This window comes from Corvus hawaiiensis, chromosome 6 (genome assembly GCF_020740725.1).
Source record: "Corvus hawaiiensis isolate bCorHaw1 chromosome 6, bCorHaw1.pri.cur, whole genome shotgun sequence".
Taxonomy (NCBI): domain Eukaryota; kingdom Metazoa; phylum Chordata; class Aves; order Passeriformes; family Corvidae; genus Corvus; species Corvus hawaiiensis.
In genome coordinates this window covers 45,477,050-45,765,407 of record NC_063218.1, presented here as the reverse complement: position 1 = coordinate 45,765,407, position 288,358 = coordinate 45,477,050, and the positions used below count along the sequence as shown (strand labels likewise).

At 41.3% G+C, this 288,358-nt stretch overlaps 3 protein-coding genes across 14 annotated transcripts; all 3 read left to right on the top strand.

Annotated features, from left to right (window-relative positions):
• Nucleotides 1–10,705: 10,705 nt before the first annotated feature.
• C6H11orf24 (chromosome 6 C11orf24 homolog) lies at nt 10,706–34,795 on the top strand. Of its 4 annotated transcripts, none has more exons than XM_048308106.1 (6): nt 10,706–10,808; nt 11,982–12,104; nt 15,489–15,585; nt 28,786–29,024; nt 31,725–31,841; nt 32,993–34,795. In XM_048308106.1, exons 4-6 carry the CDS (start codon nt 28,868–28,870, stop codon nt 34,144–34,146), a joined length of 1,428 nt encoding a protein of 475 aa, XP_048164063.1. In that variant the 5' UTR covers nt 10,706–10,808; nt 11,982–12,104; nt 15,489–15,585; nt 28,786–28,867; the 3' UTR covers nt 34,147–34,795. The 4 variants fall into 4 exon arrangements, with proteins under 4 accessions (XP_048164063.1, XP_048164062.1, XP_048164064.1 ...); XM_048308105.1 differs by lacking the exon at nt 10,706–10,808 and adding an exon at nt 11,039–11,185; XM_048308104.1 differs by lacking the exon at nt 10,706–10,808 and adding an exon at nt 11,233–11,405.
• A 39,936-nt stretch (nt 34,796–74,731) lies between these two features.
• On the top strand, nt 74,732–216,705 carry LRP5 (LDL receptor related protein 5). Its single transcript, XM_048307064.1, has 23 exons — nt 74,732–74,992; nt 106,953–107,349; nt 122,114–122,311; nt 125,881–126,077; nt 127,771–127,902; nt 143,506–143,902; nt 144,375–144,546; nt 180,956–181,172; nt 182,729–183,018; nt 185,025–185,251; nt 185,587–185,771; nt 187,999–188,322; nt 189,195–189,397; nt 189,695–189,906; nt 191,782–191,972; nt 195,368–195,577; nt 197,911–198,036; nt 201,047–201,283; nt 201,847–201,957; nt 204,620–204,856; nt 206,121–206,260; nt 209,195–209,292; nt 209,794–216,705. The coding sequence occupies exons 1-23, from the start codon at nt 74,899–74,901 to the stop codon at nt 210,053–210,055; spliced, it is 4,857 nt and encodes a 1,618-aa protein (XP_048163021.1). The 5' UTR covers nt 74,732–74,898; the 3' UTR covers nt 210,056–216,705.
• Nucleotides 216,706–235,630: 18,925 nt separating this feature from the next.
• PPP6R3 (protein phosphatase 6 regulatory subunit 3) lies at nt 235,631–286,396 on the top strand. 9 transcript variants are annotated; one of them, XM_048305720.1, is made up of 25 exons: nt 235,631–235,749; nt 249,402–249,568; nt 257,281–257,513; nt 258,430–258,616; nt 259,446–259,583; nt 260,106–260,171; nt 260,620–260,732; nt 261,199–261,312; nt 261,980–262,109; nt 263,214–263,366; nt 265,291–265,440; nt 265,923–265,987; nt 268,442–268,557; nt 268,950–269,035; nt 270,215–270,301; nt 271,918–272,015; nt 273,951–274,005; nt 274,667–274,797; nt 275,430–275,548; nt 276,886–277,039; nt 278,384–278,490; nt 279,430–279,580; nt 282,483–282,500; nt 282,837–282,959; nt 284,925–286,396. In XM_048305720.1, the coding sequence occupies exons 3-25, from the start codon at nt 257,287–257,289 to the stop codon at nt 284,974–284,976; spliced, it is 2,640 nt and encodes an 879-aa protein (XP_048161677.1). In that variant the 5' UTR covers nt 235,631–235,749; nt 249,402–249,568; nt 257,281–257,286; the 3' UTR covers nt 284,977–286,396. The 9 variants fall into 9 exon arrangements, 8 of the variants coding, with proteins under 8 accessions (XP_048161677.1, XP_048161676.1, XP_048161682.1 ...); XM_048305719.1 differs by lacking the exon at nt 249,402–249,568; XM_048305722.1 differs by lacking the exons at nt 235,631–235,749; nt 249,402–249,568 and adding an exon at nt 255,176–255,303 and having other exon boundaries at nt 271,969–272,015.
• Nucleotides 286,397–288,358: the final 1,962 nt, after the last annotated feature.

Here is a 288,358-nt window from a genome sequence, read left to right as displayed (position 1 = left end):
GATTGCCAGTTGCCAGCCCTGAATAATTCCCAGTTTCCTTTTCCTGTGCTCCTCCTATAAACAGCTCTCCAGGGTACACAGATCTTTGATATGAGCTCCCAAGCCACCTGCTCTCTCCTCACCTGCTGTTCTTTTTCTCTTGGCATGAAATGTCTGGCTAAGGTTTCTGTCCCGAAGGACCTAACAGCTGCTGAACTGGGTTATTATCCACAGAGAAAGGAGCTAGGGAAGCAAAGAGACAAATAACTTAGCTCCAATTTTTTCCTCTCCAAGCGAGGAACATTTGTGAGAGTAAAAGGCAAGAAAAGAAGCTTTGTTTGAATTGTCAGCTTTGTGTTGTGTCTCCCCTTCCCTGAAGAGTGATCAATCTACATGGCTTCTGCCAGCCCAAAACTAATTCTTAGTACCCAACAAAACAGAGTTTTCCCCCTGCGCCAACAGAGTCAACTCACCCCGAAGGTGTATTAGCTAGTTGCACTAAGTCTTTTGCAAGGCACCATATATCTGTATTCAGCCTGTGAATATTCACCATGTCCCTATCCAAGATGCAGTCTGTGCTTTTCTCTCCTCTACAACACTTCTTGTCAGCTTGGGATGAAACTCTTACTTCTTGGAGTTTGTCCTTTGTCATGGTTTAGCATAGTTTGGGTTTTTAGTTAAAGAGGGCTCCATCAGCCACAGAAGTGATTCTTTGCAAAGAGGTGCTTATGGCTTCTTCTAGACCTGACAGAACCAATCAACTGGCTAGTTTGAATATTGGCAACTTTTTAAAGCCACTTAAGAAGCTTGACACATCTCTGTGATCCACAGTTAAGAATGAACAAACCCCGGGAAAGCTCTCTCACTTCTGGCTTTCGGACAGGTAACTGGGGGCCCGTGGCGCAGCCCAGCGGGGCTGGGCCAGGCCCTGCTCGGCGCGGCCCGGCCGGGTCGGCCTTGGCGCGGCTTGGCTGAAATCTCAGCCGCTTCTGCTCGCTGGACACCCGGCACAGCCCCTCAGTGCGGGCTGGCCAGGACACAGGCACCCTGGAGCCGCTTGGCCCTGTTCCATCCACGGCCCTGCTCCGTGCAGGCAGCCCCGCGGCTCGGCCAGCCCCTCCCAGTGCGGCTGCTGACATAAAATGCTGCACCGAAATGAGCTCCGGCCGCCACCCGGCAGAAATTAGGTGACCAACAGCAAAAGGCAAATTCCAGCTGCAAGGCCTGGGTCAGATTAAACCTCTTAGTGCTGTAAGATTCTCCAGAACAGATGAAGCCTGCAGACATCAATCTTCTCCCAAGTCGGAGGAAAAGGAAAGGTGAAGGCACGTGAACAAAACACCGTAAAGACACCAAAGTCAGTGAAGAAGGAAGAGCTGAAACCCCGAGAGAGGAGAAAGAGGAGATGCCTCAAACCTAGAAGCTGAAATTCTGTTGTAAAGCTATGGTGGTGATGGACTATGATATATCAGAGTACCCGTTGTAATTTCATACATGCAATGGGGGGTGGAGTGTTCAAACTGCAACTGTGAGCAAAAGTACCTGTGCTGAAACAAGCAAATGTTGAAGTAGCTGTGATCTGGTGAGAAGCTTGAACAGAGAGAGATGAAAGTGATGAAGACCTTTGCTCCCAGGGAAGAAGACCTCTGTTCCTAGGGATGAAAATGCTCCCAGAGATAAGAGAACCTTTGCTTCTGAACAGCTCATCATTAAAATGGTACCCCATTAGCTAAAAATCGAACCCTCGAAAGCAGTTGTGGGGAAAGCTGTAAGATGAGGGAAGGGACTTTCACATTTGAGCAGAGAACCATCCTGGGCAGCTGTCTTGCTGTGACATTGAAGCCATGAGAGAACTGTTTCTTGTGGCAATGTCTCTATAGCATGAGCAAGAGAGACTCCTCTCCCTAACTGAACTGAACAAGGTTATTATAGAGGTGGTAAACTGACTGAAAATCTCAAGGGTTGTCTTTTTACGTTGTCAGTGGGAGAAGGGAGAAAGGTGGGGGGAAGTGTTCTGAAAGTTTAGTCTGACTTTTTTTCCTTTCTTTTAGGTCTTTTAATAAACTTCTTTATATTCTTTTAAGTTTTGTGCCTGCTTTGCTTTCTCCTAGTTCTTATCTCACAAAAAGAAAATAAGTAAGTAATAGGTATTTTGAACCAAACCACTACACCTTCCACGTTCTTGTACTAAAAAGTACTCGGACTGAATAGGCCTATGGCCAAGTGATCCAGCCCATGCCATATGACTGATGGTGGTAGATACTCCTCTGGAGCCTGTAAGGAGTTGTGCAGAGTTAAACCACCTGGAAGTATTGTGCTGCCCTTAGGCACAGCTGTCAGTGTGATTTTTTCTGTTATTGGTATCCTTTTCTTCCCTCTCTATCCTCTTTCTTCTTACAAGAACCAGATTTAGTCTGACTGCCACAATGCACCCATTGCAATGAGACCTGGTGGAATTTGGTGTAAGGCTACTTCTCAGGGAGCCATTCAAGAGCTCCTGCTTAAACTCTCTTTTTCCCTCCCCTTCCATAATAGAACACCCTTACTTCTCCTTGTAGTGGCTTCCCTCTCTCATCTAGCAAATACCCTTTGAGCCAATTTGCATCGCTAGAGAGCAAGCCTGAACCACATGAGTTTCCACACTTCTGATTTGGGAAATAGAGATTACAAAAGGGGTCAGCCCAGAGCAACAAGCAGGAAAGTTCAGCTGTTGACTAGATCAGTGGCCTCCCAAGTGGGGTGCATGCACCCCATGGGGTGCACAAGACTATTCAAAACTGTTTTTACCGATAGTGGTATGCAAAATCAAAAAAATCTGGAGTTCATGGATCTACATTTACCACAACACACCTCCCCTTCCATGCTGTTCTGTCTGGAGGGTCTTAGCTCTACATTTATGCCCAAGGAGCCTATAGGATCAGCCTTTGCAAGGGCACTTTAAACTTGGCTATGAACAGAAAGACCTCAGAGACAGGACAGCCACATGAAAAAGAGATGACCAGGGAGAGATCTCTGGTGACTGGGTTTCTACATACACACAAGACAGAGGCAGTTATCTGCCCTGTGGGCAAGCAGATCTCCAAGGGCTGGCATGAGTCAGTGTTTGCCAAGTGGTTGTTTTCTGTTTTCAAGGTGACTCTCTGAAGACCTGAACATGAATGCTGACAGATGGTGATCTCTGGTAGAGTGAATGTGAGTGTTTTTCAGTATAGGAACACACATTTTAGTATCATTTAGTAAGCAATGCTTATGCTTATAAAGGGCAACAGACATTTTGCCCCATTAATATGGACATTTGCATATTTGTGGTTTGCTGTTGTGTTAGGCAGTACCACATTCTGCATTCACATCAAGTCTGTCATCTTAATGAAAGTAAAAGATGTGAAGCCAAAGAAGACATGTATCTGTCCACTGATTATTTAGGGACATGGATGTGTACTTTAGTGTGTATATTTTTTGGAAACATTTCTATTTTTTCTACCATTATCAGGTGTGTGCTTTCAGGGTAAGAAAATAGTAGCGTCTTTTCAGATTTGAGCAGCTGGGTGCCACCTCTAAACAACAGACATTTTGAAATGATTATCACTAGGTTTCAGAGTTAAATGACCAAATTGTAAGGATGGAGGCAGTGCATACCTCCTGTCAGTTTGAGAGAAGCAGAAGAGACACTGCTGTGACCAGAGATTGTAGTGCAGCTGCAAGATCAAGCACTTGGAAGTCCATTGAAAAGCACTTTGCTAGTTCTGAAGGCATCACTATGGAGCAAAGGGGCAGAAGGACACACCAAGCTGAAGGAAAGGCAACAGAAGCAGTAGCTGGTGACAGTGTCTTGTTCTGCACTGTTTGTATGAAGTGGTTTTGGGAGTGTAGGTATGAATGGAGGCCCATTTTCTGCTGTCTCCAGCAGCCTGGGGAACCTCACAAGCAGCACAGGTTGAAATCTGAAATGCAGCTTGCTTCAGAACAGTTGCAGAGTGGTGGTGGGACAGGCACAAAACATCCCATTTTGCCTCAGAAATGTGCAACAGTTGGTGGGGCACTGAGCAAGGCTCCCCTGCCAGCCTGCTCCCACATTACCCTGCCCCCTTGGACAGCCTCCAAGTATTTATTAGCAACCGCTCTGCTGAGATGTGCAGGAGATCTGGTGCAGCAGGAGGAGATGGTCTGTTACCAAAGTGGCATGAGGGTGGGCTTCTATCAAAGACATTTATTTTGGCTGACAGGATGGCAATAGGTTAATCAAGCAGAAAAAGCAGTGAGCAGAAGATGCTTTAACCCTTTTCTGCTTCCTTGCAGGCTCTGGAAAGGGGAATCAGTCCTTAAGCTACCCTCGGATGTGTGCATGCACCTCCTTGTCTAGCCTGCTTTCCAGGCTTTTAGTCCAGTGCCCCACTAGTGTTCAGGCTATCTCTGCTATCTCCTTCCACCACCCTACTCCTTCTTTGAGACTTCTTGGTAGTTCTGGGTCATGGCTGGGAAAGCCACAGTGTCCTGGGCAGGCCGGGGAGGAAACCCTCATAGGGCACCATTAGTGGTCAGCTCTCAGCCCACCAAAGAGATGATTATTTAGGAAACTAAGCACCAGAAAGTATGCTAATGCTTAACTGCCCTCTCTTGCCCTGTCTGTACCTAATCTCAGGAGGAGACTGGCACCATGCATTGCTGTCCTCCAGCCCCTGTGGACCCTACATGGATGCCTGTTTAAAAAGGTGTGGGTGTTCATGCACGTGCTGTATCATTAGAGCAGCTCCCCTGTTCTTGCATCAGAGTTTCTACTATTCTGACTGTTATGTGGTTTGTTTGGGGTGATTTTTCTTTTTTTAATAAAATCTACAGGCACAGACAGTGATGGCTGGGTAATAATACAGTGCCTCTTTCTATGGAGGGATGCCTCAGAATTTGTCTGAATCCAGTCAAAAGGCTTTATCTTTAAATAACTGGCTTTTTTCTTTTGTAGCACAACAAACCAAAGCCACATCTGCTCCACACTGAGTTCATTTGTGCAGGCTCCTGATCACCTCACATTTTAATATTGCAGCTATAAACCCTGGAGTGGAAAGGTGGTGCCACCAGACATAAGACTGACTGCAACACTGTGAGGCATTGCTTTAATGATCTTTGTTTCTTTGAGTTATTCAAATAGCTACAGCCTCTTCCTTCTGTGCCTGTCTAAGGCCAGAAGGCTGGTGGCTCAATGGAGGCTGCTGTTAAAGTGGTGAGTAGAGAGAAGATGATGGAAAATTCATTGGCAAATCCATTGCTTGCACACACACAAGCTGAAAATAAAGCAAAAAAACATCAACAGCAACATTTGCCAAGCATTCAGCCAGTTCTGGCTTCACCTGTACATAATCTTCAGAGGTACTTGGCATCGGATCAAGATCCTGGTTTGTGGTGTGAGGAGGGAGGGAGGGAGGGAGGGAGGAGGGAGAAGACTGAAGCAGCAGCTCCTGTGTTTGACTTAAATACATTGCACTCAGAATCAGGTGTGGTGCAGTTTGCCATCTATTTGATTGGGAAAGTAGCATTTGAGCTTGACTCTTTCTTATTGATGATCTTTTCAAGCAAGAAAACCCCTGCTTTCAGCATAAAGGATATAGGCTCAACTTCCAGGTTATTATTTTTATGCACTCCTAATCCCTCAAGTTAAAAATCCTCCTGGCATAGCTCTAGGCAAAGATGGGATTTGATAACTACTGTATTTTTTTTTTTTTCTTCTCAGAATGGTGGTTCCCTGTTCTCTGCCATCCCACCCAAACCCCCACTTTTCCCACTGTGTGTATTCTTGCTTATGTTGCTTTTCCAGCATTATTGTCTGAAGGAGTCACTTCTTGTTTCCAGATACATTCTTTGCACCAGCTTGGGCTGTTCTGGGAAAAAGGAAGCAGCCAGTGCAGAGCATTCTAGCATGAGTCAGAAATCCTTATGGATGAGCTAAAGAGAGTGGAGCAGAAACCAGGTCAACAGCAGCTCTCATGGGAATTTAGCTATATCCCTGGAGTGGCCATTCTGATCTGTCCTCCCAGCCCTTCTACTTTCCTGTACAGTCACACCTATGCCAGGAGGGGCGTGCATAAAATCTTTGTGTGGACAAGGCAGGCTGTACTGACCGGCCACAGCATATTTCACTTTTCCTTAGGAAAAATCCATCAGTTAACTTACTGGAAGTGGTTTCCACCCCCATTAGGGAAGACAAAGCCTGTCTGCTTTCCTTCAGAATGGTGTTTTGCATGTGAGGACCAGCTCTAGCGTGTGTGCCTGTACAATAAGCACCAGACAAGTCCCACATCTCTCTCAACGCGAACATTACAAACCAGAAGCAGAACACACCACATTCCCCCCCTTGTGGTGATGCTGAAGTCTCTGCGTCACAAGAAATCCAAATGCTAGGACAGCCAACAAGCCTGGATTCGGACGCTTGGGAATTGGAATTAATTCATCTGGCAAGATCCAGTTCTGGCTTTTTGTATAACCCTACAGGATTAGTGTGGGTATAGGAAGGCAGCACTGCCTGCCGAAGTGTGTACCAGGCCACATAGATGGAGCACAGCTGCCAACTGCAGCCCAGAGGTGAGCTACAACAGCACTCCCATCCAGACTTTGCAACATCTTCCACGGATGAAGCACGCATTTGTGCTTGGCTAAGAGATTTTCCTGGCTGCACTGTGTTGGCAGGGCAAAACGGTAGGGCTAGAAACTTCTCAAGAGCTGCTTTCTGCCTTGTGCCATGACCCCAAAGCAATTTTAACAGTTTTCTGACACCCCCTTTCTGCCCTACCTCTTGCGCAGTTTGCGGCTCTCTGTGGTCCCAGGTTCCCTCCATTTTCAGCCAGACTTAGTTAAAGGATGGAAGGGACAGAAAGAGAGCTAAGTAAAAATAGCTGAATGCAGGATGTTGCAACACATTGCCCCACGATGTCAGGTACAACACACATCTGACAACACACTGCTAGAAATATCTTTCAGGCTGCTTCTGTGAAGAGGTAATGTATATTTAACCCATGCTTCAGAGATTCCCATGGCTTCCGAGAGGAAGGATTTCTGGCAGAGTGTGATATGCATTTTTCATGGCAAAGTTGCAGTAACATGATGCCAGTGGCACAGCTCTAGGAGTTTGAACATAAACAGGAGCATCCTGATGGGTCCCAAGTAATGTTATATCTGTGGTTGTAATGCTCTGTGGATGCACAGAGAAGATCATTTGTAGCTGTTTGCATGCATTTAGTGCTTTACAGTAATTAAAAATCCAGTCAATTTGATGGTCTCCCCTTGTGACTTTACTGTGGTGTATATTGTTAAAATTAAATTACATGAGAACCTTGGCTTTAAAATAAGTTTTAAAAGAGCATTTGGGATTTAATTATGAAATTTAACTTTTAAGTGACTACTATCGGTGGATGGGAGCCCCTCCTCTGCTCAAATATGAGGAGCTAATCTCAGTGAAATTTAGGTAAGTTTATCCACATTATCACTTTTAAGGGCACTTATTTCACACTTCCATCTGTTTTCTCACATACTCCAAAGCTGATTTAAAATGATAGTCAAGATTTGTAAGCAGTATCTTGCTTGAGGAAGCTAGAATGCTCTGAAAACACTCAGAAATTACAAGATCTGGCCAGACTCATGATTTGGTGGGACTGAATTCAGGGCTGGGAAAGATGCAGGATCAGAAAGAAATCCAAATCCCTTTAAGATTGTCATACCAAAGCAAGCCATTGTACACTTGGCTGCTGGAGAACAAGGCCTCTCTTTCCCCAAGTAAAATGTCTCTTCTGACAGCCAGCGCTCCTGCAGTCTCTGCTGCCTCAGTTGCACAGAGCAATAGTGCCTATTCCAGCATTGATATCTTGCAGAGAATGTAATTCCCAAGGAATGTATTTCCGTATCACACCACTGTCTTAAAAAATAAAAGCTCCAAAGAATCATCATGGAATTTTTTTTTCACAATGTGATTTTCATTAGTAATTTATTCAGTCTAGCAGATGCCAGCATGCAAACTATGCGAAGAGCAAATCTCTTCCTCCAAGTGTAAATATTTATAGATCATATTAAATGGTATTTAGTACTGTGCAAACATATTGTCAACAGTTCTAGCCAGATTCTTCCCTAATCACAGCCTGAGAGTTGGCACAGGCATGTCCTCCATGAGAAGATGGTTATCAGAAAAAGTAATAGCAGGCTACATAGATTCTTGGCTTAATTAAGACTGGAGTTTATACCAGAGGTGAATCTGGCCCACACCAAGTTAAAACTCTGTTATAGCAGCTTGGATGTACCACACACAGAGCTGGAAAGATGATGCTTCCCTGGGGGGACAGCTTTCCAAGCAGGCTGGGAACCTCTCTTGGCACTGGACAAAATGGGCTATTACAATGCAGGGCAGGGAGTTTCAACCTTTTACATGTTTTAATGTAGTTCCACATTTTCTCAGACATAATAGATGTATGACTATTCTTTAATTTGTATCAACTAGCTACATTTATTTGAATAGTCCAGAAGAGCAAATACTCCCCATTCGAGTCACCATCTGTTCTTAAAACAGAAATGTGTTTTTCCTTAAACACAGATCTGCCTTTTGGTCTCCAACTCAGCCAGTGCAAAGTCCCTGAATGGGTTAATGTCTGGGACATAGCTTGACTATACTGAAGCCATTCATGTTTAAACTAATATCCTAAAATCTCCTTTCCTGCACCTCCAGCCCAAAACCCTTTGACAGCATTTTGTTATATCCCATAATCTCTACTCTCCTGACAATCTGGAATAAATGCAAACCAACTGAAAGCTCATTTATATTCTCCGAAAACCTGTTATTGCAAGCATGTCTTAGCACCCTGGCTTTTCACATGAGACATGTAAAGTTGCAAAGATCTCGAAACATTTCAAGATTGTCCTCTGGGTGTCTCAAATGAAACAGCCCCACTGAGTTTCTCCATGCATCGTAGGGAAACAGGCGAGCGAGGGCACAGTCATGACATCCCATTCTCTTTGACTGCATGATCACAGATTTTTTTCAGTGCCTGTACTTTCCCACTGCACATCTGGACTTCTCTATGGGCTTTTTTTTTTTTTCTCCTGGGACTGTTCTTCCCAGAAATGTGCTTGTTTTCCACTACACCAACCCTAAGGGCCACACGCCCTCCTGCTTTGCTCAAGAGCTTCACAATATTTCCTTCACCATTGTGCTTGGTCCTGACAGATAATCTGTTCTACAGCAGACAGTCCCCCTCCCCCCTTCAACTGTCTCTTCTAATTCTCTTACATTGCAGAGCTTCCTTCTCCCTTCCTCCTCCTCTGGAAAGGAGGGGAGGGAATATTTCAGTAAATGCTGGTATCCTACATGAATGATGGACTGATATATCTATACTATGTATACAGACAGACATGCTTTAAATGGAGTACTTAATGTAGAGTGCTGGCCAGCTTTGCATTTTGTCTATTTTTAATTAACTGATGGACCATGGTTTCAGCTCCTCCGCCTCCTCCTCCTCACTGCTCATTTTGAAAAGCAAATTTTTGTGTTCTAAAATTACATTGAGATATGTGAATGATTTTGGCATCACTTTCATCTACAGCCAGATTAGCAGTAGCAGACAAATCCATACATGATTTGAGGGAACAAGGATTCCTTCCTCACCTCTTTAATGGTACAGTTACTATGTGAAGCACCTCACAGTCTGGACTGTGTCTGTGTGTGCACAAGGCTGGTTTCTGCACCTTTTTTTTGATAGCTCTTTTTTCATAGCATCACAGAATGGTTTCAGTTGGAAGCGATCTTAAAGAACATCCAGTTCTAATCCCCCTGCCATGGACATGGACACCTTCCACTAGACCAGGCTGCTCAGGGCTCCATCCAGCCTGGCCTTGAACACTTCCAGGGATGAGATATCCACAGCTTCTCTGGGAGAACTGCCTCACCACCCTCACAGTAAAGAATTTCTTCCAGTGTCTAATGTCTCTCTTCTTTGGGTGATCTGGAAATAACCCAAAGGAGCTGAATTCAGGAGACAAGTGTGCTTGCTCAGAAATGGGCACGTATGGTTTCTTGGAAGTCCTGCACCTGATGCCATTTCATGGAACCAGCTCCATGCTTCAGAGTGCAGCTCAGATATTTATATCATGTATGTGTCTGTACATACAAGAGCAATACATGGTACATAAAAGATTCAAAGCTCCGTTGCTGGTAGGGTTTGCCCGAAGCGGCTGGGGGTTGCTGCTGTGCAAACTTTTGCCATAGACAGCAGCACTAGAAACAGCAAAACAATTGTCAAAGAGCTGATTTCTGGTCTTTGATTTAGAATTTACTTCAGCAGCATTCTCTGTTTAAACAATACTGTGGCTAGTGGACTGGCATGTCCAGTAAAGCAGAGACTTACACAATGGAGGGGTTATATGAGAAGAGTTATGTCTGGATTATGGTGGAATGTGTGTTTCCCACAGTCCAGGATAGCAAGACGCTGTTAGCCAATACATTTTTCTATTTTGTTTCCTGCTGGAAAGTGATTATGTACCATAGAATGGTTTGGGTTGGAAGGGGCTTTAAAGCTCACGCAGTTCCAGGCCCCTGCCATGGGCAGGGACACCTCCCACAGACCAGGCTGCTCAGAGCCGCGTCCAGCCCGGCGCTAGAAACACGCGCAAAACGGGCCGGCATCAACGGGAGCTTTGCAAAGCCGCTCCTGCTGCTGTGCCACAACCCGCAGGCGGAGACGCCGGAGTTCACGGCACGGAAAACCCGGGAGGAGAAGGAAAACAGCCTCGCGTGAGCACAGCTTCTCGCTGCTGTGCCCTAGACAGAACTCCAAAGACACCCCACCAATGTTAAGCCGCGGGTAACTCGCACACACCACTCCCGCGCCCCGGGAGCCGCGGTCCCCGTCACTTCCGCGGGCAGCGCCCGCCCTCTGCCCCCGGCGCCTTCCCGGGGCCTTTCCGGGGCCTTTCCGGGGCGACCGCCGAGGGGCGGGGCGGGGGCGGGGCCGGTGCGGGCGGGGGCGGGCCGCGGGCGGGCGGGCCAATGGGGCGTGGAGGGGGCGCGGGCGGGGCGGGGCCTGGCCGCGGCATGTGGCGGGGCCGCGGGGCTCTGGCTTTCTTCCCTTCCCTTCGCTGGGCTCTTCCCTGCCTTTCCCTGCCCGCGGGGGCCGCGCCAGCGCCGGCCGAGCGCCTCTCCCGCCCCGGGGCCGCGTCCTCCGCCGGGCTCTGCCACGTCGTGAGTTGCGGGCGGGCGGTGACTCGTCCTGGGCCTGAGGGAGCGCGGGCGGGAGGGACGCGGTGGCCGTGCCGGGGTCTCCGGGGGCGCGGAGCCCGCGCGGGTTCGGCGGACGAGGAGCCGCGGCCCGCGAGGGGAGAGCGGCGGCTCAGCAGCCGTTCCCGTGAACTGCCCCAGAAGTTGAGCACATATGTGGCACGAGTTGCGAATAAATTCTGCAGTAAGTTGCAGCCCTCTCCCCGTAGCAGCGGAGGGAGCGGTGGCTCTGTTCCCCTGCAGTCTGTGAACGCTTGCAGATGGTTTTGGTAGTGGGGAGGCGGGAGCGAGGAGAACTGGGTTTCGTTGCGGGGAAGAGGTGATTGACTCAGCAAGTAACTCACAGCCGGAGTGTAACATTTTTAGGCCCTATGGACCACCTCAAAGATCCGGTGTCTATAGGAGTCGCCACCCTTAGGCACGGCATCACCGATATGTAAATATATCGTGTGTCCGAATAAATAATGTTGAGTGTGTGCAATTAAGGTTACGGTTGGCAGTGGCGTCCTGTGGTATCGCACTGAAATCTTTTTCAATTTATCCTACCTTAAGTAAAGGTTTTCAGAAGGTTTAACTGTACCCTGGGCAATGTTAGCAAGGTGTCAGCTGGAGTTCAGGAAATGGCAGGAAGAATAAACACTGTTCTTTGACAGCTCTCAAATATGGCATTCTGTGGGGATATCCTATTGCAGTGAATCTTCTTCTGGTGGATTCAGCAAATCCTTTAACTTTCCCCTCTGTCCCCAACTTTGTTTTCTAGGATTGGCAAAGAAAACTCCTGTCGCAGGATCGTGTTGAGTAATGTGCCTTGATGTCCTACATGTTTGTTGACTGAATCCCTGCCAGACTTGGTCATGCAACACCACTGCTGTTTCCTGATAAAGTGAGTTATCTGACTGCTTACTGGAAGGACAATAAATCCTCCCCACCTTAAGATGGATTGCAATGCAGTTTTGATGAACAATTTAAACTTGCTGATAGTGAACATTTGGTGCCCTTTAGTCCTCAGAGGGTTTGTGACTGAACAGTAACTTTGAGAACTATGCTATAGGATGCAGGTTGATGCAGTGTTTCTGTCTCAAAAGTGCATGTATTTTTATATTAATCGAATCTATCTACCATAATCAACCACTATTATGTATGTTAATGCAGTCCATTATGTGGCAATGGATAGTTTAGAAGGAATCCATCCATTTTTATTAGCTTTCATGTCTGTAGTGGATTTGTGTGTGTGCTGTGCATGTCTGCTGCTTGGTTCTGGCTTTTATGTATACATAATTCAGGCATACACACATGTATTGTTTTAGCACTTTTTTGGGAGAAATTCCAGGCTGCATGCCTCTTAACATGTCGGTGAGGACATCTTTATTTTTTGTTTTAATTACAAATTCCCTGCTGGATTTGTAAACCCACCTGCTAGAAAACAGACTTTGCATCTGTTTATCTGTTTTTGAAATTCTTATTGGCACACCCATACAACCTGAAGCCTCTGCCTTCTAAGGGAACTGTCCTGGCACAGGCTTTTCGAAGGCTATGAGAGTAATTTGCAAGCAAAATGTCAAGCTTTGGTGATGAAAAACTTCAATGCTGAAGACCTGGTGGTGTATTTAAAATGTCTGGATGCATATCCTGGATTACAGGAAATGTACTAGCAGACTTTTCGCTTGTATGTTACTGGCTAAATTTTCAAGGGAAAATGTTGCAGGGACATGAAGGAATGGAGATGTTTGTGCACGGGAAAGCTGGAGGAAAAGGCAATCACTTCATCAGGACTTGCAGGTAGTTCCTTAGCTGCTGTGCCTTGGTAGAACTCCCTTGCAGGGCAATGACAATCCACACCAGCTGGCTATTTGTCCTTTTAGATGTTTCAATTGGGATGGGATGCTTTTCTGAAGGAGGTATTCTCTACCTATGTACTCAGCTGGTTCAAAGTTCGTTTGTGAGGTACATGAGATACCCTTCCCACCCCTGTCCAACACAGTAATTGTTGGATGAAACTCCATGGGTTGTGCTGAAACAGCAGCCAGACAAGACGGTCTTTGTGACTTCTTTTTTCCTCTGGCCCTTAAAAGGACTGGGAGGGCAATATCCCTGCCTTGTGTGCTGTTGCTGGATGCCATCTGACGCTGTGTGCTCTGGCTCAGCAAGGTTGGTTCCCTTCCCAGCTTCCAGCCTGTTCTGCAGGTGTAATCCTTTGTCATACCCCACATATCAGTGATACCCAGCCTGTCTGGGTGTGGAAAGGGCTCCCCGAGGGCTGTTGACTTTGTTGATAGCAAAGCCAAGAAGTCTTGTGAAATAAACTGCCATTGAACTTTTTCTTGCTTGATGGTAGCAAGCATGTGATGTGTTCAGTCCTCCAATCATTTCTGTTTCCCTTCCCGTAGCTTAGACTGGGAGGAGTTGTGAGTTGGCAGCTGGGGTCTAAGGATGCTTCTGGCACTGCAGGGACAGTGACAGTGCTGAAAATAAGTGCAGGGAGGTTGTTCATTTTGGGTTCACAGCTCCTCCAGCTTTTGACTGCTTGCAATCCAAGAGAGTCAACTTGCAGGTAAGGTGCCCAGGGTGCTTATGGTGCAGCAATTAATTTGGGAAAGGACAGCTTATCTCTGCCATGGTATGGAGACCCCCTTCTTGAAGGAATGTCTGCATGGACATTTCTGCATGTTCCTGTGAACAACTTATCCGATGCAAGTAAGTAGCAAGATCTGTAGAAGTGGACTCTAATGCTCAGTGGAACCACATGATTGTCTTGCTGGTGTGTAAAGTAGCACTTGGCTGCTTGCTGTTTTGCTGTTTGGATTGCTCATTGCTGTAGTTCTGTAGGGTTTAGCTGAGGGCTCTGCTTTGCTGTTACTGTGATTTCACTGGAATGAGGTTTCCGCATGGCAGTTTTGAGTGTCCATCACCATAGGTGCCAAAACGTCTGACAGTCTTCCATTTCCTTTGCTGGCTTTATTTCTCTTTGTTGTTCTGGGCATGGCCTCCTCAAGGCTCAGATCTGGTGCTGACAGGTGGGTGTCCTGCTGCACTGGCACCAAGGTGGTATTGTGCAGTGCCATCAGGATGGGACTGAAACCCTGTCCCCAGTGGCGGCATTGCCGTGGTGGGAAGGCTGGTCTTTAAACATCCTTTGCAGAGCGTGAGGTCTCTGGAATGAGTGTGTGGGTCTGGGTTCTCCATGATGTCCTTTCCTCCTGTTTCACATGATAACTTGTCAACCATTTGGAAAGCACACTGGGTGCTTGTTTGGTTGGTTGTTTTCTTGCAGGACAATGTGCTGTGAAGAAAGGAATAGTGGGCACAGAGCCAGGGATATGGGTACTTGTTTATTTGCAGCCAGCTGGACTGTCCCCCAGGGTGGCAGGACCCACAGTCCGTTTGTGCATCTTGCACCTGCTTGAGGGACCAGCTGGTCCCCCATCCGAGCAGGAAGTTCAGCCTGTGCTGGCAGTGCGGGTTGCAGGGGTGCGCCTGGATTGTCTCTGTACATCACCACAGCTCCTGGCACCTTTGCTATGGGAGTCTCAGTTGGGCTGTGTCCCCTGAAGGACAATTAAGTTGTGTTCTGCAAATATGGTTGTGGGGTGTACAAGCCCCCATAGCTACCTCTGTTATTCCCTAAGTACACAGAGAGGGAAGGAGAGGTGGTCTGTGTACAAGAGCCTTTTTATTAACTTATTGAAAAATTCAGCAAGTCCCCTTCACTGCTTCTGCTAACAATGACTGCCCAGGAGGGCATTGGGATTGCCTTCCCTGGCTCCACCTGACTCTGACTTGGTGCCAAGCCCAGAGAGCTACTTATGCAATAGTCCAGCAAAACATGTCAGCATGTATTTCTCATGTGTCCCAGTTTCAGATTTATTAAAAAAAAAAAAAAAAAAAAAAAAAAAGGGGTGAAGCAGAGTGGCTGATAAAATTTGTCTTGAATTTTACATGTATGTTTGTGTTGGATTTATATTTGTTTGGCTTGGGGAGACTTTGCAGCACTTTAACTAAATCTGGTTTTAAATCCACTTAAGTTAAACTCCTACCACAACTAGTGTGTGGAGACCAGGATGAAATCTCATTAATTTTAATAGGATTAAGCATGTTCTTTTGCTGAGTCTTCTTCTCTTTTTTTTTTTTTTTGACTTCTCTGTATAAAAAGCAGGATAAACCTTTTCATTCTTCCACCTCTTTGTGAAAATGCTTTGCCAGTCTCACAGAAATGTCTCTCTGGTTGCATACAATAACATTTTACACATTTTTTTCCCTATGCTTTCAGCTGTAGTCCTACTGTATCCGGGCTTTTATTGGCTTTTGCTTTCCCTAAAGGCGCAATAATTCCTGACAGCAAGAAAATAGTTGCAAGTGTTTGCATGGTAAGTTTCTACACTCAAAATCATTGTTTTTGCTTTTGGTCTCTCTGGATAGATTTGCAACTGCTGTAAAATAAGTAAATTAGTAGAGAGAAACTCTGTAGAAGTCAGCAGGAACTGAACATGTGCAGATGGGTGTGGGCAAAATTAATCCCTGTTCATGAACCAGGAAGAAACTGAAGAACAGGAAATAAAGGTAGAAGTGATTTGAATGCAAACTGGTTGAAGGGAAGTATTTGGGGTCTGTCTAAGATTAAGCAAACCATTAACTGGAGAGGAGGCTGCTTCATGCATTTGTGCTACCTCTTTACTACTCCACGTTTCTTGATGTACATCATGCCCTGAATATCAGTATTGATACAGGAATTTGATTTGTATGTGATTTATGTTATGGGAACACTCCTCTTCCCTCTTTCCATCTAAAAAGAGAAATCCCACAGCAGGTATTTCTGGATGTTCCTGAGATGCTCCTAATGACACACTGACTACGTATATGCTTTCATAGGAGAAGCTGTCTGTCTTGTAGCTGTGTACTGAGCTGGATTTCAAGAGACTTGATTTTCATTTTCAGTTCCAGCTCTGACCAGTTCCTCCTATAGCTATACACAAATGACTCAGTCTTTTCACACCCCTTTTCCCATCCTGTGAGATAAGGGAGGGTTGGTCTACCTTGCCTCTGCTCTGCCCTTTTGAACTGATGCCCTGTTGTGCTGTGGACTAACCCATGCTGCAAAGGTTGGGCTGGTGTTTGTGTCAGCAAAACTCCTCTATACCATCAATCCTTTTGAGGAAACTTTACATCATCAGTGTGTTGTGTTGCTGGCAGTAGCATCTAGATTTAAACTCCTCTAATTAAAAAAGGAGAACATGATGGGAAAAAAAGCTTTCTGGGTTTTTTTTCCATAAGATAAACAGAGATTGGCTTATTAAGGGGGTTAAGGATGGGGAATTCTGACAGGTGAGAGATGCCCAGTGATATCTTGAAATTCTCCATGTGCAAGCCAAGAGCATTTATTCCCATCATAAAAGGGTTAGGCTTGGAAGGTACCTTAAATATCATCTGGTTCCAAACCCCCCTGCCATGGGCAGAGATGATCAGGTTGCTCAGGGCTCCTTCCAACCTGACCTTGAACAATTTCAGGGAAGGGGTATCTACACCTTCTCTGAGCAACCTGTGCCAGTGCCTCACCGCCCTCACAGTGAAGAACTTATTCCTAGCATCTAATCTAAATCTCTCCTTGTCCTGTCACTGTCTTCCCTGTCACTCTCCCTCTTTTTTATATGCCCCCTTTAAGTACTGAAAGACCACAGTGAGGTCTCCCCTGAGTCTTCTGCAGGCTGAACAACCCTGACTGTCTCAGCCTGTTGTCATAGGAGAGGTGCTGGACGCACCTCTCCAGATGGGGTCTCACCAGAGCAGAGAGGCAGAATTCACTCCGTTGACCTGCTGTCCATGCTGCTTTTGATGCAGCCCGGGCTTTCTGGATTGCAGGCATGCATTGCTAAGACATAAATTATATCTTCATCTATGATGATGTTTTTTAAAGTGATTGCCAGCAGTTTATATTTGCATTGTGGAAGAGGCAGGACCCATGTGTTCTGGCTGTAATGGCCATCTCTGAGGTGGCTGGAGTAGGTATGTGCTGTGGCTGAAATGCGTCACTGACAATGTCTGGGGTATACCTGACTCCAATGGGCACATTTTGGGTGGTGAAGCCAGCAAGGGAACGCAATGTCATGAGCCTGGCAGTGGCTACATGACTCAGTTTTATGCAGGTCCTGGGTTCCACAGGTTCTGTTAGATTTATTCTCACCTGTAAAGTTAAATACGGGCTTTGTGTGTTTGAAAAATTACTGCCTCAGACAGATATGCTGATGTGGAAACAGCTGATAGCATTCTTCAGGGACACTTGCTTGAGTTTGAGAAGCATGTGGCCTGGACTGAGCTCTGATGCAAATGCCTTTGTTACCAGCTGACTTGGTAAGTAAAAGCAGGAGTTGTGTTTGTTTGCTATTTAGCAAATACCTTTTGACTGAATCCCATGTATTCATAGATTCCTGTTTGTTGCTTTTCTGTCCATTGCAAAGGGAGCAAGAATTTCTAGAGTTTGAAAATCTTGTAAGGTATAGAAGCTGGATATATGTTGATGCAGTGAAATATATTAGTGAATTAACAGCTGTAGCGGAAGTGGGTTTCCAGTGCTGATGATCCATCCTCTTAAGGAATACCTGAAAGAGCCTAAAAATAAAATATAAACGGAAAATTCTGGTGAGTTGGGGGGTTTTGGTTGCCTTTTTATTTTTTCTGCAGATTTTGGCAATATTAGTAAGCAGTTCTTTCTGGGTGGTATGTTCTGCACTTGGTCTTTGACCCCTCTGAAAGTGGAAACAGATGTAATGCAAACTATGGAGTAGGAAACCTGTCCCCTGGGAGCTGACTGAAAACAAACCCCTCTACTGAATGAGCTCTTAAGTTATTGCATGTCTTGGGACAAATTTGTTTGCAGTAAATCAGTAAGATAACACCTGCAGAGGTCCCTTCTGGAGTTAAAATACTTGCTCCAAAATTATGATACACAGCTGACTCAGGCATTCACATTTAAAGTTGCTTCTGAGCAAGATGCAGTGAATGCCATCCAGTGAACATAGGGCTGTGATGCAGTATTTCATACAGAGGTTCATCTTCATAAAAGATACGGGGAGTAAGAAGAGAATTTGTAATAAAATACATGGACAAATTTATTTCAGTATTTTTCTCTCGTCTCCAGTAATGTTACTGCTGGAGGGAAGTGCTTTAAAAAGCAAAGACTGAAATGGTGGGCATGCAGTTTAAATGGTTAGAGATTGTTTGATTTCGTAGGTGTTAATGTGCATCCACATAGGTAGAGAGTTTTCTGTCTTGGCCTATAGGTGCTAGAGGGTTTGCTAAGCAAGATCCTCTTCAGATGGCTGTCAGGAAAAAAAGGCAAACAAATAAACCCAAAACTAACCCCAAAAACTCAGCACATGATCCTCACTGCAGTACAATTTTTCTGCTCCACTGTCTGCTTGGCCAGATTTACCTCATGATACAATTCCAGGCAACTGAAGTGAAAGTGCCCTTCTCCATCACATCCTGAGAAGATCCTGGTTCTAAACTGCCCAAAATAGAGAGGGAACCTGAAGAGAAGACTTTTGGTCCTCTGACCCATTGCTATCACTTAAACTTAAACTGGAGTTTTCTCTGATCTCTTTTGGAAACTTTCAGATTTCTGGATGATTTTAAGAAGCAAACACACTTCTCAGTAGTTGACAGTTGTGATGCCAAACATGCGGTGTGTCACTCTGAGATTCCTGTCATTCTGTGGGGACAACTCTGCTGCTTATGGGGCAGTTCTTGGTTTACTGCCAACTGCAGCTTTTGAGGAAAGCAGCACTGGTGCCGCTTTACCTTGTGTTCTGAGGCAGTTTACTGGTGGGATTTAAGCCCTCTGCTTCGGTACAGTTGAACAGGAGCAAGAGCAGCTGAGAGGGCAGGGTTTGAGGTCCCTACAACCAGCTGATGGGACTCTTCAGCCTTCAGGTTGGATTTGTTAGTCTGGTGTCTAGTTCTGAGGATCCTAAACTTTGTTTAAGGGATGAGGCTGAAGAAGTGTTGTACCTCAGTGCTGGCTGCCTGGGTTCTCACTCTTCTACATTTCTAGCCATTTCTCATTCCAGTCTTGCAGAGTCACTAGCAGCAAACAATTTGAAACAAAAGCTGTTGTTTGATAGGCAGAAGTGCATTTTAATTCAAGTGTGAATTATTTAGTTCTTGGCACGTCTCTTGTTTTGTATCTGATTTCATTCAGTCACAGTCTGTTCCACCTGTTGTTTCCTGACCTGTTGCAGTGTTCTGCTATCTGATGATACTGGACAGGTTTGTACTGGAGTACACTGGAGCTGAAGTCTTCGGAACACTAGTCAAAAGCAAGCAGTAAGAGTTACTGTTTGTGGTGTGGTTTTTCACATGCTTGTCCTTTCCCCTATTTTTGTTGTTTGAGCTTGGACAACCTTTCCCAGGCAGAGACCTGGATAATTAGTGTATGGTGAGCTCCTCTTTGAATGAGGGTGGATTGATCTTGTTGGTAGTTTGGCTTTTCTAGTTCACTGTTCCCCTCATTACAGGATCGGAGCATCTTCGGCATAAAATCAGTAGCCAGAAGTTTCTAATAGGTTCAGTCTTCGTGCTTCTTTTAGGTCACAGCTTCTGGAGGAGTAAGAATAACCTCTTGGTTTCGTTACAAGTTCAGGTGTCACAATTTGAGAGAGAGGTTTCAGCTTTGGAGTTTTTTCTATGTTTGTTGCTGTACTGCTGAGCAAAAATTAAAGAGTGAGATAAACATGGAGGCATCTGAGACGGCTTCCGAAAAGATCTGTGTTTGTGACCCCATCTGTCCAGTCAAATACAGAACGCTTTTCACATTCGTGTCTTTGGTACAAGTTAAACTGATGTTTGTGGTAGTTGTAATCTCTCTTGGTGAGAGATTACAGGTGCTCTGCTGACTTTCTGTAGATGCCCATGACATTCAGGTGATCCTCTGAAATAGCTTTGGAGTTCTTGTTAGCCACATCAGCAGCAGACAGACAGATAGACAGACCTTCTGTATCAAGCTCAGAAAGGTTCAGAAGAACCTGCTGCTGCCTGTGCAGTCCCTCTTCCATGAATGAGGGGCTCTTTGCTACTGGGAGAGCTTTGAGGAGCTCAAACCAAGCTTATTTTACTTTGATTTAATAATCATTTTTTGAGTATCAAGACTCAAAACTGTAATGAGTTCCTCTGAAATGGAAAAGAGGGAACCTAGAATGAGGTAGGAGAGCACAGCTGCTGCCCTGTTGGTGTGTAGGAGATGAGACCCAAGAGCTGGGCTGAAGCACTTCTGCAGATGCTGCCTTGGCAGCCCTGGACATCCATGGGAGTAAGGAGAGGGAAGGATGTTTTTCCTTGAGGTTCTGATAATGGATGGGTTTAAATTCAGGTTGGTGCATGACCTGAAGACTTGCTGGCTGTGAGGAACCTGCCACAGGGAAGACCAGCAAGGATGAGGAGAGCTGCTACTGCATTTGATTCTTTCTTTCTTTGGATAAAAATAGATTTGGCTAAGATTTCCCACCCACCCTGCCCTGTGATTTCCACACCTTTCAAGCTGTCAAAATCACAAAGCAGGGAGGCATGTGCCAACAAACTTTATTTGGTATTGCTATAAATGTATTCCTGGCTTGGAGACTTTAGGAAGAATCTCTTCTTCGTGCTAACATATATATGGTGGAAACCTCCCCAGTGTCATATTGCATTGAGATAAGCTGGAGTGTCTTTTTGCTGCATCTCACCTGGGAGATCTTCCATATGAAACTACCTTTGTTTTTTAACCTGAGTCATTTGCTTAAATAGAGGAAACCTCTTATAACCTAGGAGCTTTCATGTTGTTTGTGAGGATAACTGGAGGTGGAGGAACATATCTTTGGAATTTTTTTAAAAATTTGTGTTTATTCTTCCTATTTCAGGATATGCACAAAGATCTTGCTTCCTTGAAGAAAGGAGAAATAGCCAAAAATGTTTTCCTCTTTTCCAGTTGTTTTAGGGCTGAGCAGACATTCCCTTTCAGTCATTGCACTGGGATTGTGTTTTGGCTGTTTCCAGGCTCTCTGAACTTTTTCTGAGTTTCTGAGCTCCCACAGTATTGCCTGATGCTTTTGTAACATAAGGTGCCATTTCTGTGGTGTGTAACCCTGCTGAAAACCACGCACAGGCTTAATTCCTGAGCAAAGTTGCAGAACCTTGTGTTCCGGATAGAGATATGTCCTGTGTTTCCATGGGCCTAAAATCAGTATTTCAGCTACATGAACCTATAGAGGAGCATAATGATTTCTCAGAAATATCTGGAGTGGAAGGTAGCATTTCAGTGAAACTTAACTTGATCTGAATTGCCAGGAATTTGCTGACTGTGGTAAAATTCTTTAGGGCAGGAGGTGGGTGGGTGACCAGACTTGAACACACTGGCAGTTGGCTCCAGAAGTAACACTTGGTTATTTGTACCTTCAGGCTGAAGTCGCTGCTTGTTAAGTCTCTGTTAGCTCCACACTTGTCAGTTTTGAATTCAAAAGCACCTCAGGCACAGTTTATTCCTGTGCATGTGGAACGTGCTGGTTCTGGCTTCTAATGGCATCCCTCAGCAAGCATGAAGCACCTGTACTGCAGAGTACCTGCTTCTACAGGCACTTAGAGAAACCAAAATCAGGAGTTGGCCTTTTACCCTTCTTGATGAACTTTGCTTTGTGTTAGTTCAAGGGCTGCAGAGTTCTTGTGGGAGCCCACTGGGATGGTTCCTTTGAGGGTCTTGTTGAAATCTGGTTAATTTGAAACACATGGTGTGAAATGCCCTGCATATGATCTCCAGTTCCCACGAGACAACAACATATCTGAAAAGTTCTATCTGCTTCGGGTGCAGACCAGACTAGGGAAGGTTGCATCTCAGCCATAGTACACATTTTTACTGCTTAGAGGTATTTTTGTTGACAGATTTATTGTTCAGTCACAGCTTTATGCAGTTAGCCCTTGGCAGCTCGCTTTTCTGTATATTGAAATTAGATTGTTTCAGATATTTCAAAACAAAGCACATTTTCATAAATCAAATAGCTGTATGATCATTTTTCACAGGAAAAATGTTTTGCTGAGTAGTACTTCTCAGCATCAGAACTGCAGCACATGGTACTAATATGGGTGAGAAAGGATGATGGATGGGTGGTGCTGGTTTGGGAGTTTTAGGCATTAACATTTGTTTCTTCAGAGGCAAAGTGTGATGGCCGTGAAGCCTCAACAGTGACAGTGTGGACTGTTCTCAACTGTATAAGATGTCTGCCTTGTGCCCTGAGAGAGAAACCAAGGAACAGAGAGATGGAGATGGGTAAAGCTGGTAATATTTGAAACAAAACTAACCAAAAAAAAAAAAAAAAAAAAAAAAAACCCAAAAAAACCAAACCCACCAATAAACCCCACTGCAGCTAAATGTGCCTGTTGTGGTTTAACTTGAGCTGGCAACTCAGCCCCGCAGAGCTGCTCACTCAATCCCACCTGGTGGAATGGGAGAGATAAAGTGAGAAAACTTTTGGGTTGAGATAGAGTTTAGCAGGAAAAACAAAAGTCACATGTTTAAGAAGAGCAAACCGAGGAATTCCTTCAGCACTTCTCATGGGCAGGCAGGTGTTCAGCCATTCCCAAGAAAGCAGGGCTGTGTCACATGTAACGGTGACTTGGGCAGACAGAGGCCATCACTCCAAACATCCTGCCCTTCCTTCCTTCTTCCCCCAGCTTTATATGCTGAGCACAATGCCATATGGGAAGGAATATCCCTTGAGGTCAACTGGCCTGGCTTCGTGTGCACCCCCAGCCTCATTGCTGGTGGGGTGGGGTGAGAAGTGGGAATTTTTAAAATCTTTTTTTATGGCCATGTACTGGCAGAAACATCAGGAAAGGCAGCAGCAGACCAAACCTGTGACCATCCAATACCCTGTTCTGCCTGCTGCAGTGAGGAGTGTGCTTCTAATGTGGAGCAATGTGCCAGCTCTTCTCTGCCATGTGGCCATCTGTGTTACACTCTGAAGAACTGTGTGGCAGGAGAAGGAATATAAGTGATGTACTTCTGGATCTGAGCTGGAAGTATTTTTTCTCTGAATTGCATTTCAGAGCATGTGTAACTTGCATCCTACTGTTGCAGCAGATCAGCCTCTAGTGCTCTGCTGCCCTCATGTCAGCCCAAGGTGTTTATCAGATTCAGCTGGTTGGTCAATATTCCAGCCTGGCTGATGTATCCATGAGATGAGACTCTTGATTTCTAGGCACATTTTCCTTCAAAACTCCTTCTGAAAGTATGGAACTGTGCAGGTTTCACCTCAGTCATTTTACTACAAGGAGCAGTTTCTTAGTGGTGGAAATGGTAGGTGCACAGAGACCCAGTACTGGGGCAACAAATGGACCTTTGATTATTGTATCCTGGTTTTCTGAGGCAGTGGGAATGCTTCATACTGTGCGGACATCTTGGGAATCAAGGAGCTGTGTCCAGACCAGGGACCTAATAATATATTTCCTCCTCTGTAATCTGTAGTGCTTTTCTGCTTTACAATCTGTTAATTCTTCGTTGTTGATAGCATCTCACATGTTGTAGAAGCAGCTTTGCAGCTTGTCAGAACTTTCTTGGGAAGCCAAAGGAATTAATGGCTCTAAAGCTGCTGTTCAGAGAATCATATAACTTCATCTCGTCATACTCAGCTAACATTGGGCCAGCCTCATGTGCCTTGGTGTTGCCCCTTCTGTCTCCAAACCGATCTACATGTGCGTCTTCATTCTTGGAGAGAAGCTTGGGAAGTAAAATGCATCTGAGAATTGCAGAGCAGATTCCCTGTCTCCTGTATTCTTGCCTCGATTTACAAAATGAGATGTGCTTGTCTTGCCTTAGCAAAATCTGGTTTAATTCTTTTTTTCTAAAGAGAGAAATGTTGCACTTGTTTAGAGAGCTGACAACACATCAAATGTTTATCAGCAAATGCAAGTGGGAAACAGGCCTTATGCCTTCTCAGTTTGATGGGAGAGTAGCATTGTTGTCTGCAAAAGGTATTCCACCCTTGTTTTCCCTGCTTTGTTATTATACTGAAGATAAAACATTTCTTTGCAACTCTGACCTTATTTCATACCTAGTCCACGCACACTTGTGAGTATGAATTTTGAGGCAGTGTCTACTGGCTCTTCAATGACAGCTCAAAGGAGCATGTGCTGTCCTAAATTATTTGCTTTGCACTCTTTGTACCTGTGATGTCTTAACACCCACATTTCCTCTTTTTTGGTCTAGTTCTGTATCTTTCTTTTCACCCTGGTGCAGTCACTGCATGCACCTTGCAGCTGCTTAAGCAGGAACAACTGAGGCTGATGCGGCGGGACATAGAGGCAAGGGGTTTATATTCCAAGGGCCTCTCTCTGCTCTTGCAACATCATCCCAATCATTGTTCTTTGAAATAATGAATTTTTTTATTTGTATAAATTCCTTGGCTTAAGCACTGTGAGATCAGCAAGAAGCAAGGAACTCTTCTGAAACCCAGCAGGCATTGCCCTCTGGATATGTGTGTACATTGCAAAGTCATCAGTCATTCAGTTGTTGACTCAAAGTTATTCTGGTTTGCCAGCATGCTTGTTCTCTGCTGAGTTACAGCCACAGATAACAAAAGCGAACTTTGTATTTTTCAGAGTGTAGTCTTTTCCCAGATTTTATTTGTTGCTGTCTTTTGTGGTTTGATTTGGCTTTGAATTTCCTTGGGGATGCTCTATAGGCGGAGACAGTAGTGCTTGAAGAGTGAATTTTGCCCCAATTTCTCAAGATTACTTCTGATGGGAACAGTAGAATTCATCTCTCCCACTGTGTTGTCCAGACAGGAATCAACATGGTTTGGAGAAGAAGGTTTAGTTAGTGCTGTTCTGGGATGTAGGTGAGGGGGGTGGGTGGTCAGAGGGGTCTCTGAGTACAAATGGAGCCGTGTGGGACGGGCTAGAGGTGTGGCAGGAAGTCAGAAATGCAGCTTATTGCTTGTGGTTACAAACGGCAGTTGTTAAGTTGGGAAAAGTGATCTCCAAGTAATTGTAACTCCTGTTCTGGGTAAATGGGATTGGCTAAGGTAGGAGAGGCCAAAAACCACACCTCTGTCTGGAGTTTCTGATATTTGATACAGCATCCCAAGCCCCATCTGTACTGCATTAAGATATGACTGCAACTGGTTATCCTCTCACTGGTCTTGGAAAGGAGCGGTTTGCTTGTCTGATAGACTTGTAGTCTGTGCATTGTGTTTGCCTGCTTCACACACTCACTCTGCAGTCTGCAAAGGGATTTTCATAATTGGCCAAAGAACCTTGAAAAGTGTTTTGAGATTGTAATTTTGTATTGAGTGCCTTAGGGGATGTATGGTCAGTTGGGGCCTGAAGAGACCATGTTTAGTGAGAGGGTAAGGGGGGGACAAATCTCTTGTGCATGAGCTTGGCATGTCGCCCTAAACCAGTGCTGGCCTAATTCAGAAAGGCTGCCGGGCACTTTGGAAGAGGTGAGAGTTATTTTCTGGGGTTTTATTTTCCTCTGCAGTTGTTGCAGTCAAGTGGAACCAGAGTCAGCAGTGATGGGAAGGACTTCTAGTGAGTTGATGTGGTTGGGGATACAAAACATCTCTTTGCAAAGGGGATGCATGTTAATGCAACAGCTTCTAGGTACTGGTGTGATCATTTGATCTTGCAAATGTATGTAGTTGTTGCGCTGGTTGAGGTTAATATTAATATTTTATTTGTCCTAAAACACTGAGATTTTAACTATAATAATAATGAAAGTATTTCTTTTTAGCTATAATGCTGTTATATCCTCAATTTCAAAATGCAATGGAGGATTCTTAGAGAGTGGTTATTGTAATTGCAAAATTGATACTAAAGGTAGGAAAAAAGCTTCTATAATAAATGTTTAGTGTTTGTATCCGTTGCTGTTATTCCTTACTAGTTTATTTAAAACAGTATATGCATACACTGTTGCGTGGGTAATTCATTCTCAGGGTCACTTCTTAGGCTGTGAAATAATGCTTCTTATAAACCCTGGACCTTGAAAAGGGACAGCAGACATAAGCTGCACTCTTTAAAATGTGAAATACATTAATGATGGTTTTTTCCCCTTTCCTTTTGTGGGTTAAGTAATGCTTTCTGAATCTCTGCCTCTGACCTGTGAACTTCACAAAAAATGCACTTTGGCACCATGTGGTGGGAGTGCAGGTTGCCAAACAGTGCTCTGAGGTGAGGTACCTGTAGTGTCTTTGAGGGAACCCAATTTGCTTGCTTTAAGTTGAAGGATGTGGGGTTTAAAGGAAGTCCTTGCTGTCTGCTCTAGGAAAGTCTCTTGTGGGCAGAGTATTTAATGTTTTCCCTTGCTTTCCGCCTTGCTCTCAGTCTTACCAACTGCAGCTTTCAGTGCTTTATCTACAACATATGTGAAGAGTGATGTTAAGAGTGTGATAAAGGCTGAGACAAATTTGTAGAAGTGCCTTGAAATTTGGGACAGTGGGAAAAGCATTGGTAGTTGCCTTGGCTGAACAACACAAATTAATATTGCCAATTCCCTGAGGGGAATGTGGGGCTGCTTTCCTGAGCAGCCAGTGCTGTTGTAGCCTCTTGCAAAGACTGTGCTGGTACAGCACAGGTCGTCTCCTCTCCTGTCCTGATTCTTTCAAGTTTGCTTGGAAGAAGACAAAGTGATAAGGAAAGAGCAAAGTCAGTCTGTGCTGTGCATGCATAGTGTGAAATGGGAGAGAGGCCCCGGCAGAGCTGGTGCTGGCTGGACACTGGGCGTAGTCACTGGTACATAGGACTAGATGGGGCTGCTGAGCTGCCCTTCCCTGCCAAGACTTCTGTTGTCAGGCCAGATTTAGAAATATTTCCAGCTGCCAGGTGAGATGACACAGGCTTGAACTTCTGGCTGCACTGAGAAACTTGCTCACACAAAATGAGCGTGATGCTGGGCACGCTTGCTCCAGGGAGAAAGCTGCAGGGGGTGCATGAGCTGAGGTCAGCAGTGCAAGGGCCCTACAGTCATTTCAGGCTTCCTATCTCTCTGGGAGAGCAAAAGATGCTCCATCCATTTTTAACAGCTAAAATAACTCTTTTTACTAGAATAAATAGGTAGGAAGGAGACCCTGAGTTCCTCAGGGAACTTGAAGGTTGACTAGGAAGACTGAATTTGAGGCACTGCGTTTTAGTATCAAGTTTTGTTGCCATCTTTGGCTCTTTGACAGTACAGTGTGGACCTTTATATTGTGTGTCCTCTGAGAAGCTTGGGGTAGCTGTTTATATATCACCCTTTTTCAGATAGGATGTTTTTGAAGCTAAAACTCCATTGCCCTGTTTGGGGCTTTAGGATATAGCAGAAGGAAAAATTGGAAACAAAAATTTAATGGTACAAAGCATCAAAATGCTGCAATCTGAGTCAAAGCTAACAAACATTATTTGGGGCTTTCTTGCAGGAGAAACAGCTCTTAGATTCTTAAATTCCACAAGCATGGTTGAAACTGGAGTCAAGAGCTCAGGCTGAGACTTCTTGCATGCATGGCTAAATCAGGGTCTTATGCACATTACTGAGGACTGCTAGATGTTCTTCACTGTGGTATTTATACCATTCACACATGCTGCTCATTCTGTGTTGTGAACTGCCTTTGCAGTTATCACATCCATCTTGGAGATGTCACACAAAGCTGAATCTCAACACTCTTTGACGGCTGTCACATTTCTCTTCATAACTTCAGGATGGTGACTAAGGCTTGCTTCAGTGATGAGGAAGAGGGCTGCCCTTCAAAATTACTTAGGGAAGAGGCTTACAGTAGGTCTGGTCCAGACTGAACTGTTTGGAAGCTCATACAAAGCTCTAAAAACCTCAGAACCAAGAGGGTAAATCCAGATAGAAGCTACTAATCTGCTCTGATGTCAGTGAGAGCTGTTTCAGTGTCTTCAGTGATGAAAGCTGCTCCATTGGGTCAGAGTCACATGTGTGCATTAGTAAGGAAGGAAAGACATTATCTATCATTTTATGTGGGAAAATGAAGGCTTACTGTGGGTATGAATCTTCTTCACTAACAGCTGTGTCTGTGTAATGTCTTGGAAGCCCTGAAATAGTGGTTTTTGCTTGTTTTTAATCAAAGTTTCTTTTAGCTTTTTGTAATGAGCAGGAAAATCAAAGCAGAAATCAACCTTGGTTACTTGGTTTTGACTGACTCGGTGTAAAGGCAGGGCCAGGACTATAGTTCCCCTTATTATCAGTGTGCTCAAACTGGTGAAAACCCTTCTGCTGAGCCTGGGAACGATATTAGGGGTCCCAGAAGGAGTCCAAAGGCATCATACCTGTGCTGCCACGTGCTTCTGGGCTTTGAGATTGACTTTGTACACATGGCTTTTGACTTAAGATGTTCTCCATTGGGACCTGAGGGAAGGAGAGTGAAGTACCTTTTCCAAAGAAAGGGCCTCTCTGGGAAGTTGGGAATGGTCTTTACTCCTCCTGCCTCTGAGCTCTTGCTTGTGATGTGTAATGATGCTTGCCTGCTTTGTACAGTTTTTTTTTTCCCCATTCCTGCTCATTGGGATATAAATTGTTCTTTTTCTTTTCTTTTTTTTTTTTTTTTTAATAGGTATATTGCAGTGGATCTGAAGTTGATATAAGAGAGAATTTCTTCTGGGAAGAGAAGCTTCCCTGTGAGGCCAACCCTGAAGATGTGGACTGCCATTGTGTTCTTCCTGCTGATTTCCATCTGTATATGTGAACACCAGTTTTCTGTCCTGAAAGGGGGAGGAGTCCATGTAGTGCAAATAAACAGGCTTACAAGTGAAGCGCAATGCAGGCAGGCTTGTCAGAGCCCAGGTGCTTCAGGTGAGGTTCTTGTCCCTTGGATGGAATTCCAGCTACCTTTTCTGTCCCCTGAAGGTCTCTGCTGCTCCTTTGATGACTTTCTTTTTTAATTCCAGTTGTTTACAGGCGTTTACAGTTATGGCTTCTCTGTGCAGTGCTGTGGTGCTAAGTAACTTCTGATAGCTTTGGTTAAATTGAATGCAGGACAACTGTTTCCCAGGGCTCTTCTAGCTTACATAAGAGACAGCATGTGCTGTTGGTGTGCACTGATAGCGTGCAAACAGTGTTAGGTCACTTGAATTGAAGAATGATTATTCCCTGCTGCCAGATGTTTGCAAGTGAGCAGTGCTGCTGTAGACAGCTGCATTAGAATGAGTAATCTTTGCTCCCTGGAATGTGTGTGTTTTCTGCCTTAGAAGAAACCACTTTGTCCTGCAACCAAGCACAGGGTTAAATCTGTTGAGATGAAAGCCTCCTCACTACCTCTGAGATGTCTTTATAAAGCATAAAACTTCTAGAAGAGTCTTTGAGTTGTCCTTATGGAGGTTCCAATCCTGTCTAGCCAGATGAGAAAGCTTGTAGCCCCTACAAGAAGTTGGTGATGCTGTGGTGAAGATGAGACCTTGACTCAGGTGGATGAATATCTGACATTCAGATGGTTAGGAACATAATAAAGATGCTGGTTTTAATGGCCAGTGGTTTCAAACCTTTAGTTTAAACATGACATATTTCTTCATAGTGGGGAAAAAAGTACCTTTATAAATTTTTTTATTTAGGAGGTAAAATAAGAGTGAGCCTGTCTTGCAGGCACCAGAGCAGCGAAAACTTCAAGGTGGTAAACTCCAGAAGCTGACATGTTCACACTGACTGTGCTGACACTTAGGGTCTGTAGCATGTCATGCTTGTCTGTCCCACCTGAGAATCTCTAAACACTGTGCACATGTCATCTTAGCCTTCTTGCATCTCAGTAAGGGTAGAAAAGGTGTCATCAGCTGCCTTTTCCACAAGAGAAACATAAAGAATTTAGTTAGTCTGCAATCAGGGCTGGAACATGATTAGGCTGCATGGCTGCCCCTGTTGCTGACTTTAACCACTTTTTTTATGCCCTTCACTTTGTTCTCTCCTGACTTGTTTGTACAAAACAAGTCCAGTTGAGTGTTAGCTTTCTTGAGCAAAGGGGGTTGAACCTCTAGAATTAGATGACCCATTCCATCTTCAGAAAACCACGCAAAACTAAACCCAAAAGCATAAACTTTTCCAGGTTTTACATTCTGTACTAAACCTACTGAAGCAATTTCATCTCTGTTTGTTACTTGATGGCCAGTCTGTTGCACTACCTGATGTTAAGGGAGGTGGAAAAGATAGAAACTCTTGACATAAATATATAGCCATGTGCAGAGAGATCATCTGGGAGGAAGGACCTGAAAAGTCTTTTTTTATTATTAGCTTTAGGTTTTAAGATCAGCTTTACTGATTTCATTCTCCAGTCCCATCTTTCCCAACAGTATATATTTTTGTGTTTTCAGTCATTGCAGACATAAGGCCTGAGGCTTAGATGTCAGAATTGTAACACGTGTAACTGTCAATAAAGAAGCGGTGGTTGTTATTTTTTAAGGTATTATAGTGTGAAATTGCAGGCCAAGGTTGCATAGGGAGATGTCTTCATAGCTACATTACTTGGAGAAGCAGAAAAATACTATTTCTAGCTGGTAAGGTACTTTTCTGTAGATGTAGTTTGCACCTTTGCTGACACGACATCAGTTACTTAGAGAAGTAATGCAGCTGCCACCGGAAGGGGTCTTTTGAAGTACTCTGGTCCAAACCCAACTTTGATCTGTCTATTCAAGACCTGACAGAGAGAGCATCACCTCTCTGGCCCCCAGTCCAGTGTCTGAGTGCCCTTGTGGTGGAAACTAGTTTTTTCCCTTGATGTTGAGTCGGGATTTCCTGTGAATGATCTGTTTCAGCCCTTCAGACATGTAGTAGTCTCCCTTGGATTCACTCCAGGATTTCAATACCACCCACGTATGCAAGGGTCCCCAAAACTTGATACACTGTTTAAAATGTTTCCTCAGCATTGGTTGGAGGAGGTTCATTCCTTCCCCGGAAGCTTGATTTTGTGTATGTGGACATGTCCAGAAAGAAGTGAGTGAGTTCAAAGGGATGCTTGAAGGAGCTTAAAGGAAAGAGAGTTCTTCCCGTGATGACTTTATTTAGCTTGTGTTGGGATTTGACTTACTAAAAGACAATTTCTGTGATGGCTCTCATGGCTAATGGTATCATTGCTCAATGAATGGCAAGTAAATTTCTGTGCAATTCCTAGCACTGAGATGGGACCTGTCTCCCATGAGTGATGTCTTCTCAGTTTTGGCTTGCTTCTTTTTTTCCTCGTTAAGACACCTAGATGAATTTACATGGGTCCTTACTGTAGTGCACTTTATTTGTCCCTGTTTGAGTGAATTGCTGTTGTCAGGAGATGCTGGTACCAGAAGACAAGCAGGTGGGTAGGCTGCATTGGCTATATCGGTTTCATTGGCTTTCTTTGGTTATTTTCACTAAGGCTGAGTCAGGATTCTTTAAGGCCAGACCTTCTAGATATTGCGTGGTTTGGGTTTCTTTTTGGTTGCGGGTTTTTTTTTTTTTCCAATTCTATAATTAGAGGCACGAAGCAGCAGGTTTGGTATCCTGTGTGCAGCAATCCATTTTCTCTGCTGTTTTCAGGGAGCCATCACTGTAATTGGTCTGTGCCCTACCAGAATCACTGCCTCCTCCTGCAGTGTCACCAGCTGAGCGTGTGCCAGAATGCTGGAGAACAAGACATCAAAGATCTTCTTGCAGGTAAAGCCATGTTTCAGGCTTCTGGGAAATCCAGGATCCTGGCTCTTTTGCTTTAAATGCCTGTGTTTAACCCTTGATAGGCTTTCGGCTGAGGAGGATGGGTTGTGAAATGCCTGCAGGGTGATTCTGTAGGTACAGTTCACTGGAATAACTTTCACTTTGTCCTAGGGACTCTGGCACTTGCATGAGTGCATGATGTCTTTGAATAACACTTTTGTAACACTTACTGAGTAACAGTTTGTCTCCATGTTGAAGACATCATTCATTCAAACCATTTGCACGCCACACGCTGTCCTAGCAAAAATAAAGGCTTAACAGATGTATTCGTTTTTTTTCAGAGAAAGGAAAATGTCCTGGCATTGTTTTTCTCTGAGATTGCCAGGATTTTGTTCCAGAGTCAACAGACTGCTTCTTTAATCAGAGCAGCAATTGCTCATGGTGACTTTCCAGTGCCAGGGTACTCAGTTTTAATAAAGTGACACAATAACAAAATGGAGCCTATTTATAATTGGGAAATCAATCTTCTCAAGTTTGTTTCAGGAGTTCACTGTGCCCAAGTTTAAAAAAAGAATTTGTGCATGGTTCTTTTGGATTGGCAAAGGTTTCTCTGTAATGTAACAACCAGACTTGAGATAAGCAGGTGGGATTTATGTCACTATAGATCTAGCTCACTAGTTGTGAAGGAAATTATCCTGAGGTATGAAGGTGTAAGTAGAAATTTCTGCTCAGCTTTGACAAGTGAAAATTATGAATCTAAGCACAAAGGCTTTGTTGATGATGTGTAACTTTGAAAGCATGAGTCTTCTCAGGAACTGACATTTGTAAGACTGCTCCTGTTGATAATGTGCTTCTGCATTGTAGCTCTCTACTTCATTACTCCCCTTTTGTGAAATTAACTCCCTAGTTGGGCAAATACTAGAGGTCTGTGGCAGAAAAAAACAAACCAAAAAAACCTCAAAGGGATTATGTGCAATAAAGGCAGGGGGGTCTTGTGTTTTCATGTTCTTGCTGAATTCAGGACTGATTTATTCCACTTGTACTGTGTGTACTGCAGAATATGTGTTCTGGTTTGCATGTTAGGGGGTTGAAGTCAGATTTGAGCTTGAGAGATTTTTATTCTTATAAAACTCATTTGTTTTGTCTTTTGGAAGAAATTGTCAGCAGCAAATGGGAAACAGCCCTGTTTCAGCACCAGAGCCATCCACAGAAAACAGAGAGGGTGCTGAATGCACAGATTGACCGACACAGTGTGGAAAACACGTTTTCCTCAACTGCTCAGACTCACAGGGTTCTTTTGAGGCATTTGGCTCAGGTTGAGGAGGCAAATGTCCCAACAAGTACTGCAAAACCAACTGCAAGCCATGCTACCACCACTGCCCCTGCCATAACAACAAACATTACAAATGCATCTTTCTCTGTTGCTATGACCACTTATGAAACAACTGCCAGAGCCTCGAACACCTCTGGAGGTTCTGATACCTTTATTAAAGCCAAGTCAGCCTCTACCTCTTCTCCCTTTCATGGTAACATCTCTGCTCCCACTTCCAGCCATGTCACCCAGATGGTGACCACCAGCCAAAATTCAGGACATAATAGCTCTGTCTCAGTATTGTCCCTCACTTCTGGTCCCCTCAGTGTTACTTCTGAAGCAGGTACCCAAGCACAGCAGCCTAGCCCGGGTACCACCAGCACCAGTGCTCCTCACCCTGACAGCCCCACCTCTGCTGGAGCTGACCTGAAAGCACCGACCACAACACTGACCACCCCCATCCCGCAGGATGCAGTAACATCTTCCACTGCTTCCACGCGTGCCACGACACCCATCCCCATGGAGAGTTCTCACTCTGCAAACCCAGTGCATGCCAACACATTGCCAGACCTGAAGCCAGAAACAAATACAGCCACAGCATCCTTGAGTGAATCAGCTTCTCCTCTGGGCTCTACTAGAAGTGCCGTGGTTTTAACTACAGCCTCTACAGTAGCAACTACGACTGAATATGGGATGAAATCAACATCTGATGTCTTTTCAACAACCATGGCTCCAACAGATGCAGCCAAAACAACAGCTTTGAGCCTCACAGAAACTCAGGACACAGACAATGAGTATCTTCTCATTGCTGCTGAGCCCCTGACTCAGTACTTAGTGGATGAAAGTTCACTTCTTGCAGTGCTTTTAGTTGGTACATTCTTTTTCATAACTGTTATAGTTCTTTTCCTCATGCAGGCCTATGAAAGCTACAAGAAGAAAGATTACACACAAGTGGATTATCTGATCAATGGAATGTATGTGGACTCAGAGATGTGAAGAGGTGGGGATAAACAGTAGGCAAGAGAGGAAGGGAGATTGAAAGTCTGCCTGACTTGTTTTTCCTTTCTATCTGCCTATGACACAAACTGAAAGTGCTTCCAAATTTACTTCTAGTGCAATTGAGGAGAAATGCCATGTACTGTATTAAGAAAAAAATAATAATTTTTTACTCAACTGTGCAACAGGTTGCTGTAAAACCATAAAAAAAAAAATCATTTTTAACGTTTTCATAATGCATAGTAGCTTTGGCCATTATATTTCATTGCAAAACAAATCTAACAAGGTGTAAGTTGCCATCCTCTGAAAATGCTGTAGCACTTTTCAGCTGTTTACAGTGCAGGCTGTGTTTCATTTGTTTCACATGTGCTCCTCTGAAAACAGAGCAAAGGATGCTGTCACCTTTTGTGAAGTGCTCCCAAATAGCCAGATGAGAAGTGTGGAGTACTGTTGCAACAGGGGAGTTTTAATCCAGTGTGTGTCATATTTCAGTATGCTTCTTGCTTATGAAGAGATCTGTTTACAAGGGATTGTAAACTCTGTTTACTGCTAACCCAAGGTATCTTCACCATGGAGTGGATTACTGTGCCTCTGCACTTAAATGATCTTATTTTTATATTCAGTTAATAAATGGGGCCCTGGAAGGGCAGATCTTCTTGTGTTTCTCATTTCATTCCTGTCCCTGCCAGTTCAGAAGCAAGCAAATGGGCTTTTGGGGCTGAAGTAAATTAGCTCCACTTCAGTATTACAGGTATGGGGGCTTTGAAAACCTCGCTGAAAGCATGGACACGTCACAGAAGTTACTGATCATCTTCCAGAGTACTGCTTCTATAATTTAAGACCATTATGCTGCCAGTCTCCCAGGTATGCAGACCCACTTACTGCTTATTATCTTTCATGCTTAGAGCATCAGCCTCTGTTTTGGTTTTTCTTTTGCGTTTAGGACCAGCACAGAGTTGTTAATATTTTGGAAGGTTTAATTGCACATGCAGTTGCAACTTGCCTCCCAAGATCTGCACCTGAGAGAATGAGTAGAAAGCACTTGATTTTTAGGCAAGTATTCTTCAGTGATTAATGCATCCTATTTGGATGACACATATATACCAATAGCAAAGTGCTGGATTGAGGTGTGTTGGGGTCTTTTTAACCATATTGATAGCTTGTCTCTCACTTTGAATTAGTTGGCCCTTCTTAAATCAACCTTGCATGTAATCTTGAGTGAGAGTGATAATAAGCAAACTTCAGAATTTGAAACTGCTGAGTTTCAGCTTGATTATTTATCCAAAAATCTTGGGCTGTTTAGAGTTTGGAGGGAGCCTTTACCCTGGAAGAGGCTACTTTGTAGATGACTTCATCATCAGCTGAGAGTGCTGTGAAAGTGGCTGCAGAGAGCACAAGCAGCAGCACAGCCAAGGGGTTGTTCGAACAAAATAGACTGGAGAGATTTTTCTGAGTCAACACAAATTTTGAGGGCAAAACTTCAGCAAGTATTGAGGAAAGAGATGGTAACTTGGTTTTCAGCATCAGGGTGCATTTAGCAGTACTTTTGCATGGACCTCATCTGCATGCCAGCAGGCAATAGGTTAGAGCACCTATCAGGGTAAAGGGGTAGTGTGGTTTGGGGAATCTACCTCCTTGGAAAGTTTGAAGTATAAGCCACAAAATTTACACCATGTTTCCCAGAGAAAAGGGGGAAAAAAGTTTTGAGGGTCTCAGTTTTATTGTATTCTAAGATTACTATCAACTGGTTTGCCCTGAGCAGAAGAGAACTGAATGCTGATTTCTCCATCTTCCAGGAGCCACCTGTGCAGAGCATCTGTGCAAAGAAGGTGCTGGGAACATCCCCCAGCACAGCTGGGGACTTGCACCCTGTTGAGATGCTTGGGACTGTGTTGAGCTGTTAGCAGATGTCTGGCAGATGCTGCTCTACATCCACAAAGTCCAGAGATTTATCTTTACATAGGGATCTCAGGTTTCACCTTAATTGCAGGTGAGTCACTAACCACAGCCCTAAGCATGTGGTCTTGAGCTCTGCTCCAGATACTGAGATAAGAGCTGTCTGCTGGCTCCCTGCCATCTCCCAAGTAGGGAGATGAGCTTTACCTCAGACTCAGCTCACTTCTTTTCCTCCTCGTTTAGGCAGCTTGGATAAATGCGTTATGATGGGATGAATCCAGGCAATAGTGCTCTTCCTTTTAACTTATCCCAGTCTATGTGGTGAATTCCTGCCTTTAGGAAGTGCCTTCCTACATAAAGGGTCAGTGTTGCAGCTGTTCTGCTGGTTCTCCACAGTAGTTTTTTTTTTTTCTAAGTGGCCTGAGCCATTTCCACAAACACAAGCTATGATCATCAGACTTGTAATTGCTTATCTTGGAAATGGGGAAATTTCTGATTAACTTTGCACTCACAGTGGCCTTTTATCCTTTGGTCGCTGTGGATCTGTTCAAAGAGCTGAAGTTGGACACCAGGTTCTGCGGAGTGGAAATTTGTGAAGTTGCATTCGTCTTTGTTTTCCTCTTTGAAGAGGTATTTGACTCCTGTACTGATTTCTTGGAGAAACTAGAAATGGAAGGGAGAGGAAAGTGACATTAATTAGAAGAAATTCTTGAGTTTTCTTTTCTAGAAACTTAAAGATTGGTATATTAAAAACAAATAAAACCCTTCAGGGATAATTTACATGGGTATGATATAATTGCAGGAGTTGGAATTGGGTTACAACTCTATTTACAAGAGTCTTGGGGAGTTTCTCATGGACATAGTGAGAATATTACAACTACATCATGGCTAAATGAAACCACCACTATAAAAATCTTTGTGGCTTTTTAGCAGGTCCCTACAGGAAGGTGAGTACTCATCAAATCTTGATGCAGTTCCCACAGCCTGGTACGTTTACATCCAGGTCTCCTCATCAGATACTGGTACAGCCTGTCTTTGTTGTTCTTATTTGAGTTACTGCACTTCCAGGTGTGAATTACTTTCTCAACAGAAACTGAGCCTTTTGGTGTAAGGCTGAGCACCAGAATGAGTCTTACCTCTGCATTTCTGTGTACAAGGTGGAGATCTTTGTTTGCCACGGAATTGTAGAATGGTTTGGGTTAGAAGGAACCTTTAAAGGTTTTCTAGTTTTAACCTCCCTGCTATGGCAGGGATGTCTTCAACTAGACCAGGTTACTCAGAGCCCTGTCTAACCTGACCATGAAGGTTTCCAGGGATGGGGCAACCACCACCTTTCTGAGCAACCTGTTCAAGTGTTTTACTACCCTCATAATGAAAAATGTCTTTGTTCTATCTAGTCTGGATTTACCATTTTTAGTTTAAAACCATTACCGCTTGTCCTATCTCAATGGAGCTCAAATTGCAGTAGCAGCTGAAGTAGATTTTTCTTTGCACCCCAATGGTCTCATATCAGCTCAGTTTAGGCATGTAAAAACAAACAAAAAGCCCCAAAACATAAAAACCTGGGCTGGAGCCTTGGCTCTGAAAGTGTAGGTGTGTTTTCTGGCTTGTACACTGAGACCCAGTTGTAAAGATTTGGCAGCTTTGATGTTTTGTGTCTAGCTGCTTGTAAGCCTTGAAGAAAGAGCAGTGGGACTGTGAAAGGTGGGTTGCATGTGCAGTTTTCTAAAGGGCTCTTCTGTAGTGGTGACTTGATCTGCAGGTCTAAAGCAATTAGGATTTCTTCCCTTCTGGCTCTTTGAGCTGGAGGTCAGCAGCAGCAAACATCCACTTGGTTGTTTCTACCCCCAATCCATTGTTTCTCTTTTGGCTAAAATCATGCTCCTGGAATGGCTTCCCTTGTTTTGCTTTTCAGGCCACAAATGGGGGCACATCCCCTGCGCTTCATGATGTAGTGTTGAAATAGTTAACAATATGTTAAGGGAGAAAATGCAACACCTTTGGAAGTTTGCTTGCAGAATTCACAATATAACAATAGATAGGGTCCTACCAAGTTATCTAGAAGATATCTGCCAAGAAAGTGCCAAGAATGACATTCTGCTGCTGTGAAGCATATCTGAGGCATACCGGGATTCAACCTGTTGCATGGCCTAAAACAGGAACATCCTGGAATTAAATTTAGATTGGATTAATTCTAAATGCCACCTCCCTTTTGTTTAATTACCTGTATTAGAAGGACATTGCTCTAGACAGAAGAGAAGAAAGGAAATAATGGAATATTAAAACATTAGTAAGAATTAAGAGCTTTTCAATTGCAAATTTGAGTTTGCAGTATGCCATGTGGTGGTGTCCAGAGAATGAAAGAGCACATGTAGAACTCTTAAGCAGGACCTTTAAAGCAGCTAATGCATGTAGTTGGAAAATGCTCAGGAAGGTCTGGAAATGGAGGTATCGTGGAGTTGGTTTCTCTGGATTTGTCTGGTGGCTGCTCATTTTTGGCATCAAAAAAGGAAACCTGAGCCCTTAGCTGCTGAAGCATTTCTGAGGGCTTTTTCCACTGTGGGTTCTCTGGTATGCAGTAAAGGCAAGTGTTCTTATTTCAGCTGGGGGAGAGTTAATTTTCCTTTTAGTAACTGGTACAGTGCCGTGTTTTCGATCTAGTATGACAAAAACCTGGATGATACCCTTATATTTTAGTTGTTGCAAGCCGCCAGCTGTTTGGTACTTAGTTGCCAGCTGGGGTTAAGCTGCGACAGCAAGTTCAGATTGCAACATCTCCCCGACCAGGGCAACTCCAGCTGCCTCCCTTCCATGGCCTCTAAGTCTCATGAAACTTAATTTCCTTTGTTGTGCTTGGCTGAAGTTGGCCCGTGGGTTCAAAAGCAAATGCTTTCATCTTGCACGAAGTATGGGCTCGTACGATTGTGCTTTTCTAGAAGAAACCAGGCTGAAGAGCAGCAGAGCCTAGCGCTGTATTGATTCCTGTCTGCTGGAAGGACTAGGTGGTTCAGGGTTAGGGATTGCTTTGAGGTTTTGGTCTTGCTGGATAGCTAGTTATTGCGGGGAGAGCTGGTCTTTGCTCTACAGCGTTTGGGGTCAATGTCCTTGTAGTTTCACGTCCTTGGATCTTGTTTTTCTGTGCTGCTGCTGGGCTGGGTGATGTATTTAGAGCAGCCCTGCCTTGGCTGAGAAATGCCAGCAGGTTGTGCTGCGGGGCTCCACAAGAGCTTGCCTATTCAGCCTCCCTCTGGCAGGGAAACCCCAAAGGATCTGGGAAAAGTCTCCGCCTGATCTGGGGCTTCCTGGTTAGCCCTGGGTGATGTTCAGCTTGTGCTTTGGCTGGAGTTATGTTTGTATTACGATGTTTGAAGGAGAGGTCCTTTGCAAGCACGCAGAACTTGCCCAACATCCTGCTGGTGGAAATTAAAAGGACTAAAGCTGTTTGGACTGGATTGTACAATCCGTTTGAAAAAGCAAACAAATAACTTGTCTTCATGAAAAGTGGCTAAATTATTTTAACTCTTTCAAGCCGGGACAGGTGAAACCAATTCCACTGGTTTTGAGGGTCATGGACTTAAGCAACTTGTTCCTGTTCTTTACTGCATGCAGATGATGTAGCCAAAGCTTGCAAGTGTGAATACTGTTACATCTTTCACATAACTCTTATAACATTGAGGTATGGAAAAGAAAGGAGGAAGGATTTCTGGAAGGTGGAAAGAGCTGGAAAAAGCTCACGTTTAGAAGTGACTACCATGGCTAATTAAAACAAAAACAACCAATCAAGATTTAACAACATTCTAAAGTTTAAATTAATCTCTGCTCTCAAATCTTGAGATTACAGCCACTGCTTCAGATTAAAAAGTGGGAATTTTCAAAAGTATCTATGTTGTGATTTCTCACAAGTGCTGCACCCACTATTGGCATTTTCCTGAGCAACTTTGCTCATCCTTGGCCCTTGGTGCAGTTGAGCTGAAGTCAGAAGCTGACTAATGACCGATATGGGCTGTACCACAGGGCAGAAGTTCCCCTGCTCTTGGGAAACTGAAATCTTTTACTGCAGTAGAGGAGTGGGGATGTGCACAGTGGCTGCCAGCTGGTCCTGCACCCTTGTGGCATCAGGCAGTGACAAGAATATCCTTAGTCTGGTGTGGTACCCCGTGTGCTCCAGGTGATGCCAGTGAGCAGATGAGCCTGTAAAGTACCAGAAAAGAGAGTTTGCTCAGCGAGGAAGCTTTGCTGATATTGGTGCACAGGGCAGGACTGTCAGGGAGCAGCTGAAATCCCTGCTGATGGCTTCTATCAGAACTAGGTGAAGCCTGTTATGTAGGTAGGTGCTAATATGGCTGTTCAAGGGACAGAGGGTAAACGGAAGCGACTTCTGTATGAATGTGCTGTGTACTTCTGACCAGCTCAGCTATGGGCACTTGTTGCTGGTAGAAGACAGCTCTAAACTGATTCCTCCTGCATGCATCCTGCTGAGTATTCCCAACAGTGAGAGAGCAGCAGCAGTGCTCTGTGTGCTACAGTCAGTGCCTACAAGTTCCAGGCAAAAAGCTGTCTGATCTGCAGAAAAAAGCCAGCTGTCCTATCTCATTCTCCTGGTTGCTGGGTCAAAGTGTACTGCAGAGATGTTGTAAGAGTTCAAGGCAAGTTGTTTTCAGCTTTTTTTCCACTTTATTGATTTTTACGTATACCTACATGTCTTCAGTATTTAGACTGAAGTAGTATTGGGTTAAAGATCTTCAGAAAACCACAAGCTTCCCTGCTAATGGAACCCTGGAGTGGGTCAATTTTCAATGGAGCTTTCCCCAGGGGTTTAAGTCCCCAGCATCTTGCAGAGGGTCAGGCATGTTCCTGTGGTCCAGAACTGCCTTGGGAAATTTTGTGGAAAGTTTTATACACTTTTCATCCCACTTCAGTCTGCAAGGAGAAGTAGAGAGACTCTTCTGCAGGAAAGAGCAATCTCATACCCCAGCAGTTTGTGACATGCAGTGAGCATCCCATTTGGAAGGAAATGGTGAGCCTCATGAACATGGCCTCCATGCCTCTCCCGAATCACACGCAGACCTGGGGCCTGCTTATAGCCAAACATAAAACTTTTTCAAAAGATGATCTCACCCATTGAAAATCACATCCATGTGAACCAAAGCAGGAAGGAGAGCAGTGGCTGAAAGGGACGGAGGGGGCTCCATGTGGGCAGCAGATGCACATGGCTTGCAGTAGGACAGCCCGTGTGGTTTTTTCCAGCTGTGAACCTTGGTTCTGCAATCAATGTGTGTGAGGCTTGGTAGAGTGTACTTTTTGTTGAATGTTTGCAGTTTTGTTAGACAGTGGGAAATGCTGGAAAATGTTAGTGAGAGCTGTCAAACCCTGTAATGATCTCCCAAGGAAAGGAGTAGCATCCCTACAGGAGTACAAATCTTTGCAGCACAGGAAAAATCCTGGCAATGGAAGGATGACCTGAGAGCTCTTCTCTGGAGAAGTAATGAATGATACGAGCTGGACAGAATTGTGTGCATGCTAAAGGTAAAGGAAGATCAGGCATTTCCATGAAGAACAGTCCTTCCATAACTGGACTGGGCTATTAGTCTTCATGCTTCCGGGTGTACAGGATTGCTGGCCAGGTAAAAGCAAAATATACCTTTGTACAGAACTGTCTGCAGAGGGAATTAGAAGTCAGAACAGAAACGTTCTTTGAGGTACATGATGTTTGTGCTCAAGTCAATTGTCTCCCCATTGAGTTGCTGGCTGAAAACACTAGGCTGAGCAGATCCGTGTGGCGGAGTCACAGAGCCAAGTTTTGGCCACAGGACTGGGTAAAGGTTTGCTACTTTACCTTTTCTTAACTTAGCTTTAAAGCTGTTCTGATGCCTGTAACTAAGGAGAGAGCACTGCAGCAGTGAGGTGAGGTTGCCTCATGTCCCCACTATGGTGAGTGGATGCCCACTGCAGCTGCTCCTTCCCTCCCTCAACATGTGTGTTCATGTGGGCATGTCTTGGTCTAGGAATTGTCCCACAACAGCTTTGAAGTATATATACTTCACCTATTGCCAACACAGATGTCATGGCTCTTTTCAAAGGAAAATGCAAGATCTCTCCTGGTTAAAAAAAAAAAAAAAAAAAAAAAAAAAGGCATGTCTGAGATATCTCCTCCACATCTCTGAATCTGGCTCCAGCCCTGAACTGTGAGGTTTAATATTCCTTCATGTCTTGCCATTTCCTGCCAAAAATGACCAGCAAGGTGCCACAGGGAGGCTAAGTCTTATTCTGAGATTTATTACACTACAAATCCCCCTATAGCACTGCAAATTAAGTCTAAGCTCCACTTACCAAATGACCATGTACCTTTTTGCAGGACTGCCATGTGGTATCTGTTCTCTCTCCCTGGGTTTCCTGGTCATTCCAGTGGGTTGAGGAGGTCATAATGTAGTTGAGACTAATAATAAACCTGCACTAAAAGCAGCTGCATTGTGGAGGAACTTTAAGCCCCAAAGCAAAGCAGGCAGGGACAGTTTTAACCACAAAGTGCTCTTTAATTGAAACCTGGGCTGGAGCTGACCTGCCTGCCTTGTGATACTGTGTGGGCTGGGTGGGGATGCAGCCTGTGTTGTTAACCTACTGCTGTAATATTTACACAGATAATTTTAGCCTCTGACATTGAGAAAATGATTTTCTGTACAACTTTTTGGCTTGGGCCACCTGTGTACTTCGGGAGAGAGGAGATTGCAGGAGTGCTGGCATGGGTTCTTTTGCAAATTTCCCATGCTCCTGACAGGTAAATAGTCACTGGGTAGGAGGCAGGAGTACCTCTGGGGAAAGTGCATTTTAAATCACTTTGCCTTGTCTTTGGCACATCCCCTAGCTAGATCAGCCTTGTTAAAACCTTTTTCCCAGTGCAGATTCCTCTTGCTAGGTGCTTATGTAGGCTTCACAAGAGACCCTTATCTTTAGCAGCTGGCTTTGAATTGCACTGCTGGAGCTGAGCAAGGGTGTGGGACATCCAGAGCAACCTGTGCTGCAAGCTGGGGTGGGGCTGAGGTGCCAAGGTCACTGGAAGGCTGAGACAGCCTCTTTTTTTTTTTTTTTTTTTTTTGACTCCAAGGTTTCCAATGTGCCTGACCAATACATTTTAGCTACAGCTGTCACTTATTGGGAAGTGCTGGGGCGTCACCTCTTTGAGCCAGCAGAACTCAGAGAGAAAGGCATGTCTTCAGAGAAAGGCCCTGCTAGTAAGGTCTCCGGGCTGATTTGCTGAAACAGCTCAGGCAGATGAAGACTTTGGGTGCTGACTTCATTGGGACCTCCTGAGGTGCCTCCTTATTCGTTGGATCTGGACCACAAGTTAAAGCAGAAGGTTTCTGGAGCACAGCTGCTGCTCAGCCCCCAGCAGGGGTGAGCAGTGGCAGCCCTACCCAAAGTACAGCTGTTTTGTGTTACTGGGGCCTGATAACTTCCTCTTCCCTGTGTGTGTGCTGGTGGCCTGGCACTTGTGGGGCCAGAGCTACTGGCAGTCCTTGGCACTGCTCTCTGGGTGATGTGTGTGGGCAGGCAGCAGAAGGGAGGCCACTGATATTCCAGCTTTGGTGTCAGGGCAGGCTTCCTCCTGTTGGGAGAAGAGAAGGGGCTAGGAGAACTGAAAATGACCTGAGGGGTGGCTGTTCTTGCTCTGTGGCACTCATAGCTTTAGTCACCAGAGTGAGGGAGTGTTGGGGTCACTGAGCCAGCTGGTGGGCCAGAGATCCCCGAAACAGCAAGGGCCTGCTGGTGGAAAAACTCAGATATTTGAGATATCATTATTAGCTCTGTAAAGTAAAGCCTCTCCCACAATTCCTTGCGGATGAAATGTAACCTTACACACCCCCCAGACCCCGGGTTGGAGAAAACTACCTCTCCCAGCAGCCTGTGCGGCCGCATGCCCGCCCGGTCCCCGCTCCGCCCGGTCCCCGCTCCGCCCCTCCCCTCCGCTCATTGGTTCCGCTCCCGGGTCCCGCCGTGCGCCGCCCCCGGGCCCTCAGACCGCTGTGGCCCTGTGTGCGGCTGGGCCGGAGCGCGCTGCGTGTCCTTCGCCAGGGAGGGCAGAAAGGGAGTGTTCGGCAAGCTGTGTAGAACAAGCTAGGGTAGAAGTAGGGAGCAGAAGGAAGAGGAGGCAGGTCCTTGAAGTTTTGTATCAAGCACCCCATGTGTTGAATTTTGGCTGCCCGCTCAGAAAGAGCGGTCCTTGTGTGGACAGGCTGGTGAAGAGGAGCAGGTTCCCTGGCTTGTGAGACTGGCTGGAGATGTGGGCCTGAACAGCTGGCAAAGCAGCAGCTGTGGAATGGGTGAGAGCATGGAGGGATGAGTGGCTGTACCTTGTTCCTCCCAGAGACAGGGATCTGAAAATGGATTCAAATGGCACGAGCCAGCCTTGCTGCTCATGCTCTGAAACACCTTACTGGTGAGGTCTGTCCTCCATCCTTCTGCAGCTGTCACACAAATGCCAGAGGTATTTTAGATGTGGGGACAAAGGAGTAAGAGATGTTTCCTTAATGTTGCACTTCCCAGATTAGCTGGCACAGAAGTGCTACAAAGCATTTACTCTTTAAGCACGTAAAAAGAAGAAAAGCTGACCAGCCCCTCCTATACAAAATGGAGTTTGTTATTTAATGTTTAATTATTTAAAATATTTTAGCCATGCTCCCCATTGAATTAGGCTGGAAGCATACATATACTGAGATGCTGCCATGGCTTAAAGAGCTCATGACCGGTACAGCTTTGGGGTACAAAAGAGAGCAAATGCAGAGAAGTGGCAACTAATTTAGGGAGAAAGAGGAGGAGAGTGGTGAAAGCAAGAGAAGTGGTTGGGCCTCTTGTTTCCAGTTTCCTGCTTCCCATCCCATCCCTGACAATACAACTTCCCCTGTTTTAACACAAGAAGGATCTGTTGTAAGGGGGGAAGGAAACAGAAGCTGTCCTGCTCCAGAGGTAGTGTCAGTCCTGCATTGCAGCTTTCCACAAGGCACTGCCTCCCTGTCAGAGATACCAACTCCAAACAGAGCTGTTCAGGAGGTTTCCTCAGTGTGCTGTGCCACAGCAGTCTGTGTTGGCTGTAAAGCTGAATAGACCGCTCAGGGTGGCTTGGAAACAAACTGCCTGCCAGGAAACACACCTTTATTTATTGCCAGGCGAAAATGTGTACAGGGCCTCAGTGGTTTTGCATGTAAGAAACACTGGGTATTTCACATTGCAGGAGAGAAAACATGGCACCAAGGCGCAGTGTACCTTGAAAGGACAAGAGATGGTCTGCTGAGTACAAAGACCTAAAATCCATGGATTTTCATAAAGACCCATTTCTAACCTTGTCTGGAGTGGGGGTAGGTAGCCATGGCAAAACCAGGGCACTTTTCATCATCTGATATCCCCTCTCCTTCTGCTAGCTGGATAAGAGTCCTGTGATGAACCTGTGGCTTCATGATGCTGTTCTCTCAGCTACAGGCCCTGGTTGAGGTGTCACCTCATCAGGTGTTTGTTTCCCAGGGGTTACTGCCTCATCTGCAGTGCACTGATTCAGCTGTTTCTGCTGCTCTGCTCTGTCCTGAATTAACAGCAGGATTTGTTGGGGGTAGGTGCTGATTGCTTCTCTACTTTTTCAAACAAAAATCAGGAACAGGTTTTTTCCAGCATCATCTTTCCCTCTTCAGGAGTTGGATGCAATATTTCCTTCAAATGACCTTCCTTTGACCTCAAGGACAGGCTCTGAAAAATGACTTTTCTAGCATTCAAGGGCCATGACCTCTATCACCATTGCCACTATGGAGTGGTTATTGCCTAAGACACTCATCTCTGGATTTGTTCCTGGATTTTAAGTAGAAGATTCTGGGAACGTTAGCTCAGTAGGCATTGATGTGAGTCAGCTAATTTGAGATGTGTTTTCACTGGAAAACTAACCAGTGTACGTCTGAGCCAACTTTAAGGTTCCCTTTTCTTGCTGAAGTGAGGGATTGCTCAAGACAAGGTGACAGAACATTTATTTTAACTTCTAAATCATGGCAACAGTTGTATTTTCCCCCACCTACTCACTGTCTTAAAATTAAAAAACAGCTGAACCAAACTTTCCAGAAAGTTTTCTGGCAGAAACCAGAAGGGCAAAATTCCACCTGAAAAGGTTGAAGTTGCTTACAACTGAAAAGAGTCACTTGGGAATAGAAGTGTATGTGCTTCTCTTCTAATATTAACAGTAATAAGAGTCCTAGATGGCCAAGGAGTGCTTTATAGGTACTTCAAGTACCTAAGAAGATGCCAAAACTCTGTCAGGTTGACAGGCCTTAACAGTACATGACAGCATTGCACAACAGCTCTTCAGAAGTGGCGAAAACTGGTTTCTGGTGAAAATTGAATTAAAGAAAGGGAACTGTAGTTACTGCAGCTGGAATATGGTCTGGCCAGTAAGAGTTTGCTTGCTGTGAGCTCTGTCAAAAGTGGTCTATTCTCTACTTTGCATGTCACACAGAAAAGAAACCTCTGAGAGCAAAGATTAGCTGGCACTGTGCAAAGGTACAGAGTTCAACCTGGGAAGGGAATCATCAAGTAAAATTCAAATGCCACCTTTCGCAGCACAAGGTATTTTATTGGCAGCTGTTTATTCAAGTGTTGACTCAGCCTAGCTTTTGAGATCTAACAAGATTGAGAGCCCTAAGGGCTTATGGCCATGGGCATTAATAAAGCAATCTAATTAAGAGATAATTAAGTCCCATTTATTAAATTCCTAATTAAGCAGCCAACCGTAAATTTGTTAAGTAAGGAATGCTCGGTTGGGATTATTCACTTTCCACACCCTAGCAAAAGGTTAAAATGGGGGGAAAAGAACTCCAAAAAAAATCCTCCCCCGTCTGAAATACGATTTATATTTTAGATGTGGTGCTTGTGGAGGAAGCAAAGACTGAACACCTCTGCCCTGCTGAAGAGGAGGGAGAGCATTTCCAGAAAGTTTCCCTCCTCCTAGCAGTACTAGCACAGTGGGAATGGATGTATCTGCATAGGTGCTGCTCCTCAGGAAGAAGAGAAATGCAAATCTGAAGATGGGAAGGGATCTCTCTTTGCCTTCCTTGGTGCTGGCATTAAACTCAGCTCTACTGTGAACTCGTGGCCTCAAGTCTTAACTAAGACAACAACCAGACCTGAACTTCTCTAGGATATAGTATCTGACCAGAAAAAAAAGGATGTAGAGAAATAAGAGATTTTGCTACTCCTCTCTCACAGATGAGGAAAAATAGGATGTAAGAAGAACTGATGACATACCTAAGATGACTTTGGGAGACCATAATTGAACACTCAGCTGAAGGCCTCTGAGCAGCCTCTGTTAAACAGCATGTGCTGTGAAGCTTGGCTTGTCCTCTGTATGTGACAGTTCTCTGCTCTTGCTTTCCACTAGCTTCAGCTCTTCTTAGCAGGAATCCCAAACAGGCCAATTTTTCTCTGCTTAAATTCAACAACAACAACAAAAAAGCCTGCTAAATTGGTATTTATGGACTTGGGAACATGGGAATCCAGAAGAAGAATGTGCCAGTATTATCTCAGGGCTTTTTGTTTGCTGATGTAGAGAGGAGGATGACAGGAGAGGACTCCAGCAGTGCCCACGAACCTTGCACAGAGCTGGCGAGGGCGCGACGGTACCGCTGGGTTTGGCCACACCTTGGGGAGTGGATGGGAGGCAGCAGCGTTTGGCCTGGGGCTCTGGGGCAGGCTTCTAGGTGGAGCCTCATTACCTTCCTTTCCTGCTCCTCCTAGCTACTGACAGCAGTCTTGGGAGCTGTTCTGGGTTACTAATTTGCCTCCCAAACTGTGCTTCTTTTCTGAAGACTTTTTTTGACCCTATCACTAAGATAAATGTCTTGCCACAGGGTTTAGCTTCCCTCTCTCTAGTTTATATTTGAAGGGGTGGACGCACTCATAGCTGTAGACAGCTGGTGTGTTTGGACTGATCATAGGCATCTCTGAGATTTAGTTTCTCTTGTTTTTCTGTCTGGTTCAAGATCCTCAGTTTTCCAGAAGAAGATGACAAAAATGCTGATGGAGTTACAGGAATGGTTAATCGTCTAGGGCACTGGCAGATGTCCAAGTTTACCAACTGCTAAACTGTGGCTTCAGGGCAGTAAATTCCAGTTCCAAGCTATTTAAACACCTGGCCTGTCTGGGAGTTGTTTCTTTCAGCAGTCAGAGTCAGGAATATGAGATTTCCAGATCAAATGAGGATTATTTTCCTTTCTTGCAGGAAACCATGGCTGAAGATCATATCCCAGGCTAGCATAGATCAAAATAAATAGTGACTGAAGGATAAAAGTGTTAGGCGTGTATGCACACAGCAATAACCAGTTTATGAATAGTTTGCACTCCTGTTTTGTCCCTTCTGCCTTTCTCGATGCCTCTGTCTTTGCCTCCTACTGTGGTATGGATTCCTCAGTCTGTAACAGGACCTATAGCTTTAATGATATTTTCAGGCAGAGCTGAGTCTGCTTTTTGCTGTCCCGAGTCCAATAAACTACAGTCATCAAGTTTCAGGCTTTCTTTGGCTTGCCTAATTTTGAGAGGCCCCTTGCTTCTCACAGGCTGGGGTTTAGGGACAGCAGTAACCTCAAGGTGCTCCGAGGCTCTCAAACCCTTAACAGCCCACAGCAGAGAGCCAGTGCTGTGGATGGGCTTGTGCAAAGCAGGCTGAGCTCACCAGCGTAGGGATTTAGACTAAGTTTCCAGTTAGCTTTATAATTTTCAGTATCTTCAGCCCTTCGCCATTATAGAGCATACTGGTCAAAGGGAGCTTTCTTTTTCCTTGCCCAGCTTGGGCAGTCTCATAGAAGATCTGGGTTACGAGGTGAGTTGTGAAGGTGATGGTTGGACTCAATGATTTTAAAGGTCTTTTCCAAACTGAACAATTCTATCGTTCTATGATTAAATCCTGATGATGGAACAAAAGCACTATGGTGTGGACACAGTTTTTGCTGCTTCATCTAGTGCTGCCTTAATTTATGCTGTTGCATCTTGACACTGAACCGTGCAGTAAATCAAGTCCCTCCAGATGGGAGAGAATTTGCCGAAAGTCCTTGCAAGGAGTTTCAAAGATAAACTGAGACTTTCCCCTGAGCTCCAATGCTTCCAGATAGCTGTTCACCAAGTCTCATCAGAGGAACAGAGCCACCAGTGCGACTCAGGTACAGCATAGAGCACAGAAAAGCAGGAGTGAGGCCTCTCTATCAAGATTTACATAGCCTTTTAAAGATATTTTAACCAATAGTTACTAAAAACGTACATTATTTTCACTTTCCTACCAATTATTCAGTAACATGACTAGGAGCTGCGGAATTCTCTATCCAATCATTCCAAACTACTTTTACTGCAGAACATGGAGTAGTAGAAGAAGGAGAAGACGGTTTAGAGAACAACAACAATCCTCCATTTTGATATTTTTTACTCTTATCTATTTACTACAAAGAGAAGCCCAAAACCTCTAAATTTTTCACCCTGTGACAATGTTACAGAATAGTCTATCACCTAATTCACACCACTGTATTTTCTAGTTCTTGTCTGACTGTTGGTAATTTTTTCCAAGGTTTGAGGCTAAAACAGTGTTGTTCAGGGGGGTAAGAACCCTTAAAAACAGGCAGAGAAATATTCTCAGCACTCTGGGTTCCTACACATCTAGTCCACCTCTGGATTCACCTTCAGACCTTCTCTAAGGAAAGCAAGTCTGGTCAGATGAGCTGGGTGAGGGACAGAGCAGGAATTAGGGACTGAGACTACAAGGTGGATGAATTAGACAAGGAGGATGTTTTCTTTTGTCCTGTCCTTTTCCCCTTTCAAGTAGCAGGATGGTCACTCAGAGCAGTATTTTCTTGAGTGTATTTGTATCCAGGACCTATTATTGCCCCCAGTACCTGTTTTGATTTCAGCCACGCAGGAAGGTGGCTAGGCTAGAAGTGAGATTTCAGATCTGACAGCTGCTCAGAGCTAGAAGTTATGAGGATATGAAGTGCCTGCAAAATGATCTGTCAGTCTTGCCTCTGTTGAGCTAGGTCCATGATTTTGGAGGAAGGGATGGTCTTGGGCAGCAGGCAGGGCTGTCTTTGAAACACCAGGAATACTATCCAGTGCTGAAGCCTTCTTTCATATGAACTTGTATTTGCTGATGTGAATTTGCACTTGCAGAAGCTGAGGGTTGCTTGTCACTTTTGTAGATTTATATTCACAATCACCCTAAGCACATGTTCCCCCATTCCCCCTCCCCCCTGCTTTTTTTTTTTTCCCCTTTCTCTTAGCTTTGCTTTCTCCATATGAATTCTGGTTTCTAATGAATTTCTTTCTGATTGTTAAGACTCTTTTTCTCTACACCCTTCCTCATGCTTCTTTCGTAGTCTAAGCCAAAAATATTTGTCTACCACAACTGATCAATGCCAGATTTGTTGTGTGGGCAGGATTAACAGTGAGGGATAACAAAATAGAAGCAAATTGATGCTGCACTAAAAATAGACCTGCTGCAGAAGGTAGAAACTATTTCCTCATGTTGACGCTAAGGGATAATTAGTAGAGCAATTGGGTTGAATTTGGGAAATGATTCTTGGTGAACCACATCCTTCCTGCACTCAGTAAGGAGGCAGGGGATGGTACAGATTTGAAGCAAGCACAGCAGTGGTTAGAGGGTCAGTGTTTGCAGCCATTCATAACTAAAGCTGCCTGTCGTTTGACTTTGTTGTAAGTGGCTAGAGCACTATTGCCCAGGGTGATGCTGGCAATTTTTGATATCTTCCTTTCTGGATGAGCAGGAATCTGTATGGACCTCAGTCTCAAGTGGAGATGGCAGATTTTGCAGAGAGGGGGCTATGACAAGGTTTCTTGCTTGCTTGCTTGTCTGTTTTACATTCAGTGTTTTGCATTCTGAATTAAGCCCTGAGACTTAATCCAGCCTATTTAATTGCACATAATTTAATCTGTTGTCCTGTAAATCATGTTCTCTCCTGTAAACTGTCTGACCAAAATGATGTTTTCATCCTTTTAATACAAAAGATTATAGCAGCCAATTCCCAAGGCAGCACCTGCTGCTTAATTATAGCTAATAGATTATTACCTACAAGCACCACTGTTGCCAATACAGGGAAGAAATCTGTGCCAGAAATGAGACATTTCTGATGCTAAGAAATTGGAAGTGGCTGGAGGACAGGGAGAATGTCCAGCTGAGTCTGGTTCATACTTCTTTGAAGGCAATTTGCAGTGAGAGCAAGGGAGAAATGATCATATAAAAAGTTCTGGGATAAAGTTAAAAATGTGCACTCCTTTGCTAGTCAAGTTACTGAATCAGGATATGGCATCTGGGGCCCCCAACATATGACACGCATGCTGGAGTGGGTCCCAAGGAGGGCCACTGGAATGGCTGGAGGGCCACAAAAATAACCGGAAGGCTGGAGCACCTCTCCTGTGAGGGAAGGCCGAGAGAGCTGGGGTTGTTCAGCCTGGAGAAGGCTCCAGGGAGACCTTATTGTGTCTTTTCAATGTTAAAAGGGGGCTTATAAGAGAGATGGGGACAGACAACAGTCTGTTGCAATAGGACAAGGAGTGGTTTTAAGCTAAAAGAGAGTAGGTTTAGAGTAGATATTAGGAAAAAATTCTTTACTCTAACAGTGGTGAGACACTGGAGAAGGTTGCTCAGAGCAGCCCCATCCCAGGCAGTGTTCAAGGCCAGGTTGGATGTGGCTTTGAGCAACCTGGTGTAGCAGAAGATGTCCCTGCACATGACAGAGGTGTTCAAACTAGGTGATTTTGAAGGTCCTTTCCCACCCAAACCATTCTATGATTTTAGTATATGACAACTTGTGTTTATTATATCTTCGTCCAGTGATGCCCACTGATGGCGAATTAGGCAGAGGACTTGTAACAAGGGTAGTAGTTGAGTGTCTATAAATTCAGTGAAGCTCCTGGGTGGGCAGAAGAGAGGAGCACAGGTTTGTGTCCTGACCAGGGATGAGACTGGCAGGACTCAGCTGTCACACTGTCCCAGGATCTGTTTTGCCAAAGAAACATGGTGTGGGCTGGCCAGCCTAGTACATGTGCTGGACAGATGATCAGCCTACACACAAGTCTCAGCTAGCAGCAAAGCCATATTATTTTGCCTGGTGGGCATGAAACAGGGGAGGTAAAGGGTTTTTAACTGTGCAAGTCTCACAATGAACACTGGACACAGATTGCTGGAAAGACCATTGTATCAATTCTGCTTTTATCAGAGCAGCTTATCATCATCAGTGCAGATTTCCCTCCTCTCCTACTGCTGAGTCTTTACCAAATGGGATCTAGCAATTCTTTTCACCATTCTCAAAAGGCTTTAGAAATGCCAATATGATAAAAGGTATCATTTTCTAAGGGCAACTCCGACTTCTCTTGTGTATTGCCTTGTCTATATTTTGCATTCTTTAGTCTTTGCTAATTTCGTTCTTCACATCTTGAATCCATGGGAGTCCTAGACATGTAGGCTGGAAAAGACTTGATAAATCATGCACTCCTTCCTACAAACAGAGGTAAGATCAGCATACCTGGACCACCCTGTTGACCTTATCAAGACATCTTGACAATGATTTGTCTACACCTGTTCCTGAAGATCCTACATGAAGAGGATTCTACTGGAGGATCTGTTTCTACTATAATGCTTAACTGGCTTTATAATCAAGGAATTTTATTGGAATTATTAACTGAAGTCCTGATTATTATAAATGTAGTTTTATATTCTTATCCAGGCAGGGAACAACTTGAACAATGTAATTCAGTTTTAAAAGTTTATTGTTAAGGTGTTTTACCATATAGTCCTAGCTTTCTTCCTGTGAGGCAAAACAAGTGTGTTCTTTCTAACTTCTTTTAGTCATAATTCCTAAACTATCAATATTGTTCATTTTCCTCTAAGTAGATCACATTTTGGGTGAGAGAGATTTGAAAGAGGTTAAAACTCTGCTAAAGTAGAGATCTAGAAATAGTAGAAAGACACCACAAAACAATAGTGAGTGTCTCATATGTCCAGTAATGAATAGGGAAAATTTAAAAATTGGGATATGCTTCCTTCATAAGGCACACTCAGCTTTCAGCAATCAGTGGTTTAAAAACTTCCTGAACTGGAGGTTGCATTTCTATCATCACATTTAATAGACCCTGATGGGCTAATTCAATTAACTGAAAAAGAGATTAGACAAATTTTATGGTTAATCTTCAAAGCATCTGGTGACATTGAGTTCCTCAATTTACGTGCTATCCACATGAAAAACATATTTCCCACAGCTTGTCTCAGACGTGTTTGCCTGGCAGCTTAACCACTGCTCCCACCCCTTTTATCCCCCATCAGTTCTTGCATTCTGAGAAATAGCAAGTGTCCTCCATATCATTCATGTTTGCATAGACCAGTGGCAGCAGGGGCTTTTTTCCAGAACTCAAAGTATATCACTCCAGAAGTCCTACAGTAAAATGGACTGTCTCTAGACAAACTGTGATAATTGTTCAGCACTCCTGGCTCTCCTCTCACAAGACATGCACCCAAAAGTTTGCTTTGGTGTTGTCCAGTTCTGCTTGGAGTTGTCCTGTATCTTTGGCAGAGCAGAAGCAGCAGCCTGTCTTCACTAAGGATCTAAACTGACTCATTTTGTCTGTGGCAGGGAATGGGAGCTCACTTGTGGACAGTTACTGCACATTCCTGTCACATGGGCCATGAACTTTGAGAAATTATTACTGGCTCTACAAAGCTAGACCAAGAGCCTTTTTCATCCACTTCGTTTCATGTCTCTACAAGAGAAAGTAAATATTAAATGCTGGTCCATGGCCAAATTAGTCTGCCAATTCTTCACCTTAACAGTTCCATCCAGCTAAACAAAGAAGATGATCACTTAAGGACCCAAGCTTTCATCTGAAATTTAAGGATGAGTAGAAGGAAATATGGCCCATATTTCCATGGCTAGGAAATATGACCCATAACAACAATTAAAACAATCATGGGAAATTTTTGATTTTTTGAAAGCTTAGGGAGGAGGTAATGCAAAAATTCGATTTTTAGTATTGCACTGTAAATCACTTAAATCCTTCTTTGCAGGGCCTCGCTACCAGAACTCAATGACTGCTTGGCACACAGGCTGTTGGGTTCCAGCAGCTGGCTGGGAGTTGGATGATAATCTGTCTCCTGGTAGCACCCTCAGCCTTGCTGTCTCTGTGCTATGCTGTGCCACCAGAGGAAGATGGAGGACAAGTTTCTTGGTGGATCTTGTCTGGGCTCTCCTGCTTGTCTGCAAGCTTTCCAGGGTACTGCATGCTGCTCCAAAGATGGATTGGCTCTGCTGCAGGTATTTTGTGTGTGTGTGTGTGTGTATTTGTACACATCAAGTTATCAAACTAGATGGCTTAAAACTATTACAGCTCCACGAAGTCCTCAGCAAAGGTTAGCATAATCTCTTGCCTCTCTTCCAATCGTGACCTGGCTTAATGGCTTTGGGTGTGACCATATAACCTCTAGCACTTTGTAAAAGGGAGTTCTTGCATCTCAACAAAGCAGCATTGGCAGTCAGTCAGAGAAATGTAGTAACTTTACTTCTTTTCCCCTTTCTGTCCTGAAAATAGTGGGTCTTTCCTGTTCTTTATGTGTATTTCATCATTCACTCTTACTTGCATGTATTTAATACACACATTTTTCCAAAACAGCAGGATGGCAAGATCTGGTCCAAATGCTAGCAGGGATGGCTCTGCAGGATCGTGGCTGGACTGACGTGACCTGCAGGTTTAATGCTGCTCTGGAGGACTGAAGTGCTACAGTATTCTGTGCCAGGACAAGTCCTGCTTCATTGATTGTTTTTGGAAAAGCACAGTAAATGTATTTTACGGTTTTTTATGAAGTTTTAGAAAAGAGGTTGCACATTTTTTAATTTATGAGGGTAATGAAAGATCAAGAAGCATATTATGATTATGGTTTGAAATTACCAAAGCTGGTTTTTTTTTCCTGTCTTGACTATTCCTTGACCCAATCTAAAACTTCTTTCCTGCACAGAAGTGTCCCACACGCTTTCCTCCCAAAAGAGATCCACCCTGATCATTGTGCTTCAGTAATGTTACAGGTCTGATTCAGTGAGAAAGGAATTGCTGTACAGATGTCTCTATAGATATAATGAAAATGTTTTTCTTCTCTTCCTTTTCCTACTTATTCTCCATAGCCTATCTCAGGAAAAGTATGAGGAATCTTCCAGAGAGTGCAGCTGGGTGCTGGAGCTGGTAAGTAAGTGTTGGGCGGTGTAGAAATCATACAGTGGCCCTGCATCTATGCTAAAGAGTAATAAAGTTGTGTGTAAGGCAGGAAATCATAGACCAAATATTGGCAACCACATCCTATGTAGATTTTGCCGAGATTGGCTTTGATTGCCAACTGGTGGCCAGAAGCTGTCTCTGATTCAGTTCTTCCCTAAGGCCACCCACCTGGTGGCTCAGAGGCACTGGAACACCCAGACTGGTTGTAGCCACAGCAATGCTCTAGCCAAAGGTTAAGTGAGCATCTCCTGCCAACACAGAATGGGCTTATTCCTTCTTATTGGTAGATTTGTATTAGGTGAGAAATTAGGAATGCTCTGTGTACTGCGGTACTAAAGAGTTGGATGTATTCATTTACCTCCTTCTTCTGGAGGAGTGCAGGTATCGGGGTTTGCCAGTAGTTTGTGAAAATCTGTTGTGAGGGTGGGTAGGAGGAAGTGTTTCCAAACCATCCCTCTGGGGACTTCTGCTAACAGACTCATCAACTCACTGCAGTAAATTGGCCAAGGACCTTGTTGGGAGGTGGAATTTGAGGTGGTTGTGGATGTGGCTGGGGCTGCCCTACTTAACAAAAATACAGCTGCAGGTACAAGCTCTAGAGAGTCCCATGAAAGCTGGTGTTTGCTACTCATGGCCTTTAGGTACTCTGGTGAAACTGAGCTTCCTGGGGTATCTGAGTGATTTTCTGATCATCTGGAGCAAGGAGGAGGTGGTAGGGGAATGATCTCTCTGTAGTATGGGATCTATCATGCTGCGTATGTAGCAAAGTATCTGGACTGAGAAGGAGAACCAGGTAAGAGTTAAGAGGCAGGAAAACTTGCTTTTTGGCTCTCAGGCTGACAGAAGACTTTCCTTTCTAAGTCTCAAGAATTCCAGTGCTGTGGCAATTGTTGCCTGAAGATAGCTCAAAGGAGGGCAAGCCTTGAGGTGGTAGTCTTAATCCATCCTGGCTATTCAAGAAATAATGTTCCTAAAGGTCTGAAGGGAGAAGAGGGTGCTTTTTGACCTTTCTCTGCTTGGCTTTGATTTCAGACTTTCCCTCACTTGTTTGTATAACATTGGAGCAAACTTTGATAACTTAAATTGCTGGTCTGGCGCTCAAACAACTGGCAAAAATGGGCAGGAAAGAAAGTGCAGTTCTTCTGCTTTCCCCTGGCTGGTGACCACTCCTTCCCCTTATCACTGACGCCGTTGGTAGCTCAGATTGCCCTTGTTCTTGTAACAAAGATTGCTGGGTAGGAGGAGAATTGAGCAGCAAAAGGCAGACAAGACCTCAGCTTTGCAGGAGCATGTATTAAAGCTCAGTCTAGACTAAGGGGTGAGCACAGCCTGCATAGGAAACCTTCTCCACAAAAGACTACACAGATCTTAGCAATATGCATCCCTGTGCTTCCCTCACCATTTCCAGACTGCAGTCTGTGACTGGTGGAGTTGGTTCCTGCTCATGAGAGGCTTTTTCTCAGCTCCATCACCAACCTCATCCTTGGCAGTGACTGAGAAGAGCTGGAGGGGAGGAGATGGAGCAGAATGGTGATGTGGGTACCAGTCATCATCTATGGAAAGATACCCTACTGGGTGTCCTAGGACCTGTGTGAAATCCCTGTGTGGTAGCTGAGGGACTTGATCTAGTTCACTCTGAGATCACTATAGTACTTAAATCCACTTCATTACAACAGCGCACATTGACAGGTACTGCTGGTGCCTGAACTCATCCTGTATGTCTTGGCTAAGTCAGTAGCTTGCATGTGGTGTTTTTTTCCTCTTGTGAGTAGCAAGATTTACAGATGATCATTCAGATGATCATAGAGTGGTTCAGATTCTTGCATGTTTGTCCTCGTGTTTCTCAGAGTGCAATCTACAAAAATCAATTTAATTGCTTTTGTGTGTGCAAAGGCCGAGTTCAAGACCTGGCTTTTCACAGTCAAGCAGAAAGGGTAAAATGTTTATTGGTTCACAGTAGGCACCTATCCTTTTTCTTTGTATTGGAACCTAAGCTGAATTACCCAGACTGCTTCAATTTGCAGAACCGGACCTGAAATATCCAGAGTCCAGGCTTTCCCTCTGAATTTTGCCATACTAGTTTCTGGGAAAAGCTATCAGAAAGCAGAATACAAAGTAAAACACAGGAGAGGAGAGGTGTTCACCACCTGCCAGTTTTTAAACAGGCATCCACCTGCTGAGAAGGTCTAGTACAGTTCAGAGGGATTCTTGCTGTGTCACAGTGATTTTCCTATCTCTACTTCAAACCACCGTCTGCAGTCTTTTTCAGAGAAGGGAGAATGTGCTACTGTGCTCCACAGAAGCTACTTATAGCAATGTTCATGGTGCTGGAGAGCTGTCAGCTTTGCTAAGTGGTGAGGCAGGGGGGAAGCAGAGACTCGAGATAAGAATAGTAAGTGAAATCTTAAATTTGACAGGCCTGTCAAGGAGAAAATTACAGCTTGGAGGAGGAAAAGTGGTTGTGTTTTGAATTTTCTGTAGTAAATATAAAGTCTGGGGGTTTTGGCGGTGAGGAGGCAGTTCCACCAGGAATGTGTAAAGCTTTGTTTTGGACATGCCTGCCACAGCTGTTTTTCATTATAAGAGAGCAAGAGAAGGACTTGGTGACAAGGAAACCTTGTATACTATGGTAGAGCTGGTGTAGAAGATGCCAGAAGGCAGGCGGAGATGAGTGTGGAGGGAGCCTGGAGGATGCTGGAAATCTCTTAAACAGTCCAGGTGGCACCTGAATGAATTTGGCATAAGGTTACCCTTTCTTCCCCATCTCCACTGAAACAACAAGTTGCTGACCTTACCTGGCAGTAACTGTGTGCAGTGCAGTTCCCAGCTGTGCCAGGGGCCAGGAACTTGTTTTTTCTTGGGCTGTGTTTAAGAATGTGATGCTTGCTTTCTAAATTTTATTCTGAATTTTGCTCCCAGGCCAGCTTGAACTTGTACTGTGGAAGAAGTGCTAGTATTTATGGCTGCTCTTCTGGGTTTCTGTCAAGATTTCTGCCAGAGGGAGTAGAGGGTAAAAGAGGAGGTGAGGGATGTGCAGAAGAGCTCTGTGAATCCAATCTAGAAAAGTGCCAGCACACAGGCACGCACCATCACCTGCTGTTCACAAGAGGCAGAAGGGTGAAATAATGTGCCCAGGGGCAGGTGACAAGCTGCAGTCAAAGCATGAGCAGTGCAGCACATCTCAGCCGCTCCTGTTGGACTCTGCACTGCTCTGGATAAGCTGTCCTACTCATTCTGGGCTCCTCTATGTGGAGCATCAGCTTCTTTTTCTGCAGGATGTGTTCCTGCAAACTGAATGCAATTTCCAATGAAAACAGAAGAGAGATACACCTTCATCCTTTTCTTTCCCACAAGGCTTCTGAGAAGGTTTGGTGCTGTACCAGTAATACCAGTGGTGAGTTTGGTGAAGGGAGGGTCTGTGGCACCAGAAATGAGAGTACTGCAGTTACAGGATGTTCTGGCCTCACTTTTGAGGCAAACTCTCAGTGCATTGTCCTAGTGTTGGAACAAAGCTGTCCAGCAGGACTGACAGAGACATTCTCTAATGGTGTGCTGTGCTGTGCAGTTTCCCCTGGATGGCATCTCTTGGATAGGCCCCTGGGCAGCTGCTTCACTGGATTTCACTAGTGATCCAGATGTGAGCCATCCTCACCTCAGCAGGCCTAAGCTGCTTAGGCTGTTGGAAGGACCTTCCCCAGGGGAAAAGGGTACACTTCCCTGTGCATGAGTTAGTGGAGTGGGATCAGCTATCCTGATGTTATGAACCCAAAACAGCAGGGCTTGTGTTTCTCAAGTGTGACCCCTAGACCCAATCTGTCCATACTTAGTGCACTCAGATGTTTAAGATATTCAAGCCCTTTATTTTGATGCTTCTCTGACTGCCAGTCCAATTTAAATACCTGTTCTCAAGAAGTGAATGCTGAAGCACTTATGAACATTGCTTGTTCAACAAGCCACTCTTAGCTTGTGGTTTGTAAGAGATTTAGCATGTAGCTGCCTGGGCAGATGTCAGAATGAATCTGCTCTCCTATGGATCTTTTACAGCTGGAGCCTTCAATGCTTAAGAGAGAAGATCTGATTTGAAAAATTACCTAGACATGGGAGTCCAGTAAATGGTCTTGACCTGTAGAGGTTCTCTAGTGTCTAAGAAGAGTTTAGGTCCTGCCTCTCCCTTCCTCTTTATGGGAATACTAGGCATCTATTTCTATGAACTCATGCAAATCTGGTATCTCTGAGCTCTCACTTCTTCTGTCAAGAATGACAAACAGTTTTAAACTATTTCAGGAGGAAAAAGAAAATTATGGGTAGCACACAGGCACAGGTAGAGCCCTGCTATGTAAATCGAACATACAGTTCTGGTTCTGAGCCCTTATGGCCATTTAAGAAGGCCATGATGGTCCTGGAATTGTTTGTAATAAGCTATCAGGATGTTTCACTTTTCCTAATTGTCCTCCTAGTTAGACAGAGGGGGTGAATGACTTTTGCCACTTCTTGAGGTGAAACTCTTAGCAGTGACAATATCCCAGCATACAGGGATATCATGTTATTGATGAGCTCGGACTTGAATACAAAGCTGTTTGCTCCCACCTCTTCCAGAATGGATTGTGCCCACAAAGTTTCTCTCTGCCCAAATCCTTTTGGGTGCTTTCTTACTGTTACAGAGCAAATAAAGGAGAGTTCCTAGTGCAGACATCAGGGAAATAAGGTCAGAGCCAAAAGCTGTTCTGCTCCCTGTGGACACACACGCTGGTGTGATAAAGGGGAGCAGGGTAGCCAATGGCTAAGCCAGGGCAGTGCCAGAAAATCAGCCTGATCTTCTACCAAGGGTCTGGTGTTGGATTCTTATGGTGCTATCACGGTGCCAAGAGCCTGGGTCAGGGGAGTCATGGAGCCAAAGTAGATATTTTAGCAAAGGCTGATGAGAAGAGACTGCCTCTCTAACATCATGGGTTTCTCAGAAATTTGACTGCTAAGACCTTTAGCTTTTTTCGTTTCTGCCATAACAAAAAAGTCTGCTCAGGTGACCACCTCCTTTCCTGTCTCTTTTCCCCCATCCCTCCTCTTTCAACTTTTTTTTTCCTCCTCGGTCCCAAATCACCATTATTAATCATTTTAAAGGGCTGAAAATAAAGGTGAGAAATTGGAACAAGTATTCTACTTCTCACATTCAGATTCAGTTTGGGCTGGAGCACAAGGTATGCAACGGGCTTTGTGTCCTTGCTCTTGGCAAAGACAGTGCAGAGAAGACGTGCCAGCCATGGTGGCAGAGGAGAAGGTGGTGATAAAGCACTGCTCAGTTGAGCCTGGGTGTTGCTTCTCTAGATCTCTCTTCCTTTAGCTCCACAAACAGTCGGCGATACTTGTGAAGAAGGGTAGGTCTGGCTTCTGCTTCCCAGTCAGCTGAAATGCCACAGGATGTGGCTTCTCGTTTTTTTCCTCTCTAGTCCTCTGGGAACAAAACCTTCATGTTCCAAATACAGCCACTTCAGAGGGGAGGTACAGGCAGATTTCCCCATACTTGCCTCTCTGTTTTCCCCCTTTGACCCAGCAGCACTGCACTGAGTTCTTTCCACAGCTTCTTGCTTAAGTTAACTGCTACAGATTTACCTATCACTTGCCTTCTTTTCATTTCAAATTATTCACAGACTAAGAAGTACCTTTTAGTTCAAACCCCAGGAGTCCTCATATTTTATAGTAAGCAGACACATGGTAATATTTCAGCTTGCAGTTTTTAGAGGTCTGGAAATAAACATTTGGCTTTTCTCAGTGCCAAGCTACTTAATAACCTGTTACAGCCTACACCTACTAATGCTCTCAGACACAAAGGTGTTGCCTCTTTATAGATGCTTTTTTCCCTGGCATGCCTTTTTGAGGTTGATTTTTTTTTTTTTCAGTCTTGGCAGATAAAGTGCAAGCTCTTTTTTTGCAAGTAGCCACTTTAAACTTTCCACTTCAGCTTGTTATTGCCCAATTGCTAAGAATCTTATTTCCTGTTGTGTTTTCTCTTTATTTCCATTTGGTTTTGGGTAGTTCCTGAGTTATGGTGTCTTCTCACAATAACAGCAGATGTCAGCATGGTTTGTCTTGTGGCATAGATTGTATAGAGCAAACCAGTATTGCCCACTGTGCCCATTCCTGTGAGCTGGCAGTGCATCATGAAATTCCTTTAGTGCATAAAAGGTAAAGACAGACTGATTTTCATGTGAAGAACTGATGGAACCACTGTGTGACTGTTAGTTAGTGGACTTTACTGGTGGAATTGAGTGTGTTTCAGAGATTGCAGCAAGATTAATTCCCACCCTTTTATAGGTGGGAAAACCAAAGCACATGTAAAAGTTATTCTGCATATCAGGTGCTGAACTGAGAATACAACCAGAATTTGTCCTCAGCCTCTCAGACCTGTGGCTTCTCCCTTCCCTGTGTGGAGAGGGTTTATGCACAAGTGTGATTGAAAATGCCAAAAAACTATGCCTTGACTAGGTTATTTCATGGCAGCTAATGTTGACATCTGTTGATTTTTTTCCAAGGCTCACACAGAAAATGGAGAGAAAATAGAAAGGATTGGAATGTGTTTACAAAGTTATAGCAGTGATGATGAATCAGGGCAACATAAGTAGAAATCTTTCTGAAGGGGGCAGAATGCTTAAGAGATGCTCTGACGGGAGACTGTGATGAATTGTTCAAGAGGTTGCATGAAAAGGCAGAGGGTAGGAGATCTGTCATAGAAAAAGAAGAAATGCTGGGGAGATCTGTGGATCATGGGGAACCCTATGATATGTCCCAGCTTCAGGACAGAAATGACTCTCTACCATCAGTCTGAGAAGTGTTTGTCATACTTGACTTCCTAAAACCTCTGGCAGAGCTGATTTCTCAATCTCCTTTAGTTTCTATTCCAGCAATCCATAACACTGTAATGTTATTCCATATATATACCCCAGACCCCCATCTTGCTGTGATTTGATGCCTGTACTTGAGCTATTTACCAAGGGCATGGAGGGTAGGTTATTCTTTTCCTCTTTACAGCAGCTAATACTGTTCTCACCTCTCCTCTCTGTCCTCCTTCCTTTAGGCTACCAATGCTGATGAACGTTGTGGCTACTAATGCAATTTTTATAATGAATATCCCAGTTGCTCTGCAGCATTTTCATCCAGACCATATTTTTCCTAGCTGTTTTTTGCCAAGGTCACATGAAACACTGTTGAAGCCCTCACCAGTCAGTGTATGTGGTTTTATGTGCTTGTCTGATCTCTCTATGAGGTCTTTGTCATAGAAAGAAATACACTTCATTGGATGTGTTTGTGACAGATGTTGGTGGGAATTTACCTACCTCCCAAATACTGGGTAGAGGCTCCCACGTGGTTTGTTAGTTTTGTTTTCTCACAGAGTTGAAGTTTAATGAAGCAAGCCATAATTCTGCCTCCTCCCTTCCCCCTTTTCTAAGATGGACATTGTCTTTACAACTCTTCTGGAAGCATCCTAGTTCTGCACAAGCTGTCAGATACCACTTCTGATGGCTCTGAGGGTTGTTCTAAATTCCTCTGGATTAATTTCATCCAACTAAAAACTATACATCTTATCTATTTTTTTCTTTATGAATTCTAACCTGAAGTTATCCCCGATATTACTGGTATTAATTTTGTTGACTGCTTGATCTGTAGTGGTTTTTAATAGACACTGAAGCAAAAAAATGCATTAAACACTTCCTTGCTTAGTGATTTTTAATAGGAACTCTCAATGTCTCTTAATAGATCTGTTCATCACTTGTTTTCCTTTTATGAATATTGTATAAATGCAGGCTTTAACATGGTTTTTTCTCTGTTAGTTGTATGTTACTTTCTGCCATGGCCTCTCTGATTTTCATCTCTATATATCTGTACCATCATTGCTTGTAATTTGTATCTCTTTTTCCAGAATCTACATGCTTCCCTCTCTGTGGGAGAGGTTGCTGAAGAACCATAAGATTTAGTCTCTTTCTCCATGCCATTTCTGCATGAGGACAGTTTGTGAGTTAGGTATGCTTCGTTTAAGGATTGGAGGTGCCTATGAACTTTTTTCCTCATTGGATCTGAATTCTGTTCATTTCATTCTGTGTTCAACAACTTATTTTGCTCTTCTCCCTTTTCCTTCTCCTGAGACTCTGAGACTTTATAGTTTTCTCCTTCTCTATCAGTTTCCTTCCCTGCTTTTCTGTTTCAGTGCATTTCACTACTGTCAGCATCAAATACTCCTCTGAGTGATTTCAGAGACTTTGCATCTACAGTATTTCTTCTTGCATATGGCTGAACAACCTGTGGAGCAGCCTGTGCTCTTGTCTCAGCTCATTCCTTGCTTCCCCTGATTACTACAGGTAACCACTGTCATGTTTCAGTTTGGCTTAAGTTTCATAATTTGGTTTCTGAATTGTTTTCTTATGGCCTGAATTTACCCCAACCATCTCTGCCCTCTCCGTCAGATCTTACTCCAATTTGCCAGCCACACTGAGGAGTTAAAATGCTTGTTTTACAAAATCCCTCAGGGAAGACAGCAGCAAAGAAAAGTCAGAAATGCTGGATGTGTGTGTGGTGGAGGGTTGTGAAAATCAGTACAGCAAAGTTAACTTCAAGGCTAGCCTGTTTATGAAGTGAAGTCACTATACTGAAGATAGAGCTGATAGAATTTTCTTGTAAAGACCCCATTTTGCTCTTGAGTGAAGAGGATGAAGACATTAACTCAGTCACATCCTCCTTGGCAGCAGAGTGTTCTGCTGCACTGGCTGAAACCATTGTTTTCATCTCATAGAAGTCCAACAAGTAATGAAACCTTAATCCTTCTGTTTCCTAAGCAGAACATCATGTGTTCTCTATTTTAATTGGATTGAGGCCATGCTAATACTTCATTAGTACAACTATGAGCCTTACATAAATTCTTGTGTGTGAATTCTGATCTCCTGGATGGTGTTTCAGCTTCATGTTCCTGTGCCTGTGCGTGCTTGCTGTATTACTCTGTCAAAACTCCTGTCTAATATGTATTTGTGTTGTGCAAATATTGTATTTTTGATGTGTACTTTTATTATCAGACAAAGATGGGTGGAGGAAAACTGTGAAGTCCAGAAATGCCCAGTATCTGATCATAGAATTATTTGGATTGGAAGGGACAATTTAAAGATCATATAGTCCAATATGATCTTTGAGCAGGTGCATCTTCATCTACATCAGTTTGCTCCAAGCCCTAGCAGGATTTGTTCTGCGATCTTCCCAGGCACAGAGGTAAGGCTGGCAGGTCAGTAGTTCACAGGATCTCCCTTTCTACCCTTTGTTAAGAGAGGTGCAATGTTTCCCTTTTTCACCTGGGACTTCACCTGACTGCCATGACTTTTCAAATATCATGGAGAGTGGCTTGGCAACTACATGAACCAAATCCCTCATGACTTTGGTAGGCATCTTGTCCCATAGACTTATATATGTTTCAGGTGGTTCCTCAGCTGGTCTCAAACCTGATCTTCTCTTCCAGTGGGAGGGACTTTGCTCACTCAGTCCCTGCCCTGCCTCACTCAAGGGGTGTGGGAAGAGTGAAGAGACAAAAAATGGACTACCTTGTCTGTTGTTCCCAGTTTGCTGGGCATATTTATCAGAAGTAGTACATTTTTTTACATTCTTTTCTGACAGATATACCTATAGAAGACCGTCTTAGTATTCTTAACATCCCTTGCCAAGTTCAGCTCCAGCCACACCTTGGCCTTCCTGACCCCATCTCTACACATACAAAGAATATCCCTATATTCTTCCCAGGATACCTCTCCTTGATTCCACTGCCTGTGCATTTCCTTCTTGCCCTTTTATTTTGACCAGCAGGTCTTGACTCATCCATGGTGGTCTCTTGCCATCCTTGCCTGATTTCTCATGCGTGGGGATTGAGAATTCTTGTGCTCTGTGGAAAGTGAGATCCTTGAAGATCTGCCAGCTCTGCTCTGCTCCCTTGTCCCTGAGGGTGGTTTCCAGGGGGTCTTATTGACTTGAACTTAGGAAGCAAAACTTAGGAATTTTGCTTCCCTAAAATTCAGTGGCCTGACTTTACTCAGCCTGACCCATATTCCCCAGGATTATCAACTCCAGCAATGCAGGATCACTGCAGCCCAGGTTGACTTCAATCTTGATGTCACCAATTAGTTCACTTGTGCTGGGGAGTGACAGGTCTGGTATCACATCTCCTTTGGCAGGGATGTCTATTACCTGACTGAAGAATTTGCCCTCGATGCATTCCAGGAGTTTCCTGCATCACCCACAGCTTGCTCTGCTACTTTTGCAGGATGTTGAAGCAGGATGATAGCCCTAATCATGACTTTAAGCTTCTCTTCTGAACGCTATAGGTTTGTAAGGTGCAAACTATGTGAAGAACTAAACAGATGCAGAAAATCCAGCCCCAAAACCAGTTTACAAGAATTAATGGTTAGAGGATAGAGAAGCTCACAGAAATAGTGGTGTTGTGTTTGCTTATCACTGTGGATACAGTTCAACATGTTCAGTTCCCCCATGCTGTTTACAATATAAATTCAACAGCCACCTGCTGGCACATGAGAGTTTGAAAGTCAAATTAACTCTGAAGCGAGAACAGGTTTTGTAGTTCTGTGTGACCAAAAGTTTGTTAGTTTTATAATTAATATTGGACTGTCAGTAAAAGAAAATGAATATTCTTTAAATAGTGTTGGCAGACCAATAGGAGCTCAGGTTTTGCATCACTAGACTCCTAACTTACCTTGAATTAGGACTCTTCCAGGAGTAGCAGCAATCCTTATTATAGCTGGATACTGCCCATTGCAGTGAGTCCCTCACCACTGTCCAGAGTTCCCTCGAGCTGCTGACACAGCTCTGATTCGGTTCAATGTGCTTTGTCCAACAGGGATGAGAGAGGAAAAACTAATAATTTAAAAATAAAAACCCGTGAAAAGTAGCGTAATGGCGAAACCCGCTCTGTGTTCCACATCGAGAAGTGCTACAAGCACTCGCTCTGAAATCGTAGGTGCCAGCTCGGCTCTGCGAGGCTGCGCTTCCAGGAGCGCCGCTCCCCGAGGCTGCCATCTGCAGGCTCTCCAGCTCCGCGCCGGCCCTTCAGGAACACGTCACGCTGCGGCACGACCGCGGAAAGAACTTCATTTGGCTGTACACGCAGAGTTTCAGCCGTCTGATTTGCCACACAGCAAGCTCAGGATAGGCAATGTGCACTCGCAGCCCAGAAAGCCATATCCTGGGCTGCATCCTGAGCAGCGTGAGTAGCAGGGCGGTGGAGGGGATTCTGCCTCTCTGCTCTGCTCTGCTCTTGTGAGACCTCACCTGCAGTGCTGCATCCAGCTCGGGGGTCCCAGAACAGATAGGACATCAACCTGTCGGAGCGAGTCCAGAGGAGGATCACCAAGTTGATCAGAGGGATGGAGCACCTTTCCTATGAGGAAAGGCTGGGAGAATTGGGGTTTTTCAGCCTGGAGAAGAGAAGGCTCTGCAGTGACCTAATTCTGGCCTTCCAGTACTGGAGGGGAGCCTACAGGAAAGAGGGAGAGGGACTTTTTATGAGAGCATGTAGTGACAGGACAAGGGGCAATGGCTCCAAACTAAAAGAGAGTGGGTTTAGATTAGATATTAGGAAAAAAATTTACTGTGAGGGTGGTGAGGCCCTGGAACAGATTGCCCAGGGAAGCTGTGGATGCCCCATCCCTGTCAGTGTTCAAGGCCAGGCTGGACGGGGCTCTGAGCAACCTGATCTAGTGGAAGGTGTCCCTGCCTGTGGCAGGGGGTTGGTACTAATTGATTTTTAAGTTCTCTTCCAACTGACACCATATTATGATTCTATATACCTTTATTCTTTACAAAGTGCAGACCAGGTACTGTTCAAGAGAATGTTAAATGCAATTAATTTTTGTGTGTATTGACATCTAGAAACACATAAATCTTGTAGGAAACTTTATCAGGGCTTTTTTTCCCCCCTAGTTACACTAGTCTGCAACTTTCCCACACAGGTCACTTTCCTTTTTTTTCCCTCCCTTAACTTCTACTTTGTTTGGCAGCCACCAGGAGCATGCAGTGTAATCCCAGCAAGAACTGCTCCCAGCATTCTCAGTGAGTAGACGGCAGGTAGAATTGATGTAACTGCATTCAGGGCTGGTTTCAACATCCACCATTTTAATATCTAAATAGTCATGGCACTGAGCCATATCATAAGGGCATTTCCCACTGCATATTTCCATCTTGCTGGGACAGAGCAAGTCTTGCCTGGCATCTTAACCACCCACAAAAATTATTCAGATGGTAACTAGTCAAGCATGGCTTTACCCCTGCTTATAACATTTTTTGTGTTTCAAAAAATGAAAGAGCAGCTTTCAAAAGCAAAAGAAACATCTAATGCTGAAAATGTCAAAAAACCTACCTCTGTCTGTGACCTTGTCAGTGATGTATTTAGGGGGGCACATAACCACCAGATTGTTCTGATACTCTTTCTTCATCTTCCAATTCTAGTTGGTTGATGCTTTTAATGGTGGAAGTGAGCTTTGTCGCTGAAAGTATGAATGAATATGACAGTCATGTATTCATGTCATGTACTACTATTTTACATGTGTGTACCAACAGCAGTTGGTTGGGGTGTAAAGTGAGGCAGAACCTGGCAGATGTATGAGTACAAATTGTGTTCATTCTTCCTTCAAAACAACCGCTTGTTGCTCTCTTCAGTACCCAGACACCTGTGCAGTGCAGAGATGTTTGGAGCAGTGCAAGGGCATGTAAACATGCTACCCTAAATCATGTCAGTTTTCCATGGCCCATTCAGCATCTGTTCTTATATCCTCAGGGCAGTTCTGTCTGGTGAATACTGCATTTGGAGAAGGCTCCTCATGCTACCCTTCTCCCTGTGCTGTGGTGAGGCTCCACCTGGGGTACTGCATCCAGCTCTGCGGTCCCAAGCACAGGAAAGGGTGTCAGACTTGCTGGAGTGACTCCAGAGGAGGGCTGCAAAGATTATTAAAGGGCTGAAGCACCTCTGCTGTGAGGAAAGGCTGAGAGAATTGGGGTTGTTCAGCCTGGAGAATAGAAGACTGGGGAGACCTTGTTGCAGCCTTTCGATATTAAAGGGGTCTTCTAAGAGGGATGGGGCCAGACTGTTTACCAGGACCTGCTGCAATAGGACAAGGGGTAATGGTTTTAAAATAACAGAGGATAGATTCAGACTAGATATGTGTCCTGGTTTCAGCTGGCATAGAGTTCATTTTTGTCCTAGTAGCTGGTACAGTGCTGTGCTTTGGACTTAGTATGAGAACAGTGTGATGCCACTGGTATTTTAGTTGCTGCTAAACAGTGTGACTTTAACTCAAGGACTTGCTGGTTTTCTATGCTCTGCCAGTGAGGAGGTACACAAGAAGGGAGGGAGTATGGCAAGGACAGCTGATCCAAACTGGCCAGAGGGATGTTTTGTATCATAAAATGTCAGGCTCAGTATAGAAACTGGGGGAAGTTGGCTTGGAGCCACCAGTCACTGCTGGAGGATGGGCTGGGCATTGGTCAGCAGGTGGTGAGCAGTTGTATTGTGCATCACCTGTGTTTCTTGGGGTTTACTCCTCTCTCTCCTTTTAATTGATATTTTTACTGTTGTTATTGTTATTATCATTGTTATTATTACAATATTTTGTTTTAATTCAATTATTAAACTCTTCTTATTTCAATCCATAAGTTTTATTTTTTTCTTTGATTCTCCTTCCCACGGCGTGGTGGAAGGGAGGGAGCAAGCAACTGCGTGGTACTTAGTTGCGGGCTGGGGTTAAACCACCACAATATAAGGAAGAAATGTTTTACATTGAGAGTAATAAAACATTGGAACAGGTTGCTCAGGGAAGTGGTGGATGCCCAGTCCCTGGAAACGTTCAAGGTCAGGTTGGATGGGGCTCTGAGCAACCTGGTCTAGTTGAAGGTATCCCTGCTCATTGCAGGGGTATCAGACTAGATGATTTTTAAAAGATCCCTTCCAACCCAAATGATTCATATAGGGATTTTTTTAGTGTTTCTTCAATATTTATCTCTGTGATGACTTCTTTAATTTTTGCTATTGCTTTTGCTACAGAAATATTGATGTTGATTGTAATAAAAGATGGTCCTTCACAACTTTGCCTTTACAGGGCAGAGAAGAGGACTCCTACTTTGAGACACTGAAGATGGTCATCTTCTCCCTCCCCTGCAAATGAATTTCCATGCCCCTTCACAATATTTCCTCTTTTTGATACAGAACTTTGATGACTGATGGTTAATTTTGCAAGCAGCTTTGCAAATGTAGCTCTCATGGATGTTTTAAAGAAAAACTTTAGCTCATACAGTGCAGGGAAATGTGGTGACTGCTGTTCTGGTAGCTGTAGCAGGGAGTGTAGTTGTAACCAGAAAAGCATTCAGAGTCCAAGAATCACCACTAAAAAAACCCACTGAACTATTTTTATGTTTTCAGAACTTTTTATGGTGACATGTTTCTCAAGCAGTGTCAGCCCCTCTGTTCCTGACATTGCTAGCCAGCAGGAGGCTTTGGGAACAGGCTCTTTACGCTCACTGTCTCACTTAAATGTTGTTTCAAATGAGCTAGCAGTGGGACATCTGTCAGACTTTTTTTAATATTCGTTTTCCTCTCGCAAACCTATGTGAGCCATCTCTCTCCTTAAACTCATTTCTGCCAGGGAGCCTCTGTCCTGCAGCACTCTGATCCCTCGGCTTGCAGTGTCTCCTGATTTCCCTGTATTTGAGTTCCTGGCATGTGTGTCCCATTTATCCCTCTTGGAGCAGAAACTGTTGGCAGATGGGCCATGGGCATTGCGGGAAATCTCAAGCACTGGCAAATGCTGAAAGATTGCCATTCTCTGTCTTGGTCTCTTTCTGTGGTCCCAGAAGGTGATCTGCAGCACTGTCTTCCCTTGAAATATGCCATAACTATTTGACAAAACAATTTTTTTTTGTGATTTCCCAGTCCTGTTTGTGAGTCCATAACCAACCTCGCTGGGGTCACCGCTCTGGAAATGCTGGGGCTGCAATTTCAGGTGTGGCACTGGAGCCCTCTCTATGCAGGAGAGTTCTCTAGCTTATATGTAATACGATGTAAGATAATCATGTGCCTAATGCTCTCCAGTTATACCTATAATGCACCTGTGCTCTTTCACATGGCTGCCTGAAAAGAGTAGTTTCCTTCAATATTTAACCTTACACTGAGCATCCTAAGTTTTCAAGCTTTTTCAATCCTTAAAGATTTCCCAATAGGCATAAAGAGTTCTGTATGGAGATTTTAAATGCACTAAAGTTTGACTTCCTTTTCATTGTTTCTTTTAGGACTGCCTTAAAAGGACCTTACAAACCACAGGCTGAAAGAGCATTGATTTTAATGTGTCTGCATGGCAGACTGTGGTGGTTTAACTGTTCAGTTCATGTCAGAGTTGATCTGGGAAGGAGCAGAAGGAAGGGGAAGAAAACTGCCACACAAAGTTGGGCTGCTGAGATGTTTTGGGGAATAATTAGTTTGAAAAAAATTAGGCTGTTATCCTTGTGCAATACCGGGGAAAAGCTGCATGATATAAACAAAGGTATTACTTTTCTTACTGTCATTTTCTTTATGGATAAGAAGGTGGTGATGGTGACACTTTCCCACCCTTTCAGGCAGGTTTAAATATTAAGTATTATTTGGCACCTAAAACCCCACCTTTTTCAAAGCAACACCTAAGTGCCCCATGCAGCCTCAAAACTAAACCCACCCCTTACCAAGATTTCTTCAGATTTCTGCTCAGGAGGGATAATCTTAAATATGGATGAATGTGTATATATGTTTTTCTCAGTGCGTCTGTTTTTTTGAGGAGATGAGGGAACCTGTATCCAGATAATACTTTCTGCTGTAATTTCTGACTTGTTCTAGATTACCTGTAAATGTTTTCTCTTCTGATAGAGGGTGATAAAGAATAGAGGTCCCTATACATAATTAGGTGGGCACTGCTTTCTAGATGGAAGCTGGGAGCAAAAGAGTGAAGAAGTGTTTGAGACATGGGTAGAGGAAAATTATTTTGTCATATGGCCTTAGAAGAAGGAAAATGTTTTGATGGTGTCTTTGTTTTTTACTGATCATGTTACCTTTCCTTTGCAAAGCACCAAAGAGCAGCCTCAGTCTATTCTGGTCTAGTGACTTCATCTTGACTGAACTGCACTGCCCCAGAGGAATAAAGATGTGTGTCTTGGTACTGATATTCACCATGAAATAAACCTGGGTGTCAGTTGTAAAACAGTAAATTCACTTCAGGGCCTTCTGCAGTTGTCATGAAATATTAGCTCCACAGGAGCTGAGACAGCTCTGGCAGCTGGGAAAGAAGGATACTGTCAACTAGGGTGGGAAGGAGAAATCCAGGAGGAGTAAACGTGTAGAAACATCTGGAGCATTTCAGTCAAACCAAGTTTCCCAGCTATGGCAGAATGGCTACATTATCCTGGAGGACATCTCTGGGTGCTCAGACACAGCTCTTTGTCTTCCCTGCTATATCTCTGCATGTCCCTCCTTTCTCCATCTGGGATGGCAACGGAAGAATGCAGGAACTAATCTGCTTTTACACCTTGGCAGGGGATTGGGCCCCCAGTCTGGATTTCCTCCCTTTCCTCCTTCCTACAATTAGGCTCCAAACTTGCTGCAGTTTACCTCAAACTATAAACAGAAATTATGAAAATTAGGCAAATTATTCCCTCTGCTCTTTTATTGTAGGAAGAGAAACTGAGGAGATGTTAGACTGTGATGTGCTCAGAATTAAACAAGAAATATTAGATGAAATGGGGTATTGGCTTTTTTTTTTTTGCATTCTTGGGCACTGCGAGATGCAGCAGTATGAAAAGAGATCCCTCTTTCTTCAGTTAAAAGGAAGGATAGAACTATGCTTTCGCTATCCTGGTAAGTGATTTTTTTGTTTATTTTCACATTGTTTTTTACTTTCTTGCAAAAATACGTACATCAGACTTTCAGGAATGTCACGGCTTTGCCTCCCCTAGTTTTGCTGGAGGACTTTTTGCAGGGCTGGAAAAAAGGTGGAAGGCAGTTTTCTCAGCTCATGACTTCAGACTTGCACAGCTTTAACTCCCTCCAAATTCCCCTTACAAGATATTAACTGAGTTTAAGATGGCATCTTCTGGCTTGGAGAAAGACTGTGTTCGTGGCTGCTACTGCATCTGCCAGTGCTTTAGATGAATGTCTTTAATGTTTTTTTAGCAGAGGTGTCATGGTCAAAGCCCCAAAGGTGTGTCCTGGTAAGATTCTCTTCCCTAGTTGCCTGCCTCCATGGTCTGATCTCCTCATTTTGTTTTAGCCTGAGTTGGCCCATTACCCAATCTGCTAATTGCTCACGTGCTGCTATCTCTCTCTTTTGGTATAAACTGCTGCCATTCCTAACTTGACCATGCAGTTTGACAGGGTCAGATAGGGGGATAAGCAACTCTTGGATGGAGCAAGGATAGCAGCAGGCATATCCCAGTATGGGACCTTAGGACCCAAGTTACCAAGTGCTGGGAGCACCTGCAAACTGGAAGAGAAGTTGCTGCTGCCCTCCAGCAGCCTGTGGGCAGACTCACCCCCTCCACATGGCTTGGTGCTGGCATTGGAGTGAGGGACAAGTCATCTCAGCAGCTGATTCCTGATCCTGTTCGGGCGAGGGGCAGGAAGGGCAGGGAAGCCAATTGCCCTGGTGCCATGGAGGCCATCACAGGACAGCCCGGCTCTCCCTGCAGGCACACAAGCCAGTTTTGTATATGGCCCCCAAGCTGACTGGGGTTTGGGATGGCATACGTACACCACTGTTCCCCACTGCCTGCTGCAAGTACAACTGCTTCATGTGCCCTTTCTCTGCCTCTAATTAACCCCAGCTACTGTGATGCCAGGACTGCTGGGTAATTTCCATGATGCAGGAGGTCAGACCCATCAAAAGTAAAGTCCAATCACTGTCTTCAACAAAGAAATCTTTCTTCCAGTTATTTATCGGGTGTTGGGCAATTTCTTTAAGCAGATGCAAAACAAACCCCTTATTCGGTTGGTGTTCACACAAAGTTTTTGCATTAATGATTTACAGCAGCCTAGATTTTGGTTCCAGTTTATTACAGATCTATCACCAAAGACCAACTTCTGCTTTTCCTGCCTTCAAGAAGTTGAGATTTTTCCAGGTTTTAAATGCTGCCTAAAATGAGCCCTCTTTAAAATAAATGTTATCTGTATGTTAAACCAGAAGCGAGAGAGAGAACAAAATCTTTCTCCCTTTTAGGTGATCTTTAATGTCACACTATAAGCCTTTTGAATTTTTAAACTGCTTTCTGAGCTAACTTGAATATCACTGACTTTAGAAACAAACCAAATCAAAACACTTGGCCTTTTCCCTTGCAGGGGACGTTGGCAATGGAGTAACCAACAGGACCTAAACCAACCCTTGAATATTTGATCCTGGTATTTGAGTTGTACAGGGGTTCATGGGGCACCAAGAAGAAATCTCAGCTGCTGCTGTAGCATCTACAGCAAGGCAGATAAATTAGTACATGGCACGGGGAAACCTGGAAGTCACTCAACTCTGAAATGTAACAAAACTATTAAATATAACATCCATTTGCTAAGTGCTCGCTTGTGATTTATGGCTACTGCTCTGAGACTTGCAAAAATCGCTTAAAGGGGATGCCAGGTGGACCCTTGTGATTTCCACCTCTATACAACGCCATCTAGCAATCCTTCTTCTTAGTACCAAATCAGTGACAGCACAAGGGAAAATAGACACTTAAATGAAAATTCTTGACTTATGCCGTTTGTTTTTATCCCTGTGAGGGATGCGGGGGGCAGTATCTGGCCTGTGAAAGGTGCGGGATGTTTCAGTGTGAGCCGGGTGCTGCTCAGCCCTCTGTACCCGGCCCCGGCACTACACAAGCCCCATATCACTGGGCGGTTTCTGCCTCTTTCCTGGTGGTAATGTGTTTACGGGAGCAGGTGGCATGTTTAACACGGAGGGGGGGAAGGCAACAAAAGACTGTTGTTGAATGCATTTTCTTTGAAAACTGGTGTTCTGTAGAAGAGTGACTTAATAAAATGTTTGTTTTGGTGGGAGGAGAAAGGCAAACCCGACCTCCAGTCGGGAAGAAAACAACCACCCTTTTTCCTGGAGACAGAAAAAGGGGCGGGCGTCCCCGCTCTTAACTTCCAAATTCACCACCGAAACGTTGCTTTTTGAACACGCAGCGAGCCATCTTCTCCAGCCTTCCCGGCTGGTTCTGGAGTAATCTCTCCTGAAGGAACGAGTTAACAAGATAAAGAAGAAAGCCCCGGAGCCCCACCCCCTCCCCGCGCGGCCAGGTGTGCCCACGCGTGGGACGCGCCGCGGCGGGACGGTGCGCCCCCGCCCGCTCCCGGGATGCGGTGCGAGCCGGGATCCTCCATCCCAGCCCCCTCCCTGGCGGCGGCGTGAGGAGGAGGAGGAGGGTCGGCTCCAGCGCCTCCCCCCTTCCCCGCCTCCCTCCTCGCCGAGCGCAGCGCCCCGAGCATGGAGCCTGCCTGAGACGCTCGGTGCGCTCCGGCAGCTGCTGCGGCGGCACAACATGGAGGCGGCGGCGGCCCCGCCGCTCCCGCTGCTGCTGCTGCTGCGGCTCCTCGCCGCCTCGGTGCTGCGCTGCGAGCCGGGCTCGGCCGGGGGTAAGCTCGCCGGAGCGTCGCGGGGCCCGGGCGGACGGGGAGGCAAGCGCCGCTGTCCCTTTTGTTGTCGGACTTGGGCAAACTTTCCCCTCGCTCCGCCGGGAGTGCGGCGGGGAGGGGCGGGAGCGGGGCCAGGCTCCCGCGGAGGGAGAGGACGCGCACATGGACGAGACGGGGCGGGAGAAGGACGGGAGGCTGCCTGCGTCGGTTCCCCCCCCCCCCCCCCAACTATTGCTCCTCGCCCCTCTTTTCTGCAAAAAGGGTGCGCAGGAAAAGGAGGCCTCTCCTCCCTGTTCCCTCGGGACATATCCCGCTGGGGGGACGAGGTTGGAGGGGCGAGGAGGCTTTCCCTCAGGGGTGGCTCAGGTAAATGCGCACAATTGCAAAAAGAGAGACAAAAGTCGCCCGCCCCCCTCGACGCCCCCCGCTCCCGTCCTTCCGAGGTCCCGGGCAGGGATTTCTGTGGAGTTTGGAGGGGTCGGTGTCGGGTGTCGCTCAAACTCTTGGCCGGGCCGGGGAGGGGGTGGGGGGAAGGCGAGTTTGGTGTGTGTCCCCTGTGTTTTCCCCCCTCGCCCCAGCTCCGATGTGAGGCTGTAGGTGGGCGGCGGGGGTGGCGCTGCGGCGGAGGGCCCGGCGGGAGGCGGCGGGCGGGGGTCCGGCCCGGCCGGGGCGCGGGGGTCCGGCCGCCCCAGCCCCGCGGGCGATGCCCGAGCTGCAGCCCGGGTGCCCCGTCCCGGGCACGGAGCCTGCCCTCCTCTTTCCCGTGGCCATCCCGTTTTTAAGTGAGTGTGGTAATCCTTTTAAATCGCAAGTAAACGGATGCGGTGCTCTGCCTGCAGCATCCGTGGGGAGTGGGCCGGTGTCCGTTCCTCCTCCGTTTCTCCTGCATGCGGCTTCGCTCCCGACTTTGTCTCGCCCAAGACGGGGAGTTCGGGCTGCATGTGCAAGACTTCTGTCTTTTTGCTGCTGCATGTGGTCTGCCTGAATACATCAAGCCGGTGCTTGAGCAAGCCGAAGCCTAGTTGTTGCGATTTCCTAGGTAGTTTAGAAAACTCGGCAGTGTGGCCAAGGCTGTCAGAACATCACCTCAGGGCCTCTTTTTATTAGGCCACCCACCTTTTCAAACCTCCTGCAATTATTAGAACTGCCATTTAGAGCAAGAGAACCGACCATTTTCTGCTGGCATCATCATTCTATATTTTTAGTTGGAGCTCTGTGTGGGTGTGTATTATGTATTGCTTATTCTGTCTGCATTGTATCAAAAAGATACCCTTCATATCTCAGGGTCCACCTTCTCCATACACCTTGCCACAATCTTTTAAAAATGTTTCTGAAAACCGGAAATGTGGTTCATTCATTTCTGAACATTTATGTTTGTGTAAAGATGTTCATATTCCTGCTTGACTGAATGAAGCTAATGTAGCTTTGAGGGGGGGGGAAGGGGGGAATCAACTTCTAGGAGTCCTAAACGAAGGCTCCTTAAAGGATCCCCTTACATTAACTTAGCAGGCTATAATGGAAAGGGATATTTTCAAAAAGGGACAACTTTGCATTTGGAATTCTTAGGAAAGTAAGAGTTCATGACAAAACTAAGGAATAAGTTCTAACTTGGAGTTTGGTTTTCATTCACCTCGTTTGAGAGACAGTGATTCTTTTTATATATTGTATGTTTGGTATGAATAGTTGCCTTCCTTAATGTGCGTGGAAGAACTCTGCTACAGGTGTACCATTTTTAATAATTAGTTAAGGAGTCTTGGTTACAGATCTTAATAGCATTGCCTTTGTTCCGCCTCCTTAGTAGGAAGGTTTTGTTGTGTTGATCTGGACAGTACTTTTAATGACAGTTCATCTGTCCTTTTTGAAGGAGCATGGATGTACTATGAGAGGCTCTCCGTGGATTTAGTTCCCTTTCTGAGAATCCCTACTCTGTAAGGAGATGCCTGACTTTTAGCTATTAAAAGTATTTTGATGTGCTTATCTTACAAATATGTAAATGCATCTCTGCATGATTGGGGATCTGCTGGAGCTTCTGCAGTACTAAAGCTTCACTGAGGTTTGGCATGTTATAATAGATCTTGAATACTTTGGCTGTGAAATAATTTTGCTGTAGAGCTAAGTTCTTGCTCTGTATGTGGTGGTGTCAGGAGTGGTTTTATTTATGTGGCCTGAAATAATGATAAACCTGTTTTAGATATGGCTTGTACTTGACTCTCATTTCACTGTGAAAAGACAAAATAATCATTGCATCTGGTGTTTCCTCAAAGGGGGGAATCTCTTGCTCATGCGAAGTACTCAATGTTTTTTCATTTTCATGAAAATATTGTAAGTTTTGGATTCTTAATAATGCACAGTGGGTATTTCATGTGGGGGCCTTAAAACATTCAAGTAAGTTGAGATAATTCTTGCTTAAGAACTATCTCAAGCAAGAATTATTTTTACTTAAACTTGCGAATGCTTGCTTAACTGTGTCTTGTCATGCGCTTGAATGTTTCCCAAAATTGTGAGATTGTATCTTAGTTTTCTTTAATGTAACGGCTATTTGCCTGATACTAATGAACACAGGATACAGAAAGGGGAAGAGAGAAGCCTGACACAAGGAGGTGTGATGGTTACAAATCTTTGAAACTAGGGATGCAGCATGAAATAAAAAATGCATTGGAGCACAACCCTAAAGTGGCTTTTAATCCATACTGTTTTCCTGAGATAACCTAAAGCTAGTGAAACCTGTCGCTGTGGTTATATGAAGAATGTAGCAGGGAAAAAATCACTTACTAATTTTATGACAGGGAAATGTGCTGTGTAGGAGTCTTCAAGAACATTTCAGTGCCATTTCAGTCAGTCTGTCATTGATTTAGGGGGCTGTTTTCCTAGTAACTACTGCTAGCATGATGTGAGGGTCTGTCACAAATTATGGTCATAAATCCTCTTGAAATAGTGAGGAAATACTGAAAGTTCAGCTTGACTCTGAAGTTTAAGTTGATACTTTGAAAGCACTGAGTCTTCTCTCTCCAGGGAAAGTTAAATGGGTTTAACTGTCTTAAGCTATGGTATGTGAACTAATTTGTTACTATTTCATTTTAAATGAAATTATTTAAATTTATTTTAAAGTACACAGAGATGCTTTAAAATCACTCATACTGTAGATGTCTGAAATACGTGGATCAGCATGATACACAAAGTCAGTAGTTTAGAAGAACGTGAATGCATCTCGTTGTTACCCCAGCGTAAGTTCCACCATTGCCTCTTGCTGCTTTAGCTTAAGAATTTTTTTTTCAGTTGTTTATAATGTAGTTGTTAATAAAGTAGGCCATGGGTTTTGTTCCAGCTGTGAATTTTCTCGGCCCTGCATGTTTCTTGAATAAGGCAAGCCAAGGTAACTTTTTAGCAAACAGAGATTGTTTCTGGGAACGTGTTATCCTTTAGTGTTAGGGTAAGATTTGGCAGCGTAACAAGAAACAAAGGTTACAAAACCTCTCCTGGAATACAGACACACCAGACTTACTATATAAGAGAGTCTACTGTAACTGTGCTTCTAGTTAAAAATTAACCAGTAGTGTACATTTCAAAGCAGTTCTCTCTCTTTTTGTCAAAGCAGAAATAAATTTCACTTGGTGAATTTCAATTGGTGGTGCTCAGAAGCAGCTATAATGACAAGGCTTAGTTTCATGTTAGATCAGTATTTCTTGTGAACTTACTGTATTGTACCAAAGCAGCCTACCATCTGGAGACTGAGGACAATAACTACGTTTAAATTCCTTCTTAGAAGGAAGAGAAATAAAGTTACATACAATACCTTCTTTCTAAGAAATCCTCTCATTTTTTTCCTTACATGTTTAACACAAGGGCTATTAAACATTCAAAGTGTTTGGCTTTTGTAAGTTCAGAATTTCTCTTGGGAGTTGATGTGACTAAAAAAACCACAATACAGCTCTGAGAACACTTGAAAGAAATTATATTTATTATATAATATTTTCTGCTCAAGGCCTTTGTGGAGAGCTCAAATAGGTACCAACCTGAGCTTTGGGGGAAGAATGACAGTAGAACAATTATCCCCCCAAGTTCGTGGCACAGGCAAGCAACAATGCAGCTCTACTATGCACAGTGGAAAACAGCATTTTCCTTAGATTTTGAGTCATGTGAATTGTTCTTCTTTTTTTCCTATTCTTTCTGACAGGGCATGTCCAACAGCACTGCAAGTGCGCTTAGGGCAGGAGCAAATAATTAAGATGATGGCTACGGATGCTGGCTAGCCAAACCCATGTGCTGTTTGGACACTGAGGCCTTCCTGAAGAAGGTAAAGATGTGCCATCTCCTAGTAGCTCACATCTGGGGCTACTAAACTGGAAAAAGTACTTCTGGAGAGTCCTACTGCTGCTAAGTTAGGCTATGGAAAAGCTTATGATAGAGTCAAAGGATATTTTTAGCAATTCTTGAGATTTTGTGTGATGAAACAGTTGTGGTGAGAGCAGGAAAGAAAATGGGAACTATGTCCCACAAAGTATTGTTCAGTGCAGTTGTTTGTTAGGAGCTTATGGGCCAACAATTCTTCTGGTTTCTTCTCTCTCAGAAAAATTGGAATGTGGAACTTAGCAGTGTCTCATCTTTGTGGTTTCTGTTTACTAAAGATTGAAAATACCTGTTAAGCCGCACAGTTCGACTGAGAAGCTCCAAAGAGTGTAAGTAATGGCTGATGGGCTGGTAAGGGTGTTGAGGGTCTATGTAATAAACAGGATTTTTAATTTAGCTGTTCTTTCCTTTATTCTTGCTTGACTCATGCTCTGCCTGCCAGCACAGACAGATGTCAGGTGTCATTTTGTATTGATGTTAAATCCATGGGCGACTTTTGCAAGGATGCCAATAAATCGACACATGCTTGATTTAAATTGGTGTGTTTGCTCTGGATGATAAAAGTGTAAAAGCAATTGAAACTGCCTTTAAACCAAAAACTTAAGTTGTGGTGTGTTAGATTAACTTAATGGAAACAGCCTACTGGGAAAAGAGATTTCTTGACTGTAAATCAGCTACAGAATTGTCTTCATTTCACAGTATGAAGGCTTTTTGCCATAGCAATAAACAGCACTGACAGCAGACGCAGTAGAAAGTTCCTGGTGAGATTGTCAGTGGTCTGAGAAGCTCAAATGGTGGCATGTGTGTTTAAAAATGTGCCTGGTTAATTATATAATAATTGTTGAATTCTGTTTGGCAGTTTTACTTTCTGAAATGCTGTATGTATTTTAGCTAATTCTGAATGTTCTGCAAGGATGGAATCTATTATTTATCTATTATACATAGGGAAATAGAGTTTACCCAGTTAAAGTTCACTTACTAGAAGCAGTAACAAAAGCTGTCTTTGTGGCAGGCAGAATTTTTGAACTCTGGTCTTCCTGTTGAGACTATAGACATGAGGCAGGTAATTGTTCGATAAATCAAGTGTGCTGTTCCTGAGCTATGGTGAAAGATGATGCAACTAAAGAAATGAAGTTACAAGTGTGTTAGGGTGTAACTCTCCCCTCTACTATGGAAAGTAGAAAGAAATTGTATTTCTGGTTTTTATTTGGTTACACAGAGGTCTTGATTTTCATTTTTTCCTCATGGATACTTGTTAAAGGGCATATGGTGTTCTGTGAAAGTGTATGCTTTTAATTTGGTGGTTCTGTCCCTACAGGACACCTATGTGCTTGAGTTTTATCTGAGAGGGAGATAAATGGCTGAGTTACTTAGCTTGGCATCTCTTTGTGGCTCAGAATTTGATAATATTTTGTGATGGCGATTTCAGAGGTTCTCTCTTGCCCTTTCTTTAATTGCCATGACTGTATATTTAGTTTATTTCACCATGTTGTTGCATTGAATGTGATGCATTATACATTTATTAATACAGATTTTTGGAAGTGACTTGTTACACATCATTGCTAAGATGATAGATTAGCCCTGGGGCATTCTTGATCCTCGGCCTTCAAGAATTAGACTGGAGGCAGGAGGGGGCAGTCAGTAGAGACAGAAGCTTGACCTCTTCTTTCTGCAGTGTTTTTAAGAGTAAAGCAAGGCCAGAGAGTGTGAGCAAGTGTTGTCTGCTTTGTGTTTCTGCACCTCTGGGCAGATGAGGAGTAACAGTGGATTGAGTGAACTTGCTTAGTGAATTTCTTGGCTTTGGGATTTGGGAATCAAATAGTGTTACTATAATGTTTGCAGATGTTCTTCTTCTGCCATTTGGTGCTGGTTTTAACTAAATCAGAAGGAAAAGGAGTAGGGAATCTGAGAAGACTCAGCTGATGAAAGTGTACAGTGCTGCTATAATCTATGGGTTGTTGATACGTCATTTGAGAACTTCTATGGAATTCTGTATGTACTTATGTCTTAAGCCATATACTCCAGGGTTTGAATTAGGCACAGATTACGCCTAACAGCAGTAATGCACTTAAATCCTTGTCAATAACGTCAGCAAGCCTTCTGTGGAAATTGTGATTCCAGTTTCATGGATGCTTTTTCCAGTCCCTGTACTATTTTTCATTAATTTTGCAAAAACACATTATTTTCTGTTCTTCCAGATTGAACTTGTACTACCTGGGCTTGAGAAGGGGAAAAAAAATCTTCAGAACACAAGAAATGTAATTAAATGATGCCGTTTGGTTTTGGTTGGTTTTATTTTTGTTATCACACAATGTCACACTGTAGAGTATGGCTATCAAGAAGGTCAAGTTGATTCCTTTCGGGCTTGCTGTAAGAGATGAAATGCTTTTTTAGTGCACTTTCTGTGACAGTGGGGATCAGAAGTACCTTGTTTGTACTTAGTATGTGCTCCTGAAGTGAACAGCTGGCCTGTGCATGGGATAGGTAAAGGTTTTGCCGGGTTCCCACCGTGACTCACCTCTGGGGGCTTTCTGGCTCGTGCCACCTGAATCTTGATTTCTCCGTAGTTAAGATTTTTTTTTCGTGTTTCTCAGACTTCCTAAATAACACATCCTTTAAATCTGTTCCTTCAGGTAAGACTGAAGGGTATTTTTTGTGGCATTGAGTGAGTGATCTGCCAGCTACCTTATTGTTATGAAGTTTTGCTCATCCTTGCACCCAGTGGAGTGATTGGGCACTTTGTCATGTTGTTTTCCTTCAGCCCATCATTTCTAGGGTGTTGTGAAAGCTGTGGCATATTTCTGTGTAACTAGACTTTGTCTGAAGAGGCTGTTGAGTGTTGAAATCTCAGTGTGTCAAATTTTAGAAAGTCTCCTAAGCTGATTCCTCTAGTTTTAGTTCTAGAAGTGGAACATACATGATACTTGAGGCAATGCGAAAGGCCTTATGTCTTTACTGTTTTTATTATTGTTCAAGGATTATTTTCAAATAATTAATAAAGCACAGTTTCTACAAGTTTTTGTGCAGATACAAAAGTAAGATTTTTGGGGCAAAAAAGGATTGCTTTAGAAGGACGATCACAAAGCTGTGGCATTTGGAAATGTTTCTGCTGCGCATTTGTCTTCACAATCCTCTTTTTAGTTGTGTGGTGGTTTGACCTTGGCTGGATGCCAGATACTCACCAAAGCTGCTCTATCACTCCCCTTTTTGACTAGACAGAGCAGAGAAAGTTTAGGGGAAGGCTCGCAGGTCAAGGTAAAGACAGGCAGAGATCACTCACCGATTACTGTCATGGGCAAAACAAACTCAGCTTGGGGAAATTAGTTGAACTTATTACCAATCAAATCAGAGTAGGATAGTGAGAACTAAAACAAAATCTTAAAAATACCTTCCCCTCACCCCTGCTTTCCTCCTGGGCTTAATTTTATTCCAAATTTTCTCCCTCCTCCCCATCAGCAGTGCAGGGGGACAAGGAAAGGGGGCTGCAGTCAGTTCATCACACGTTGTTATCTACACAATAACTTTTTTTCCTTGTTAAGTATGTTAACCCTGGCACACTCCCACCGTCACTGATGGGCTCAGCCTTAGGCAGCAGTGGGTCTGTCCTGGAGCTGCCTGGCATTGGCTCTATGGGACATGGGGGAACCTTCCAGCACCTTCTCACAGAAACTACCCCTGTAGTCCCATCAGTTACTAAAACATTGCCACACCAACCCAGTACAGGTTCAGTCACTTAGACCTGTGTCTTGCTGATGCCAGGAAAATATATTCTAAAATAGACCTATCTTTTTATCTGTTTTACATTTTATTATAGAGGAAGAGAAAAAGCAAGAATTTGCCTCTTGGATAACAACCTGTCTCTGCTGATGACAATGAATGATTCAAGGAAGAGAGACTGGGAGGTTATGAGATTTATTCTCTGTTGTATAACTAGGGAATGTCTATATGACATACTTTGTGTTCCTTCTTAGCACTTGAAGCTTGATACAAAAGTCAGTATGCTGTTTCTTGCACTTCTCAAAGCAGCAGAACTTAAAAACCAAAACCCTAATCCTTTGTTTTGTAGAAAGTTTCACCTTTGACCACTGAATCATAAATTACCCAGTGTTAGATGTATATTGGTCCCTACTTACATTGTGCATATTGTTCCAAGAGCTTTGGAGGCTTTGTGTAACTAGTTATTTCAAATAAAGTGTCACTTACGAATTCTGTCCCCTTTAAGGAAGTTTACTCATGGCCACCAAATTTCCTATTTTCTCTGTTCTGTCACCTTTTGCTTTCTTTTCAGTTGTTGAAAATTTTTTGGTTTTAGAAAAAGCTCAGAATAGAGTTGCTTGCCCAATAGGAATGAATTTTGACATAAAATATGATATAAATGATACAAATAGTTTTATTCTTGCTTTAGATTTTTTTCTGATTGCTTCCCCTGCTTGAGATTCAGCAGCTTGAAGTATGATGTGTTTAAGCATCAATGTTTTTTTTTTCCAAAGGGAAAATGTTTTAGCCTCAGAAATCTGTATTGCTGACTTACCTGGATGTGGCTATCCCAAAAAATATAAAAGCAAGTTAAACTGCAGAGTTATTTGTGTTCCCAGGTGAGAGCTAAGAGGATGAAAATGCATATGGGTGGCATTTTCTACTCAGAAAGTCTGCCCAGCTGTGGATGATTAAAAAAAAATCTGTACATTATCTGCATCTTCAAAAGCCGAGTTAAAGAAATATGTAGTTAGGGGGAATTTTTGTCTGCCTGGGTTTTAACAGTATGTTTTTTACTGTCTGAATACAGTAGATTATTACTTATGTTTTAAATCTCAAGTTTGCAGGTGTTCAGTGATAGAAAGGGCATACTCAGAGTTACACATCTGGACTTACTTAGGCAAGCTGCATAGTGAGAGTTAGTAGATCGGGTGTGACTAATGCAGGCAAAATTATAGTGGAGCCTCAATAAATTGCAATTGAATCATTTGCAATCTTTCTCTGCCCCTGAAACCTGTATGAACTTGGATTCTCATCTCATCTGATCTATCTTCAACAGCCATCCCATCCTGAGCCACAAAACCCCCTGACTCGATGTCAGCTGTGACTTTGGAATCTGTGCACAGGAGGAGAAGGTTTTTTTATGATGCCATTAAAAAGGTGCGCTTTCCAATTGCAAAAGCCAGGTATGGCGACTAACAGAAGGAACCATGCATCCCCTAAGGAGTGGGGAAATATTCCTTGAGACTTTTTGAGTAGTGTAACTGAATTCTTACGGGTTCTCTTAACATAGTTTCTGTAGCTAATGGTGAAATTTGGAGAAATTCACAGACACCAGGAAAAATGTGAGTGTTGGATATACTTGCAGTGAATAAACCATGATCTGCAGGTGTTCTGTAAGAGTTGCAGACAGCTCAAGTGAGCTCCGTAGCTTGTGTGTAGTTACCAGTCCATTCGGTTTTTCCTTGAGCAGAGACAGAGTTGCTCCTAGTTCAGAGAAGTGCTGATCTAGGCAGAAGTAATCTCTTGCAAGGTCCTGGCTAGTTTGTGGTGAAGTATTTACACAGGGAAAGGTGTGAGACTTTGGGGGGATGGGGTGGTGGTGGGGAGGTTTTCCTCATATGTCTACCATAAATATCTATGTTCTCACGTGCTTACACACTTGGTTAACCAGTTTCTCCTGCTCTGTTTTTTCCCCTTTCATTCTAATGGTTGTGTTACTGAATAACCTCCTGTTTCTGAAAAAAACCCCTCCATAAGCCAAAAAACCACAACCTTGCTTTTTTATGTAGACTTTAACTCCTAATATTAGGTGTCGATGCAGAATTTTAAGGAGGAGAGTTCCACAGTCACCAGGCATGGGACTGGAATTCAGTATACCTGGATTTGTTTTTGGCATTGTTACCAAAGCACGCCCTGAAGTCTGTGAACTCTCAGCATTTCCTCTGAGAACAGGTGACAGTGATACAGAAATGGTCTCTGAATGCATCTTGGAGTGTTTTACGCAAGAAGCCCCTCAGAGCTATCTTCTTCTGTGCACACGGTTTTTAAATAACCATGTAGTAGTAAACCTGCTTTGTTTGACTCCATTGCATTATTCTCTTAATGACTGTTGTTCCATTAGAGAGAAATGAAGCCTCGAACTAACAGGATGGTAGGTAAGTTATTCCTTAAAATGCAGGGCAATGAGTATTCTATTCATCAAAATTGTATGCCTGATCAGTGTTCTGCACCTAAATACTTGACCTTGCATAACCACTTTCCATACCTTTTGCGGTCTTTGTTTTACAATTTCTGCATGCTGTGTCACTCTCCTGTATTGGTAGTATTTCTTCTTAGCTTGAAAGCTCTTCTAGGCAGGGATCTTGTATATTGTTTTTAAAACTTTTACCTGCTTCCTTTGAGTTGTTTCCCCCTCTCCCCTGACTGAAGAGCCAAGGTTGCTAAAGGCTGAAATGTCTGTAGGTGGGTAATTTTTATTACCCAGTGGTCAAGAGAGCTCTTGGAAACTTCTTGGGTTACTTCCCTAAGTAGGATGATGAGGCAGCATCATTGAATGAAAGGCAGAAACCCAAACCCTAAACAAAACAAAAAAGCAGCCCTAAACCACCCTTCTATTTCTGGCAGTTTGGAAAAGCTGCCCGCTGTCCCTTTAGCACGTGGTTCCACTAACATTGTCTGCCTATGACAGAATTGGTAAAACTGAAGAAGCTGCAACTGAGTGTGTGTTTGAGAATTGCTGCTTTCCATTCAGCGTAGTGCACAATGGAGAGAACATGAGCAGGTGGAAATATTTTGCTTGTGACCTCTGTTGATTTTATCTCTCAACTTGCACGGTCCAAATGAAGGTTTTCATTGTTACCTGCAAAAGATGTAAGTGATCTAGGATTCATTTACCTTGGGCATTAACCACCTCGACACATCTGGTCCTTCACCATCTTGTGACAGCAATTAATTCATGGAAAATAACTCTGGTTGCTGATTCCCAGGTTGTGGAACTCCTGGCACCTGGAGATAGAGCACATCTGGCGCTGGTCCTCAGAGGCAGAAGAATACAGCCAGCCCAAAGCTTATTGCATGTGGGGAATGATGCAAGTGACTTGTTTTCTCTGAACAATGGCTATGGGATCTTTGTAAGTGTTGGCCTCTTGCCTGGTTGAGTTGTTTTTTTTTTTTTTCCTGAGGAAGTCTGTGCAATGAGGGAGGATGTGGAGTCCTGTAAGTTCTTGGTGCAGCTGACTTGGTCCTCCAAGCAGTCTTTGCTTCATGATGATGGTGCTCTTATATTTGCAAAATGCCTGTTTAAAAGCCACTGTAGAAGACACTTGGTAGATACAGGTAAAGATTCTGGTGTCCTGTCTTTTGTGCTTTTCTAACTCCTAGGATTTTGTACAGTCATAGAAGACCATAGGGCCATAGAAGAAAGTTTTCTTTCTAAAGGAGACGTACTGAAGTGCTCAACTTTGAGGAACTTACTTGGGGCCTGTTAGAATCTCCTTCCTTGTAGAGATGATAAGGCTTTTTCAGGGTAACAAAACTTGCTTTGTTTGAGGTAGAATAAGAATTGAAAAGCTAACAGCTATTCCACAATTACTTCCCCTGGGGTGCTTGTATTTTGGAATGGTTTCCCTGCAAAGATTAGTTCTGGAATACTTTATTGTAGTCCTTTATTCATCTTGGTCTTGGAACTCGTTTCACACTGTGGGGATTGAGAGGGAGTTACAGGCTCATGTTACTGAATCTGAGCATCTTCTGGTCACATCTTGATGTAAACTTTCATTATCATGGTTGTTTATAACATGTCACATTTCCATATGCTTGCTGATAGCCTCTTAGGACCCTTTTGTCCACAAATAGTCGTTCCTGAGGGCGGATGCTTTCCTAGAGTCTGTGGGAACATTTTGGGTCACATGGCAAGAGTGTTTTTCAGACACATTTGGCCCCTGATGGGCAATGAGGCAGAAGGGGGTGGGAGGACTTGTTCTGATGGACAACAAGAAAAATACCAATTTGCTTGGGAGGCCATGGTGTAGGACAGGTACACTCAACTCGTGTGTAGTAGTGTGGGGTAGGAATTAGTTCTTTTACTTGTAAATTCTGCTCTTCTGGTTTTTAATTACTGTTCAATTCTCCGGGTGTTTAGATCCCTGACCATTAGTTGTGAAGAAGCTGCTGCTTTACACATTCTTTAATGATTATTTTGAAACTGTAGCAGCAGGTTTGTTTGGTTTTCTGTTGTGTGGGTTGGTTTTGGTGTTTTTTTTTTTGTTTGTTTGTTTGTTTGGTTTGTTTTGTTGGGGTTTTTTTTTACTTATTTAAATTTTATGAATAAAACCTTGGTCTCTGTTGGAAACTAAAATGGCTCCAGGGATCTCTTTACTGATGCACAAGTGTCATTGCTGTTGCAAACCGCTGTGTTGGCAGGCACTGATCAATGGGTCAGCAAAGCTTCCCAGCACTTGAGAGACGATGTACCATTACTAATGAAAAGCCTTTGCATGGTTTGTCAAGGCTTGGGCATCAACTGGAGATTGTGGAGAGGTTGCAGAGATAAAAATATAACTTGTCAGCTGCTGTACTCTGAATTACAGCTGCATGCAGTGCTTTCTCCTGTGTAACTTGTCTTCTGCTTTATTGTGAGGCAGAAGCAGTCCACCAAATTCTACAAAAACCTCCCATTTTCTCCAGGAACTAATTTTGATAATTTTTTTTTCTTTTTAAATGGAAATGTTTTGTACGCAAGAGTAGAGCAGTCAAGCACAGTGGGGGATGTTTAAACATTGTGTGCACACACTTAAAACTGCAAAAAGAAATTTTAGCACCAGTTTGTTATTATAAAGGCTGAACTAATGTTGGCTGTTTATAAAAGGGAATGGACTTCACAGGGTTATTTTCGTATTTAAACTTCAGCAGGACACTGGGAACAGATTACTGTGAGTATTTGAGTAACTTCTGTTTGCTTAGTGTGCTTGGCAACATTTCTTCTAATAAAAGTTTAGCTTTTAAGCTGTTCAAATTCAATTCCAAAACTTTGGCCTTCACCAGGAAGGTAAGATGACTAAAAAAAAAAAAAATCAGTGTGGTTTTTTCCCCCTTTGTTTGTTTCTTTGGGGTTTTTTGGCATTTTTTGCGTTATTGATGTGTTTGATGTCAGTTGTCAGATCTCTGTTGTGTATGTGGCCAGAAGTGACTGTGTTTTATTATCTTTATTCAGAAAGACTTAGAAACATGGAATGGTAGTTTATTCAGAGCCTTGTCATCACTATTGCTTAATCCTAAGAGGAAAATTTTTGCTGGGATGATCCCAAAACATTAACAAATACATCAGTCTACAGCAGATAGGCAGGCACAGAATGCTTTCTCCCACGTGTGGCTGAGCATGTGCCAAATGTATGATCAGACTCTGCTGGATACTACAGATCTCCCAACTTCAGCTCCACCTGTTGCACTGGCTAAGCAGAAGTGGTTTCAAAATTCTTCCCAGTGTCTGAAATGGCACAAAACTTTCTAGTTCTGACAGCTGCAAGTTCATGTTAAAAAAACAAGGTTTCCTGAAACTTGTCTATTGGCTACCTCAAAGCACATCTTGTTATACAGTTGTAAGATTGGCACTAGAGAAAAGGTACTAATTTGGTTTATTTGCAGTTTATTGTTTATGTTTTAGTTATTTTTTTACTCTTCCCCAGAGGCTGATTTGACACATAGACAGAACTCAACAACTGGTTCTCTTACTGCTTCCTAAATCCTGGAGAATGGTTGTGTGTGGGGTTTTTTTGGTGGTTTGTTTTTTTTTCCCCCCTAATACAATATATAGGCAGAGATCATGCAAATTAAGTTGTGACAATGTAATGCCATCCAGTGAATTTACCAATTTTATATTTTTTAGAGTCTACTGGGAACTTTTCATAACTAATGGTGTTACATTAAGCCAGGAGGAGCTTGTTGGCAACACCTGGTGTAGATCAGGACAAGACTGTTTCAAATGCAGTGTCTTGTCAGGTGGTTTTAGTTGAAGCAGCATTCTGCTGCAATACCATCTCCTTCCATAACAACACGAAAATGCGTGGCCATATAGTAAACCAGGGCTGAAAGTAAGCTGCTTAGTTGTCTTTTTGTGGGATATCTTATCCTTAGCATTTAAAAAAAAATTATTTTAGTGCTTGAACTTCCTTCTGTTCTCCCTTCATCACTCTAACCCCTCCATCAAATGTATTACTAATAAATACCTGCATCAGAGAGGAGAAAGAGGGAGACTGCTCAATGACATAGGCTAAAACATGACTTAAATCAATTTTTCTCTAGTCTAATAAAACTGTGATACTGAAAGATCAAGGATTTGATGGGTCTAACATATTCAGCTTTGAAGGAAGGATAATGCCACATGTTTCTATGCAATTCACATGTTGCACAGCCTGTGACGTGATGGTTTTCTGTGTCGGGTTGTTTTCTTTTTAATAAAAAAATCTAAGCTCTGTGTGTTATTTTTGCAAGTCTTTAATTGTTTATGCTGCACCTCATTAGTGACAAGAATAGCATCTTGGAGAATCTTCTGAGCAATGCAGAAATGGAGCATGTGTTCACATTTATAGTGTGATGTGATGTGAAGGAGGGTTAATTGTATGGATTAACTGTTCTCTGGAGTAGAGAGATGTTTTCTCCTTTGATGTTGTGGTGTCCTTGGACAACTAATGCATGAGCTGAAGTTTTTGGTTTGAAAGTTTCAGCTTAAGTAGCCTTTAGAAGTGTTTGGTGTCATTTGATGTCAAGTCTTATTACCTCATTAAGCATATATATATGTGTGTATATCAATATAAAAATGTATTCTGCATTCTGAGGTTTTATAAAGGAAACAAATTAATGCTATAATCAGTGGAACACACTCTTGAGAGGTTTTAGATGCCCTAACTTCCTCCAAGTAAGACTTAAGAAAGCTGATGTTTCTCATACGTTGACAATAACATTGGGGAAATAAAGCGTCTTCTCCTTTCAGAGCTTCTTGATGTACAACAGTGAATGGGTGATAATGAATTGTAGTTACTGGCCCCTTGGTGGTTTTTATGAAGTGAGTTGGTGGTTTTGAATCTCCTTCCTGCTGAGGTGATAGCGTATGGCATAGGGCTGCTCTGCACTGCAAGTACTGGTCAAAGCAAAGGAGACAAAAACCTCTGAACTATCCTCAAAAGTGGGTTACTTCCTTCACGCAAGAGAAGTCTGTTGATATCAAGGGTGACCCATATTGCCCATGATAATTAACAGAAGCCTGACATAAGTAGGGAGTTCTGGATTTTAGGTCCCCTTTTCAAAGGAGAAAAAGTTTTAATTTTCATTTGCATCTTAGTAAATTTCTGCACCAGATGAGCTTGATAAGGGACTTTCCTATTTCCAATTTGTACTACTGTTGTTGCAAAATTACAGTATTTTCTGTAAGGACAAGGTGAAGGCTGCCTTAACTCTGAGCAATTATTTAGTTACAGGAGCTGCCTAAGTGTAGTGTAGAAGTGAAGGGCTTTTGTTAACTGTGCTTCAAGTTAGTGCTTGTTTGGTGTGGCTTGGGCTGTTTTTGTTGTTGTTGGTTTTGTTGGTAGGTGCTTTTTTTGCTGTTTTTGAGGAGGAAGCTGTTTTTCATAAAAAGTGAATGTTTTGTGGTCTAGTTTACATCTAGTTTTTAGAGAGGGTAGGTTTTTCCTCTAGTTTAACAATACTCTGGCTGTTCAGCCTTATTTTTCAGACAGTGCATCAAAGGTTAGGTGGATGCAGACAACATGTTCAATTTTCTTGTATTTCACAAATGAAATGTCTTCTGTTTGCTTTTGAAATTACTCACATAAGGCTTACATTTGGGCCATAATATATTTTTAAGCAAGTCTTCCATCTCCAGTATGTAGGAAAAAAAGCCCTTCCCTTTGCATGTCAATCCATCGGTTAAATTAGGTTCATAAGCCCCTATTGTATAGAGGGCAGATGTTTGTTTTGTATTTAGTCATTGTCATTCATACCTGGAGGGAGTTACTTAAATGCAAATGCTTATTTCTTGCATGTATTTCATGTTTATTAACAGTCTGCTGCACAGTCTTGGTTATAAAAAGTTAAAATGCAGTTGGTACTTGACAATGTGCTAGTGTCTGACATGTTGATTGTGTGTCTAGGTTTGAAAGACAGGTGTCTGCTAAGGAAGGCAGAAGCCTCCCTTGGAATGGCAGATGCAACCCCCTTCCCTCCGAGTTATTATAATTTTGAAATCAAGGGGCTTTTAGGCAAAGATGTGGGAAATAGGAATAACAGTTCTTTACTATTATATATCTATATGTTTATAACCAGTCAAACAAAACAACAACAACTCTGGCAGTAACAGCAATCACAAACCCAGTGCCAGCCTTCTCGGCTGTCGGGCCCTTTCCCCTCGGGTGCAGTTCCGCTCGCAGCCGGCAGGGGCGCTGGCGGCTCCCGGTGAGCAGGGCAGGTGCGATGGTTCCCCCGCGGCTGCAGGGGGCGCTCCGGAGCGAGCTCGGGGAGCACGCGGCTCTGGTGCCCTGGGATCCCGGGAAGGGATGGGACAAAGGCTTCACAAACCCCTGGGCAGCTGATCCCGGTGTCCAGCTGGACCCGGGAACAGCAGGCTGGAACGGCAGGGACGAGCACAACTCCTGGGTGGCAGACGTGATGTATCCAAACGGGGAAACCCCCTGGAGGTGTGGGCAGGTCGAGCAGGGCTACAACGTAGCAAAGGCTCGAAGCAACGGCGGGGCAGGGCGGCCACAGCCCAGCTCCCAGTGGGGCAGGGAAGGCGGCCTTGGGATCCCGGGAAAGGAAAGGCAGCCGAAGAAAGCAGCCTCCCTCTCTGTCCGAACTCTGAGACCAACTGCCCACACACCCAGGTGAAACAAAAAGAGCAGCCAGGTCTTTTGTTTTTCTTAACTATCTGGCCATTTGTTCCGCTAGCAACATGTATGGGGGGGCAGGGGGGAAATTCCTTTAACAGAAAAAAAAAAAAAACCCAAAAAAACCAGGAGAGCTCCTAAAACCCCAACACTGTGCCATCTTTGTCACATTTCTGGATTGGAAACCTGATTTTAGGCTGTGGGTCATCCATAGCTTTTTGTATTAACAGTTGTATTTTGCAGTGGTTTTAGTAAGTAAAAGGATATGCACATGTTTAATAGAGAGGGTGGGATCCAGGGCATTTAAACTCTGAAACAGTCTGCAACAGATGGAAATAGAAGAGGTGTAAAAACGGGTTGTAATAAGCTTTCTGTGCTAAAAGGCTTTCACCAGAGAGCAGACACACATGGCACTGATCCTTAGTCCAGCTGTGAGGGTGTTCAGTGCTGGGCAGAGCACTGCAGTGGTGAGCGTGTTACGTGTGCTCTGCCTCAGACTCCCAGTCTGGTGTCTGAAGGACAGCAGAATTTAAATTTTTCTCAAATGCTGTGTGAGATTGAAATAGTTGTTTGGAATATCATTCATCTGAAGTGCCCTGGATGTTTTCCAGGCACCGAGAGAGAAAGGTTCCTGCTGCGAAAGTCCTGGGTCATGTCTTCATTGCTGAAACAGGTGTAATTACTACAGTGATACTGCAATCTTGACGTAAAATTCCTGATAGAGTCAGTGCAATTCCGTGCAGCTGATGAAATCTTGGGTGAGGAGTGAAGTAATGACACTGACTTTTTATTTGCTGTAAAATTTCCAGTTCACGTCTGGCACCTTTACATTAAAATAGCTATCTCAATGGAAAATTTACATCTTTCTCTTTAGCAGTGAAGGCACAGCCAAATAGTGCAAATGAAGGGTGGAGAAAGGTGATACGGTGCATAAAACAGGATGATCAGATCACTCATGGCCACACATTGCTTGAGTTAGTTTTGTTATAGTAAAAACAAATGCACTTTGTTCTGCCCTCCATGATACTGCTTCCTTGTCTAATGCTAATGGGCTTGTACCCTTCCTTCTGCAGAAATAAAGGATAGGATTTGAACACAAAGCACTTGGTTACACTTCTCTAGATGTGTTGTTTATCAGAAATCCTGTTTCTTATTTGCAGTACACCTTGTCTAGGCTGCCAAAGGAACGGGAGATTTGGGGTGGCTGAGATCATCCCGAAACGGTTCATCATAGTAAAATCTACGCCTTTTTTAAGAAAAAAATTGTAAGGTAGCTTGAGGCATGAAAAGGATGTAAGTTATTCTCTCTGGAAAGAAACACTGGCTATGGCTCTACTGTGGTCCTGATTAGAGCACTGGGCTCTTGCCTTGCTTGTGCCATGGACTGCATGAGCCTTGATGCTGGTCCTCTGTGGGTTTCCGTTCATTCTTTCCCTTGTGTTTCTAGACAGCAAGTTTTCCAGCTGTGACAGTCCTTCCCAGTGTGTCCACACTGAGTCTTTCAGGGTGCAGATCACAAGTCTGGCTTGTAGGTGTCTCCATAGTATGAGTGACCACAGTTCATGTTGTGTAAAGTTTGTTGTTTTCTTTTTTCCCCCCCACCTTGTTTCTCTTCAGGGACAAAATTGGCTTTCTTCTGATTTCCCCCCCGCCCCCCACTTTTATAATGAACTTCAGGTTTTTTTAGACATTCATTTCCTTTCTTATTTGGGAAAGGCAGAAATGTGTTGGGTTAAAACAGTAATTAGGCTTGGCTGTTTATACAGGTGGGGAAACCACGTGTAGAAGGAAAAGGAAGAGTTAAGTCTTGGCGTGACCTGGGAAGAAAAAAGTAATTGTGGTTCTTTTCCTTCAACCTGCTGTCAAAGTTGAGGTGCACCATATTTTTCTAGTACCCCTCCTCCTTTATGTTTCTGTATTAAGAGAGTATTTGACAACCTTGTGGCAGCTTTTCTTGCCTATGCAGTGCAGACAGTTAATTTCTTATGCCAGTAAGATGTTATTGGGACTCACATGAAAATTTGAAGAGGCAAATAAGGCTAACTTGAAAAATAGCTAAGAATTTGTAATAGCTCTACATGGACATATTTCAAAATCTTTGTTTTGGGAGTTTGTGCATGGCTAAGTTTATGCCTAAAGTGTAAGACTACAGCAGACCTGTGCGTACCAACGTATTATTTTTTTTAAGCACAAAACCTCTTCTAAAGTTCCTTTCCCTGAGCACTGTGTGGACAAGACAGAGCAGCACAAGAGAAGGTGCACTGCAGCTCTGCAACTGGACAACATTCTGTCTGCAGCTGAGCTGGGCAAAGAAGTTGCCTTACTGCCTTTTATAAATTCTATATGCCTTTTAAAACCCAGATCCTTTTGACAGGATCAGCTCAAGGAAAGCAATCATGTGAGCAGCCAAATGGGCAGATTTCAGGACACCAAAACATCTGTGGTGTAGCAGGAGACTGGGGGATGGGGAGTGACATGTCACTGGGGAAGGGTAGGAATGGGTGGCCAATTCAATCAGACAGCAGAACAAAACCCATCTGACCCAGCCCAATACAAAGGGCGTATTTAAATCAAGATCCCTCCTAACACGGTGTAGCTGCAGTTCGATTTGCACAGTTTCTGGTTTGGCCTGGAATGCTGCATTTGTCAGGGGTGTGTGTACTACACCCTGAACTGCCCTGGGTGTTTGGGGAACCCCTCCAGCTGCTCCTCATTTTGCAGTTTTACAGCCTTCCCTTGGTGCACCACGCCACCACTTCTTTAATACTGTTTTTAGTATCCTTTTTGGGTTCTTTATCCTTGATTTTATACCACACTATCAATAGATGCACGTCACACAATTCTGCAAACACCAGAATTCAACAGACACCAAGGAGAGTGACCAATTAATAATCTTGAGATGATACAGAGCAGTAAGTAACTGTCAAAACAACAGAACAAAAATGTTAAACAGCTCCTGTGTAACTTACCTTTTAGAGCCCCAAATTTCCAGTGCCTCTCAGACTTTCTTAATTTTTCAATAATTGTCTAGACTCGAAACCTTTTCCAAAAAGGAAATGAGGCATTCTGGGGCTGTATTCCAAAACATGTTTCCCTTCTTGCACACACAAACTACCAGTCTATAAATTTAGGTACAGAACTAATACAATCTGCTTTCTTTTGAATATTACCAACACTTCTCCAAATGTGGAGACTCTTTTATTCTGGAGGATTTGAGCTGACAACTGTGTTTTCTGGAAATGTCCTTAAACTCTGCATTATGGAGAGACAAATAACATAGATGATTATTTTATGTTTCTTCAGCTAAGCTGGCAGAAGATGTTCCTTTTTGTAGTTCCATCAGTACAAACACTCCAGATAACTTGCATGACAAATACTGACGTTACAAAGACAAAAGGAGCCATAAGGAATTGATTTGGTTGCATCAATCTTCTTGGCTAAAGCAGAATCATCTTCTGCAAGGAGTGATTTGCAAAGTTTGGAACAGGTTGTTCTGTTTATTTGCTGCCTTAGAGGTGGTAAATTAAGTTTTAGCAGTGATAAAAGTACAAGCACAAGGTTACAGATTTCATTATCTGAAATAACCTTTTTCACCTCATCCTCTATTTTTCCTCCTTCCTAATGAGCTCTCACAAAAACTAAATCTGGAATATTTGACTGGAACATAGTCTGCACAGAAAACAGAAGTCGTGTCTACAACTTGGCACTGAAAACTTCTCTTAACTTTACACCCTCTAAAGCTCAGTATCATGTAGCAGGTTCCATTTAACAAGTTGGTTTTATTTGGGAATATTCTTAACTGTTAGAAGAAAACCACAAGTTGTGGAACCTACATTTGAGACTGCACTTTTGTTCCAATGAGTAACATTTGTCAGCTGCTGAATCCAGCACTTGCTATTTCTGAGTCTCTTTTTCTGCAATTTGCAAATACAGTACGTATTGTACCTTTGGTGGAAATAGAAGTAAAATATCTTTTTTTCAGCTTTCTTAAGATTTGTGTTTTTTGGAGTTAATATAACATCTGGAACTGGAACTAAAAATTGGAAACAATTCAGATCAGAAACAAGCATACCTTTGTCAAGCCTGTATTTGTTCAAGTCCTGGATAAAATTTGCAAGCCAGATTTTCCAAATTATGTAGAACCACTATTTTATCCATTAAAAGTTTGGAACTTTCATCACTGTGTAATCTACTATTATTGGCCAGACAGCTGTCTGCCAAACCAAGGAGGCATACTGAAAAAGAAAAAAACAACAGAAAAGAACCTTGCTCCCGTTGACATCCAGGATCTAAAAAGGGGACACTGCAGGGTTTTTTTCCACTCATGGATTGACCTGAACTGTTATTCCCAGAAAAAGCAATGTTTAGATTTTCAAGGAAGTCACCTTTTTGTCTGCGTTCTTCTAAACCAGCTTCTGCAGAAGTAGGACAAATCTTCAGTTTCCTCTGCAGTTTTAAAATTGTTGAGCGTATCATGGGGGTGGGGGGAAATCCACGCCTATTGCATTTAGAATAACAACAGGAAAATTGTTGCCATGTACTCTGCATCACAGAATGTGAAACATCCAAGTATATTTTTTTCCTGTCACATCCCCCAACCCTATTTTTAAGCACTGCCTTCTGCACTTACCCATTTTGGCAAAGCCCAACAGCACTGTCATATAAGAGACTACTTCAGTGCCACTTCTGCTTATTCGAAAATCAGAAAATGCCAGAAATCTCAATGGACAGGCTGTTTCTCACTTTTGTGGGTACAAGCAGAGTGCCGTATTAATTCTCACAAAGAAAACAGTCGTGAGCCACCTGACAGTTCCAGTGTTAAATATGGTAAACACTGTTACAGAATTGGAGCTATTCTTGGTGAAGCTAATGGTTTTAGACAAAATGCAGGTTTGTACTTTAAAGAATCCTTAATCAAAATATGAAACCTACTGGCAAAGCAATGAACCTGCTGTTGAAGTGAATGTGCTTGCAATAAGAATCTCTGTGATGATGCCTTCCCAGTGACTTGCCTCAGAACACGGTCCTCAGAGACTTCTGAACTGAGCTTCTGGCAGAGGTAGGGGTACTGTGGGCTTTTGCATGAAAAACACTGTAAAGCAATACTCTTCTTCCTTCAGTGCAAGTAATTAGTCATTACAGGTTACCCATACCATTAGTTTTCTTGGCCCAGGGCTATAAGCTGTGAGTGCTTAGAGCATCTTTCACTCTTAGGGGGGCAGCAGCACACAGACCATAGCTTTGTACAGTTGGAGGAGGTGAGCATCCTGTGCAGTAACCTGTGATGGGTCTGGAGAAGTTGCTTGGTACATCTTGAAATAGCAGGTGGTGTGTGGGATCTGTGACAGCCTTCCTTGTGTCACACTGTTTCTAATTTAGCACAGAGGAGGATTGGAGGCTGGCTGTGGTGCCAGTGGATCACCCATGTGTGTGTGATGGGTCTGTACTTTCCAGTTCCTCTGTTTCGGCACCGTGTTGGACTCAAACATCCCAGTGCAGACCTGTGCAGATCTGCTGCCTACTTGTTCTTAGAGAAGGGGAGTTTTCACCTTTCTTGTGGAGTTTACTGTCTTCATTTAGACTGGGGTTTTCAGTGTACCTTGGGAGCTCTGACCATCATCATTGATGTCTGATGGAAATTGTCAGTTTAAGCTCCCTTGGAGTTCAGTGCAGGTTCTAATCTCCAACCAGCACCAAACTCAAAAGCTGACTTGTAAGACTGGAGGATGCTTAGTTTAGCAGCCGTTTTCAAAGTACTGGTTTCCAGAGCTTGTCGGTGGTGTCTGTCTGAAGCCAGCTCCCTAATCCCCAATAGATGGTGTATTTGTATTTAAGCTGTCATGTGCATTGTGGTTCTTGAATAGCAAGTTGCAGCAGAAGCCTCAGAAGAACAAACAAATGGTTGTGAACAGTATACTGCTTTTGGGAAAATTCCGTGTATATTTTAACCTCTGTAAAAAGCTCGGGTGAGAACCTTCCTGAGGTCAGGAAGATGTGGAGGTTCAGACTGCAGAGATTTTATCTGCTTAACATTAGCTAGTCAGGATTGCATGAGGTTGCAATCCTCAAAACTGTTTGGCTGAACACCAGTTGTGCATTGCACAGAGAGAGATTGCCAAGAACCAGTTTTGCAATAATGTTTAGAAATTTCCTCTAATGATACAGACCAAATAAAAATTGCTTTGTGCTCCAGTGAATCACGTTCTTCTCTAAAAAAAATGTTTAAAGTGCTTGCAAGTCTTATCTGATGAGTATCTCATCATAAGTTGATGTGTCCCCAAATCACAGCTGATATTTTGGCTTTTGTTTAATTTTTCAGTGGATCTTTAAATATGTTTTGTATGCTGCTTGGTGGTCCTTGTAGTGTTGTCAGCTCACATGGGCTTGGCTGTCATCCTTTCCAGCTGCTAAAGCTGTGCTAGAAGATGAAATATGCTGTTCTATGTAACCAGTTTCAGTATTTGCTACAGCAGTATTAATGCAATCTGAGAGACCTGTTGCCTGGTGCACCAGGAGAGGCATTTGTGTGGTGTGCTTAATGGGTGGTCTTGGGAAAAGAGAGAAAAGTTTGAGAAACCCTCCTTTAAAATAATGTGTCCACATAAAAGTGGTCTTGAACACATGTAGCTTGCTTCCAGGATCTGCAGAGATGGAAGTGCGCCGAATTATGCACACTGAATCCAATAACTCAGCTTTTTTCACGTGTGACTTTTTTTTACTTAAAGTAGGTAATATAACTAGAAACGTGACAGAAGAATAATGAATAAGTTCAGAGCATATTGTTGGAGATTTTAAAAATATTTAGTTGCCACCCAGCTAAATAGAACAAATCCTAAATTTCATAGTTTGTGTAAAGCACCTTTGCTGGACTTCTTCAGTGCATGCTCTTCAGAGAAATACTTTGGCATCTCTTGACCAAGGGAAATGAACTAATTTAGGCCAGTGGAGATGAAATGGTATATAATCAGTGCTATATTTTGTTGTTACTGCTAACATTATTATTTAAAAACTAGGTTCCCAAACAAAACCAGTGGTCTGAAGTAGCTCTCGTCCTCCTAAAACCCTGTCATTTTTGTGTGTGTGGGAACCCTATGCAATGCGAAAAATATAATAAGATCTTCAAAAGACTTGCTGCTTGTTTATTTAAAAAACAAAACAAAAGTAGCTTGAAGTTTATTTAACAATATTTTAACATTGCTATTTGATAAAGCTGCTAAATTTGTTTGGGGGGGGGCAACACAAACACTGATGTGGGTTACCGTGAAGTTCGAAACTATTTTGCGTAAAACCTGGCATAAACAAAATCAATCCCAGACCCCGTTAATCAAGATTTTCAGTGAAGCAGCGTGGAGAGTTCAGTCCACTGAGCTCTTTTCTTTTAATTAGTTTTTGATTTCAAGACTTAGAAACTCCTTTCTTGAGGCAGGACTTAACTGTACAAAAACCGTACCTGGGGAATGGCTATCCAACTGCTATTAAAAGTCACCTTTCACAAGCAATTTTGTAGCTTCTGTAGCATGCTCCAGTATCTTCAGAGCACGTTCCTCTCCGCATTGTGTCTGCATTCTCTTCCCCATCAATGAAAGCCACAAAGCCTAACCTGATCTAGTTTCTTCAGTGTGTCCTGTCTCCACTGGCTAAGAAAAACTGAACTTCAGCTTCTCATAAAAGTGTTTGCTGATTGGTCTGTTGTTTTACTATATATTTTTTTATCTCACAGCCTTCCCAGCTCCTCTTCTTGATGAGAAGAACAAGCTTCATATGTTTTCTAACACACTTAAACCTTCTTTATATACTTTCTGTGGACCCTTTCCAGCTTGCTGCTGCTAAACCAGATGTCCTTTAAACTTGCATAATTTATTTACATAACCCATGTCCAGATGTATTTGTGGCTAAAGCCGTGTCACTTCTTGCAGGTACATTGATGGATGAACCAGCCTTGCTTTTACCGTAGCCTGATAGCAAATAGATCATTGAGATCCTGTCTGTCTTCTGGTATTCTGCAGTGATACTCAAGACAATACCTAGCATATATAAACAGAACCTTTACCAAATACATTTTATAATAGGGGATACTAGTGTGGATTGGATTACTGCACACTGGTGTATGCCTGGTGCAACCATATAAATAATTTAAAATATAGACTGGTGAAGAGGAAAGTTTACAAAAATTGCCTGCTGTACACAATGTGTGTAAATGTATGGTGTTCTTAGTGGTCTCATCCTGAATTTCAGACCTTGATTCTAAATAAAATCAGATAAAATGGAAATGAATCCTCCTTATTTGTTAACCAGAACTCCTCATGGTTTGGAAAGCAAAATTCCTATCAAATGGATTGAACAGGAGGGTTAGAGGAGTGGGATGTAATTTGGAGAAGGAGTGTATTTTCCTCTTCAAGTAGTGCTATAAACCAGCTGTCACTGACATGATCAGCTCACAGAGAGGAGAAGTCTTAGCCGTGTCAGGAATGAAAAGCTGAGTGCATCACTGAGCCTTTTGTTGGAGTATCTTCAAGTGCTTTACTCAAGCAGGAGTGGCTTCACTGCAGCCCTTTGAGGTAATTAATAGCAGAAGGAAGGGTATGTTTGTAGCAGGAGGAATGATTTTTACAAGTTGTTGGGCCAAGGTTCCTGCTCAAGTTCTTTGCTAAGGGAGAAGAGATGCGTGGGAGTGAAACCAAGGAGTCCTGACTTTTTTTAGTCTTGTGCCCTAAAACTGCTATCACCTACCTCTGTGTTGGAACAAGAATATTCTGTAATTTAGTTATTACACTGGGAATTCACTTCATTTTCAATAATGTGTTTTGAGGATGGTAGCCACAGCCCTCTATTCTTCAGAGGGCTCTACCTGGCAAGTTGAAACTCAGGTTGAGTATGTGCAGTTAGTACTGGAAGATCAACATTCAATCTTGTCTTCTGATACTGTTGGTTTCCCAGCACAGGAAGGACATTGACCTGTTGGAGAGTCCAGAGGAGGGCACCATGATTAGTGGGGTGGAGAACCTCTCCTACAAGGAGAGGCAGTGAGAGTTGGGGTTGTTCAACATGGAGAAAAGAAGGCATTGAGTTGACCTAGTTGTACCTGAAGGGGCCTACAAGCACGATGGAGAGAGACTTTTTTCGAGAACATGTAGTGACAGGACAAAAAGGAATGGCTTCTAACTGAGAGTGGGTTTAGATTCAATATTAAGCAGACATTTCTTTGCTGTGAGAGTGGTGGGGCACTGGAACAGGTTGCCCAGAGAAGCTGTAGGTACTCCATCCCTGGATGTGTTCAAGGCCAGGCTGGCTTTGAGTGACCTATTCAAAGATCTCCATGCCCATGGCAGGGGGAATTGGACCTTAAAGATCATTTTAAGGTCCCTTCCAACCCAAACCATTATGTGATTCTATGACATTAAAGGTGTAAGCCTCCATGTGCTCCAGAGAGTTAGGGCTGGACAAGAGGTATCACTTTGTGTTGTAGAGGTGGTTTCTCCAATTAATTTATGGCTGTTAGGACCCTACTTACACAGTCTTGTTCCTGCGTAGGAGCTATTTTTAAGTGTTCAGAGCTGATGCATGCTTGCTCCATATCCTGCCTTAGAGTTTCCATAACATGGTGCAGCCTTGGGTGCAAACGTTTTGACATGTTTGTTTTTTACCATCTTGCATGCCTGTGGTAGGGGTGTGGGGGGGTTTTTTGCTCTTTGGTAATAAATGTTTTCGTGGTTTGGGACATTGACTGCTGCAAGAATTATGCTATTCTCTCTGTCCAGCCATACAGATGGCTTAGCCGCAGAGGTCTCCATTGCAATTGTCCTGTTAAGGATTGAAATAATATTTAAAATATAAGTTGGTGCACATGCTGTAATTTTGGATGGCTATTTTCGCTTGTATGCTTATTAAAATGAGATCCTCATTTTATGTTGTGTGCCAGCTTCCCAAGATCCTCAGTCACTTGTCTTAAAAGCACAGTTAACTAGGCTAAAGTTCATGGAAAGGTTTAACTGGTTTAAGAACTGGTAAGTTAGGCTTTTCTCCTGTGCTGTACATAGGATTTGTGTTTGTTCTGTGCTTCTGGTGCTTTCAAGGGTAGAAATCATGCACGTGCCTCAGTATTCTCATGTCTTTCTATTTTGGCTTTAAGGGGAAGGACACAAGATGTAGGCATGTCAACAAGTATGAAGCAGTAGTATAAATATAACTTTTTAAAACTCTTGCTCTACTTGTCTTAGAACTGTTGCAGCTTTGCAAAAAACCATCAACTGATGACAAATGTGCTGTTGATTATTATTCATGATCATCTTAGTCTAAATATGTATGTTGAGCCCTGTCAAACTGGTTTTTAGGAAGCTATTACTGAAACTAACAGCAAAGACCATATAGTGCACTATTTAGTTGTTTGTTTCATGTCACTTTGCTGGGGCTAATGGGTACCCCTGAAGCACTTACTAAAATTCAAATGCTCTAAATGTGATTGGTACAATTAAAACAAAGGAAGTTAACAACTGAATTCAGAAACTGGTACTGTTTATGGTGGTCAACCAAATGAATTATACAAAAGTGTACAAATCCTCCCGTCTTAAGTTATGTCTGCACAAAACAACTTTCCTGATTCAGGTAAAATAATTAAAATTTAGTAATTAGCCACCGACAAGGAATGAGCATTTAAAGGATCAAAGGCAAAGCTGGAAATTGAACCCTTGCTTGATTCCTACCCTGCCTGATCCGAAATGTTTCCTTTTCTGCAGTTAATAGACTGATGAGAAGCTCTGTTTTCACACAGTTGTACAAATAGGTCTCTGTGTAGATAGCTCACTACATTGTCAGGTCAAGGGTGTGTTTTCCAGTTAGCAGAAAACCACAGGAAAATTGGTGGGTTTTTGCACAGAAATAATACGTCTTTCTAGAATGAAGTGGTTTTGATCAAGTACTGCACGATCCAAGTAAGATTGTAGAATTGCTGCAAGAAGAAATTCTGTAACTTTGTATAGTTCAGGCTGTTATCTGTTTAGAGTTTATTTGAAAATTTGTGAGATTTCAGGTTGTTTTTTTGTTTTGTCCAAAGACTGTGAGCTGCAGCTATGTACAGACGTTTTAAATACTGCCTATTATGGAAAAATATGAACTGTTCTAATTTTACTGAAAAAGAATACTTTTTTTTTGTGACTACATTAAAATGTCGTTTCAATTGGGTGGTAATAGACTGGATATAAACAGTTTATCCTCCACATTCAGCATTCATCCTTTCACTGTTTATTCTTCTATTTTTTCAAAATAGAAACTAGTGTTTCCTTTTTCAAGCAATTTGCAGTTGTCAAGAGTATTGCTGATCAAAATAGAGCGTAACACTGAGTGTTTGTTTGAGTCTCTTAATCTTCAAACCATGGAATAACTTCTCAAGCAAGGGATATTTCCTCCTGTGAAACAAATAAGCTCATTTGAAAGTTAATGGTAGTCAGTTACTGCTGGTTTTTTTTGGGTCTCCCCCACCCCTCTCCTCAGAAACTCCTGTTAACTGGCCTTCCAGTTTACCTTGTCAAGACTTGTGCAGTAAAGAATTAAATGCATCAAGGATAAGCATGTTCTGTGGACCATCAAGCCCAGTTCAGGACTGAGAAGACAGCATGATTTGGAAGGAGATGGGTCTTCATGTTCTTGGGAATGAAGTTTTGATTCTATTTTCACGTGGGATTCAAAATAAACTTGCACCATGTATGGGTGGGATGACCTTGTACCTCTAGCATGGTTTATTGATAGCACAGCAAATCAAACTTTTGGTCAATGCCATTTGTTTTGATGCTTTTTGAGCTTTGATTCTCATTCTAATGCCTTAAAAACCCTGTTGGTTGTCATTGTGTAGAGTATGAATGTATCTTTTGAATTGCTAAACTGTTTAGTTTAGTAATTTTATGAAACTAAATGCTTTGCATCTATCTTTCTAGAAACACATTTCCTGTCTTGGTTGCCTCTTTCAGATTTACTGCTTACTAACTGAGAGTGTTGAAAATTTGAAAAGTTCTGTGAACTTTTCTTGGGACATCTTGGAAGTTGTATTTAGTGGAAGCTGTAGAGTTACCAGAACTAACTTTGCCTGCTCGTGAGCCATCACATTCTGATCTGAAGTTATAAATACAAGATGGTGGAAGCAGAGTGCTTAATTGCTTTACTGACTTTTGCTTTACTTCTTTTATTTATATGACAGACACGAGGTTTCTTCAGCAGCATACCAGGCAAGAATTAGTGTAGAGAAGCAGTTCTTTTGATCACTGTTTTTTGTTAGAGTTTTTTTCTTTTCCTTGTTTGTTTGTTTTTCCAACCAGTATTGCTCTAAAAGGGCTCTGTAACCATTTTTAAAAAAAATTTGGAATCAAAAAATAGGCTGGTGGAGAGGAGCAGAGAGGTGAACACAGTTTTCAGAATCAGAGTTCTGCCTTCTCTTTTTGCCTTTTTCTAAAGGAAGTGGAATACTTCCTCGTTCTTAAAGGGGATGAAGCCTGGCCATCTTCAATCATCAATCAGTTTGCAGTGAAGTTCTAACACAGTTGCAAGCAGGGCGATGTGATTTCCCTGCTGGGTGCTCATGGCCAGCACAATGCGGCTGCACTTCAATCAGGATGACTCTGAGGCACAGAAGTGACAGAGAACACGGTGGTTAATGTGTTATCTGCATGCTGCTGCCCTACTGTGTACATCAGTGGGGAAGAAATCCGTTGAAAGGGATGGGGAGCTGGGATAATGTTGATACTGATTGGATTAGACATTTTTCATGTCTGATCTTTAGTTAAGAAGCTGTTGAGTTCCTCTGCTGTTGATGGGACTTGATATTTCAAGTTCATTTTTCCTTTGTAGTAGCATTATTAATGCCTTTAGCATGGAAATGTCTTGATGAAAATACATCTATTCATGTTGCTCTAAACATGTTTTTTGGACAATATTTTTTTAAAATTTCTACATAGGCTTTTTACAGCTTTATTCTTTGACTGGATGTGGGGCTGGTTTTGTGAGGCAGTGTGCATAACTTGAGGAGGTCTTTGCCCGAAATTTGTGACTTAGAGCCTGCTAACATGAAACTTCCCAAGTGTTCAAATGGTTTGATGCAGTGCCACTTAAAACAGACGTGGCTATGGGGAGCCAATGAGTTGCAGAGAAGAAAACAAGCACTTTGGTATTCTAGACATTTTTTTGTCTGTTTGCAATAACTAACCTGTCGGGCTTTCCTGATACTATTCCTAGTGTTTTTGAAGATGACTGAGAGGAGGACTTGGCAAGCTAGGAAATGAAATAGGAGGGATGCTGAAACTTTGTTTCTTCAAAAGTAATTCTCCTCAAGCTGTATAAACTTTCTTGAGTTAAATATTATAGAGAACAAAGATACTATATTTTCAGTGAAACATTAATGATAACAATTGCTTCTCTTTGCTCTCCAAGACCCTCACTAAAATAACCAGGTGATGTAAATTTTCCTTATTACATCAGCATACTATTCCTTCAAAAAGGAAAATAAAGCAATCTCTTTCCTGACTTGGGGGGCAAAAAAAGACAGTGGAGAATAACAATAAAAACTCCGAATTTTTATGCATATTTTTGAGGTCATCTGAAGTTGAATTGTATATTCTGACTGAGGTTTTTGGCCTGCATGTAAACATGTTAGCAGTTGTCAAGGATGTGCAGTGGCACACACTCTTCAGTAAGAGTGTGCCCACAGCCAGAATTCACGAGAAAGGCAATAGCATCTGACAGGGCTGCCAGCATTGCAGACCTGCAGTTCAGACACTGTGTAAACTGTCTTCTTTTTTAAAAAACTGCAGGAGGAATTGAATCTGAAAGACAATATCAAGAAGCAACTCTTACATGTTGCATACAGTAACATGAATTTAAAACTAAAGGTGTTTATATGGCAGGCTGGAAGCCACAGGAGATGTAATATATGCTGCTCTATTCTGTGTGTTGTTCCTTGAGTTGAGTGGCAAATGATTGGACCTTTGCTGACTATACATTGGAGGCAGCACGTCAGGGGAAATGATTGCACATGAAGCTGGAAGTCAGGAGGTGACTGGTATAGACCTATAGCAGCTACTGCTTGAGTTAGAAAAATTGGGTAGATTGGGGAAGCTGGGAAACCTTTGTCTTTTGGCTCTGGCTGCCTCTTTCAGCTAACATCAATCTCCACAAACTTCCACAATCTACATCATGTCTTCCTTCAAACTCTGTCTTGAATTTCTCTTTTGCTATTGTGTGGGAGAGAAGACAGTAGTTCTGAAACTCTGTCACAAGTGTTTGCTGTTTGGGAGGGTGCTTGGTAGGAGCATTTCAGGGTGTTGTATCTGGTGCTACTAGCCTGCTACTAAAAGGCATCAGGGCTTGCTTTCTGTGTGTTGTTACTAACTCAACTGGTTGAACTCAGCTTTTAAACCATGAAGACTTTAATTTGTTCTAATTTGTCTGTTGTTAGAACAACAGGCAGAAAGTGTTGTTGAAAGTGTTATTGAAAGGTCTTGGTTTGAACTCTTAACTATGTGGAAGATGCTATTCATATTCCATAGACAAAGAATTGGTCCTGCTCTTCCATCTCTCTTTTACACCTCTGTCTGACATAGGGAAGGAAGAGATTTTTGGACACTGCGCATTTTTCTCCTATGTGACACTTCTTCAGTACTCCCTGCCCTGCTGGTCTGGGAAAAGAAATCCTCCTGTGCCACCCACATACATAGTCAGCTCTTTAACATCTGTAGATGCCTGTAATGCTAACATGTTTTCATTTTTTTCTCCTGTAGCGTCTCCCTTTCTGCTCTTTGCCAACCGGCGGGATGTCCGGCTCGTGGACGCTGGAGGCACGAAGCTGGAGTCCACTGTGGTGGTCAGTGGTTTAGAGGATGCTGCTGCGGTTGACTTCCAGTATTCACAAGGCATCGTTTTCTGGACAGATGTGAGTGAAGAAGCCATCAAGCAAACTTACATTAACCAAACTGGGAATGTGGTGCAGAATGTCATCATTTCTGGTCTGGTTTCCCCGGATGGCCTGGCATGTGATTGGATTGGGAAAAAACTTTATTGGACGGATTCAGAAACCAATAGGATAGAAGTAGCTAATCTCAATGGAACATCTAGAAAAGTCCTCTTCTGGCAAGACCTTGATCAGCCCAGGGCAATAGCTTTGGATCCGGCTCACGGGTAAATATTAATTTGGCTTAAATGGACATGGTGGTGATTTACGTTGAGATTTTAGTTCTGAAAAGAAAAAGAACACATAGCCTTTTGTTTCATTTTACATTTTCCCGAGGTACTTTTCTAAAGATCTGTAGCTGAACATATGTTTGAGCTTAAATATTTTGTGGCAAGAAATGGCAGCCCAGACCTTGAGCCAAAAAGAACAATACAGCTGTTCTTAGGTGCCAAGCCAAATATTCAACCAGTATAATTACCTGGCTTATCCCATTGCACTTTGGAAAAGTAATTAATTTTCCAAGCATTTTATTATTATTATTATTATGATTTTCTCAATTATCTTGTCTGGTAAGTTAACTTTGCTTTTATATGTGATGTTTAATGTAGACAGCAACATATGCAAATCTGCATGCGTTGAAACAGGAATTCTCACTTGCTATGCTGTGGTAAACAAAATCAGGATATTTTTAAGTGATGATGTTGAATAATAACGTTTGTGCCAGCAAGGAAAAGAATCCAGGTGAAACTGTGGATTCTCAGTGGTGTAAGGTGACATGTTAGGAAGTAATAAGAGTACAGGCTGAATGTGTCACTTCTAGTGCTCTTGAAAATGCTTGCATATGTGTATGGTTCCTCCCTCCCTCTTCAGTCCTCCCCACTGTTTCATGTGTGCTGTTTGCTCTCTCTGTGCAGAAGCAGTGCTGCTGTTGTGTCCTTTGGGCCTGCCATTCATTGCAGTGATGACTAAATATATTCTGTGTTAGATGGACCCCTGTGAAAATGAGGAAAGAGAACTGAGGTGCATTTCTCTTGTGTGCACAGATCCACTGTGCCACTGATGTGCCATTTTCACACTTTCTCAGAGATCACTTTACCTTCCTCTAGGGTATGTTTGGGTAGGTTTCTCACCTGTAGGAAAATGTCATTGACTGATATTTTCACTGAGTCTGGCCTCTTTGTAAAGTGATGCTGAGTTAATGCAAGAGCTTAGTATAAACCATAAAAATAAAGTGTTTGGTGGCTTATCCTGCTCTGAGAGATAGACAGTTTCTTGAGAAACTACCTGCTTCAGGTGTATGAGAAGCAGAAATGGAAACTAAGCAACAGAGGACAACTTAAGATCACAGTGTGAGCACCTTCCATGCCACAGACTGGAACTTTGTCCAGTTATTTTTGCAGTGTTTCCTGCATAAGGCTTCCCAGATGAACGTGAGGAGTTACAGGTACATTTATGATTAATACATAAAGGGTGTACAAATGCTAAATGAAACTGTGTGTACCCAAAGAAACAAAACCCTCAGTTTTATTGACATACCAAATGCTGGAGCTGCCTGTACCCTTCAGGTAATGTTTGGAAAGGTACAGCCATTACCAATAAAAGGGGAAGTGGAGTGACTTTGGGCCAAAGGACTTTTCCAGAGGCATCCTTATCCTCTTAATCCTGCCTTCCCTACAGATGCCTTTAGGTGAAAGGAATTCTTCCCACAGCAAATTGTTGTGTAGAGGTGTTTTAAATAAGTTAACAGGTATGCTGTTATATCCTGACAGCAAGTAATCTATGCAGAATTAATTAATGTTGGTTAATTAGATGTAGAGAGAATATGATGTTAAATTGAGTATTTCACGGTGAGATGGATTACAGAGAGTGGTATGGCACTTTGCATGAAATGCCAATGCCACTGACTTCTCCTAAGTGGATGCAGTTCCTTGCCTTTTGACTGTTTCTTTAAGTGTTGAATCAAAGACAGGGTTGCCCAAATAACTAATATATTAAACTTAAAAGAAAATTTAAAGAATCAGGCATCACGTATATTTGTGGAATAAAACATTCAGGTTTGCTTTTACAACCCCTTCATTTCACCTGGTAGTTCTGAAATATTTCCTGGGTGCATCTGTGAAATAGTGATCATGACATTTGATTTTGGCACAGCAGGCTCTGGGGTTGAGCTCCCATAGAACCAGTTGTTCCTTGTTCCAGGTATTCTCAGGGGAAGAAAAGTGGGGGACAGTAGGAGAAAAGAACCACTTAATACCTTTCTATTTGCCTTTTTTTAAATAAGTTTTTAAAATCAGGTGGCTAATACAGTTACTACAGCTATCAGAAGGGTAAGAATTTGTGCTAAAATTAGATTAGATCAGAGCACCTAAGTAAGTTTATGGGGTTTTTTTCTGGATCATGAGATCTGATGAGTCTCATACTAGGATTCTTAAAACTGGTTGAGGCAATCTGTCAGTGGCTAGTCATTTGCTTTCAGTTTGGAAGAATTCCCATAGATGTGATTTTGTCCTTTTAGCAGCTTCTACTAGAGAAGTGTGGGTGGGAAGCTTGGAAAACGAGGAAGAAAACTTCATTAATCAGCTTCAGTTTCCAGAAGCAAAATGGGACAAATAAGCAGTTTGCAAATGCTTAGCTGATACTATTAGTACCCAAACATGGGTTTGTCTAGAATGCTCCAAGTCAAGCATATCTAATTTCCTTCTGTTGAGGAAATAACATGTCGCTGTGCCGAATGGTGACACCTTCTCTTGTCTTTCAGCTTTAGTAAGGCTATTCTGCAGATGCGGATGGAGGACTTTGTGTGGTGGTGTTTGCAGTGGGGTGTTATGCCCAGAGTGGTGTTTGCTTAATGAGTAGGTTTTATTCCATTTTGAGTGCAATTCTTCAAGACATACACTAATTTGAGAGAATAGAGAGCATATTGAGTATACAGTGATCATCTGTCAGGAACATCAGAAGTGTAATGACCAAGCCTTAGGACATGGGCTAGTTGATGTCTGGAGTTTCCTTTTGAAGCCTGTTTTTCTGTGATTTCCAGCTGACATTCAGGAGTATGATTTTTCAGATGTTCTGATGGGCTTCCTAAGCAGTAAGTCAGATGATGGTGGTTTAGTGACATTTTTAAAGAGAGCCTCATCTTTTGCACACTCAGCCTATCTTCCTTCTTCAGTCTCAAGGTTATGACTCAAAAAGAGAGATCCCTCTCCCCAAATGATCATTCAGTGCATTCCTAAAATTTCACTTTTCTAAGGCAAGCTGTGAGACACTTAAAGCTTATCTGTGGGTCTCTCTTCTTCCCAGAGCTAGTGAAAATCATTAGTTGTACAGGGTCTTCTGATGCTCTGAAAGAGTATCCTAATTAACGGGAGTCAGCTTGATATGTAACATCATTCTTTCCCATACACACTAAGACTTTTTTGCTGTACCCACTGTATATTCTAGGAATTAAATGAAGCAGAATATGTGATAATCCAATTATTCTTCCGTGAAATGAAGAATAAACTAAGAAGACAGAGGAGTGTACAAAATATTTTTCTGTAAATTTGCTGATGCTTTGTTTTGAACATTTAGATCCCAGTCCTGCTGTGGGTCATGTGAAGCTGAATTTATATAGTGGTGGACATTAGGCTAAAATTCTTGGTATTGTTTCAGAGAACATTAGCATTTATATACGTTCTTAATAGGTAGATGGCTGATGGGGGATTCAATAGTGTTGGTGTTATTAACTTTGAATTTGCAGCCTTTGTGTACGTATTTCCATGTTTTCAGGATAGTGACTTCTAACAAAACTGAATTTTTTGTATGTAAAGATTTTACTTGAGCCCAGATAAAAGAGGTAGCTCAAATTCCCTGCAATGCAGAAAACTTAAGTATCATGGACATTGTCTGAAGAAGGAGGAATGTATTTGAAAAACAAGTTTTTATCACATGTCATGGCAAGCAAACTTCAGTTTCCTGAAAAGAAATTTTCAGAAGAATGCATGAATGAGTAGCCAAAACAAATGAGTTAATTCTCAGTCCTGTAGGGAAAGTCTTAGATCTGAACACCTTAGAATGTGTGTTGACAAGGGTCATTAGGTCTACAACATAAAAATCTCAAGGCTTGCTACCTTCTCCATGTAACACAGGGCTCTGGTTCTGAGCATCTGTAGCATATCCATAATCCTCATATCTGATTTTCACTAAGTGCTTAAGTTCACATTATTAAAGTCTACAATGTATTAGGGATATTGACTTTGGTTAATATAAATCTTCAGTTTGTTCCTACTTGTGTGATGGCTGCTGTGTTACCTTCTGGAGTGAGCTTACTGTCCAAGTTCAGGCTGTATTTTCTATAGCTTGGCTTGTTCAGCAGACAATAATGCTTGAGAAATTTCTGCCCCCTCCATTTGCTGAAGCACAAAGAGGTAAATGAGACATCTGTGAAATGTCTGTGAAATGATTATTTCAAGGAAAGATAAAAATTGCTTACCTTAATAAAAGTTGTGCTGTCTTTTGGGTTTTTTGGTGCGGGTATAACTGCAGTCATCACTTGGTGTGGTCACTGAGGTTGTTGAATTTGCCATACCTGAGCTGGCCTGCTAACTCCGGTGGGGTTTGTAGAAATGGTGCTTATGAAAGAGGATAAGGACCTTTGAGCTGGTTTGACTGACTGAAGGAAAGCTGTAAACCTCTCTCTACACTCCCTCCCTCATTCTAGTTCTTGAAAATGGCGTGGTGTGGGTCTGTTGGGCAGAGGCAGTGCCAGTACCAGTGGACCACCACAGAAGCTGACTTCATTTATGGAGCAATCTTCCCCTTTTGGAATTGCAAAGGCTTCGGGGGAAGGAAATCAGATACAAATTAGAATACAGCAATAATAAAAAAATTATGGAGTACTAAAAATAAATCATCTGTTTTGGCATTCCTCAGAATGGCTATTAGTTTAGAGATTAAAACAAGTCTAATCATGTTGTCAACAGCATTAAGGGAGTGTGTGCCATAGCCCGGCTTAGCCATTGCCTCAGGTTGCTTATGGTAAATCAGCCAAAATCTGCAAGCAGTGGTTGTCATTCACCTAAAGTATATTTGGCACTGAGGAAAGGATTAGATGACAAATGCCCCAAATGGGATATTAAAAAATGGGTATAGAAGGAACAGCTATCACAATTAGAAAGCTTTCAGTTTAGAGTCTAAAATTAAAAGCCTCAGACATGCTTAGTTGTTAATCCAGTGTTTCCTCAGCATCAGAGCAGAACCGTGAAGCAGAGCTATAGCTGTTCTAACTCACAGCTGTGTTTGTATCAGCACTTAAAACTGCAGTGGTGTTTACTGATGATTCACCTGGACCTTGGTCCCTCGCAGCAGCGTGGCAGGTACTTAAGGTTACACATATTGGCCTGCTGTCTTGAAATTATTGGGATCTGTATGAGCTGCAGTAGACTGAGCCTTTTGGTAGAAATAAGCATGAATGATGACATCTTTTAAACAGTGTATCTTCTGGTCTAATCTCCTTTGGAACAGTTGAGAGGGAATACTGAAGAAAAACTTGTGGCTGTTGGAAGTGGTGGGGAAAAAAAGCAAGAAACGTCCTTTGAGTAAAGACTGCTTTTTGGAGACTCTAACTCATGGCTACTTGCTTAAAATGCAGAAGATGCTCGGGTTTTGAGTGAAACATGCTTGTTGCTGCCTGAAAGCTAGAGATTAGTTTATATCCTGTGTGCTTCTAGTTAGTTATTAATTGCAAGTATAAAATTATTTTGAAGCTTTTGGTTAGTTATTTGAAACTCTGTAATATATGAGTAGCACAATTGTTATCTTAAAATGAAAGAGAAGTACTCAACTGCAAAATTGGTTCAGAGTCATATCCAGTATCTTGATATGGCTGTAATTTCTGGGACTTGGAAAGCTTTTGATATGTTGTCAGTCCAAATAGCTGTATATTTGCAGCAATAGCTGCAAATAGTCTCATGCATAAGAAACTTGAAGCTTTTGTGGGAATTGTTATTTATTCTCATTTTCAGATGAGTGTCCTTGATGGTGATAGCCTTTCTTTAAATAGATCATTAGTGTCTTTTGCTTATTTCTCCCTTTTCCTGCTCATAGATATGACTGAAGATCATATTGTTCAAAGATCTTCTGCTTCATTTGAGAGCAGACCTGCCTGTTCAGAGATGACAGGAAAAGTGATTTATTTCTCCCCTACCCCCCAAAATTGCATGGGAAAGGGGTGGAAATGTGTAAACTTCCTTAATAAGCCCATTTAGCTCCCTCCCCAGTTAGCACTCTTCTTTTGCTGCAGATTCTGTGATTCCTCCTATCCTGAGCCCTGGAGACTGATACTTCTTTGCCCTGTACACATTCAGTCTTATTAAGTAGTTTGGGAATTGTATTCTTATCTTCTAAATTCCTGCACCATTTCTTGAGGGAACAGAAGGAACAACAGGATGGCTTTAGTTGTCACAGTGCCAGTGTGTGTTGCAGTGGTTTCTTGAGTGAAGTCAGGAATGCTCTGGGACCAAAGAGGTGATGGAAGCTCTTTGATTAGATGACTTAATGGGTGCATTTTATAGCTGCACAAAGTGGAGATTATGGCATATACAGTGTGTTGGTCTGGCTGGACTGGCACAGTTCTGTTTGTCATGAATGGGTTGCTTTGGTTTAACTCAAAACATGTTTCTATTTTTTTTTTTTTTTTAGTATAAAATTAAACATTAGTATAAGCTGAAATAAGAATTCTTCCACCTGCTGAAGGTGTTCATAGGGTTTTGTTTGTTATTGAGTTTAAAATTGCAAGCATGCAAATGAACGTGCTTAGGTTGCGTGCCTTGACAAACTCGTGTCTGTAGTTGGAGTGTACTTTACCCCAAACATTGAGTTAAAGCACATCAGCACAGTGAAACATAAAATGTGTTGGTTTGAGCGAAATGTTTAAGAGCAGCTGTGAGATCTGTGCATAACAGAGTACCTGACTTGCACAGTTGGATTACTCTTGTTCAATACGTTTGCTGCACCCCTCTTCCATTAAGTCAGTACAATGTGTAGATACAATTTTTTGGACTGTCCTGATACGTTGTAATGCAGTGTTCCTTATGGAGAGAGGAAGGAAATCTAGCTTTAACTTCAGGTAGGTGTAGTTAAGTCATGTTCACAAGCTGATGGAAAGTTTCAGCAGTTCATTCTGCACTTTTTGATACGAGGATACCCTGAATTTTGAGTGTCTGCAGTGTGTCTTAAAATGGGTTGAATGTAGTGAGATTTGAACTGTTTTTCCCTTTCCTAAAATAACTCACATTTTGTGAAAGAAGAAGGGGACCTGGGGTCAATGGACTGAATATGAGGCAGCAATATGCCCTTGCTGTCAAGAAAGCCAACAGCACTCCTGGGCTTCATCAGGAGGAATGCTGCCATCAGATCAAGAACCTCCCTCTCTACTGAGTGCTGGTGAAACGACCCTTGAAGTGCTGTGCCCAACTCTGGGCTCCTCAGCACGAGAGAGACATGGACATGCTGGTGTGAGCCGATCCAAGGGCCACAGAGATCATTAAGGGACCAGATCATCCATCATAGAAGACAAGGCCAATTGAGTTGGGATTGTTCGCCCTGGACAACAGAAGGCTCAGGGGATCTTGTCAGTGTGTCTGAAGGAGTAAAGATGGAGCTGGACTCTTCTCAGTGGTATCCAGGGAAAGACTAGAGGCAACAAGCACAAACTAAAGTAGAGAAAATTCTGCTTTAAATGAAAAAAAAACCCAACTTCTGGTGAGGGTGATGAATCACAGGAACAGGTGGCCCAGAGAGGTTGTGGAGTCTCCAGCCTTAGAGATACTCAGAACCTGGCCGTGTGAGTTTTCTGTTTTCTGTAGCTTTTGCATACAAATGTGCTAGAATGTGCTTTTAGAGGGGAAAGTGCATAACCTGCAAAGCATGTGCAACACCCCCCAGTAGTGTTGCAAGTGTCTCCTTACTGCTGCCCCCCTTTAGCAGGTGAATGTTTTTGGAAATCTTGAGTCCTTTCCTCCAAGGATTTTTCAGCTTCACACTGTCTTGTAACCTTTTTAAGGGGCTCTTGAAACTGTATTGCATGTCAGCTTGTTTAGCTTTGAGAGATCACTAGAATGTTGTACTCCTTTTCCATATGGGTGAGCAGGTAAAGATGAGGGCTTTTCTTGCAAGCACTTCAATAATACTTGAGCATCCATTAGTTGACAGGCAGTTATGTCTTTCTTCTTTGTTCTCAGTTGCCCATAGTATACTATACTATATGTCTGTAATATATATATTTTAAAATAATAAATTAGAATAAAATACCTTGTAGGAAAACTGTAGTGGAGAAGGCTGGTTCTCAAGGGTTCTGTTTGCTTTGTACACATCTTTGAATACAATGTGATTAGTTGTAATGATTACCTGCTGTGGCATATTTTTGGGTTTGATGTAATGATTTTGTCGAGAACATCCAGGTCTCAAAATTCAGTGCTTGAAAAAAAGGGGGGAAAAAAGGTAATTTGAGTAAGTAATTTGCAGCTTAATGCTCTGCGAGATAGTCATTCTTTTCTTCTGTAAACAGTTGGGGCTATTTAATTTCACAGTGGAGTTTTTGTAGCTTTAAAGGTGGGATGGGGGAAGTAAATTTTAAATGTGCAGGAATCTAAACTTCATAGCAATTTCCTGTAAACTCCTGTTTTGTGCCATGGGCTTGTATAAGTTTGAGAACGTTGTTGAAATTGGAGAGGTTTGAACTGATTTATATCATCTGTACAACTGGCCCCTTTTGTGTAAGCAGGTTATGTAAGGTTTGGCAACTGTACTGCATTTTGGGAGATGGAAAAAGTGTTTGGGCAGCATTGGCTGCTTTTTATTATGTCTGTGATACCTTCCAGCTCACATGGCTGATTGGCTGCTCTTGGAGGGCACAGCCCTGATTTCTAATCTTTGCAAAAATGATGACGAGAGACATGAAGCATCAGGAAATAAGAAATGACCTGCAGCTCTAAAACTGAGGGGAAATATGGTCTTCATCCTGGTTTTGCTTCTGCACCTGGAATTTTAAAATGAGTTAAGCAGGGGAAAGAAAGCAAACCAACCAACCAACCAACCAAAAAAAACCCCAAAACAAAACCCCAAAAACAAAGCCAACAAAAAGCCCCACTGGGGTGCAGTTTGCCAACTTCAAAATCTGTTTATTTTTGAAAGGTGGTTTTCAGTCCTATTCTTCTGATAGACAGGAAGCACCATTTAAGCCCTGATTCAATGTGGTAATTTATATGCCAAAACCCAGTGACTTGTTGACTGCAGTTGAATTGCATTTAATTAAGTTCTGACTAGAAAGCTTGGTAGCGAAGTTTGCAGCTGCTGTGCTTACATACAGAGCAGGAACTGAATTTTATGTGCCCTCTTGGGTCTGGTACTTCTGGCTATTGGACTGGATGGACTGATAGTGGCTGTGTGTTCAGAAGGAAGTGTACATTTACATCCTATCTTTGGTGGAGCTTTGGCTTTTGTTCTGCTTTGTTCCAGCCGGTTTCTTTGGTGTAGCAAGGTGCAGGTCAGTTTAGGGACAGAATTGGTGCAAGTGCTGTGAAATTATTATTTGATAGTCTCTTTTTCACCTTGCCCCTACTTCCTTTCTGCCTTGAAAGTCTGGAGTTAGGGTAAAAAACCAGTAATGGGGGAAGACACTTAAGCATCTCTGAAGAACTAAATCAAGTCACCCACAAGTTTGTCCAAGGTCTGCTTTTTGTTCTGAGCTTCTGTAGTGCTGCTTGGTTACATTATTTTAAAGAGTGTTGATTTGTGATAGCTGCTTAGCAATGAATTTTGCTCACAAGGGCTTTTTTTTTTTCTTTCATTAGCTCTTTAGGAAGTCATGTTTTCATTTTCTTTTACAGCCTCAGTGCTGTTAGACTTTTATTGACCTATTGCAGTGCAAGCAGGATATAAAACTCCTCAGATACCAGATCTCAGTCCTGAAATGTGATTGATCTAAGGTGTACAAAGATACTGGTTTTGATATTTTTAGTTTCTTACAATTCTTATGGTGTGCCCTGGCTCAGGGATATTTTAAACTCTGTAATTTACATTTAAAAACACCACCACCAACAACAAAATCAACCAAACAACTACCCAAATGCTTGCCTTAGGATCTTCATTATCATTCAATGTGCATCATTTCAACGGGCTTCAAAAACTGGGAGGCATAATAGCACAGGTAGTACCAGCCTGAGATTCTTTGCTTAGTCTACTTATTTTTCTGAAATGTTATCTGGGCTAAATACCCATTCTTTTTTTAAATGGTGAAATGGAAATGATAGGGATTGTTAATGTGTTGGGCAGCAGCAAAATAGGTTCTATTTGAAAAACAAAAAGGCCAGTCCTGAACTGTCATTTGTCCCAGAAACACTGGTGATGTCTTGACTGTTTGAAAGTGCTTATTTTTTTTGTTGAGGCCAATAAGAGATGTGGACTCTTGAGCATTCTTTAAAAAATAAATTTAGGAGAGGCCTTTTTTATTTCCATCTACAGAAATGATATGTCAGTTATCACTCCAGGCTCTGAATTACAGTTAATTTAAATCAGGATTAATCAAATCAGTTCCTTCATATAAACTGTTAAGACATGCAGACTGATTTCTTCCTCTGAGAAGCCACTTGGAGTTTTTTGCCATGTTCTCCCCCTGTCCTTAAAGCTCCAATCAAGAGTGTCTGTTTTTTGTGTAAGAATTGATCCTGTATACTGGAGGCATTTGGAAGATGCAAGCCGTGAAGCATAATGGTGACGTCAGGACATTATTAAAATCTTTAATTTCTCCACTGTTTTTTCCTGTACTGCTCTTTCTCTGGTGAACCAGCTAGTGCAAGCAGATTTCAGGAATTTTGACAGGAGACTAGTATTTTTAACAAGATCTATGGGTTATTTCATGGGTAGTTAGCCTTTGTTTTTCTCTTCATCACAAATCATATCAAGGAAGCTTTCCCCTTGCCCCAAAATTTTCTCTTGTTACTGTTCCAGTTAAGTTTGCAGTGCTGGTTTAGCTAAGCTTGTGCCATTCTTTCCATAATAACCACGGATGTTTCTTTTCTCTAGGATTTATAACTTGTGCAAAAAAATTTCTGTCTTCAGGTGACTCTGTGTTTCAGCCAGGACACTGTATTTTTAACTTGGTTTGAGCTAGCTTTGTCACTCAGAAGAGGGCAAAAAAACCAGGAAGACTTGACACTATGCATTCTTGAAAATCCCTCTCAGGCATTGCAGTTAAAACATGACATTTTATGACCTGTTACAATCTCATGTCCAGTGCTGTGTTGTGCCTTGTGCTGCCAAAAAAATGTCAAAAGAGCCTAGATGTTAGGCTAGAGAAGGGTGGAAGAAGAGGGATGAGAAGGACTGCCCTAGCTAATTGCAGAGTCAAAGGTGAGAGACTGAGACTTGCCTAGGGGGAGTTGATGAGAAATGCCTCTTTCTCTGGGCAAGTTTCACAGGCAGCTTCAGCTGGCTGGTTGCTGCCTGTATTTGCCTCCTCTGTTTAAGCACCACTGGTGGGGGAACATTGCTCAGGCAAATCATTTGCTAAGGTAACTGAAAGGTTTTGGGTTTTTTAATTTTGTTTCCTTGTAGAATGCTAACATCAGCACCAAGGGTGGGCACCAGAGAAGAAGTGCTGCATTTGGCAGTGGTATGGTTTTAAATGGGCTCACTTAGACCAGAGAAGAGCAGTCCTGCTGCAGGAGCAGCTGATCTCTTCGTACATTGATTTCCAGACTCCCCATTCACAGTCTTGATGTGCTGAGAGATCCCCAAACCAGAGCAAATTTCCTAGAATTCGTGGCAATTCAGCACCTGCTGCCTGATGAAAGGATGGAAACCTCTTTGGAAAGGAGAGGGGGTTAAATGGGGGCAAAAATTGTATTTGCCTTTCCATGGCTTGGCATGCACTCCCATGGTGGACCACGGGGATTCTGTGGAGCACACAGGGGGAAGGAAACTTTTACCTCTTTAGGTGTTTGATTAATGCAGAGACTCAGTACACTCTGAAAAGTTCACCGAGAAGATCAGCTTTATGATACTTGCAAGGTGGCAGAGACACCCTGTAGTCAGGACAAGGTAGTGGCAGGGTATGTTGCTTTAAAAAAGTCCAGCTGAGAGAGAAGTGCTTTGAAAGAAGGCTGCTGCATTTAGAGTGTTCTCCATGTTGTCTAAGTGCATCTTCATCCTGCTAACCCTTCATTTTTGGTGCAGTTACTTTGCTAATACCAAGCAGTGTTAAACCTTTGAATAATATTGAGCTTAGTGCCTGGTAATGAGCTGAAATGTAGAGATGTAATTTTCCTGTGACAAATTTGTGTGTGAATTTGAAAGTACTACTTTTGTACAGAAGTCTCTGTGAGGCCACGAGTAAATACACATCACCTATGAAATTAAACAACAGTATTTTTTGGGAAAAGGGCTCTTTACCTGGAGCTCCTTTAATATCATAGAAAAGCCATGAGGGCCCTTTGGTTTACAAATTTATATTTTTTTCCCCTTCATCTGAATGCATTGAGCTTCAGTGCAGGCTGCAATTTTAATGGGAGGCTTGAGGAGAGGAATTTTGTTCCATGATATTTTAGGGGATGTTTGTTCATCCTTTTAACCTGCTTTAAAGGTTTAATAGGACTTAGCTGGTTTTGTCTCCATTGTTTTTTCTTTTAGGTAACTTAAATGGGATTTTTCATTTTGGTCTAAGCTCCTTTTTAGTCTGCACTTATACATTTCAATGGCCACATGATATGGCCCAAAGTCACTTCTAATAGCCATGTTTTTCTTCATTCAACAGTTCATCTTTTGTCTGTCTTTATTTGTGTAGAGTTGGATGCAGGTGGTGCAAGCTAGTGCAGATGAGCTGGATCAAAGAACTGATTTGACCTGACCAAAAATGAGTATTTGGCCATATCAGTGTCACAGTGTGATTCAGCAACTGGTTGTGCAGGCAGGTTTTTTTTTTTGCCTGCTTTTCTCTGTCTTTAGTTGTTTGTCAATAGCTGCTTCCCTACACAGTCTGAGTTGCCACAAATTACAGCCTGACTTGTTAAGGAAAACCAAAATGAGTGGCAATTTACATTCATAGGTTGTCCTGTGAACTGGGGCAGCTCTCAGCTACTGCTGCTGCTTCTTCAGGAGCAGTCTGTCCTGGTTGCTGGAGCTGAGGAAGCTTTGGGAAGGCATCTGGGGACATGATTCTGCCTCAGCCACTCTAATGTGAGCTGTCTCAGAAACCTGAAGACTCACCTGCATGGAAGCTTTTTTATTTCAACTAGAAAACTTGTTTTACCCTCACACTCAGGTGTGTGTGTGTTGTGATACAAGTGAGCAATTTCTGTCTGCCTCTCTCTCTATCTCTATGGTTATCTATATTCCCCTCTTCAGTGGGGTAAACTGCTCATGATTATAGATGCTGCTATGATCAGAGTGGTCTAAGTAGGTGCTGTGACTGCCCTGGAACTGCCTCTGGGAACACAGGCCCCTGGAACAGCACTTTAGATCCGCCTAAATTGGGGTGTAGGATGTACCTGGAGATCAGAGCATTTTAAGGTTAAGTGTGTTGTGAGGGACACTTGCTGCGGATAACTGTAGAGTTGCCTGTTCCTCCTTGGCTGAAATGATGGTTCCAGCTGCAGGTAAAGCAGCTACAGAGCCTCTGCAGTTTGTAGGAGGATCTTGGGCAGCGAAGGGAGACTGCCCTGCAGAGAAACATGACAGCAATTACAAATGTAGTCCCCACATCATCCCTGAAGTGGACAGCATTCTCTTTCATAAAATAAAGCATGAAGCTTTTGTGTATAAGTGTGTTTTCACAGTCCACACTCGTTTACTTCCTTCGTGGTTTCTCCTGTGATTGCATAGCGAGTGCTGTCTTCTTCAGGGGAGCTGAGGGTCTGGGATAATCCAGGTTATGAAACATCTGGCTAAGCATTGTGCAAGACTGAATAGATGTCTCTTTACCATGTTTTTCTGGAGCTCCAGTGCTAGGAGGACTCAGCTTTGATGCAGCTCAGTGTGCTTGCCCAGCTGATGCCCATCTGATGCTCCTGTTGATCTAATACAGCTCAGGGAACCTGGGGAGGTGATAGGTCCAGTGCACAGATACCTGGTTTTCTTTGAGGCCTTACTCAGGGCAAAGGCTTCCTGATATAGACCCATGCCCCAAATGGCCGTGAAGGCACTGGGAAAACAGTATCATTTCTCTGACTGGCCTGGGGCAGCTGTGCTAGGAATTGGCTGTGTTGTGTTTGCATGTGGAACTTGCAAGCTGGGTATGTGATGCTGGGCAATGTTTACCAGCTGTGGACTGGCTGTCCTCTTCCAACCAGACCATTTCTCTTGTAACTGCACAGTCTCAGCTTTTCATGCAAATGTTGTGTGATTTGCCACACTTTGACCTGGTCCTTTCCAGTTGATGCATGCTGTCAATGTCTGTTCTGGCTACTTAAATTGCCTATAGGTGGAGTGACAGGGAAACTGGGACATGGATGAGAATGGGGAAACACATCCAAAAATTTAATGTCTTTCTAAGTCTTCATGGAGTCATGCTTTATTTACTGACAGAAGCAAACTTCAGGACACTGGATTTTATTCATTTTTTTCTCTCTAGATTTGCAAAAGGATGTTAAGCTGTGGCCATTGCCTGCTTGGATAGGTAATTAGTTGCTTCAGAATGTGATTTAGGATATTAACTATAATAACTGGCCACACAAGGATGGTACTCAGTTGTAAATGCTTATGACAATCACATACTGCCCAGCATTGGAAAAGAATGGTAAATACATTATGCAGAGGCAAAACTTGTGAGATGATTTAATGAAGGACTTCTTTTGTGCCCTGTGGGCCTGGGGTTTGATTTGCTTTAATAAGTATGCTAAAGTTTTGGGAGTAAACATTGGTGTCTGTACACTGCTGTATGTTTGTACCACTACAGGCTTTGCAAAGAGCTGCTATCCCGGCGTGTCTTGTGGCTTAATTTGTGTATATCTCTTTCAGATACATGTACTGGACTGACTGGGGTGAAACACCCCGAATAGAACGGGCAGGGATGGACAGCAGCATGCGGAAGATAATTGTTGATTCTGATATTTATTGGCCAAACGGACTCACGATAGATCTCGACGAGCAGAAACTTTACTGGGCTGACGCAAAACTGAGTTTCATTCATAGGGCAAATCTGGATGGTTCCTTTAGGTAAGTTTCCTTTTGTCTATAATAAGGTGTAAGTTATTCCTCACTTTCTGTGTTCATTTTGAAATGAGGCTTTTTTTTCTCCAGTAGTCTAGAATAATGCAAATATCTTATGGGTTTTTTAAATGCAGTTCTTAACAACCTTGCGAAAAATAGCCTCACATACTATAAAACTGGTTTTAAGACTATTTGTATCAGTATTTCACATAGACTATTCACAGCCTTCTTGTACAGCAGGATTTTTCATTTTTAGGCTCTTACTTTTCTTGAAAATAGTTGGAGATGCTTATTTTTGACCCTAGGCAATATAACATTTAACTAGTGATTGGGATTTTACAGTAGTGTTAATATTTTTTTTACCAACAGGAAATACACATTGAGAGACACTTGTCTGTGGCCCCATCCAAAGATGTCCTTTATGTCATGCCTATTAATTAACCAAATTCAGGTTGATTCAGACAACAGGCAGTTAGGAAGCAGATTTTCCTAAAGCTTGCTGGAAAGCGCAGTATGGAAATTCTGTTTGGTGGCTCCTTTCCAAGTGTGCTGTTGAGTTTTGGCTTTTGTAGACATGGAGAAGTGACACTTGAGGCAGGGCAGACAGGCATTCGGGATTGCATCTTCAATTGTGTGCAGTGTTCAATGGGAAGGCTGTGTTGGTCCTGAAGGGTGAGTATCATATGCAGTAAAATGTCCTGCCAGAGTAATCTCTGCCTTGGTGTCTGGCTTTGGTCTTCAGGTAGTTTTAAATGACATTTTCATTTTCATGATTTCATAACATTTTAAATGCCTGTGTCAGTAAAAGTGTTTTGCCTTGGTGAAAAGTTGGAGGAGTTCTATTTTACACATTTCTGTGTAATAGAATAATATGCCTTCCCAAAAAACCCCCCTCATTTTCCATGGTGTTTTTCAATTTTATGTTTTTTTACTGAGAAGCACTCTGTGCCTGATTTTCACAGTCATAAAAGACCAATAGCAATATTGACATGCTTTATAAAACACCCTGAAGTTCCTTTGAGAGCACTGTGTAAGAGCTGGATAATGGGGGCATTGTAGTAAGTGACAAGTAGTGACTGACAGTCCAAAGTGTTGACAAGGGAAAAGGCCTTTGCAGAAAGCAGTGGCAGCTCAAAGTCTGGCTGCAGGTTTGTAGACAGAAAGAAAGATTTTCGTATAATACAACAGGAATGTGTTTGTCTTATCTGGGGACGAGTGGCACAGGGTGAGATTTCCAGGTTGTTTCTGCAGTTTTCATGCACATACTACCTGTGTAGACTTTACTTACACGTGTGTGTAAACCTTGAGGTTATAATGGGCAAGTAAAATCTGTTCTGCTCATTTTAAGGTAGAGAAGGGCCACCTGAAAGGGAGCAAGCCTTTGAATACACTAATTCCAGCAATCTGTCAAATTACTCTGTGATAGATCAATGCCCCACCTCCCAAACAGATTTCTGTTGAACCATAAATCAAACAGTGTTTTAGGAAAAAATAATGTATTTTGCATTAAGAAAAAATTGGCTCACTCTTGCATATTTTACTCAGCTGCTAGAGCATGTAAATGCATGCTTGAGGTCAGAATATTCCTGTACAATGTACATTCTGGAAGTTCCTGATGTCTAACTGCACGTGAACTTTCAGGTATTGTCCAACGTAATAACTCCTGAAGTGTTAAGTATATTCATAAAATGCCATGAAGATTGATATTAATCATAATTCCTTTTAAATGAACTTTTTATTTATTCCCTTTTCCATTCCCCTGATCAGTGTTGAAACAGAAGTCTGTGAAGTTGGGACTCCTAGATTCTGGTGTCAGGGTGGACCTTCAGTAAGAGTTCAGACTAGATGGTAACTTCAGAAGTTGTTTCTGCTCCTTAAACATGGAGCAAACAAGTTTCACTCATACATGACAATAAAGAAATCTGTGATGTTTCAAATGCTTCCGCCCCTCCCATCCCAGAATCCATTCAGGATTATCTCAAAATTCAAATAAAAAGGAAATTTGTGTTTTGTGTGGTGGATTAATGGTACTGAAGCAATCTGCCTCTTAGCAAGCTTCAATTTGCAACCACATTTTCTGGAACTATTTCAAGGGATGTAATTACAGAAGAAAGGGAGACTTGATATCTAAGAATGATGGAAATAGGGGCAATACATAGTGGAAAACAGCTGTTATGATATTAGGACACAGCCACTGCTGTTATTAGTTAAGGAGAAAGAGCAGTGGTGAGAGTGGAAAGAGAAAGTGAAATTAGTATTTGTACTTATTCTGTTGTGTTTTATGGTAAGAGAAGTAGTGGTAATTAGAAAGACAGAATTTTTAGAACAGTTTCAATTTTATCTCTGGAAGAGAAAGATTATTAATCATTTTGTTTTCTCATGTATATGCCACAGCTCATTTGCATGTGTCAGTCTGTTTTAAACTTGTCCATGTCTGAATATATATCAAAAATTTTGGGGGTACTTATTCCCCCCCACCCTGGAAAATGCAAATAAGTACCCATGCTGCTCAAAATGAAAGAGAATTCTTTCCCTGCCAAATTTTAACTGTTTTTTGTTTTTCCTTGAATATCTTCAGTGGAAAAAAAAAAAAGAAAAGAAAAAGAATGCAGATTGAATATAGGTATAAGAAAATTAAGTTCCTCCTTTTCCTTCAGGATGGCACTGAGACTTCAGCTATCTCAAAGTTGTATGATGAAAAATTTTGAATAATGGTTTGCTGTGTCATAACGCTGATTTGAAAGGTGTGTGCATACCTTTGTGTATACCTAAAATGCATGAATTTTGTGGAAACCGAGTACCTAGTGTTTTGACTGAGGAATTGTCAGGCATTTTTCCTCCAACTTAATAAATATCTTCAAAACTACTGAATCGAAATGATATACATTTATTGCAACAGGTATAAATTTTGGGATCCTGTGAAAACATGTTAGAAGTGTCATGTGTTTTGTGGCTTTCAGTTCAGCTAATTCTCGGAAGTGTGGCTATATGTCATTGAAAAAAACCTGAAATGTTTCTGATTTGTATTAATTATAAATATTTAGTTTTAGGAAAAGTACAACTGACCTTTGCTCTACATTAAAAATTAATCTGAAAAATACTTGTTTCTGCTGCAGACAAAGTTAAGAGGGGTTGTTTAATGAGACTCATAGGTCATTTCTTCTTTTTTCTGCTAGAAGAATGAGTGCAGCTGAAGTTCTGGGCAAAGATGTCATATAATACTTTAATCTGAGGAGCACTCTTTGGACCTAAGTTTCCTTGAAAAGTCACTTGTGTTTGGGTATTTGCACAGCTCCTGAAGTTAAGGAACTTCAGGGGTCAGTGTAGAGCCCGAATCAGATACTTTGATGCTCTGAAACCCAATATATTTGTGTCCTTATGCTATGAAGGGATAAAACCTTATTTTACGTTTTTTCAGTCTGACTGTCACTTTTATCAGCAGGTGAATCTCTTGGTCCCATGAATTTGTTGAAAGATGACAGTTCCTCTATGAGTTTTTACAAAGCCAGGTTTTTTAATGTGTGGTAACAAGTGGAAGCAATCCCTTTTTAATCCTTACTCTTTCTCCCAAAAAGGCAAAAAGTTGTTGAAGGTAGCCTTACTCATCCCTTTGCTCTGACGTTGTCTGGGGACACTCTGTACTGGACGGACTGGCAGACGCGCTCCATCCACGCCTGTAACAAAAGGACGGGAGAGAAAAGGAGAGAGATCTTGTCTGCCCTGTACTCGCCCATGGACATCCAGGTCCTGAGTCCGGACCGGCAGCCGTACTGTATGTCCTGCTTTCCCTCAAACCCTCTGCATGACTGCTACTTATCTGTCAGGGAAAACCTTAGTCAGAAAAATGAGTTGTGTGCAGTTTCAAGGTTTTGCATGCTTGTCAAGGGATTGGTTGCTAAAGGTAGAAGTGCTCGAATCCTGTACCTTCTTTTGAATATTCCTGCCTGAATTGGTGTAAGCTCACTCACTGTCCCATTTGGTAGCAAAATCCAAAATCCAGTGCGGTACTTCAGTGAATTCTTTTGGTTTGGAATATTTGAACAAGAACGGTACCAACTCACCTGACATCTTTTTAATGCCATTACTTTAAAGACAACTGTAAGAAATGCTTATGATAACCTTTTTTAAAATAAGTAGAATTGCCATGAAATATATAATGTTCATGTTGTACTTGTAAGTGCAGTTTTTGCAGTCCAGACTTGATCATGGTTATCTTCAATACGTATCAAATCGTTTGTGAATATCTTAGTATGGAAGGGATTTAGTTTTGAGCTTTTATATGAACACACATGTGCCTCTATTTTTCTTTATATCCTATGGTGCTGCGTCAAAGGAAGGCACATGTAGAGTATTCAGAATCGCATAGAGCTGCATATATTTTGTATGTGCATGTGATATCATGTGGCAGTTGGTCTAGGTCTTGGGGTTTTTTAGGATTGTGAGAATGGGACTTAAAAGCAATGTTGTAGAAATGTATGTAATTGAGTAGCTCTGGGAAGAATCAACTCGTGTCTAGAGGAAGTACTCTTGCTGTTTGGACTGGCTTCTTTATTTATGCCAACTGTAAAATCTGCTTCCCTAAAGATAACATTTGTTATTCCAATGAAGTTTATAAGAGGTGAGTAAACAGGCCTGAAAGTAAGCAACAGGAGTTTGGAGATCATCTTGGGGATGGAACATGTGCAAGTTTTCACTGAGGTTGCTGGATATGCACAGCACCCTGGTCTATCTCACAGCTCCAGATAAGAGTTTGTCTGTGCTGAATTCCTGTCATTGCTTTTAGCTCCAGGAATGTCCCAGCCTTGGGTCATAGTATTTCTGAGTCAGTCACAAAGAAAATACAGCACATAGGGAAAGAGCATATGCTGAAAATAGCTCAGATGCCATTGACTTCATTAAGATCAGGCTTGGATTCCTTCCTCACCATTTTTTTTTGCTCTGTGAGTGTCAGTGGAAGTAATATGTCAAATTAGCCAGACATTTTGTGCTTTCATATGAAAGTAGTTCAGGTGATGATTCAAACTATAGTTTTGCAGAAATCTTGCAAAAGTTGCAAATATTTTTTATAAGTGGCAATATTTATCCATAATTACTTATTAATACGGTTTTATGTCTTGCTGCCATTTTTTTCCCATCTAAAGGAGAAAGGAGTGTTCAGTTGTCCTATGTCCATCCCTGTCCTGTACATGCAACACTACTGTAATGGAGGAATTGTACAAATTGTTATGTTTTCTTTTCTTTCATAGAACTGGTTGTCCCATCAGTTGCGTACATCTCAATTTAGGTGCCCCTGGAGTTAGATACTGGGGAGGGGGGGGAATCAAGCATTTTATATTGTGATTCCTCTGTCTTTTAGCACTAAAGCTTATGCCAGTCATTTGGGAACTATAATTTCTTCCTCATGGAGAAAACAGGGCTTTAGGGCTTCTAGAAAAATTAGAATAAATCTCTTTTGTTTCTTGAAGTTCACACTCCATGTGAAGAAAACAATGGTGGTTGCTCCCATCTGTGCCTGCTGTCTCCAAGGGACCCCTTCTACAGCTGTGCCTGTCCCACTGGTGTGCAGCTGGAAGACGATGGCAGGACGTGCAAAGCAGGTAGGAACTTGGCTTTTCTCTACAGTCACAGTGTTGGTGTCATTTGGGTTCACTGCTTCAGAGCTGATCCTTGAAGGAGTGAGTGGAGAGGAGCTGCCTGATACTCTGAAATGTCATTTTGCATCTAAACCTCCCATCAAGCTACCAAAGAGGGTGATTTTTATGAACTAAAGTAATCCATTGTAGTAGAAATCGGAGAATTTTGTCTGTATTTAGTGTTGCCAGTTCCCTGTAGGAATGAAGTAGTATGTGGAACCCATTGCTGAAGGATTTTATTAAAAGTAACTCAATGTAGGACATCTTTCCGTTTGGACAGTGGCCAAACTTCTGCTCCCTCCCATTCATTGTGCAGAAGAGGTCAAGGATAAAGTAGTGGTGGCTGAGTTGTTGAGATAACTGAGAAAATACTGTTCTAGGTGAGTTGTCCGTGTCCCTGAGCAGTAGGAGAGGGTTGTGTATCACCAATAAAAAGCTGTTGAGGGAATAACAGCTAGAGTATATGCTGTAATTAGAAAGCGTAACTAGGTGCATATTTTGTATCCACAGGTTGAATGAACCTTGTGGTGTCCTTTGAAAGCTCGGTTTTTTCCATTGACTGGGAAGTCTCTTTTAAAGACGCATCTTACAAAAGCAGGCAGCTAACACTGTGGTAGAGCACTAGGAAGCAAGGATTTGGAGAGTGTTCTGCTGACTCTGCTGCCTATCTCCAGTGCATTTTCGAGGCTAGTCAAATAGTATAATCATTTTCTGATGTGGCTTGATTCCTCTGGGTACTAGAGCAAGCATAAGGGATGCCTTTCATTTATGAACTAGAAGCACAATTTAAACACTGAATCTCCAGGGTTTAAGGGCCGGCTTTATTAGCTCATCCTGCTGTAATTGAAAGGCTTATAAGGTAGTTTTGCAGCTGCTGAGAGACTTTTCCCTTTCCTCCTTCCAGCTTTGGAAAGCTTCCCTTTCACAGCTTTAAAAAAAACCTCTCTGAATGCTCAGGACAACCTTTTTAGACGTTCATATTGACCTCATGTTTCTGCCAGTGGGAATGAAGGTCAGCCTGCTTTTGGCATTTTGGCAGATAGCACAAGCAGGAGCAACTGCTTATACTGTGCTTTCACCTTTCCATTGTCAGGCCAGACAATCTGCCAAGGGTTTTCTGTCAAAGGAGGGCAGAAAAGTGGGATGAGAACAGGAAATCTGGTTTTGCATAAGAATGTGGCTTTTTGGTTCAGTTTTATGGATTATTTCTTTCCCAAGCTCCACATCTTTTGTTGCCCTGTCTGCCTTATGCCAACATCCATGTGCTTCTCTTTCCCATCTTACTATTAACTCCTTGGTTGCAAGGAACTGACTTTTTGTTCTCCACACGAGCCCTTTGTAGTGATGTTGTAGCGGGATCCAAGGGTGTTGACCACCTCTTCATTTTGTTCCCTGTTGGCTTGGGCAGAGGTGCAAAAGTACAGAGTGACTTGGGCATATGAACTTCTTTGCCTTCAGGCTGTTAAATGAATTACACAAAAGCTGCTGCGGGTTTATCTGCAGAAGTAAAAAGCATTCTGTTCTCAAAATCCCTGTCCACATGGGGAGTTTACTGGTGCAAATATAACTGTATAATGTTACTGTATATATCTGTTGGAAAGAATTCTTGAGCAGAAAAGCCGTGGGGCTCTTAGGTGATTTCAGCTCTCTTGAATATTGAAGAATACATACATTGGTAATGTCCGGGTGAGAGCACTCCATAGCTCTTTACAAGTGGTAAAGGGCCTAGGTAATTAACAAAAAATATGAATTCAAGGACAGGCTGTGCCAGTATTTGCCTTGCTGAGTTACATCTGTGTGTAATGAAACTCTGGAATTTTATACTTCGACTAAACTAACTGTTGATATGCTGGAACCCTAAGTATTGTGCCTGTTTAAAAACAATAGCTCGTTTTCCTGTAGTTTTAGCTTTTGGTGTTGATTCATTCTTGCTTTCTCTCTGATTCTAAAGACTTGCCCTGAATAAAAAAAAAAATTAGCTTTACAGTAAATATCCATCACTAATAATGGATATCAGATAGATGGATAGCAACTGGCATCAAGTATATGTTCTTCTCTGGGAATGTGTACTTGTTTTGTGAAGGTAAATGTATTGTTTTGCAGACCCATGGTGCTAAGTCTGTTTTCCTCTATTGGCTTGAAAATGTTCTGCACTTCCTTGAAGTTCCCATATCAACAAGCAAAGGGGTTATAAGTTTGGAAAGTAAGTCAGCTGCTCCTGACCATGTACTCTTAACGAAGTGAACATTCAAGCTCTGGTCTTTGAAATTACTTAGGAGGTTGCACTGGACCACTGGTGTCTTGTTGCATGTGTCAAATACATTATTTTAGGGAGATATCTGAACCTAATCTTGCTGGCACAGAAGGTAATGAAGTCACAGTTTGTAAAGCCCATCAGAGTCTGATGATTCTAATTGTGCCTGTGGAGAGTGGCCTACTCAGTAGTAACTGGTAACACCTTGTATGTAACTTTGAAGAATAACTGACTAGTGAAATTTCATGTCTCTAAATGGATCTTCAATTCTTAGACCAGGTAGTTTTCTTGATTTGTGTTTTGTTTGGGTTTTTTGTTTGTTTTGTTTGTTTGTTTGAAAGCCTTTCCTAAGCTAACTTGAGGAATTGCGTGAATATTTGAGAAAGGAACCAAACTTTGGTTGCAGTCACTTAGAAGGGATGTATAATTATACCAGCAAATAGGCCAGCTGAAAGCAGAGCAAAAGGGTGGAAGTTTCACAGGCTTGGGGACCTTCTTATAGTAATTTTGCTGATTTAGGACTATCCTGAAGTTTTTCTTTCTTTCATTGTTTAAGGTTCACATTTACTTTCTTTATGAACAGAATTATTTTGATTCACGAATCTTCTGTTCATGCGCAATGTCTCCTTTCAAGAAGCTGTTCCTTCTCCTTCTGTCCTGGGGTTCCTGTCCTAGGATTTAGTGAGTTCTGTTGTTGGGCCAGTAGTAGATTGAAGTGTTTTGAGAAAGACAGATGTATTAATGGCTATGTCTCGTCTCCAATTTTTACCTTGCAGAGTAGAGTCTTCAAGTGATACCTGTCACCTCTTATGAGCAGATTCACCTTCCTCATTCTTCTTGCTTTCCACAGTGTGCAGTGAATGACATGAATTATCTGTTTCTCACTCCAGCTCTGGTGCACCTTTGGTATAATTTGTACCACTTGAAGTGAATGTTTCCAGATGAAATGGAGCCTGATCTTTGCACCCTGTTCTGCTTTCGTGGAGCAGGTTTGTTTTGCTTTGCTGGGCAAAGCTGCAGTCTCAAAATATTGGATGACTCTCCCTGCTTTTTCCTTCCTTCTGTGACTTGACCATGTGGTTCAGTTTAATCACATTCAGGCACCTCTAGATGTTTTTTGTGTCTCTTGCCAGCTAACTGTGATTAAACCCTGATCCCAGGCTCTTGTACAGCAGCTATGTGTCTACATCCTTCCAAGACTGAGCTGGTTTTTGTAAACAGCATTCAGCAACATGTTTCTCTTATGTTTCTGGAGCATATATAATTTCTTTCTGCTGCATGCAGTGTTGCTGGCATACAGCTATCATTGCAGGCCTTCTAAAGGAATGTTAAAAGCCTCATCTTTTTTCTAAGTGGATATATTTCCTGTAAGCAGTCGCTCTGACTTCCTAAATTCCCTCTGCCTGTCCGTGTTGCCTTCCCAAAGGTTCTTACTGTCATTGCACATAATTTTCTGTTATCACAGTATCAAGTTAGTCAATTGTATATGAACTAAAATTAATTGGATAGCATTTTAGAACCTATTATCCAGGGCTGATGCCTGCAAAATATTTTTAATATTCAGTACCTTGCTCTCCCAAGTCTCTACTAGCTTGGCTCTATGGCTGTGCAGCTGTAATAAGTAGGATAAACTGGGACTTCAGCTAATGTTCTTTTTTATTCTATATTTTTAACTTCAGCAAGGACACAGAGCTACACAATGTCAGAACTAGTCCAGATCCATGCAGCTTCTGGAACCTGGGTACCCCTAGTTTTAAAATAAATATTTTTCAGGATTTTGTTTTGCTTCTCATTAAATGTGTAGTGCTTGCTGCAGTATATAGATAAAATATTTCAGTAAATGCTACAGAATTTTACTTTACTCATTATGCAAATTCATTGCAGCAATTTCATATGGCCTGGGTATCATTAACTCTTGATCCATTTTACATAGCTAAATTCCTCTCTAACCAAATTTAGGTCTCTATTAAGAGGAACCTTTTTTTACTTGCTTCCACATAGAAACACAAACCAAAACAAGCCAAGCCTTTCTGTGACACTGGAATCTCTTGGAGATTTAATTTTACTCTGATTTATTGTCTTTCCATTTGTGTTGGGAAAGGTCATGATTCTGTTCCCTTTCTTGTGTTTGAAAGCAATGTGAGAGACCTCTTGGTAAAAAGGCATAAGGTTGGTTGAGGTATAGATGTATTTGCATGCCATGCAAGGAGTACATGACAAATGTGACATCCAAGTTTGCCATAGTTTTGGAGAAATGCTTCTGATGTTTTAAAGCTTGCACAAAGGAGGGATGCCTGGAAGTAAGGGCAGTACCAACTAAAGTAGGTTCCTTTAATACACTAGGCATTGGCTCAGTACAGATCTAAGCCAGGGGGTGTCTGGACACTGTTCTTGGTCATAGGGTTTAGTTTTAGGTGGTCCTGCAAAGAACAGTGAGTTGGCCTCAGTAGTCCTTTACAATTTGAGATATTCTATGATTCTAAGTAGACTGAGCAAAACTGTCTCCAGGAAGGGCTATAAAAACATAAATGATCCTCTGCCATAGCAGAAGACAAAGAATTTGGCTGCAAAAGCAACCATATTGTAATGGTACTTTAGCTGCTGCTTACCCTGGTATTATTACTGAACTCAGAAAAAGCAAATGCCCATGTACTGTGGACAGATTTGTGAGCTGATGCTATCTGTGCCATGCTTGGTAATGGATTGCCCCTAGAAGGGGTCTCTTCCTAAGGCTGTGCAAAAAATATGTTGAGGATAAATATCCAAGATTGCATCGACTCCTGCTAGTGACTTGCCTTAATGCTGAGGTAGCTGGCAGGTTTGACAGTGAGACAGGTACTTGAATTCACAATTATCTTGGTGGCTTCTTTACCACAGCAAATCTACACTTACAGAAAGGAGGGTTTACACTGCTTGAGATGTGGAAATTAAACTCTTGCTGTGCATCAGCATGAGTGTTCCTTAAAGCCAGCATGAGAACTGCTGCTGTATATTGAGCTTTAAGCATAACATGACTCAAACTAAAAAAGTTACTCATTTTTAGAGCCTTTTATTTATTCAGTAGAGGGAGTTTGGTTGTTTTAAAGTGATAACAAGGAGAATTTCTTCCCTCTTCTGTTCTTTCTCCTCAAATGTAGCTCAGTTGATAGGTACTTCCCAGAAATCTGGCTCCTTATAGTTTCTTTTGTCTCAGTCTAAATGTTGTAACTAGCCAGCTGCTTTTTGCAATAATATTGTCCCAGCTATGTCAGAATGTAAGTGGCCATTTGAGATGTGGCACGTTGACCTCAACTCACCAGAGGCATTTCTCCAGTTGAAGACAACTGTTCTTTGCTTGAAAATAGGAGAGTTTGGCTGTGAGTTAGTCTTGTGTGGTGACAGAAGTTGTAGGGTTTCTGCCAGGAAGGTGTGACAGCTGCAGTTTCTCAAATAAATGAGGAAATTCTGTTTTCCCAAATGAAAACCAGAAAAAAGCCCCCACGTTTTTATAACTGGAGAAGAAAGTGCTTGCTTCAGGTGTTTGAAGAGTCAGCTTCCCTTATCTATCCTTGATCCTGTTGCTGAAGCAGTTGATCAGGGTTGGCTACTATCCCCAGTGTCTTATTTCTCCTTGCCATTCTGCACATTGCAAAATAAAAAACAGTGGTTTTGGAACCTGCTGGCTAATACTGCAGGGCATATAGTGGTTTTTTTTATATGCAGGAGATAGGAGATTATTGAAGGAAGAAATGCTAAGGCACTTTCCTCTCATCTCCTGTGTATTTCTTGGTGCACATCATACATTTTAAATGTTTTGTCTCTGGTTCCTTGGTGAGCAATCATGAGCTGATTACAGCAACTAAGCCTCCAAGCAAGACAATCAGGCAGACAAATACCTTCCTTCATTGTGAAGTACTTACCCCATACCATTTAGCCACCTGGAAAGGCTTCTTCGCTAGCATGTCTTCCTCATAAATAAAGAGGAACAGTATGGATTAATCCAGACTTTCTCATTAAGTCGATCAACCACTAATTGGAGATCAGCCTTTTTGAGAAAGAGAAGGGTCAGGGAGATATTTGTTATTTGGGATAACTGCTGTAGAATCAATTCATTCAAGTACCTGATAAAGTTTCTGCTGGCATTGTGTGAATAACTGTCTGCAGTCTTCTAGCACTTGGAAGATGCTGGAAGAGAAACCTGGTGTATCAATAGATAAACTCTGATAATATTCTAGAAGTGATTTGGAGCTGTATTGGGAAGCAGCCCTCATGTCCTAATCTGTTTGTCAGGAGATAAAAAAATAAAAGAAAACTGTGTTTTGCCTTATTTCCTAGAACTTTGACAGCTGACTGGATACCTGTCTCTCCCTGTTGACAGCTCTGTGATTGAAATGCAACTGTGGAATACCATGGTCTTTTGGTTGCAAGATGCTTTGATTTCTTAGGTGTCTTCTGTCCTGTGCCTGGAGTTTGACTACCATAGGGAGATATTATCCAGAAGCTGAAGGACTTTTTCTTCACTCCCTCTCTCCCTATTGCACTCCCAAAGGTGCATTGTACTTCCTTTGCTTATCGAGGACTTGTTGAAACTGCAAGTTCGTAAGTAGAAACTGTCCAGTAATGGGTACCTGAGAGTCTGGGAAATCTAGAGGCTCCCTCTTCTTGTTCTACTCCATTTCACAAAAATTTCATGAGTGGTTTTTTTCCCTTTCATTCATGTGTAGATCTTGTTTGAGTCTGTTTTCCCTTTGCTTTATTTATTTTATTTATTTCCCTTTTGCTTTATTGAATTTTATTTATTTAGTTGTGTTGATGATTTTATTTGATTTCTATGAAAAGACTGTATTATTTTCTGTTCATAGCAAGTTTCATGCTTATAAATGGGGTCTACTTTGTCTAGTGACAAAATTAAATAGCCTCATATGGAAATGGCCTTATTTATAATTTCATTGGATAAAAGCCATTAAAAACATGCCATAAGGAACAAACCTGGAGGGAGTGAGGAGCATTCTTGAAGGTCTGCCACCATCATCTAGTTCTGTTGTCGGTGGTTTTCCTGTGCTATGGTGAATGAAACTTTCTTTTCAAGCTTTGTTGGTGCATGTTTCAAATTGATGACTACTTTCCAGGACTCTGAAACACTGTCTAGTTAGAGCTTATTTTTGTGGTTAGAGATTTTTGTTTCCTTTTTTTGGGTGGGGTTTTTGGTTTTGTTTTTTTTTTTGGTGTGTGTATGTATAAAGGAAATAGCACCACTCTCCCTTTTCAGCACTGTTGAATGTCTGGATTGAATCTGGTTTTATGCTGCAAAAGAACCACACCCTGGGTCTGCACTGAAAAGGTTTACGTGTAAACTTTGTTATCTTGCATTCACTGTGTGCTGGGAGCAAACACAGGCAGCATCACCAAGACACAGTGATAACTACCTAAGCTGCTGTAGCTTGGCTGCCTCTTCCAGCATTGGGTGGCTGAGCTCTGTTTTACTGCGTCAATGTAGCAACAGTGAGGTTGAGACTCTCCCTAGATTCACAAACCCTAATTTGCAGCTGTTGGTATCTTCTTTGTTTCATTTTCTTTTGCTGTTTTGGTTTTTTCTTGATTGTGTCATCTCAGAATTGAATTTTCTGGGGCTCCATCAGACTTGGCACATAATAAATAATGCTTTAATTTCAAAGCATTATACAGTTTTCAGCCTCAGAGAGGGTTTGTGGGGTGTAAAGTATTTATTTCTGTTTGTGTAAAGGATGACAACAGTGCAGAGAAACTTAATATGTTCAAGGTCTCTTGCTGAATAGGAACCATCTGCAATTAGAAGTCAACAGAAGTGGGATTGTAGAAAACCTACTGTATTTCTGTTCATTTTTTTATATATATAAATTATGTATCTTGTTGAGTTGTAATGAATTTTTGATTCTTGTCTCTGCGCATTTGAGGTGTTAGTACCAAAACTCTCTTTAACAGAAAGCACGTGGTAAAATGGATGTCAGTTCTAAAGTCAGTGACTCCTTACTCAGTGGAATTGTGTCTCCAGCAGAGAGTAGGTACATGTAAACTTTAAAACTGTGCTTTGCAAGGGAACACCACAATCCAAAGCCCACCCTTTTTCCAGCAGTAGGGATTTCTGACAGACTTTTTCTTGGCCCATCCTTTTTCCTATGGCTTGCAATGAACTGTTATTAAGAATTCCATGCAAAGGGATGTTAATTTTTTTCCTTAATAAAGAGTAGAAGCTGGGAGTATGATATCCATAAGGGAACAGTCAGATTTACCGCTTAACATTTCCAACTCTCCTCTCTCCTCTCTCCTCTCTCCTCTCTCCTCTCTCCTCTCTCCTCTCTCCTCTCTCCTCTCTCCTCTCTCCTCTCTCCTCTCTCCTCTCCTCTCCTCTCCTCTCCCTTTAAAGCACACAGAGCATAGACAGACCCAAGGGCAGGGTAAGACTTAGTTGTTCAAGTGCTTCGAGGTCTTTGGATGAAACCTGTGTGTAAGGGCAGCTTCTTTGCTTGGTAAAGCAGTAGCCAGATGGCTGTGCTGACCTTTGGTTCTGGTTACTGCCAGTGCAGTTGTGATTGTTTTGAGTAAATCTTCCTAAGAGTTTTCTTCTCCTCTGTCAGTAGTAACTTTGCAAAGCTGTGTGCTCACAAGTGTAATACTGGGTATGTACACACTGAACGTGTCTCACAGAAGCTCCATCCTAAACTAGAACAGGGTAACTGTGTTTTCTGTGTTGCAACAGCTTTTTCTGGAAGAAGCATTACTTTTGTCCTAGTCAGCTGCTTTGTGCTAATGATCTTATCAGCTGTGCAGTTTAACTAATATTCCATTTGTGGGATTTCATTTTGGTGGCTGTGTGAATGTGTCAAAACTCTGATTTGTAGGTGTTTTTTCTGGTTCAGGGAAGCTTAGAAGTCTGCTACTGTGATAATGGAAGAAACAGTAGACAATAGCTTTTCACTGTAACATGCAGACAGATATGATGTAATTTATGAGTTACGTAAGTGCTCTGGTATTTCCTTTCTTTGTCACAATTGTTAGTTTTCCTTATGCCTACTTACCTTTCAATTAAATCAAGTCCTGCCTGAATGTGGCCACTCAAAACATTCTTGCAAAGAAACCTTTCCTGTTTCTATTTTGCTGGTTGCACACTCCCACTGCACCGTCCTTGGTTTTAAATTGCATGTGCAGTGTCCAGTTGGAGAGTACATGGCCAGCCTTTCACAGCCCACCACTGTCACACAGTCAGAAGCAGCAGTGGTGTCTTCCTCTCAGACTGGAAGATAAATAAAGGCCTGAACTGGAATGCATAGTGCTGTTCGTGTTGCAACTGGCTCTAGTAAGGTAACCAAGGAGAAAGTATAAAAAAATTTCCATGTATTTCTAGGTACTGCTAAAGTTTGTTTCAACTCCTTAAATATTACTGTTTTCTGGGGGAGGTTGAGGAACACAAAGGGGGTTTTACAGAGTTTTGCTGATTTAAATCTGTCGGTTTCATTACATCATTTTTCTTTTGGTGTGAAGAGTGACTAAAGTTAAACCCTTGTGCAAGATGTTGTAGATGTTTTGAATATTGGAAAGGTTATTAAACAGCATGGCAATGTAACCAATTTTCATACACTCCATGTTTTCTCCCAGAACTGTACTCTGGCCCCCTTTTGCCATACACTGAAACTTTGCCAGGTAATTCACTGTACGGCAGCAACCAACAAGATCCCTTGCTTTTTTGATAAATCTTTTTAGTTTATCAAGAGTGCTGAGGTAGCTGTGCTCAAACAGCTTGTAAAGGAGTTGCCTGCAGTCAAAGTATTTCTAACTCACTCGCTTCAAAAAGCACTTACCATTTTGTTCTTTGGAGCAGAGCTAAAATCTTTCCTGTTTTTACAGTGTATCTGATTTTCTCCCCACAAGTATAGAGATTTCCAGAGTTGTTTGTAATGAGACTGAGTCTGTACATGCAGGTGCATGCTCATGCATATACATAAAACTGGGGGATGAGTCCTACAATAGGTCGTTGTTCTAGCCTAATTAGCAGACAGACAAATGGGAAAGGAATAGCATGGCCTTTTCTGGCAAAGAGGCAGCCACTGCAGTCCACATGTTTAGGTTGGGTGAATAAATTGGAGCATTTGTTACTGTGTTACAGATGTCTTGTTACTTGTCAAATGTGAAGTGGGCCAAAGGAAGAATAAAAAAAGCTCTTGTCAAGCTGGTGAGATGGCCTGCTTTTGCTGCTGTCAGCTCTGATCGCAGTTAATTTTGCAAATAGAATACAGTTGCCATTTCCAGCAATGAAGCATGAATTTTTAATAACAAAAGCCCAAACCAACCAAATCAAAGCAAGCATGGTATCCTAGCACAGATATTAAAATACTGATTTCTGGGTATGGCAGGAAAGCACCTTGTGTAAGAGCAAAAAGGAAAAAAGGTCTCCTAACCTCTTTCTCTAGGATTTATTAATTGCAAATAGAGTATATAGTCTTCTTATTTGGTTTTTTGGTAAAGTCAGATACTGTTCTGGTGCCCCATCCTGGGAAGAGTTCGAGGCCAGGTTGGGTGGGACCCTGAGCAACCTGATCTAGTGGGTGGCATCCCTGCCTATGACAGAGGGGTCAGAATGAGATGATCTTCAAGGTCCCTTCCAACCCAAACCTTTCTGTGATTGTATGTTAACTAGAACAGCTCATCAGCTCTTGTGGTTATTAGATCTGCTGAAAATTTCTATTGAAGGTCTGCAGAAAGCTTGTGCTGAATAGAGTAGAAAAAAAAATAAGCTGTTCAAAATTTAAACCAGTTGAAAAAATCATACAATTTGAATTTGGGTATTTTAAAATACTTTCAAAATGGAAACTTTAGATTGAACTAGTTCCTCCTGGATCTCTATTTATGGTTTGCATAGAAAAGTTTTCATTAAGTTTTGCTGAAGTGTTTGGTTGCTGCAGTTGTGATGTTGGAATATCTTGCATTTCCCACTCACCCTCCCCCAAAAAGGCTTTTGTTCACTGTGTGGTGTTATAAATGACCATGTTGTAACAGTTAGCAATTCTGTTGGGAATCTCTTATTTATGTGGTTAGAAAAGTGACTGCAGTGAGAGAGGTTTTTGAAGATTAAGTTAATTAAATATATGCTATAGCACTTTAGCACTGGGTAAATAGCTGCCTGTAATGTGTTAGGCAGGTTCCAGGGTATCTAGGATAACGCTGGGCAAGTCACAGCACAACACTTCTGTAGCCTTGAAAACATTCCTACCAATATTAATAATCAAAATACCTCCATGATACAGATAAAACTAATGAGCCAGACAAGCATGTTTGTCCAGGTTTTTAGAGAGAACCAGTGTCAAGTTCTCATCTCTTGGTGATGTGCTCAGAGCCCGCTGCCAACTCTTTCTCTCTAGCAGAAGTTGGCTAATGGAGTCAAATACAATTATAACCAACTAATTTTAAACTGCCTTGTAATAAAAGACAGGATTTTTTGCACCTATCAAAAGTAACCCACGATAACAATCTATTACCAGCTTTCAAGTGGGGGGTGTAACATAGTGCTACATGCTGTGGCAACATTTTCTCCGATTGTGTGTTTTTTAATGTTCAAGGATGTAGGTGCATGTCTGTCAAGAGTCTTTTTGCATAATATTTCACTTAATTTTAAGCATCCCGACAGAATTGGCTATGTAGCTCTTTCCCCTTGTTGTTTCTTTTGACCCACAAGCCTCAGTTAGAGGTATGTTAGAAGAAATTACCAAGAGGGATCCCATTCAACTACCGATAAAATGTCCCAATTGTCAGCTGAAGATTTTCTTTTTCTTTGCTAGATCAGCAGAGAGAAGTTTACTTCTTCCTGTTTATTTTTAGCTTTAGTATATGTCCACGGGACAGAACTGAGGTTGGGAATAGATCTACAGTAGTGTTTGCTTGCAGAAAAACTCAGAGCAGCTAAATATGTCAGATACAAATAGTTTCCTTCAGTTTGCAAGAAGATTCTAGTAATGTAGTTCCTTCGAGGTGTCTGGGCTGTCCTGTAGCTGGTCAAAAGAATATTTTGCGTGCAAATAAATGTGCGGTCTTGTGCAGAGGTGAACGTATCACAGAGCTGGATGAGAGCAATCTAATTATTACTGCTGTGAGGAAGTGAAGGCTGTTTTGGTACTACTTGTGAATTTTAGGGGAATGTTAACTGTCTTTCAGCCTGTTGTCTAGTCATCATTTCTAGACATAATCCAGGCCTTGGACTGACTGTTCCTTCCTCTGTCTCTGAACATGTTCACAGTGAACCAAGGTGAACCTGTAATCCCTTGTGTGAAGAGGCAAAACGCATGCATTTGATTCTTATCTGTTTGTTCCCATGCCATGAGGCTTGTAATGTTGGTTGTCCTAGAAATACATGTAATATTAGTAATTGCTGTGTTATCATTTGCTAGGCATGTATTTGATGGTCCTCTGCTTCACACTACTTGTACTTCAATATTATGATTGCATTAATACAGTAGAAATTTGGAAGTTAAGGTCGGCATAGACTTGAGTGCTGTCAGTGTCTGAACAGCTTCTGTGCTGTTCCCTGAGTATTAACGACATCTCTTGGACCCCTCTTCCCTCTAGGGTATGTTCCCATGAGATTCTTTCAAGAAGATCACTGAAGAGATCAGTTGTCTCTTTAGGACTTTACTCAGGACCCTGCTTCTTCATTGCAGGATCCTATGCTGCACCATCTCATGGTCACTGCAGCCAAGGCTGCCCCCAACATTCATATCCCCAGTCAGTTCTTTGTTGTTAGTATGAGGTCCAGCAGCACATCTTTCCTCGCTGGCCTCTCTGCCGCTTGTGTTAGAAAGTTGTCATCGGTGCTCTGCAGGAGCCTCCTGCACTGTGCTGTTCCTCCAGCAGAGATCGGGGTGGCTGAAGTCACCCCTAAGAAACAGGGACTGTGACTGTGAGGCTCCTTCCAGCTGTCTGTAAAAGACTTCATCCGCTTGCTCCTCCTGATCTGGTGTCCTATAACAAACACAGAGGTTCACCCTTGCTGGTCTGTTCTTTAATCCCAACCCATAAACTCTTGACTCGCTCATCATCCTCCCTGAGACAGAGTGCCATGCCTTCCAGGTGTTCTCTTCAGTAAAAAGCAAATCCAACAGCTCACTTGCCTCACCTGTCTTTTTAAATGTATAATTTTAAACCCTTCTGTGTTTGTGGAGCACGTAGATGACCAGATACATCCCCCTTTCCATTCTGAGTTTTGAGGCCTGAATTTTTACTTAACTTTCACTAAACAGTTTTTATTTTGACTCCCATAATGAAATATTTCAGAAGCATAGGAGCTAGACATAAAACCTTGTTACATGAGGTATTTGGTTCTGCTGCAGTTGCTGTGTTGTGATAATTTAAAATATCAAAATCTGGTTTATGTATCCTATTGTTTTTATTTAGTAAAGGTGCTAAAATCCAAGACATTCATAAAGCTTTTGAAAATGAATACTTTTGCTAGCAGTGCCTTCTACCCATTGCTGAGGCATGATGTTCCCTCAGCAGAAAGGTTACTAGTTTTGCTATGTCCAGAGAAGAGAGCAGAAGTTTCAAGCGTAAGGAACAGTCTTTCTGAAACCTTTGAAGTTAGAAAATCTATTGTGGATGTGTGATGGTAGATGTCTCTCTTGCTTTGCTGTCATGAATGAGTGGGCTTTCACTCCTCCCTTTTCTCCAGGGGGGTTTTGAGCTCCAAGTTGTTGTTTCTCTCCTTCTACCCAAGCCTTCCCTCAAAGTGGTGCTGTCCTTATCAAACCCGGCCAGCTGATGCTGACTGGGAGAAGTGTTCTTGCTGGAGCCCCTCCCTGTGCCCACACAAATGTTTGTGGAGCTGTGCAGGTCTGGTTGTTAACTTAGGCTGATGACTTTATTTCTATGGAGTTAGTTTTTGTTTGGATTAGCTCTTTGGTGTGGTTTGCAACACGCAGCCATAGTACAAAGCCATGCTGTGCTTGTGTGTGAGAAGGGGTGATACAGAAGTAAGAACAAGCAGCCCATGGCAAGGAGGAGAGCAGCACTGCTTTGTCCAGGAGCTGCAATGACTTGAGGTAGTTCAAAGTGTTTAAATTATGTTAAAATACTGCTCTTTTAATCTTTTTAGTTTCTGTCATTATACCCTTGTGTCCTGAGCATTATTTCTTTTCAGAGCTTCTAAGATATTATGTAGAGGCTAAACCCTGACTTCCAATCCCAAAAGTAAATCCAGCACCCTTAGTGAATGTGAATTTAGTTTTGTTGTACAATAAATTCAACCTCTGAGTCTCCAGAACTCCATAAGCGTGTCTGGGTGTGAAATATTTCTAGAAGAATATTCTCATGAGGATTTGAATTTCTGTTATTCTTAGTGGGCTCAAAAGATATGTCCCCATGTTGGCCATTTTCATTCAGTCTGAGCTGTTGGGGGGAACTGGAAATTGCCACCTCCTACTGATGTTTGCTGGTCTGAATGAAATACAACAAATGACTTTTATTCAGGTTTCCAGTTTTGGAGTATTGCTAAACAATAAAATTTCCTTGTCAGTTTTCAAAATACACAGCATCAACTTGGTAACAGAAGTAGGAAAAAAACCCTCATACTTCTCTTTTTGTACTGAAGCATGCATGGGTGGATGTAGGGAAACTTTATTAAGCAACTGCACATTCTGCTGTCTGTCCTTTTTTTTCACTAATAAAAGAAGCTGCCACTTCAGTGTCAGACAGCACTAAAGATGCCATTTGTCCTTGAAATATACTCCAAATTGTTGTTTGGCACCCCTTCCACAAGCAGGGAAACTTTGTGGTGGGGAGGAAGAATAAAGGACAGAAAAGAGCACCAATCCTGTTACCTTAGAATTAGTTTGGTGTCCACTTTGGCCAAATGATAAATACTTGCTGTGGCTGTGACTTGTTTTCTTGTTGGACTGTCTGGAGCAAATCATTAATGGAGTTTGTTTACAAAATACTCCAGTCTTCTGTTAGCCCCTGTCATTTATTGCGTAGGGCATGTGTGAAAACTTGTTTAGTGCACTGATAGAGCTAGTGAGACATTTGGCTGAGCAAGTCTCTATAATGTGATGAAATATTTGGACCTGCACCCACCAAATTATTTTTTTTTTTAGATTCTAGAGACAGATTGCTATGGTCTGTACTAGTTTAGAAGGCTAGGAGAAATTGTCATCTAAAATATAACCAAGTCTATATTTTCATGAAAGTTTGATGTCCTTATTTAAGGAAATCTCTTCTTGTTACAGCAACAGTAGCAGTTCACAGCCTGCTGTGCTCTACTGAAATCTTCACGTCAGTAGCAATGGGAATGATGCCGTGAATGCTTTTCTCCCCAGGTGCTGAGGAAGTCTTGCTACTCGCTAGAAGAACTGACTTGAGGAGGATTTCCCTGGACATGCCGGATTTCACTGACATTATTCTGCAGATAGACAACATCAGACATGCAATTGCCATAGACTATGACCCTGTGGAAGGCTACATCTACTGGACTGATGACGATGTCCGGGCAATTCGTCGGGCTTATCTTGATGGCGCTGGAGCCCAGACTCTGGTGACCACGGAAATCAACCATCCAGATGGCATTGCTGTGGATTGGGTGGCCAGGAACCTGTACTGGACTGATACTGGCACAGACCGCATTGAAGTGACCCGGCTGAATGGGACGTCAAGGAAGATACTTATCTCAGAAAACCTAGATGAGCCTCGAGCCATAGTGCTCAATCCTGTAATGGGGTAAGTTTTGTGTTTAGTGGTAGCCCTGTGGTAGCTCTTTGGATCCAGCTTGTGGTCTCCTGAAACTGAGAAAGTGCAAATTGCAGGATGATGTGTGTACTGTTTGTCAGATATTCAGAAAATGGCTGCTTTTCCCTTGCTTCATCCCTTTTATAACTGTGTACACAAAAGGTGACTTATAAATATAGTGTTCTTCAATGAACCTATACTCTGGGTGTTTGGTTGAATTTTCTTTTCTCTGCATCTTCAGTGTTATCCTAACTATGAAAGAATTGGGCCACTGCATATTTTCAATAGTTTAATTTATTTACTGCTCAAACTTAATATTGTCTTCACTGATTACAGTTTGAGTTGGCTTGTTTGCTGCTGTTGGGGAAGCAGAAAGCAGCACAGATCTTAACACTTACTTGTTTTGCCTGTTGCATACATTAACTGTTCCCCCTCTTTTTTTTTTTTTTTTTTTTTTTTACAGCTACATGTATTGGACAGACTGGGGTGAAAGTCCAAAGATAGAATGTGCTTATTTGGATGGCTCAGAAAGGCGAGTTCTGGTGAATACATCCCTTGGGTGGCCTAATGGCTTGGCACTGGATCTTGAAAAAAACAAGCTTTACTGGGGAGATGCAAAAACAGATAAAATCGAGGTGAGTAATAGAGCCATACTTGGGTGCATTTGTAGAAAACAAGTGCAGTTCTCATCTGCAGCCTTGTCTTGGGTACATGTACCCATTTTTGAAGGAGTCTGTTGTTTCATTAATATTAAAATATTTAGCATAACAAGACATTTTTGAGAAAAAAGGAAGTACATTCATATGGTTCAGAAAACTTCTGCAAGAAATGTTGTGTTTGTTATGTCTACATTGCTCCAAGTGTAATTTAACTGCTTGAAATCTCAGGTTTTACCTGAGGCTTTTGCAACAAATTGGGACACTCAGGTAAAATTTGTTTAAAAGATGTTTTGGCTTGTCTGTGGTGCTTGGAACTGCTATCTAAAATTGCTGTATGCAGAAGGCTTAATGTGAGGTTCATGTACAGGAGCCAGTGGATGGAGGCTCTGGAAAGCCATATTTCAGGATGTTAATGATTATGTGGTGTCCAGATTTGTGGACAGGAAGTAATTTTTAATGTACCTATGGCTTTGAAAACCATGTAGACAGTCTGCACCTGAATTTGAGGAGGAAATTTTCTACTTTGGCCTGTGAAATCAATTGAGTTTTAATGTTGTTTGGGGCAGTAGCATATGCAGCATTTTTTGATAAATAATTTAGATAAATAAATTTTGAGGAATGACTGCTTTCTAAAGATTTTGCCCTAAGGAAGAGAGGAAACTAGACTGTCTGCTAGCTCCAGAAATTTAACTTCAGTGTTTGGCAATAGCTAATACTGAGTTTGACTACCAGAGAGATCCTGTCTCCCCTTACCTTTCAGCTTGCAGGACAAGGAACATTCCAGATGCCACCTTTTATAGCTGGGGCCAAAGTTGTGCCTTGTGTTTTATGGAGTTAAGCAATCTGTTCAGTCTGTCTCGCTTCACTGTCAGGCAGCAAATCCAGCGATACTGTTTGGTTTGACATCAAAGTCTAGGAAAACCAGAGAAACCAATGTAAGGGCTTTTTATTAACTCAGATTTTCTTTTGTGCAACTCTACTGGCCCTAATATGCACAAAACCTCACTGTATGGTGTTTGAGGTGGGGCATTTCCAGTTTCACTTGCTGCTGAAGTCATTCAGCATAAACTCATTTTCCCATGCTTGTGTTTTGTTGCCAAGAACATGCCACTGTAGCAGCAGCCAGTGTCTCAGTGATCTGTTCTGTAAGCGTATGTAGGTATCCACAGCTTGTCAGAAACAAAAATCAGCAGATTTCAAGTTGAAGATACATGTGTATATCTTATACTATAGTTGACCCAGCTGGGTATTGGGATTTTTCTTTTTTCCCAGTAGGCACCTAACACTACCTTGAAGTTTGTTACTGGATAAATTTCGTTTCTGTTAGCACCTAAGACCAGCATAAATGAGATGGTAGATAGTAAGCTCCAACTATTTTGTAGCTCATTAGGTAGCAATAGGAAAAAAAAGAAAAAAACCTAATGTTTTGGGTGGTTTACTCTCTTGTTACACTGCAAGGAGGGAGTTCTTGCTTCACCTAAAATGACATTCAGATTTATGCTGAGTGCTCCTGAAGAAGGAAGTCTTCAACCAAGTGTTTTGCCCCTACACAGTTCAGAAAGTTGCACTCTGCAGCTGCACTCTGCTGCAGAAAGCAAAGAAGGTGCTGCCTTGTCTATGCTGAAGGTGGGATCCCAAATCACTGTTAGATGGTAATTGACAATTGCTTTCATCACATGGCATGCCTTCAACTGCTTTCCACATAGAAAAAAACACAAGAGTGAATATAGGTTGTGCATATTTGTGTGTATCTCTGCTTGGTATTCTGCTCTGGTTTCTGGTATTTTAGATCTGCAGGGAGTCATCTTATTCTCACTGGGAAGGCCTGTTCGAATTTAAAGTTCCTAAACAGTGAATGAACTTTGTACAGCTTGGAAAGTTGATAGGCTGAAGGCATCTGTCCTGTTTTTCCTGGACCTCGGGTTTGAAATGTGCTATGAATGCCTCTGGGTGGGTTGGCTGGTTTGTTTCAGGGGTGGATTTGTTCGGTTCTGGTAACACACTGCGACGTTACTTTTGGGTGCGCTCTTGCACAATTAGAAAATAATCTCTGCAGAGCTGTTGAGCCTACACCAAGCACCGTCCTGTACCAGGAGACTGTGTTTTATTTGTGCACAGAGAACTTCACAGGGTGAAAACAGCAGTTACCCTTTCCTGTCAAAACCCCTTTTCTAACCTTCCCATCTGCAGCATTCAACTGCGACACAAAGGGCCCAGTCACTTAGCAAGCAGTTTGCATCCTGAAGAAACCACTTGGCAAGGCTTGTCAAAATTTTGCGTGACAGGAGCCTACAGGGCTTTTGCTGCAAATTTGGCACCCTGTGGTAACATTGTTCCCAGGTTTTAAGTTTATTTTTTTTAATTACTTTGATAGAGTGTACGGCAAATAGAAAATAGATAGCAAATTTTGAGTCGTGTCTGTCAAAATCGTGTGTCTGTGCACACAGCTTCAGCTACAAGTAAGGGGCATGGATTAATCCAACTGAATTTTGGATTTTACTGACAGAGAAAAGTTACTTTCCAGGAACAAACAGCAGATTAATAAGGATTACAGGGTTCCAGCAGAGAGAGAAGCAAAAGCCCACGTGTATAGTTTCCTAATTCTCCTTTCAAAACATTTGTGGTAAGCCAGGTTTTCCCATGTATTATTTCTTCAGTATTTGCTTAAAGTGCCTAAGGTATAGTTGCATAATGAGCAATTATGAAATTTTCAGGTGCCTGTTATTACGTATGCATTTTAGTTGAGCTTGTGCAATATTCTTGAAATAAGTATTTGGCAGACTATCCCTTCTGTCAGCTTCCCCTCATCCCCCTCTTCCCTTTCCCTTCTGTTGACAAATGTCCTTCATTTGTTTTTTTTGTGGGAGATTCATAATCACATAACTGTCATGTACACAATAACACATCACATACAGTAGTTCTTTGCAAGTTTATAAGGTGTTTTAAGTTTAAAGTGTAAGTCAGCACCAGATGACAATCAGGGAGCTCATTGAAATTTCTTTCCAAGATGCAGTTATGTGCTCTGTCCTTGAAATTTCAGGAAACAATCTTTATAATTAGTGTGTTGTTGATCACATTCTGCATAAATAATGTAAAAGGATATTTGTAAGAGTTTGTAACTTAAATATAGGGGTAGGATTTGTGGAAGTCAGTTGTACTGGGGAGAAAAAATAATCATTAACTTATGGCTGCGTTTTCTAAACAAGTCCAAGTATACTTCATGTCTTACACTTTATTTTCCAATCATTTGACCTAAAAGATGCAGTGTTTACTTTATACTTGAGACATTTTCTCATAACTGATACATTTTTGTGTGTGGTTTCTCTGCATTGGCATTTTTCACCAAAGGATTAAAAAAACCTATGTAGTGTAATAAACTACTTGGAAGATACTCTGACTGGTTTATTGAAACAGGCAAATCTCATAGGGAGATCAACTAATTTAAACTTATTGCCACACGCTAATTAGCTATAAAAATCTCAAAGCATTGTTTTTCTATAAATATAAATGTGTTTCAGAAGACCTATTTATACTTATTTAATGTAAATAATCCTCACACCACTTATTTATATTAATATATGAGAACAGAAAAGTTAAATAGATCTAGAAGTAAGGAATGCAGTATCCCCTTAATTGAAAGAGCAGATCTACAATCTCAGATCAGTCTAAATAGGCAGGTGCATTAATAAAATCACTTTGATTTGTAATTGTGAGGGAGCCTTAATTTCAGTGGGATTTTTTTTGGAACTTCTTAGTGACATTTGATCCAATTCAATTTAAAACTGTGGCAAAGAAATGTTATTAATTGAAGCTTACACTGTGATCCTTAGATGAATTAGATATATATGCATCTCCTGTATTTTTTACTACATCCTATGCTTTTTACTCCTGATAAATTTGTAAATTACATTGTTTCCCGCTGCAAGTGCTACATATCTGAAGTGATACGCATCACATGATGTTGACATACAATATGTTCATGTTGAATAGCACATGTCAGAATTGGGCTGGCGAACCATGTGTTCACCCCTGCTGTTGATACAGCTCTGTTCAGCAATGTATTCCTGCAGCCTGGGCTGCTCCTTTGGATGCTGCCACTTTTCGTTTCTCTGTTTGCAGTGCACTACTCTCCTGACTGGCATTAAGCTGTGTTGTTGTTGGAGTGACATGTGTGCATGTTTATGGCCACTGGGTATGTTTTTTGTTGGAGATTGTCTGTGTGGTTTGTGAGTGTTATATACCACTGTGTTCTTATTAAGCTGAGGTAGCTGTTAGGCCTCTGTATTGCCCTGTGTTTAGCTTGAAGCACCAGCAAGCATGAATGCTGTTGTAGGAGGACGGGGATTTTTTTGTTTCACTTGAAAGGAGCTGCTTAGCAAACTTTATCACATGAGAGCTCTGTTTGTAGCAGTGTCCAAAAACCTGGTGTATAACGAACTGTCTTTTAAGCTTCTGGAGGGGAATAATCTGTACTAGTGAGCTTGGGACCAGATTTTTACCAGGAGCCACATAGCCATTGTAGAATGGACAGGAAGAGTCATTTGGAGGAAGGATACCTTAAAATGTTGTTACAGGGTTCTGACAGTTCTTAGACTTTGTTACTACTGATGACAAATCAGTTCCATTTGCTTTTCCCAGAGGGACTTTGCTGGGATGGAACACAGACTTTCTGGGAGGGAAGAGAGCTGTATCTTCAACAAAAAGAAATTCTAATTCTACGAGATTATATGAGGTCTCACAGGGGTGTGCACTTGCAGGAAGAAGAAGGAAACTTGGCAGCCAGGGGAAGAGGGTCTTTTATTCTCTCTTATTTAGGAATCCCCACTCTCTCATCTGCCTGTTGGCTGTGTTCTGCTTGCAACATCAGCCTCATCACCAGATTTGGGGTCAGGAGTAAGCACCTCAGTTCAGACTCCCAGGGATGTTAATGGAGTCTCAACTTCCTCTGCAATTAAGAGTTTTCTGCTCATGCATATTTGGAATGATCTTTCTTGACTGATTTGCTATCATAGAAATGATGCTGCAGTTTGTCCAGCCTTGTACACACCAGCCCGTAGTGGGGAACAGACTGCTGAGATGACATACAATGGTCTGTAATACTCAACAGGTCAGACTGATGAGTGATTTCAGATCTTAATGGCTTTTAGTGAATTTAAACTCTTCTGAGTGTGTTACATGTTTCTAAACCCTGAATTGTGGTTCAGGATTTCCTGATGTGATACTACCTCTTTCTGGAAAACAGAAGTATAGCCAGCCTCTACCTGCCAACAAACAATGCACATATCCTGTTCAGGAGCATAGAGCCTTCTAGCTCCACTCTTCTAATTACAAGATCAGTTTGTCTGTGTTTTGCTTACTGCTTAGTTAGGCATTTCAATATGTATTTTATACCTTGCACCACATGAGCTTTGTTTACTTCTAAGAGGACTTTTGCCAAGTGTGGGAGCTGTTGAAAGTCAGATCCAGTTTCACAGAATGAGATGCTTTATCAGAACAGAAGGGTCACACCTTTCTGCTCTAAGCTAAGTAGAAAGGAAGTGTTCACAGAGCAGAAAGACTCATTGACCGAAGGGAAGAAGATAAACCTAACGGAGGTGCATTTCCTCCTGTCCCCTTTCAGTGTTAGCTGCCAGGTGAACTTGTATCTGAACCCTGAGCAAGTGAAAGGTATGACAGTGTTGAAGAAGAAAGTGTCTGTTATAAGGAGCATATCCTAGCTGTGGCTGGTTCCATCCTGTGTTCAGTAGTGCTCTTGGAGACATATAAAACTTTCCATTCTTCAGCAGTCTTGAGAAAATTTTTTTCTGCTGTTCTGGGTGGGATGGGATGGGATGGGGAGTGCCTCTGCAGGTGAATGATGACCTAGCCTCAGTTAGTCTGGTCTTTATCACCTTTTGGCTGAAGTGCAGCAGCCCTGTCTACAGGGGGTGTGGAGGCTTCAGTCCTCAAGGTAGGTACCGCGTCTCCTTGGCAGCATGAGGTGCCATGAGCACATTCTTAATTCTTTAAGCTGAGATTTCCCAGATAACTAACTACAAATCAAATTCAAGGTGCCAGTTCTTTTCCTCACAGCCTAGGCCGTACGTATGGAAAAGGCAGTTACATGTCTGAAGTGAAGACTGTTGTCTGGGCTACTGTTGAGCATAAATGGATTTTCTACAATAAAGGCGAATCTCTTCTGTAGTAAAGAGAATTTTTTCTTAGGGGTTGTGCTGAGTACTGGATTAACCTTCTCTCTTTCCCCCTTGCCCAATTTTCATGAACTGAAAAACATCAAGGAGTTCTGTTTCTCTGTTCCAAGTGCAAGGTTCATATTAGTTGACCTTGTCTTCAGCATCATAAGTAACCAGAAATTCTCATCTGTAAAGAAATAGAGCAAAACCAGGCTTGCAGCAAAACCCCATTGTGTAGAAGCATTTGTAGCAGGGACTTCTCGTCTCACCTAGATGATACAGGAGATGATGTGGCCTGTGTTAGTCACATCACTTAATGCACTAGTAGAAAACTCAAATAATGGTTTGATTGAATGAGATCCTTCCATAGGATGGTTTGATCAGGGATTCTCCTAAACTTTTATATGCCCTGCTTGGTACTGTATCCAATAGCTTCGAAGTGAAAAAATACACAGATATTGGCTGCTGCCAGTTTAAATACTCCTTTGAGTCTTTCCAAACTCAAATTTGTACCGCTATGAACTTACATTGATCTATAACTATTTGTGATTTATTAGAGCTGCTGCATTGCCATAAAAACCTCTAAATCTTGTGGATTTATCCAGGAACTCTTTTGTTTTGTACTACTCTTTTAAAGGGACAACTTAAAAAAGAAGCAACTGACAGGCAGCTTCTAAATTTGGTTTTTGTGGAGTGCTCAGGAATTACTTCTGTATGTGCAGCTTTTGCTGTATTTATAGAGGAAATCCTGAGGATGTATTAAACTACAAAGTTGAAGAATTATTTGAGTTTTACATTTTTGGGGCTCTCCTTTCTCCCTGAAGAATTATTTTAGGCTATCTGATATCTTCTTTTCCTTTTCCTCTTGCTAGGGAGAGAATTCTGCTTTACTTCCATGGCTGGGATCAGCTTCCTGTATTTAAAAGAGGGATTTTGTATGTAGTGGTACAAAGGCTTCTGTACCTATGAAGTGTGGAAATGAGCCCCCTTTAAGAGAACCTGATGTATATTCTGGCACAGAGTAAGCGTGTCTTTTTCCAATTGCTGAGAAAAAGTTGGCTTCTGTGGAAGTTGGAGTAACTTTGAGTTTGTCAGACTAGCAGGTAGGATACTTGAGAGGTTTTAACTTGGTAACCTTCTCGAAGTTGCTTGCTGTGTTGTTTGCCAATAGCTATGAGTGATTTCCTTTGAATACCTTGTTACCTTTTATGATTTAATTTTCCTACTTTCTTCTGTATTTTCCTAAGAATAATGGTGAATTTGCCTTACACAGCTTGCCTCTAACCTAGAGGGAAGGTGATTTTTGCTGCCCAGCAGTTGTGATCCCATGAATACCGTCTTACAGCAGTGTTGAAGGACACTTGTTTCTCTGTGTTTTGGAGATAGTGGTGCCAATATGCAGAGTTTGCCCTATTGGGTAGGTTGGTTTGTCACCGTATTTTGCGAACTAACTTTTTGCTGGGAAAAAGTCCTCCCCCTGCTCTTGTGTGAACCCTTCCTTGGCGTTTAGTGACCTTAGGTGTGAGCTTTTCAAATGAAGACTACAGAGTTTTGTGCCACAAACACAAATTCCAGCCTCCTATTTCAGCTTTGTTGGGTCATTTTTTTTAAGGCATCTGCATTAGTGATGGTATTTCCCAGCACCGCAGAGCATCATATTGGACTGTTCCATCTGGATTGTCTTGAGCAGTGCTGGGAGGGCAGGTGATGGTACCACAGGTGCCTATCAGCATGAATTCCTGCAATTTTTGGTTATGAAACATGTGAAACCTGGATGCTGTAAGAAACAGGAAACTTGGCGTGCCGGGCTGGCCTGGTGAGGTTCCCATGCTTCTGAAGAACTCACACTACAAATAAAGGTGTGGAACTTGCTTTTCATGCCACATCTTATTACTGAAATTTTGAAAGCTGGCAGTGCCGTTTTTAGACTCATATCATCCAGGCCTAACGAGAGAGAAATCTAACAGACATACATGACAGCCACCACCAGCCTACCCCAGTTCTCCCAAGATTGCCTGCAGTGGTGGGAAATTTTTCTGATAAATGTCGGTAGTGTGGATGAGACCAAAGGTTTTTGTGTCTATTTATCCTTTCTAAAAATTCTTCAGTGCACTGATGGGATAGCAGTCACTCAAAGGAGGACTTCCTTTGCTTGGCTTGATTGACCAGAGTCATTCTGTGGGAAAGGATGCTAACTTATTCTAAACTGAAGGTGAACCTTGCCTTTTTGTGAGCAATAAAGACATAATAGAGGCCCAGTTAGGGTTCAGCGGAACCCCCACAGCCATCTGCACACTTCATTGGCAGAAGTGGCTTTCACTTGAACTTGCATTTGACAAGTGTTTTCTGTCTCTTTCTCATTCAGAAGGGTCCTTCAAAGCCAAGTAATTGAAATGCTTTCACCCCTCACTCCTTTTTCTCCTTCCCCCAGACTTGCTTAAATTGCAGGGCAACTGGCATTCAGTGTTAAATGAGTAAAAATGCATCCACTTTCAAAGCTTGCACTTTCTTTCCCTTCCCATAGGGAAGTTTCTAAATAAAAACCCACCCTCTTTTCCACACTCTCCAGCACCAGCTTCATAAAGGACAAGTTGGGGGGAAAAAGTGTTTCTGTTGCAGGACGCGTTGCCGTTTTTCTCCCTCCCTCCCTCTTTTTTTTTTTTCCCCCTCCTCATCAGGCTGGACTTTTTGAAATGAAACACAAATCAGGTCTCTGGAATAAAAGGTTGTGAGTATGCCTTGTGGCATTTGGAATGAGGCTATTCACTGCCTGAATGACTATAAATAGAAAGCAAGGAGCTGCATATTTCTCAGTTCAGACTCCCTGCAAAGAAGCGCCCTTCCCAGTTAAAGGGTGACTTTTTGAAAGAAGCCTTGTTCCTTGAGCTGAATTGAATTGCTCCAGGAATTCTTCTCCTTGCAGCTTGCATAAAAGGCGTTAATCTCTAATTTATTTCTCTTTTTAAAAGGCAGTGTACTCCATCATAAATGTATATTCTTAGCCATGTTGCCAGATATGCCTGTCTTGTCTGTACAGAGTTGCATGTAAAAAAATTCTGAGCGCAGAACATTGTTCTCGGCAATTTTTGTGCCTGAAAGCTTTCTTTTTGGCTCTGGGCCAGCTGTCGGCTCCCTTTTTATCTGGTATTCATTCTTTAGTGAGAAGGATAAATTAGCAGCACTCAGGTTTTTGTGGCTTTTTTTTTTTTTAAGGGATCGAGGAACAGAATGGGAATTGTGATTGATTTTTATAATAAAAGATTTGATTCTCCCAACACACTTGTGATGTTGCCGATGGTAAGAGCTCCAATAGGTTACTGTTGCAGTTCTGGAGACAATTTGTTTGGCTGATTTGGCTGTTAAAAAATGCTGATAAATCTCCCTTGTTGTGCAGTTATGTAAATTTAGTGCAATCATTTTTCTTCTGCCTCCCCTTTTCAGAAGGACTGTAGTATTGAAGAAAGAAACGTAGTAGATGGGAGGAAAATGTTTGACAGGTTTGTGAGTTGGCAGTGTTAAAGATCCTAGCACTCAAGCTATTGGATTGGCTTTTTTTCTCTTTTTCACCCCTTTTTTGTTTTATTTTACTCTTTTTTTTTTTCTTTTTCTCCTCACCCTTTTTCTTCCACCCCTTCCCCTTTTTTTTCTCCTAACACAGTGGTGTTTTGTGTGGTGTTATTTTGAAAGCTGCTTCTTATATTCTCCTCAGACCTTTTGTTCCACAGTTTTTTCTACCTTCAAAAAACTAGCAAGGGCAGCCTTTTTCATAGTCTTCTTTTCCCTGTTCATAGTTTTTAAAGAATGGGTCTATAGATTCTTTGCATTGCTCTTTCCATTACTTATGGAAACCTAGTTGTGTGAGTGGTTTTTCTGTTCCTTTGATTAACAGAGGAATTAAAAGGCTGACAAATAGGGTTATTTTTTTAAAGCCTAGCCTGTGCATGGTTTGCAGTGGTTTTTGCATAAGTGCTAATGTAAAAATGAGAGCAACAGTGGACAGGCAGGAAATAAGGGGAGCAGTATGTCAGTGCTGTTCCCATTTCTAGTAGAAGGGAGGAGAAGCAGAAAAAGAAATGTGCTCTTCAGCAAGACCACGAAAACAGTTTTTAAGAGGTCACCAAGCAGACTAAGGAGATAAGAGATTCTGTAATATTTAATTTATTTGTAGTTTTCTAAATGGTAAAATTCTTAGCTTAAAACTGATGGTCAGTGTCACTCAATGGGGTTTTTCATAGGTGGACAAATGAATAGCTAACTTTGTAGAGAAATCTATTCCAGCTGTTCATTTCCTTCTCTTGATTCCGACTATTGGGACATCTTGATCATGGTGATTTCATTATTGTCATTTTACATCTTCTCTGTGTTCTGGCTTCTGTCTGGGGTGCTGTGTATTTCCCTTGTCAGCTTTATTGTCTGACTGACTTCACCTGTGATGGCCTCTAATATCCTCTTGCATTTGCAGGTGGCGTAGGTATTTCTGTCACCTCGCTTTGCTTCAGGAGCCTCTTGTGAGCCATTGTAAGAACACACGGGGCTCTTTTTCATCTTTCCCTGCCTCTAGTGACTTCAGTATAACATTTAAGGCCACCTTGTAGATGTCACCTACCATCCACTCACAGCTGTAAAATTTGCCTGATGCTATTCCCATCCTAGATTTTATTTTTACAGTAAATTTTCTTCTGCTTCTTAATTTGAACTGACTTTGCTTCATTTTTACCTTTATAAATCCCCTTGAGAAGAGCTCTTAGTTTAGAAAGACAAGGGATTGCTCAGATTATATTTTGCCGTTTTTTCATCTGAGTTGCCTTTGAGTTCTTCACTGGACTTAAAATTACTTTCTAGCTGAAAAAAAGGTGCATTTTTTTTAGATCAAATATTGTGTTGGTTTATTTTTAGTTATGTTGCCCGCTGGTTCGTGATTATATGATACTTTGGATCATGTGCTTTTTAAATTTATTGGTGAGATGATTTTATGTGTTTAAAAGTAAAACGTCATGATTTGTAAAATGGGTGGCAAAGACAGAGTGCATTTTTCTCCTAGCTATGGATCTGGTTTTATTCCTTGTTAAAATATCAAACTTTTTTTGGAAAATTTTCGGCAAGAAGAAACTTTCCAGGAAGCACATCATTAGAACCTAGGTAATTGCATCTAATGTAAAACTGGCCTCCTTTTTGTCATATATATTAATATTTTAGTCTTATTTTGAAAACCCTATTGCTCTCACGTAGCAGGTGAAGCACTGGAGAGGCCCTAGGCACAAAAGCTGCGTCCTTGGAGAGAAGTCACGTGAGATCTGTCTTTAGGAGAGCAGATCTGGTTTTTGTTCCTCTTCCCTGGGGTTTCTCCTTATCAGGCTGGTTCAAGCCTTGAGGCTGTGGGCCCAGCTACCCTGCTGTCACCTTCCATTCCTATAGCAAGTCCATCTGTTTAAGGCCCAGCAGTTAATACAGATCTACTGGAGCAAGGTCCCCACTCAAACCCCATGCCTCTTGAAAACATCTCAGAATGCATCTTTGTTTTATCAGATAATCAGAGTTAACAAACTCCATGCAGCAATTTTGGCAGTGTCTGTGATGAAAGATCTGGTTTGGTTTCAGGTCTCGCTTCCCTTAGACAGCACTTAAAGTGTTTTACAATTGTGCTCAAACAGGGTGGATGGTCAGTCCTCTAATTTACCTTCTGGTCCTCACTGCTCTTGTCATGTGAGTGTTTCCTAACGCAGAAACAATGGCTGTTTGTCTCATCCAAATTCTGTGCTACCTGTGACCAATTCAAGTGATGTAATTGCCTTCTCCAGTGAGGTGAGATACAAATAAAAATGTTTCTTTAATTTTAACACTGTTTTTAGTGAATCCTTCTGTGTTCCTTTGTTTTTTCTTGGCTTTACTTTTCTTCACTCTGACCCTGTGAGGTAGCAGTGATGTTAACTCTCATGGCTCCAGCTGCATGCCTACAGAAGTCAGGTTTCTGTGTCTTGTGTGTAAACAAGAAGACCTACTCACCTTGGCCACATCTGGAGGCATGACACTGAATCATTGTCTGAGGTGATACAGAAAATCCTTTCTTAGGAGGTACTTGATGTGCCTTGCGTGTGTATGCAGATCTGGGGTTAGGAAGGAATATTCCCTATAATTTGCTATCCAGCCTGACATATGGTCCTGTTCCTGTTAGCACTGTATAGAAGTGGGAGCTGTGCATCTTTGTGGCAGTGTAGATGTCATCCACTTTGCCTGTGGCATGTGGATGGGTGACATCCAGTGCCGCTAGAGGGACTTCAGTGTGGAGCAGTATATGAATTTACCTGGACCCTGTGTTCTTAAATGGTTTTGAGATGAACATCTGTGAACCAGTTAATGAATTGGTAATTTGGCAGGTGTCAGGCTTCTTTGTTGGAAGGCAAAGCAGTTGTGTTTCCTTTTTTGAAAAACAGTTCTGTGCTTTCCACTGATAAATGGTGTTGTCAAACAGCAGCATAGGATACTCAACATATTCCCTGTTCTCTCCTGATGTATCTGTTTCTGAACTCTTGGTTTTCTGGTGCAGATTCATCCTCACTGGAAATAATAGAACGACACAAGTCTGTTGTCAGATCAGAATATTAATGGGTGGCATATTATTAAATCAAATCAGTAAAAATGCTTAAAAGAGAAGCTGCAACCAGCAGCTGAGTGTAGAGCCACTACTCCCTGCATGTAGCAACATGAAGCAGGACCTGGACTGGAAGCACAGAAATGTGTCTTTGATAAAATGCAAGTGAAATATTTGTCATGAGCATTAAAAAGAGAATTGTTTGGGTTTGTTTGCACAGCTCCCACAAAAATAGTGTCAACTTAAGCAAATTTTTAATGCCCAGCTTGTCACTGCCTCAACAGCTTGTCTAGAAACGACTGCAGCTGGGGAATCTTGTGCCTGTGAATTTATGCTTAGATTGGAAGTTACTCTTAAAAGCTGTGCTGTGCTTTGGAAATTTCTACTAGTCCAAACTAGAAAAAAAGTACAAGAAATGTACATTGCCCTGCTGAATTCCTACTTAAAAATGGCAAAGACGAGCCGAAGGTGTGATGTTACCTTAGTGATTCAGAAATGTTGGGTGCAGAAGAATGAGCAATTAATGCCAGATTCCCTGGGGAATCTTGGAGGTGACAGAGGTCAGAACCAGAACTTTCTGAAGATTGTCCCAGAGGAGTAATTGCAAAACTCCTGGGTTTGGGGGTTTTGGTTTGGTGGGGATTTTTTTTGTTTGTTTGGTTTTGGGTGGGTTTTTTGGGGGGGTTTTGTTTTGTTTTGTTGTTTTTTTCTCATAGGATGGTTGTATTTAGCAGGGTTTTAATAAGGTCCAGCCTTGAATTGTCTCCCCTGGGGTGACGCTGTATTTTGCATCAACTTTCTAGAGCATCTTGTGAAGCAGTAAAACATAAGTACTTTCCATGTAGAGAAGGATTAAAGTTTGCACCACCCAGTTCTACAAAGTTGAAGAGCTCTTGTGAAGGGCAGTGTTGTTCCCTGCTTAGCTTTACAGTTTATTAAATTGAGACATTAGGTGAACTGCTGGGAGATGGTCAGATGTGGGGCTCAGGCCAGGTCTAGGAGTTGGGAGGGTTGGGAGTGTGGAAGAAGTCGTGTCCCTCAGCCCGTGCGAGGGCCAGGAAGGTCATTTGCTCAGAGCACTTGTGTAACCCTGAGAGCACCATCACTCTTCCTTCCTTCAGTATGAGGTGTTCCTCTGCTAGTGGGTGTTTCTGGCACAGCTGCACTGGGGAAATCTTCCAGCATAAAGTAGATCCCCAGGGGACAAAAGTAGGTGGTGCTTGTACTGACTTGCTGCGAGACCTTTGGCTGAGAGTTTCAGCATCTTGTGCCCCTGCAGTGGAAGAGGGTTAGTGTTTTCCACCTTGTTAAAGCCTTACTAATTTAAGGTTTATGAAATGCTGCATAAATGCAAACTTACCATTGCCAGCAAATGAGATTTAAGGCATCTTTGCAGAGTGCCACAGGCTCTCCTTTGGCCTCTGCTCTTTCTTCTGCGTGGTTTGACTTACACTTTTAATGTTCTGATCTTGTGAATCCACCTTTGAGGATTCAGCAGCAGACCAAATGTCAAAATTTTTCTTGGTGCAAACATTTGCCTTTTGTCTTGTTCTGTCAACAGGCTTTCTGGCATGGCCATACAGGCAGCAAAAGCAACATTGTCTTCTCCTTGTCTTTGGCATTTGTAGCCATGCCATTATGGGATGTGGGTCTGTGGACTTCGTGTGGTGCTTATGCATGAACAGGGTTTCCTTTTGGTGTTAACGTAACACCCTTGTGACAGTTCTACCTTGTGTGTCACCTGTTTGTTCCCACTATGGAGACAGTTCACAGGGAGGAGGAATCCCATTTGTTCCACAGAACCAGCGCACCTGATATCATCCCTGTGTAGTCAAGAGCTTCTCATCCATGGTTTTTGTCCTCTTCTGCTTCTGAGATCTACAAGGCAACTGTCCTTTTATTTCCTCCCTTCATTTTCATAGTTACCAATAACCTGTTGATTGTGCTGCAATGTATGAAAATCGATGCTAGCTGTTACCATTTTTAAGAACACAGTAAAGGTCGTATCAGTCTGTGCCTTCATTATCTGTTTCCTGGCTTTTGAAAGTTTGGATTTGTGATTGTAATATGGCACAGGATTGTAGTAGCACAGGACAGCTTTGTCAGTACAAAGTTAAAGTTGGTTTTGTTGGCGAATATCCTATGCTGACAAAGAAGTGGAAAACACGTAACAAATGATTCTCAAAAGAGAAAAGATTTCCAGTGAGCTTTGGGAGGGGGAAGATGGCTGAGGTCAAAGATAATTCGCTGCTGCAGATTGATAATAAAACACAAATCATTTCGTGATGGAGCAGCAGACAGACTTCTTAAACATGTCAGATCAGTCTTGTCTCCAAAGTGGAATGGGATACCTTATGCTATGGGTTAATTTCTTTTTCTCCAGATTAAACTTGGTACAAATGCACATTTTTCTATGCCGAAACAAGCATTTGTGCGAGAGGATGAGGAGGCCCTTTTATCTATTCACTGTTAGCATCTGACAGGTTTATGCCAGTACATGAGACTCAAACAGTTTATTCTGATAACATCTGGGTCCTTGCTCGTCTTTTAGTTCTTGAGCAACAAATCCATTGGTGAATCAACTTGAGTACCGCTGTCTTTTTCAGCCTTGGTGCTTTAAAATAAATGGACTCGAGCTTCTCCATTAGAGACCCCAGCAAAGAGTGAAATGAAATTCATTTCATTAAGTTCTCAGATATTTTCTGCTTTGGAGAGGTGAGTACTAGACAAGCCAAAAGCATCTCGCTTGTCAACTTCTCACCCTGGTATCTTTCCAAATAAGTGAGTTAAAGTTTTCACCCTAGCTTTTTGCAATTCCTTTTATGTTCATGTTGCAGCTTCTTTTGACAGCTCCTTAGAGAACCAATGGAGTAGGCAGCACCAGCTGTTCATGGTCAGGGGGTAAAAAAAGTCTCATATGTTGAATATAGAGTTGGAACTCTGACATAGACATTAAGATACAGGCAATGGAAGGTCATGGGAAGTCTCCTATTTATGATCAAACCAGCTTCAGCTTCCTTTTTGAGAGGAATTTCCTTTAAGTATCTAATAGTTTACTGTATAACAGCTGCATAGTCCAGGCATTCCCAAAAGTTGAAATATTTTTTGTGTGGAAATGGGCAATTCTTTTATAAAAAGAATTGGGGTTGGATGTACTGAACAAATTCACCGCAGGCAGTCTTTGAGTAAATTAGTTGATTTTTTTACTCACAATTGACATGAAATTGGCAAATATAAACACTGTGATCCAACTCAGGAAACTGTCTTATCCTTAATATAAACAAACAAATCAACCTTCCTTATATCCAGAGAAACTTCTCAGACGATAAGCCATCAAGTCTAAATACAGTCCCAGATTTAAACAGGAAACTGATATTTTTGTAGTCACAGTGGCTGCCTCCTCCCATGTCCTCGTGCTCAAAAACCCCATACATTTCCAATAGATGCATGGGATGGTTGTTAAAAATGCTGTTCTTTTAAGTCAACTTGGTATCTAGGGGTAAAAATTTCATTATTTTGGTCTGTTTCGATGCTCTCTCTTGTTTTCAGCCTTGTTTAATAAAACCAGGGGAAGAGGTCCTCCATGAGTCTGTGCCTCTGCTGACACACAGGGTTCTCTGCAGCATCCCTGTGACCTGGCTTGTCATCCTTGCTGCCAGTGAGCTGGGAACTGAGGCTCAGACATGGCCTTAAGCCATTTTCTGCAGCAGGTAAGACCCGATGTGCTCAGCTGGGGCTGTTGCAGTGCCAGGCACACAGGGCTGGGGGGTGTCCGTCTGTCCTTACCCTCTGCTGCAGAGAGGCACTGTGCCACTTTACCTTGGTCACTTGGGTCGTGGGAGAATGATACAGTTGAGTCCTGTCACCTAGAAGTGCTGTCAGGTTTTATTCAGGTGGCATTTGCATTCCCTAAATAAATGAGCAATTACAGGAGCTTTCCTAATGAGTGATTAGAAAGTGTGCTGCTCTCTGCATCAGAGGAAAAGGCTGGCTTTCTCACACAGCTGGGAGTGCAGAGCACAGTTCTGGCACCCAAGGGCATCCAGGTTCTCCACTTATTGTCTATGAGCCCTCTTCCTTCCGTAGTTCTGCAGTGTCTGACTGTGTCTACTGAGAGGTCTGTAAAAGTGCCTTTTCTACCAGATCTGGAGTGTTGTCGCACCACTGGTCTCTCTTCCCTCTACTTTCACCCTCATAATTTCTTTCCACCAGAATACTGTAATCATAAGTAACTAAATTGGTCAAAACTTAGTGTTGAATAAATATGAAGAGACAAAGACATACCCCAAGTAGAAGATCTGTTCTGAAAAGGAAGTTCTAGAGAGTCCACAGAGTATTTTAAAAAGGTCTTCTCCCATTGTAAGTGGCAGATACTGTAATTTTAAAAGCAAATGTTTAAATGATGCTAAGAGGAATTTGTGAAGCTAAAATGATAAAAGCCCCTGCAGCTGGGAAGCAAAACTCAGTTTAGCAAGACAGATTTATTTTCCAGGCTTTTGTACAGTAAAACCTGGTACATAGTTAGGCTTAAATTTACATGAAGTGAGCTGTGTCAGAAACTTCATTTAATGGCGAGTTTGTTTTTATTTTCCAGAACAGTTATCTCTGTCTTGGGTACTAAGTACTTGACCCTGGAGATTAGCAGTAGATATAATTTTTCTATATTGTGGAGATGCAGTTTCCTTTTTGCCTCCGGCACAAATGCCTAATTTCAAGATTAAATAATTGCAATAATTTGTACATTGACTTTGAGCTTCTGAAGGGAGAAAATAGTAGTGCTGTAGTTTTGTGGTCTCACCATTTGGAATTAGGAGGAGTAACAGGAGCCATACATATTCCCTTGGTTAAATTTTTTGTATTCCTTTTAAAAACACGTTCAGCCAACCCTTCCCTTCAACTTCATCCTTTCTACCCTCTTATCCACTGTCTGTCAAGGACGTAAAACCTACATCCTTATTTTTGGTAGTTCCTTTGTGGTTTTTTCAAAATGTGTGTGTGGCAGTGCCAATCTGGAGTCAGCAGTGGGTCGTGTGACTTCACTAATGCTGCAGTAACCATCCATGTGACCTACAGCAGTGTGTGGTGGTGTCCTGACTGTTCCCTTGCCTGCAACGTGGGGATAGCTGATAGCTTTCTGTACAAAGTGTTTGGATCCATGGATGGAAAGAACTGAGAGAGAGGCTGAGAACTGTAGTTCATGAGTGGAAAATTGACCTCTAGTTAGCCTCCCCCTTCTTCTAAGTATACACTGTGTTTTGTTTGATATTGGAAATCTAATCCTTTGGGAAGCACAAATTCCTATAACAGCTCTGATATGTATAAATAAACCCATATTCCTCATTACAAACAACATCAAAGCAATCACAGTATGGATTAAAATACACAACCCACCCTCCTCCATACTAATATGCAGCAATGCCGAGTTCAAATGAAGCCATTAGCAGTATCTCCAAGTATTTGGCAAAAGCAACCACACTTGTGTAGCTACAGGCAATGAAAGTCCCTACTACAAAAAGGGAGGGACAGGGGGAGTAGCCGGCATTGATCTAATTAGTCAATGAAGCACAAAGAATGTAAAATCTCATTACATATCACCAGGAAAATTTGGCTTGAGAAGTAAAGAATATGTAACTGATTTGTCCATGGGTGGGTTATTCATGTCTTTGAATCTTCCAACAGGAAATGGGATTTCTGAAAACATATTAGAAACACGCACATGCACATACATGCACACACAGAGAAATATAAATATGTGTATGTTTGTGTGGATACATATACACATGCAGACATACAGCCAGATCCTGAAACTTCTCAGCCCCTTACTCAAGGTGTCTTTTCATGAGAAAGTTCCAGACAGGGGAAATTGAAGATTTTTTTTTTTAAATTTTGGATTGCTGATGCCAGTCAAAGCCTGAAAACACGGTGTGTGGGTGTTCCAGTGTTACTAAACCCAGACCCGGGGTTTGTCCCATTGCCCCAGGCAGGGCAGCTCATGGATGTAACAGCTCTTCTTCCTAAAGATCTGCTTAAAAGTGGGGACTTAAAATGACTTTTTGTAACTTGTTTTTTGCCTTTATCTTTGAAGCCTTTCAGGGATTCATGTTACATTTTTTGAATTTCTCTGAAACCCAGAGTACTTAAAACATTTCTATTTCAATTTAGGCCAAGTTTCCCTCCCAGTCAGTGTCTCTCAAGAGCTGAAGATAGAAGTAAAGTGCCAAATAAAAATTACAACACATCCCCCCCTCACCAAAAATTTAAAAACCAGCAAAAACAACCCCAAAAAACCACAAACCAAGCACAACACCCAAGCAGCCACCCACAAAGCCCCGAAGCTAAATAGCTAAACAGACAAAACAAAAGGGGAGAGGAAGAGACAGAAGCACTGAAATGAAGAGACTAGTTCAGTCTTGCAGGTGGCCAGTAGCAGGAACAAAGGAAGAAGTCATCCCACTTCTTCCACACAGAGAGCAAAACAGAAGGTTTGTGAGCCTCCAGAAGTTTGTAGAATTAGGAGGGATGACATTTGGAGAAAATATGGTGTTAACACTGCAGGTGCAATTAGTGACTTCGCTCTTGATTGCTTATTTTTTAATAAATATTTAATGTTGGCTGTGTTCCAGCTGCGTTCTGCTCTGCCCCAACCAGACCAGCAGGCTCATTTTTGTTGGCCACTTTGGCCTCTGTCACCCTAGTTCTGCTTTGCTTCTTTCCCTTGAGCTCTGCTGAAACAAAAGTCCTTTACCAAACTCAGCTTTTACTCTGGCTGAGGGTGTAATGTGGATTGTGGCCATATTGGCAGCAACTTGACGAAGAGGAGAAAGATCTTGTGACCCTCAGAAGTCAAGGTGATCCACAGTTCTGACTGGGTGTTGCATGCAGTAAACTGGCAAAAAGACCTTCACTTCTCCCCAAAACAAGAAGCACGTATCTGCTGGTCCCTCTCAGAGACTGTGAACCATCCAGGTCCCATCTTGAGCTATTTCTGAGCAGTGACCACAACTTGCCATGTTAGAATAGAACCTGAAAAACAGCAAAACTATTTAAGTCCAGATCCGCACAAAGAAAAAATGTGCATCTGCACCACTGACAGTGGCACTGAACTACCCTGGGGTTATTGGTAATTCTCTGCTCTGTGGGGAAAGACACATGGGATCACAGAGCAGCTGTAGCAAGGTATTTTCTGTTTTCTGGAACTAAATCCCTGGTCCTCTGTTGCCTTGTGCCTATGCACAGATCATTTGTTTCTGAACATACAAGTCTGCTTCCTCTTTCCAAAAGTCAGGCGACTGGAATTAACAGTGCTGGTTTTTCAGTCTGTGTCACAGTAGAACTCTGTTAGGTGGTCTTTGCCTTGCAGCTCCCCATTGGCATTGTTCTGTTGGCAATGGTGAAGGCACTGGGAGTGCTTCAGTGGAAGATACTGAACAAGGGAGACTGATGGATTGGTGTATAGAAGTTAATGACTTTCACCAAATTATAAATAAATAAAAATAAAAAATGACCAGACTGAAAAGGACCAGGTTTTTGATGAGGCCAGTCTCATCCCTTTCATTCTGTGCTTTCCAGTGAATGGGACAGGAGCCATAAAGCCAGGAGTGCTGTGCAAGGTATGAGATTAAAAGGATAGCTGGAGCTAAAGCAGGAATGCTGAGCCGTTTTTGGAACAGGAGTAGAATGCTTCACAAGTGTGGGGGCCCTGCCCTTTGAGCTAAAGTCTAAATCTAACTTTAGAAAAGAAGTTGAGTATTTGTGTCCATTTGCAGGCCTGCAAACTTGGTGGAGATTATCGTGAAAATAAAAAACATTGGCAATTTCTGAGTTTGCTAAATGAGAAATTACTTAAATATCATGCAGGGTTGGCAGAGATCTCTGGCAGAGGGTAGAGGGGGTGTCTCCACAGCCCAGTAATGTTTCAGCTGGTACCAGGAGCTTAATACCTAGAGCCCTGCAGGTGGCATGTTTTCCAAGACATGGACCTCAGCCATCCTTCTCTGGAGCTAGACTTGACCCTTGACTGAGGGGCAGGAGGGAATGATTTATACTCATGAACTATGAATGCAGCTCAGATACTCTCATTCTGAGTATCTGCTGTGCTTTTGCAGCAAACTTCTTAAATGAAAAGGCAGAAGGTAGCTAAAACAGACTGTCTAGCCTTTTTATGAGCTGCTTTGTTTTAAAGTTGGCTGTAGGAGTGAGTGGAATATTAGCTGTGGTAAGTTGAGGTAGACTGCGTCTTGACCACACAGCTGAAAAAGGGTGCTCGAATACATAGTACAGTATATAAAAAGAGGACAGTGACTGCAACACTTCTACTGATATTTCGAAAGCTGGGTCTGGTACCTGTGTCTCAAACTATGATCACAAGGGTTTCCTGAACCCACGTAGTACTGAGAGAAATAGCTTTGTTTTTCTCTTTGTTTACAGTCTGTTGTTGTCAAGAGGTTTTTTCATTACTATGTCAAAATGACTTTTAGATCCAGGACATCCTTAGTGTGAAGTCTCCTGCTAGTCAGACATGTGGCATGCAGGTTTGCCCAACTATAATAATTCCTCAGATTTCTCTAATGTGTTACAGTGAGGTTTTTTAATTTAATGAAACCACATAGATATGAAAAAAAGTCTTCTGTAGATCTGGGATGATACTGCAGATGCTCTTCCTCTTCTACTACTAAATATCTTGTCAAGTGTATGAAAAGGTATGGGGGCCAGGGGGAGAAACAAGATTTTGAGAGCGGGTTGTCACCTATATTTGCTTCAGAATATGCTTACAAAGACCATCTAGAAAGATGCAGCTTTAGGCTGCATGAGGGTGACTTTACACCTATGGGATGGTAATTACCTCTAGATAGCAAAACCAGACAGAAATTTTACATCGTTAACTATACATAAGTTTTAAACAATGCCTGGAAATATATCTGAAATCTAAGTTTACCCTGTAAGACTAAGTTTTGAAGTACTTTTTTTTTAATCTAGAAAAGAAATTAGAAGTTCTGTAACTTGCCACGGTGCAGCTTTTTTTTTTCCCTTAATCAAATTATATCAATCTGAACAAAAAGAAAGTGCAGATTTTTTTTTTTTTCCTGTTAGGGTTATGTTTGAGACTTACTTACATAATCATGCCAAAAGGGGGGTTGAAGTTTCTTGTTTTATAACAGCGCCGCTGTTTTCAGAGCTGGCAGATTGTCTGTTCACAATGGATTCCATATGTGCTGGAGACCACAATATGAAGGGATTTACAGAGTACAAGTAGGAGTGCAAGTAGTGGAGGTGGGAAGCACTCATCTCCTTGTTTTTTAGAATAAAAGGGCTTTATTACACATCAGTCACACAGAATCCCAGAATGGCTGATGCAGAAAGGGACCTCTGGAGGTCATGTCCAGCCCCCACACTCAAGCATGGCCACCTAGAACTGGTTGCCCAGACCACATGACTTCTGAGTATCTCCAAGGATGGAGACTCCGCAGCCTCCCTGGGCAACCTGTGCTGTGACTTGGTCAGTCTCACAGTGCAAAAGTATTTCCTGATGTTCAGAGACTGTGTTTTAGTCTGAGTTCATTGCCTCTGGTGCTGTCACTGGGTACCACTGAAAAGAGCCTGGCTCTGCATTTGTTTCTCCTTTCCTGCAGGTATTTACATACATTCATGAGATTCCCCCTGAGCCTTCTCCAGGCTAAACAGACCCATCTCCTCCAGCTCTTTTTTTTCATAAGAAAGATGTTCCAGTCCCTTCATCATCTTTGCAGCCTTTTTCTGTACTCACACCAGCATGTCCACATCTTTTTGTGCTGAGGAGCGTGGAACTGGACACAGTATTCCAGAGGAAACCTCATCGGTGCTGAGTAGAGGAGGATTGCCTCCCTTGACCTGCTGGCAGTGCTCCTGCTGATGCAGCCCAGATTACCATCACCTTCCTTGCAGCAAGGGCACGTGTTCAACCTGGTCTCCACCAGGACCCCAGGTCCTTCTCTGCCAAGCTGCTTTACAGCTGAGTGGCCCCCAGCATGTGCAGGTGCCTTGGGATTGCTCCTCCCCCAGTGCAGGATATTTTGGTACATTCTGTGTAGATTGTTGTTGACCTTGCCACAGAGAAGGCTAAAAGAAAAAGTAGTGTTATATGGGCCTCAAGTTCTGCGTGAATGCTTTGTCCAAGGGCAATCAAGCTACCTATATTCATAAGATGTAGTGTGCACTACACCCACAAAAATAAATGAGTGACCAATAGATGTAGTTCTTTACTGCATTTCTGTCATTTTAAGCAGTTTACACCATTCAATAGTTTTGGAAGTCTGAAACTGGAATGCAGGAGAAGAATGTGCCACTCTTGTGTCTCAGAGTGGCTCAGTCTTAGGTTGCCTTGCTTCACCTGGACCTTAATCTCAGAGCACTATAGCTGAGAGAGGACAGGACAAGTTTCAGGTTTTACACTGAATCAAATTCTTAGTCTGTCTGGCTGTACAACCACAGAAAGGCATGTGCTGGCAAAAAGGCAAATGAGAACAAGCTGCAAAGTCTGATGTGTAGGAAAGGTTCTTGAACTATCTCTTCCAGTGGCTGAAAATGATCATGAAGTTGTTGGGCTATTGTGTAATAAATTTATAACCTCAGCTGTGTTGAGAGGCAAATGAGTATCTTAAACCTTTACTGCTGGCTTCAGTTTTCTCAAGTGGAGCCAAGTATTCACCTGGGGAAAAGAAGACTTAGCTCTTCTTGTAGATACCTGTGGAACAATGCTGGCTTTTGTAACTTTTAATCCAAAGCAAGAGGAGAATCAAATGTAAGAACTTTTTCCTAGGCATATCAAATGGTGTTGCCCTAGTAGCAACAAGGCCCAGGACAACCAGGTTGTTGTCTTCACATCCCCCTTCAGGAAGCAAGCAGAGAGACCTGGAGTCTTCAAACACATTTCTAGAGGTACTAACTTCAGAAGAAATAATACTGTTTGAATTACCATACCTCAGTTTTTCTTGGCTGAAAAATGCTAAGAATCCTTTTTCTTTTTGCACAAAAATATTTTCAGGAAACATTCTTTGGTTATGTAACTGTTTCCACAGAAACAGCTTTTAAATTAATTTTCTAGTAGAATATGATTTCTAATATTGGATCTCTGATTCCTGAGCAGACTACTGTGCATACCCTTGCAACATCTTTCATTTCTGCCATTGGCCATTTCTAAGCTGAGAATAGACTTGTCTCTAATTCCTTGTTTAAGAAATGAGAAAAAACGTTTGCATTGCTTTCATTCTGTGTTACTGAGATAAATTGCTGCTTTTTTTTTTTTTTTTTAAGCCTTTGTTCAGTATTTCAGGTATTTCATGCAGAATTCTAGATTTTTTGTGTGTTCTCATAGGCAGCTTACCAGTGATTCCTTTAAGTTTTTTTATTGTTGTCAGAAGGTCCATCAGTTTTAAATAAAGCTTAAGCATGTGTTTCTGATTAATTGAGTTTTCTGTATGAGTGTTGGAAAGTAGACTGAAACATGACTGCAAATAATTTCGTTAATTTAGAATACCTGATTTTATGCTGCTTAAAAAAAAAAAAAAAAGAAGCAGTGTTATGCCATGTACTCCTGAAGATGAATAAGTGCAGTGGTAGGGTTATGTCTTTATGTTCCAGCCCTTAACATTCTATATTCTGTGTTACTCTAGCAGATGGAAATTGCATCCAGGCTGGATGCTGTTGTGCTCACTGCTGCATATGGATATCATGTTTGGTGGAGTTCCACCAAAACCTGGAGTATTGGTCAAAGGCTTGTCCTTTTCACCTCTTATTTCTCTATCTATTGAAAGTGTTATGAACTAGAAATGTCATGTCCAGTCTAGATGCAGACTGTGTCTGCTACTACTGAGAGACAGGGTTTTGGGTTGGCATTAATCACTTCAAGCTATCTCTCCTTTTATACTTGAGAGCTGTATTTTTTGAAGAGACATTGTAAGATGTTGGCAAGGAGCAGTGGGTGCAGCTGGTGATCTCCTGTGATCCCTCGCTTTCCTTTAAGAGCCTGAGTACTGCTAAAATCATACTTGACCTCAGGGGCCTTGAAGATTCCAATCTGGAGATTCTTCCCCTCCTAATTAATATCAGAAAGTAGGAAATACTTTCCTCAGATGATCATTTCTAGCCTTCCTTTCCAAGTCAGCTTTACTTCTTGTTCCTTTCAGGACTTTCTATTAAATTATTGAGTTAGAACTTTAAAACGGGCATGTGGGCTGAGGCCAAAGTCCTTCTGGTACTCATTTCTAACTCCAATAGTGAACCAGACCAGGTATCTATGGAAGAGGAAAAGCTGGGTGTGCATATGCTGTTTACCTGAATAGCTCTCTCATCTTTCAATTATTTTTAAGCTCAGGGGCTTTCCCTTGACATGGCAGGACAACAATTGATCCATATAGTTTGGGTTCCTGGGAGATAGGAGTTGAGAGATCAGCATTTCTGCCTTTACCCTCTACCTATACTAAAATGTACTGTTAGAGGAGTGTGTTTGTGGCTCACACCAAATGCTTTATTTTTTTCGTCTACTGCTCCATCGCTGTTGCTCTAGCCTGAGCAGCTGCTTGTCTGCTACAGAAAGAACTACTTGAGAAATAACCATCCTTGAAAAAACAAGCCCTCCAATCCAAAACTGTGAAAATGTAGTTACTGGTGTTTCATTGTCCTTGTCTTGTAAATCCAGTCTTCAGTAGGTTTTCAGTTGTGCTGTCCTTCAGGGAGTGAAATACTGCCATTAATTAATTACTTTAAAATGTAGATTTCCCGTCCCCACCTCTTTAAAACGGAATCCCAGTTTTCTGCTGAACCCTCTAGACTTGGAAGCATCATGTTACAATCTCTGATGAAATGAGGTTTTACCCCAATCCAGTGTTTGCACAGTCAGGGGAATTGAGGGCAGAAAGACAAATCTTGGAGGGCAAGAAGGTAGAATCGTTGTCTGCTCTGCAAGTTCAGGGTGAAAAAGCTGTGCTCTTCTCCCCATCACTAGGCTCCTCACCTTTCATACATAATAAATAGAAAGCAAGTTTGGAGCTTTGGATTTTAGTTATTTAGGGAGAAAGTCATTAGCTGGCAGATTACAGATGAGATTGGTGTTGGGTCAGTTTTCATTGCTTGGCTTTGCAGATGTACCCCATGGGTGACTCAGTCACACGCACAGATTGTATTTTGTCCCTTTTACCTGGGATTGAGTGTCTTCAAATAATGCTGATTTCACGTTAAATATGAGCTTTTGGGACATTTGCATAGGATTAAGAGAGCACAAGCTTTATGATTTGTTTCTAATTTAATGCCAGCCCTCTAAGGTAAGATTGTCAACTATGTATCATGTAAGTCATCAATTATTTACGGTTTTATTGTTACACAAGTTCTTCACATCAGTACCTGAAGGCAGTCCCAGCCCTTCCTCTCTCATAGTGTGTTCCTGCTCTGTCCTGGCTGGCATAGCAGTGTGTGCAGCCATGTGGAAAAATAGAGCAGGGAACTGATCCAGCTGAAAAATAACTAGCCAAAAAGGTTTTTTTTATTTTTTAGTCTCATACATTTTCTGCCACACAAGTAGCTGTGCTAGCATGGCAAGAAGGTGTCGATATGAACAGGAGAGTGAGGGGCCAGAGTCGGAGTGGCATTTGCTTGAACTGCTCTGAGCAGCACTGCCTGCCAAATTTTAAACTGTGCTCTGAAAGACATGTTATCTTGTCTCCTTTCTTTGGTATTGAGAAGCAGTTTGAACAGACAAGGCAGGGTTCAGAAAAGAGGAAAAAAATTTATCTGTTTCATGCATGTGTAGAAATAATGTTTGGAGAGACAGGGTGCCTTACTTGAGCGTACAGGCTGGGATCCATCTTTGTCCAATATTTGAGCTGTAAAACCAAATCATCTTCTTGATACCTGAGTTGATTGCTTACCTTCAAATAGAAGGGACTCTTAGGTACTTTTCTTTTGGAGTAGAGCTCTTAACTGTGACCTTAGACCACACTGATAAAGGCAGAGAAGCAGCTTGCAAGTTGCAGTTGACTGTAGCTGACGGCCTGAAGATGTGTATGTCTGCTGTTCTCTTACCAAAAGAAGCTAAACACACCTCTTTTATTTGCTTTTGTAGGGGTGCAGGGAATCATGCCCTAAAAATCTGTCTTGTAAGCTAAAAGGACATCCTAAATTTCAACTAAACTTTTGACTCCACTGTTTCATATTGGTTTGATCTGGGAAGCTCTTGATGAACAACCTTACTTGGATTTACTCTCAGGAGCCTCAGGGTGTTTAAGAACTGGGGTGGGACAGTTAGATCGTACAACTGTGCGAGCTACATGAAAAATGTAACATTCTGGGTAATATATGTGATGGTCTGACCTCCAGAGAGGGCTGATGAAGAGAGAGAGAGAGAGAGCAGTGTAATGGAGCATCTTCCTGTGTTCCATTTACCCCACGAGAGACGTTCGCCTTTTGGCTGCAGGAGTAGTGGCACCCTCCCTATGTGACACCACGGCACACATTCTGTACCACAATCATCAGAGACAGGGCCTTCAGCTGTGCAGGACTTGGTTTCCTGTGGGGAGCCTTGTGGGCTGAGCTTCAGGCTATCCTCTAAGGGTCTGTCTTGCCAGGCTTGGCAATAAGGAAGATAGCTCTCATTTGAAAACAGATCAAGATTGTTCTGGCTAAAAGTTAAGTGCTTTGCCTTTTTAACCGTTTGCAGGGACTGGAGACCATCTGGTAACTACATTTTTCCAATAAACTCTCTGAATGCTGCTTTGCATAACTTACTAATATTAATAGTCTCAAATAAATATGATTAATAGTGTTGCTTATCCCAAGTGGCAGTGGAGTGCAGGCTCTTATCAAAGCAGAAGGCCTTGTCAGTATCTGTTCTTTCAGGAGACACATTTCAGCTGTTAGAGGGCTTGTGTGTGTCAGGGGCACCTGGCCTAGTTCTGCAGGAGGTGACAGTGAAGTTGTGTTAGCACAGTGTCATAGCCTGGCCTCTGTGCAGCTGTGGAGACTCCAGCTAACTGTGGACAACCTGGTTTAGGTTTCTTTGCATGGCTTTTAGTTATGCTTTGTTGACATACACCCCACATGGTGGTATGTAAGACTGGATTTACTGGATTAGTCTATAAATGGTACAAATGAAAGGGAATCATGATCAGCATTTGTTGTTTACTTGTGCCAGGAGGCTTCATGGGATGAGGAATGGAATGAATGTTTGTAAATACATACAGGAGTCCTTAGACTTTCACTGCCTCCCTCCAAGGTGGCATTGCATGCCCACTGCCTTTAGTTGTGTTTGTATTGGATTAATATTTCATATTTCCCTTGATAGAAATATTTAATGAGAGAATTTTGATTCAGCTTCTGAGGAATAATGAAGGAAGGTACATGAGACTTGGCTGATAGGTTGTTAAATGAGGATAAAAGCATCCATTCTTGAAGTGCCATAAATGGACGTGTCAGCTAATCTAGGGTCTATTCTTTAACCTTTGACTTCCAGTGGAATTTCTGTGCATGACACTTGTGGTGACTTAGAGCATAAGGGGTTCATTACTGGGCTCTTTGAAGCGCTGTACGTGCCTAGCACGGTATGAAGAGGGTGTGAAGAGCTACAAGTGACTTCAGATAATTGCACTGTGGTGAGGCTGAGAAAAAGAATATGTTATGATTCTCCAGGGCAATGCTAAGAAGTTGAATTCTGAGCAAGAGGTCCCACTGTGCTGGACAAAACACCAGTAGCTGAATCTCAGTTTGCTGTGGATGGACCTTGCATTGTAAGGCCTCGGGAGGGGGGCATGGCTCAACCAGTGTTTCTCAATCAATTGTTCAGTGACTTAAAAGATTATTTTCAAAAAAACCGACTAAAATCCATGTATTTTGGGATAAGGAAACAAAAAGGATTAAAATAGCAGTAGTACATACTACGTTTATCTTAATTTTTATTCCGTTACAAGTTAACGTTAAGCATGGTTACATTGGACAGGAGACAGGTTTTTTCTTTGGAAAGATTGTTGGTGCCACTTTCTGCTTCGAGATCTATTGTAGCTGCTGTTTTTGGCATCCTTTTGACTTTTTAAGAAATTCTATTTGGCTGCTGAAATTGCTGATTTGTTTTTTGGACTCAAAAGTTTACCACAAATTTTTTCTCGTATCAAGCTCATTCTGTTTTTTCTCTTGTCTTTCCTGCATGTGGTACATATACATTATAAATGTTCTTGCAGTCCCAATATCACCAGCAGAAGAACAACATGGTAAATATTTACATGACGTGCTATTTCCACAGACTTTTAGTGGTCTGTTGAATTGAGAAGATGTTTGAATTTGGAAAGGAGAGGGTAAAGACCTTATGGTATTATTCCAGTCCCTTTGAAGAAATGGGAAATCAGGAGAGAAGTGAGAAAAATTAAAATACATTAGTTTTAAAAATATTCCTGTGAAAAGTCTAAATTCTTCTTCACCTTTCCCAGACTAGTTACCTAGAAGTTGGAAAGGCATATTGTTTTCATAATGGGTGTTAGATAAATTTCTGAGTCGTTGCATGCCTCCTTAAACTCAGTGGTCAGAATTTGAGAATGAAAAAGTATTTACAGAAGGTAAAATTTCCCTCAGGTGCGTTAAATAAGCAACTTCTACCTAAAAATAAAACTGGAATACCAATTCAGTAGCTTCTTCACGCTTTAGGGTCTAGCCACCACTTGCCATAAATTTTTTTTGTGTTTAACTTTTTCCCCTTTTAAGTAGTTTTGAAGTATGTGATCGTGTTCCTGCTTATGAGAGGTAAGTTACAGAACTGACCAGCTGCACCTTTAATCCTCTGATATCCTGTAAGCAGAAAAATGTTCTGGAAATGTCAGGCTGGTGTAACTCATGGAGAACATTAGCTACTCCTAGATGAGACTTATAAAACATAAGCAGGGTCAGAACTGCAATCATGTTAACACAGCCTTTCCAACAAGAAGTAGTTCATCCATCTATCAGTGTCTGCTTGAGCCTATTTCATGTGCTTGTATTTTGAAAAGTCGGTCTGAAAATGCAATACTCTGTGAAACTAAAAAGATTTTGTGAAGTCTCAAGAGAACACTAGGTGTGATGGTGATTTGATATGGAAAAATATGAACAGATCAACACTGTGAATAAATAACCGCTTCACAAGGTGATAATATGAGCACAAGGATAAGAATAAGTTTTGTTTATATTATTCCCAGAGAAAATGGGGGATCACTATAAATGACTATTTTTTATCATGTAAATTTATGTTCTGTTGCATTTGTCAACTTTGTAGGTGGTCAGGTTGGTTTGTGGGTTTTTAACAAGTTACTACTTAACTGTCTTACATTCCTTTGTAAGTGTAGATTTTATTTTGCATGTGACAGAACAAAGTGACAAAGAAAATATGTTGGAGTCGTTGCCTTTGGAACAAAGTTTTAGAGTATTCTGTCAAGAAGCAGACATTGCTAGATTGTAGAGAATTTTGTTTGTAAGACTGTCAGAGAAACGTTTGAGTGTGAGCTCTTTTACCAATGGCTATAATTTGGTATTTTACACCACCTACTTTGCCTTGCCTGTCTGAGAACTGGCACATCTGCCCTGCCAGCCATGGCAGGCCACCACCACAGCTTCAAGAGAGAGCCAAGCACCAGGGATGTTTTGCCACCACTGCTGTGCTTTAGCTCTAGGAGCCTGCAAAGATACTTCTGAAGGGACATCGTCAAAAAAAAAAAAGAGTATTGACATTCAATAATCCTCTGGAATTTTCTTTCTTGAGTATCTCAAAGTAGCTTTTGTATTATGAGTAAAAATACAGCCCATCTGTGTAGCCATACAAAGTATGTTGTGATGCTGTGTCTTCAGCAAGGTAAAATGACATGTCCTTCAGTGAGAAGTGAGAAAATGTCTTTTAAAGAAAGGAAAAGAATATGAGAGAAAAGGGTGGTGATGTGTCACTACATGTATTTGCAAATGACAAATGGTTGTTCACAGGTCAACAGGGGTGTTGCACTCATAGTATTGTATGGATTGATTCTCTGTGTTCTCTTGGTTCATGGCTTGCTCTGAATGCAGGTGGGTGATGATGGTTTGCAACTGGAACCAACCAAGCAATGTAAGAATTCATAAAATAATAATATAAATGTATGTCATCATCAAACCTTGTCTGAAAGAAGAGCCACAATAGTACATGTAGGTCGAATCCATGAAATGTAGTAGCGGTAGAAGCCTGATGATTGTTATTTATGAGGCAGCTTTTACCAGGTAGCCAAAGTATTGTCAAGGGGCACAGAACTATTGACAGCAATGAGGAACAGCTTCACAAATTCTTGAGTCTTACTCAAGTGTTTGAGGCAAGAGTTTGTTAAGAGACTCATGCAGTCTGTATTTGTGGAAAATGACCAGATGTGTCTGTTGTCCATCCATCTTTTCCTTTTTGATATATGGGTTCTGGTACTGTTGGTTTAATGTTATTCCCTTTTCTGCTTGCCAGTATCTGCCAATACATGCCTGACATTAAGCCCCTTCAGACATTAAAAAAAAAAAAAGTGTTCATTTTATCCCAAAGCATCGATGAAAGGTGGCTGTGTTTCAGCTGTTGGAAATATTAATGAATGGCTTATACTCAGCTGAATATAGACTGTGGTATAGACTTCTCACAGCTGCTTCAGTCTTCTCTTTTTGGGGCAGGCTTCTTTACCCATAGGAGTTTTCTGTGTCATTCTGGGTTTTGTTGTCTTTCTCTCCCTGCTTACTTCCCTGTTTTCTTTTCCATGCCACCTACCTGATCTGTCTCACAAGGTCTTTCTCAAGCCAGAGAAGGCTGGGCATGTTCACTTGAGGTGCCATTTCAGTCTGCTGGTGAGAATCCTTAGAAGCCATTCAGAGAAAGGCTGAGGTTGGAAGGGACCTCTGGAGCTCAGTTGGTCCAAACCCCTGCTCAAGCAGGGCCACCTGGAGATGGGTGCTCGGGGCCATGACCAGATCACTTTTGAATAGCTTCAAGGATGGACACTCCTCAGCCTCCTTGAGCAACCTGTTCCAGTTCTCAGTCACCCTCACAGCAAAATTGTAGCTTCCCACAAGACTCACAGAGCCACAAGCCCACCATGAGTCTCCTGAATATGTCAAATGTGTCATTTTACTGTTGCCAACCTGCTATGTCTGCTCACATAGTGATTTAGCTCAGCCCAAGAATTGATTTCCACTTGACTACAGCTTTGTCTGTAGCAATCGAATAAATTTTGTTTTATCCTAGTGACTGAAAAATAGGAGTAAGGTCTTAGAGGTCTCTTTGTTGTTCTTGTCAAAAGATGTCCTGTATCTACGCTGAATAGCTGTTTTTTTTCACAGATGCACCTGAAATACAGCTTGACTACATGAATCATGCTGATGTGTGGAATTTAATTGCATTCTTTTACTTTAATCTTCTTCAAAGAGCCAAGAGCTTTTGAGTGTTATATTTAGAAATATTTGTAAAATCATTTTGCATACATTGCAGCAGCATCTAAAAAAAAATCACACCTTATCACCTTCTCGTGTTTTTTGTGTAATTCAGTTCATTAAGGCGTTTGATGTTGATTTCACTTTGCCCACAACAGATTTTAGCTGAGCTTGGCAATGCCTCATTAGGAGATTTGTCATTGAAGTCTTGAGACTAATCAGGGGCTTTCAGTGTTTCGTGTGTAAAGCACAACACATTTAGTGTTTCATTTATCCTTTGAGATCCATTTATCACTTGCAGAGAGAGAAAGAAAACCCTGAGTGGAATACAGCCTATTCTAGTCAATTTGTGCTAAATTATAAGGATTGCACCTTAAAGTCTTGCCTTTTGTCTGCAGCCAACAGATGTTAATTGTCAAATATTAAAAGATGAGTTAATATGGTATTTTATTATCTTTTCTTGTCTTTCCTGCATGTTGTACATATATATTATAAATGTTCTTGCAGTCCCAATATCACCAGCAGAAGAACAACATGGTAAATATTTACATGATGTGCTATTTCCACAGACTTTTAGTGGTCTGTTGAGTTGAGAAGATGTTCGAATTTGGAAAGGAGAGGGTAAAGATCTTACGGTATTATTCCAGTCCCTTTGAAGAAATGGGAAGTGCTGACTTAATAACAGGAGTTATGCCTTTGGCCATATTGTGAGGACTGTTTGTAGATTTTTAGTTTGAATCCTCCTGGTTTCATCTGATATACTAGAGTGGAGCTGTATCTCTGGGAAGGTGGATGGCAGCAAAATTTGAAGTAAAGACTGTGTACATGTACCTGTATTGACCTGCATGTGACACCTCCCTGTTCAAGCTTTGCCCTGGCTCCTACTATAAGATCACCTCAGGGAGAGAGTTAGCATTTCCTGCTTGTTGCCATGAAGTAACTATCACTTAGAGGGCTCGACTGCTCACAGCACAGAAAGATCCTCCAAGTCAGAGCTGTTCTTACTGCATGCAAGGGAAGCCTGCTTGGATTTGTAGGTGTTCTGCCCATAGTATTGGGGAGGAATGTTTGGGAGACAGCAAGCATTTATTCCATCATTTTCTTAGCCAAAATATAAGCTATTAAACATTTTATTGCTGTCTGATTCCACATTTTGGACCTATGTTGAACAGCCTTATAATCTGAGAGTGCCGCAGTAAGGTCTCACCAGAGCCTTCTCTTCCCTCAGCCTTTCTTCACAGCAGAAGTATTCCAGCCTCCTGATGATTTTTGTGGCCCTCCTCTGAATCAGCTCTCAGTCTCTCTTGTACTGGGACCCCAGAACTGGATGCAGTACTCCAGGTGGGGTCTCCCCAGAGCAGAGTAGAGGGGGAGAATCACCTCTCTCTACTTCTGGCTGTGCTGCTTTGGATCCGGCTCAGGATATGAGTGACTTTCCGGGCTGGGAGCACACATGGCTGGCCTGGAGATTCTTTCACCCACCAGAACACCCATGTCCTCAGCAGGGCTGCTTTCAATCCCATCATACCCCAGCCTGTATCAATACCAGGGTTTACCCTGACCCAGGTGCAGCATCTTGCACTTGGTCTTGTTGAACTTCATGAGATTCCTGAAGTTCAACAGCTTGGTGTTGTCTGCAACATCCACAGATGTGCATGGATTTAAATAAATATGTCTGCATCCTTGGATTCAATCTTCACTTATACATTTTAGTCAGCAGCTCTAGTATTTGAATTATACTTTTACTGTCCATTTCTGTAAAAGTAGATGGAAATGTGGAAGTTTCATCCTCATCCTGCCGATGCACTGTTGTAAGGGAAATGGTGTCCTGTTTACTTAGTGTGGCACCAGTTTGTCTCCAGCACCTGAGTATGCGTGACAAACTTTTGAACCTGCAGTATTGCCTGTGGGACTAATAGTGTTCTAAATAAGTGAGCACTTGGGGTTTGCCTGGACATGATGTAATGACATAATTGCAGAACCATTTGGCTTTTAACCACAGATATGGCTTTTTTTTTTTTTTTTTTAATGTACTCTATTTAGCTTAACAAAATGAAAAGATATTAATCTTCAGTCTCTGCTATTCCATCAAGTAGTAGAAGAATCCTAAGTTGATGGGCTGATACAAAGCTCCCTTGAAACTTAGTTTACAGGAATGCCAGTGTTATTTTTAACTGTCTCCAGCAGGAGGCTTTTTGTCCGGAAGGAATCCAGAGGTGTACATTGTAGCTTCTGTTCAAATTCACATCTGCTATGGCAATGATTTTTGTGCACAGCATAGGTAGGTACAGTTGTAACAGTAGCTGACTGCTCACCTCTGCTGTTTGGTTGGTGGTAGCTGGAAAATCCAGTGCATGTCCCTCGTGTGTGGTGGGTTGGCTTTGGCTGGATGCCAGCTGCCCACCAAAGCAGCTCTGTCGCTCCACTCCCCAGCAGGACAGGGGAGAGAAAATGCAATGAAAGGCTCATGGATCAAGATAAGGACAGGGAGAGATCTCTCAGCAATTACTGTCATGGGCAAAACAGGCTCAGCTTGGGGAAATTACTTTCATTTATGGCCAATCAAATCAAAATGCGTATTGTTTTCACAAATTTATAGAGTATTATAAGGTATTAAAGTGGAGATTTCATTTTAAAATTTATTTGGATATCTACTGTGTGTGCATGAACATAGTGAAAGTCACATGCTAGTTTAGAAGGATGTGGTAATTGTTATTGGTCATGTTAAAAAAATTAATTTTAGGTGCTTCTGCTGTTAATTGTATATGAACAGAGCCTTACAACTCTATTAAATTGTGGTAAAAGTGATGGTTGATTCTGACTGCCCACATTTAGGCACTTAATGGTTTAATATTAAACTGCAATAAAGTTATAGGTATTTGTAATAAAGAATAAACATTGCTCAAACACTTAGAAATTTAAAAGTTAGGTCCTTAAATCAGAAGACAATAGAAGCACTGCATGGTGAAAGCAGCTTAATCACCTGGTAACAAGGTACAGGTTTAATATGAGTCTGAATAAACAAATAATTTCCAAATAGTAACAAGAGGAGACTATTTAAAATCTCAATCACAGATAATGATAGCCTAAACTAGAGCAGAGCAGTTGTCCATCTGTAAAGCATTTCAAGCAAAAAATGGAGATTTGACTGGATCATGTTGGAAAATAAATTGTCTTAAGTTGTGGTTTTTTTGTTTTGGTTTTACTATGAACTTGGTGCCACTCACAGTACAAATTTTCAAACAGCACCTTAGAAATAAAGTAGATACATTGCAGCTACCAACTGCAATAAGGAGAGGAATCCAGGGGTTTGTCAGATAAATATTTTGTCCTGGTCCTATAAATACACATTCATTGCTGTGGGTAAGAGATGTCTGGGTGATTGAAAAGATTATTGCAGTTTGTGTAGTAGATGGAGGTGACTTTAGGCATGTGGCACATGGACATTTTAATTTCCTGTCTTACCCAGTGATTGCTGAACAGGGTCAGACTATATGAATCCCTTTCCTTCTGCCAAAGTAGAGTCATAGCACAAGGTCATTGTAGTAATTGATTATGAAATCATTAACCAGTAGCACGTATATATGTATATATGTACGTTTGTGGGGCTTATTCCATCTCCAAAATTATTTTTCCTTCTCTGCAGCTTCAGTAAAAAAATTTTTTATAAAGCAATACTTATTCCATATCAGAGTGGGGAAAATGTAACTCTGTTATGGTATAAAAACCCCAAAATTTCAGAAAGCAAAGATTTTACATGGCCTTGTTATGCTCTGAAGGAATTTTGATGGCCTCTGTTCCCCATGATTGAGGACTGAAGTTCACTCCAGCAATCCCTTGTTTCTGTGGAGAGGGTTCTGTAGTGAGACCAAGACATAAATGGAGGTTAAAAATCCCTTGAATCTCACTCCCATCCCAAAAAACACTCCCTCTGCAGCAGTCTTTGCAGGTTTGAACTGATGCAAGTTAAATTCAAGTTGCTTGGATTTTTCAGTGGAGACGGGGTGATGTAAGCCACTTTCAGTCTTGCCATTTCAGTATATTTAATTTTCGACAGTCCTAGAGGTATGTTCTTTTGAAAGGACATGCTGGGAATTCCAGGAGGTTCTTGCATAGCAGTAATTGTTCAAAATCCAATTGATATTGCCATTTGAATTGTACCCACATCAAAGATTATTTTTTCCTTTTCCTTTTTTTTTTTTTGGGCATCCCACAGGTCATAAATGTTGACGGAACAATGAGGAAAACCCTCCTAGAAGACAAGCTTCCACATATATTTGGGTTCACACTGCTGGGAGATTACATCTACTGGACTGACTGGCAGAGACGAAGCATTGAAAGAGTTCACAAGATAAAGGCCAGCAGAGACATCATTATTGATCAGCTGCCAGATTTAATGGGCCTTAAGGCAACGAGTGTTACCAAAGTGTTTGGTAAGCATGGGCAACATAGCATGGGTCTGTGGGAGTCTCTCGATGGGCTTGCTTTCATTAAGCAGCTGTTGATCACTTGTAATGAGAGTAACTGTGATCTGATGGGTTTGAAAGGAAAATGAGCCTATTGTTTCTAAAGTTGGGAAAATGCAGTGTTGCAAAAGAAGTAGCTTCCAGTTTTTAGTGACATAAGTCTTCCACAGCTTTCACTACACTCTTTGAATTTTTAAGATAATTTTATTCCTCTATGCCATAGGAATCATTATTCTCACAGAAATGCTCTATTTCCTGCTGCTCTTTTCTTCCAGTGCAAGGTCCCGTGATGTCCAGTTAGCAGAGTGCTTTTCACTGTTGGGTGGTATAGGCACAGTCAGTCACCATTAAAACGTTGCCTCTAAGTATGTGGCACTTATATATTAACTCTTAACACCTCAGTTGTACCTAAATCTTAACTAAAACTTGCCCTTAGCATGGGATCAGCGGCTGGATCTCCATGTCCTTCCATTGCATCTCTGAAAGGTACAGCCAGTGCTTTAGGTCCTCTGCTGGCACTCTGCAGCAAGTATGTCACAGGAGCTCCGGGCTTCAGTGCACCACAGATTTTCCAGCTACCTGGAACACCCAAATTCGGGTATAGCAGTAAACAGATTCATTAGTCAGCTGTTAAAATTAGTGAGAAGAGTCGCAATGGAATCACATTAAGTATGTTAAATCATACCCTGACAGTATGTGGATTTCCAGCCTTCTCTACTTGAAAAATAATGAAGTCCTCAAGCTGCAGGTTATGGCATCAGTCTGAAATACATATGCCCTAAAAAGGGAAAATGAAAAGAGCACTGGTTGAGACTGATCTTTGAGAACTCTTTTTTTTCTGTGTGTGTGTGGTAACATTCTTTAAATACCTACATCCTTGGTTCCAGCAGATGGAGAAAGGCACTCATTTATCTGTTGGTCCTTACTCTCCCCTACACCTTTCGTCCTCATCACATGAAAAAATAAGTGTGAGATTGTGGTGATCTTGTTGGAATTGCTTCTGCTAATGAATCTTCTCAGCTTTAAATTAAACAGGTGGGAGAGGACTGTGATTATCCAGCTCTTTTCTCACCCTTTGTGTCACTGAACATTTGTAAAAACTGATGGTTTCAAGGAGATACAAAGATGGAGTACTTGGTCAAAAATAGCTAATTCATTATCTGCCTTCAGTGAACAAATTTAATCTTTGGGGAGACAAGAAAGAGGTGTTTGTAGATGGTATTTGTACAATAGGAGGGACAGGTCCAGCTCCATAATCCTGGGTAGATGGAAAGAATCCACTTGGAGTGTTTTTTATTTTTTTTAGAATTCCCTGCTGACAGCCCATAGTGTTAAGTTATTTTGGAAAATTATACTGTGTTTTTGCTCAACCTCCCATGCTTCCCTTTCCCCGTTACCTTCACAATGCACTAATACCTGTTTTGTTTTGGTTGTTGGTTTTTTTGGAATTTTTTTAAGGAACTAATTCAATGCATTAATATCTGTTTTGGTTTGTTGTTTTGTTTATTTATTTTTTTTTTAAGGCACTAATTCATGCGCAGAGAACAATGGAGGCTGCAGCCATCTGTGTTTCTTTACACCCCAGGAGGCCAGGTGTGCCTGTCCCATTGGCCTTGAGCTGTTGAGTGACATGAAGACTTGCATCATTCCTGAAGCCTTCTTAGTTTTCACAAGCAGAGCAGCAATTCATAGGATTTCCCTTGAAACCAATAATAATGATGTCGCTATTCCTCTTACTGGAGTCAAGGAAGCATCTGCTCTGGATTTTGATGTCTCTGATAACAGAATCTATTGGACTGATGTTAGTTTGAAGGTATTACTGATGTGTGAATTCCTCGAATATAAAGCCATAGAGCAGTTACTTTGATCTAACAAAGGTCTCTGTTACATGATCTGTCCTGCAGTTGCCAGTGTTGTCATTGAATTGCATCCAAGGAGACCCTTGGAGATGAAGACAGTTGCACTGCTGAATGCACAGTAGGGTGACAGGCGTCTTCCTGCTTCAAATAAAGATCCAAAGTGGTGTCTGCTTGTACCGAATGCCCAAGTCTTGGATGCGGGATGTGTTGCATCCATATATGTATCTGCTGTAAAAAAGCTGGTTTTATGTCACAGAGTAGAGTAATTTGAACACTGAGCTCAGCAACCCCCCCTGACCTTTCTATCCTCTTCCAGTTTTGACTTGAAAGACAATTGTACTCAATATTAACATCTGACAAGTGAACTTAGGATTGTTTGCTGCTAGTCTGTGGCTCCAGATTGGCACAGAAAAAGCCAGGGGACTTGTCCAGTCTCCTCCACACTGTGTTAATGGCCCACTTGCCCCCAGTTCTATCTCAGTGTGTTCCCCAGAAGTTTGACATTTCCTGTGATGTTTGGTTCACATCCAAGTGTGTGCTAAGGTGAGGGTTGTGCTCTTCATCAGTGTTACTTGGCCTTTTGAAGTGAACTAAGTATATGGTAGAAAATGACAGATTCACTTTACTGTAACTAAATTGTTCTATTTAGACTCTTAATAGGTTTTCCAAGAGCAATCAGAGTTTCCTTGCCAGTGTGCCCAAGCCACAATATGGCAAATCTCACTTGTGGAGCCTGCAGGGCTCGTGCAGTTTCCATAGCTTCTCTGTGAAGACTAATGAGGGCTGTGCTTCAGTGGTAACAGTGCTGCTTGTGGTGTGGATACCGTTCCTTCAGGAAGAGTGCCAATGTAATAAATTAGTGTAGTGTAGACACAGTTACTAAATAAATCTCGCACAAGCACTTGGAGAGCAGGAGTTATGGACATCTTAACCATTTGTACTGGAAACCACATTACTCCAGCTGCATCAGTGAGTAGATCTCAGTCTCACTCTGTGCAGGACTGGAAAACATTTTACTTGTTTGTTGCCTCCTGAATTTTCCAGCATACTGTATTTTTGTATACACACCAGGTATCTTCCAGCACCTCTGTGTTCTCATTCCCCTTGTCCCCCACATCCAGCTGCTTAGCAGCAGATATTGTAACTTCAGAGCTTATAGTCATCTCCCTTTCCTTTGGTGACCACCACTTCCCTGATCTCCTCCTGCCTCTGGTTATAGGAGGATGCATTTTCAAAAACTACACTATGTGATTTCTGGGTTTGGCATTTACCTTTAAAAATATAAAGTCTCTCTGACCCTTACACATTCATGTATCAAATTATTAAGAAATCAATAGCTGAAATACTGGCAGGCATGTAGACTGATTGCTCAGCAGTTGATAAGCAAGGGTGGGTAATTGGTCCTGGAAGTTACTATTTACCTGGGGTTTGTTCCAGTGCTGTCAGGAGTGACTTATTTGTATGTGTGCAGTCCATGCCCTATGCCTTATTTTGATGAGTGTGCATAACCAAAATGTAGATGGGAGCAGTAAACGTGCTCCAGGTGACTGTTTATGAGAAACAATTGAATTTAGATGCCACTGAGATGTGTTTCTGAGACTTAAAAACATTACAGTGAATTAAATAATTTTTAAAAACAGCTTCTTGTGCACAGATAGAAGAGGGGGGGAGGGGTAAAGGAAGAATCTGCAGCTATATACTGCTTTCTGAAAATCATGTCCTTTTCAGATGTCTTGGTCTGGCCATCAGAAACCACTAGTTTTCTGAAAATTCAGGTGTTTTTCTCCTGAGAATTTCTGTGTCTTTTTTGACAACAGAAATTAATTTTTTAAAATGTAACAATGGCTGGGTTTTTTTGTACTAAGTTCTTTTTGTACACCAAACTTCATGATAATTATTCCCTTTTATTTCACTGGGGTATCCATAAACACTGTCATATTTTTACACAATTGTTTTCCAGACCATAAGCCGAGCTTTCATGAATGGGAGCTCTGTTGAACATGTGATTGAGTTTGGGCTAGATTATCCTGAGGGAATGGCTGTAGACTGGATGGGAAAGAACCTCTACTGGGCAGATACTGGAACCAATCGCATCGAAGTAGCCCGCCTGGATGGACAGTATAGGCAGGTCCTTGTGTGGAAGGACTTGGACAACCCAAGGTCTCTGGCTCTTGATCCCACCAAAGGGTAAGGGACTCTTGTTTTTCAAAGCTTTGTGTGAGTGTTCCTGTATGTGGCAAGTTATTTGGCAGGTTACACAGCTCTGTTTCTTCAGAGTCTTTGAAAAAGCTATAAACCTTACACAATCCTATGGGTTACAATGAAAAATTAATAATTGTCAAAAATACTATTCTGCCTTCGTGTAAAAAAAGGAGTATTGTGATGCTGCACATAACCACGTGGGTTATTCTTGGTTGGTTTTTTTTTTCAAGTGCTGCAAAGAAATTTAGAAAAGTCAAAGCATCCAGCTAAACACCATCATACCTGGCTGATGTCCTGTTTTTGTTGCATTCTCATTGCAGGTACATGTATTGGACTGAGTGGGGAGGTAAACCCAGGATTGTTCGAGCCTACATGGATGGGACAAACAGCATCACTTTGGTGGACAAAGTGGGGCGTGCCAATGACCTCACTATTGATTATGTGGACCAAAGGCTCTACTGGACTGACTTAGACACAAGCATGATTGAGTCATCAAATATGCTGGGTAATCTAGTGTTATATTACACCAGCCAGTACAGAAATATACACTGGCCATAGTAAAGTAATTGAATAATATGAAATTTGAATAATATAACTGGTAGTAAATCTGTGTGTATATTTTCTTATGAAAGGAAATGGAGAGCTAAGTGTTTAGAATATTAAAAAAACCTTCATAAATTAATAAGCGTATGGTGATTTCTAATGGTGGTGAGATAAGATGTCATTTCTCTCTATTGGTGTGAAACTGTCTGTGTTGTTCCAAAGCAGAGATGGCCTCTGAGTTCTCAAAGTGAGGACAACTACAGGTTCAGTGTACATCATACCTGACATTTCAGCCTGGACACTAATATTCTGTTGAAGTATTATCTCTTATTTCTGTCTTCAGATCAGTTGTATTAGTTCTAAACCAAAATACTTCTTGCATTTCTGAGAAGCTGAAAGGTTGTGCAGCTACTTCTGCAGTGTATGTTTCAGATACAACTTTACACATGTTCATGTTTTCCATTGGGATTTCATTTACACATACGAGGGGTGTGCTCTGACTGACAATATACATAATTTCACTGCAACTAGGTTTTTTGTTTGTTTGTTTTTTAATCTGTGAAAAGATATTTTTAGAGTGAGATTTTTTTTTTTAAGCTGTCATTGTGTGTGCTTATCTTTGGAATTCTGAGATTCTGAAGTCATTCCATCGTAGAAGGCCACCAGGGTGGTCAGGCTCAATTTGTCCTTAGTGAAGCTGGGCTGCCTGTGTCATATCACCCCTCTGTCTTGCATGTGCCTTAGCATTGCCTTCAGGAGGATCTGGTCCATGATCTTCCCAGGCACAGAGGTGAGGCTTACTGGTCTGTAGTTCCCTGGGTCCTTCTTTCTACCCTTTTAAAAATGTTTCCCTTTTTTCTAGTCACTGTCAACTTCATGGCTTTTCAAATACCATGGACAGAGGCTTGCCAACCTCATCAGCCAGTTGCCTCAGGAGCTGCGTCTCATCAGGCCCCATAAACTTGTGCCCATTCACTTTTCTCATGTTGTACAATGTCCTTTTAGTCAGCAGATTATAAAGACTCAGGTAGTCTTGCAGCAAGTGGGCTCATCAGTTGAGGGATGAATAAAGCACTCTGAAGTGGATGAGTGAATGCTGTTCCAGCTTAATCTTGGGCATTATAAACAGCAGGGGAAAAAAAATCACACTTTTTGGAGATTTTCCTCCATCTACTATGAAAATTCAATTATACAGCTTATCTGCTTCCTTCAAAAGAGCCTTTCTCCTGAATTCATCACTGCAGACCAGAATTGCTCTAAGAAGTCCCTGAGAGCATGCAGGATATCCGTACCCCTAACTTGGAGAATTTAGATGCCTGAAAGTTACATGGGAAGGTTGCCTCTATATTTATGTCTGGTGGTTTATAAGGAAATGGCCTCATGTTCTGGTTTATGGTTATTTTATTCTTTCTCAAGTCTTGGTGAAAGTAGGGCAGAGGAAGAAAAGTGAGGTGTTCCGTAGAGTCTGGCATTAGACGTTTGAGACAGGAGGAGATGGTGCTGATAAAGGCTACATCTTCATTTGATGGCAGAGATTCATAGAGGCTTATGCTTGAAAATGTTCAGGAAGGTGGTTTGCAGTAAGACTTTATCTACTTCAGTAATGCATCTCTGTCAGAGGCCATGCTCTAGAAGGTGTTAAATCTGTTGTGAATGTTGCTAACTGAGCCACTGAGTGTGGGAGTACTGAGACTTCTGCCCAACAAATGGTTTCCTAAATTCTTGGGATAGCTGTATGTTAAACTGAACTGCAAAAGATTTGTTTCTTGAGTGAAGCACCATAATTTCTCATAGCAGTTTCTCTGTGAATCTCAGGCTTGTTGTTGCTTTCATGTGTATTAGTTGGCTTTTTTATTGGCCTAAGTGATTACCAGAGCTGGTGGTATTTTTGCACATGTTTTTCATGTCTATTTGGGTTGATAAGCATGAGACATGAAGTAGTATTTATTTAAATTACAGTACACTGGCATCATTTCAAATTGTTCTGTAGGCAAGAGGGTATCAGGGTAAGGGTTTTGAATGCCACTGGTTGCATTATCTCTTGAGCAGATACTACTTAATAAAGAATCCCATTATGCTGCTTTGGAAAATGAGGTTTTATTTTAAAAAAGATTTTTCTGAATGCCAGTCACAGTCTTCATTTTATGCCATGGGAATTGTCCTTTAGTTGGTTATCCTTGTTTTTGTAGGACAAGAACGAGAAATCATAGCAGATGATCTACCTCATCCATTTGGATTAACCCAGTACAGTGACTACATCTACTGGACAGACTGGAATCTTCACAGCATAGAAAGAGCAGACAAGACCAGTGGGAAGAACAGGACACTTATTCAGGGCCATCTGGATTTTGTCATGGATATATTGGTCTTCCATTCCTCTCGTCAGGATGGCTTGAATGATTGTGTGCAAAATAATGGCCATTGTGGTCACTTGTGCCTTGCCATCCCAAATGGATTTAGGTGTGGCTGTGCTGCTCATTACACCTTGGATCCCAACAGCAGGAACTGTAGTTGTAAGCCTTTTTATTTGCTACTATATTCTTCAGTGCTTGTGGCTCCCAGGTGCTTAAAGGAAAGGGATCCCAAGTGGGTTTCAAAGGCTCTGGCTTTAAAGGTGGTCTTTGAATATGAGGACAGAGTATGGAATTTCATATCCACTTTTGTGATGTGTACTAAGCACGAAGATTTGTATTTCAAGTCTTAGAAATGACAGTGGTATCAAGTCTGGTCTTTCTTGTTTTACCAGAAGTGCTTTCTAAGTGATTCAGCTGTGTGAGTGAAGCTTTCCCACTCCTTACCTAAGTGTGTAGGTGGGTGGAAAAGAAATTACGAACAAAAAATGTCTTTTTTCTCTTACATGTTTAATAAAGTCAGCTAAAATAACATTCAGTTAAGTAGTCTAACTTCTAAGTAGTTAGTCTAACTCCTAAGTATTCTGCACAACTTGCAGATGCCCTTGAAATACATGTAAGTTTGTTTTCTCCCTGTATGTGATATTACGAGCCTGCCAGTTGACTGGCTGTCCAATAGGAACTTAAGTTTCTAGTAAAAATAACACATGAATAGAAAATGGGCTGTTGATTTAAAAAAGCACAAAAGCCCAAAGCTTCGAGCATCCTGCATAGTAGCATATAAGGAAATTTTAACTGAATGAAAGGATGAGTTTTTGAAAGGTAAGTCCTGCAGACTTAACCTCATCTCCTTCTATAACTATAGGAAGAAACATTTCAGCTTAATAGCAAAAACCTCCAATTATAAATTACTTAATTTTCATTGTGAATATTAGTGTCTCTCTGGGATTTTGTTCTAAATATTCTTTTCCTTCTGTGGGGATATATTTTGGGGAATTTTACTTTCTCATGCATTCTGTTTTGGCTTGTTTCAGCCCCTGCCAGTTTCCTGCTATTTAGCCAGAAATCTGCCATCAGCAGGATGATACCTGATGATCAGCAAAGCCCAGATATCATCCTACCCATGCACGGTCTGAGGAATGTCAAGGCTATCGATTATGATCCCTTAGATAAATTGATCTACTGGGTGGATGGACGCCAGAATATTATAAAAAGAGCCAAAGATGATGGCACCCAGGCAAGTGTACATCTTGTATATAGTTTTATGTCAGTCTTTTTGTGTGCTTTTACTTTATGCTTGACCCCTTCTATCCTCTTCTATCTGCTGCATCAAGGGATCATCACTGTCAACTGCTCTTGTCAGCACTTACTCATGGATATTCTATTTATATATGAGAACTATTGAACGTTTTTAGGATTGTGGATTTAGGTGTTTCTAAACCATCAGGCAGGTAAACCATGCTTTCTGTGCAGTGTTCTTCAGTCAATCATCAGAATAATGACTGGAAATCATTGCCCATGTGTTGTCTTGCAGCCTTTCACTGTAATGAGTACTCCAAACCAAAGTCAGAACCCAGAGAAGCAGCCACATGACCTCAGCATTGATATATACAGCCACACCTTGTACTGGACCTGTGAGGCCACGAATTCCGTCAATGTGCACCGGCTGAACGGCGAATCCATCGGGATGGTGCTGCGAGGGGATCACGACAGGCCCAGAGCCATCGTAGTGAACGCAGAGCGAGGGTGAGCTTCCTTCCTGTACCTTGTACAGAGCACTCTTGGGATGTGTGTCAGCTCTGTGTGTGGGAATCTTGAGCTGCATCTGCCTGTTTTTAGAAAGAGAAGTTTTGACTATTGTTCGGGGTGTAGGTGACTGCTTGTCCAGTTCTGGCTTCTGAAGGTATCCGGCTTTCTCTTCCTGTTCCCTCCTTTGCCTCTGTTCACACAGCCATGTGGGAGGAACTAACCCAGGTGGTGACAGCAAAGTAAAACCACCTTGTCCTGTTCTCTGTGTAGATGCACAGCCCTGCCACCTAATAGGAAAAACAAATCTGGGAATCTGGCTAATAAAAGTTTAATCATCATTAAACAAATATTTCCAGGGGTAAAAAAAGGAGCCTCTAATTTGATGCAACTGTTCCTGCTAATGTAATAGAAGAAAGCTTAAACACTTAAACCCCTTATATTCTGTACATTTTTCAGTTATTTCTGCTGTGATGTGTATCTTAAAAACCTCTGAAATGAATTGAAGCAGGTAGGATACACTAGAGTGATTTCCCATGGGACGAAAATATGTTGTTTTGCTGCAAACCAGTTTTGGTTAGATTCAACAGACACTACCTCTGCTTCTGGTAGTTAGTAGCTTCCTTCTTAGATGTCAAAGATGGTCCCTCACTCTTCTCTTTAATAAGTTAGATGCTTAAATCCCAGTTTACTACTAAATGGCTTACCATGTGCTTGACAGATGTTGAATGACAGTATTTCACAACTGTGTGGATGCAGTAGTACCCAGAGAGACTGTCTGGAGCGTTTATAGGACTGGTGTTTTATACCAGTGTACTCTGCACAGTTCAAAAGCTGTTGTGGGGAGAGGGGGATTAGAGGAAAGATTCTAATCTTATTGGGACTAAGTCACTTGGATATAGTTTGTAGTTATAAAAGCTTATCTGCTTTCTCCATTAAAATGGGAGTTTGGGTTTGTTGATCTCTACAACTCTTAACTTTTCTGGTCAGGTCTTCAAGTGATTTAACGCTAAATCTGTTTATAAATTAAAGGAGGAAAAATGAGGAAGACACCATGTTAAACACTGTGACTGTCTGGGAGAGCTGAATGAGTGATCTTCAACAGCTTCTGCCATGGTTACAGAAATCCTTTCCTCCCCCTCTCCCTTGGCTGCATGTTCTGACTGCTGCCTCCCCTCCTTGTGCCATAAGGAAAGGCTGTGCAGCAATGCAGCCCATGCTGTTGGAGAGTTTGCTCATATTACTCACCACTGAAAAAATAGTGGACTTTTCCTTTAAAGACTTCTCAGTTCATCATGGGAGGGGTGCACAAACCCTGTTTTCTCTATGCATGAGGAGGGCAGAGACTGCTTTTGTTTGCAGCTGAACTGGCTTAGACATATATAAAGAATTCATGGAAGCAAGATGTCAGGAATATGCCATCCTCAGTTATTCTGTAATCTTTTCTCAAGTTTGGTAGGAAATTTTACTTGCTAAGAAGGAAAGGTAACCTAGAAGGAGAAGAGGTGGTGGTTAATGTTTTTTTTGTCAGAAAGAACTTTTGGACTTAGATTTGCAAGTGGGGGCAGCTTTACCCAGGGAGAATTGCAGAAAATCTGTGCTAGTCTCTTACAACCCCCAGCTCCGTGCAGGAGCAGTGCTGCTGGTGAAGCAGTGCTGAGGCATTTTATGGCCTGGAGATAAATCCTATTAATTTTAGGCTGAGTGTGTCAGTTAGCAGATGTTTGGTTCTGGATCTTTGCACCTGGGAGCAGTCACCCCAGCCACGCCTGTGAAACCATTCCCACTTACAATGTGGGTTACAAGACCATGCGTGCAAAGGGGAATTGGCTCTCCCTGGAGCTCCCAATTCAGTGGTGCTCTCTCTGCTTTCAGGTACATGTACTTCACCAACATGCAGGAGAGAGCTCCCAAGATTGAGCGTGCAGCCCTGGATGGCACAGAGAGAGAAGTGCTTTTTACAACTGGCTTGATCCGACCAGTAGCACTGGTGGTTGACAACAAACTTGGAAAGCTTTTCTGGGTGGATGCAGATCTGAAGCGCATCGAAAGCTGTGACCTGTCAGGTATGTGGTATGAAGTGAAACATTTGCAGCACAGTGTTAGCATGTACAGGACATCATTCCCTCTTTGATGCTGACCCTGCTGACTTTCATCTCCACTGTTGCCAGTTCTGTGTAGGCAGTCACAGACAGCAATTGCTGGTGGGTTCCCATCTTTGATGTGATTAGAATAAACATGACTGTAATGACTGACACCCTCCAAGACAGCCATTTGACTTTTGATATATTCTGAAAGTGTTGTTAGTCATGAAACCCCTAAATCACCTCCCCTGAGCCCCTTTTCTTTTCTTAGTGGTTTGGAAAGTGCATATTTTTCAATTTTTCTTTCTCTGGAGCTTACAGGTTAGTAAATCAAGGTAGCTTGAAAAAAACAAACAGAAGAAAGGGCAATGTTCTTTTTTCTAATCTGGGTGATAAGACAGATCACCTGAAATAGCACTGTTGCAAGACAGGGGAGAGATGCCAACTCATCACAGGTTTCCCACATTAGTAAGATAAAGCATTGCTCCATATCCAATGTAATAGCAGCACCTCATGGATCTTAGAGAGCATGGTTCATCATTGACTTTCAAAAGCACTTGATAGGGCTGAAGAAGTGGAGAAATTGGCTCTGGTAGGCAGTATAGAACAGAGGATGCAATGGTCCTACTTTCTGACTCATGACTTGTTCTCTCATTATCATCCATGTATCAAGAAATGAAACCCGTAAAGGAAGTGCAGAGAGAAGGGAATAAGTGTGAGGGAATAGAAGCTGGGCTGTTATAGTGATTAGTACATGCCACAAAGGGCTGAAACCCCGATTTTGGTGACTCTTCTTGCCACGTAGTCACATCCTTCCCTTGTGTTGCAGTGAAGCAATGAACTAAAACAGGAGAAAGTTGTTCACCTTTTTACAAGGGTAATTTGCTTTTGAGCACCTAAAACTGACTCAAGGCGAGACTCTTCCAAAGAGGGGATAAAAACAACAAAGCTACAGATGGAAAGGTAGAGCAGCCCATGTCTTTCATCAGTTACCAAGCTGAATAGGAGAGTAGTGTCAAACTGCCTGAGCAGCCACAAAATGTTCAATCCAAGATAGGCATCAGAGAACCTACAAAAATTTGTAGGAGAAAAGAAAGTAAGAGGAAGACAAACCACATTTGAGAAGAAAAGGTGACAGAGTGGGACACATAACACAAAATGCACCAGAGATACTGAGGGGGCTTCTCTAGTGATAAAAGAAGTGCTGTAGGAGGACATTTAAAAGTAAAATGACAAGATGGCAAGGCTTCATGTTATGCAGGTATGCTGAAGTGATACCCAAGAGAGATGGAAGAGGCACCAGATAATATTATATAGAAATCATATCCAGTCACAGACAAAGAATCAAAGCTTATAGGTAATACAAAAGCAGGGGGAAGCTACAGGATTAGAAGAAAACAATGTTTATGAACTAGAGACAGATGTATCCTCAGCCAGAAAACTATGGTTGTATTTGATCCAGCTGAGCTCACTGTAATTTGACTCATTGAGATGTTGATTTTTTTAATGGGTTAGCAGCATATTTTTATTTTAAAATGCTTTTCAGGCTTGCATCACAACTTCAAAAGAAATTTGAGAGCCAAAGTGATGTTGATTTGAATTACTTCCTCTAAATATTATTTTCTGAGCAAAATACTTTAAAATGGGCATATGTTAGGAAAAGCTTTTTAGCATAAACTAAAGCTGCTGAATAAATGGGACCAAAATTGTGTATAGCATCCTTCATGCCAATTAAACTGGTCTAGACACCCTTATTCTGCTGTAGACTTACAGAGGTGATATGGTTATGGGGGTTCCTGAAGTTTGCGCTGCACCCTGATTAACAGCATCCTGCTAAATCAGGGAATAACCTCAGATGTCCAGTGCTTAACTTTCAGAGAGGGATGAAAGAACTATAAACCCATCTAACAGTATTCTTTACACGGTTCTGGAATTTTTCAGTTTGAGTTAGACCAAAAGTTGGTTTTAAACTCCTTTAGTTTAAAAGCATTCCCCCTTGTCCTATGACTATCTGCCCACGTAAAAAGTCACTCTCTCTTTTTTTTATGAGCTCCCTTTAAGTATCATGAAAGGCTCCTTTAAGGTCTCCCCAGAGCCTTCTCTTCTCCAGGCTGAACAACTCCAGCTCTCTCAGCCTGTTCTCATAGGAGAGGTGTTCCAGCCTTCTGGTCATCTTTGCGTCCCTCCTCTGGAGCTGTTCTAACCATATGCAAAACTAATAGAACCTGTTAATGTTACATTCTCGTGCTTGGCTGAGCTCTAGATAATTTATGCCGCAGATTAGTTGAATCCAGTTCTCATAGCATTTTTATTATGTAGATTCTCTAATCTCATTTTGTGTAGATACTAAAAACTTACATTTTTTAAATACAAGCAGACATAAGGTCTTAGTTTCGAAATTAATTATGAGGGCAGAAGCAGCACCAAGTTATGATTTTGTTATAAATTTTAATTTTTTAAATCAAATATATCCAGTTACATAGGCATACACAGGGTCAGAAGGGTTTTGGTGAATTAATAGAATAATTTTGAATATCTTTTTCACTGTAGAAAAGAATAATAAAAGCAATAATTAAATGCCTCTAAGTGTAGGGCAGTACGCAGTAGAAGACTGCAAGTAATTAAAGTGAAAACTGATAATAAATGCATTTTTACTTGACCTCATTGGTTTAAAGCAGATTTTTACACATTTTTATAAAGCAGGGAGCCCGAGCATTTGATAGTGTTCCTATTTAGGAGCATACTGAGTCACTTAGAGTTTGGGTGTTATGGTGTGTTACTAAATAAAAAAGTTGGGGTTTTTTTTAAGAGCTGTTCTTTTCTGATCATGTATCTGTGGTTGTCAGATAGGCCGTGACAAGGTTGGGTACTTGCCTCTTGCTTTGTGTGATAAATGTGTTTAATTGAGTAACAGCAGTGAAACTAAATTGGTTGTATTTCACTCTTGCTTATAGATTCCAGAAAAAATGTACTGCTCCGTGTGTGAGTGCACTGTAAAACTTTTGGCCCAAGAGCTGAGTCTGTATCAGCTTTTGGGAGCACTCACAATTGCACATAACAGTGTGAGGCTGAGCATGCCTGACGGACCAGCCAGGCTGTGCAGGGATGAGCTGGGTTTCACACTGCATCTGCTTGCCCTCAGGACATGGCACCTGGTATTTCACCATCATTTGCCTGAGATGAGAGTGAACTTTACCTGAGCAGAGTCTTGGTCTGCATAGACTGATGAAGCCAGTGACCTTGTAGCTCACTCTCTCCAAGGTTTCATTTGGTTTGGTTTTAGATGGGATGTTGCTTTGTGATGTTGTTTTAGGGAATAACTTAGAAGTCAACTGGTGTAAAACTAGTCTTTAGTTTTTGGTTTTTCTTGGTCTCAGGTGCCAACCGCGTGACCTTGGAGGACTCCAACATTCTTCAGCCCACGGGACTCACTGTGCTGGGGAATCACTTGTATTGGATTGATCGTCAGCAGCAAATGATTGAGAGAGTGGAGAAGGTGAATGGGTACAAAAGGACTAGAATTCAAGGCCGGATTGCTCACCTGACAGGCATTCATGCTGTGGAAGAGCTTGATATGGAAGAGTTCTGTGAGTTTATTTCAATACCTGATGTATCTTACTCTTGGTCATTGTATCTCAAAGTCCTCATCCAGCTGAATATTGTAATAATGTTGCCCATTGGCTTCAAGTAAGCCATGGAATGCTTTCAACTTGGCCAGTCGGGATGGCAGGAGAGCAGGAGAAACAAATTCCTCATTCTTGTTGAGGAGACTATTGCTGCACAGATAGAACATGTGACATCATGGCACTGAGTTACCTGCTTTGTACAAGCTCACATGACACTGAATTCAGTCTAAAAGATACTAATAATTCTAGTTGTTCATTTTCTAAGTACAGTCAAGTAATAGGTCTTGGGAAAACCTCTAATAAGAACCAAAAGGACTGTACTTGCCTTTTCTCCAGGGGTTTCAGACTCCTGTGTAAAGTATGACTGGTTTGACTCGGCACAGTGGATGATGTAAAAGCCTGCAGCGAGGGAGGCAAAATGGGGATGAAGCTCCGACAATGAGTTGTACTGTGGATGTGGAATTTCTCTCCCAATAGAGGTGGAGCATTTTAGGTGCTCACATCTGAAAGGAATCATTCATGCAGGATGTTCTTTTTCTGGACTAGTGGTCCACATTACTGTGGTTTGGTGGAGAGTGCAGAAACCTCTCACAGTAGTCACTCCTCAAAGTGACAACCTACAGTTCCTCCTGCTTAACAGGATTATAAAAGAGAGTACAAAATCACAAAGAAATTGTGGGCAACAGAGATCTCTTTGTTGCCTGTGATGAACTGTCTTATATAGGGAGGGTACATTGGTGTACAATGCATTAATTTTCAGAAGAAATTATTCCCCTTCACAACAAACATACAAACAAACTGTGTCACATACATTAGTGTCTGTGATGGCTGAAACTGTTTTTGAGCTTGCATATGTGGTAAGCTATTAATAATAAGGTGGTGTAAGTATTTAAACTGTAGTAGATTCTATGTGCTAATCATGACCCAGAGGTTCTTTTTTTTCTTTCACAATACCCTGCTTTTCTTCTTCTGTGCTATTTCTCATATATTTTTGCATATTTCAAAGGTAATACTGAATGAAGCAAAAAGACTTTTTTTTCTTTAATTTTCAACGGTGTTAAAAAAAAGGTTTGCTTTTACCCCATGTGTTTATTTAAAAGGAGGATTTTTGGTTTTGTTTTGGGCTTTTTTAATGGCAAGAATACTGTTCCTTTAAGTCACACTGAAAGAAATCCTCTTTTGCAGCTGAAAAGTTTTCTATATAGGTGATTTCTGTTACAACAGGGGAGGAAATATACCTATGCACATGCAGGTATATGTGCATGCACTTCTGTGAACAACTCATGCTTCAAACACTGTATTAAACTAATAAATTTGTTAAAGGTAGAAAGCAGGTTGCTAAGAAGCCTGGACAGATGGAAAACAACTTTGGCAGAGAAATTATGTTATCTATACAATTTCTTCCCCATGGAAATTCTTGGTCCTTAGCAGTAGTATGCACTGTTCAGCAGCATCACAAATAACACAGGCTGTACCCCACAAATTGCTGCAGCAGATGCTCAGCTGTCAGCCTGAATAAGCAGGCAAGAGACTGGGTCTCTTCTGACTCTGTTGGGTTGGGGTCATCAGACAGTGACCTCCCTTCTCTCTGCCCATTTCTTATCCACCTAATGTTCGATAAAAATCATTCTGTTAGGACCTCTCAGTGCTTCTGGGTAACTGATTGGGAACCCAAACATGTAGCTTCCTACCTTTAGAAAAAAAACCAAAAATATACGTGCCTCTATTGCAGTTTTGTGAGGAACATAGAAGTTGAGGCACTAGATATTAAGAGCTCTTTAAGGGAGAAATCCTGAGGGTTTTGCAGGTTGGCATTCTGCAGTGACATATATTATTTCTTGATACCTACCCTAGAAATGCAGGTGGGATGTCTAGGTATGATGTAAATATAGCCTTCTCAAATCTGCCTTTTCATTTCCCTTCACTTCAGCTCCCAAATTCTTTTTAGAAATCCTTTAAAGGTGTCCGTATGATAGAATCATAGAATGGTTTGGGTTGGAAGAAACCTTTTAAAGGTCATCCAGTTCCAACCCCCTGCAATGGGCAGGGACATCTTCAGTTCAATCAGGTTGCACTGTTACTGTGACTGGGAGAAATTTAATCCTTATGAAGTAATAAATCAGCTTTCAAGCATTGAACTGAAAAATCCTGCATTTATCTTCCTAATAATTTGTAGCAAATTCTTGGTTACTCAGACAGAAGTGTTTTGTGAGTAGTTTTTGATTTTGTCCTAGTGAGGAATAGTTATCATTTCTTTTATGCTATGTAATACTCTTTTCTCTGTGTTTCACCAGCTGTGCATCCATGCTCCCGTGACAATGGTGGGTGTTCACACATCTGCATTGCCAAAGGGGATGGAACTCCAAGATGTTCATGCCCCGAGCACCTTGTGCTTCTACAGAATCTCTTAACATGTGGAGGTGAGTTATGTTTCACACTACTGCTAATCAATTTGTAACGAAACGTGACTGAGGTTGCATTCCAGTCCAAAATGTTTGCATTCCAGTCCAATTTTTCTGTGCATGATGTGCTGCATCATGTGTTAAATTAGTCTTTGGTAGTTCTACCACCTGTTTTCTGCTTGAGGTTTTGGGCACATGTGACTTCTCATTCTGAGCAGAATATTCTTCTTTGACCTTAAAATTCTTGAATCTTCTACTGAGATTTTTATAATTGTATGATGTGACAGGTTTGTGCTTTAAACAGTGTTTAAAGTGTTTATAAGATGATGTTGCATCAACCTGTGATGACCTAGCAGCAGAAATTGTGCATATGATTCCCACAGTATGAGACTCCAGTCTTTGAAATTAATTTGGCCTCATAATGTGAAACACTATACTGGCTACTTATCAAATGTAGCCTCCATTGCAATTCTTTTAATTAAGGTATCTCTCCTCTTTCCATATGGTAGACTTTTCCTTTAGCCTTCCCTTTTACCATTCTAGGATATTTAAAAACTGTTAACATTACTCTTGCAGAGGGGATTCAAAACAAAACAAAACATTGTTTCTTTTTGGGACGCATTATATCTTTCGTCGTTTGGCTCTGTTGGTCCTCTTTGACTTTTTTTCATGTATTTATTTTGCTGTGGATTTCACTTTCTGGCTGAACTCTGAACTCCCATGGGACAGTCATTTCCATGATAAACTGTTTTCTTTCCCATGACCACAACACGTTATGTGGCTTTAGAGTAGTGGTGGTTACATGGGGAGGGCAGGGTGGATCAATCTAATTATACTTCTTGCTGTAGTGTTGTTGCACAGCGTGGACAGTGAGAGAGGTTCACATTCCACTCCTTTGGATCTGCAGCTATAAATCTAAAAATTCAGGGGCCTCCGTTTCTGTCTTATTTTTTTTAATTCTAATCTTTCACTAAGCCTGCACCAACTTTAACCTATCTTGTCTGCCCTAGTAACAGCCACTACCCAGTGTTTCAAAATAGCTTAGCTGGCTGGAGAACATTTGTCCATGTTCTGGACATCCTTACAAATGCTTTTGTCAAGTTTTTTAATGCAAGCTTGTGCTTGCCAAGTGCAACCATAGTGCAACATTGAATGTGCCTTTAAATGCAGAAGTAGTGATCTGTCTGTTGAATTATCCAAACAGCACACGTGTATCAAAATCTAATTCAAGAATTATCTTAATGCATGCATCTGGCATCTTTATCTTACCTACAGCTGTCAGGTCACTGGCTACATTTGTAATTCTCATATTGCTTCTCCAAATAATCATAAATGAGGAACTTAAAATCATAATTTTTACAAAACACAAACATGTTTTGATATTTATTCGCATTTTGTTTTTCAAGCTCTTGATTATAGTTTTGTCTCATTCTTGAACTTTTCTCCCTAATGAAGAAAGGACAACAGCACTTTGAAAACTGTTTGCATGCAATTGCATAATTCTAGAATTTTTAACACCACCCTCAGGAGAAAAAATGCTCATTCAAACATCTTGCCATTGGTTACAGCTAAGAAACTTTCCTTATGCTGGGTTCTTCATGAAGTCCATTCCTGAGCCTGAATCTTAACAAAAGCCCACTGGGTTTCCAGAGGAGTGTTACCATCCGGTGCCAGAGCACACCTGTAGCTTGATCATAGTGTTGTTGTAGGCAAGGTGTGATGTGGTACTCTGTTAATCCAGGTGGTAAAGCATCTACTCAGAGCACTACTGGGCAACAGCAGCTGTGGGGATGAGTGACTGCCTCTGCTAAATGACTTAACTATGTCACAGGGTTTTGACCCAGCAACTTTTCAAATCATGTATGTGATTGCTGCAGGGGTGTTTTGAGATGGCCCCCTCATTTTGACCCTAACTAATTGCTACTGATAGCAGCTGAATGGACTTGCACATTGTCTGTTTCTGACATTGACAACAATGGTGGAAAATTGTGTGCTAACTTGCTGTATGTAAGAATTTGGAGCATTTTTTGCAACATATTCTTGATCTGGATTGTGTTTGTATTCTGACATTCTGAAGAAAGCAACTATGGATGCCTTATAACAGCATAATTGTTGCATCTCTATGTGGGGTTGTAGCTGCTGCCTAATGCTATCAGTGTGTCACTGCAACTTGAACAACAGTATGGATATGAAAAGGAGTGATGCCAGAATCTTGACATCCATGAAAAGTCAAACTTGAAGGAAGTCCCAGCTTTTTTAGGTCCAACAAACATAAAAATGGCTGTGCACAAGTTAAAGTATTCTTAACTTTAAGTCTCTGTAGTGAGAGAATATAAGATTAGGGCAGGTCTGCAGTGCTCCTTAGACAGCTCTCTGAACCTTCACTGACCTGCAGCCCAGAGGCTTTCCAGCAAGAGGACTTAGCTTAATGTTTACCAGTCCTATACAGATATTTTTTTCTCCATTCCTATTTTTCAATTCATATCTGACTCAGAAATTTGTTTGTGGAAAAAACACTGGAAAAATAATGAAACAGATACTGTAGAAGTTATGCTATATGTTTCAGATATATTCATTGCCACTTAACCCGATGTGTCAGGTTTTTAATGAAGAATTGGTCCAGGCTAATATAACTGCAGGGTTTAGAATTGTTTGAAATGTGGTTTGCAATCAGAAATTATGTATTCTTTTGAATTTATATATATGACAGTGTCTTCCAAAAGGTGGCTGTTAGAGACAAAGCAAGTATTTGTAGAGTAAGTATTTGTAGCTCCTTTCCTTAGTTCAGTGCTTGACTGCTAAAGCAAACTTCTTTAATCAGCATGCATCCAATTTTTGTTACGAAGTTGGTAAAATTTCATTCCCTATGCAAAATCATGTTTTCCTTGTTGCTGGAATCTTAGCGTAGTCATGGAAGAACTCCAGGAAGGAGTAAGTGTGCTTTTCTTGAACAATGCTCTCATACTTCTACTCTGTTGAAAGGGATAAAATTGAGTATACAACTCTGGTCTGTTTTCTCTTTCTCCAGAACCTCCAACTTGTTCCCCAGACCAGTTTACCTGTGCAACTGGCGAGATTGACTGTATCCCAATGGCATGGCGGTGTGATGGGTTTCCTGAGTGTGATGACCAGAGTGATGAAGATAGTTGCCCCATATGCTCTGCATCCCAGTTCCAGTGTGAGAAGGGACAGTGCATTGATGCACACTTGCGGTGTAATGGAGAAATCGACTGTCAAGATAAATCTGATGAAGCAGACTGTGATAGTAAGATCAGTTTTCCTGAACTCAGGGCTCTAACACAAGCATCCATTTGGGATTCTAACTGTTCTTGGAATGTATAGATACAAGTCCTTTTCGTTGAGACAGAAGTTCCTGAATATAGATAAGAAATTTAGCAGTTACTTAGCAAGGATATATTATACATAATGTATCTATTATGTATACATAATATAGGTATGGAGTACATGAGGTTTTATAATATGCCACGTTACTACATTTTGTTAACAGGTCAGATGATCAGCTACGCTTTGTTAGTTATTGTAAGAGATTCTTGCTGATCTGATCGCAGTTTTGCCTCAGCAGGACTGATTTGAGAAAGCATCGGGAGTTACTTGGACCAGAATTTTATTTTAGCTCCACTGAGTAGGGTGTATAACAACAAGCAGGAAGAACCAGAGATGAGCAGGCTTGCAATTTACCCACAGCAGCAAAGCAGGTGTTCTGGTGCCTACCTGATCATAATATGAAACCCACTTCTTTCAGTTTTCTTAAGAGGCTCAAATGCTCCCATGCTGTCAGTATTTGATCTTTCCTTTCTTTCTCTGCAGCAATTTGTCTGCCCAACCAGTTCCGATGTGCGAGTGGCCAGTGCATCCCCCTGAAGCAGCAGTGTGACTCCTTTCCGGATTGCATTGACGGTTCTGATGAGCTTATGTGTGGTGAGATCTTTTCTTGAGATTGTGGAGGTCTTTTCTTGAGATTCAGGTGCTGTGTTCAGGCATGTTCTACAGCCCTGTGCAGAGCCCTGGTCTTTGCAGAGCAATATTCTTTCAGTGAAAAATACTTCAGAAGGGCCTTCAGAACTATCCCTAGGGAAACCTGATTTTACTATGCTCAGTACCTTGGAACTTGCAGATCTGATGCTAAGCCTGGAGTGGCTTTTAAAAATGCACAGCCCTATCCACTGCAATAACAGGGCCAAACTGGAGGCTAATTATGTGGAGGAACTAACATGCAATGAGCAAGTGTCCACAAGAGACCACAGACCGGTCTCCTGAAGTGCAGGTGTGAAAAGAATATATGGAGACACGTTGATTTTTCTGGGAAAAATGTAACTTTGAATTCCCATGGCAGTAGGTATATGCAAGTTACAGACATGCTGATGGCAGCTGTTGTGTTTGTCGTTAGAGAGTCTGTTACTTTGCAGTCCAAAGTGGACAGTAAAAATCCACTTACTTTTGCTCTTCTTGCAATTTCTGTTGTATTGCACTGTTGGGATGACTAGAGCATGGAGTATTCAGGCATTGGGGTAGATAGAGGGAGCATTTAGAATCACACAAGCGGTTTAGCAAAATAGCTGAAAAATAGCATTTTAGAATAAAAGCAAATAGATGTGCTGGTCTGAGTTCATTCTGAACAAATACCTTGCACTGTGTTTGTGTAGAGAAATGCTGCACTTACTTTGCCTACAGGACCAACCTTAGCAGATTGTGAAGTTTTTAATATCTTAGATCTTGTCATTTTTTGAAGCACCAGTTGTCAGAAGTTGTGCCACTGCTGGGATGAGAGGAGGGTTCAGCAGATTTGGTCCAAGGTAACCTTGTTTCTTCCTTCCATCTTCATGGTGGATACTGCAACGAAAAGTATATTCATGAGTAAGAATGGTGAAAGGAGCCCTAGCTGTGAATAGAAAAAAAGGCTAAAAGAATGGAGACAGAAACTCTTGGAAATTTCAGACTGAACATGCTTCTTCCACATCTTCTGTTTATCTCTTTAGCTTTCATCCAGTTTCCTCAATTCCCTGGATAATATAAGGCCACTTCTTCCTCTCTTTTTTTTTTTTTTCAGTTTCTTTGTGCACTTGGCGAGCTTTCATGCTGCCAAGTTAATGCAGCTGTTTCCTGTTTGCACTTTGGGTCCAGTCCTGCAATTAGGTCCTAACTGATTTAAATGTGTCTTTATGTAGACATAGGATTGTCTCCTTTGGACATCTTTGTGGAACAGAGCATTCTGTGGTTTCCCACTTGACTGAGGGAAAGAACTCAAGTAGGGAATAAAAATGATTGCTACCTTCTAGATAAGGATCTTGCATTTAAAAGAAGCTAGGTTTAACCAAAATGAGAATTGTGTGTTTTAAAATAGCTGATTTGGGAACATGTTTTAATTTTGGCTTTGCTTTTTTTCTGGTACCATAGCTGAATTAATCTATTTGAAAGTTAAGATCTTAGCTGACATAAAAGTTGTCATGCACTAATAAGTATGAGAAAAACATAAAGACTTTAAGACAGAAATGAGTTCTTGATGCTGAGCTGCTAAGAGTTTGTTGCTAGATCTTTGTATTTCCTTTATCTTCCTTCTCAAATTTCAGTTGTTTTTCATTCCCTTCCACTGAAGTGGAAACCAGAATCACTGGAGAAACATTTTATGAAGTGAAGGCCTGAATCTTATATGAACCGTTTTACTTCTTGCAACTTCATTAAGGGAGAAGGGGTGTATAGTTAGAACTGAGCGTGTAAAATTTGGACAAGTTTGAGTTTTTCACTTTTTGACTATATCTATTTGTGTATGTTAAAGAATAAAATTAGAAGTGTGTGAATCAGATGGAAATTAATTGCTTTCCATGAAGAACATTGCATATGTGAAAAACAGAGAGGTGTCAGGTTTATATGGCAAGAATTTTGAATGTGTTATGCATAATCAGGGAGAGATGTGAAGTTTAGCTCATCTCAAATACTGCAGCACTTTTCGTTATTTAACTTTTGGCTACGTAAGGGGAAAAACAATGAGTAGAAAGTATTTGAGATATTTTGGATTGTGTTTTCCTTCCAATTTGTAAGGTGGAGTTTCTTTGAAAGCAAGTCATATTTTAGGAAGCAAAAGTATTCTGTTTTAAGACCTGTATTGGCTAGGAAGACATCCACTGCTTAGTACGTATGGTAGCTTCCTTACTGGTAAGTTTTCTTGATTTTTCATGTTATTGCTAGCCCAAATGGCTTTTGAGAGAGCAATCCCTTCTGATTAAGGACTTGATATTTATAAGTATCTTTGGCCCATAGACTTTGAAGGGCAGAGAAGAAAAGGAAACTTTCCAGATTGTTGTTCTATCAAGATGATAAGTAATCCCGTTACAAGATAAATTGCTAGACAAAAGGAGAGTACTTTGCTCATACTGCTTTATGGAGGGGAAGAGGGAGCATGAAGTCTTGTGTATTGAATCAGAATATCTGGAGTTGGAGATGCCTGAGTGTGATGCAGATGCTTTTAAAGCACTGTGTGAATGACTGTGCGCTGACTGATTTGCTGCATGAGCTCCAGGACAGCAGCATATTCACTGCTCCATGTTTAATAACCATGTTTAATTTTCTTCTCCTCTCTTTCCAGAAAAATCAAAGCCAGCCTCAGATGAGTCCCAGCCACACAGCAGTGCCATCGGTCCCGTCATTGGGATAATACTGTCCCTTTTTGTCATGGGAGGAATGTACTTTGTTTGCCAGCGCGTGGTGTGTCAGCGCTATGCCGGGCCCAATAGTCCTTTTCCACATGAGTATGTCAGTGGTACCCCTCATGTCCCTCTTAATTTTATTGCTCCAGGAAGTTCTCAACATGGCACTTTTACTGGTAAGGGTGCTAAGGACCTTGCATCTAATCAGTACCATTACATTGTCTGGATTTTGAGTTTTACACATTATTAAGGGTGCTGGATGTGGAGTTTTCAAAGAGCAGAAATTTGATGTTGAAGATCTGCTCAGTGGTTTTGGAATAAATCTGTCATTTGAATCAGATATGTAAAATCTATTAGCTTTTCTTGCACTTTAATGGCTATGGTCAGCTATTCCTGCGTAAGTTATATTACTATAGTTATCAAGAGGTTTTTGTGGTAGGAAATTAGACAATGAAAGAATTGCAGGCGAAATCTTCGCAGGGGTGTTTTAAATTGGACTTCACACTAAAGCTTTTTTAATTAAAGCAAGTATCAGTGGCTTTCATCTGTACTTCTGTAGGTGCTAAACCAAGCTGTCATTCTGATTCTCATCCATAGTTGTTAGTTTTTTCTAATCCATATTGCTGTGACAAGATACAACAGCTGAAAATATTACTATTTATGTTAATTCTAAGGAAAATACATAGGTTTCTAATACCATGGCATTTCCAAGAAGGATATATAGTCATGAATGATGATTACAAATACTTACTCTGCTTGTAATAAATATTTCCTGCATTTGAAAATAAAAGTTCTGAAAAGTTCCCAGACTTAACTCTTACATTGGCACTGAATAGTGTCACAGGAAGAAGCTGAAAATGAATTGTCTGGATTAAGAGTATCTTGCAGTAAAACAGATTGGAGAATGATGTCTTCCATTTTCCTCTAACTCAGGTTTCCTGCCTTTTGTCTCCACTGATTTTCAATTTTAGCTGTGATTATTTTCAATAAAAGTAATTGGGTTTTGCAGTTATTCATGTACTTGCAATTAATTTCTTGGGATGGAAATCGAAACTTTGGAGGCCTCTAGCTTGTTTTTCTTGGGCATTGTATATTGCTTTTTTTGCAAATGAGTAAGTTTGTTTAATTGGAAAATTTCTTAGTTAATTTGGGTGAACAGTTTGGGTCAGCTGTTGTGAAGATTCCTTTCTCAGCAGTTGATAGTAGGTTGTGAGGAGTTCAGTGCTGCAGTGAGACAATAGGTGGTCTGAGGGTGAGATGTTTTCATTACAAAAAGTGCTGTTCCTTGTAATCCTGAAGTTTTTACATAAAGCACTCTTCCTAAAGTGTGACAACCATTATCGCTGCATGGGTTTGCAAAGGTAGGGATCTGGTTTCTGTTTGGCATTGATGGATAACATTGTGGTTTATCTAACCTTGTTTTCCTCTGTTTCAATGCAGGCATCTCTTGTGGAAAGTCCATGATTAGCTCCATGAGTCTCATGGGAGGAAGCAGTGGTGCCCCATTGTATGACAGAAACCATGTTACTGGAGCATCTTCAAGTAGCTCATCCAGCACTAAAGCCACTTTCTACCCACAGGTACGTCTTGAAAATACACCAGTGAGTTACTATCTCCTGCTTCTGAAGAAAAGAAGGGTGAAACTTTGTGCTTACTTAAGTAGGTGTTAACAACTGTTAACAGCTCTTGGGTGTTACTGTTTATGATATGCAGGCCCATTTTGACACTCACTGAACTTCACAAAGAGGCTTTGTTGTAGTCCATCAGGATGATACAGTGCTCCATGATGTCCAAAATGTTTTGTTACCGGAGTGGTACTCATCTGGTTTGTTCTTGGCTACTTCTGTTCTTCCCTTGGAGATGCCACCTCCTTTGTTCTGTGTAAACTCTGATGGCAGTGGCCCGGTGACATTTTGCACTGCCTAATGCTGCAGGCACACATGGAATAATTAGGCAAACAAGACGAAACAGGACTGGAATGCAAACGTGTATGAAATCAGCTTGACTTGCTGTTTAGATGAAGTGCCGATTGTTGATTCAGAAAACCAAGTGCACGAACGGGGGAAAAACACTGGTACAGCAGGGTGAGGCAGAGGTTACTTTGGTTGCATTTTTTCAGCTATAATTTAGCTCCATTTCTGACTTTCAAGTGTGGAAACTGACAGAATTCTGGTCCCCATGTCACAGTTCCACAAATTACAAGATGAATATTCTGAATGGAAAGAGTCCTCTCTGGATACGCAGGAGAGACACACGAAGGTTCCTGTTTGCCAGCATATTTTGTCATGACTAAGCACTCAGTTTTTTCCATCATGCTTCTGAGCACACAGTTTTCTTCCATCATGCTTCTGAGCAATATATCCATTGGCCCTTAGGTACACACTACAAGCTGCCAGAGTTGATCTGCCAGCTGCAGAGGGGGTTTTTGTGCAGTATTGAATCAGGAGCCCACATGCTGTGTGGGTTTACATGCATTTGTGTTTACATGTAAGCTGTTATGCTCTGTGTGGGCATTTTGATTCATAGTGTTTTGGCCAGTTGCAAAGGTGCTTTCTCTCCCTTTAAGAAGGGCAAAAATGGAAAAGAGAGGCTTGTGAGCTTATCTCTTGGTAAGGTAAAATTGGGTACTTACTTCTTGCATTGCCTTCTCTGTGAAGCCGTCAAGAAGCAGATGTTTGGAACTCAGCAGCCCTCCTAATTTAGCTTGTCTCCTGCTTCACCAGTGTCTCTGTAGTGTGCTGAACAATTTCATGCTAGACCTGATTGATGTGTCAGTACCACACTAAAAAGGATGAACAGAAAAAACACTTACTTAAATAAAGCTTGAAAGAGAAAAGAAGCCCAAGAGCTGATCTGCCTGTGTGATTCTATGGGATCTATGTCAGCCAAAAGATCAACTCTTCCGTTTGACTTCTGGCCTAAGTTAATCTGACTGTTGCTGGGAATTCTTTTTTCCACACTTTGTGTCAGCCAGGGCCTGCAGGGATGATACCAGCATTTCCTTCATGAAAGGCATGATGGGTACTTAGAAGGAAGCTGTTGCAAGGGCTTTGTTACATTAAAGTTACTGCTTAATCCCAATGTTCTGGTGAGTTCTGCCTGGTAGCTAATTACCCAGCTTTATATTAATAATCAAAAGGACAGATCTGAGCATCTAAGTTGTCTTGGCTTTTTTGGTTTGTGTAACACATCTTAGTGGTACTGAGAGATGCTCCAGTGAATAGAGACTGGGAAAGAATCAGTGTCAATGAAGTTATGCCAGTTTATATACCTGAGAACCTGGCCAGAGGCATCCTGGCTGACACTGTTTGCTGTATTTAATCTCAACATGAAGTGATATTGATGCAGCTCAGGGCATCAGTAGGAGTGAATCCACAAGTAGCATACAGTGCTCATCCGAGGAAGAAGACTTCTGGGAGATCCTCTTGGGGAGGTTACTCATCATTCCCTACAGCTGGCAAAGGGGGGTATTCAAGCATGTCTCCCTTCACACAATTTTGGGTACAGGGCTTGTCAGCATTAGTAATAGTAAGCTCAACTCAGTGGCCAGGAATCGCTTTGCTGGACGCTGCACAGTGAAGAGCCAAACAATGATCTCCACTCCACTGATTTTAGAGTGTTTTTGTGGGAGAAGAGCAGAGACAGAGGAAGGATGGTCAATGGGGCAGGACCATGAACTGGCTGAATGCCCAGGGCAGGCAGTGTACAAGATGCTCACATCAGTAGCAAGGCTCAATCAACAGCAATGGTGTAATTTTCCACACTGGAAGAGATTAAATGCTCTTCTTGGGTTTAGGCCAATGTCCTGCTGGCTGTGTCAGAGGTTCAGCTTCCTGCTAGGGGAAGAATCCGGAATAATTTTGAAACACGCTAAGCTTTTTTCCTTGTGTGAAGGCTACAGCAACTGTGTATAAGCACTTATAGCTGAGCCATATGTGTGTATGCTGTCTATATGCACACATAGGCAGGCTATAAATATTTTAGCTCATAGGCTTTTTGCATTGTGAACTGTGCCAAAATGATATGTTTATAGAACAAGAGTGAAATGAAGCATTCAGGGAAGGATGGGGTTGTATTAGTAAAGAACCTGGCTTCCTGACCCTACTAATGACTGGGGATGTGTTTAGGGTCTGGGAGTGGAACATACTTTATTTCCCATTAGCATCTGCTGAGGATGCTATCAGTCCTTATGTCCAAGGAAGTGCACTCAGATTCAGCCAAACTGGGTCTCCTTTCCAGCTTTATTCCAGCCTTCCAGCATAATAACAGGTGTGGCAAGGAAGAAAATTCCCTGTACTGAGAACTTTGAAGGCCTGCACAATACCTAAGTCTAAAGTAAAGTCTTGTAATGAACATCTGTGATCTTTAAAAATGCATTAACACATCCAAGCAGCCAGGAGAGGAAACTAGAATAAGGATGAATGACAGGGTGAAGCCATAAATACTGTTTTTAAACTAAGTAAAGTTGGATAATTAACCCAAAATTTCACACTTCTTTTTCCTGTTGTTTCTAGATTTTGAATCCACCTCCTTCCCCAGCTACCGATCGCTCCTTATACAACGCAGAGATGTTTTATTCCTCAAACATTCCTTCAAACACAAGATCTTACAGGTACAGTTCAGATAAAAAGGCTTGCCAAGTCTTCTATTAATCTGCCTTTAGTTTTGGATCTTGTACAGACTTTATTTAAAAAATGTTTTGCTCTCTTAATAAATGACCGTTCCAATTATGTACATTATATTTCTATGTAACAGTCCCTGAGCATCCTGTGTAGAGGAGGTTGGTGTTTTCTGTTAATTTCCTTAAGCTTATCTTAAAGGAGTCAACCTATTTGTTAGTGACTGGGCTAAATGGTCATAGTGGTCTCCTCTGGTAGGTTAGGGGCTGGAAGAGTGTGCTGCTGGCTAAGGATAGTTGTGCCATTCAAATGTATCACAGTTCAGGTACTTCTTGTTGGATTTCTCTGAGAGCCTGCATTAAGGCTCGTGTAGTATTAATGAGCAGGTATCTTGTCTGACCACACAGAGCTGTTCAATCTCTTTCTTTTTTCTTTCTTTTTCCCCAGATTGCAACTAATGCATGTGCTTTTTCTTTTTTATTGTTTTTGTGCAGGCCATACCTTATACGAGGGATAGCTCCACCCACAACCCCATGCAGCACAGATGTCTGTGACAGTGACTATACCACGAGTCGATGGAAGGCCAACAAATACTATATAGATTTAAATTCAGACTCAGACCCTTATCCCCCTCCACCCACACCTCGCAGTCAGTACATGTCGGCAGAAGAAAGTTGCCCTCCGTCTCCTGCCACTGAACGAAGCTATTTTCACCTCTACCCCCCTCCACCCTCTCCTTGTACAGACTCTTCATGACCTCAACAGAAGGAACTTTTCCTGTAAATATTTTAAAATATGAACAGATTTAAAATATATATTTTATGATTTAAAAATAAATCTGGGTGGGAATTAAACAAAACTAAATGTGAATAAAAATGGGTGGGAGGGGTGGGGCTGTGAAAAATTGTACAGAGGAAGAATATTTATAAAATTGATTTTTTTAACTTAATTTCCATTCTTTTGTGCCATATTTGCCTTTTTGAAGTCATGTAACTGACTCAGTCTCCAAAGGATTTGGAGAGGGAATGTTGAAACTTTCTGCATTTTTAAGTCACCTTTTTACATGCAAGAAGTGAAGTTCTTTTTATTCATGTGAGACAAGAAAACTAAGTGGCTTGTGGGAAGGGGAGTCATCTAAAGAAAGATGCAGGCTTATTCCTAGAGAAGAAAAACACATTTAAATACAATTGTCAGTATCATCCCTTCACCACCACTGGAAGAAAACGTGCATGATCACAACCCTTAGATGCTCCAGTTTGTAAGTGAGCTGAATGCTTCCCAGCAGAACTTGAGTGCCAAAACCCGAATTTCAAACCTTCCTCTCCATCTGCTTAGCATTGAACTGAAAGAACACTTCTTTTGGCCAAGCCTTCCAGCTTAACTAAACCCACAGGCATCATGTCCTACCTCATGTTAGTGCCACTCTGCACATGGCCAATTCTGTAACTGATTCAGGCTAAGTAAGATCAGTCCTAAAAAACCTGGTTTAGTTCCAACCAGTTCCCCACCTGACTGGGTGAATGGTAGCAGAGGCAGTTGTACTGACCTGTGGGTGAGAGCAAGGGTCAAGTTTAAAGTGGTATTTAAGCTAAGAGAAATGCCCAACAAATTGCAGATTTGGTCAGACTCACTACATTTTAATAGTGGTGCAGCCAAGCTCCTTCATCCTTCCTTGTGAAGCTTTGGTCACTGTCTGGGACAAAGCTGTAACTAGCCAATGCTAGTTTTCTTTTTCTCAAAAGTCCTGTAATCACTGTGCCTGGTTTCTGAGATGTTCACCCATGTTGACTTGATCAGAGAATTGCTTCATCTTTTAATATTCATTTTCCAAAGCAGAATGAAGTGGCCACTTGTATTCAAATGAGGAAAGTTGTTTGAGTTTTAACTGGTGTTTGTAGAAAAATGGTATCTGCATAGCTCAAATCAAAAATCAGTTTAGTCATATCTCATAAAAATTTGCCACATAATTCAGATTTAGAAATAGAAGAAAGAGCACAGGAGGAAGAAAAGACAAATACTTTTTTTTTCTAGGCATGTTGATATAGAAATGATTAACTCTCATACAAACTGCTGTAACCTCAGGACATCAAGATCAGCAAAGTGCTCGTATTCCCAGCTCCTACCAAAAGAACCTTTGGGGAATGGGGGAGCTAGAATCAGTCCCTTTCAAATTCAGAAGACAAATTTTTGCTTTCATTGCTCTTTGTAGCAAAAAGGATTGGGTATTGTATGGCACTTTATAAATTCAGCACTGGTGATGATAATGGGAGGGCCTGCTTGGGACATCTGAGGGAAGTTCTGAATATGCAAACTTGCACCTGTTTCTGCAGCTGCTCGATAACAGATGTGTTGGGCCTTCAACAGCTTTAATATTGATGGCAACAATGTAAACTTTTTTCTTGTTTGAACTAAAATTGTACTTGGCTTTGGGTCTTTTTAGCAAGTTATTTGAGAGCACGTCAGAGGAACCTTACAGCTTCAGGAGAGAGGTGTTTGTTGTGGCGGTGGAAGTGCTGGGACCATGGTGTTCTGATCCCCTTGGTGTTTTCAGATTTATCAGTCCAGATCTGTTCTTCTGGTCTGCATAGTTCAAGGGCTGTGCTGTCCTGGTGTGTTACTAAAACTCCTAAAGTAGCTTTTACTACCTTCATGTCTAAATTTTCACTTGAGAAATTAAGCACAAAGAATATGATTTTTCACAGAGAAAAGTACAGAAGTGGAATTTAAGAATGGGTTCTTTCCTCATCCCCTATGAACATTAGCAATTTTGTAATATGCTGTGATGGGCAAGGTCATAGTTTGTTACTCTTGGAGTTACTTACCCAATCTCTGAACTGATGGTTTGGTGAAAGAAAGCAATTCTCATGTGATCATGTTTCAAGTAACTAAATTAGGAATATACAGCCACAGGATATTTTATGTGCCACATGAGTCATATAAAAGAGTATTTGTTCTGCATTACAGCAGTTGGTAGCCCAATTTCATATCATATGTAATTTTCTGCTTGATAACTATTCACTGTTTATAATGAATTCATTAGTTGTTTCATGTCACAGTTCTAGCTTAGAGACATACCACATTAATTTTCCTGTATTCCTGTGATGACACTGGATGCAGAATTGCTTACTGTTTTTCATTAAACCACTGATCTTTTTTAAGAGCTACAACTATAAGAATCCTGACCACTTCATTTGAAGATTTGTATCCTATTACAAACATTGGAATTGAGTCCAAGAAAATTACCATTTTTACTGAACTATCTTAAGAATCACATTCTTTTGGAGCTTGGGTTTTCAGAAGGAAGGAAGCACTTGCTGAATGGGCTGAATTAAGTGTACATTTTTATTTCAGTTGAATATTCATAGCCTCTTGCTGTTGATGTTTGCTGAGGAATTGCCTTCTCTGAGGCACTGGAAGTTTGGTGATGAGAATCAAAGCCCCACACTGCTCCATACTACTGACATTAAAAGCCTTTTCCAAAAACAGATTGAATACAAATTTGGCATCTTAACCTTTAAATACTAAATATTACTTTTTTTATTACTGTAGGCTATATACTTGAAAAGGATTACTGCACTCCTGGTGTTAGCAAAGACCAGGAAGAAAATCTGAGCAACAAGAACTACTTCTTTCCAGAATATCCCCACTATTTTCTTAGTGGTTTCCATCCTGTGAACTTTCAGGCTAAAACGCAGAAAATTCATATTTTCTTCTAGGTAAGGATGAGAGAAAGAGTTGCAGGGAATTAGTGAATGCATATGAGCAATTCTGGCAGTTCAGGGATGAATAGGAGATGTGGGGGGGAAAGTTGCATTTTGGTGAGGCTTAAGCATAGTTTTAATAATGCAGAAGTCTTCTGTGAGAAAGCTGACTGAAACATTTTAAGAGCTCTACCCTAAGAACTGCAGAGGGGTACATGTGATTCAGCTACCTGTGTGAGCTTATGAGTACTTGAATCAGTGTTTTCAACCATTATTTTCCAAGCCCATTGTGACTGCATATTAGCACTTGAAACAACTCAGGGTGGAACAAGGAGTGGTGTCTGGACAGTAGCCAGTAATGGGCAAATGCTATGGTTGATTCTGTGTTAGATTTAAAGGACAGATGTCCCAGCAGAGAGCAGCTTACCTGTCCTGCAGTGCTGTCATGAAAGCAGCCACTTGGGTCTTCCCTTCTGTGGAATTTGTCCCATCTGCAGGGCGGATGTAGCAGCAGTGTGAGGCTGTAAGGTAAATGGACAAGTAATCATCTTCGACAGTCAAGGATTCTTCCATTTCAAGGAACAGTTTTGTGCAAATTACAGTTTGACTTCAGCTAGACTGGTCAATAGCCACTGCACCTTTAAATTTGCAGTAGAGGTAGTGAATTTGTTCTGGATGAGTCTGAGGAAACTTCATGAGCACTATCCCAGCTGTCTTACTTAGATTTCTTACTCAGATTTCTTCTGTCTGGACAGATCACTAGAGAGCACTTAGGCTAAGATTAAGCTAAATCTGTATGTATGACAAATAATAATTTCTTCAGGATAGTGTTATAGTACAAAATGCTGTGTCTAAAAATGAGCTAATGCCATTATCAACATATTTTAAAGAGGAAGGCAGAAGTGAGTGGGGAAAAAAATTCTTTTGGAATAATGAAATTGATTTTCAGTAATAAGCCTTCATTTCTGTAGTTTGCAAAGGTACAGGCACTTCCCTAACAGTTCTGATTCTTTTCAAAGTAACAACAAAACGGTCTGTTCCCTCAATACCTGTTTTACACACCTAGGATGGGCTTTCTGGAATTCTCCAGGCTTGTTTACCCCAGATCTATTTTCCACGGGGTATCTAGAACATCATGTGCACGGTCTAGGACTCATGTTCTCCCCATTTTTATGCCAACTGGTGCCTCTTGGATTCTGGGGCTTTTGACATTCTGATGCTCTGTGCACAGCGGTGAAAAAGGATTTGGAAGCAGGAGCACTCACGTAAGAGCTGGTGATGTCCTTCCTCCATTGCCTGCAGGGTCAGATCCCTTTGCTGGGGAGGACTCTTGTGCTGCCCTTTCTCAGAGCCTCTCCAGCATGTTGTGCTACTTCACAAGTGTGCTCAGTTAAACATCACAATAGTTGTGTGTCCTGTTGGCTTCAAGCATTTTTGGAAGGAGATCTCTTCAGTCATTTTGTTGGGGTTTGTGTTGAGTCAGTCCAAATGAGTAGCTGTGCTTACGATTGTACTACAGACGATATCCATTAATGTCAGGAAATGAAAACAGAAGGCAGGCATGTTCCCAATAATTAATAACACACACGACTGCCTGGCACAGAGCCCTGAATTAGAGGTAATGTATTTGCTGTTACAGTGCCGAAGGACATTTTATAAATGTCCATGCGTGGACAGAGCCTTAGACAAGCCACAGTCAAAGATAACTGTTTACAGCTCAGTCATTTGGTGGTTGTTGTGTGTTGTGACTCAGTTATGAATTATGACTACAGCCCTCCTTGTAAATTTGGCTTGTCTATAAGAGATTCATAGAAGACTGAATCCAAAACTCTGAGAGGTGTCTGCTGTTTCTGCTGCTGTTCCCTTAGGTACTGCAACACTTTCTGATCATCATTATATATAAAACCCCCTTTCTACAGCAGCGGTAAGTTTAGCTAAACAGCTTAAGGTATTTAATACACATTAAAAGAAATACTTAATACGCATAGATATTTTCAATCCTGTTAGGTCTTCTACCTCTCCTTCCTGAGAACACTTACTCTAGATTTTCTAAAGGGTGTTTTTCTTTGTTTATTTTGAGGTTGGCCAGCTATGCTGTGGGCTATTTTCATGTAGAATCATACTCCCTTTAAGAAAACAAAAAAAAGAAGGAAAAATTAATTTTAAATCAATGTTAAGCCTGCTGATAGGAATGATGGAAACCAGTCTGATATGTCTTCTGTATTCCACAACAAAATCCTTCAAAATTCCATGTCCTGACATGCTGACAGTGCTCCCAGCCACCTATGACAAGCTGCCACATGCTGGCTGTTCCCAGCATGAACCACAGCCCTTGTTGCTGCCCACCTCTGGAGTCAGGGCTAGGTCCTCACCAGCCAGCACAGAATCCTGGTGGATAGAAGATCACCATGGCAATTCCTAAACAGGTTGGTTTATATTTACAAAATACATGCAGAGAATGTGCTTAGAAGGACTTGTCAGAGGAGAAAAGCAAGTTTGACGGCTCCAGTGACAGACTAATTCAGCAACATTGACACCTCTGGAAAGCGAGTGCTCCCACTGATGCACCTTTCTGTAAATAAGAATGAGGCCACTCTTAGTGACAGCACTCCTGGGGTGGCTGCATTTAACAAAGGGAGTGGTATTCCCGTTTGATTTGTACAGAGACCCTGCAGCCTGTAAATAGTTGTACATGGAATTCATCAGCCTGTGGAGGTAAAACAAAAGCTGTTGAAAGTGGGAGGATGGCTGTGTGAAATTTGGGGGGTATCATAAACACAACTCTAATCCAGACCACTTTCCTACTCACCTACTTGTATCGCAATTGCTGCTATTGTAAATGTACAGGAATATACAAAGAGTACCAAGAATTTTTATGATATAACCCACACATAATCTTTTTATATTTATATTAAATTGTGTATTCTGCAAACAGCCTAATAATTACAGCTTTATATGTGTATCATTTTGTAGTATTTGTTACCTCAAAAGACAACCAAACCCAATACTTCAGTGCCTTGTGTATTTTAAACAGATTAACATATAAACTGGGGGGAAAAAATGTAGATTTTACTCCGCTGGTTTTAACAATGCTTTGTATTATTGTTAGGGTTCTCTTCAGTTAAAATACATACAGCCACAAGTTGTGGAACTAACTGAAAGCATACAATTTTGGAGTTTTTTTAGAGCATGCATGTTTTGAATTTGTAATATATTGGAGTTTCTCTCAAATGCATTCTTTCAAGTTAACTTTGATTTATATATTCATATCTATTTCAACAGACATCCCGATCCCTGTCAAAAATACGTAGCATTAAAAAAAAAAAATGCCAGTAACTGATACTTACATGTTTGGGGATTAAATGAGTGCTGTTTTCAGCACGTCACAATTTTCATTAGAGCCACAAAATCTTTATTGTGTTACAGAAAGTCTTGATCAATTATTTGTCCAAGCATGGCCTTCTAGCACATAAATGACTTGGTAATACTGTGGTAAAAAAATCTTCTTTGGGGCTGTCATCACTTCAGACCATTGCACGTTAACAATTTTCTGGTCATGAAACTGCGATGTTTCTTTACGTTAACAAAACCAAAGGCTTGTTTGAAGTAACTGGTATTTTGTATAAATATTTGTACAGATAACAGACTCTGCTTTTGTACTATAGATTATGTGGATTTTGGTTTATAATAAATGCTTTAAAAAGATTTGCTTAGCAGCCATTTTATGAGCAAAGCTGTTTCATCACCTTCAGTAGAGACAACCAGCCAGTATCACAACTGTTGTAGATACTATTTAAGATAAGGATAGTACTGTCTCCTTGGTTTTAATTTTAAAATGTACAACAACAGCGAGAGCTGGAAAGCCAATCATCTTTAGAATTAGAGTTGTTAGCTATAGAACTTACCACAAGTTTGTCAGCTTCATGACCTTACAAAAATTGTTACACTCCATAGGAACTATCTCAAGTGTTTTGACTAGGCCAGATCTGATCTGTATTTCTTTTTTAATTGTATGATATCTTTTAAATGGATGCCATAGGATGTCAAAGTAAATTTTTTAAATACTGGCTTCTTCTTTTTGTGGTGAACGTACTTGAAAACTAGTTCCATTGAGTCTAGTTTTGTCTTGATTTGTGCAGTCAATATTGGTGGTTTCTGATTTGTGAGATTTAACCTAGAAGTCAAAAATTATTTTTAGTGGAGATATCCTTTCTCCGGCTTGCTGGTGAGATGAGACTCAGACTGAAGCCTTCCTGAGCAGTCATCAGCAGACCTGGTGAAGTCCAGTTCTGTTTCTTCTGATTATTCCAGGTTAGAGAAAAAATAGAACATACACATTCAGAGACCTGCTTGTTTCCTACAAAGTTCTTCCAGGTTTTGTATTTTACTGAACCAGAAAATGTCAAAAGATTTTTTCCTCTTAGCCACATTATCCTTGCTAATAATGCTTAACATAAATGGACCCTGGAGAGGCCATATGATGACTGCCTAGACCTAGTGATTTATACCATCACTGTGATTAGGATGGATTTGTATCTTGAAGGAAAATGATGAATCTGAACTTCTGGTGCTGTGCTCAACCTGGAACAGGCCTTCCATTATCCTATTGTCTTAGAAAAGTTGGACCGAATTATCCAGAAGTACAGAAAGATTTTTGGGATTACATATGGCATGAAGCAGAACAGCCCCACTCTTCTTTCTGGAGCTCCTGGCTATAGCTAGGCTTTCTCTCCTGAGAAGATGCACAAGGTCCTCTTGGAGTGGACTCTGTCTGACACAGGCTGGTTGCAGGGAGGTGTCTGATATATGTATCCCACATAAGAACACAGATTTCTGCATAGCATACTTAGCATTCCTACTCCTCGAGTTGCCTTAATCCCAGATGTTTTTTGAAACCAGAGGACACAGTATTTTCTTTTTGCTCCAGAAAAGCTTGCTCAGCTGTCTGGATCTTTGTAGCCTTACACTCCCACAGCTTACAGATTTCTTAATGTGTTAATTGGGAAGTAAAACTCCGATATGTCATTTGTCTGAATGGAATCTGAATACATTCCCAGGACGGAACCTGTGGTCACAGGGAAGGGTGCCTAATTCCAAATCCACTGGTCCTGATCTTTTATGAAATTGCCCCAGCTGTTACTCTCCATGGCAGGGCAGAGCAAGGTGTTTGGCTGATTTTGTGCAGCATCACTGAGGATTGAACTGAATAACTGTGTCCGGATGTGCTAGGAAGTGGCTAAAGTGGTTGAAATGCATTCTGCCACAGCATGGGTGGCTCACAGCTGCGCTCAAGAACAGCCTGGACCTAACCTATTCAGCTCTATGGACCTCCTTCCATGCTTTATGGCAGCCTCAAAGCTTATGTACACATGGTGGCTGTTCCAAAAGAAAAAATATCATAAATAACTAACGTCCTTCCTTTCTCCTCCTTTCTCCTAGCTTTTATTGCTGAGCAGACATCATATCACATGGAATATATCCCTTTGGTCAGTGTGGGGGATGCCCCCTCCCAAGATCCTGCCCACCCCCTGACTTACTGCTGAGGGGTTAATGCTGGAGAGACAGCAGTGGTGCTGTGGGAGTGCTCCTCAGCAGTAGCCAAAACACCGGGGTGTTACCAACAATGCAAAGCACAGCACCATGAGAGCTGATCTGGGGAAAATTAACTCCATGTCAGGCAGACCCAATACAGTGAACTAACTGTGCCCACACGCTGCCAAAAAGCCCACATGGAGTTATGGGGAGGAGTTCACGTGAAACTAACACATTTTAGGACAGGTATTGCCTAGATATGTTTGCTTTTCACCCACTTGTGCTCTGAGGGGTTCAGTACAGGTTGTCCTTTCAGTGAATGGCCAGGGAATGGTGGGGCAGTCCTTGAGGCTTGTACTATGCATGGTGCTGTGGAGAGCAGGGTGGAGGGAAGGCAGTGCATGCTCTGTGGTTTCTGCAGGAGCAGCAGTGCAGCAGGCTGCTCACATCCCTGCTGACAGCACAGAGCTACACACAACCTTCCACTGAGGAGGGCCGGTGGTTGCTGGAATCTGTTTAGAAAGCACCGATAGAAAGAGGGTTGGTGTGCACAGGAACCAATGCTGTTGTGGTTTTAGGCATCACAAAAAGGCACCTGTCTATAATTAAGACTGAGACAAAGGCAGCATTTGAGAAATGGAGGCTTGATCAGCCAGGCTAATTGCTGGACCCTGAATATATTGCAGAAATGAGGCAAAGATTGTAACTGCAAGGGGTATTGCCAGATCAGCTGGCTAAGATCATAGCTACAGTGAAGATTAGGACAAGAAATTTGCTTGAGTCTGCCCAGTTTGGGTTTTGATGGATTCCTCACAGAACACAACAGCTGGAAGAGGCACAGCAAGGGCAGGATAAGGTCTTGAATTTCCTCTTGCAATTAGAGACTGGTCTCTTGTCTGTAATTAACAGGAATACTAAGTAGACTTGAAACTCAGGTGGTTTTTGGGATAGAAAAATATCAACAGTTTACATATATTCTGGACAGCCTGCAAAGACAGGATCTGGGCTTGCCCTAATTGAGGTTAATGCCTTCTGTTACAGTTTCCCAAAGGCAGAGCTACTTTGGCAATAAATCTGATTTAAGGGATGGCAACAGCTTTGACAATCTATTACTTAGGGAGTGATGTTTGTTGCTGAACTTTGCATGGCCTAGAAGGTATAAGAAAGACTCGTGAGAACAGGGGCAACGCTTTCCATTGTATTTTAATTTGGCTTATCAGGCTATTGTTACAGGTTTAACTAGGACTTAATTCTTAGACAATTTCTCTCATAGCAATCTGAATTCCTTCTAGGTTGTAAGGAAACAGATTTAGTGCTTATGCTCATTTTACTGTAGGCATTGTACATAGGCAGTCACTAAAAAGGAGAATAGAATTTGGGCATCAGGCTTCAAAAGTTTGACAATTCCCACACTATCCAATGCCTGCAGCATTGGGAAGGGTCAACCTCCTTAGCTTCTCTTTCCTATTGTAGGTTGTTGTACCAAAAGCCCAGGTACTGGGAACAATAGAGTGGCAAGTGTTCAGTAGTTAGATTCCCTGGATCCAGAGTAGACAGAAATGCTCAGGTAGGTGAGAGCTCATGAACTGAGGTGCTGTCCTTGTTTGGAAATGGTACAATTCAGTGCTCCCACCAAGACAGCAACAATACCAGTAACAAAAGTGTACAAAAGTGTACAAAGAGAGGGTGATTTACATGCACAATGCCCGCCAAACCTGAGATAGTGACAACCAATGGTGGAAGGCTTCCCTCTGCCTGCCACACTTTTCCCTGACTGGAAAAGAAACCCTTTATTCTTAGAAGTGAGGGAAAAGTCCCTTTTCCCCATCCCTGGCTATGACTTAAGGTGGAATTTGGGTCTTGGCTATGCCCCCTCTCACTGATCTGGGCTGGGACCAGGACAGGTGCCCTCGGCTTCCCTTGCACAGCAGCTGCCTATCCTTTGCCTATAAATCCAGGGAAATGATAAGGTTTAGAGACTGAAATGTGAAACCTATTGCTTGATTTGGTAGGATCCTGGAGCCAGGAAGAGTGCTGGCTGATAGTGGCAAGCATCTGGTCTCTCAAAACTTTCGTTTCCCTGGTCTTATACTTACTTAAATGCTGAGAACTGATCTTAACCAAAAAAAAAAAAAAAAAACCCAAAAAAAAACCAAAAACAAAAAAAAAACAAAAAAACAAAAAAAAAAACCCAAACCCCCCCCCCCCAAAAAAAAAAAAAAAAGCAAGCACCAAAAAAAGGTGCTTCCCATGCAGTTCCCAGTCTTTTTTGTTAACTCCTGATATGCTACAGGACCCAGCAATAAACTGAAGCCCCGGTGTTTTACATTTCTCAACCTGAATATTAAGCCTAACCCTTACAGGAAAATTAATAAGGAATCCTGGCAGGCTGGCAGGTATGTGAGTATTTCATGGGTTTTAGTCCTCATTCTTACCCCTTTCCTCTGCAGATGTGGCTGGTGTATCCGTGAAATACTGAAGTCTGAAGTTAGAGGCAAGGTAAGCAAGTGGTCAGAGACCTGTTTGTTACACCCAGTTCCTGGGGAACAGTGTTACCTGGGGGTGAATGCTGTATGTGAACAAACTCAGGAAGAATTAAACAGGGTTCAGGGAAGTTTGAGAATCTAAAATGTAGGAAGCTGACTGCTGTATCTGTACAGGATGAAGTAGCACATTTAAACTGAAAGCTAGGCTGAATGGCAGCCCACTTGCCTTTACTTGCTTGGAGGACCAGACCTGAAAAACTAGGAACTGATGATGAATGAGATTGAGGAATATGTGCATCCTGTCCTAAATTGGGCCTTGTGAAAGATACTGTATTTTGTCTCATTTTATAAGTTGGTGTTTTGCTTCCATCTAGAACGAAGGATTTTGTGAATTGAGCACCTGAAGAGTCTAGTTTATTTCCAGATCCTGCTGGATTTCTAGAGATGCAGTCAACAAGGAAACGTTTAGAATCCCATCTTCAATTTTGTTCCAGAAGTATTTCTCAGAGATTAGGCCTTGTAAACACAGTAGCAGGTGTAGGGACAAAACCTCCTCAGTCTTACAACAGACAATTGGATTTCATTGCTGTGACTGCAGTTAAGGTTGGGGAAGAAAGACCTGAAGAGGCATAGGATGGCTTTTTAGCTTGCTCACAAAAAAAAAAGGGAAAGGGCAGATGTCAAAGGAACAGTATCTTTTCTTCCAAATTTGCTAAAAGGTTATTTTTTCTTCTGGCTAGAACAGTAAATGACAGTAATTTTCAAAGGAATTTTCACTTCCTTCATATGTTCTGGGTCATTTGAGGTTGTTTCAAACACTTTGAATTACATCTTTTGAAGATGGATTAGTGATTTTCTTTTTCCTAAACTGGAGTGGCATGTTCTACCCACACATTTTCATGTCAACCACTTCTGGTTTTTGGAACCTGTCAATTTATATGCAGCCTCCCCAGTACCCAATACAGGGGGACAATCATTGCCCTGGTTGTCCTGGTCACATCTGACACTTACGGGGAGATATCCATGTTAAAATACACATAAATACTTTAGAGCTTAGTACTAAGCAAAGCCACAAGGTGGCACAGTCATCTGCTCTGAACAGTTGCTCACCAAACTTCATTTCCCAAAGGAAACACAGCTCCAGAGCTTCCCTTTTCAAGGGGAAATTAACCCAGTCTCTCTCCACCCCTGCATTAGATTTCACAGAGGAAACACTGATGATGGGTGTAGCTTTCCTAAAAGTGAGATTTTTTTTATATAATAAAGCCCTACTATGGAAATATTTACATGGCAATAAATATTTTGCTGCTACTGCTAATTTTTCTCAGCCCTAGAAAATCTGTAACAGTAAACCCCCTTTTTTGCTGGTGGAAGCATCATCTCTGCTAGGCAACAGTTTGTTTGGTGCCTGATTTCAGCATTAATATCATGAGACTTATGCAGGTTTTCCGAACAAGTTAATCAATCTATCTATCTCTCTCCTCATTTTCTTCTACGGAGGGAAACATGGAAGGTATGGAAATCCTGAGATGAGAATCTGGAAAAGGTAAATGCCCAGAGGCAGCAAATGATCTTTTGGGGGGGGGAAAAAAAAGAGAGAGAATGTCCTTACAGCACTTGTTTGCAGAGACACCTCCATGTGTCAAGGGCATAGGGATGATTTAGCATCACCAGGAAGAAGCAGTGCAGTAAAGGGAATCATCAGCATGTCTGTATTTTCCTCTTTTCTTCTTGCCTACCACAGAGTAAGTGCAGACACTTGGAGCTACTTCTGTTTGCTGACTGAGTGCTGTGCGACAGCAGGTAGAAATAATTTCTCTCATGTAGACTGTTTTGCTTGTCTCTAACAAGAAATATGCCAGTGCCCAACCTGCCCACAGACGTCCTGGTCCTTTGGGCTAGAAGAGAGCGTTTTGCTGTTTACTTCTAAAAAGAAGGACATCCAGCCATTGCCTCTCTGGCTTGGTGTTGAAAAGTTCTGACAACTGAGCCTTTTGGTGTTGTTGAAAATAGATAGTTATCTGTCTATACACATATATATATACACATTTTCTTCCCTGTCCCTCACTTCTGTACTGTCCCTTTTTGGAGGTTATATATAAAAAATTGCTATGTGTATTATATCTCTCTAGATACAGATTTATAATTTCTACATGTGCTTGGGAATCCTGAGGAATTAACTAACTATCCTTGACTCTGTCGAATTGAAATCAACCCCTACATATATCCCAAGTCAAGCCAGACTTCCCATATAGAAAATTTAGATTTATTCCCCTGTTCATCACTTCTGTACTGTCGCTTCTTTGAGCTTTGCTCCATGCCACAGGCTTAAATGGATCTTTTTGGTGGCAGCTTTAAGTTAAGATGAAAAATTAGTGAAAGGGCATCACTACTGCATTATTTTTTTCCAATCACTGTGCATCTCCCCCTGCCCCCCAGAGTGTGAGACAGAGCAATTATATTCTTGATCAAAACATGCCACCTGCTGTTTGCCAGAAGGGAGACATGTATAGTCAATAAAGCCAGTGCATATACTAACCAAACTGGAAATATATTTGCATTGCAAAACCAGTCAAAAGTCCTGGGTACCACAGGTTAGAAGCTGCTCTTGGCCACAGTACAAAAATCACCTGGCAACACTGCACTCTTAGAATCATAGAACCATTAAGGCTGGAAATGACCTACGAGTAACAGACTCTAACCATTAGCAGAGAACCACTGTGCTCACAACTAAACCTTATCCCAAATTGCTGCATTCACATGCCTTCTGACCACTTCCAGGGATGGCGATTCCAGCACTTGCCTGGGCAGCTTGTTCCAATGCCTGACAACTCTTTCAGTAAAGAAATTTTTCCCAACATTCAGCCTAAACCTTCCCTGTTGCAACTTGAAGCAATTTCCTCTTGTCCTGTTACTTGGGAGAAGACATCAACTCCCACCTTGTGACAATCTCTCTAGATTGATATGATGCCCCTGAGCCTTCTTTTCTCCAGTCTGAACAACCCCATCCCCCTCAGCTGCTCCTCGTAAGACTTGTGTTCCAGATGCCTCTCCAGCTCTGTTGCCCTTCTCTGGACTCACTCCAGCACCTCAATGTTTTTCTTGGAGTGAGGGGCCCGGAACTGAACTCGGGATTCAAGGGGTGACCTCACCAGTGCCAAACACAGAAACACAGATCCTTTCTGTAGTCCTGCCAGGATGTCATTGGCTTTCTTGGCCACCTGGGCACTGCTGGCTCATGCTCAGCTGCTGTCAACCAGCACCCCCAGGTGCTTTTCTACCTGACAGCTTTTCAGCCACTTTTCCCCCAGCCTGTAGCATTACATGGGTTTATTATGACCCAAGGGCAGGACCTGACACTTCACTTTGAACCTCATACCATTGGCTTTGTCCCATCCATCCAGCCTGTCCAGATTCCTCTGCAGAGCCTTCCTACCTTCTAGGAGATCAATGCTCCCACCCAGCTTGGTGTCATCTGTGGACTGACTGAGGGTACATGATCCCCTCATCTGGCTCATTGATAAAGACATTAAACGGGACTGGCCCCAACACTGAGCCTTGGGGAACACCACCTCTGAACAGCCACCATCTGGATTTAACTCCAGGCACCACCATGTCTGGGCCCAGCCATCCAGCAAATTTTCTACTGAGCAAAGAGTGCATACATCCAAGCCTTGAGCACCCAGTTTCTCCAGGACAATGCTGTGGAAAACACTGTCAAAGGCTTTACTAAAGTCCAGGCAGACAACATCCATAGCCTTTCCCTCATCCACTAAGTGGGTCACCTGGTCATAGAAGGAGATCAGGTTGGTCAAGCAGCAGATGCCTTTCCCAAACCCATCCTGGCTGGGCCTGATCCCCTGGTTGTCCAGTATGTGCCACATGCTGGCACTCAAGACAATCTGCTCTGTGACCTTCCCTGGCAGCAAGGTCAGGACAGGTCTGTAGTTCCTGGGATCCTCCTTCCAACCCTTCCTGTAGATGGGCATTATAATTGCTGACTTCAGTCAGCTGGGACCTCCCTGGTTCACCAGGACAGCCGACAAATAATTGGAAGTGGCTTGGAAAACTCTTCCACCAGCTCCCTCGGTGCCCTTGGGTGGATCCTATAGACATGTGTACGTCTAGATGTGTAGCAGGTCACTGACCATTTTCTCCTGGATTATGGGGTTTTGTTTTGCTCCCCATCTCTGTCTTCCAGCTCAGAGGGTTGGGTACCTGGAGAGCAACTGGTCTTACTATTAAAGACTGAGGCAAAGAAGGCATTAAGTAGCACAGTCTTTTTCACATCCTTTGTCTCTATTGACCTGCAAATCTGCAAATGCTGTGGTCCAGCAAGGCCAGAACCTGGACAACCTTGCAGATTACCATCTACCATCCAGAGCCAAAGCATGCAACTGGCACTGCCTAAAAAAGCCACAGAGCAAGCAAACACCCCTACTGCCTCTAGCTGAAAGTTCCTAAGACAGGGCAAGGAAAGGTCTAGCCAGGACAGCACAAACAGCTGTTGAAGCGGATTACAAGGCAACACCCAATATCTGCTTCATAAGAACAGTGATAACAGAGGAGGCCTCTGGGAGGAAGCACTGCCTCTGTCAAAGGGAAAATTCTGAATGGAGAGATCATAACATGCTATAACTTTTGGTAAGCCCTGAAGTGGTTGGGTGGCTGTGAGAAGGAGGTGAGGTGTCCTGGGACTTTTCCGCTGGTACCTGGGCGTGGATGGCTTTTGGGATGCTATTGACATGACATTCTGTAGCACAGAGGCAGAACTCCAACCCTCTTTGATGCCGTGTGTGCAGTCCTGCTACAGCTGTGCCTCCTAGATTATCTGCCTGTTGCTGCAGAGCAGTCCCCACGGTCCTAAAGGAGTCTGCAGGACAGCCACAGGTCCCTGGAAGGGCTAGGAGACACCACGTGCTCTGCAGAAAGGGAAGGAGGAAAGGAGGGGTTAAACGACAGAGGGAGGGACGGCTACATTAGCAGATGTCCAGGCCTGAAAAGTAGGTCACCTATTTCTGCCTCGGGGGGCGATTTGAAAATCTACGCTACATCAATGCACAAACAAAGCCAAGTAATACAGCAAGGAATGAGCCTTAGAAGCCTGACAGAAACCCTCCAAGTACACACACAGCTCTTCTAACACACCATACAGTGATTTTAATTACGACTAATTAAAAAATATATTTTTACCTGCATAAACGTATATACAATCACATAAGAGGAGGGGCTAATGAGAAAGAAAAAATTGAAATAAAAATACCCAATAAAAGCAGAATTTCTCTTATTACCCATGTGCAAGGCTTGGACAGGTGTTCCAGGTTTTTCTCAGCAGCCTTATGCACATTATTTAGGCCTAGACTCTCAAGGATAAGTACTAACTCCTGTTGATGCCTTTGTGAGTCCTTGGAAGACGGACACTTTCAAATACCTCTGAGGTTGGGATCCTCAGTGTTCCTGTGTCTGTCTTAACATGAGAAGTTTGCACAGCTTCACTGAAGCAGGTCAGGTGGTCTCTGCAAGGCATTCCCTACCTCAGATGGTGAAATTACGTGAAGAGTTAATTGCAGTCACCTACGCTTTTCAGGAATCTAATCCCATGCTATGGGGGCAAGAAGGTCAGGACAGATAGGATAAGAAGGAGATGAGATACAGGAAATTAGGTGGATTTCTTCAGCCAGGTCAGGTTAGAGTCATTCAGTACTTATAGCCTCTAATTTATTCAGAAAAGAATAAAATTGAGGACAAATTCTGATAGACATAAAAGCAGCAAATATAATGATCGCTCCTGACTCCACATTATCCCCAAAGGATGAAAGCTAGTGGACTCACTGTAACGCAAAACATCTTTCAGGTAGGAAAAAACAATGGACTCATTACTTTGTATAATTTGTTCAGAAAACAGAATATTTCTTAACTTTCATAGGTTTTTAAAAGCTTTAATGAGAAACTTCTGAAATATTTTGAATGCTGCGGAAAACATATGGGTGTGGGGTTTATCTGTTTTGGGATATCACAGAAAAGTTACCAGGTACTCTTCAGAGCTCTCTGGTAAGGGTTGTTCCAAGCACAGTTTAAAAACTCTTATTCATTCATGTCTTATTTCTTTTACACCAACAGTGAAATTATTCTTTGGAGAGAAGCTGTCAGTTGGAATCCTCAAACATAAGGAATTAAATCAGCTGCCTAAAATCCAGACTTGGAGGAGGACTGAGGGCATGTTACATATTTGCTACAGTCAAGTCCTTAGTGAGATCGATTGAGTTTGGAGATACTTGGTCTCAAGCAGGGCCTGGAGAACTACCCTTGCATTGTGGCATCTGTCTTAACCAATCCTGAAGTTAGCTCAAGCTCTGTTCAGCCTGGATATGGCATTCTTAGTGTGCCTGTGCCACTTTCCTAATTTAAAAAGGGTTAAATAGCATTGCCAAGTGGGTCATGAGGTCTCTGCAAGGCATTTCCTACCTTAGAGATGGGAACTGCCTGCAGAGTTAATTGCAGTCACTTAGATTTTTTGGAGCCTAATCCCTTTGATAGGCACTCCTCATCTTTGCATACATGTTCCGTACCATGAGGGCAGCAGGTCAGGACAGATAGGAAGAGGATGGGACCGAGATAAAGCATCTTCATTTTCCTTGAAGTACTGAGAAGGTAATTTCTCCACCTTGTTTTTTCTTTGCTCATTCAGTCATTTTAGTTCTCAAATGATAGACCAACTGATCATAGTGGTCCTTTCCGGCACTGAGACAGGGAAATGTCTTCCTTTGCTCCTTCCTACCCAGTGGAACAATAGGTTAAAACCAAGAGTTCGGGTCTGTATTTCAAAGTCGCAGTACTTAAACTATGTACCAGTTTTCATCTTCATCAGTTTGGGGGAATGACACACCCTTTTCTGTGGTGGAGTTGAAGGGGAAGAAAGAGAAGAGAAAGGAAAAGCTTAAAGCAAAAATAACCTGCAACTGCTGCTTGTGACATGCACCTGATTAAATGACTTTCACAAGTTTGCCTGGGTAATCCAGCCTGTTTCTATCATCTCTTTTGGTCCCCTGCTACCATTTCACAGAAACTCAGTAGTTACTAGGCAGCTGTATCATGGCCAGTTGGGAAATGACACAATATATGCACTTTGCACGCTTGAAAAGCACCTTAATTTTCCTAAGAGAAGTACCATGAAGGTAAATTCTCTAACTTGTTTTTCCTCAGTGCTAGTTTAATCGGTTTAGCTATTAAAAGATAACATGGGTTTAGGACTATCATTAGACCAGAGTGGTCATGTGGTTATGCTGGTAATTAGCACTGCTGCTGAACAGTGTTACATTTTTTTAATAGGTAACTACGTAACAAAACCAGTACCCAGTGCACATCTAATGAAGCAAAAGAAAAATGAACACTCTCTCTCCCAGGATCTGTATTCAACCACTTGTGTAGCAGCTTGCTTCTCTCTTTTCTCCTCGGTCGTACTAGTATCTATATCAAAAGCATTTAATTGCTTGAAATAGGATTAAGACACTGAAGTCTAAAATTGCAATCCTGCAATCCTCCTGCTCAGCTGCTCTGTAAACTTTAAGGTATTAAAAAATCCCTGGGAGGGCTCTGAGAGGGCCAAACAGGTGACATCTGAATCATGGTGCAGAAGCTGTGTAATATTTGGCCTGAGTCCCCAGGGAATTCAGTTCAGTCAGCATTCCAAATCCTAGGCCTACTTCCCGGGTACTGTACTCCTTCACAACTCAAGAGTCTTTGGGTATGTTTTCCTCTGAAGCATAGCCAGAGGGGAAAGAAATGGAGATGGGTGTTCCTTTTATACAACAGCTTAATGAGACTGTGGTGTAGCTCCCATTCCCTTCTTTTGCCATGGAAATGTCAACCTGCACCTCTCAAATGTACCTATAATCACCAGATTACTCCTGAGGTGGGAATGTGTTGCCAGGCTCCTGTCAGGCCAGTTAGGACTGGAGAAGGATGAGCAGTGCTGTACACCAGTCATCGAAGGCAACTTCTCTGTACCTGAACTGGGTGCTGCAAGTGTATTTTGTTTAATGGATATTAAATTAAGTTCTGCTCACCTTTATCCCTAGACTTGGGTTTTAGCCTCAGATGCTTGTTGGAAACTATACATTATTTCTTCTGCTTACAGTACACAACCTGTTTTATTACTAGAGTGTAATTTGCTTCTGATGTTAATAATTGATGTAACCAGGTCTTCCCCTGTTCCCTATGATTCCTAAGTGTTATGTTTGGATGGGAGATAAACTGTAAGCCTCCAACCCTTTTATCTGGACAAAGTAACCCAAAGGCTCAAGGGAAACCACACTGCATATATATGGGGACAGTGGTAGCACCAGGACCTAATGTTTAGGATCATTAGGCTTCCATTTCTGCACCCATTTCCCCATGTAATAAACTATATGGAGTTTCCAACAAATTATGTCAAATTGCCTTTTGACCATGCCCTCACCAGTACGTCACTGCTTCCTCTGCTCTTTTGGAAAATGGATGGGAAGAAATTGGTGCTTTGCCCGTACTGCTGGCACACCTTGCCAGCCTTCAGCATCCTCTCAGAAAGAGAGAGGATCCATCCCAAGAGGGATGGGGTTGGTTACTCAGGACAGCTTTTCTGTGCAGCCATCCAGCAGGCTCCCACACCTGCATGCTGGGCCCACACTGTGCACTTCGCTGGCAGGTCACCAAAGCTAACAAGTTCTGTCTACTTGTTGCTCCAGGTGATATGACATGATTGCTAGTGCTGGGCAGGTGGGAGAAAAGGATGACCAGTATTGATATAAGCCCTCCCATGGAAATGGAAGGGGCATGGCCAAAGCACTCAAGTGAAAGCAAAATGGGTTGTTGCCAAAAATTCCCTCCGTGCCTGTGTTCTTTCCAGCAGGGCCACAAGCATGGTATGGAGGTCCTATCCTACTCCCCAGCAGCTTTGCCTTAGAAATGCTAATAGGATCAATGCTTGAAATGAGATTAGAAAACTGAACTTGGACATTTTGTTTCAACTAAATGGATTAACTTGTGGGTCTGGTGCAGTCAAACATGCATGGTCACCCTCAGGAGCATAACCATGATGTTATTGTTCAGAAATGCTCCTTCTCTCTTCTTAAAGCTACTTAGTTTTCGCAATTTTAGTAAGATGTTGAGCTAAACAATAAATCATTAAAATTCTTTAATAGGCTTTATTCTCTCCTGAACTATAAGAGGAACAATGGATTTTCTAAGAGCTATGTTTAAACCAGAGGTGTTTTTGTCTTGGCTGCCCTTACTCTACAAATACTCATTCAGTGTTAACAGAGATGGGGACTCTGGTGCAAGGCACCCAATTGTCCCACTTTGTCTGTTTCCTACATGTAACTTGTCAGTGCTTTGAAGAGTGAACCTCAAACAGATTAAAAGAGGTTAGGCTATGACTTCATTTTATGCCTGAGTTGATTGAACAGCCAGATATCACCAGTGGGGAGGTTCAGCTCCAGACCTGTGTGCAGGTACTCCCATTGCCTTGCAGGCACTGGTGCTTCCCTGTGCCTGTGGGAAACCCAAGTCTGCAAGGTGGGTAAACTGGAAATGAATAACCCCTCATAGGGTCCCTCAGCTGCCTTGGAGGGACAAAGGGAAGACAACATTTGGTAGGGACAGGACTGTGGTCGTCTTGGCAGAGCTGAAGCAGAAACACATTTCACGTGCTCATAGTCTGACATTATGGCTCCATAAGAGCAGCAGCAGCTAATGGTGAAATGCTGCTGAAAGGCTACAGTCCTGCCTGCCCTTCTCGGCTGTCACATCCAGCAATTGCAGAGCCACGGGACAAGCTGGCTTGGCAGGCTGTGCCACTGCTTGGGAAGACAAGTTTGTTGTCCAAGGTGTGGCAGAGCTGGGGAGTCACAGCAAGCCCTAGGAAATGCTTCCCCTGGCACCTGCAGGGAGGCCACCAGAGCCCACCAGCTTCTGAAGGGAGCATAGTGATGGCTGAGGGGTTAATGGTGCACACTGAGGAAACACGCTCAGCATTCTTTGGTGGGGTGACAGTGATGAGCAGGCTGATTATTTGTAACTTTTTTATTTGCCTATCACTTTATGCTGAGGAAATGGCTTCCATGAGGGAGTATAGGAATCCATCAGAAGTGCTCTCTCTCAAAGTGCCACAGGCAGCAGCCATCGCCAAGTTAAGATACTGACACTTGAAACACTAGCCAGAACTCATTTACTAAAACGCCATCCAGCTTCAGGTCCGTTGCCTAAAAGTTGGAGTTTCCCTGCCAGCAACAAAATACTACAGTCACCTGAAGCAGGCTAGGTTTTTGTTTCTGATTTGCCTGTAATCACAGGCACAGGAATGGTGTCGAGATCTTCAGATTTGCACGTAAGTTCCAGGGATAAAGGACAGGGATTTCACTCTTTTGCCTCTGGTTCAGCGTACTGTGTGATGTTGGGCAAGCCACGTAACCTCCTCATTTCCCCCAGCTGTTCAGTAGTGTTTTGAGATCTTCCTTGTGGACATGAAGTGTTTCTGCCTTGAGGTAGTAGTGCCCTGGTATTAGCAACTTATACGGTAATGGTAGTTTCATCTGGACAGATGTAGTTTTAAAAAATAATTTCACAAAATCAAGATTTAGAAATATATTGACAGGAAATCTCTAAGATAAAAACAGGGCCTATGAAGTCCCAGACTTTTCTGGAATTGTCGTGGTGGTGATAGAACCCTTGAAAACCAGATATGTGCCAGTGCAAATATTATCCTACCTCTTCGGAGCTAAGATGCATCTCTTGCTGCCAGGGCACATTTGCTCAAGATACAGGATGTGTCCACAGCGGCACAATTTAACACTTAGTTATTTGTGAGGACGCTTAATATTTACAGGAACTATAACAGGTACCTAAATATTTTACTGTTGTAGCTGTTCTACACTCAAGCTATTAATCCCCTCTCCAGATACCCCTTCTGGTGCTTGCTATATTATATTTATATGTATATATATATACGTATTTTCTAATCTCATTATCCTTTTAACAGGATACCTGCTTGTCCTGGGGATGCCATTTAACATGGTACACTCATCTATCCATTCTTTAGATCCATTCTTTCCTGTTAACTCTCTGCTCACAATTTCCAGTGTCTTTCCTACAGACTGTCATTGACAACACAACCAGAACTGCCCCTACACAGTTTATATTGTAAAATCTCCATTTGTTGTAGGTAGTGCAGGTGCTCAATGCTGGAACTTGCAAGTGGCATGACATAAACAAAACCACCCCACAAAAAAAACAGACACAGTGAAAGGAAAGAAAACAAAAAGAAGACAGCTAAAATAAAAGTGGAACAAATACATTCTAAAGAGCTTTCTGGACTGTCCACCAGCTGAAATAATGAATAAAGAAACAATGTCCCATTTCATGTTGATCGTTTTGAGGATAAACTTTTTTTTTTTCCTTTGGTACATTTCACTAAATAAATCTGCTTGCATGAAAAAGAGCAAAAACCGGGCTGACACTCAGAGATCTGTGTAAATCTGTGAAGTAGATCTCAGCAAATACATTTCATGCTGCTGAGTTTTTACCGTGTGTTTGTGACACATTAAGATCACATGGATCCATAATTGCTGCAGCTCCACCAACTTACTCAGGCAGAACAAGATGATCATGTGTTTGCACTGGCAGCCAACAAGCTCCTTTTAACAGAAGCAGCCCACCAGGCTCAGAGCTTGGGGAGGGCTTCTGTTCCGAGGTTTTGTGAAACAGGGATGTGCCATCATATACTGAAGGGGAACAAGCACAAGGATAGCTCTTAATAGGTTAATGTGCACTGCAACTCAATCTTTGGGAGAACCAGTAATGCCGACAGAGAGCACAGGAGCCAAAGCTTGGTCAACTGGTAGGAAAGACATAGGAACACAAAGAAAGCTGACACTGTGGCCCGCTTTTTATGCAATAAGCATTATGAAACCAAGCACCTGAGCAGCTGGCAAGAATTCCCGGACAAAGCACAAAGGCCAGGCCATGTTAGCCTGTTTGCAGCTATTGTAAATCTAACAGCTACCTTTTGCTTAGAAGCAAGTGTCTTAACCTATTTTTCTGTAGAGAAACCCCAAGCAGCCTGTATCCTATTTTGAAATTCTTCAACAGAACTCAAGAAATTCTTGAACATTGTGAAGGAGAAGATGTGGAGTCCCTCTGATCTGAAAAGGACCCACACAGAAAGGTAAGCAAACAGCTTTACTTATTATACTGTCCCTTTGTCCAAACCCCAAGATGTTTTACGTAGAGACAGGCTCCCATTAGCACCTTGTTTTTGTAGACCAAGATTTGAACCCATTTCTAGCTTGGATCATTGTTTCTCTCCTGAAAAAGATGCTGCTTTCTGCAGCAGCACCCTCAATATTTATGTCTCTTTGTAATATCACTACTTTGTCTTAATGGGAGCAGACCTGCTGATTGATTTTCAGTAAGATGTAAGTACAGCTGTACTGAGCTTAACTTTGTCAGATGAGCATGTGAAAGACGTGAAGATACATTATTCACAGTGGAGTTGCTTTATCCTAGACTGCTGATTCATAATGAAGTTAAAGAAATATATTGTTTTCCTCTCCCTTGAGTACATGAAATAAATACAGTGCCACCCTTCAGTTTTCATGTCCTCTACATGAAGGTTCCGCAAGAACTACCCTAATGCTAAACTATCATTTCAGCTCTGTTGTTTCTTTGCCCATTGTAAATAAATGAATTAATGAGTCCTTGCTTTAATCAGCCCGTGCCCTCTTAACAGGAAGCTGGTCAAAACCACATTGAAACCTGACAAAATCCCATTGAAGCTAGGCAAAAGCCCACCAAAACCAGACAAAACCTGTGGACACCAGGCAAGGCAGGTACCTGATGGTAACCTGCTGCCCACAGGCGATGTGCTGCTGACCACGGTGGCATGGTCTCCTGCAGGGACATGGATATCATCCTGACAGTGACATTCTGAAGCCAACGAGGCTGCCCTGAGAGGCCAAGGGGCTGCAGCCGGAGGGGTCACCACCTTTTTGGGCAGAGGTGATTCAGGAGGCTTTGTGAGGGAAAGCCAAAAGCGTCCTGGCTGGCCAGAACTTGTTCATGCCTTTAAGACACAGGGCGCTCAACATGCACCGTGGGTGTCCTGTGCCAGCTGTGGGGCTGTTCAAGTGTGTCACTTGAGCTTTCCAGCAGAGGCCCTTGCCCGACGTGCTCAGCCAAGCGGGGCTGCAGTGCAGCAGCCACAGCCCGCAGCTCCGCAGGTGACAGCCAGGGAGCTTTGCCAAGGCTGAGGCACAGCACCCGCCCTGGATCTCACACACGGTCATTCCGGAGCACTTCGGGCTGTATCGGGAATAGCGTGGCCACAGGACCAGGGCGGTGATTGCCCCCCTGTACTGGGCACTGGTCAGGCCACCCCTTGAGTGCTGTGTCCAGTTCTGGGCCCCTCACTACAGGAAAGACACTGAGGTGCTGGAGTGTGTCCAGAGAAGGGCAGTGGAGCTGGGGAAGGGTCTGGAGCACAAGTCTTGTGAGGAGCAGCTGAGGGAACTGGGGGTGTTTAACATGGAGAGAAGGAGGCTCAGGGGAGACCGTATCACTCTCAACAACTGCCTGAAAGGAGGCTGTAACCAGGTGGGGGTTGGCCTCTTCTCCCAGCTAACAAGTGACAGGATAGGAGGACATGGCCTGAAGATGCGTCAGGAGAGGTTTAGATTGGATATTAGGAAAAATGTCTTCACTGAAAAAATTGTCATGAATTAGAACAGGCTTCCCAGGGAAGTGGTGGAATCAACATCCCCAAAAACGTTCAAAAGGCAGTTTTGGGGACTGCAGGTGGAACCTGGGGACATGGTTTAGTGGTAAGCAAGGTGATGTTGCTGGTTGACGGCTGGACTTGACGACCTTAAAGGTCATTTCCAACCTTAATGATCCTATGGTTTTATAAAACACACACTGCCGGATCTTAAGAGCGCTGGGTACATGCACGGACACCTGCACGGAGGCAGGCTCAGAAAAAGGCAAGACCCGCTAGTGGAGAAGGCGGGCACCGATCCCGCTACCTCGCGCACCCCAGGCGGGCACTCTGCCACCGGACCCACCTCACCCCCCCCCACCCCCCCGGTGCCCCTCCGCGCGCCGCCGCCCTGTTGTCAGGCAGTTTGGCGCCCGCGCGCGCCCCGGGGGCGTGGCCCTGTGCACCGGCCAATGGCGAGGCGCGGCGGGTGAAGCTGCGGGACGGACGGCACCGCTGGCTCCCGCCCCCCCGCCGCGGCCTCTGAGAACCTCGGCTCCGGATTGGACAGAACGGGTTTATTTTTTAAAAGGAATCTGCCTTCTCTATTGGTCAAAGGAGACGCCTGTCAGCGTGACGTTACCTTGTTGCTAGGCCGGGAAGGTGGGAATCGACGTACACCCGCCCCATGCGCTGACTGGCCAACGAGAAGCCTAGAGCCCGCCCCCATGCGCGTCCCACCCTGTCGGAGGCGCGTAGCCGAGTGACTGACATTGGCCAGGCGGCCAGTGAGAGGCCGAGCTCCGCACAGCGCCCAATAGGAAGGCGCGAACCGGGGCGGAGGGCGGTGCCGGGGCGAAATGATTGGCAGGTGGGCGGAGGCAGAGGAGGGCTCGCCGGAGCTGCCATGTCCGCCATCTTGGAGCGTCGGTGATGGTGGCGAGCGGAGGCTTTCCCGCCTGAGTGGAGGCACCTGGAGCCTGTGGCGGGGGACGCGCTGCCGAGGTACGGCCGGGACGGCGCCGCGATCTCCCCTCCGCCGCTTCCAGCGGAGCAGCGTCCCGGTGGCGGCTCCTCCGCGGCGGCGCGGGCCTGGCGCCCGCTCACCGCCGTGCGGGGGCTCCGGGCGCTGCTCGGGCGGCACCGGGCCGGGGCCTGCCGGGGCCGGCCGTGCGCGGCCTCTCGCACCCGCAGCGCGGGACACGGAGCGCCCGAGGCGCGGCTGCGGGGCGCGGGGGCCTGGGCGCGGCGGGGAGGCCGGGCCGCGCCTCGGAGCCCGCCCTGCCCGCCGCCCCTTCTGCCCCTGGGTCCCGCGCGGGGTTCTCCGATGGGACGGTTGGGTTGTTTTGGATTTTTTAACACGGCAACTTCTTTGAATTACGGTGTTTTAGGAGCGTAGCACTGTTTGGGTAAGCTTTAACTGCTGTTAAATACGTTTGGCAAAATCTCACTTAGAACCTGCCAGTTTTTCTGGTTTTGTTTTGTACTGGTTGCTAAGAACTTTCCAAAGTGTAAGAGGAAATTAGTGTTTTAGTCTATTTAGTGTCATATGAGACTATCTTGTATGACATAAGTGCAATTGAGGCTAAAGATCATTTCTGTCAGCATAAATGTTACTTAAGTCAGAACAGTGGGATACTTTGAATGGGTGTGTTGCTATTTTAAAAAAGTGTTCTGAGTGGAAGAGTGGAGAGAAGAACTTAGGAGTAGGTGGATAGCTTTTGGAAGGGATTCTTTGAGATGTTGACAACTTAAAAATGAAAGATTATTTTACTGCTGGTGGTATTACTTAGGTTTAAAATGTCCTTCAGTGGAGTGAGTCTAAAGGTACTCTTAACAATGCAGTGTGTCTTTGGATTGCACAAATACCTGTGTGGTTTTTTTTTCTGGAATGCTGAAAGATGGGAATTATCTATTTTTCAGTGTTCCAGAAAGATTGCTGCAGTTATTTGAACTGCATGATCTATTTCCAGTGCAACAGACATTCTAATAAGACTCTGATTACTTAACTCTGTTTTATTTATGTTTCAGTAGCAAGGCATGGACTAAGTGAAGCTTGCAAGCGTTTTTTTATTTTACAAATAGAAAAGAACACTGCAGAATTATCTTTCAATGTGTAAATTGTTAATGAGATGTCATGCAAAAGTGATATCCAGTCTGCATGTTTTTCTTGACAATTTGTATTTTTAAGTGCTTGTTTAGGTTCATTTAAATTAAATATTTTGTCCATTATGATTTTCTTTGAACATTTATTTGCTTTCCGTGTGAAAAGCAGAATTCATAGGTATTGAATCCTGCACTCTATTGAGTTACTAAAGGAATTTATTTTCTAAAACTACTTGGAGTTACTGTTTTGGCCAGAAGATCTGTTGATGAGGTCTGTTTACAGTGAACAAGGAAAACACTGAGTTAAGTGAAAGTTGTAGTTTAGAAATTCCGGACAAGCAGCCTGTTTAACAGGAATGCCTTTAAGTAGGGTAGTGCATTACAGCTTCTTTACAAGCAACTTAGATTTGTATGTAAATTGCTGTAAGCATCACAGCTTTGGATTTTTTTCAAAATACAAATCAATTAGCCGTTATTCCCTTATGGAATTAAAGCTATTGGGTAGTTTATGTGTCTCTTCACAATACTGCCTGCAGACTGCTCACTTCTGCTGAGTTGGTGAAGAGCAAAAGTGACTTTTTCCGTCAGAGTGCTTCTGTCTTGCACTTACAGGAGGTGATGCTATAGCCTGTGTATAGATCGTGTTCTAGGAATGAAATTCAAGTGAATTAATAGAATGGAACCTGAATTTAGCAGTATTAGAGCAGAAATTTGTGTATGTGGCTTTAGTATTGGCAGATGTTTAGAGAGTGAGCTCTGTTGTTACGGCTCAACATCTTTGCTTATTTACTCAGCTTTAGCTTGGCATGCATGTACTGTGAAATGCTAAAGAGCTGGCTCAAAACCAACCAGTATGGGATTGGGACAGTCAGAAGGGAGAAATGTGTTGAAGAATTGTTTGGGCCACTCTCCTTTCTGTCCATTAGTGTCCTGTTTTGTCCAAGTACTTAAAAAGCTTTGAAGCATGTATTTAGCTCCACAGTTAAAGATTGCTCTTTGTAACTATATTGCAATAAGGTGTTTTTTAGCTTCAGTGTTTCAGCATACTACACAACATCTTTGTAGGTGGGAGACTTTTGTATTCACTTTTCTCGGGTAGCTGAGTTAATTTATGGCCTTTGGAAGCTCTGATGGAAGCCATGGATTTTGTGCTTGGGCAGAAGAGGTGCTGGTATGAGCATAGTGATCTGTTTCTGTGGTAAGGTAGGATGGCCTAAGCACATTGTCTGCCCTCTAGATTAGTCTTTTGTAGTAGTACCTTCACCTGTGATCCTTAAGCTTGCTGTGTATTCTACTATCTCATATGCCAGGTTTAGGAATACTGTGTTATCTCAAGTTAATATCTGAAGTCCAAATTCTAGAAGACCAGATGTCTGATAGGGTTATCATAAGAGCAGGATGTAGAGCTGTTATTTTTGTCAAAACTTTTCACAACAATAAAACAAGTACAGGTAAATGAGAAATAATATCTTGCTTGTGTTTTCTTATTTTGGTAAGTTGGAGGAAGCGAGCAAAGAACTTGAGAAACTAGTGATCCTGGTATTTTCAGGGTGGGAAGCAAGCCTTAAAAGATCGAGGACAAGATACACAGAGAATGTGAACATCATGTTGAAAGCTCTGCATAGCATGTTTAATTGTTTCTGTAGTGTGTCAGGGTGCCAGCATCTGTTTTAGAAACTATATGCTACTAAGCAACTGAAGTAAAATATTTTTCTACTCTTGGATATTATATGTAGCTTTATAGCTAGTTTGGGACACTTCTCAGGAAATGGGATAGACTGAAAAGATTGGGAAGACGTGGTTTAAGCTTGCCTGTTTATGGAATAGCTCTTCACACACTATTGGCAAAAAAATTGTTGGTCTGAAATACGAGACTTTTCGTGACCCTTGATTATTTAATAGCTTCCATAACATGTCAAGAAGCACGTTTGAAATGGTATATGTGATTTGGAATAGGTGAAAAAGTTCCCACCTAACCCTTTGACTTTTCTTTCTTCTTGCCATTAGTTCATATAGTCATCTCTTAATCCTGTTAAATGGAGGTATCTTTTCCTCTTAAACTTGAAATGCTCAATAACAAATCTGTGGGATGTGTTGCATGCCAGCTGTGGAAAAGAATACCAAAAGCACTTCAGCATACAACCTTATAGACCAGTGAAGCTGTAACACACTCCACTGGGGGGGAGATTTATGTTGTTAGGCATGTTGGCAGAATGGCTAGGAGTGCCTAGGAAATGCATAGTGGGGATTTGATTAATGAAGGGAAGGGGAGTAAAAGAGGAGAGTAAAAAAATGTATATGTGCACAAGCAGAAACTGCCGAGTGGCGAGACTTGGGGATTGATTATTTTCCTTGGAACATTCTTAAAACTTTATCCTGTTTCATTTTGAATGAGATGATTCCAAACATTTATGCAGTTTAAGTTGTGCATCTGTAAGGAGGTGGTAGTACATGGCCTAGTGGTCTCTGGCCTGTGTCCATTGGGCCTTCTTGAAAATGAGCACTGGAACACCATAGGCCGCCTCTTGTCACCTGTGCCAAAAAGATGCTTTTAAACGTGAAGAAATCTCTTAATGCCTTTTTATGATGCTCAGGCCTGTCCTGCGTGAGGCTTGAGAAATGGCCATGGCATTTCCATTTTGGTAACAAAGCATAGTTGGGATGGAGGATGAAAATGTCAAATACTGTAGTAAAAAGTAGTTTCTGATTTTATTTAATACGTTCTAGAAGAGCTGTTTCAGTACTAAAAGCATTCTGATTGTTAATTACAAAAGTGAATCCCAGGCCTCCCAGCCCTGTTATGCAGTGGGTGAGTTCCCTTCTTAAGTGACTATTGGCAGGATTTGTAACCGGATACCAGTATATAAAATAAGATTTTGTTGTACAAATTTAACTTTTGCTGTGGGTTTTTGAAGTGAATCCCGTTATTTCCCAACCTGTTCTGTAAATGTACATGATGCTCCTTTAGAAGAGCAAAGCCTAAGACCCTAATCCTCAATTGTGTGTTGCACATTTCTCTCTTGTGGGAGTAACCTAATTGATAGATTAAAAGCTTCAGGTAGTGCTTTATGCAGTGGCTGTAGGCAATGCTAGTGCAGGTATGACTGCATTTTCCATTGTACTGTAACTGGTTTGAGCTTTTGTGTTAGAGCAGAAAACAATGGGTATTTCTCAAGGCTTGCCTCACTACAAGTTGATATTATTTCAGTACCATTTGCATTGTGAAAGGAATATAAGCTGCTGCCTCCACAGGATGGATTTTTGCATCTTTGTAGCAGAGTGCTTATACAATCAGTGATTCTCATAGAAATGGTGAAAATACAATGCTGTTTGCTTTTTTGTGTAAGCATAGTGGAAACCAAGTCTTGTGTTTCCAATATACTTGGGGGGGGGGGGGGGGAGGGGAAGGTGGTTTTTTTATTTGGTTGGTTTTTTCAATTACTGCAAGTTTTATTAAAAAAATCATAGGTTAGGTATTGATGAAAAATCTCTTTCTTTCTGTGATATGCAGAAGTGGGGCTCTCCATATTCTGTTCCTGCTTACCATGTACCTACTACTTTGACCAGTCCCCAGTCTTAAGAGTTCAGCTGCAAAGTTTAGTTCTGGTTTGAACAACAGAATTTGAATTCATGTTATTTCTTCTGCTACTGTCTTGACGGTCTTGCTGGAGGTCCATGTAACTGAAAGCTAAGTCTTCTAGAAAATAAAAAGTAGTAGGTTACATTTGACAACTTTAGCTGTTGTTACCAAACTTCTTGGAAAAGGATGGAAAGTTTAGAGACAGCTAAAAGCTGTGGTGGTGGCACGAACAGACCCGCTTTTAGATAGGGGGGTTCCTACTGATGTAAGCAGCTCCTTTCTCTAGGAACCCAACATCCATTTCATTGTTGGTCAGTCCAGATGGAAGTGCACCTAGAAGTTGCAACAGCACAGGGGTTTTGTTCCCATTGGCCATGTTTGTCTTCCTCTGTTCTTTCTGACTATTACAAAGAAGGAGGTTGTCACTGCTCATGGCAGCTCTATGGGGTAAGGGCATGTACGTGTTTTTTCCTGTCTCTGAGGGGCAGCTGTAGAAGGTACAGTGAGCTGGCTATGAAATATCAGTTCTTCCTCTTGGCTGTGACTAGCAAGCATTCATCAGAGGATCCTTCTCTGTGTGTACTTGATGCTGATGATGGGCTCTTTGTTACAGCTTTAAGCCACATCTAAATAACAAAGAATTGTTCACTGAACATTGCATTTAGTGAAATTTGTTTGATAAAGGAGATGGTAAAGGTAACATTAATGAGAGGTCTGCATTGCTTAATGATCAACATAAAAAACTGTGTTTTTTCAGGCTGCTTGCCTGTACTGTAAGGGCGAAGGCTCTCTTCTAGAGTCACAATACAAGTTTACAAATTTTTCTGATACAGGTAATATGTGATTGAAGACTGAACTTGCGACTTTATTCTTCTCAACCCATTAATGCTTGATTGCTTTAATTACTCAGTAGTTGTGCCAGGTGCAGTTGTCTTAATATGACTTCAGTCATAGATGAGCACTTTTTTTTCCTGTGACTGCCTGTTACAATATGCCCTCCTGCTGTACTTAAGTATTACTTGAGAACAAAAACCAAAGAACTTTAACATAGCTGAACTGAGTACCAGCTACACTTGGCTTGGATGCTCTGCTTCAAAAATGCAAATTTATATTTTGCAAAAATGCAAGTTATAAATATAAATTAATCCCTAATGCCTTGGTTATTGACTAGGGAATTTAGTTGCCCAGCTTGGAATTGGAGAGATAGGATATTGAAGGCAGACAAGAATAATTCTGAATCTTTTATGTATGAGGGTGTCTATGAAGAAAGATTCAAAGTCTGGAAAACCCATGGGGTTTATGTATGTATGTATTTATTTATTTATTTCATATAGGAAACACCTGCAGGTGTTTTTCACTATGGGAAACTGGATGCCTTTTAGGGCATAACAGAAAGCAATGATGTTAATACTTGTACAAGATTGTTTTCTTTGAAATGCACTGGTCCACTCTTCCTCTCCTCTGTACTTCAGAAGTCAGCAGTTTAACTTGCAATTCTAGCCATAAGGCTGGAGATCAGAATGCACTGGGGTTGGTTTTTTTCCTCCCATGTTGAAGTTGTAGCCCCATGTAGCCAGGAATGAAATTATTTATTGAGACAGTAAAAATTTGTAATCTGGTACTGATCTCATCATCATAAGAAAGGATTATAGGTTATCCAAATGTCTATAATTTTTAAAAAAAATTATTGTAGGTAGTGAACATTGAGCAAAACCACCTAAGAAGTCTTGTTTTAGACTTTAAGGCATTTCAAACTAAGTTAATTTCTGTGCCACTTGGCATAGTAGTAACTTGACTTTTTGGAATGGTAATAAGACTGTCTTGACAAAGGTCTGTGTGGAACCCTAAATGTTACTGAAAAGGATGGAAGACTTAAGTTCAGGTCTTAAGTAAATTGATTTCTAAGTCTTCAGCTCAGTGGGGTATTTCTCTTTAGGGCTTTATCATGTAATGCTGTAATAAATACCATATTAAATTCTGAGCTTGCATTTTAAGTAGCTTGGTTTCTTTGAAACTTTATGCTTGAAATCCCTTGAGTAGGCGTAGGTACAGAAGTATCACTGTAGTTTTCTGTAACTATAACCTATCGGTGCTGTTTTCAGTCTTGCATTTGGATTAGTTTTAACAGTGTGTGTTTAGTAATTCCTAGTTAGTAAAGTAACACTTGGTGAGAGTTGAGGCTCTTCTTGCAGCGAGAGAAAACTGTTGGCAGATACATTGGTATTAAGAGAAAGAAGTTGTAGGAAGGAATGGATGCGGAAAGTATTGTGGTGAGTTACTGTGTGGTAGCCTTCTCTTGAAAGGGCACAAAGAAAATGAAAAAGAAAACAGCCAGTTGAAGGAAGGATCATTTCAAAAGGACACTGTGTCCCTTAACTATGGCACATTGCTTGAACAGCTTTTTTAAACTCTGTTTGCAAGTACATACTAGTGTACTTATGGTATTGCACAGCTGATGATCATTCAGTGTAAAAATTTAGACTAATCACCTTTTGGAAACAGTATTATTAAGAACTGCTGCTAAATCTTTGAGACAGACTTGCCCCATAGTTGCCACTTGCAACTGCGGCAGAATTCTGAAAGGCAGTCCAACAAATGTACTCTTCTGATGCTCCAGAGAGAAGCATTGAAGTAGAATTTAAAAAAGATTATTTTGAAGATAACAGAGAAAATAGTTGGTTTGGCATTTTTTTTATGGAACTTCAGCTTTTTTTTCCTTAAACTAGGGTGAGTGTTGCACTTGGAAGAAGGTGGCTTATTCTGTTAGGTGGTCTTGATTTTTGTGGTATTGTCCAGCAAAATAGAAGAGTTCCATGATCAAAGCATTACTTCAGTTGAGACACCAGAGTCTGAAAATATGTCATGTAATTCCTCTCTGTGTATGGTTTGTAAAAGCACAGCATGGCAAAACTCACATTACTGGAGTCTCCAGAATGTAAATTGCCTGGGGGACTGGGGAATGGGAAAGAAAGATAGCATTAGCTTAATAGCCACTTCAGACTTCACTGGGAAGGCTTTTTGCACTTAAATTTTGTGATTTTGCTCATTTTCTAATTTCTTTTCTAGAACATATTTTTGCATGCACCTAAATAAAAATGATAGTAATTCATTAAACTTACATAGGTGAGAATTGGTGGAATCTTCCCATTCAAAGCAGTATTTTCTTAGTTTTCTAGGATGAGTTTCTCAGAAAAGTAAAGCTGGTCATGCTTCTTTAATGCTCGTTGTTTAAGTAACCTTGGACTGTTGTCTTCATAGCATTCTGTATTACAGGAGGAGGCTATTGAGTCACTATTCAGCTGTCTTAGTCTTTGAGTGATAAGTTAATCTGACTGTTTGGCATCAAGTACTTAATTGACACTTCATATATATTAAAATATTTTTCTTTTCTAAGTACTTGCCTTCATCCTCAGGTTATCTGCGGAGGTGGGGAAATTGTTGTATAGACTATTTTCCCTGAATATATAGAGTATGTTTTGTGAAGGAAAGGAGAGTGTTCTTGGTTGGTTAAAGGCTCAAATAAAGCTGTAAGATGGGCACTAGGCTGGGGAAGATGCCAAGTGGCACTAAAGCATTTTGCTAAATGCAGATACCAAAATCTAGAGAAGTGAATATGCTAAAGTAGCATCACTCCCCTTGTATCTAGGTGCTGCTTCTGTGTTTTATTTCTCTTGCTTGGCACTGGAAGAACTTTTCTACTTTTGTCCCAGGGATTGTATTGTTAAACTTGAAAATACTGGGATTCTAGAAAAAAAATATAGATGGGACTTAAGCTCTTTGGTAAATAGTAGTATTTCCCCAAGAGCAAATCAAAATAAAAGATGTTTTAACTGCCTTAAATTAAAGATTAGAAGAAGAAATGTCTTCTACTTTTCATTTCATGATGTTGGCTCTGAACACTTTGAAGAGTGTTAGGGATTCTAACTTTCATTTTGAAAAGCAAAACATGTTTATGATACTGTCATTAGGGGAATATTTCGCTTCTGTATGCGTGTAGGGTGGGTTGAATAGTTCTGTCAGCTTTTTCAGGATACGATAGCATTTCTTGATATCCTAATTAAAAGAACTTGAGAACTTGCAGCTGTCAAAACTTATTTTAATTGTTTTGTAAAGCTTAGTATGAGGAAAACTAGGAAGATACTCTTGCCCACAGCCTTTAACTAGTGTAGTTCACGTAACTTGCAGTGAAAATTCGTGTTACCTGAACAACAGGTCCCAGAAACCTTTAATGAAAGTGAAGAGTTAAGCAAGAAGTTACAAACTGCTTTGGCTTTAATTTTGATGTTGCTACCTTAATGCAAGAATATGGTCCAGTTCTGGCAGCAGCTGTAGCTGAGTGGGACTTCAGGAGGCAAAACATTGATGTGCTCCTACAAGCTGCTGACTTCCATTCTGAACTGTAAATGGTCTTTAAGTATTTTTTTAACAAGACTGGGATTTTGCATGAAAAAAAGAAAGCAAATAACAGACATGAATGCACTGTCTATACAGAAGGAGCACTGGTGTCCTGGTTAGAAGTTGCTGAAGTAGCTTTCTTTTACCTCCATGTATTTTTCATGTGCCTCAAAATCTGATTTGTGTCCAACTTTCAAGGTCTAATCCACAAGGGGAATAGGAGGATGAACTTGAGAAAAAAAAATTCAAGTCCATGCTCTCTTTGAACTAGTGCAGTGAACAGAACACATGCTTATAAAAGAAACCTCTGGTGAAATTCATGCCTTTCAACTTGAAGCTGTGTCTTTAAGTTGCAGTAGTTGTTTCTAAAATGTTCAAACAGAAAAGGTTAAAGTTTACTGCTAAAGCAATGAGTCAGTATTACTGGGGTTTTTTTGCATTTCCAAATTAGTAGTACAGGAATTCAGGACTCATTTACACTTGTAAATTATCAGCTGGTTGAGGCAACAGTAGAACTGATGTTGAATTGTCCAAATTCAACATTACCCATTTATCTGATTCAGGAGAACTACTCTGCAATCCTGAGCAGGCTTGAGGTGATATAATTTAGGGCAAAGGCGAAAGAGTCAAATCCTGATTGCTCTGTCCCTAATGGGGTGTTCCTTCTTCCTTGGCTGCACTGGCCCTGGTGATTGACAGACTCTTTGAGCTGTTTCAGCCCATAGACATGGCAGAAAAACCTCTTTCCCCTTCTTCGTCCTGCATTTGCCACTTTTGGAGTAGTTTTTTTCATTTGGAAATGTCTTGGCAGAAGTTTCATCAGTGTTGGGGAGCCAACAGAGGGAGACTACACAGCAAGGGGTAGTACTGAGCTGCTTTACATAAGCTGATTTAGCATCCGAAAGCACTCCTGTGAGAGAGCATGAGGAATTTCAATCCTTATCCTCATTCTGAGTGTGGATGGTGACATTTCAGCATACAAATGTATCCTCTAAGCAAGGTGTTGGGAACTGACAGCCAAAGCATTCAAAGTTTAAGTAAGTCCTGACTTGAGATGCTTCTTAGTGTTTAAAAATTGCCTTGGTTATCATGAAGATTTTTCTGTAAACTTAATTAGTTAACAAGTGAGAATTCTAGACTAGTTCAGATGCAGCAATGTCTTGGCCCTTCAGCTCTCACCACTACCAAATAGATGGTTGTGGACAACACTTCCAGGTCAAGTTTGTTTGAGAACCGTCTGTCCAAGGAGTTACTTAAAAGTTTTTGGAAAAAGATGTTTCTGATTGTGTAAGACACGAGTGTTCTAAGGAGTGCACATTACTTTGATTTTTCTCACCTGACATTTGAAGAGTTGTGGTAAGGAACAATGCTGAGTCTAAAATTACAGTTTCATAGTGCTCTGCCTAAATATAACATTAAACAGCTTTATATTGCTAGACTGTAATTTCACTGGGGGGGTCTTTCTGGGCCAGTAAGCCAGTGCAAGAAGGGAAAAAAATCTACTATTTTGTTCTTCAGCTGTTGCATGTATGTTGCATAAAAATTCTTGGACTTGTTCTGGCCCAGAGAGGTGATAGGACTAACCCATACCATGCCCTGTGCTTCCCTTTATTAATTGTAGTCCAGACCCTTATTGTTCCAGAGGAGATGCTGGTGTTCTGCTAGTGGTTTTGTCAAGCTTATGTAACAACTTTATTTCAGATATAGTAAGTTATATAAGTTAATGCATGCAGTGAATTACTGTAAGAGCAGCACTATTCAGCAGCTTGCAGTTCTTGCACTTTTTTACCAAGATGCACAAATGTTGCATTGGTTTCTATTAGTAGAGACACTTGTGTAGTTTCAGTGTTTGGGCCAATAGAGATGCATGAGAATGGTTTTAGAAACCGACATGGCCCAGTTCATGCAGCATTAATAAAATTAGTTTAGTCCTCTTTGTGGCAACTGGTCACATAGTGGTTAATTTCTCTGATGTAAAAATGTGTAAACAAAGTTTGTTAGGTAATACTTAAAACAGAGTTTACTTCTGTCACCTCTCTGGGCCAGAACAAGTCCAAGAATTTTTCCTGTGAAGATGGATCCTACCCTGGGTGGTTGTGCCTTGCTTTGTATTCTGGGTATATCAGATAAACATGAACATGGATGTGGTCCTAGTTGTGATGATGAGTCTTCATAGTTCTGTGTTTGAATGTAATATGTACATACACATGACAATACTTCATCCTGCTTTTGCATGTTACCTTCAGGTCTAAAGTTTTGACTTCCATGTGATACTTCTTCATGACAGGACCGTATTAACCTGGCTGAACTCTTGCTGAATGTAAGCCATCCCTGGATGTAGGAAAGTCAGATTTAAATAGACTTGAACCTTATCCAGTCAGGTGATTCCTTTTTTAAAATATTATTTTATGGAAAGAACTCCTGTGGGTTTGAGGGGGGGGAGGGGGCAGGGCAGGGACTTTTTCCTTTTTTCATGATGCAATACCTAATCTGTGCTGCAGAGAGGAACAGTCTGAGCCAATAAATCATCTGTACCACTAAGTGGAAGTCATTGTTTAGACCAGTTTCTCTATTCTTGCAGATTCTGAGGTGGACTGATAAAAGTCCTGATTGACCAGAGCAGAGTTCTGGTGGTACACCCTTCATAGGGTATCTATGATACATGCACTCTAAGTATCTTGCTAATTTTGATTACACTGGTGTCTCTAATTTACTATGTAATCCTACTGTATTGAATTCAGAAGCCACCTGTTCTGGTGCTAGACAATGGTATTTAGACTGAAGTTTTCAAACAGAAAGCAGGGTAGAGAAATAACAAAGACATCCTTGTAAGGGGGATAATAGTGGTTTTCATTTAGATAGTTCTACTAGCAATTGAAATCTGTGGATCTTAAGAATGCGTGAACTCTTTTGAAAGCGCATTAAGCTAAGCAGGCTTCTTCATTATTTCCATGTGACATAATTGAGGAAGTGATGTTCTCTCCCGTTTTGGAGCTCTGCTCAGGAATATAGATACACTTTTAAAATGCAGAAACAATAACCTAGAAAACTTCAGTCAAGTGAACTGAGTCCAGGAAACTTGTTTACTTTTTCTGCTCTAGTTCATCACTTGACTCTCAGGGGATTGGCAGGTCTGTCAGCCATGTAGACCTGAAGGTCTGCAGGTGAAAAAATGCTTTTAAAAGACCTTTAAGAGAATTATGGTCGGTGTTATTACACTGAGCTTCAGTTCATATGTATGTTGGTTACTAAAATAACCTGAGATATTATCTTTAAGGTCCTTTCCAACCCAAGCTATTCTTTGAATCTGTGATCTTTAGGTTGACAGAGACCATCTGTTAAATCACCTGCAAAGATCAAAAACCAGCTTCGAAGACACAGCTCCTTATCTTTAACATGGAAGGTGTAAAATTAAATCACTAATCTCTTTGGCTGAATACTTGAAATCCTTTTGTGGTGAATAGTTTGGGTTTTTTAGCTGAAGATGTATTTGTGACAAACTGATAGCGGAGCTTCTCAGCCAAACACTGGGTAGTCACTGACCTGAGTTAATAAACGTGCTACTAATTTTGTTCCCCTTCTTAGTTGCTAGTACTTCATTTCCTATAAACAATATTACCCATGTTTCCAAAAGAAACCAAAGTATTGTCTGGCTTGAAACCTGTGTTAAAAAGCAAAATCAAAAAGCCCCTCGAAGTGGTGGAAAGTGAAGGTGAATTTTTATTTTAGAAATTCTTCCTGCAACTACTACAAACAGCTAATTGGAAAGAAAAATCAGTTGGTAGGATGCTTTTTCTTGCCTGTTTGGTGTGGACTAAAGCACAGACAGGTGAGTGTCACTCTGAAGAGAGTTAAGGATATCTAATCGAGCTCTTTAGTTCCTCCAGTGTAAAGCAAAGTAACATTAAACTATCAAAAGTAGAGATTTTCATAATGGTGACTGAATGCTGTCTTAATTCAGCTTGTTGCGTTGGAAGCCTCGATGTGGTCCGTATTGGTTTTTTCCAAGTTGGCCTGCTTTCAGATTGAAACTGGCTGAATTCTTTATAGACCTGTGCTGACATAACAGGCATTCTTAATGCTTCTTAGTTTATTTCTGTGCAGGTTTGTGGATAAATGACGTATTAATATAAGGAAATAGTTACGAAGATAGGAAAAAACCTACTGCAGAAAGCTCTAGTAATGGGTATTTTGGATCTTCCAGATCTGAAGTTGTTACTTTATGGGAAATTGCTAATAGTTTTTTTAAAAATTCTGGATTTGTGTTAGATTTCAGTGAAGTGCAGACTATAAAGGCAGTTTCATTTTAGTTTCTTCCTTTGACTCCCTAAAATGGAGGGAAATGTTAAAATTCGTTTAAAAGTAAACAAGTATTTCAGATGACATGCTGCTTTTGATTTTATTTTCAGTGTATGCTCAGCTGAACTGACACTTTTCTTCCTAGCAAGTTGTTTCCTTCCTCTGTTCATGTGTTGTACTTGTTGCAAAACAGTCCTTAGTGTTCGTGCAGTTGTCGAGCTATTGAATAGAACCTATTAACAATATTAAATTATACAATTTTTTTTTGTCGTTGTAGGAAGAAATCTCCTTCATCTAATTCAATGCTAATTCAGTCCTGCTAATCTGCTAGTACTGTAGATTGAAAGATTTTTTTGCTGTTGCCAGGATACCCTGTAATGGGCAAGAAGCCTGAGAGAATACAAAACTGATTTTTTAACTTTTAAAAACTTTTGTGTTTAACAGGTAAGAAACTATTAAACTTCACCTACACCAGTAGATTTAGCTTGTGCGTCTATAAAGCCTTATCCTAAAGCATTCAGAAACCACTTAAATTTTAAGCTTTTCATGTCCCTGATGTCTGCTAAGGTCACCTGATTTCTTTAGGTTCACATTTACCGCTTTCTAAGCTGCAGTTCCTTCTTCAGTTCAGGCTTTGTGGCCATGCCTTCCCTTTTCTTGCATCTTTTTTCTGACTACTTTCTAGCTGGCTGATTCTAACTTTGTCTTTTAACCTACCATGCTCCTGCACTATCTTCTTTCTTCACCCTGCTTTGGTTTACTGTGACAATCAGGGGTGTTCTAGACATGCTGTTGCAGATATTCTGTTTGTTTTACAGTGCTTTGCTTTTGTGCCAGGAAGTGTATCTGCTGCCCAACCTTTTTGAAACAGTTTCAAAGCAAATGTGTTCATGAAGTGACATATAATAGGTACGAGTGATGTTTAGCACTGTAGATTATTAAACTGAAGTAATACTGTCTTCTGAAATTGATTTTTTTGGTACTAAACTTCATGTTTCAATGCAAAAGTATTTGCTGGGTAGCTATGCATTGTTTAGCCTGCATTTTATATTATTTTAAGTCATGCGCTTTTCTCAGTGCAAAGATACCTTCATTTTCATTTTGAAGATAATTGGGAGAATTCAGAATAGGAAAAGTCTAACTGAATTCTGAGACCTGTGAATATTTTAAATTTGTAATTTGCTGTTGGCGTGGAATTACTAGACAATGATTCATCTTCTCTACTTGGGCAGGGGAGATTAGTGTCTAATTTGTAGTTATTGCAGGTAATTAAGATCTTTGCTAACACTTAGTAACCTGTGGTTTGAGATTGTGTAGGAATTGATGAGGATATACTTGTTGCTTGGTATAAAATTGCTCTTCTAAATTCACTGCAGACTGTAGATTTCACCTGATTTTTGTACTTCTGTTGAACAGCTATGACCTCTTGAATTTTGGGGGATTGATGTCTTGGAGTAAACTTTAACTGGTTTGGATTTATTTACATACTTCAGCATGTCAAAGCTATTGATTATTGGGGCACTCAGTCATAAGGGGGGGGGTGTATATGCACATGATGCGTGTATGTGTAGATATATATATTATGTAAAAGATCATAGGATTACAGAATAGTTAGGGTTCGAAGGAACCTCTGGAGATAATCTAGTTTACCCCCCTGCCAAGGCAAGGTCACCTAGAGCAGGTGACACGTGAGCATACTCAGGTGGGGTTTGAATGTCTCCAGAGAGCGAGACTCCATGACCTCCCTGGATAGCTTGTTCCAGCCTCTGCCTCCCTCATTGTAAAGTTCCTTCCTCATGTTGAGGTGGAACTTACTGTCATTTAGTCTATGGCCATTGCTCCTTATCCTGTTGCTTGGCACCATGGAAAAGAGTCCAGCACCATCATCTTGACACCCAACTTAGATATTTGTATGCAAGAATGAATGCCCTCTCAGTCTTCTCTTCTCTGATCTAAAGAGGCCGAGCTCCCACAGTTTCTCCTCATAAGAGGTGCTCCAGACCCCAAATCCATCTTTGTGGCCTCTGCTAGACCCTCTCCAGTAGCTCCTTGTCTTTCTTGAACCGTGGAGACCAGATTGAATACAGCACTCCAGATGTGGCCTCCCTAGGGCTGAGTAGAGGGGCAGGATCACCTCACTTGACCTGCTGGCCGCACTCTTCCTGACGCACCCTAGGATACCATTGTCCCTCCAGGCCACAAGGGCACACTGCTGACTCATCCACAAATGTGTTTTTGTAGTTCTGATCTAGATAGGAGTGCAGCCAGCATTCATAAATAAGGAAGACTAGGTTGATAAATACGGGTAAGAGCGATTTCACTTCAGTTCTTACGTATTCTGTAACAATAGCAGGCTCCTCCTCCTCATGTCTGATGGGGGTGTGAAAGTCCCTGCTTAATAACTTGACTCAGTAGGAGATGGCACGTTGTTAAAGAGCGCGTTGGGAGATCACTGTCTGTCTTCACACAGTTTTCTGGTGTGTTTTTCTCCCAGTCAAGGAAAGACTGCCACATAGCATCTCCTGCATTTCTCTCAAGAGGGTGTAGTTACCCTCAGAAAGCGTAGTAGTAGTTAGTAGAGGAGCATGTGTGCTGTAAATCAGTATAGTGTCTGGGAAGAATCCTGTCATGACATCAGGAGACCACTGTGGTGGCAGTGTATGTGGCCAAGTATGGCCATCCTGGGAGTTGGGGAGGCTATGGCCTGAGAGATGCCCTCATGGGGGAGGAGGCGGCTTAGGTAGACTGAGGGCCCCTTTTCAGGGATCACTTGCCTGTTCCTGCCATTCCTTGGGCACAGGGACTGCCCTCTGCCTTCCCTCGTGCCTAAGCTTCAGCCTGCTCTTCATCCTTGGGTCAGAGATCCTTGGTAACATCCCACTCTGCAGCCCCCTGTGCCCAGCAGTGGCTAAGAGAGGGTGAAGCATCCAGAAATCCTGCTGTGAGGAAAGAAGTGCAGCCAGCCTGCGTGAGATCTCCCAGCCTTCCGTGAAGGAATTGTTGGTTGGTTTTGTTTCCTTTACAGTATCTCTTCTAGTTTGTTATGCCTGGAGACTAGGAAGGAATGTGCATGGTATCAGATGTATGTATTAAATTGTTGAGTAGAGGTGTTTCTATTTTCTGATCTACTTAATTCCTATTAATTTCAAACCATCTATTCGCTCCTTTCTCCACAAAGTTTCTTTGAAACTTCACTAGCTTATTGTAATGTAAGTAATGAAGTATTTCTTTTCCCCTAGGTCTCACATTTGTCACATAACAGGCTGTTCTGACACTGAAGAAACAGCTACATGCTATTTTGTATTCACTTGAGACTTGTATTCTATGTCAAATTGATCTTACATTTTGTTTAAGAAATGTAGCAGCTGTGCAATGAAAATTGTCCTTTATTACTGCTTTTATTTTTTTCTGATTGCTGGGTGTAATGTAAAGTACTGTAATTAAATCGAGGGGCTTTGAACAGCAATTTACATCTTTCTAGCTAGTAGTACTCAGTGAACCTCACTGCTTTGATTGAAAATAAATCTCTTTCAAATAGGTTAGGACAGGCAGTTGTAGACAGCAAGTTTACAATGGGTGATGCTCTGCTGAGTACAACAGGCAGTGTGAAAAGTAGCAGCTAGAGTGTCTTCTGTCATTTTGGGTCGCTGGTAATTCTCTTCAGCTCTAAATTTTTTTCCGACATGCATTAGTGCTTAGTTTTGTTTTGAACAGATGGTCCACTTCCAGTGTCAAATTAAGCCCTTTGTAAATGTTAGTGCAGTGTCTTATTACAGTCCATTGATTGGAGAAAGGGGAACCCCCCCCGCCCCAAACTGGAATCTAACTAAACATACCTAGACAGTAACTAGTTGAGGTTATGTGAAGCTGGCAGAAGAGCATGCTTGGCATTTGAAATAAATTTCTTAATGTGTTTAAAGGTCTTAGAAGATAATTTACCAAGATTTTTCATGATAAACACTTAATAATTCATCATTAATTTGTCCTTCCTTGAACTTACCTACCTACATGGTTTTTAGGAGGCAGGGGATTCTCTGCATTGGAAATGATTTTGTCATTAAGAAATGCAAGACTATCTTAAAATCCAGGACTCCTTTGGTGGTTGCTCTCCTTACATCCAACAACTAGGTTGGCTTTTGCTAGCTGCTGCACAGAATTTGTAAATCCTGTTCTGCTGAAGTAGGCTGCATCACTTACGATGTGTTTCAGTCATGGAAACTGTTGGTGCAAAAGTAACTGGTTTTCTTTTCCATCTGTGTACTTGAACCCTATAGTTAGAAAATGCAATGGCGCACAAAGAAAAGTGACAGATTCTGAGTTTGATTTTTTTTTTTTTATAATGCAATAATTGTTACAACTCTATATGTAGCATTTCCCACAATTTCACATATTACAGAATCTTCAGCTTGACACTGATACACTTTAAGTTTCTCTTGCTTGAAAAGTGAAAATGGGCATTGCAGTAAAATCTGTGAAGTTCCTACCAGAAGCTCTGTGTATATGCTTTTGACATCTGTGTAGCTGTCAGGTGAAAGAGCCTTCAGCTGGTTACTGGAACCCTTCTAGTTTTCCATCTACACTAGTCTAGATGCCCCTGTCTTCTTGGAGCTGCCAATGCTCAACTTTTATGTGGAAGTCTGAGGTACCGAGTTGGAAGGAACTCGGTATAAAAACACCCTTCTCATGTTCGTTTAACCTAAGTATGATGCTTAAAAGTTCCAACTCAAAGGAGCAGCTTACTTTAGTTTTCTTACTTACTGAAAAGATTTCTGGATGCCTTAAAGACTTGTTACTCTATTTTGTAAAAGGTTTGGTATAGGAGGTTGTCCAAAATTAAACCATGTGCTTCTCTGACTGGACTGGAATTCCCCTCTTAGTCTGGTAGCTTGAAAACAGGAATGTGTCTATTCAGGAAAGAAGTGTGACAGTTACTATCACTTGAAGCTACAGAGAGACTTTGTGATACAACTGTTACCAGCTTTCTTTGATGGAAATGCCACTTAAGCACTTGACCTCCAGAAAGAACCACTGATTAGTTACTGTTAAAAATACTTGTGTGGTTTTCTTTCCCTGTAACAGACAGAAGATTTAATTTTCCTTCTTGGTCTGAAAGAATTGTTTCTAAGCTTTATTTCTTTCATTTAGCAGATAATAAAAGTGAGAATTTCAGTTACCTGTATGCCAGCAGTTGAAAGCAGGCTTTCTTTGCTTTGTTGAACTGCTTTTTTCTTTTCAGATTCAAGTCAAGTGTTTATTACATGGAATGCTATTCAGCATTCATTCAGAGAAGAATCCATTAACAATATTAATTAAGAAAACAAAGCAGTATTTTTTCTGAGTATTGGGTATTGCTCAAGATCTTGAATTGTCATAAGCTGTGCATCAGCAAGTTGATGTAAACTTTCATAAGTACTGTTTAATGACCTGGATGTTAGCCTTGCTTACTGGGAACTTTCAGAGATTATAGAAGACTAACACGTTACAAAAGACAGTCAAATACATGCAGCATCTTTACCATCTTTAACACATTTTGTCTTTACACGTGAGAATTTTTAACATTATCCTGGATTATTTTGCTTCTTGTAGTTTGTAGTCTTATGTCTTATATTTGGAAGTCTTTTGTATCTTGCATTGAATCCAGATGTCTTTTTCTGCTCTTATTGAAAGTGAAGTAGCGCTCGGAGTAATACAACCCATTTGACCCATTGAGTTTTTTGTAAATTTGCAGGTACTGAAATTTTGGAAGGAGCACACATACGAGTTTTTGACAGAAGGCGTTATGCCAACTCTGTTAATGGGACTGAAATTTGAAAAAGCATGATGATGATTCAGAATTTCAGAATTAGTAGATTTTGGGAGGGAGGGTAGAACAGTAGGCTCTGAGAAAAATAGCAATGACATGTTTTGATTTTAAGACTTCCAATCAAAACTATGCTAGGCTGATTCTAGATTATTGTTAGTTATAATGCCTAAGAAAATTCTCTTCTCTTCAGGGTTCCTGGACTTTCCCTTTGGCACAGTTTATGTTGTTTATTTTTCCTTATTTCAAAGGACCTGGGCTCCTGTTGAGAAGTGATGGAATAATCTGTGGCCGGCACCTGACATGTTGAGGGAGCAGCCCCTAAAAGAGCTTGCCTGGGAGACAGATTGTGAAATAACGCAGTAACATGTTTGCAGTAGTACGCCTCTTTTTTTGTTATTGCTCTTTTCCATTGTTGAATTTCTCTTGGAATAACTAACTGAGAAATACTGAAATGAGCATTAATTACTACAGAGGTATTTACATCTGGAATTAGCATTGATGGTGGTTACTTACAAGAATGGTACTTTCACTAATTGGGGCAAGGGGAGGGATTTGATCAACTTTCTAGAGATTTAAAAATCCCAATCAAAAACTATCCTCTGACTTTAATAATGCACTAGTTTCATTTCCTCACAGTAAGTTTCTGTGTAGCTAGTGTTTTTCATAACAGTGTAAATTGATTTAAGCTGATCTGTGAGATCAGGTGTGTTAAACCCTGCTTGTAAGTTTACTAATACTTTTAGTCCAAAATAATTTTTTTCTGCCTCCTAATCATTTAATACTTGCATGGGATGTTAGATAAGCACCAATACTGCAATTGAATAAATCTGTACATTGCCTGATTGATTTTGTTTGAATCCCATATCTTTAAACAGAAAACTATGTAATCTAGGGCCAGTTATGTGTGTTACAACTTCTGAAAAAAGGTTAAGCAGAGTCGGGAGAGATCACGTGGTCAGTATGTAGTGCTTAAAGCAACAATTAAAACCCTAAAAGCAATTAAAATGTCTCTATAATGAATATACCAAGCTTTACAATATTTATGCTGAATAATGGAAGTCATGCTAATGGAAAGATTGTGCACATAAAAGTTTTGCTAGATCCTTGAGGTTGTTTCTGTTTCCAAACTGCTCAAGTACTAAATTTGACACAATCCTGTTCAAAGTAGCTGTAAAAGAAGTGCTTAAATGCTGCCTCTTAATTGCAAAAGAATTGGATATTTCTATTCTAATTTTTATGGGATGTTTTGAGTGTGACAACAGCATTGTTGGATTATTGCCTTTTAGCTTGCTCCTGTATACAGCCTACAGTTTACAGAATTGTCCTTGCTAAAATACTACTATTCACTGAAATTCTCTGCCTTAACTGCATGTCCTCACAGCTGATACTCCTAATGCACAGCAGTAACTAATACATTGAATTAGTTTTTCGCATTTGGTAAACATTTCCTAAAGGAGCAAAAGGAGTGTTTCTTCATTTAAGAGTGCTGCTCAAAACTGCCGCTTTCACTTGTAAGGAGGGGAAGGTTTTTCTTACTGTGTTCTAGTATCTCTGGTACCTCTTTTCAGTCCACTTAAAATCTGCATTCATTCAAGCCCAGTTAATACTGTTTCAGAGGTCAAATGTCATGTAAAAGCCCTGTTTTCAGGGCTGGAGGGAAATGAAGTGAGTGTTTGTATTGAGCTTAGTGAGAGGTGAAAGCAAAAATTTATTGGATATATTGTAGACTGAAATAGTCTTTTCTGGTAGCACAGTTGTCTCAATAGCAACTGTTCACAAGGTGTCTTTAGAGAAACAGAATTAATATAGAGATGCCAAAGCATTTTATAGGAAAAGGTGAAGTTGTTCATTCTTCTACATCTGTTACAGCCTCTTAGAGTATTTCAGTGGTTGGGGCCACTGCCCTTGACATATTTGTGTAACACATCTTGTCCTTTGATGTTCCTCCTCTGTCAGGTTTGTGGAGGCATGTACCATCAGCATAGTGTTGAAATTAGCTCCTGCACTCTAAAGTGTGCTGCCTGCAAACTAAAATTCTTTCAATTCCTCTACCTTTATGAGTGTTTTCTTCCATGGTGGGGGTGGTACTTCAGGGCAGTTATGCTCTGTCCATTTCATCTTCCCCCAGCTCTATTAATTGCTGAGCAAATTGTTCTGAATCTCTGACTCAATGCGTAGATTAAAAACAAGGAATGGGAAGAGCAAATTTAGTAAATTGAAAACCAAAGTTTATACTGTTTTCTTTAATGCAAATTAGCATGTTCCTTTCATGTAAGTAAAACCCTGCCTAACTTTCATCTTTGGATGTTAGAATAATGGCTACTGCTAATATACTGCTATTCTTCTTACACAGACCAGCATGTTTTGGAAATTTGATCTCCATTCGTCATCGCACATAGATACACTTCTGGAGAGAGAAGATGTAACACTGAAGGAACTGATGGATGAAGAGGATGTTCTGCAGGAGTGCAAGGCTCAGAATCGCAAACTTATAGAGTTTCTGCTGAAGTCAGAATGTTTGGAAGACTTAGTTTCATTTATTATTGAAGAGCCACCTCAAGACATGGATGAAAAAATTCGATATAAGTAGGAAAACTTTTGGGGTTGGGAAAGATTCGGAAGGTGGAAAGAGGACTAACTTAATCTGATAGTTAATTTGATAGTGTGAATCCCTTTGTGCTGGTGTCTAGTACAATGTTGGTGTGTTTTAGATTAAGTCTGTTTTCAAGAGGCTTCATGGAACTTTTAAATAAATAATTCTAATACATGCATAGTTTTCAAATGGAAGCTTCTTCCCCACAAATGCTTCCAAAACCAGTTCATGTCCAAAGGACAAAAACCCAACTTTGTTTTGTTGACTTGTAAGATGTTTTAAAGATGCCTTTTAGAAGATTTGTGGTACTCCTTGAAAGAATGTCCTTAGGGTCTAAATGCTGATGTCTTTCTTTCTGGGATATGGCCATGACTTCTGGCTTGCTGAGGAAGTTCAAACTCAAAATTTGTGTAGCAATTTGTATAAAAGCACTTCTACTGCTTTTGGCCTGTTTTAGTGTTGTCCATACAGAAAGCTGCTTTTTTTCTTAAAATGGTGTGTTAAAATAATGTGAAATAAGCTACACTCTTAGTTGCTAAACTTCACCATTTCTGGTAAACCAAGCCTCCTGTAAATGTTTCTAGTAGAGTTGGAAATTGAAGCAAATAAGAGGTCAGTACTTGAACAGATGGATATAACAATAGATCCTAAAATACATGCTTGCTCTTTCCTTTCTCAACTTCCCTACTGGTATTCTATTGCTACTGAAGATCAAAGTAGTCAACTTCTTAAATGAAAACAGCTTATAGGCTGAATGTGCAGTTTTATTACTTTGTGTTAGTTTGCTAGTTTACTGTAGGCCAACCTTGCTTGAAAATTTGGTCAGATGCCTTATCGGGTTCTGAATTCAGAGCTGGAAGGATGAGAACTCTGACGTATGAATGATGGATAATTTTTTCTTTTCCCCAGATACCCAAACATATCATGTGAGCTGCTTACATCAGATGTCTCACAGATCAATGATCGGTTGGGAGAAGAGGAATCCTTACTCCTAAAACTGTACAGCTTCCTCTTAAATGAATCTCCTCTAAACCCTCTACTGGCCAGTTTCTTCAGCAAGGTGTTAAGTATTCTTATCAGCAGAAAACCGGAACAGGTAACTATTTGCAAACTCACCAATTTAAGAAGTGCTCTGATAAAGTTGTAGTACTCAGCAATTCTACTTTAAGACTACACGATTGAGGGATAGCAGCAGAGTCAAAAGAGAGCGTTCAGCTTCCATGCTAGCTGAAGACACCTTTCTGTTATGCACAGGATTAAAAAATACACTTGGATGAGTAAGATGTATTTGATTCAGATTTGCCTAAGCTTTTGATTGTTTATGCAATCAGTGTTTTGGCTTAGCTTAGCTCAGTGTTTTATATGCTGGTATTTGCATTTATGCCTGTTAGAAGCAAACATAAATGATTTGAATCAGTTGATGGTGAGTCTGACTTGGTGTGAAGAATTATTTAGAACAAAGCTAGAAACATTTGGAGTCCTTGCTCAGAAATACTCTTGTACTCAGTGCATGTGGCCCAATACTGCAAGCAGCTGCAAAGACTTGACTCTCAAACCTGAGATACTGTTTGTATTATGTTAAAAATTTTGCTGTGTTGAGCTTTGCTCTCCAAGCTGAGACTAATTCTTATCAAAAAGAAAACCTGACTGTGCTGGATTATAAGTAGGTTATGGTCAGCAAGGTGGGTTTGAGAGGAGGCTCAGGACATACTGCATGTAGTATGGATCTGCCCTGTGCCACTTTTGCTGTTCTCTGCCTGTGTATTATTTTATCTTGTCTTGTACTGCAGGCTTTAAGTGGCAGAAGTGTTTAAGAAATTCTCATCTGTTTTCCCAGTTTGGTAGAAGAGTGAAATTAAACGTGATTGATGTAATCTGTCATGTAAAATACATGAAGCAAATATAAGCTTACTTTTAATTTCCAGATTGTGGATTTTTTAAAGAGGAAGCATGATTTTGTAGACCTCATTATTAAGCACATAGGGACCTCTGCTATCATGGACTTGTTGCTCAGGCTACTGACTTGCATAGAACCTCCACAGCCCCGGCAAGAAGTGCTAAATGTAAGTAAAATGTCTCAGAATTTTTGTCTGACATGTGTGAACTCTAAGCTGGCTTAACTTCTGCTGGCTTTACTAAGTTTATTTCTTAAATATGCTGAAATTAGATGTATGGGGGTTTGTGGGTTTTTTTGTTTGTTTTGGGGGTTTTTTTCTGAGCTGCCAATACTTTTCCAGTGAAGCCCCAGTGCTTCTGGGGACAACTTAGAACCCGAGTGGCTAGTCTCTTCCCTGATCTTTAATACCTAACTTATACCTGACAGATGCAATTTTAAAATTGTTTTGGACCTTACCAAACACACTTTCGTCATCAAAGTTTGCTGAAATTAACCTAAGGCTTTCTTTTTTACTATGGCTCAGAAACAATAATTTTGCTTTTTTTCTGAAGTATTGTTAATCCTTATTTAGAAGTATTGACAGTATGACTTGTGGCAGTTGTCAAAAGGCTACTTTCAATTTCGTGAATTCATTTAATTCATTCACTTGGGAAAAATTCTTAGATAACATCCACAAACATTTTTACAGTGGCTAAATGAGGAGAGAATTATCCAGCGGCTTGTGGAAATTGTACACCCGTCTCAAGATGAAGATGTAAGTATAGGTGTGACACTCTCCTGGGTCTGTCTGTTCATCTGTACAACATGGTCTTAGAACTTTTAGTTTTACTGTTTTCTGCTTGCTTTTTTCAGTAAGCTCATTTCAGTATTTAAGTGTGGTTATTTGAGGGAGGATATGTGGTTTTGTTCACCTCCCTGCCCCCTTTTTGAAATCCATATTGAAGCCTTAGGCATACTTGGAGTTGTTTGAAGATTCAGCTCTCATATTTTGCCACCTTAATGTTGGAAATAGATTCTTGCCTTGTGCTTCAAGGGTTTTTTTGTTTTGTTAAGGGTTAGTTATAGCGTAAAGCTACTGCCTGAATGTTTTTTGGGTAGGAGAGCTCTGGTCCATGTTGAAGATTTCACCTTTTTTTAACTGAAGAATTAGAGTTCAGCATGCTATTACTCTTGTAGTGAAAAGTACTGTTTTTCTGTTTCAGAGGCATTCAAATGCATCACAGTCACTCTGTGAAATTATTCGTCTAAGCAGAGATCAGATGTTACAAGTACAGAACAGCTCAGAACCAGATCCACTGCTTGCAAGTTTAGAGAAGTAAGTTGGTTTGAATTTTTGATTTTATTCTCACTTCATAAGAAACTAGTTTTTAGCTTTTGACCTTGAAAACCTTCAGAAATGGCAAGCTCTGCTTTTCAGGTGAATTTTCTTGACTACCCATCTTTTGTTTGTGTAATGAAAAATAACTTGGCAAGTAAGCAGAGCAGACCTGGAGGATTTTCTAGTGGGGAATGTGGGAGAGGAGTTGTCTCATTAAAGTATTTTCTGTGCTGCCAGTTGAGTGGGATCTTACATGTGGAGGTCAGCTTGATACTGTGCAGGCTAAATATGGGAGACTTTGGCTTTGTTCTGTTACTTAAGTTAATCTAAGTGTATGTTTTTGCCAGAGAAGATTTCTCCTGTATTCCCTTCTTTTTTTTTTAATGTGGGCAAATAGTAGTTACTTCTGCTAACAGCTGTATCCTGAAGTGGTGTCATCTGGTGCAAATCCTTTTCTTTTCAGACAAGAAATCATAGAGCAGCTTCTGTCTAATATTTTTCATAAAGAAAAAAATGAATCTGCAATAGTCAGTGCAATCCAAATCCTGTTGACCTTACTTGAGACAAGACGACAGACGTAAGTGTTGTTATTTCACTTGGTTTATGCTGTAGCAAATGCCTTCTTTGTACTCGTGACCAAACCATTTCTGTGACCTGTTGCAACTGGAGGAGTTAAAATGCAAATCAAGTGATTGTGGTTGGCATTACTACACTTTCAACAAATGACTGGTCTTTCTGCAGCTTTTTCTAGAAGCTAGTGTAAGTACCAATTGACAGATCAGACTAGCTACATTTCATCAGTTTGTTCCTGGATACAAGGAATAGAGTAAATATGTGCAGTGCAGTGACTGAATACTGACCTTCAGAAAGTTATTTGTAATGTTATTGCAACTTCATTTGGAGAAACTGCTGAGCAGATCTCTCTGGTACATTCAATGTACATTGTTTGGAATACACAAATGAAGCTCTTTATCTGCTTCAATAAAGCAAATCAAAATGTAATTTTTATTCTCAAAACTATTTTGGGGATTTCAAGCACAATAAATGTAGAAATGCTAGGGCTAATGTTTGGGAAAATCTCTTGTTCAACCATTATGTAACACTTAAATTTTATGTACTTGTAACCCTGTGGTTTTGCATTTTTTGCCTCTTCATCTTGCATCCTTTCAGAACTGTTACATATCTCAGAGATGGATTACAACTAGTTTTGATACTAATTATCAGTTTTTGCTTGTGTGTTTTAGATTTGAAGGCCATATAGAGATCTGTCCTCCAGGCATGAGCAATTCCACATACTCTGTCAACAAAAGTGTTTTAGAAGCCATAAAAGCTCGACTTTCATCCTTCCATGAGCTCCTACTTGAGCCTCCAAAAGTAAGTGAAATCTTGCGTCGTTACCAAATTAATTGAAGCGACACTCACCATGTGTCTGCTTTAAGTAGACTATAATAACAACCAAAACCCAGTCTGACAGCTTTCAGGCCAAGTGCCCAGGCTACTTCCTAGCCTGTTGTGAGCTTTGGCTCAGGCAAACAGTAATAATGAACAGCAGTGTTTTGTGCTTTTCCAGCACAAACTTTGTTTAATTAGCAAAGTGACCTTGAAGCAATTACTTCTTTCTGAAAGCAACGAAAAGAGATTTGCTATATATTCTCAAGACAGGTCCTATTTTCTGCTTGGAAATCCTATCTGGATAGGAAACACAGACTATAGATGCTGCTGGTGTTTGGAACTTCGGAATGGCCCACATTAGGCTTGTGCAATTCTCTTGACTTTCTGGGACCCAAGTGGACCAGCTCCATGACACATCCCTGTGCTCTAGGCATGTTAAATTCCTTGGGCTTTTTAACTGATTCAAGCAACTTACCTATGTCATGCTCTTGCAAAAGTTAAAAAGTGTATAAATAGGGGGTTTACCTGTGATCCATTTGTATTTTCTACTCACATTTATTTTCATTTGCAGAATTTCAGCTGGAGCACTGCACCCTGAACTGGGTGCTGCAGATTTTAATAGAGAAATGAAAACGGAATTGTTTTTAAGTATACAAAGTCATGGTTGCTGAGGCATTATAATATATTTAGACTGTCCACCGAGCTGTTCTCTGTATACTTTAGTAATGCAGAATATAGCTGGATTAGGGAGTGAGAAGAATTTCTTAGGAACTATCTCCTAATTCCTTTCAAGGTTGAGTAGACTTCATCTACTTTGAGATCCTGTCTATAGTTAGCAATCATTTTTTACAAAGTTCTTGCTTTCATGTGACTGATTTTAATGCTTCCTGTCTGTGGAATTAAGATAAGCTACAGTATTTGGAATTAAAAATAGGGTTTTTTTGCAGGATGAAGGTAAGACAGTTGCTCAAGGACTAAATGTGTCTATTTTTAAGCACTACTCAGTCATTGTATGTAGTAATGATGAGCTGATTTTTTTAAAAGATATTTTAATGGGTTTATATATTAAACTTTTTTCTTTTTCAGAAAAGCGTCATGAAGACAACCTGGGGTGTACTGGATCCACCTGTGGGAAACACACGTTTAAATGTGATTAGATTAATATCTAGCCTTTTACAGACAAATACAAGCAGTGTGAATCAGGAGCTTATAGAACTTAACAGCATAGGAGTAATACTGGTAAGAACTTAATGCTGTCTTCTTTATTTTTATGGATTGCTATTAAGATCTTGTCTGCTTTTTCTGACACTGCAGCTAGTTTTCCAGCGTAACTTTTCAGCACCTTTGTACTGTGATGTCTATTGCTTGTTTTAAGAAGTTTTAATATTGGATTTTACTGTTAATCCATCTGTCTGAAGTCAGTGTTTTCCTCTGACCACTTGAATGGTTCTTATTTGCTATACCTTCATAAATACGTGGTTTTCTTAATAAGCTTGTTTTCAACTGGATGTTCTCAGGTTTTCAGCCCTGTTCAAGGCTTCATTGCTATTTTCAGTTTTTTTCCTAAGTTGATCCCTCAAAGCCCTTTTTCCTCACTTAAATATATGGCCTACAAAATGGTATCTCAGCCATGTCCTGTAAAGGAACAGTTATTCTTGGTAGCTTGTATTCCTTCAAACTTCAAAGCATGGAGGTGTACAGCAAACTCAGTTACCTAACTCTGTGCTAACGTGAATATGTACTTTGAGTACTTCCTACCTCACACTTCCACTTTAGCAGATGTATTCTTTGTGTTCAGGTTCACCCAAGAAATCCAAATACTGGTTGATTAAAAGATAGCTAGCAAATCATGTAGAACTTAAGCTAGTTTGTGAGAAACAATATGTAAACTTCCAAGTTGGCAATTGCAAGCTTAAAGTGTAAATACCTTCTCTTTCCTGATTTTAGTCCAAAACGCCTTTTTCCTGTGACTGATTAATACAGTGTGATTGAAATGTTTTCATCTCAAATTTTCTTGGCAATTGGGTTTGCAGACAGGTACTAACTTTTATACAAATAGCTGACTTCACTGTAGCTGATGTTTTTCCTAGATCCATTGTCTAAGGCAACATACACATTATGAATACTTGCATGTTCTTGTAAATAGATTATTTTGTAAACTAAGTTCAGTGAGGTTTGAACACACTTTTCTGTTGCAGGTTTTACATAAGGAAAAAAATAATTGTAGCCATAGAAGCCTTGGTGCTTCCTACTGTTCGCTGAAACAGCACATGTTTTACTGTGCAGACTTGACTTAGGAAAAGTTACGGGAGAATGCCATTAGTTTAGGAGGACTGAAGGTAGATTGAAGACCTTTAGCTGTACTTTGAATGAGACTAAAGTTGTTCAATGCTGTTCCAATCACTGCACATCTTTCCAGAACTCATTACATTTTGCCAGTGACAGCAGTCATTTGCATTTTGCAGTGAGTAGCCTAAAATAACTAGGCTTGAAGAAAATCTTTCCTATGTTTAAGAGAAAAAATGGGGAGAAGCAGGAACGTGACTAAATGGATGCTGTGTATTGTATCTCAACCTCAGTATTTGTCTTGTGCTTTGTTAATAATCTTAAACTGTGTCTAGATTATCTGAGGTAGCTTTCTGTAATAGGAGGATAAAATTAGTGGATGGTGGGTTTAAAACAGGTAGATACAATTTTGTAAGGAATCTCACTGAAGTTAGGAGCACACTTACAAAAGGGGATTATAGATACCAGGAAGGTTAAGTGAACTGAAAAAAGTCAAGGACTTCTAAGGTCATAAATAACACTTCTGACTCTGGGACTTTCTGGGCAGCAGCTGGCGGAAGGAATGTAAGTGGGGAGCATTATTTCTCACCATCTTCATAGTCTGAAAGTGCATTACTAGTGACCCCTGCAATAAATCCAGTTAGAGTTGCATTCTTGTTTTGATCCAGTATAGTATTCCTTGCATTCAGATAATGGCAAACACAAGAATTACTGTTCTTGTGGGTCACAAATTTTCTCTTGCACAATAATACTTAGTGTAAAAACTTAAAGAATTTCCTCCAGTGTAGTAATTCAAATGATTAGGTGGGTGAGACTATTGGTTATGTTTAATGAAAAGATCTTGGTTTGTGTAAACTTCAGTGAATTTGTTTTTCAGGACATGTTTTTTAAGTATACGTGGAATAACTTTTTGCATAGTCAAGTAGAAATCTGTATTGCATTGATTCTTGCGAGTCCTCTTGAAAACACGGAAAATGGCACAATTACAGATCAGGATTCCACTGGGGACAATCTCTTACTGAAACATGTAAGTTGTGTTTTGTGAGTCTCTTGAATTTTCCTGTTCCCACACAGTTAATTTTACATAAAATATACCCCAATTTTATTTAATGTATAGAATGAAAAAGAATGTCTTTCTGGTTTTACTTAAAGTGTTAGTTCAGGGTGTTAAACCTGAAACTGCCATAGAGTAGATTTTTTTTGTTGCTCCAAAGCGAGCACGGTGAGGAAATGCAAGTATTTATTTATTTTCCTTGAAGTTCCTCCTATTTTTGAGGCTTAAAATTGCTATTTCAGTAGCTTTATGCTACTGCAGCAACTCAGCACTTAGAAAGGGGAGTAGGATTAATACAGGTTTAGCTTTTTGGTTTGTGGTTGTTATCTGACTGCTGGGCATTCAACCCTTTAGTGAACCTGAAATTAATTGTCTTGTAGACTCTAGTATCAACTGTAAAATGCATAAATAGTGTTCCACTTTACTGCTACTAAGCATATTTTGCTTTTTTACAGCTCTTCCTTAAGTGCCAATTAATAGAAAGAATACTTGAAGCGTGGGAGATGAATGAGAAAAAACAGTGAGTAATTAGTTTTCTCATTCCCTGCAATTGTCTAAATAAGACTTGAGTTGTGAAATGAATGTATAACCAATTCAGAAGTGATCTAGCCAGTTCTAAAATCACATGTACGTTAATATTTGGGTTAAAGCTTTCTCTTGTACTTTTTGGTAGCATTCTAATTCTTTTTCCTGTAACCATTTAAGAACGCAAGAGTTGTCATTCTTGCCGTGTGTAAGATACTACTGTGATCTCTAAAGTTTACCTGTGTTAGAGTACAGAAACATACTATAAGGTTAGAGAGGACAGGAGATACTTTTTCCCAGTAAGCAGTTGAGAATTATTTGTGAACACATCAAAGCATATCACGTACTGGGGAGCATTGGACACCTAAATAGTAAAAGCCAATTCCTCAGCAATAGAGTACCTTCTAAAATTGTGTTTGAAAGGATGTAAGCTTCAAGTAGCTAACATTGTCTGAAACTGTTTTTGTAGCAGGAGAAAAAAATCCTCAGTCATTATCTGAGGTGGTAAAAAGTTCTCTGAAGTCCTGTACATAATTTTAGCTCAGGAGATACTGAACAGTAAATGTTAGTTCTGACCTGTCAAAATATTGAATTAACTAGCTGGGGTAGTGCTGCTGGTTTGGTGGTATGTTGAGACAGTTCCACTCCCCAAAATACTCCTATTCCTATCTTAAGTGAATCAGATAGTAAATATACAGCTAACTGACCTGGAAATAAGGATGGTGAAGAGGCGGGGTAATAAAAAAAGGAATGTGCTAAATTTAACTGTAGAAAACATGCTCTCCTGAATGTCTTCCATTTTATATCAATTCTCCTGAGGTTATAGAGAATTGCCAACTTTACTGACAATTAGATTCTCATAGGAGAGAAATATAAAAAGTTATCTCTCTTACTCCAACCTAAAACTTAAATTTTACTTGGATAAGACTGTTCTTGGTCCAGTGCTTACAACACAAATGAGTTAATTAAATATTTAGTCTTATGTTTGTGAATATTAATGAAGAAAATGGTGTTTCAAACCTTAGGTTGTGCTTTTATCTGGAAACAGACTGTTCTAATTAATTCACTTCTTTATCCAATTTTGTACAGGTATGGCTCCAGCTAGAAAAGATAAATCTTGAAGGGTACTTTTAGCTTAGCTGTTTCAGGAAATGGGTATTTTTTTTAGTCCTTTTGTATTCTATCACTTAATGTTATTTCAAGCAGCTCTAGAAGCTTAAGGGTGACTGCTTTCTGCTGGTAAAAATCTGATATAGTAGAAATTGTTTGGTGCACTGGGATTAATAAGCATTTGCTAACAAAAGATACAGTTGTATTCCAGACTTTCTGGCCAGGCAATGACAATCAGTCTGGTTTGTCAAATAGAAGCACTTTGTGTCATATCCTGTATTAGAAACTATAACCTTTGCTATCACCGTGTGCTGATTGTTTAGAATGTACTTGTTGCTAAAGCACTCTGTAAACAGTGTGGTAGTTTATTCATGATATCTTGCGTAGACATAACTTAACTTAATTTCAGTTACCTCATCTGTTAGATGATGATGGTGGAAAATAAAATCATGTGATCTGTGTTTGTATAGCGTAAGTTACTTCATGAGCTGCAGTCACTTTACAGAGATTTCAGTCATGGGAAGTTTGCCTAGCTGTGTGAGTGGGTCTTTCTTGGTTTTTATTTAAAATACAAAACCTTAAACTGGTGCAGCAAAAGCTTGGTTGGCTTGCAGCTAAATGCTAGAGAATCAGTTCAAGTTGGACCTCTCATGATTGCTATTTGGGCAGATTTAGAATGGTTCCAACTGGCAGTAGGTGTTCAGAGCTCTGCTCTAACATCTGGTAATTCCTGTTTCTGCGAAGCAGTTCTGTCTGAAATATTTAAATGGCATTGTAATTTTATCTTTAGTAAGCATGTAAATGTCATTCCTAAATTTCAGGAAAGCAATGACCCTAACTTAGATGGGTATGCTAAGTGTAATACTAAGAAGCCTTGAAATACTAAAGCATACTTAAGAATGCTTTTTCCTTTTGATCATGGGCTGAAAGCTCTGAGGGAATACTTGGTGTTTCGGGGTTTTGCAAAATGCTCTCAGCAACAGAAATTTCCTAAAAACTCTGAATCTGTTGCTAATTCTGTCATTATTTTGCTAATGCTGTGCATTTTACTTCCTACACACACACACACGTACAAGCAGTACAAACACTTGTACGTCCTTCTTGGTACTTTATGTGCTTGTTAAGTCTCCTCAGCTGGCCAGTGTAAACAGTGTAGTCAAACCAGTTGATACCTTAAATTCTTGAGTATTGTTGTGAACCTGTGGTTTTAGGATGCGACTCTAACTTAAGAACCCCAGTTGTTTGTCTTGTGTAACATCTTGACTCTGGCAGTGTTTTATAACAACATACAGTATCAGAGTCACTCTGAGCGCGGGCAGTTGAACTCTGTCTCTTGCAGGGCTGAAGGAGGAAGAAGGCATGGCTACATGGGTCACCTGACAAGGATAGCAAACTGCATCGTGCACAGCACAGATAAGGGGCCAAACAGCACACTAGTCCAGCAGCTCATCAAAGGTATTCATTCGTGGTCTTAACTTTATCTTCAGGGTTTTCATTATCAAGTGCTGAGGAAATTAAGCAAACCTAAATTAGAAGGCAGCTGTTGGATTAAAGAAGAGAATAACTGGATTACTTCTGAAGCATTCAATTTAAAGTAGCCATCCTTAAACAAATGCTTAAGTATTTTCATTTCAAACAGTGTCAAAACTCCCTGAAATAGCTGCAAAGAGATGCTGACCTGCTGAATTTGGACTTGTTTGCTAGATGGAGTTACATGTATGAATTTAGGAGGATGTATATGTTCTGACCAGTATTTTTAGTAGAGCAGAAAAAAATATTTGAAAATTAGGTGATGCTTCATTGTTGATAGTTTCTAATTGGTTTGGGGTTTTTGTTTCCTGTGCTAGAGCTTCCAGAGGAAGTCAGAGAGCGATGGGAAACATTCTGCACAAACTCTTTAGGAGAAACTAACAAGAGGAATACAGTGGATCTGGTAAGTAGTGATGGGTAAGGTATGAAAATTGCTGTTGCTTTACTTGGACAGTTTCTTTTTGTCAGCAGCATTATCAGTCTTCCAAAATCCAGTGTACTTGTAAGGAGTCCCTCAAGTTGCTGAGCTATGGAACTGATAATTCTTTAGTTTACTTTTCAGCTAAAGCCATATCATTAATATTTGTGCTGGCATATTGCAGAAGATCAGTCTGTAATAGCTAATTACTTAGTGTAGCTAATCCCAGGCAATCTACAAGAAGGAGGATTTCTTTACTTTTTCAGGGTAGTGTATTTGAAAACTCCTGTCTGCTTGAGAGTACAAACTAAAAAGTTCAGGAGCTGGTGTTGATTGCTTTATCTACAGGATGTAAATGACCCAATACAAGTTTAATAGAAGACTGCTACCGGCATTCCACTGCCTGTGTTACTGACCTTGCTTAAGTAACTTTACATACTCTTGTGCACCTGCCACATTTCTTCTGCATGCAGCTGTAGTGATTACACTTTTGGAAAAACACTAAACTCAGGCAGAAGAGGTTTGTGTAATCATGTCAAAAATACAGTCTAAGAGTAATCACTTGGAGACTTTAATAAGCAGAGGCAGTTTCTGATGTCAACAGACCAATTAATGAATTTTAATATACCTGACTTCTCCAGGAATGCAGTGCTTTGCATGTAGCTTCATTAACTTGTGGTAATCTTATGTTATTTGGACTATAAGACTAATTAATTGTTGAATTTGCTATTTCAACATAAATATTAAATGGAGCATAATGTTAACAGGTGTCAATAGAAGCAATAGGAAATTAATCTGAAACTTTGCAACTTGTGAACAGGACCAATTTTTTCTTGAGCCTGTGAATGCAAAGAAGTGTGTAGTGCTTGCAGATAAATGTTGTTTTTCCTCTGGGTAGAAGCTACTTCTTGTTAAAGACCAAGAGAAAGATCATGTGAAGATGAAGAATTTTAGGCTTATAAAAATAATACTAATTGGCTCTTTGGATACATAATATGTGCTTGGAGGTACTTGATGTAATAACAGTAAAACTTAATTGAAAACTTATCTCCAAACTACACAGTTTTCAGTAGAACAGAAATACAAAGCATTAAAACAATTCCTTTTATCTGAAATAAATGAGTACATTATATACTATGCCAATGACCCAGTTTCTTTGTATAGGTTACTACCTGCCACATTCATTCTTCCAGTGATGATGAAATAGACTTTAAAGAAACTGGCTTCTCACAGGATTCTTCTTTGCAGCAGGTGAGTTGAATTATTTTAACAGCTTAATTTGCTCTTTCTGTAAAAATAAATTACGACATTTTTTAAAAAGCAGTGGAACTTTTATCTACTCTCACAAGCAAATGTAAATCTAGAAGGTTTAAATTAAAGCTTAGATGTGTGCATGCACACAACTGTGTCTTACCAAACTCATAATATGCATCTCTTTGAATTCTTTTGCTGGTAGTGAGAGAGTGGGAGCCTTGTGGCACAAGATTGCCAACAGATCACTTAGATGGAATCAGATGCGTTAGATGGCATTATTTGTCAGGCTTACTAACCAAAATCTTTCAGATCACACTGACAGTTGTGTAGTAACTACCTAGTCTTAAGACTGGCTTTGGTATTTTATGCATTTTCTATAGTTTTTATAATAAGTAATTGCTTGTCTAAGTTTGAATTGTGGGTGGTGGCTCAAGCTTAAAGGATCTGATGCATTTTTATCTGATTAAGTGCTTTTGTACCTATAAGGTGTACCTATACAAAAACTTGATAAGTTGGGTGCTATCTGTAGCAGCTTTAGTGAGAAAGTAAGATCTTCTAATATCTCTGTGCTTTTCATGCATCCCCTTAGTGACCTGCTGTGCCTAGGCAATCCCAGCAGTTCCAGGTAGTTAATCTGGAGAAATGCAGATGGTCCAGTGCTGCTTCTTTCAAGTTTGTCTTGCTGTATACCTCCTCCTTTTATATATATATTTTCTTTTTCCTTCAGTTTTCATAATGCCTTAATCTAAACTTGGGGTTTTTTGATTGTTCTTTTGTCTCTTTCCATATTCACTTTGTTCAACTTTACCACCATACTGTGTCCCTTCAGCTACCTGGGCAAGAAACCAAGAGAGTTGACATGACAGCTTTATTATTACTCTATTTCCTATAATACCTTAGCATTGGCTGACTTTACACATGGAAATAACATTATTAAAAGTCCCTAGATGATGTGTAATAATTTATAATTTAATTATAGTGCTGGGAAATTAGAGACAAAAGCTATTGTTATGGATAGATGATGCCCACATGTACCTTAGTGTGTATATACCCATCTGCTGGCAGTTGACACTGGCATCTTTATTTAAAAAACAGCACAGTTGTGTCAGTGACACTGCACTGAGATGTAAAATGTTCAGTGGTTTCATTCTTCTAGATATTTAATAGATGCTTCTGGTGTGTGCCCTAGACTGATATTGCTAGTGATACCTGCATCATAAATATGCAGCTGTGCTTTAGTATGTATATATAGTTTACTTTTCTGGTTCTTACTATTTATAACTTCATGTTATTTTGAGCAAAGACAGCTTTTTCTTATATATAGTGTTTCCCTGTTTCTTTGGGGTGCATTTGGAAAGGTGCTGGTTAATGTGATTAAACTATAGATTTAACTTTTTTATTGAAAGCTATTAGATTGGTGTTCAAGTCAGGAAATGTAAATAGGGTTGTAGTTGATGCTGCCTTTCAAAATTCAGAGGTTAAGGCAAATCCTTTTCCTGTCCTTTTATGTTTAGTTTAGATAGACTTTTATTTCTTTGAAGCAAAATGGGCAAATAGATTTTAGAGTATTAGTAGAATTATTATATCACTGTCGTTGGTCCTGGGGTTGCCAGGCCTTTTCTGATTATCAGATGCAACAAATGACGTCCAATTTTATTGACCAGTTTGGCTTCAACGATGAGAAGTTTGCTGATCAAGATGACATTGGCAAGTGAGTATAACATTACACTGAATTTGGATATAGTCTTGTGAGTTTTCTTTCTTCCTGTGTTTTTGGCTGTGGTTTTGCTGATAAGTACAAGCATTTACTGATGTGAAGCAGTTGCCAATCAGTCCTGTCTTTTTGTCCCATCTGTGTGCATTGATAGAAGCCTCCCTGAAGAGAGGAAAGCAACAGCTTCTCTTCTTTTTGTAATCTCCTGGTTGTGCCAATGTTGAGAATGCTGTGCTTGTGAATAAAAAACTGAATTATAACTCTGCTTTTTGAAAGCTATGGCTTTTTGTTGACCTGATATTGTTTGGGTCACTTTCACTTTGTCTCAAAGTGGGTTTTTTCCCCTGCTGATGACCAGATGAATAGCTCTACTTCTAAGTTTTCCTGGAAGAGATGACAGTAACAACATGACTCTGAGTATACTTTTCTGTAGAGGAGAGTAATGAAGGGCATTGTAAATCTGCCTTTGTTTATAAGGTCGAGGCAGTTAAAATTTACTTCTACAAAGAGTCTTGGGTGAAAGATGAGGCAATGAGAACAGTCTTGGTCAGGTTAAAAAAACCCAAACTAAACAAAAACCAGCACACAGTAGAAAACACCCCTCACAAAAGCTGGTATCTTTCTTCATAAATAAACTGATGCAATAAAGGGAAAAGGGGAGAGTGGGGGTTCTTGCTAGTAGTAGAGTTGATCATGGTTTTTGTAAGATTTCATGGATTGGGATGCCAGAACATGCAGCAAGGAATAAAAAGCATTACTCGAAGATGGTTTTTATAATAATCTCAGTGCTCTTCTGTAAGACATGTTTAGTAAGTGGTGTCTGACTAAAGCTTGTATCTTCCATCCAAGAAGCATTGCTGCCTTTTTATACCACATAACCTGCTGAGATTAGAGATGAAGATAGGATGGTAGAGGAAGTAACACAGGATACTCCTTAACTTTGTTAGAAGCAAGTGGATTTTGGCAGGGATAGGAGTTAGAGTTCCTTTAAGTTCATGCCTTTGGCAGTCTGTTGTCTTGGTAGAAAGAAGATGACTACTTATGTAAAGAGGTCTCAAGATTTGTGACAGGTACACTGATGATGTACTTGCGAGTTGAATTGAGCTGTAGGTGAAGTTAGTTTAAGGTTATGCCTTCTGTGCAAGAATCAATTACACTGTAAGTTACCTGCATGCCATTGTACCATAATTCAGATGGTGGCTTGCATAGTAATACAGTCACACTTGCAGCTTGGGTTCCTTTAGACCACTTACCTTTTTCCTTACTTTGTAATGCAGTGAATATTAGAGGAGGAGGAGTATGTGTTCTGCTGAGTGCACTGCTGGCTAGACAAAGAATATATTAACTCTTCTGATATGTAAAGATGTGTCAAGCCTAATAGATAATGGTATGTTTGGGAAGATATTTCAGTGATTGGTTAAAATAAAACTTTATGGGGTTCTTTTGTTAGGAAACAGAATTTGATATTATTTTTATTTTGTCCCTTCGTGTTGAAAAGGTCATTTGATAGAAGGGTGAAATGAGTTAAAATGTATAAGAACTGCAAATGCAGATATTTGCAGGATTTTGAGCTGTATCATGGTAGACCATAGTCAGGTTAGGCATCCTTTAGGCCTAGGTTTTTTCCCATACAGTATTTGAGATTTGGGTATATAGTTTCAATTATGCTTGTTTAGGCTTCTTGCATCTTTACATCTAACTGTAGATGGCAATGTTCTCTGTTTGTATTTAAAAGATTTAACAGTTAGAAATATCACAGGAATGCCAGGCCTCCTCGGTGTGTGATTTTGACTGTTTTGTGTTGGAGACTACTTTGTCTTTTATCTTCTATTTTTAGATTATTGGAAAATAAGAAACCAAAGAGAAATTAAATGTCTTCATGTCACAATAGAAAATGTTGTTTTACTGAGTACATTTCTTTTTTTCTTGTAGTGTTTCTTTTGATCGGGTTTCGGACATCAACTTTACCCTCAATACAAATGAAAGTGTAAGTATGTGTTCCAGTATTATCAGAAAAATGACTGTCTTTTAAACTTTAGCATGACCTCAAAGTTTTGGCAGTGGTTATATTTACTCCTTTTATGTGGAAATCATTGGAAAGTAATTACCCTACCTTATTCCCATATCATGAGATTTGCTAATTGGAAGACACGATTATTGTTCTTTTTGACCAGTATTAAGCAGAATTGTGTCTGATTTGTATAGCTGGGTTTAAGATTGGGCGTAGATCTGATTTGTGTTTTATGATTAGAAGTTACTTAAATCTTCAGTGAGATTCTAGTGACCAGAAAGTAAGAATGGAGACTCTGAACCTCGATACTATTTGTTGATTGAGCTAGAATGACCCACCTCTACAGAAAATAAAGCTGGAGTACTTCGTGCGCTGGTTATCTGGAAAGCTCTTTGGGGTCACTCCTGCATCCCATTCTTAAACATGATGGAAGCTCCTGAGTGTTCTTTGGTCCACTCAGCTTGTTAGTAGCCAAGTAAAACAAACAGCGCTGCATATTTGCTTGACAAGCTTTAAATTAAGACATTCTGGCTTGATGCTGCTTTTAGAGAAATGCTAAAGATTCTCTTCAGAATAGTCATATATTTTTAAGATGTTTATTAATGTAACACGGATTTTATACTTTTGCTGTGTTTAGGGCAATATAGCCTTGTTTGAGGCATGCTGTAAGGAGCGGATACAGCAGTTTGATGATGGTGGCTCTGATGAAGAAGACATTTGGGAAGAAAAACATATTGCATTTACACCAGAGTCCCAGAGGCGTTCCAGGTGAGAAGGGCGTTTCTCATCCAAATAGCAGTGTCGTGAGCCTGCAGTGAACCTGTCCTCTGGTTCAGTCTGTCTGTTAGTACAGATTGTCCAGAAGAACTGGTATTTCCATTCTGTGGAGAAATAAGTGGAGATGTGGCTTTAGTGCTTTGTTTTCCAGCCATGATTTGCAGAAGATGCACTTTGGCTTTTATAGCTTGCTGGTTTTGGTTTTTCTCCCTGCTGTGTATTCCTTCCCTCTGCTTTTAAACTGGCCCAGCTGTCCTTGCTTTGGACAAGGCAGCCCAGCTCCACACCTCTGTTCGACCTTGGCTCTCTTCTCTACAGTAGCAGTGTGGCTGTGAACATAGGAAAATGCATTGAGTGGAAGGAGCATCTAGTCCCTGAAACTCAGGGCTGTGCAGCCTCCCTCGATATCTACTGAAAGCCTCTCTGTATGCTCAAGTGAAAAATCTTAAACTTCGTTTTTTTGAGAGAGAAATGAGGGGAATACTAAGAGCTAAAAATTATACCTCAGATAATCTGTCAGAAATAATTTTGTAATTCTCTTTAGCCTGAAACTCTGCACTATTTCATTGTGCCCAGAGTGTTATACTAAAAACAGAATGTAAACTCTGTCTTTGTATTTGAAGTTCGGGCAGTACAGACAGTGAAGAAAGTACAGATTCTGAAGAAGAGGATGGAACTAAACAAGACTTGTTCGAATCCCACACCAGTACAGAGGACAAAATGGAAGTAGACTTAAGTGAACGTATGTAGCTTTTTTCCCTGCTGCTTTGGGTTATAGGAAATGGTTAGCTCTAGCAGCCTGATTTTGTAGGAGCTTCCTTGTTTACTGCTTTTATTCCAACTGTCTTAAAGTAGTCTTTCTCACTTGCCACAGAGCATGTACGTATTGGGAAGTTTGAATTCCTTACGTGTCTTAGGTTGCTTATTTTCTCTAAAATTCGTGTTTCAACTCTTCAAGAATTAAAAAAGGAGGAATAATCAGAAAGGGGAGAATTAAATGTACTCATTTATAAATATTGAGTGCCTACAAAAACCTAATGTGTTTATCTCCAAACCCAAAAGATGGTATTTTTACTGGAAGCCTTTCAGTCCAGCTTTTCATCTAACAATGCTCTTTTCAAAGACTTCCTACAGAAGCTAAGTGAACTTGTATTGTTCTGGTTTCAAATGTCAATGAAAAATGCACATCAGGAGACTCTTACGTGGAATCGTAACTGATGGTTGAAAAGTTTTCACATTCAAGTCAGACTAAACTGGCTTTTGTTAAACTGGCGATGTCTGTAGGTAAAAACCCTGTGTTTATCTAGACTGTAAGGAATTAAATTAAAATAGAAGGAAAAGTTAAGGGTTTTCTTTTCTTTTGTCAGATTGGTGTCGTTGGCATCTGTGTGTCAAACAAGTTTTGATCCATGTGGGTCTCCTCCCATATCTGCCTGGGTTGGAATTTCTAATTGCTAGTCAGAGCTTCCTTTTCAGCCTGTTTTTTTGTATGTAAGTGTTAATGAAAAACATGTTTCCCTTGGGTAGGTGAAGTATTTTGAATTGACCTATCCTAAATTAGATGCTATTCACAGTTGCTCCCAAATTTAAAATATCAATAAATATTTTAAGTTGTAAAAAGCCTTAAACTTTTCTGAAACTTAGCAGTGGTGTTAGTGCATGAGAAATTATTTGAAGAAATTGAAAAAGGGATGAAAACTCCTAAGATTTTCATTATTATAGAAATTAGTTGAAAAATGGTAACAAATATTGAGGTTAATTTAAAGGATAAAGTGGGATTGTACTTGTGATCTAATATGTTTTATTAGTTTTGTTCTTCAGATAAAATACATTTTTTTTAGCAGAGTACTCTGAGTTACTGATCCTAAAATTCTGCCTTATTAGCAGAATTTTCCTTCTAGGGAATACATTTATTTTTTAACCTGATGTACAGGATTTTTCTGCATGTGTTTGAAGTCTAGTTATGAATTTTGCTTCTCTTTATGGAATGTACATAGAGAGAATCAGTGTGTTAGGCATATGTGCACTCATGTTCTTTATTGAAATTTGTTCCTAATGAACTTCATGATGGTTTTTCAGCACCTAACTGGTCAGCGAATTTCGATGTACCCATGGAGACTGCACATGGTACCAGTCTGGATTCTGTTGGCTCTGCTGTGTGGAGTACTGAAGCACCTGTGCCAGCTAAAGAAACTGGCTGGGCTTCCTTTTCTGACTTCACATCCTCTTTGAGGTAAGGATGTCAGTTATTCACAGTGAGTTTGGTTTTCTTGGTGTGTCCATCTCTACACAAGCCTGTGTTGCTGGTGTTCTGGTGAAATACAAGTTGTATGTAAAGTGTCTGAAGAGTCCCATGCGTTCCAATGGCATGTGTTTGTATGAACTCCCTTTCCAGGATGGGTGGGTACTAGTGTCATTGTTCTTAAGAGTTTTTATGAGCATCTGGGTCCTTTCATATTGGTCTCTGACCAAAATTTGGGCTGTAATTTTTTTATTATTTATTTTTTAGTGTAGACTGAACTCAGTGAACTGTTGAATGTAAAGGTTACAAAAATGGGTGAAGATGTGGATGCTATTCTGTGGATGTTATAAAACAAATAGGTTGAGGATTTTCTTTCTTTTTTTTTTTTTTCTTTTTTTTTTTTTTTTTTTAATTTCGTATAGTTATGCAGCTGTGATAACTAGGTTAAGCAGTTCTGCACTATTTTGAGAACATCCAAAATATTGCTGGTTTTTTTTGGATTGAACTCTACACTCAGCTGAAGTCATGTATGTACCTAATCAAATAGATGTAAATTTTGAGTTGCCAAATACTGGCGGTTAAGAACTGATTCCTTCTCATATTAGAAAACTGCTTTTATACATTTGGCTTTTGACTTTCTGTCTGGGCATTAAAACAGCTCAGATATAAAAGTATTATTTTTTCTAACATACAACAGTGTTGTTTCAAGATTGAGGCAGGTAAATTGATAATCAGATTAAGGGCCTAGAAAATGAAGACTTGGAGTTGCCACATTACTGTATAGAAGAGACACTCTGTGAATGGTGAGACTTTTTTCAAGTGGGCAAATCTTGTTGTCTGAGTTCCTTTAGAATGAAAAACTTGTAGCTGTACAGTATATAAGTAGTGAAATCACTTTTGTAGTGGTTGATGACTGCATTGGCAGTCTCAACAGAGAGCTATCCAGTTCAAAAAATGCATTTAGAAAATTAGTTAAAAATATTTGGAAACACTGCAAGGAGCTGGTGATTACCTGTAGGCCTTACTTACCAGGGACATGTCCACTACTACTTGTAGTGTAACAAAATCAAACAAGTGAAAATAAAATGACCATCAAACATCCTCAGCTCTGTTCTGGTGCATTTTGCATTACTAAATGTCCATTTAACATGTCTTTCCAGGACTCTCAGAAACAGACTTCCTGTAATTCAGTTTCAGTATAGTTCTAGGCCTTATAGCTTTCATATAGTTCTAGGCCTTATAGCTTTCATATAGTTCTAGGCCTTATAGGTGTTTTAAGAACACTTCATTTTGCTATTCAGAAATGTTTCTAAAGTTCTTTTATTCTACTTGAAGCTCAAAAGACTCCTTAAGAAGTAATTCTCCTGTGGAAATGGAAACAAACACAGATCCAGGTGATCCCTTGAGTGCAAATGCAACTACTCTTACAACACAGCTAGAGAGTAAGTAAACTGCATTCACAAATGCAAATGGCTTGATTGTAGGAGTTGTACATAAGAAAAATCTCCATGAACCTTAGTTTTAGTTTTCCAGAGACTCTTCTCTGGCTCTGCTGCTGTTCTACCAGGTAAGAAAAGTGACTGGTCAAAGAATTTCTAAACTATTTTAGTTAGTTTCCCATTTAAAACAAGAGCCAGTGTTACTATTGCCTCTAAGAAGTCTGCAGATCATGAACAGCAAAGCATTACAAAGAAACAAAGTGTGTTCTGTTAGAGAATCCTCTCACCTGTGTCAGCATTTAGCTGAGCTGATGCCCATAAAGAATGGTAGGTTCCTGTCTTGTCTTATGTGGCAATAGGCCAGTAGCCTCAATGTGTTCAAACTTCTCCTTCCTGCTCATGCCTTTCTAAGCAACCTTCACTATGCACGCACTAATTGTTTGTTCTACATGCATGAACTGGTTAAAAGGACGAAAGTATTTTAATGAGCTTTTTTTGTATCTGTTATTACCAGACAGAGCAAGAAGTGCAGGTGAGAAGTCCAGGCAGACTGGACATCCCAGAGGTTTGTCAGTACTTGGTGGAAACTTAGTGTCAAATTTGTACTGTGTAGACTTGTCATGGATTTGACTGTACAGAAGAATAATTCATCACTGTAATCCTACTAAGGCCTTGTTTAGGCAAAACTGTTGCAGTAACCATTGTCAGTCAAAATGAGAAAAAAAGTTACAGACTGCGCCTTTTTCTTAAGCTATCTGTAAGTAATGCTCATGCTCTCTCTATATGTGGCACTTGCAGAAAGGTGGCATTCTCTGTAAGGAAGAATTCAAGAAGTATGCAAAACTGCAGAAATACTGTTCTTGTTATATTGGCTTATGTGCTTGCACATGAAATAGAAACATAACCGGCCATGTGCTAAATTGCTTCTATTTCTACTTGTAGCCCCAGGAAGTGTTGCTATGGAGGCCAGCTCAGATGGAGAGGATGATGTGGAAAATGCAGACAAGGTGACTGAGACAGTCATGAATGGCAGCATGAAGGAGACACTGAGCCTAACTGTAGATGCTAAAACTGAAACCGCTGTTTTCAAAAGGTGAGAATGCCTATCTATTGTCTTCCCACCTTGTAAATAAAATGATGGAATGGTTGATGGAATGCTGTGTCATCAGAGAGTTCTTTTTAAGTGATAATTCCTGAGGCTTTAACTAGAGACCTTTCAAAGTAATTGTTTTGAATTTTTTCTTCTAGTTAGTTACTGTAACATGCCTTATCAAGCCTTAGTTTCAGTGGAAGACTTGACGCAGCTTCTGTCCCTGATGCGCATTATTGTGCATTTTTCATGTACGATTTTTTAACATTGCTCATCAAAACTAAGCTTTTAAAATTTTGCACAGAATTCTTAGAGTTGGATTGGAATTTCATTCTTCTCATCCAGGAGGATGGAAGACACAAGCTGAAGGCCAGCCAGGCACTGCTCTTGAGCGTAGCTCATCAGACACTTGGGGTGATCACTGTTGGTGGTATGCATGATGGTGTTAAATCTATTCTGGACTACAGGTGGCACATGGAATTCCAGAATAACTGGAAGAACAACTTCTTAATTTTGCTATTTTCTGATACAAAGATTCAGGAATAAGTGTCTTACAGTATGGTCAAATTCTATATTATATGTATTGTGATCCTTTTATGAGAATAAAGCACATTTCAGTGTTGTCTACTCCATCCCATCTACTAAGATATTGTGATCTCAGATTTAATGATCATGTGTTTTTTATTTAGTATCAAATATTTTTGTAGGGAAACAAAGGCTGCAAACAGTCTGACCTGCAAAAACTTTGCCTTCTTTGAAGCTGGTGTGTCCTGCCTCCACCCTGATGTTTACAAATTGGAACATGCTGCTAGAGCATTTTGACATGCAACCCTCTTCTCATTCTTTTAGAATAACTTCCTAGTATCTGTCCCTATTCTAGCTTTAAATATTGAAAAGAAATTGTCAGTATGTCTTGAAAATTGCTTAAAAAAAACAACCCTGATTTCAGTATAAGAAACTTTTCCAGTGTTAGTCCTTACCTAATTGCCTGTTGTTTAAATTAGTTTGACTTCATCCTGTTAGTGGTAGGAGATAATTCCTGAGCCATCCAAAATGAACAGACCTTGAAAACCAAACAGCTTTCTGTCACTCTTGCTTCCATCCTTTTGATTATCTGAGTGACTTAACTTCTGATGGTTTTTCAGCACAGAGGAGGGAAAATTTGTGACTGCACAGTGCTTCTAAATCAAATGGCTTTGATAGAGGAATGAACCAAAGCAGTTTAGAGAAGTGGGACTCTGTGCAGATTGATATGACATGAAGCCATCCATAGAGCATTGCTGATTTAGCAAATGATGTTTCTGCTCTGCAGTTTGTTCGGTCTTTTGCACAATGCTTTTACATGGTCTTCACTCTTAGATGTTAGATGTTTACAAATTTGATTTAGTTATCCATGGTGTCTTTAAACTTCTCCTTAAACTACTGGTTTAGCTCACATGCACTTTCAAGTTGTGTGACTTGTCATACTGGTGCAAGAGCTAACATGAGGAGGCAGAATCTGGTGACAGTTCCTGCCTACCTTCATGGAATTACCTGCTGGAACTGTAGTTAAAAGGACATAGAGGTGCAAAGGAAGGCAATATTATAGAAATTGCCCTAGTCAGAAGGGACACTGAAAGTTTATCTGGTCCAAGCTTTTATGGGAAATAGAGCCCAGATGAGATTACCTGGCACTCTGTCCAATTGTATGTTGAAAACTTCTAGTCATAGGGACTCTGGGATCTTGATTTGGAAGGGAAATGTTGAAGAAACATACAAGGGGGCTCAAAGATGAGGTCTTAAATGTAGAGACTGTTCTGCTCTGATAGAGATGTGCAACTTCATAATGAGTCAATGCTCAAGTGGCATTTTTAAAACCAGCTTGTTGGGAAAAGGTCTAAATTAAGGGACAGTTAGAGTAGTGAGAGAAAGTCCTACTCTGACCTGTTTGCCTTTCAAAGTGGATGCTTCCAGACATCAGCTTTATCTAGGTTTCTGTCAATAGAAAAATTGATGGTGTCGAAGTCAGCATTGAGGGGATTTATAAGCACAGTAGTTAATTTGTGGAAAGCTACAAAGGACAAAAACGTGATTTCTGAACTTAGTTCGGAGTGGAGAATAAGAAGGAAGAATGCTAGCAGAGACTACCTCTTTAAAAAAATAAATAAACCAAGGACACCACTTCTGATGGTGACGGTGACAAATATTTTATTTGGAAGGAATGCAAAGACTATCAACGCAAATGAGATGGGGAGATTAGATGGGGAAAACTTGATGAGAGATTGCAATGCAAAAGACAGTATTTTTGCAGGCTCTGCAGGATAGAAGGAGAAAAGAGAAGGATTCATTGAAATTTAAAGGATCCATGGAAAGGAGAACTGTGAGAATAGGAAGAAAACCAGCAGAGGAGATTGGCACTTCTTGAATAAATAGATTTGTTGCCACAGAGGTATAAGATTGATGTTTGTCTACTTCAGAGCTACTTTATAACTATCTCTTGCAGGTATATACGCTCAAATTTGTATTTTAGTGCACTGATAATGGTGTGACTGAGGTGGAAGAGGGTGGAATAGAGAGGCAGAAAAGTTTGGGTTTAGAGGCAAACCAGAAGATTTGTTTGCTAATGACTTTTGAGGCTGCCTGGTTACATGTACTGTCTTATATAGTGTGCGTGTACAGCTTTTTCACTGAACTTTGTTTGATTTTGTCTACAAGAGGAAGTTTGTGAAGTAGCTGCAGTCTTTGTACTCCATAAACCATACATAGTATTCACTGTGGAGTTACTAGGGAGTTTATTATGCAAGATAGTGATGAGTTAATGATTTTGCTGATATGTTTCATGGACAGACTTTATTAATGCCAGTTTCTGAGGGAATCTTGAATTTCTTTTATACTTTCTTCCATTTTTGCATACTTCTGGCTTCAGAGTGTTGAAATCCTATCGGTATGTATAGTAAAGGATTGTGACTGTGATTGTTATCACTTCAGGCATCACATACATTCCTTTTTTCCTTTCTGATCTTATTTGCAATCACTGTGTTTCCTGCCCTTTTATCCAGTAAAGTTTTAATGGATGTAAACACCAGCGCATCATTAGGTGTTTGTAAAGTCTAGAGCCATGTGCTTGATCTTCATGTTGCAATCATAACTTAAAATCCATTTGCATGTGAAATATGGACCTGTCTCAGTTTTCTTCTGTTGCCTGAAATTCCCTATAAATAAATTTAAAAGTTAAATACATTAAATAACTTTTTGCCTTTGTTTTCTTTTGTTTTTTAAGTGAGGAAGGAAAATTGACTACCTCGCAGGATCCTTCTTGTAAATATGTAGTAGAAGAGAATACAGAGGTTGCAGAAGAGGTCCCTTCAGGTCTTCAGCGTACTAACAGCAATCCAGAACAGAGGTAACTGCATTCAAGGATGCTTTCAATTCTCTCAATAGCAGGCTGTGTGCTTTTGTAATAGGTTTGATCTAAAGAGATTGAGTTTAGTTTGATCTAAAAATGTGCTTGCGTTTATTTTATTAAATTCTTACAAGTTGAGTTTTCTGTTGATTCTAAGACTCTTGAGTCATCAAAAATCTATTTTTTTTGCAGAGAGTTGTAAATATCCCCATTCTGTTTTGTGACAATATGTTACCAAGTTAGAATAGTGAATTGATGCACAGAACTCTACTGCATGTTCTGATTATACTGTATGTAGACTAAAAAGATGTAAGCATGTTTCACAAATACAGATTCTGGTTTTTAAGACTTGTTTATGAGCCAGTATTTAATCAGCTCCTTTCTTTTAACTTTCTTCTCTGCATAAATCTCAAATTTGATCAAGAAGGGGATTCTAATCAGAAAATACTTAAAGTGGGAAACCCAAAAACTCTTTCACAGCCTCTCCTAGAGATTCTGTCTTTATCTAGATGACAATATTTTTTTGATGCTCATAAGCATTAAATTGTCGGGAAGAAGTCCTTGGATACTAGGTGATTACCTGTTGAGTAAAGATGCTTGTCTGAACCAATAGAGGGCTGTCAGAGCTAGCAGTTCGCTAGATTGCTTCTGAGTTGTGGGAAATATCAAGGAACTCCTTTCGTTGAATCCTGCTGGCTTCAGCAAATCTCAGGACTTTCTCTAAAGGTGGCTGTCACAGTAGATCCTCATAAGTACAGGATAAATACCTAGATAAACATAATGGTGCTTTTGGGGCTCCATGTATGTATGACTAGTGGAAGGAGTCCCCTAGGTTGGTCTCTGGCTGGTGGCTAGCAGGAATAATCTCTGCTAGGAGCCCTGTTATGTCATGGACTTCTTTCTGGTTAATAAGTGAGTGACGGTTGTGCAGACTGTCACACTTCCTGTCCATGCAGCATTTGTTTCTTATCTTCCAGGTTTCTCTAAAAAATGTTTGCCTTTGTCTAGTGCTGTCTGTCTTTTCTCTAATGTTTACGTATGTATTTTAAAAAGTGTTTTTAGAGCTTAGCAGCCAAAGACTTAGCTAGGGGGCTCCTGCTGGTCATGTGCATGTAGAGCACGGACCCCAGAGTGGCTTCTCTGTGATGTCCACCATCAGAGAATAGGAGTTACAGGTAACTTTCCTCATCTGTAGTTTCAAGCAGTATTTGCATTCTTTTAGAGAATCTTCAGATGTATTCCATGGACTTGCACTGAATGGAAGTTGAGATTTTTTTGTCTCTGTTGCTTGCATATTTTTAATGTCCTTATGCATTGGTTTGATCTCTTCATGCTAGTCTAGAGCAATTAAGCCCATGTTTATACTAAACTCCATCTAGAAATGTATAGACCGTTACTGTTTTCACTCTGGAAGGTTTGCTCTCCATTTTCCTCCATATTTCATGAATGTTTCATCCCAATGGACTGACATTCGAAGTGTTTGTGAAAGGCTGTTTGTAGATTAGATTAGTAACTAAAGCAGTCTTTTAAGATGCTGTTGTTTTTCCTGTTGTGTCTTAGCTGCTGGCTTTCCAGTGCAACCTTAAATACTCCCAGTATCACATTTTGCCTCACAGAATAAGATTTGGATAAGTATCAGAAATGTGCTCTTTATTAGTAATTCTCTGACATACCACATCTCTAGAGATCACTTAGTATCTCAGTTAATGAAGATCATGCATTCTTCAGTGATGTGCTCAGTTAATTGAGTGCTACGCTTAATTAGGAAACAAGGACTCCAGAAATGCTGGACTGCAGAAGATAATTGGGATGAGCATGTTCTTAGCACGTTTCCTTCCTTCAGTTCACAGGTTGTGCTATGCAGGATCTGGGGCTGCTGGTTTTTGGTTTGGTTTTTATTGCACCTACCTGAATTTGCTTTGAATCTTTCCTGTATATTTACATTTGGTTTTTTTGGCCTCTTAGGACTGATCAACACACCCATTTAGGAGAGGCAGCTGTTAATGGCCCTGTATGATATGTGATGTCTACTACCTTGGCTGAAGAGAAAGAACTGATGTCCAGGTGTTTGAGTGTTTCTTGAGGATATCATCTAGACCCTGTTGAAGCCAGTCACTGCTGCACTAATTTCGCAAGGAATCAGGACCAGCAACATTTATATTCTAGATTTTAAGACATTGTACAGAAATTCATAAGTGTAAAAATATTGCACATTGAGAAATACCAATAATTTTTGCGTATGTTTATATTGTATTGTTCTAAATAATGGGGGCCTGTGAAATAAGATCCTGCTACCCATGTAATGATGACAGTAGTGTTACTATAGTTAAAATGGCTGTAAGAATAGTTTTATAAAAAAGTGAATACAAAAATCTAATGTATTTGAGACATAACTATTTGACGATTAGTGTGACCAAAGTATTTAGCAGTTTTCTTACATTTTTCACCTTGTAAAAAAGAAAAAGAAAATTCATGTTTTTTCTGAAACTGAAATGCCCTATAAATGTTATTTTGGTTGTTTTAGCTTACAAAAGTGATTTAAATAAGAATTTTTTGGTGTTCAACATTTTACAACAGGTTTTTTAATTGGTAATTGTTTTCTGTATTGTTCAAAACAGATCAAAAAATGTAAGTCTATTGGTAGAGATTTAAGTATTTATTGCAACAGCTTAGTTGACAAATTGATGTTACTGTAAAGCCATATGTTCTGTTAAGTCTAGTTTGCTTGAAACAATACCTTCCAGGTGAAACACTAGAATATTTGGAGTGCACATGGCTTGTTGTGTTTAAGTGGTTCACCTGCCTTCTAAACAGTTCACCAAGATTTAGTTTAATACCAAGCATTATACAATGGAACATTTCAGAACAATCTGCGTATTTAAAACGCTATAATCCTTTTAGACAAGTCAAGTAAAAGAAATGCCCGTGCTGCTAATGTAATTACAGTACATGCATTTTAAAAGTAAATAGTGTTTTTAATACAAATTTTGGCAGCAGAGCATGTTAATTGTTGATTTCACTGTACTGATCTGTGTGAGGCTTTCATTTGTATGTTCTAAGCCAGTTTTTTCACAGCTGGTTTGTGTATATATATAGTGATTATGGAAACTAATTCTGTGTAATTTATAATTTTCTATGTCAGTGTAAAATTCCAACAGCCTTCTCAAACAAACAGAAGCAATATACTGTATATTGCCACATTGTCTGGTGAAAGGGTTAAAATACTCCTGCACTTTTAGACGCAAAACCATTTTTGTTTCTGTAATAGTTATATTCATTTATTTTTTACATCATTTGTTTTCCTGACCAGTATTTAAAGCCAAAAGGATATTCTAAACAATGGCCAATGATTTATTCTAGAAGGCGTCCCAAGCAACGTGCCTAAACATTACATTGCATACAGAAATAAAAAACCCACATGTATGTCACTGCCCTTATTGCTTTCTCTTTTGCATTTTCTGCAACGTTCAGTGCACTTGTCCGTGGAAATTTTTGCAAATTGATCAGTTGTGTGAAAATGAAGGGGTAAAACCACAATATCATAGGAATTGGTAACTATGGTTGCCCTTTTATTATACATTATAAGTGATGGGATCCAGTCAGTTTCTAAGTTTTCTGTCTCAGTTCAAAATTACTTTCAGATCAGCTTGACCAAAACTATTTTGTGTGTTAGCTTTAAGGTTGGCAGCTGTCCTCAGTTTCTGATCTGTTACTGAAAAAGCAGCTTTGGAAACAAAACTGCTCATTTTGACACATGAATTGCAGTCAAGCAGAAATTCCAAATGCAGGCAAGCAGCAAGCTGGTTTGCATAAGTTTGATGCTTGTAAGGAGCGTGAATCCTTTCCAGCGGAGCCATTTGTCACTTGCTGAAAAGTTGATTTATCTAGCTCTGTAGCCATGAAAACTGGAGAACACAGTAGTTGAAGTTCAGTCTGGGCCCTGTTGCCTTCAGTTCAGCAAAGTTACGTCCTTGTCCTTCTGTTTGTGATCTGTCCTATCAGTCCACTGTTTTGAGGAAGTGTAGGGTGTGTTTTACCCACTCACTCTATTACTTGCACAAGGAATCCTGAACTTGAAAGCATTGGAGGTGTGGTTGGGGTGGGGGGGGAGGGGCGTGTATGGGTGTGTGTAAACATGCCTCTTTTGCTGTCTTCTATCAACACTGCTGCTGATACGCTGCTCATGTAGCCTTACAAATGTTTGAACGTACTGGGAGAATCCTGAACAGCTGTTACCCAACCTATTTAATCAGATTTGATTTGCATGCAATGGAATTTGAGTCTTCTTTATGAACAGGTATTTTAATGCATTTTGCAGCATGGACTAAAGTCTAATACCTTTGTACAGGTTTGAGTTCCTACAGTATTTTTAGCAGCAATAAGGATGAAAATGCCTTGAAAGGCTTGTCCACTGCCACATTCCACAGTGCTCTTTGAAATGACTAGAGGCTCAGTCACTTGAAACTGAGGAATATTTATGTCAGTTGATGTCAGTGGGCAGTGGATTTAACCCTCGGGATTTCTCTGGTAAAGGATTTTTACTCAAGCAACAGTCTGTTTCAAAACTGGCTAGACAAGTAATATCTGTAGTAGCTCATTGCCTCTTCCCAGCTGGCAGAATGGATGAATCATGCCTTCTTGACCAGTGAACCCATTATTTTTAAGTGTAAGCCCTGTATGAGTTTTATAGCAAGATTATTCTAAAAGCATAAGTCATCATCTTGACTAACATTGCTATTAGTTTGCTGAAAAGATAACAGGATAGTGGAAACAATCTCATTATGTCATTGTACATGGAATCCCGTGTGACCATGCTCTTGAGTGGGGTCTACATTTTTGCACCTATTAAACCTTGTATCTACCTCTTGAAAACAGTGAGTTCTGTGTTGTCATCTGCATACTTCCGTGGAAACTTACTGTGACATTCATTCTTTGTGTGAAATCCATTGAGGAGAATTGTGAGGAAGATGAATCAGGTTCTTACTGTCTGTCATTATAAACTTACCTTTCTGTTCAAATTAGTGTTAATTTCCTCAGAGATTTTGTTTTCTGACATATGTCTCATACAATTACATCAGGAAGTACTTACTGTATATAACTGGCTCTATTAATAGACTTAATCACTTCTGACTGTCTCAGAATAAATAGTGCTTTCTCCAGTGTAGTATAAGTGCTTTGAGTTTCATTATGAAAGTGTCTGTATTGCCTCCCAAACCAGGATGGAAAATGGCTGTTACTGCGGCAGCAAAATGCCCTTTTTGGTAAAGTTCTTAACATCTGTCTTTTAGTTTCTGCATCTTCCTATTCCATTATTGTTTGAGAATGGAAGGAGATGAAGACAGTAAAATTAAAATAAAAAATACTCTTATTGTAAAGATAGGCATTTTTCTGTCTCCTTT

Excerpts from the sequence above, each read along its gene's own strand:
- C6H11orf24 (XM_048308106.1), top strand. The coding sequence starts at position 28,868 with ATGTGGACTGCCATTGTGTTCTTCCTGCTGATTTCCATCTGTATATGT. Across the intron at positions 29,025-31,724 it reads TCAGAGCCCAGGTGCTTCAG|GGAGCCATCACTGTAATTGG; the intron begins GTGAGGTTCTTG and ends TGCTGTTTTCAG. Across the intron at positions 31,842-32,992 it reads CATCAAAGATCTTCTTGCAG|AAATTGTCAGCAGCAAATGG; the intron begins GTAAAGCCATGT and ends GTCTTTTGGAAG.
- LRP5 (XM_048307064.1), top strand. The coding sequence starts at position 74,899 with ATGGAGGCGGCGGCGGCCCCGCCGCTCCCGCTGCTGCTGCTGCTGCGG. Across the intron at positions 143,903-144,374 it reads GTGCTCAATCCTGTAATGGG|CTACATGTATTGGACAGACT; the intron begins GTAAGTTTTGTG and ends TTTTTTTTACAG. Across the intron at positions 189,907-191,781 it reads GTAGTGAACGCAGAGCGAGG|GTACATGTACTTCACCAACA; the intron begins GTGAGCTTCCTT and ends CTCTGCTTTCAG.
- PPP6R3 (XM_048305717.1), top strand. Across the intron at positions 260,172-260,619 it reads ACCCGTCTCAAGATGAAGAT|AGGCATTCAAATGCATCACA; the intron begins GTAAGTATAGGT and ends TTTCTGTTTCAG. Across the intron at positions 262,110-263,213 it reads TCCTACTTGAGCCTCCAAAA|AAAAGCGTCATGAAGACAAC; the intron begins GTAAGTGAAATC and ends TTTCTTTTTCAG.